The 288,358-nt window shown below is 45.4% G+C and overlaps 1 protein-coding gene and 1 long non-coding RNA gene across 2 annotated transcripts; both read right to left on the reverse strand.

The window, feature by feature from the left end:
• Positions 1-18,166: 18,166 nt before the first annotated feature.
• On the reverse strand, positions 18,167-157,881 carry MDGA1 (MAM domain containing glycosylphosphatidylinositol anchor 1). Its single transcript, XM_066180403.1, has 17 exons — positions 157,699-157,881; positions 109,925-110,064; positions 107,011-107,185; positions 102,439-102,635; positions 99,466-99,598; positions 94,636-94,905; positions 93,873-94,202; positions 90,255-90,548; positions 65,464-65,733; positions 61,949-62,100; positions 44,807-44,984; positions 43,741-43,764; positions 35,800-35,952; positions 34,474-34,608; positions 20,938-21,068; positions 19,900-20,008; positions 18,167-18,743 (listed from the first exon to the last, which is right to left on the reverse strand). The coding sequence occupies exons 1-17, from the start codon at positions 157,823-157,825 to the stop codon at positions 18,652-18,654; spliced, it is 2,910 nt and encodes a 969-aa protein (XP_066036500.1). The 5' UTR covers positions 157,826-157,881; the 3' UTR covers positions 18,167-18,651.
• Positions 157,882-254,288: 96,407 nt separating this feature from the next.
• On the reverse strand, positions 254,289-258,228 carry LOC136287644 (uncharacterized). The gene is made up of 3 exons (XR_010720230.1): positions 258,111-258,228; positions 257,358-257,463; positions 254,289-254,475 (listed from the first exon to the last, which is right to left on the reverse strand). It is a non-coding gene; the product is annotated as an uncharacterized lncRNA (long non-coding RNA).
• Between the last annotated feature and the right edge of the window lie 30,130 nt (positions 258,229-288,358).

Raw genomic sequence — 288,358 nt, forward strand, 5'->3', positions numbered from 1 at the left:
TAATAGACAACTTCCCAAAAGGCAGCTTTCCCCAGTTGTGGAGAAGGTTGTCTCCAGATGCAGAGCAGAAGTTTGAAAGATTCCTGTTGCAGTGGGAAAAAGCTCAGACCCCAACTGGACAGGATACAGTTAAGCTGCTTGGCCACAACCAAAACACTACCAAAGCCTAGTAGGAGCCTAGTGAAGCATCTGTGTTGGTGAAGCCTCTGTCTTGCTTCTGTCTCCTACTTCCTGATCCTTTCCATCAACATGACTCCCTCTTTCTTTACTGGATCTGACTGAAAACACACACAAGAAATGCAGACCATGAGAACCAAGTTGCTGAAGAGGTTTTTCCAGTGGGGGCCACCAGATTGGCTCAACCTGGGGGTGGAAATTGGCCTACCCTTGCTTACACTGGCTGGCTCTGTCTCTCAAAATAGTACAGGCTAAAGTGAAAAGCCTGAACTTGCCTTCTGCAGCTGAGGAGGGGCTGGGGGAGTAGTGTAGCAGCACTGAGAGTTATTGCTGTGGCATTTATGGAGCATGTTGCCATGAATCGATATCTCACCATAATTACCTCATTTGCCCGTTTTTCAAATTAGATAACAAGGTTCAGTGCTTGACCAGATCATTCTTCATCCATGTGCATTTCCTCCTCTCCTTTGCAGTGGAGGAGAGCCCCTCTCCCATTAATCAGCAGGCTTTGGGGTGAGTGGGGTTACACCCTGAGAACTAGTGGCTCATTTTGTCTTTTATGGCTGAATACTGTCATCAAAGGGTGGGAGGCCAGGCCAGACTGCCCACTCAGGGAGGACAGGGGGCTGTTCGTGCAGCTGGCTGCATGCTGAGGTGGGAGGCAGAAAGCAATGAGCTCACGCTCTGTTCAGACAGTGACATTTCCGTGGGGCAGGGCTCATCCATCATGATGTGGTGGCTGAGGAGAGGAGAGCTATTAACTGTTTCGAGTTGGCTGCCTCCCTCCTGTGCTGCTGCAGCTGGGGTTGCTCCCACTGGGAGCTCAGGACCTGCAGTATTCCTGGGGAAGCGGTGTATGGGCTCTGGGGAGAACCCCTACCTTAGCAGGGGGGTAGTAAGGAGGACAGGAGACCCCCACTGTCACTCGGTGTTTGGGGAACAGAGAGCATCCATCTGTAGGAGAGAGAACTGCTTCTGTTTCACCCCCAGGTCTGGAAAGATTTCTTTTCCCCTTTGTACCTGATGTTCTCTTTGCAATGGACAGGCGGATTTCCCCCAGCATGTTTCCTGCCTGTGCAGGAGCTCATAGTTTGCATCACAGACTGACATGAACCCACCTCTTATCTCCGGGGTTGATTTCTGGCTGAACCCAACACCCTCCATGCTGTGGCTGGGGCTTTTTTATTTCTTTTGCTCAGCAAAACATCATGCTCATCTGGGTGGGGGCTTGGCTTTTGTAAAAACAGCACTTGCTCAAAATCAGATTATCAAATCCTCAACTCCTCTTCCTGCCTCATTCTCCTGAGCCAGCCTCTAAGGCAATACCTATTACCAGGTATTACAAGCAAAGCAAATTCTTGTAGTCAGATGGCTCATTAGCTCCTGCCTCTCTGGGGACGCCCCTGTGCCTTTCCTCCACTCTCTCTCCTCAGTGAGGAGCAAAGGACTCCACCTTTGCCGGGGCAAAATAAAGAACAATTAGACAGTCATTAATCTGCAAGAAGGGAGGACAGGAGGAGCACCAGCTGCTGAACTGCTGTTGCACAGCTGAAGTGTGGTTTTCCGGGGGCAGGTGGGAGCGCAGCTTGGATCAGAGATGGAGGAACTGTCTTGTGCCTCTCCCTTGCTGTCAATTACTACAAGAGGTTGGCCTTACCTCCAAGTAGCCAGAGACCTCAGGAGCAGCTCTCAAAGCTGCAAGCTGACTCTTTGGAGACTAATTGGGGTCTTTCACCTCCTTTTAGCTGCTTCTCAGCAATGCACTCTGGAGAGCAAGCGGGAGAACAGATGCTTATTTTGCCAGGGAGTCAGCAGGGCTTTAGCACCTCCCTAGAGCCTGAGGGGTAATAGAAAGAGACCTGGGAGACATGGCCCTGGAGTCAGCAAGCCACTTTCAATCATTTACCAGTAGACCTGGCAAATCAGGGAGGTCCCAGATGACTGAAGGTTAGCAAATGTGATGCTCATCTATAAAGGTCAGAGGGATGATTCAGGAAAATACAGGCCTGTCATCCTGATCTGAATACCAGGGAAGGTCACGGAGCACGTCATCTTGAATGCCACCATGCGGCATGTATGGACAATCAGAGGATTGGGCACAGCCACCACAGGTTTATTAAAGGTGGGTGCTGCTTAACAAGCCTGATCTCCTTCTGTGACAAGGTGACCCCTTGGCGGATGATGGAAAGGCTGTGGATATGTCTACCTGGGCTGTGGTAAAGCCTTTGACACTATTTCCTCCAGGAGAAACTGGCTGCTCATGGTTTGGACAGGTGAACTCTTTACTGGGCAAAAAACTGTCTGGATGGCTGAGCCTGGAGAGTGGTAGTGCATGGAGTCACACCAGCTGGTGGATGGTCACAAGTGCTGTTCCCCAGGGCTCAGTGTTGGAGCCAGTTCTGTTTATTCTTTATCAATGACCTGGATGAGGGCTTTGAGTGCACCCTCAGTCAGTTTGAAGGTGACACCAAGATGGATAGAAGTGTCCATCTGCTGGAGCATAGGAAAGCCCTACAGAGGGATCTGGATAGGCTGGATCAATGAGCCAGGCCAACTGTATGAGGTTCAACAAGACCAAGTGCCAGGTCCTGCATGTTGCTGAAAACAACCCCAGGCAGTGACACAGGGTGGGGAAAGAGTGTCTGGAAAGCTGCCTGGCGGAAAAGGACCTATGGTGTTTAGCCTGGAGAAAAGGAGCCTCAGGGGGCACCTTACCACTCTCTACAATTGCCTGAGAGAAGGTTGTAGTGAGGTAGGGCATGGCCCCTTCTCCCAAGTAACAAGTGACAGAAAAAGAGGAAATGACAATGAATTCTGCCAGTGGAGCTTTAGATTGGGTAATGGGGAAAAAAATTACTGAATGGGTAGTCAAGCATTGGAAGAACAGGCTGTCCAGAAAAGTGGTGAAGTCACCATTCCTGGAGGTGCTTAAAAGACATGTAGATATGGCACTGAGGGACATGGTTTAATGTTGGACTTGGCAATGTTGGGTTAATAGTTGGACTCAGCGATCTTAAAGGTCTTTTACATCCTGAATGATTCTATGTTTCAGTAAGGTGCTTTGTGGCTGGAGACAGACCCTTGCATGGCAGGGTGGTGCCTGCAATGGCAGCCAGCATGGGGGCTCCCCACCCCCAGCTTTCAGACCTGCATGAGATTCCCTGCCCCCTGCTCATGTCCTTCTCTGTCCCTGGGTCCTTGGGCTGATGCTCATCCAACTGTAAGGGACCATCTGCCTTCTTCTGTACCTTCTCCTCCATGGAAACATGTGTGGGGAGACCTTTATGCATGTGGGGGAAAATGTTGTTTTGCCAATGTGCTGCAGAGGAGGAACATGTTCTTCCACCCAAAAAAGCCCCCTTTTTCGCTCCTGCTGCAGGAGGTTGATGGTGGCTTACATGAAAGAGTAACAGAAGTGTCCTATAAAATGGGAAGGGAAAAGACTGCCCAGAGGTCTCCTGAAGGAAAGGTGTTTCTTCCTGGGCAGAGGAGAAAGGGATGAGGTTGTTCTGAAAAGATGCTCTGGACTGCACCAGAATACGCCATGCAAAGAGTTTGAATGGCGGCTGGTTATGAGCCCCAGTGGGGAGGGCAGCAGGATTCAGGCTCAGTTATTAAGACCATAAATCATGGAGACAGTCATGGGAAAGGCTGATGAGAAGAGTATGTGCAGCCAGGAATGCCAGGAGGGAGAGACAGTGGGCATCAGAGGCACAGAGCTTCTACACACTGTTATTTTAAGAATTTTTCTTTTTTACGGCAGTGCTGTCAGTTTTCTCAGAAGAAGGGACCAAATGATTTTAAAGTCCCATTTCCTGAAGACCCAGGCATGAATTCCAGGTTGCTCCTGATAAGAGGAAGGGGTGGGGAGTAGGGGGTGAAACAGCATTGGCAAGGGCTGCAGGGCAAAAGTGAAAGGCAAGGACAGGGCTGGAGTGAGGCACCGAAATACTAGGAGCCACCCATGTTTGAGGCAGGGGCCAGCCAGGATTTGGGATTGCAGTGTTTTCGCTGTCAAAAGCAGAGGGCAAGTCTTGGTGAGGTGGGGAGATCAATCCACAGCACTGCCTGCAGTGGAAGGTGGAGCTGTTTGAGGTAGCAAGGGAGGGAGGCTCTGCAAAGCCAGGTTTGCTGCAGCCCCTCCCCTTGGGCAGCCCATGTGGCACTGATGGCTTCTCTTCTGCCCAGCCCTGCTGCTTGTGGCCAGCTCTGACATCTCTGTGCTATGCTGTAGGTGTGATGCCTAACTACCCGAAGGGTACAGCAGGCAGATCTTCACTTGCAGCTGTCCAAGCCTCCCATACCTCCTTAGGAACCTTCAGCTCTTTCTGGTTAAATGCTGAGGTCTCTCAGAGATACCTGGGCTAAGGACAGGCAGTCACCCACAGCTGTGCAGCCAGTGTGCCCGGTGACTGCACTTTGCTCTTGGGCTGAAGGCAATTGCCTGGCTCTGGCTTAGCTCTGACTTTGGTTTTGGCTCTAACTCAGAGCATCAGGCATAGCTGGAGCTGCACAGGGACATAATAGTGAGCTTTAGGCACTACTCATGTACTGACAGCAGAGCTCTGGCTTGCTGCAAAGCCCATTCAGGACACTGGATTAGAAGAGGCTGAGTCTTGTGAGTGTGAATCTATTGGATGAAGGACACCCCAGAGATTTTCCTCCACAGTGTAGCTCTTTTCAGAGGCAGATGAAGTTGAAATAATCCAGGGCAGCCCATGAGAACATAAAAAGTGGTCCTGGTGTTTTGAACAGGTGAGATGCCCACCAGGCTGAAACAGGGCAGGAGCCTGTTCAGAGGCTCAGTGTTCAGGCCTGGGATGGGACCCCCTTCCTTCTCAATGGTGTGGAGCATTTTCGGATCCTTGCACAAGCAGGAGGTGATGCCTTTGATCTGCTTTGTGGTCTGCTGACAGGCTTCACTTGCAGCCCTGCACCTTGCAGGAGCAGCCCTAGCCCTTCTTCCTCACCCACTCTCAAGAAAAGCCTTCAGAGGCATGTCAGTCTGGCTTTTGCATGGAGCAATCTGTGATGCATCTGCCTTCCCTCATGGCCAAGGGCTCACATGGGATGTGGAAAAGCCCTGTAGGGATGGATGGGTCATCTCTGAGCTCAGCTGCCAAAACCTTTGGCCTGCCCTGGCATCCCCCATCATAGCCACGAGCTGCAAGGTACCAGGCTCTGGGCTAGCCTGTCTCTTCTCAAGGCAATGTGAAATAATTAACTAATTAATCCCCATTCCCTCTCCACAGCAGGGAGGAGCACTGGCTCAGTGCCAAACCCAAGGTGCAGGAGCAGGATCTTGCCTTTTGCTACATGAGTTGAGTGAGTGGGAGGGTACAGCATCCTGAGCCCTCTGTGCAGCAGGTTACAGGGCAGTGAGCCCAGGGGACCAGACTGCACCATCTCCCTCCTTCCACTATGAGTCCCCAAAGAGGATCAAGATGCAGCCAAGAGAGGCTGAAGGGAATCAAGGTGGCTGTACTCACACAAGGTGGGGCAGTGCTGCTGGTAGGCCATAGAGGGAGGAGGGTTTCCCAGAGATCAGGGATCCGCAGTAGCGAAAATCCAGGAACAATCTGTAGCTGTCATCAGCACAGGGCTATTGCTGACAGAAAAGGGCTGGGGTAGGGAGTCAGGTTCACTCAGAGCCCTCATGAGGATGAATGTGTGGCATGTATATGGGGCCACATGATGGAAGAGTGTGACAGTGTGGAGAAATGCATCTGGAGGGAGGTGCCCCCTCCATTGCCAGATATCCAAGCCTAAGTTAACCCAACAGGATTAAACTCCCCCTTGCTGTCCTCACTGAGCTGATGGGCAAGGCTTTTCCAGCAGACTCAGGACCCAGCTCTCCTCTGGGGCTCACATGGGCTGACAGGATGTTACTGCAGTGGGCTGCAGCTGCAGCCTGTATCTCTAAATCTTCTCTGCTTTTTAGGTCACTTTGTTCTGCTTATAAATCCTGGTCTTGTCTTAGAAGCCATAAATCTTCCTCTCCAGTCAACACCATTTATTTTTTTCTCTGGTCTTGTTAAAATAACAGGGTCAGAATATTTAAAGTCCAGATTGTTGCATTTCTGTTGCGTTTTCTGTGGTTTTGGCTCATGACAAGTATTCTCTTCCATTCTGGGAAAATGTCACAGACCTGTGGCCAGGCAGCCTTGCTTAGGAATTTGTAGGAAGAGAGGAATAGGGAAAAGGGGTTCCAAAAGATATGCTGAAATATTCTGCCACTCACACAGCCCTTGCACGTATGTACAATTGTATGCATGTGTGTGGCACACCTGATGCACTGATGTGAATGCAGTCTTACCTTCCCTGCTCTCACACACTTGCCACCTCGCTGGCACCCACCACCTTTCTTCACTGAGGCACAGCCTTGCACAGATCAGAGCTACATCTTGTCCCTCCACCTCTAACCCTCATACCCTCACATCCAATCCCTGATATCTGGCAGGGAACATGTAGTTCTCAACCTCCCCCTTGCCAAGCATGGCTGTTCACACAATCTGGTCTCTGCCATCACAGCTTGGTGCTCTGAGCCTTTACACCCTCCCCAGTGTCAGGAGCTACTTCTCAGCAATCTTCATACCAGCTGTACTGCTCACCCCTTCCTGCAAGATGCTGGTGGGTCCCTCCCTGGCAGAAGCAGCACCTGTCCTCTGTTGCCTGCCTGGGGAGGGGGAGAGACTCTGTGAGAATTGGTTTCATGTGTTGGCACAGCAGTAAATAGCCTCTGCCAAGCACCAGGACAGCCCTGCATGGGATCAGGAGTCTGCCAGAAAGTTGTGTGGGATGGTGCAAGGCCAGCACTCCACACTCAGCTAGCCTGGAGCCCGCAAAGATGCCGTGAAGCATCTGTGTGTCTGCATTACAGTTCTCTTCGTAATGACTGTACAACTCGTGTTTCTGCAGCTTTCACGCAAAGGGCTCTACTCACTTGAGCATGCAGTCAATACTCCTTTCGATCTTCATCACTCACTGTCTGGCTTCAGGCTTTATTTATTACACAGCACCAAACCACCAAGCCAAAGACAAAAATGGCTCTCTCCCTTGTGGCCCTTTTGGTGGGCATTCCCAGTGATCCGGCTTTAACAAAATTAGCATTGCTTCTACCTTTGGAGGCGATATTGCTGTCTACAGGGCACACAGGAGGGACTGAGCTGTAACAGCCATACAATCAATAGTACAGGGCACCTTGCAGGAACAGCCTGAACCTCAGTCTGGTTTCTAATCTGCCAGCACATCCTCTTCTCCCTTAGGGAAGAATTGCAACATAAAGCTCTGGAATGTATTAGTGTGTAGGTAATGAGAGTGACTGCAGATGGGGTGTCAGGCAAACACAAACTAAACAGTAAATTCTGGGTTATCAGAGGTAATCCCCAGTGGTGGTGCTCTCTGAGAGAGCCAGAGCCCAGGCTTTTACAGTGTGTGTCATTTTTCAGCTGACAACACGCTAAAAATTTTGAATGCTTCTGCAAAGCAGACCTAGTGTGGGGACAACTAGAACAGCAAGAATTAACAATTAATGACAAAATTGCAAAGTTCCAGGAAAAAAGGTAGGTGGCTGGAGTAGACTCTAGCTCTCTGGGTGATTTTAAACAATCTTATATTTTCCTTCTTTGGCTGCCCCCCTCTACCTCATTTCCCTCCCAGCCTCTGCCTGTTCCTTCAAAATACAGCCTGCTTTCCTGCCCAGTCTCTGTACAGCCTCAGAGCTGTTCTGGCCTGTGTGAGAAGGGAGACGGACTCTGAGGAGGAGTCATGGCAGAGTGGGACTCTGTGTCTCAACATATGCATGACAAGGGTGAGCTGAACTTGGGCAAGAATGACAGAGATGAGTGCTATGTTCATGCATGTATATGCAAATATATAATATATATGTATGTTACATATATATATACACACACACACACATGTACTTGTTTAATAGTGCTTTCCAGTACTTTGACCTGAATCATCACAGTAATTCCAGTATCCAGCTCTCTTCAGACACCCATCTGGAACAGTTACTTTTCATTATAAGAGGGAAAAAGGAAGCATTTACTAGGCATGATCACTTCCATAGAATCATAAAACCAAACAGCTTTTTGCCAGTGGGTTTCACAACTGCTGGCTGTGAGGGAAGCATAGGAGGCAGGGTTAGTTTGGAGGACCCTTCTGCATTGCTTTGAGCCCTATCCCCAACCTTCTCCAGGCAGCTCAGTATGTCACGGAGTCATCACCATTAACATCAGCTGAAGTGAAGGGTATGGCTGTAGCTTATGTGATCCACTGCCCCACAGTCAGGATAGGCTGTTTTTGTTTTAGAATCTGGTGAGGTTCAGCCAACAGCAGCTTGTGCCATGTAAAACAAAACTCTGTTTCAGCTTTCACACTTGGTTCTCTTAAGTGTTGCTCTTAAGGGCTCGGATGAGGCAAAGTTAACTTAGGGTCTAAGCCGAGTACCCCTGCAAGAGAAGACACGTTCACTCAAGAACATCTTAGGCATCACATGGGTCATGGTTGGCACTGCCTATCCTCTGATGTGTCCATGGAGCAGCTGGACCCATGCTGGAGACCCTGGGGTGGAGGGGAGTACCAGGACAAGGGGGCTTGGCATCACACTGACAGCCCGGGGCTTTTGGCTTGTTTCACACCTGCTAGTTTTGGAGCTGCTGCCTTGGCTCATCTTCTTGTGAGAGAAGTTAAGAGCAAAGGACTAAAGAATAAGTTTTGAGTAATGTCATCAGAAGCCAGCAGCCTCAACAGCTGCAGGTCAGGGATGCGAAGGGGAGGTTTAGAAAAGGCAAAAATGCTGGGTAAGGGAACATCAGAGGAGGGCTCCGAGGCACTCCCTTCACAAGGGTTCCCCAGCACTAACAGCCCCAAACCTGCCTGTGCCAGGTCCTATGCCCAGTCCCTGTGCTGGGGTTTGAGCAAATCTGAGCAGCTTTCCCCAGGGACTTCACCAGATGTTTTGGGATGACTGAGGGTCAAACACTGGCACATGCCTCAGTGCTGGGCAGCAATATAAGCTCCTTCCTGCCCCAGCTCAGTGAGCACCAATTGCAGGCTGCACCTTGTCACCCCAACCCCACAGAGAGGGACACACAGGCTCACCCACTCAAGTACTGCAGCTTTATTTGAATGAAACAATCCACGTTGAGAGTCTGTAGGTTACACGGCGGGTGCACTGGGGCTGGGGGGAGGCGGTGGATGAGGCAACGTTTATAAAACATCTCACCCTGTTTAAAAGGTTCAGTTCAGTCCCTTTGTGTTTTGTGCTTTTAACGTTGTGGATGGCTTGGTATCATGGTGGCAAAGAGGGTCCCAGCTCCACTCAGTGGTGGTGATGGCACTCTATGGGATGTGGAGTGGGGATGGGACAAGATATGGTGGAGATGAGGGAGGTGGGTGGAGATGAGGCTCTGTCCCAGGATCCCCCACCTAAGATACTGATAGCAAAAAACCCACGAGACATCAGAGGACCCCCCTCCCTCCTCCACAGTATCCCCCAAACACACAGACTTTGCCTGTCACTCCATTTGGAGGGCTGTTTCCAAACACCTCTGTCAGGTCAACCAACACTTTGTTACTGGCCTTGGTGACCTGGAAGTGTGAGGCGATGCAGTTCCATCGGAACTGGATCCCACTGAAGTGGCTCATTGTTGGGCCTGAGCTAGTTCTCCCTGCACCTCAGAAGATGAGGACGGGATTTTGGTGTGATCCCCTTCTATGGGATCCAGGGATGAAGTCTGCTGCTGTCTCTCCAGGCTGGAAATGAAACACTTGGTGAGGTTAAGTAAGGAGCAGGGGGATGGAGTTAGTGTGTGGAAATCACTGTCTCATGCTCACTTCTGGCCAAAGGCAGATGTCAGAGTTGTTTCCCCATGAGACAGTTGTATCTTGGATGATGCCCCCTTTCCTCTGCTATGTGTGGCGTGATACAGGCCGGATGGTTCTGACTGGGGAAAAGGACCTAAGCAAAACCATGCTGGCACCAAATTTCCCATTCCATCAAGAGATTAGAGATTGTCTCCATGCTCTCAGGCAAGGGCTGTAACTAAAACCACAAAGAACCATGTATCTGTAGCATTCACAGCTTTTAAGAAATGTCTTGAGATGAATACATGCTGTGGAGCCCCCTGGAATGAGATGGCACATCTAGAAGATCCCAAAAACTGGAAAACAGGCCAAACTCATCTATTTGAAAGCATTGACATTAGGCCACTTTACCCAGATTTAACACCAGCAATTACATTAATGTGCTGAAAAGCTGGGGATGGGCAGGAGAGAAGAACAAACAAGGTCTGACGAGAGGAAAAGGTCACCTCCAGCAAACTCTGAGAGAGTCTTCTTGTCTCAGGATGCTACATGCATAGGAAAGCTTCTTTGCTCCAGGTCTGTAAACACCTTCCCTCATCAGCATCTGAATTTTCCTAAGGAAATGTCTAGTGCTCACCAGTCCCTTGCTCAGTCTCTGTGTGGTACGTGCTGCCACCCATGCAAAAGACCCAAACACTACTCCAGGCAATGCCTGTGGCATTTTATAGACAGAATGGTATCTCTGTTCTCCTCTCAGCACAATCTAGGTGCTGCCTGAGCTGACCATGCTGCTACAGCCTGGCTGTCACTCTGTTGACTGATATCCACAGTTGGTTCTTGAGAACAAGGCCCAGTGAGACATGATACACCAAATGTCCCACTCTTGAAGGTGCTCCAAGTTCTCCATGGACTGTGGAGAAGGGAAAGGTGGGGACTCCACTTCCTAAAGGGGCCCTGTCTCCTCCCTGCTGCATTCCTGGCAGCTACAACACACCCACACCTCAGCTTTTAGCTTTGATCCCTCTACAGGTTGCTAAGATAAACACCTTAGCAGTGCTGGACCTACAGTGCAAGCAACACCTGGAAACAGCTTCATCTCAGCACCACATTACTTATCAGAGTCACCAAATGAAAACCAGTTGGTGCCTGCCTGCAGAGGCTGCAACACAGAGGAGGAAGTGGGGCTGCACTGGCTCTTAGCTAGTTTAGGCTCAGCCTTGAGCTGCTGTAACACTGAGAACAAAGGAGGTGCAGCTCACTCAGAGTGGCAGGGCAGGACTGCTGACATCTGGCATGTTCCAGCTCCTACCCAGGGCCTGCCTTTTCTGATGAACTGAGGCTTGCTGTAGTTATGCAACTTCTGAAGATCTTGGAGTGTCTCTTCATTGTAACAGCTGGGCTTTACACAACTGGAAGCCACTTCACTGCCTAAATGGCAGGACCAGAGCCCATCTCCCTGAGCCAAAGCAGATCCCCACTGGCTTGCAGCAGCAGCAGCAGGGGGGCTTTTATCTTCCTACAGACTTGGCTGGCAGACAGGACAGAGGCACATGGGTGGCAGAGCAGACAGGTACCCCTCACTTGGCTCAAAGCTTCAGGCAAGGGCCCAGCCATTACAGCATAAGGCACATCCATCTCCATGAGCTCTGGGCACTGCCACTGCCTGGGGACTGGCACTGTATGACAGCTGTCCAGCTGGCCCTGTCTTATACTGAGTTTAGCCAACCTGAGGATAAAAAAATCCCACTTTAAGTCAAATGTTCATAGCCCAATTTCCTTTTATAACAATAGATAATGCAAGCACAAATTTTTGTCTCATTCCACAGGAGCAATTTGTTTATAGGACATAGCAAATGGAAACAAAACCTGGATTTACCACAGACCTGCACAGCTCTCTACAAAAACCTCTAATCACCCAGCTCTACCTTTGCAACAATGAAGACAGCATCTCTCCCTTTCCCTTGTTCTCTGTGCCATGCTGGAAAACCCTCACTATGAAAGGCAGCAGAGAGAAGGACAGTGCTCATAAGCTGGCACCAGCCCTTTGCAGCTTTCCTCAGGGATCACCATGGGAGGATAGTGGCTTGCCTGGCTTCTTCATGTACAGATGTGCTGAGGATCTGGAGCTGGACTAGTGTATTTTACTGGGAAATCTGGTCTCAGGATTTTCTTTAGTCGCCTTGCCCAGCATCTGAGAAGCCATAAGTCAGAGCCTGCTGCCTGCTATCAGTGAAACAAAGGACAGTGCACTGCTCAGCTCATCTTTGCTCTCTCCTTTTCCAGAGAACACAGACAAATTCTGTTTCATCCTTCCAGCCACGCACGGGGATGTCCTTTGCCTCTGATGAAGCCACATGACCCACACTAGGTCCATGATGGAGCCAACACATGCCCTGAAGTGCTCCTGCTCCACCAGCACCACCCAGGCAGCCTCACCAGCTCCTCAGGCTTTGCCAGGGCTGGAGAGAGCAAGATGGAGAAGGTGCCAGAGCAGATCTAGGCGATCTGGACTGAGCCCCCATTCCCTGCAGCCACATAGCACAGGACACAGTAAGCCCTGCTGACTTGCCGTCTGTCTCTGGAGCTCCCTCTCCTTTTGAGAAAGGATGCTTGATGGCAAAACCACTGAGAATGTACCTGAATCGCAGCCCAGGGTCTGGATGTCAGGCATACATTTCAGACAAAATGGAGCAGGATGGCACTGCTTTTCTGTGGCCAAGAGGTTGTCCTGCAGACTACAGTTGCCTGCAAGCTGCATCCTCCTCCTCTCTGGAATGGTGGGTTGGTCAAAAGTGGCCCTGGGCTGTCCCACACTGCTACTTGGGATGTTTAAAGCCTCCAGGGCGCAAGTGGTCTGATATGACCATACCAAACTATAAGTAGCCATCAGAAGACCTCAAAATCCCCTGTGGTGTGCTGGGTGGTGGCAGATAGCCAGACAAACTGACATGTGCCTTAATCCCAAGTGAAGTACTGAAAACACACATATACCACAGCTATCATTTGGGATGCTGGATGTACCAAGGCTATTCAGCTCCCTGCTGGAAACGAACAGCTGCCAGTTATTACCATGAAGTGTAAATTTGGTTCGGTTAAAATTCAATATCCAGAGCTCTCCAGCATTTTTCTTCTTTTGTAAATGCCTTTTGTCTCAGGATGAGCAGCTATCAGTTGGGCCAGAGTAAATACAAATTATGGCAACAGCCTGCACAGGGTCCTGCTGCTGCACACTTGTTACAGAGATGCACCCACATTGTGAGGGCAGCCTGGAAAAGACAACATTATCAGGGCAATTTAAAGGACCAAAAGTGGTCTCTCCCAAAGCCAGGAGGCCTATCCTTTGCACAGGAAATACAGTGCAACTGCTTGTCATCACTGAAAAGCAGGGTCCTTCTCCCTGGGTGCAAGAGCTGGGCATCACTAGGTGCTGTGGCACCATATCCCACCCCACTCAGCCCAAGGCACAGAGCTCATGGTGATATGTTCCTCCATGCCATTGCTAGGGCACCTAAAGGCACCCAGGAGGGAAAGGGGTACTGCAGCATTTCCAGAGAAAAATGGATATCTGTGTGGTGCTGACAGACAAAGGTGACTAAAACAGCAACATCCTGAAGCAGCAGCTTCCTGAGCCTTCTGCTTTAACAAAAAGGTTTGTCTCTTCAAGTGGGGTGAGGTGACACCATTTACTTCACGGAGGAGGGAAAATGCCCTGGTTCCTTTGTCTGTCCCTGCCCAGGGCAGCATGAAGGACCCCCTGGCAATTCCCACAGGTAAAATTCCCTGCCTCAGCCTCACTGAGAACTAATGGAGAGCAGGGCTTGCTCCTGACAGTATCCTGCACAGGGACCACTTCATGCTGGAGAAAAGGCTCAGGGCAGTGGTGGAGGGATGCTTCTCCCACCAGCACCACTGACTGTCCCTCCCAGGCTGAGAAGCATCCGGCACCAACCCAAAAGCTGGGCACTTCTTGGCACAGAGTGATAGGGTCAGGATGAGAAGGAATCCAGACTCTGCTCTCCCTTTGGTAGTAAAGTTGGGAATTTTTTTATAATTCTGGAGTAGTGCACCCACAGGATTTTGAATAGAAAGAAATTAAATTTCGATATTTTGAATAGCAGTAGGGAATAAAATATAATTGGTATCATGTTTACTACACTCATTCTCACATCTCTAAATAATTTTTGCAAAAAAATTACCAGCCTAAATATCTGAAGCCCCCCCCTCCCCGCCCCCAATTTTCCCCTGATTGCTACCATATTTCTTTCCAGAAGAAAACTAGTTCCCAGAAGAAGGGCTCCCTATCACTGTTGCTACAGCTGTTTTCCAGGCAGCACACTGTGCAGCTCTGCTGGAGCAGCTCTGCATGCCTGCCAATCACAGAATCCCAGAATATGCTGAGTTGAAAGGCATCCACGAGCAGTTCCCAAACCATTTGTGCACTATGAAAAGTTTTTCATATACATGAAACATTTTTTCATTCCCATACAGCTGGGAAGAGTTGCACTCAGGTGTTCCTAATTACTCAACTCCAGATCAAATGGAACATATTAGGTCCACCGCTTTCCAGTGGCTGATCTTTGTGGAAGAAAAATAGTCTATTATTATTACCAGCCAGGCACTGCATTTCAGGGCAAGCAGTAGGAATTGATGCTCATATTGTTAAAAGCCATGGATTAAAGTCTGTTGATGACCTGCTATTTGGACTTGCACTGAACTGTAGAAAATTATAATTAAAAAGTATATTTTTCAGAATACAATGAACAACTACAAAAAGAGGTTTCAAATGTTTCTTTGTAAGCCCCACTGGTAACTAGACAGTAGCATTCACTACTTATAATATCTACAACTTACACCCAGGAGCCTGCACACTCATGTATTTCCTGTTCTATACCCTGAAAAAAAATGAAATCGAGTATATATTGGCTAACACCCACACAGCATTCTTCCTAATGTATTTCTACAACTACCAAGCAGAGGTCTCCTTGTAAATAAAAGCAGTCTCTTAAATTTATATTGCACTTTTCTTCTGCAGGGACTTTCATACTATATACAGGAATAATATCCATCATTGCTGAAATGCAGCCACTTCTGGAGTGGAATAAAGCAGCTACTGGATAGGCACAGAGCAACATAAAACATGAGGAAGAGAAACATAACATTGGGACTGCAACAGATATTTAAGAAGACAGACAGTAATTAAGTTTAAGGACTGTAATTTAGCCAGAACATTGTGAAAAATGTGAAGGGATCTTTAATTGGAAGGGGTAAGGAGCATGGCTTTACATCTCACCTGGGATGCATTACCACCACAAGGAGACTTGCCTCTCAGGCACGGGGTAGTAAACCACAAATACCACTATCCTCAAAGAAGAGGGACCCTGCCTCCCCTCCACCCCATCACTGCACAGCTTCCCATCCTCACTGCTGAAGTGCCTCTTTCCTCTGGTACCATCTCTCAGCACATCTGCTGGGGAAATAAGATCTTTTCTTTTGTCCTCGGTACTTCTGACAAGCAGAGGCACTTGGGTTAATGCCTTTCCCTCAAACTGACCACCAGCTGCTTTCTAGCCAGAGATAAAGAGCAGAGGACTAAATGGGAAGGGGCTTCCTGAGACTTTTACTGAAGCTGATGGACACCTGACAGCAGGAGAAGGCTTCATCTCTGGCTGGGGCAAGCTCCTTGCTCTTCCCTGGACCTCTGGCCACCAAAGGGCTTCTTGCCTCCAGTGCCATGGATTGGTGTGGCGAGGCTCTTATGTCCTTCTTTGCAGGGGCTGGCATCAGGGCACGGACTCCCTCTCTGCAGGCATCCCTTTCTAAAATTGTGGTGCCCTTTTGCTGCAACTTGCCTCATGGGTAATGCTTTGCCCATCATCCTGAACCTTCAGGCTGCACCTCCCCAGCCCCACAGCACCTCTGATGCCCACTAAACACCAGCAAAGCCTGGGTGCTTGTGCAACCTGGGCTAAGCAGTCCATAGAAACAAACCCATAAGGGCCTCTGCCTCAGCGCTTAGAGGGTGAGATGGTTGCCCTGGGCTATCTCTTACTGATGGGGAAGCACTCCTGTCTCCACCTTCTGCCCAGCAGAAGCCTCCCTGCAACCAGCAATGCAACACCAATGTTTTGCTGCTGACAGATCAGGAGGCATTGTGAAGCTCCCAAGTGCCCCTGGAAAGCATGGTGTCTCTCCTAGGAGTGAAAGTGGACTCTTACCAGGAGCGGGGTGATGGCTTCTGACCTCCAACAAGCACAGAGGAAAGGAAGTGCACAGGGCTGAAAGGGCTCAGCCTAAAAAAGGGCTGCCCATGAAAATGGCAACAGACAGCAAGACACAGACTTGCTGTGGGCACCCACTGCATCCCATGACGCTGCCTGGCCCTGGGCAACAGTCATGGGTTTCCTGGTCAACTGTGCACTGTGATTGAGGTCTGGGCTCTGGAGGGAGGAGTGGAGACAGAAAAGACACAGTCCCAATTCTTGGAAATGGAGAAAAGCAGAATGAGCTGGCGAGACCTGTATCATGCCCTCCCACTGTCTTGCAAGGCCTCCTGTGAAGAAGGTCCCCTTGTCCCTTAGAGCTGATGTCCTTTCTCTCTCTGATGGTGGCTGGATCTGCTGAGAGTTAAGTAAGAGCTTTCCCCCTCCACCAGTGAAGGCAATGAGGCCCCAGCTGTGGCTGGAAGCTGAGCAATGCAGGAGGCAGCTAATACATTCAGGTGATTACAGACAAACACGGCTGTCTTACAGAGGCTGATATATTCATCAGAAATGGGTAAGGAGCCATGGGTCTTCAGTGAGACAGCTATCTTATCTGTGGTGTTCCAGAGAGGGATTTTGGAGGGGGTGTCCTTTAGGAGGAAGAGTCACACTTAACTAATTGCCAGTGTGGGCTAATAAATCCCAACTCACAGCCCTGTGGGGCTAACTCTGCCCTGTGCAGGGAGGTAAGTCATGCCCAGAGCTGCTTCCAGATGCAACAAGGCTATCACAGCTCCTGCCTGGCTGGTGCAGGGCAAATCCTTCTCCTGGGGGTTCACCTGGAGCAGCACCCTGTGCCTCCACCTTGAGGTTAGGCCAGACCTGCTATAGGTCTGCAGCAGAGAGAAACACCAGCTTTACCCACTCATGATACCATCAAGAAAAAGGTGCATTTTCCCCATCCCTGTTCCCTTGCTCCTCAGTGGCAAACAGGGCCACAGTTCAGCATAAGCCCCTCTTTTGGGCCAACTTCCTGCCTCCATCCTTCTTGGAGCAGTTTCCTGCCTGTTCCACCTTTCAGCTCCTCTGCCCACTGTCCTGGCAGTGGAAGCTGAGTGCCTGTGTGGCTGCATGTGCTGATAAAATTCAGCCACCTCAGCCCTGAGCAGTGATGCTGTTGCCACCTTTTGCCCACACTGCAGCAAATGCGCTGTTGCAGGCAGGGAGGCCTCGGGAGGTGAGAGGGCAGCATTGAAACTGCCTGAACTGCCAGCCCAGGGGCTGGATCATGGGCACAGGACTTGCTGCCTGGCTGAAGAACATTTAAATGCCTGACTCTTCTTGTAATCCAGGAACCTTGAGGTGGAGGAAGTTAAGCAATGAAATAAAAAACAAAATAAATAGGTAACAAAATATGGGCAGAGAAGCAACCCTGGGTTTAGGGCTGAGGAGTTGTCATCCCAATATTCACAGGGGGAAGCCAGTGTGCAACTGCCCCACCCTTCCAGTCCCATCCCGTCACATCCCATCCCTCAGCCCCATAGAGACCAGACTTTTCTGTCTGCAGCTCAGACCTGCTTCCTACCCAGCAAGAGTGCTGAGAGACAGAAAGAGGCTCTTGGAGGCCATTGCTGCAGCTGGATCCAGCCAGGACTTCACCACTCAGCGTGGTCCATGTCATTGGTCCCTTCCTTGCTCCATCTTCTTCAGGCTGGGGGATGAGAAGCACAGAGTGGTGGGGAAAGGTCAAAGCAAACCACACTGGGGGCAATTAAATAGGTGAGAGCCTGGTAGATGTGGGTGGATGGAGACACCGAAGCACATGCGGCACGAGGAAAGGCGCTCTGGCCGCGGCACGTGGGGCAGCTGCTGCCCCATGGGAGAGGCCGGCGTTACTGCAGGGAGCTGCAGCCGGAGTGGGGAAAGCATGAGAAGACAAGGGGAGTACTGCAGGATATCATCCACTAAGCTGTGGGCTCTGCAGCAAAGAAGGTAACTGTTCTGGTAGAAATTTGTGCTTTAATATATTTTTGTTTGTTTGTTTAAAACAAGTTCCCACTTCCCTGAGGAAGCCCTGTCCAACATTCCCAAGGAAACATGGGGGTGGTTTTTTTCTTCCTTCATTTTCTCTTCACACTTCTTCATTCCTATGTTTTGTCTTTCATTCCTTCTTTTCCCTTTGTGTGTTTCTTTCCTTCCTCTCTCTCTCACTCTCTCTCTCGTGCACGTGCTTTTTAAAAAAAAGTTTTGTCTTTATTTTAAAATTTCGTTCTAGACATTATGACTTTCTGAAGGAGTGCTCCAATTCTGAACCAGGTCCCTTTGCATGGTCATGCCTGTCAGTCTTTGGTAACATATGGACACTTTGGTGTGCCAGTGAGGAGGGGAGGAAGAGGAGCAGAGGTGGCTGAGTAGGAAAGGAGCAGGAATGTCTTGGTCCGAAGACAGGAGCGCTCACTTGCCATCATCTGAGCAGCATGTAAAGGAAGAAAGTCAATGGTCCACAAAGCCAAGGGCTGTGCAGGGCTGGGACACCACTTCCTGGAAGAGCAACAGCTGCCAGCCGAGCCAAGAGAGGGAGAAAGAGAATTAGTGATGGGACACATTCAGACCTCATCAAACAAGTCAGCACACATCCATGTCTTCTCCCACCCTGAAGCACAGAGAGTTCCCTGATTTTTTGAAAAATACTTTGAGCCTTTCCTGGACGTTCTCAAGGTTCCCCAAAACTAACTTTAGAAAAAAGGTTGAATCCTAGACACTTTTGCAATCCAATCCTCCTTTCTTCCCCAGAACTTTCAACTTGAGTCAAACAAAAGACTCTCATTGTGTTATGGTTACATCCTAGGCTAAAAGAGACCTTTAACTGCACCTAGAATTTTGAAAATTTTAGAGTGTTCTGACTTGTTTCCCTCTTCATCTCTGGAGTTAAGAAAATTGCTAGAAGTGACTCTTAACTCTGAAGGTTTTCTTGCTTCAAAAATAAATAAACCAAACTGAACCTTGCTCTCAGGTGCCTGTCTGGCTCTGGTTTGCACACTCCAAACATCTGCTCTCTGAGGCATGTTATCGAGGGCACAGGCAGGACTAAGGCAGACAACAATCCAGTGATTCCCACCCAATGCCTACACAGTCCTTACACACACCTTGCTGTGGCTTCAATCCACGGTGCACCCTAGTGAGAGTGGAGTTGTCTCCATTACCGCAGTGCTGGCATCAGTTTATGTGAGTGGACTGGAAAGGGGCTGGTGGGATTTAGCCTGGCTGTGCCTCTCTGCTCAGATGGCAATGGAGAGAAGTACAGCCCTCCCTTGTTCCACACCCCAAAGAGCAGATTTTTTTGGAATAATATTGATATTCTTGGAATAGGACTGATTTAATACTACAGAGGCCATTAAAGCCTGCAGAAAGTCCTTCCCTTTTCAAAGCTTCCATAACTAGAGTTTCCAGGAAATGAGGTACTGCAGAAGTCCTTAGCTTTTTGGGGATGACACCTCCTGGTAGTTCCTTTGACTCTTGCGAATTCTTGACTGTATAAAACAAGCCCAAGAGTCTGACAGCCCCTCTGGTGATTTCTGCTGTGGGGTCACCCATCCTGTTGAGACCCACCAACATGTCAGTGTGCTCTGAAATCAGCTGTGTGTCCCTGGCACGCACATTTGTGAACGCACTCCTATCAACTTGTTTGCCTCTGAGGCAGACACAGTCTCACCCTTATTCGGTCCAATTGGCTTCCTTGGGCAGTCTCCCTTTTTCAGAGTGACGTCATCAATGGCAATGTCCCCCTCGTAGCTCGTGCCCCGGACACCTTCAAAGATGATCTACAAGCAGAGCATGGGAGAAAGCCCAGTGTGAGGCTGCAGGTGTGGAGAGCCCTTCCTGCACTGCAGGGCTTTGCAGGGGCGAGCAGGACACAGGGCAGATCTTATCATGCCCCCAAAAGAATTATTTCCTTCCTGTTTCTCCAATATTCATAGGATCTGGAAAGCCAAACCTCACTGTTTATGCGACCAGCCTCTTTGTACTGAGCATCTGTGCAGTAATAAATGAGCATTAGAGCTCTGCTATATTACATGTCCTGCTCTAACAAGCCAACCAATATTGAATAGAACTTGCAAGAGTAACTACATTCTTATTTACTATTTTGAAGTATCCAAAAGCACACTGGGCATTTTGCCACAGTGCCACAACTTAACCAGCTTGTACAGAGCAGCTCTCACAAACAACCCTGCAACAGCAGAGTAGCTTGTTGGGTAAAAACCTCAGCCCCAAAAGCAGCCCACCGCCTGGGTACATGTGAACAACTCGATGAGCACATGCAGAGTGCCCAGTTCATATTCACGAGCACTCCTAGAGTCCTAAGCAAGGGGCATAGCAGAGGTGGGCTCTGCAGCACATGCTAGAAGAAATCTCTAGCACTCAGTCACTTCACACCAACAGGCCAGCATTCCCCAGCTGCTCAGCACCTATCTGTCACACAGACATATCCAAAAGGAGCTCTCTGACAAGCAGTTTCTAGATCAGCAATAATCAGAAAATTTATAGTGCCAAAAAAAAACCCCTCAGGGAGAAGTGGATTTGACTTCTGTGCATCCACTAAGCCTTTGCCTCGCTCCAGTGACCCTGGGGGTTGAAAGCTCCCAGTGCCCTCCCTTGTGCCCCACTAGTCCTTGTGCTACAGAGGGCCAGGAAATCTACATCCATGGCACACAGATAGGGCAGGTGGCCCCTTTCTGTGGGCTTGGCTTACCTGGAAGGGCCCAGGCGGGTTGATGGGCACATGTGCTTGCTGCCACATGTTGCCCCGATTCCCACTGAGGGACCAGACCTGGGTGTCGATGGCTCGCTTGTTCCGCACGCGAACTAGCAGGTTCAAGGAGCCTGGAAGAGAGAAACAGGCCTCTGGCATGCTGGGGCAGGCAGCCAAGCCTGCCTGCTGGGCTGGCTCCTGGCACAGCTCTGGGCTCAGCCTTGAACCATGGCTGTAAGCCCCAGCTGGTCCAGGGACAGCCTGCAGAGCCCCAGTGGTCGTCTCTGAGGGGAGCCAGCTTTCTCCTGTGTTCATGGATAAGTGCCACTGGTAATGTTACATCCACCTGGCCTTTCCTAGGGAAGCACAGAGCCAGACAAAGAGGGACAGGATGAGGTAGAAGCAGTGTGCAGCATGGCTAGGGTGGCATGAAAAGGGGGTGGCAGAAATGCTAGCTGCCAGGCACCTCCAGAGGCATCCCATCCAATCTGCTCTACATGAGGGCAGCATGATTTTGCCTGGCTGAGTCTTGAACTTCCCTGAGGAAACCAAGTTTTCCTACTGTCCAGTATGAACCTCCAGCACTACCAGTTGAGGACACCATTCCTTATATAATTTAATACTATGAAAAAAAATTGGTTCCATTATCTTGGAATTTGCTCTTGAAACAGTTGCGAGCCAATGGCCAATAGCAACCTCCTCTTTGCCGGACTGAGCAAGTCCAGCTCCTTTAACTTCTCTTTCTAAGGGCTTCTGCTCCTGGCCTTTCACCAGGATGCCCTGGTCAGAAGGGCACTCCTGATGCCCTTCTGCTGGACCCCACCAATTTCTCTACATTCCACTTGAAATGGGGAGACCAGAACATGTATTTGCCTCCCTCCGTTCCCAACTGACACCTGAAATATGCACTGCAGCTAACAGGGCTCTCCCTGCCCTGGCCCTGGCCATCAGCTGTGGAAACACAACCAGTGTCCTCATTCACCACTTGCCCTGGGAGCAACCTTGGAGTGAGCAGCTGTTCTTTGAAGCACCAGACAACGTTGCCTGTTCCACACCACCTGGTATCATCCCAGCCCAATGTTTTCAGAGGTTCACAAAGATCCTGTGAATCAATGCCGACTTCAAGTTCTTTCAAAAAAGCCAGTTCCCAAAAGGTTTTGTCTATCATTAAACCAAAACCAAAGCCAACAAATCTCAAAGCATTTCCAGTTCTCACTTTGAAAACAGTGTCACAGCTTCTACCCTCCACCCACACACACATCCATCTCAGTCTGTCTTCCTAAAGCATTTTGTTAGCATGCCCTCAGTTTACTTCTTTTCCCTTTTTTGCTCCAGTGAAAAAAAACATTTTTAAACATTCAGTCAGGGTTGACCTGAAACACATTTTTTTTTTTCCCCTCAAGAAATCAATCAATCAATCACAACTCTAGTCATGCTGTTGCTCATCAGTGTTTCTGGTCTCCATACACAGATATATTACACCTGAGAGTAGAGAGGAAATAGTAACCCTTACTTATCCATCTGTAGTCTGTCTGCACTTGGGATTCTGCATTCCCACATGAGTATGCCCTTCAGAAAAGCAGCAGAAAGAGGTCAGGAGAAGAGACAGGGAAACAGACTTTCCTGTATAACCTCCCTTCTGCATGATCCCCCCAAATCCTTCATTCTTGGCACATTACCTTAGGGACACTGTGTGAAGGACAGAGACCTGGAAATACTCCCATCAAGCGCCTGGCTGTCAGAAACTGAGAGATACATCACAGGGAGTTCAGAGCATAATAAAGACGATGAAATGTTTAGATTATTAGTGAATGAGTTAAAAGAAAAGGTTAAAAAAATGAAATATGTACATAATTTAGTGAAATGAGGATAGAAAAAACATTTTTGTCTGGAAATATTCAGAAGCATTAGCTGTAAGGCAAGCTGAGAAAACTAGATGAAGGCCTGACAGGACATAGACAACATATCCAATCCCCTTCCCTGGTGGTACTCAATTTGGGATGCACACCACAACCCAGGACAAGGAAAAATATAGCTTGTTTCTCTCTCTCTTGAGATCAGCTGGCACTGCACAACCTTGGGGGATCCAAGCCAGTGAGACCTCCCTCCTGGAAACACAGTGCCACAGATAAGAGAAGTCACCATAGGAGTCTCTGGCAAAACCAGCTTTGAGCTGCTGATTTCTTGGCATCTTCCCTGCCCTCAGCAGCCTTCTATGAAGGAAAGTCTCTCTAAGGATACCTAGTCCTCATGGAGGCCCTTGTCCAAACTGACAGCTCACGCAGGAACTACATAACCCCATAGATCAATGTCAACAGGAGTGTGCTCAGAGCAGCTAATTACAGACACCAGAGCTGCTGAGGTGAGGGATTGAGAGCAAATGAAGAATTCAGATGAAGCTGCTAGCATGCAAGGATTAGAAACAACCATTGTCTATTCTATCCTCATTTGGGGACTTGTAGCTAGGATTTGCTGCACAATAGCCTGGCTGAGTAGCCAGCACTGGGACAAATCACGCAGCAAGCGAACTTTGATGCCCTAGGAAAAAAGCAAAGGCAAGATAGAAAGAAACCCAGAGAAGCATCTGGAATGCAAAGTAGCGTCTCCAAAGCACTGGCTGTGAATACCTGGCCTAAACCCAAACCAAGCCTGAGCACATCCTGGCTGACAGCTCCATGTCCTTGCAGCATCAGGAAAAAACAACCTTTTGGCCCCCAAATTCCCTAATACAACAATACTGAATACCAGCAGGCATTCTTCAAATGGTTTACAATTGGAAAGGAAGCTCCCTTATCTACTCAAAACATGCAGTGTTTTGTGTACTCCTGTCTACATATGGAAAACTGAAGGTCAAAACAGAGGAGCAGCATGCCCTAGGCTATCTTAGAAATCAGTCAGAGTTGTGAAGGGCAGCCAGCTCTCACAGCCCTATCTGCAATCCCTGCTAAGTTACAGAACCTCCTTGAGACTGGGAAGGAACTACAATACCTCAATTTTTCAGTAACACTGTCACTGGGAATATGCTTCTGGGAGGCATGGAAGAGGCTCCTGGACTTGAAACAGTGATGAAACCTCTATCCCATCTGAACTGAGTCCACAGTGTTGTAGATGTTAAAGTTTGCACATCTCTTCCACTTTACTCCCTTCTACCACGTGTCAGTCTGCCACCAGTTGCAGTTAAGGGCACACAGCCTGTGATGCGGTACCTGTAAACAAACCACCAGACCTGCACTCTGGGCAGAGCCACAAAACATTGCAGACTTGGACTATGGGAATCTCCAAGTCATCTTCCTTTCCAGTGGTTACGAACTGAAGTAGAATTGAAGCGTGACCTGCTCTTCAACTTGTCATCAGTGGAGATAAGAAAGACCCATCTGGGATGGTCTCCAGTGCCAATTGATGCAGTCAACCTTTTTGCTTGGTTTCACACTGCAATCATGCCTGGTTTCCTCTATCAGATTCCAAAGTCAGCTGGACAGTTTTGTTACCTATTTCTCTCCTTGTTGCTCCTTCCCCATCTCCCCTGCCTGGCATTTTCTAAGGGTGCCTGCTAGTGAGGCACACAAAAAGATAGACCATCTATCTGCTGATGGACCTCTCCAGCTGACCAGAGACAGATAAACAGAAGGGAAATTCCAGGACAGCAGAAATATCCTGTTGTTAGCTCTTCCCATACAAGGCAATCTTTCCATTTGTCTCGTAATCTGTATTATTCCTTCTTCCCAATCAAAAGGGAGAATAAAGGCAAGTGATGAGTGATGAGGAATTAATTACAGGCAGAGCCAGCTGTACCTTCTGCTGGCTGCCTTGAAGACCAGAGCTGGCATTTCAAAAGAATGGCACTCACACAAAAGACCAGCTGGGCTGCCAGATAGAGCAACCCAAGGGATGCCTTTAAAATGTTACCTTCTCACAACAAAAAAAAGGTCTTCACTCAGTTTCCACAGGACAGGGACTTCACTGTCACATTGAATTGCAGTGTAGCTCCAGAAGAGCTGGCACAGGCAGCAGTGGGAGGGACGCAGGGCCTGCACAGGCAGGGGTATCAGCACAGTCGGTGTGGGATGGCAGAGAAGGTAGATGTTTCCTCAAGCGTTCTCTTGGGGAGTTAATGCAGGGTGATGGGGTGGAGAGAAGGCTAAGGAACAGCTCAGTTTACATGGCTCAGACAGAAGGAAGGCAGCTTGAGTAGTCAGGAAGCAAAGGGAGGATGACATTACGCACTGAGAGATGGACTGTCATGCCAAGGACAGCAGAGCTCTGTGGGATGGGCAGGGAAGGCTGTTGGGATCCACAGCCAGGAGCTGGCATGCAGCTTGGTATCACTGCAGCTGTCTGCTGCACTCCTGTAAGATCCTTGCTCCAGTATGGGGCAATCTCAGGAGATCAGCTATTGATGAGAATTCCTGGCTGCAGCTTCAGTTTAGATTTGGCACCCAACTGGGAATTCAGGGATGAAAGCCCCCATGGAAATTCCCATGGCATTTCCAGTGCAGGCAAGACAGATCGAGATAAGCTGACTGATTACAAGAGGTACCCTGTAGCTAGAAAGAGATTCACAGTGTGGAGAGGACTTAGACCTTGCACAGCTTAGCAGAGTCACCTGTAGATCCAAATTGAGAGCTAAAACCAATCCAGGGAGAAAAGAACTCTTACATTTTTAACAGGGGCTCTGAGCACTTCTCCGAGTGTTTAATGTTAATGCCACTGATCAGAAACTAAAAGCCCAAAGCTTAGTGCAGGCAAATACCAGGAGCAAGTGACAGTCTCCAGAAAGAATCTATTACGGTTTGTAATTTCCACAACAAACACAGGTCTCTCTTCCTCTCTCATTTAAATGGATGTTAATGAATAGCAGTCAGCATCAGGCTGGTTATAGAGCTGGGGGGAAAGTTATTGCTCTGAGAGCTAGAGAGCAGAGGGTGGAAAAATAATTGTAGCACAGACAGAGATGCAGAAACAATACCAAGTGGTACTCATAATTTCTAGGAATATAAGTTGTCTTTGTGCCATGGTAGGATGTATTTACTTGTTAGCAGTCTCTCAGGATGCTTCACACATGAACATATATGAGGAGTAAGACAATTAAAGTCTCTGGGCTGCTTTCCACTCCTGGCTACAGAGAATTTATTTCTATGTCTTTCATTGCTCTCTGTTTGGTGTGCAGGGTCCCCTCTGTCCAGTCATAGGGTCACTACACAGATCTGTTTCTGCAGCCACCGCTTCACCAACTTCAGAGTGGGAGGGTTCAGAGAGCTCATTCTCGTCAGAGTTTGGAAAGCACCATGATCTCATTTTTGCTCACAAGACATCTGCATTGGGGCATGGAGAACGTTCAGCCTGTGCTGCCATCTGATTGCTGTGGAACACTCCATGCTCTGGTAGAGTAGGGAGGCTATGGAGAAAGGAATCAGGAGAATCAAAGCCTCTTGTTTCCTGCTGTGTCTAGGACGTTATGGGGATACAAACAGCAATATGGTAAGTTTTGACTGGCAATGCTTCCCCTACAGCAAACCTGTGAAAATTACTTATATATGGCTACAGGGAATTTTCTTTGGAGTTAACTGTGGATTTTAAAAACCCAAAGAAACAAACACGTTTCCACCTCACCTCCTAAACCATCATCAGATGAGGGTGGGCTTGAAGCAATATTCCCTGGAATGGCAAAGCAAATTGCACAGATTGATCTATGATCCATTACTATCTGTCTGACCAGTGTGGCATGTACCGGAATTTCGGGATGGAGGGAGTGTACCAGCAGAGAAGCAACAACACACTAAAAAGGCAAAGTGGACATATGGCTGGGCCCCTGGGGAGACACACTGGGCATGGGGGACCTGGGCCCTGCAGACAGTGGGAAAAGTGCAGTGGTATTGTCATGTCTGTCATGTGATGAGGAGTACTGGGAGGAAGGCAGGCAAGCTACAGCTATAGCTCCCTCTCTCCAGCATCTCCCCACCTGCCTGTGTACATAGAGAGCAGATGGTGATATGGCAGGAGCAGACTCGCAATGGAGCTATGCTTGAGCTCCTTTGCTCGTTTGATCCACCAGTCTAATTAGAGAAACTGTTACCATAGAAAGATGAATGATACAAGACTTCCATCTTTGATACTGTGTTTATGGAACAAAATCCTGGCACGCCTTTTCATGGAAAATTCCCTCAGAGGTCGTTTGTGACCAGTAACAAGCTTTCTATGTGTGGAGAACAGGATGTGGTTTAAGAAATTCAGAAGAGGGAGAAAAAAGACATCCATGCTCCATAATGTTAAATTTATGCTATCTCAGAAGAACAAAGGCCCATCTGATATGCAGCTAGAACAGACCTGAGGGAAGGCACAGGGAGGGTGACTCAAGGCTAAGTTCAGAGCTGGACACTTTTTGGGGCCATGGCTGTGTAGGAGCCCAGTGCTGCTGGTGACTCAACTCCAGGCAGGGTCAGGGGAGCCCCAGGTGCTGGGCAGGGAAATGGATGCTCTTCTTTGTTTCTCTGTGCAGCTGCTGGCAAGCAGGGTGGGAAGGTGCCGATGGGGGCAGCTCCTTCCCTCTTTCCTGCTGTAGCTGCTGGTCTCCAGAAGTGCTGGGTCCTACCTTAAAGAGGAGAGGCCAGCCTGAGGGAAAATCACAGAATTGTTTACACTGGAAAAGACCTTTAATATCAAATCCAACCATTAAAAATTAGAGTATGATAAACCTAGCAAGAAGGAGATCGTGTGCAGGCAACTTTTCCCACCAATTTTGCAGACTCAAGAAGCAGAGTGAACCATAGTTCCTCTATGAGGTCTGTTTGCTCCTTGTTCACCCCCTGTTTCATGACATGCCCAGATGCCTTCAGGCAATGCTCTCTCTCCTCCCAGCTTTGATAACGGGCCCTTTCATCTTTGGCACCAGAGACAGCTGGGTCCTTTGCGGAATTCATGTGCTCAGCTCTCAGACTGAGAGCACGCACTGTGCTCAGCAGTCTCCAACGAGCTGAAACAAAGTCTGCTTCACAGACACTGCCAGGTTTAAAAGAGCACAACAGCCAGACAGGGGACTCTGCCTGTCTCTCTTCTGTGGACAGGCTTTGCAAAGACCTCAGCAAGAGAGGAGGGAGCCTCCCAAAGCCCCCAAAATACAAAAGATGTGTGTGAAAGGGCTCCTGACAAAAACCCTGCAGACATGGATGTACTTATGCTGAGGAAAATTTTGCCTGTCTCTTCTCTACCACTATTAACAATTTCCCCATTTCCCCATCATCACCCTATCAGTGGTGTCTCGATCCCAGGAGCCAAGCACAGCAGCTGCATGGCTGCAGGGCTGGGAGCAGATGGGCTCTTTTACTGCAACGCTGAAGCCATTGAGACAGCAGGAAGGAGCAGCTGAGATCACATATTCTTCCTGCTGAACTGAGGACACCCACCACTCAAGAGCTGTTCTCTGGCCTCATCCTCTGCCCAGCCCAGGGAGATGTGAGAGGATGAATGGTCCAGGCCTTGAAAGTGATTTGCTGCAGGAAGGCTGTTTGTTAGAGTAGGCTGTGCTCCCACCTTTGAGCCCATTGTAGCTGGGATGCATTACAGCAAGAGACTTTTCCTACTTCATGCCTGCCTTATTAGCACCACAAAACTTTACGGCAACTAGCTGAGACAGTGAGACTCCAAACCTGCAACTGCAAATTCCTTCATATGTTGGGGTGCCTGTCATCCTTGCAGAGCTCTCTTTGGGAAAGGAAGTCACTCCTAGAAATGATGGTGGTGACTGACACTTGTTGAGCATTTCCTTGATTTTTGGGATGCATTTCCATACATTACAAAATCATGTCTGGTTGAAGCTCAAGTACAGATAGGGATGGATGCACAAGTAGTATATCATAGTTTTCACTCTGTCCCCATAGCTTTTATTCTGTCAGAGCACCCAGGGGGGTGTGCACCTGGAATGACCAACAGTGAAACAAGTAATGGTCTGTGGAGAGAATAGAAGAGTGACAAGGGACTCTTAAGTGTCTGTTAAGTTTTGCATGTATCAATTTCAGAGTCTGAATAACTGATGCAACACCTGATGTCTCAGGAGATGATCAGGTTGCAGTGTACCCTTACAGTTCCTCAACTTTGCACAAGGCTGCTGCTGTGATTAAAGTCTGAATGGAAAGATGTTCTGCTGAATGAAGAGAGGGGGGATCACAGCAACTGTCCACCAGAGGAATAACTGTGTCTCCAATCAGGTGATCAGGAGCAAAGAAGATTTGTGAGGATTTGGGGCATCTGCAAATGAATGGGTACCAGCAATCTGTGCTCCAACAGCCTTCCCAACAAAACCTGCAGCAGGAAAGCAGTCAGACATTCAACTGGTAAGATAGAAGGGGACTTTTGAAGAAGGCAACATTTCAGTGCCCATCTGCACTGGGAACTTGATTCAGTGATGCCCTTTTAGTGAGGAGCGAGGAAAGGCAGGAATCAGTGAACCCACATTCAAGGTACTAAACAGAATGTGTGCATCAACATGAAGATACAATATTTGCGGAATAAAAATGACATGTAGCCAATCCACATCTGAACACCCTTCCCTTGTCTCCATGTCGTCTTCTTTAGATGTTAAGGTCTTTGGCTTAAGGATATTCCAATCCTACATATCAAACATGCTGTTGGTGCTTTTGTAAGTAAACATCTAATGAAGTTTTAGACAAATACTAATTACTGGGCTCCAGCAAAAGTAACTGAAGGGAATTCTCTGACCTTGGTTATGCAGGAAGTCTGATTAGACGATGCACCAGTACCATTGGGTCTTAATAATCTTTAAATCTATGCCTCTAATCCCAAGTTCACTGAATTCTTTAGAAAAACAACGACTTCATCTGTCTTTGGTTCAGGGCCACTGTATTGAACTTACAGAGGTTGAATGACACTTTAGAAATACGTGGTCTTCTTGCTAGGTATTTATAATCCTTGCTCATGATCATGGTATTTGACTAACCTCCCAAAACACCCATGCAGATAGTACTAGAAGAGACCACAATCTATCCAAAGGCCCATAACGTAGCCCACAGGAAGGTGCTGGATCTCTAACAAATTATTAGTCAAATATGTATTTATTGATGGCCAAGAACACATCTGAATAAGTGGAAAAAGAATGAGTATTAAAAAAATGGAATACATTTTTTTCATTAAAAACTGTTCACTCAGCTCTAACTGCAACTTGTTTTCAAGAGCCTAGAGGGAAGTGAATCATACTCATTAGGAAAATCAGCCTCCCCTCAATCAATCCAGTGATGTAATCTCTACTGTGTAGAGTTATTGCACCGGAGCTAATGGCATGGATTTAATGAACAACACGCTTCTATATAAGACAAACTTCATGTACCAAAAGAATGCAGCTACCTCCAGGGTGCCACCTTTATTACCGTGCAGTGGCAGGGTGCTGTGTTCATAAGCAAAGTTTGGGTAGGAACGAGGAAGCTATGATGTTGAATCTTACAAAAATGATGCCGTTGTGGTTTGAGCTGCTTTTGCATTGACATAACTGGTACCTCTCAATCTGTGTGACCTGACAGCTCTGACTAACATCACTTGCCAGAAACAAGTTGAAGCCACATGGCACCCACTGGCTCCTACATGTGATCATCCACTACGGCCTTTTAGACACACCTTTGCACTGATTGTCTGATTTGGGCTGAAGAAGTAAAGAAGCAATTCAGTTTGGCAGGCCTCCCAGACCTGTGATTCCTCCACAGCAGGAGGGCATCAGTGCTGAAACTGCTTGTGTAAGTGGCTTGCCCACAACCCAATTCCCTCTGTGAAACAGCCATGGCTTTCTTGAACTCAGATTCTGTGGCAAGTGATCTGACCAGGTCTCATTGTTTCCAGTGACTCAGAACCCAAATCCTTCCTAATCAGTCCACAGCACTGTTCCTCATAGGATCTTAGAACAGAGTAGAAGAGAGAAAAAGGAAAAGAGAAATGAAGGGAAAGAAAAGTTGGAAAGGATCTACAACCACCAACTGCCTGACCACTTTGATCACCTCTCTAGGAAGCCCATTCCAGTACCTGACCACCCTTTCAATAAAGAAATTTGATCCTCCTCTGATGCAGTTTTGAACCATTCCCATGCATCCTGTCACTGGATACCATGGATTGGAAATTTTCACCCCCTTTCCCTCCTCAAGAAGCTGTAGAAAGCAATGAATACTTTATCATTTTATTGGAAACTTCCCATCCTGATTATACATAGACCAGACTTAGCTGGGGTGGTCAGATCAGGTCTGTGTCAGCACTGGAACAATCACACCCTTAGCTCTCCATTCAGTGGTTGCAATTTCCATGTCTCTCAGCAGCCTTCATCCTGTGAGCTGACCATGAAGACATCTCTTGCTGCAGGGCCTGCAGGAGCATCCAGCAGCAAGCAGGAGTTTGTACAGATCACAACCTGGCTACCACTGAGTCAGGAGGCATGAGAGAAAGGTGGAACCAGTCTGTCAGGGAAACTGTCCTCTTAAAGCATCCCCTTCTCAGGCAGCCCCTGGGAAGGGAGGAAGAGGCATCTGTTGGTTGAAGCAAAGACTTGAGGATTTGCTCCCTGCCAACCTGGCAAAGAGCCTTTTTGAACTTGGTGAATAGTTGCTAGCTGCCATGGCTAGTTTCCTCCCCTGAAGAAAGCAAGCAATTCCTCAGAAACACAGAATCACAGAATATTCTGAGCTGGAAGGGATCCACAAGGATCATCAAGTCCAACTCCTAAGTGAATGGCCCACACAGGGATCGATGCCACTACGATGGCATCATTAGCACCAGCCTCCAAACAGCTGAGCCTCATTCGACATTTCTACACCAACCACGACTAAGACACCCTTGTTCCTGAATGCCTGGTGGAAAAAGGTTTTCTTTTCTTCCTCTACCCCTGATTTCTGTGTTGGGGCTGGCAGGATCACAGGGTCATGAGACTGCTTGCTACAGCAGGGGCCAGAGGAAGAAAAACAGATGACCAAATAACTTCAGGAGAATGGGGACTGCCTCCAGGGAGCTCCCCTTCATCCTGCTCTCTCATCAGCTGAGAGATATTCAACAGCATCCTGCTCTGCTAGGCACTGAATATTTTATATCACGGCTACAACCAGTGCATTTGTATTCTAATTCTCTCTTTCGTCATATCTATTATAAACGAGTAGTGTCTGGGAACTCTCCCAGGGAAGATTTGCCTGGATGGCTACGGATATTTTATAGTCAAATTGTGAGAGTAAACCAGCTTTCAAGTTCTGTAGTGGGAAAAAAAAAAAAAGGTAATAAAAGGGTTATTAAAAAAATAAATAAATGTCGGGATTTTATACGGCTACTTTTTGTAGTGACAGAGCTTCAGTTTGCTCCACGATGGAGTTGGAGTTGCTAGAAGAGGTTTGGGATGGGAGACACCCTCTAGCTGGCATTGTCTGCTGACACGAGGAATCTGATGTACTCTTGCTGGCACCTGGCTTGATAGGACTGCACTGGCACGAGGTGAGCCAGGGGTTGTGGCCACGACTGCAGGCATCAGGGATAGCCAGGTCTATGGGAAGCAAGGCATGACTTGGGATGACAGCAACCACACCTTCACCTTCACATTGTTGCATGTGTGAGATGGAAGGGAGGGCAGGGTCTGTCTCCTCATTTCACAGGAGAAGTCCTACTGAGTCCCACACCCTCCTCTAACCCAGGACTAAAGAAGAAGAGCTGAACAAACTTGTTTTGCCTGAAGAACTCTGAGAGGACTTCAGCCAATAAGGGCATCAAGGTACTGAGTTTCAATATTCAGGCAGATATACAGTGGGTTTGCTGGACCAGGTCATGTATTCCAAGGCCAAGAAAAATAGCACTTTTTTCTCATTTCATTCTCTTTCAATCTCTGTCTAATCAGTCTGATTTTAAAATTTTCTCTCAGCTCAGCAGCACCCACCATGGAAATCATATGGCATTAAAGAGTCTATCGACCCCACAGAAATTTATCAGCCCCTCTGTACAACAAGAGGCAAAACCAGGGATCAGGCAAGGGTCATAACACTGGGTATGATGGGAAAAATCAACAGATATAAAAGGTGTCTGAAGTTGAGGAACAGAAAATGGCTCTCAGAGGCTTCCTTAAGTCTCAGGAGCCACAGTCACTTTTAGGTAATTTGTGGGTGGAACAAATCAGTAAAGAGTTAAAATGCTAAAAGCAAAAAAACCTGTAATGAATTGATTCTTTGGCATGTCCAGTCCACCCCACCTCCAGACAGACCACCACAAGAGAACTGTTAAACCGAGCTCTCTTCCAAAATCAAGTAAATGGTGAGCTTTAACTTCACCTGTGAAATGAACTTGGGAATATGACACAAGAAAAAGCGCAAGAGAGGCCTTGTCTCTCAACATCTCTTTTTCTGCCGATCTCCCACCAGTCTCGGCCACTCTTCATCAAAGAATGAGACCTCTTTCCAAGCCTCCAGGAGAAGACAAGCAGGAATTAGGCAGCAGAGCTGACTTACCATAAGGGCCAGCAGCAGAGAACACATGTGTTTTCAAGACAGCATTAGCAGCTGGACTCTGTCAGCTAAGCAGGACCAGCAGATCCAGGAAAATCTGGTGAGCCAACACTGACAGTGCTCTGCCTGAGCGGCCTGCCACCACTGGCATGACTGCAACATGGAGCAGCCTGTCACCAGGGGGAATCCAGATGTGTGAAAACACCTCTGACCTAGCCCGATTCCAAGTGCACAGAGCAGATATGAACCCTCAAAACACAGACACAGATGGAGACCTGCTCAGTGAACCTGCAGCCCAGCTCCTCGCCCCTGACACCCACGGTGTCAGGGTTTCAGCCTCGCCCAGATTTTGCAGTTTAACCTCTCAGCTGTGCCACATGTGCACAGAGATGTGGCCAGCCTCAGGAGCATGTTCCCTCCCAACAACATCTACAGTACTGAGCAGAGAGAGGTTAATTAACCCCGCTTATTGAAGGGCGGACACATTCCTGCCTGGGCCCTGATTTTTCAGTCAGGCTCTAGTCCAGCAGGTGATTAATAACCCTGTGTGCTGTGGGAAGAGTGCATCTATTATTCAAATTAATGAAATTATAATCAAGAGGTGACGAATTAGCAGTTGCTCCTTGACTGGATGTGGAAACTCATTAGTGTGCCAGGCACTTTCTGTGGTGCTTGCTGCACTTGAGGCTTTCAGCAATGAGAGGAGGGAGTCAGGCAGAGCAGGCAGCCCCTTGGCACAGCTGGGGGAACACACATCCCGTGCACCCCAGTGTAACTGTGGCCACCCCAGAGCTCTGGTTCACAAAACCCCTTCACCCTCTTCTCCTGTCCAATGGACACACTGACTGTAAGGTGCTGTCCCAAGCATGGGCTGTGACGGCCTCACAACCCTGACACTGCTGGGCCACGGGAAAAGTATTTGAGTGCAGCAGCCCACCTTGCTGCTTGGAATACTGAAGTAGGACTCCTGCCCTCTGGAATTGCTGGTCACAGGCACAGCTGCTGGAACAAGAAGCTGGAGATGTTCCCCAAGAGCCCACGAGGCTGAGTTTACCCTTCCCCCGAGGGTACTCACCTATGTGCTTCCCATACATGTGGTAGTAGAAGGAGACACAGTAATACTTGGCAGTGATGTTGTAGAGGGGGCTGATGAGCCGGGCTTTGTCTCCTGTCACCCGGGGCCGGGATGCCTCGATGAACATGTAATAACCTGCAGAATGAGAGGGAAAGGTGGGGAAAGGCAGCATACACTGCGTCTCCCTTCCTCCAAAAGAGGGGATGTCAGTGTGGCTCGAGACCACTCCTCCTCTGGGAGACATGGCCTTGCTCTGCCCAACTGTTTTGTGCCCACTGTGATCCTGGCCAGGGACACTTGCAGTATACCTTCAATGCCTCCCCTGCCTTGGCAGGATTTAGGGAAGCACAGGAGAGACGGGCATCTGCAGACCTGCTGTGAGCACATGCAGCAGGTGAACCCCTGAACATGCACATGCACACTTGTCTGGGTGCACAAAGAGCCTCAGAGCTGACTGCACTGTGCAAGGAGAACACCAGAAAGAGAAACCATTCCAGACTAATTTCTCTGCCTCAAGTAGAGGGAGAGAGGATTCAGTACATCTAGCCTGAACAATATTGTTGTCTAAAGAGAACAATACCAAGGCAGTTGTTAACAGCCCAGGGAGGAAGAGATTAGCCATTTAATTTGTTAACATCATTTTCAATGCTCAATCAGGTTGGTGTACTGAACACTAATGGGAAAAACCATTTCCTTAGCAGGCCATTGGATGTTTCCCATTTTTTTTCTGAGTTCAAAGATACGTGTTTGCATACAAATTTACTTATCTTATTACAGAAAGAGAGACGTAGCATCCAGCTAAATTGGGAGCATGTACTCCACACACAGCTAGGGTGAGCAATACATAACACCAGTCCCCTCCAGCTACGGGGGAGGCTTCCTCAGGCAGCTCCTGTCTGTCTCTCATGCTTCTGTGCTTCATACTAAGGAGATCTGTTTGCATCCCTGAAAACTTCCTTGAGGAAACAGCTTACTAAAACCTACAGGGCCATTTCTAGGTGTTAGAGATATTCTCCTACTTGTTTATCAATTTTTTTTTCCTTCAAAACAAGCATCAAACAGTGCAAGGGCATTAGGCATCAGGCAATTAGCTGACAACAAGAACTAATGCTCACGCTCTTCCCCTCAACAAAGTTGTGGGTGTTTTAATTGTGTGTTTAATTCCAATCAGTAACATGCAAATTACCTGCCTGCTCTCTTTACCCGGTGTGAAGTAAAAAGCAGATCAGCCCTCCATCAGCTCCCAGAGCTGTAGGATTCCTGACAAGGGATGGTGTGCACCCCCCCTCCCCTGCCAAGCCAGAAGAAGCCCAGAGTGGTGCCTACCCTCGGGCGTACCGCTGATGTCCGTAGGGGGCCCTGTGTTGACTGTGCGTTTGGGGTTCTGGGTCAGGGCGTTCTGCCGGGTCCAGTCAAAGTTGTCCATCTTGTCCTGCACGAAGCCACAGATCTTCTCGTCCTCAAAGCGGCAGGTGTTGTCTGTGGGGTGGGAAGGGAAGGGGCTGCTCAGCTGCTGCTTTTCAAACACCCTCCCCAAACTGCCTGGGTGCTCACAGAAACACTGTCAGCTCTGTGCCAAGCCAGGGGCAGATGGGCAGCCCCTGACCTCAGGAGGAGGCTGAAAAGGAAGGCATCATAGAAATCACAGAAATCACAGAATGGCTTGAGTTGGAAGCAGCCTCAGAGTCCATTCAGGTCCAAACCCATTGCCATGGGCAGGGATTCCATTCACTAGATCAGGTTGCCTAGTGGCCCATCCAACCTGACCTTGAACACTTCCACAGATGGGACATCCATAACATCACTGGGCAGCCTGTTCCAGTGGCTCACCATTCTCTGAGTAAGACATTTACTCTGAAAATCTAATCCAAATGTCCCCACTTTTACTTAAAAATGTTCTCCCTTTTCCTATCACTACCCATAACACATCAGTGATTAGTGTTACTACAGAAGTGTTAATCCAGGCTGATGGATGTGATGCTCTGACAAAATAGAATAAAGCTATTATGGCTAAAGAGAAAGAGATTCTTTGAGAGATCTGAAGGGGCAAATGTAGAGGAAGGGAAAAAGATCACTGAAGGCAAACTGGCTACAAGGGCTTTTATATCAGAACAACATGATGGTAGAATAATTTCCCCAGGAGAGAGGAAAAAGTAGCAGCAGATGACCCCCCTTCAGGCTATATATTTAACTAAACTATGGCACACATGAAAAAAAATCAGCTGTGAAGAAGAGGTCAGCTCAGCACGACAAATGTGTCATTTAGCCAGAGTACATCTAATTTACACCAGCTAAAAGGCACATTTGATTTTGCAGCTTATGCTGGTCCCACTAACAAAATAAAACACGTAGGTAAAGATTTTTATGTAGGATCAACCACATGTGCAGTAAGGTTCACTTTTATTACTACCACAAGACAGTAGCACCCTACAGCAATATTGTAAGACAGATGAAAAATCTTGTGCATAGACATAAACCAATATGGACCTACAGAGATTGGAATGAATTGGACATGACCAGGCTGAAGATTGTAACATTTGTGTTAAAAAGGTAGTTTTGAGGCACAAAAGCAAAGGTCAAGAACCAGCTTTACACTGCTGACACAATAGGAGAGGGATACATAAAAAACACAAAAAAGAAAGAGAAAACAGGCCCAAGAACTGATGTGAAAACTGCTGTGTGTTTTGAAAGGTCCCTGGGCAGAAACCAGAGCTGGAGAATGAGCTGAAAGTGGGACCTTGGACCTGAGTGAGTGATGTAGATACAGCATGTACAGATATCTTTAATTGCTGCTTTTAAATAAGAGCAAGGAGGTGTGCTATGAAACTGAAAGATAAAGCCATGAAAGAACACACACACAAAGGAAAACAAGGCTCTTGATGAGGGCTTGGAATGTGCTAGGAATGCTAGCACATCCATGGAATGCTGGTGCAAGACTCAACTTTTTGGGGTTTACCTCCCACCGTTATTTATCATGCAAGACGAAGAGAAGCCCAAATGCCTCCTGTGGCTCTTGCATTCTTGTATCTTCAGTGATGACTTGCTCTGGGTCCTGGGCAGGAGGCTTTTTCTCCTAGCATGGGTGACTCTGGCAGGACATGTAGGACAGAGCAGGGTCCTCAGCCTATGGGGCTGGGTGCCAAGGATGGGACACACAAGGGAAGTTTTCTGCAATGTCAGGGCCAAAAGCTTGAGATGCAGTACGGTGTGATGGTAGGAGCTTTAAACACCTACCATACACAAGAAAATCTCTTATCTTGTACCAGAGAAGAGAGACTACCCATGAAATGAACAGACACTTGGCTCTGCGATACTGCACCTTCTGGTGGCTAGTATCCTCCCATGCCTTCCCATTTGGAAGTGAAAATGACTGTAATCCAAACGGACATCAAAGGTCCTCACACCCCTGTGGAAGGGAATGGGTTCCCCCTTCTTGCCCATCTCTCTCCAGCATCCCATCAAAGCAGAAAAGAGGATGCAGACTCCTGCAGTAACCTGCAAAAATGTCTTTGCCAGCATAGGTTGGACAATGTGTGGCAAGCCAAGGGCCTGGTTCACAGACCAGGGCAGCTGGGTTTTCAGTAAACTCACTGGGAAACACCACATGCCCCCTCCTTTGGGCTGAGTACAGCCATTGGGAGCTTCTCTGGGCTGGCCACTTAACTGCTGATTAACCCTGGCTAAGTGCTTTCTGCTCAATCTGCTCATTTCTAATTAGCATCCAAACCCAAATTAGCCACTGCTCTGCAGTGCCTAACACAGGGGCTCAAATGGCATCTGGAGCTGAAGGAGAAGGGAGCAGAGGACAGGGCAGACGCTTGCAGGGTCTGAGACAGGGTAACTATGTGGGATACGGGGCCTCATTCAACCCCAGAACAAAGAAATGGAAGGAGAAAAGGGTCAGAAGACAGCTCCTAAGGGTCCTTCCTCAGCTCTTCTGGCTGAGAGAAGGGAGTTCATGGCTGTACCAGATCCCCAGTGGTCCTCAAAGGAGAGGCTGGAGCCCACAAGCTTGCTGACATTGCTGGGTGGTGTAGTACCCCTGGTTTCCCTCCACTGGACTAAAAACAACTGCATGACTCTAGCTCATGGGTTGCCAATTTCAGTTAAAAGAGACACATTTTCTCTTACAATGGCATTATCTTACACAGCAGGATCCACAATGACTGTCCTTCTGCAAAAGCACCAGGGCGGTTTGTACCTCTGACCCCACTGAGCACATGGACTTTCAAAGAAAGACGACATCTTTTCCAATACAGAATCACCTTAACAAGGAATAACAGGTGGAAAGCAGAGTTGGAAGCTGTAACACAGAGGTCAGCCAGGCAACTGATTGAGATGGAACAAACCACAAATGAAGAGGCACAGAAATCAAAGGAAAGGCAGATTAAGGAAAAGCACAAGCTCAGGTGGAAATCAGAGAGAGTTGTGCAAGAAAAGAGGACCTGAGGACAGCATTCCCAACTTAACACCAAGGCCTGATTGTGCCAGCCTGGCGGACTATTGTGTCTCATTTGTAAGAAGCCACACACGTGGGATGAGACTGCTCAGAGAAGTTGACTCAAAAGCCTACAGAGAGATCTTTTAACATCCAAATAGGGTCCTGAGTGCATTCTCTCTTCTCACCCAAATACAGCCCCTTCCAAAAGACAATGTTTCTAGCAGAGCACATAAAACAGAGAAGGGTCCCATGGATCACAGGTCAAGTAATGCTGTTGCTTAATCAACAACATGATCCATCTTATGTGCAACACCACTTGCTGTGCAGGAGTTTGAAACTCCAGCACATCGCCTCTGCTTAGCTTAGGAGCTCAAGGCATTTTGCAACAACTAATGAACAAGGGTTCTTAATTTCTCTGTAGCATAGCAACGCCTCTTTCCATATATCTTCTGCATTACATGTGGGGAAATATATGCACAAAGCATAGAGAGACACACTTAAGGTCACAGCAGGCAGTGCCTAAGCTGGAAACAGAACCCAAGTGCTCCAACTCCTTGTCCTTTGGTATAAAACACGCCACAGGAAAGCAAAGCTCTGTGGTTTCTCTGAGCTACAAGTGGAGGTGCCATGAATAATTAGGAAGTGTTCAGTGTGGTTTGGGACATGCCACCATGTCACCTCTGGATGGTTATCAACAAGGTTCACCAGGACAAACCTGGCAGATCCAGCCAAGAAGAAAACCATTATCACCTGCTCTACCTCAGAGTCCACAGAGGTGACCTGACTTTTGACCTCGACTGTGTGATGCAAACCTTCCTAAAGACTTTTGCCGTTTGCCAGGGATCCTGGCGCAACATCAAGGTGTAAAGGATGCTTATCGTTTAAAATTTAAGCTGTGGATTTAAGTACTGAACACAGAAGTTGTTCTCTGGATTGTTGCAGGTAAGGTGGAGGTGATGGGAGCGGGGTCCTCAAAAGCTGGATTTAGTGCTGTGTGCACCAAACAGATTTCCTTGGCAGGCTTTGCAGTGGTGGCAGCTCAGAGTGCAGACTTGTTTGCTCTCAGTCACAGACACCTCCATGTGTCCCCAGGGGAGAGACCCTCTACTGTGGCTATTAGCATTTCTTCTTGCTTTGCCTTCTTGAGAAACATAATGGAGGTTTTCCTTTCAAGTCCTTTGGGGAAAGCCATCCCTGATTATGAAATTCTAGCTGCCAGATGAATGCAAAGAATAATAATCCTATTCTAGCTGCAGTCCATGGGAGAATAGCAGATGAAGTGCACTTGAATAAAATTGCCTCCATCATTTAGCTGTGGTGTGACAACTGACACTGGCTTGGAGCATAAAGGACCATGCTCCGAGCCCCAGCTCTGTTGTAGACCTGCTGTGTGACTCACAGGTTACCATTTTCTGGACATCAGTCTCCCCATCTAGAAAATGAAGACCATGAGAACTGTATTGAGACCTCAAAGTACGTCATGATCTAAGGAAGAATATTTAACAGTCTCTCCTATTGCAATTTTCTAGGGATTTTATAACCAGTAATGGAAGAAAGCTTTGCAATGCTGTAACTGGCTAAGTCATCCTATTTGCCATCAGGATACAAGGAACTGTCACCTTTTTTAACCTTTGCATTACAGAACATTCTTGAAGAATGGGCACAAACTTGAGCAATCCAACTCTAAACACAGGCTGACATCTCATTCCCACATGTTCTTACCCAAACAAACCTGGATTCCTCTGGACTCTGAGCATTATCAGAGACCAGACACACCAGCAATAGATGGCAAGCCAGGCTAATCTACAACCACCAACTGCTGCCACAGAACACATTTGTGAGGGAACCCCATAACAAGTGGGAAGTTGGCAAGAGCAAAACGCAGATCTGATCAATATGATTAATGCTACGTTCTCTGTTTATTCTGTCTGAGATGGCAGGTTTTATACAGTTCTACATAGTTTACATTCACAGGTGTATTCTCATTGGCATACAGCACAGGGAAGAATGCAAACACCCATTGTTGAACAAATTCCTAAGGCAGCTACTGTGTCCATGCTAATTACTATACTTGCTAACTACTAGAAAACCCTCTGTCCCTTGCTAACACCTTAAACTGTAATTCTAACTGTGCCGCAATCCTGGCACTGAATTTCTGAATTTCTACCTGCGCCACTTATTCCTACAGGCCTCAGCGATGAGGCCCAGTCTGGGTGATTCAATTACAGTCTATATCTGCTACAGATCATCACCCACTGAACCTGCCCGTGGTCCTGAAATCATGGTTTTAGCACCACACACAGCTAGACTGCAGGTGTGTGAGAAACAGTGTTGCTGCTATGAAAGGGCAAGACACCTTGGCCAACCAAAAAAATAAGCCAGCTATCCCATACACTTCTTAATGACCTCATCACCAAGGGTACAAGGTTACATCTGATAAAACAAGGGACACCAAAACATCCAGTGATGAGGAGCTGGAATGGCTTGTGGGGCAGCACTCCAGAGTTTAGTTTAGACAGCAAAAGTTATATCCAAATAAAATTGAAGAGGAGTTAAGGACAAAGCAGATTCTCCAGCACCGGAACTTGGACATTAAAACAATCAGTTATTCTAAGGGAACTTGAAGGTACAATCTTAGAATTAAGATAATTCTTGGGCAGTTTTTAAAATACAAATTCTTTTTTTTAGTACCAGATTAACCAATTTTTAAGAGTCAGTCTTACTGGTAACCTATAAGTGTTTGAAATTCCCAATGTCTTTTGTTCACTTCCTTTGCTCTTCCCTTGCTTTTCCTTTATAACCCAATAGCTGGCTCTGTAACCATGCCACACGCATGCCTGCCCCAATGTTATTAACATCTTATTAGGCTGAGAGAGAGAAAATGCATGAAGAAGTAATTGTATTAAGTGACTCTCAGAGTTTGTAAATTAATCACCATTGTGCATGCCCTTGGATCAGGCTGCCAGAGGCATTAATCACCTAATCTTTGCCTTTCACTCCAGAGCTTTCAATGTTTGCTCCCAGAATTTGGCTCAGCAGCCTAGTGTGAACTTTTCCCTGGGGGTGATGGTAGCAGGGGAAGTATGAATTGAAGTGGTAGCAGGAGGGATTTCCATGTTTTTGGGATGAGAGTCGTGGAACTCAGCTGTGGACCAAAGAAAGAGCTAAAAGCCTTTGGGCTCATATTTCACTGGCAGCAGGTCTGAAAGGAAAGGGCATATCTGAAAGCGAGTGTGGTAGGTCCGATTTTAGGCAGTCAGTCTCAAGGTGTGAACTCATGGGCAAGGCCCTCACAACTGGACCAGAGGTCCCAATATCCACCAGAGGCTGAGCAGTTATATCAAGAGGAAATCATAAGTGTTGGATTTACTGCATGAAAAACAGGAGTGGCTGAGTTATGTTCCACCATAGACAGATTTCCTGCAGTTGTTCTGGACTCAATCAAGCTGCCAAAGCTACCCCAGGCAGCCAATATGAAGGCTCAGTTTACAAAGACCCCAAGAAACTGACACAATTAGGACTGAAGCTGCTCTGGGTTTACCAGTGATTTACGCAGCGTAAAAGCAAGTGGCAAAAGGCCAGATTTTGTCACTTCCACCTGTGGGCTGGGACACTTGCCTCCTCCAGCACGTGCTGAGAGACACATTCTAGAGTAGGTCCCTGTCAATATCCTCCGTGTTTCCAGTGAGTCTTCTACGGAGAATATTTAAAGTAGATCAGGAAGTGAGGAAAAGAAAGCAAATGGAATCAGGAATTAGAGCCACAAAATCCCTCTGCCACTGTAAGAAGCTCTTACTCTCAGGCAGGGTATGGTTCATCAAACCATCCTCAAGAGTGTGAACGTGCAAGAATTAATGCCTTGTGGCTGCCTTGACAAGACAGCTTCCTATCCTGATTCTGCCATCACCTAGTCCTGGCTTCTCCTCCCCACTGCTACCCTGCAGTGCAGCAGCAGCACTTACCTACACTTAGAGTAATACATAAAACCACTCAATACTGACTCAGCAGCTGGAAACAGGGAATTACAGCCCCATGCTTTCCATGGAGCACTAGCAAATAGTCTGCCTATCTCTGCCCAAGAGCTTTGCCTGGGCTTACATCCTACATTCAAAGCACAGGGACCTTGTTGCATCCCCTGGAGATCATTCCCCCACTACTTACAGCAAGTTAGAATTCCTCTTTTATGCTCAATGGGCACTGTCATGTTGATGTTAAAGAACATCGTTCTTACACATTGTGTATTCTGCTCTAAAAATCAATGGAACCCTGGACGCTCAATACAGACAAACCTGCATCTTGGTAAGAATAACCAGAAGGTAAATAAGCAAGTTAACAGTGATGACACTGAAGGAAAAGAAGAAAGGGACTGTGCTCAGAGTTTGCAAGAAGAGACAGACCTGAGCTGGAGACTGCTCCATACAAGCCTGCAGAGATAGCAAGTGGGATCATTTCTACTCAAAGGAGGATAGAGAATATTCCTAACGTGGATATTTTGGGGAACATTTAGTAACCTGCTCACTGGAAGTAGACTGTTTGTGCTGGGGCTTGGGGGTGGGTATTCTGGATCACAGTCTACTCTATCACAAAGATATCAGGTGTGAGAGAGAGGCATATCCCTGGTATAAATCTCCTGGCAATAACTTGAGGTATAAAAAATGGCAATATTTACTGGAAGCTTTACTATATGCAATTACATCCTCTTTTGGGGAAAAAGGATTTGGAAAAGTCACCTGTATATTCCAGCTGCTTGTTTTGCCTGATCTGCTGGAGCACTTGACTAACCTACATTACGTTCAAAGCATTAACACAAAGGTCTTGTTGCTTACCTGTTGGATTGGGGTAGTTGATTGCTGGAAAAAGAAATAGAAAAACAAGTCAAAACAAAAGCACAAATCATAATCTAAGTCTGAAAATAAAACAAACACATCAAGAAAGGTCACAAATGCATGAGTCTTCTGGCAGCATCCCTGTGAGAATGCAGTGCTTGGTGCCTGTTTTGGTGATGGAAAAAGACACTGACACTCTGATCCATGCAGCAAGAGACCTTAAGAAAACCCCACCTATGGGGTGATCCTGGGATCATAGGGAAACTCCTCCGGCCACCCAAGTTGTTTCCTTCTGAAACACCCTGTGGGACACCACCCACTTAGATACCAAAGCTTGGTATCTGTGAGGGATATCAAAGCAGTTTGATGCACTGTGGAAGACTGACATGACAGGTATGCTAGGGACACTGGACACACTGTCAGCCCACAGGACAAGAGGGTTGTGTGAAATCGAGCAAACATAACAGGAGAAGGATCTGTACTTTCTGCTGAAACAGAGGGTCCAAACTCCTGTTGGAGAGTAAAGGAATCAGAGTTGTGGGAATAGTGAGAGCTGTGTTCTGTTGGGATGATGGGGACAGAAGTATGGTCAATGTATACCAATGAGATAATCTGGGATTCAAGGTATTGGACAGAGCTACAGCTTTATGAGTGATTAGTTAGGAAAGGAATCATGCATTCAGCTCTGGAAATAATTGAAGTCTCCCAAAATCCTCTTACTTTTATGGTTGTGTGACTAATACACAGCATCCAGTGGCTATCTTGTACAATAAGCCACTGTTCCACAGGGAGTTGCAGCATGGCCTGACTGGGGTTTTGGGGATCTCCTGCCCACAGAGTGCAGAGTGCAAGTCAGGGCTGCTGAGTGAAGAATGAGTGGAGACTGACCTTCAGAGGTCTCTAGTGCTCTGCATTGATGGCAGCATCCAAAATACAGTCGAATGCGATAGCGCTGTGCCATCAGAACTCCTCAGGGCACAGAGACCCACCCAAGGGTCACAGAAGACCACCTCTCTGCATGCCCACATCCCCAGGCCTGAGGCAGGACCGAGGAGGAGACACCTACGTTCCATGTACCGGATGATGCGGGCAGCCATATCTCCAGCCCCAAAGCTGGTGATGGGCGTCAGGCGAACTTCATAGCTCTGAGGCACTTTCAGGTTGGGCAAGATGTGCTCCAGCAACAGGCCTTTCTCCATTTTCTTCACAGGAATAAAGGTTTGGATGGTGTTTCTCTGAGACAGCTGCATAGAAAAAGAACCCACAGTGTTATGAAAATCCTGCAACTGAAAACCTGAGCAATCGTATCCATCATTTAACACCCTATTCCTCCTCTTCTGATACAGATGTACACCTGGTTGCTCCATGAGATCTTCATGCAGTATTGGTTTGAAAATTTCCATCCCAGGTACAGAACAGTGATCAGGAGCCTGAGCTCTCCCTGAAGGGAAGCCTTGGTGTCCTTCCGGGGAAGTACTGTAGGGACAATTTGAACTACAGGTCCTGAGGCAACTTTGTGTCAGAAGCAATTGTTTCAGGAAGGAGAAAATGAGCCCTATTCGCCCCTGTTAGTGTTCCCAGGTCCTATGCAAACACAGCATGGCACTGCACCAAGTCACCCTTCAGTTCACAATCACAATCACTGCAGAATTAATTCATTTGTTGCCTGGGCCAAGTGGCCCTTTGGTGTCTCACTGGAAGCAGACTACTGCCATTCTTCCTCAGAGACCCTCCATAGGATCCACCCTTGGACTGCCTCTGCAGACCAGAGCAAGGGGTCTAGTTCAAGTTGATTGTTCTCTGGGGTCACTCACAGGCTCCCTCTTCCTCGGATTCCCATTGGAAGAGGCTGAATTATGCTAGCTGAACCCTACCAGCTAAACATTGTTAAGTTTGCTAAGGCAGCAGGGGCGTTTCAAGAAAACAATGGGGAAAATATCGTCATCAAAATCACCACCACTAAAAATGATGAATTACATGTCAGTGTAACTTCCCTGCCATGGTCATGCTTGCTTGGCTGGGAAAGAACAAGAATGAGGATTACATTGTGAAGATACAATTTCCTGCCTGTCGCTGTGCAGTGCCTGGATCCTTGTGGCAAGATATGTTATGGGGATGCTGGTGCTGGTAAAAAGACCTTTGGCAGGACTTTCTATAGTCCAGTGTTCACTAAGCTTTCCCTTGCCTCTGATATATCCTCTAGGCTGAAGTTTCCATCGCAAAGGCAGTTCTCCTGACAGGCAGTCTCAGTGTTTGTCATTAACTCTGAAGTTGCAGGATTACTGGAGCTGGGATGCACTGAGGAAGGTTTACAGCAAGTCTGCCAGTGGAGACAGTGTGGGGCAAGATGATGGAGTGAGGGCAAAGCAGAAGAGAAGGCCACTATCAAATCAGGGCAGGGGGCAACACCAATGTGGCGCTTAGTAAAACCAAGGACATGCAACCCCTCCTCTGCCTGTTTCCAGCTCTCATGTACATAACTCTAAATTCAAACTCAAAAGCAATGGCTGCTGCTGTAGAGCTTTCTGTTCCAAAATCCATTCATTTCTAACACAGCCAGGACCCACTGATCCACCACCTTGGTCTGCCCACAGTTTGGATGCTGGTCCCAAGTGAAGGGGCAGGGACTGGTCTCTGGGAACGTGTGGATGCATGTGATCCTGACAGTGAAAAACAATTTTGCACCTGCCTTACAGATTGTACCCAAAGGAGACCTTTGTACCTGAACAGATCAGGGTGTAAGTTGCTTGAGGAACTACTCGCTGCACTCTCCTCCTCCTACTCCCCTGGCATGATGGAGCAGAGGGCTGGAAGCTGTTCTGGTGCCTTCCTCCAGCTTGGTGCCACCCTACAAGGCACCTGGGAGCAGTCCCAGTGGGCAGGACTAAGGCAGTGGTTCCTAGAGGCACCAGGATGCTGCCAGGATCTGTTCATATCAACAATGCCCTATCTGCACACATGCCAGCTGGGTTCCGTCCCAGCTGGCATTCCTACTGCTCAGCCCTCCCATCTGCCAGCCCTCTACACCATCACTCTGGCCAGGCAGTGGCAGAGCTGACTCCCAGGGGCACGGACTTAAGCTGGGATCATTAGCACCAGACCCCCAATTATCTGGTAGAAGGGGAGTAGTCAGAAGCCAGAAGCAGAAGGCTGGAGTGGTACAGCCCCTGGCATGGGTCTTTTTGGGGAGCAGGGTGTGACTGGGAGGGCTGGCAGCAGCTCCTCCCCACAGGCTGCCACTTGCTGGGATGTTGGGGAGGCAGCCAGCAAACAGGAGGAGGTCAGGAGCCATTTCCCTCATCTAGACATAACCTTTAGAAGAGAAACAAAATGGAGAGTCAGAGACAAGCTTGAGGGTAAAATTCAGACAGTGCAAATTCCACCTCAGCTGGGAGTTAGGTGGAATTTGGGTATCTAAAGCCTCTGGGAGCAAGGTCAAATCATGTACTCTCCCACATCATCTAATTCATGACAAACTGAGAAATCAGCCTCCAGTCTGGACTGCAAAGCTCTGGATCCCCCAGTTAAGTCTATCCTCAGGGACTTGTGTAACCAAATAAATAACTGGCTGCCACCCACGTTTGGCTACAAAACAGAAATAATTAAAGGCACATATGCTTCCTATGGGCTGCAACCTCCCTGCTTTCTAGAAGAGTACTGATCACTAGGTAATGGGAAAGGCACAGCTAAGGCTCAGCATGTATCTCCTCTTGATGCACAGAGGTAAAGTTTTAAGAGGGTCTTTTCCCTCCACCAAATACTTTGCAGCTCTATCTTCTCCCAGCATATGTCCTGTCTCTATCTGATATGCAACTTAGACTGACACAGAAACTGGCTGCCAGCAAGACTGCCCTCTGCACATCTTTACTACAGTCTCTACAATCCTGGCATCACAACAACTGGCCCTGGATGTCTTTGGAAAGACTGGCTTCTCTGTGAAAAGCAGCATGGGCCCTGAGCTAGCTGCAGCTGTCAGTAGAAAGAGCCAGGTGCGCTGCCAGCACAGTTTAAAGGGCATGAAATTAGTGCAAGGGAGAAAAGGGGGCAGCTCCAGCCAGCTGCTTGCTGTGTGCATGTGGAGCAGGGGCTGGCTTGCGGTCACTAGCACAGGTCCAGCAGACAGAGACATAAAGGCCAAGATCTGACTCTGCATCCCCCTCCTTAAGCATCCTTTGCGTCCCTGATTGCCAGCAGCAGGTCTGTGCAGAGCTGCATGCATCGGTCCAGTAGGAACCCATTTTTCAATCCACTTCAATTGCTAGCTGCTTCCCTTTTTCCTGCTCTATGTGTTCTCATGTTAGCCTGGTATCTTCTTCCTTCTCAGCATCTCTCCTTCGGATCACGGTGACCCAGTGCTCCAGTTTAATATTGCTGCAGTGCAGTTAATATAGCAGAGGCCAGCACAGAGCCCAGGGAGACACTGGCCACCTTATTAGAGACGCTGAAGCCTCAGTGGAGGAGCTCATGCCACAGGCTCATTCATCACCAGGCTCAGGGAGCTGGCTCAGGGGCCAGAACAAGAGCACTGAGCAACGCACAGACTCGCCTCTGCCTTTACCTCCTTCCAGTCCCAATAATCTGAGGAAGGGGATGGGAAAGGAAAAAACCCAAACAAATTCACAGTTTCTACCAGCTGAATATCACACAGGCTGCTGTGAATATCACACATTCTTGTAGAATGGGCTCTCTAAAAACACCTTACAAAGGGCAAAGTCAGCCCTATGTGGTTTGTGTGTATTCACGTGCAGTGCATGCAACCTGTCCCTTTCCCTGTAAAGCAGTATTAGCGACCAGGGGAGAACTCACTCACATGCAACTCAGCCACCAAATCTCTGGGAGCTGCAAACTGGGGCTGCTCTTTCTCATTCCTCACCATCACCTACCCTGGTGGTGGGCACTGTCTGCTCTTTCCCCTGTCATATCATTTGAGTCAGCTCGTGATGGATGCTCAGAGTGCTTGCCCCACTGCGGCCAGCCAAGCTGCCCCACGGACCAGGAACACACACACCCCAAGAGTCTCAGTGACAAAAGCAGGATGCCACAGTATCCCTCCCCCTGCTTCCACTTGCAGCTGGGGCACTGTCACAGCAGAGGGCCCAAGGTATGACACTGCCACACCCACATTTTCTGTTTATATAGGCTATTAAAGGAAAAAGCCAGGATGATGTTTTCAGACTGAACAATGTTTACACCCGATATGTAACAGCTAGCAGCCTTAATAAAGCTAAAGGATATTAATAAATACACCAGTCAAGAGTTAGTGTTGTGGTTCTGCTCTGAACCACCATGACAACCTACCTGTACTGAGACTAGCGTGATCTGTGAAGCCATGCACGTGGTCTCATAACCAGCTGTATATTAATGCTTGTTTGAGGGAGAAATTAGAAAGAAAATCTGTTTCATCACCAAGCCCCAAGGTATTTATAACAACAACAGCTAGAAAAATGAACATTAAAATCATGTGGATCCCCCAACAAGCTGATCAGAGCAAAGGAACTGTTTTGCAGGCATCCAGGTACCCAGCATTGCAATTCACTCTTGATTCTCTCTTTACTTGTCCCGCTTCTTCAGCAACTTCTCAGCTCAGGGTACAAGCACTAGCTCTGCTTTCCAATATTTCCATTCAAATCCTTTCCACACATGCTTGCTCTTTCACCCTTTTTTCTCAGCCTCATTCAAATTCCCCTGGCTGCTCCTTCCTGCAGCACAAGAGAGACGGGGTGGCTGCCTGCATTCCCACTCCATCCTCACTAACTGCAGATACGGGCTGCAGGGACAGCTCCCAGCTCCATCTACAGCTTCTCCAGCCTCTTTGAAGGCAGAGGAGGCAGCAGATAAAGGCAGGCTAGTGCGGCACAGCAACCTTGCATGCAGGCTCCATCCCTCTGGCAGGCTCTTCCTTGCTCCCTGTGCAGCTCTGCACACCAGACAAATGCTGTGTGCAGGGAGGGTGTCCTAAGCTCCCCACTCTCCCCCTCCTCTCTCATCTGTGAGTGTCAGGACACTCTGGAGAGCAGACATCCACTGGACCAGGAGCTGTGGAGAGCCTGGTGGTGCAGGAAGCACAGGTATCTCAAAAAGGTCTGAAAAGAAACATGGGGCAATAATCTGGACAAAATAATCTTCCACTGCCTGTACAGCTGGTGGGCTGCACTCTTCAAGCAACCAGCAATCAAGGTGGTCTTCAAAGTTCAGTGCCAAGCTGCCCAGTTTCTCAGCACACACAGACATCCCTGTTTAGCAAGGTCCAGGGGCCAGGAGAAGGTGAGAGTAGCAGAAGGGCACTTCTCTTCTGACAGACAATACTCAGGGTGTGACAGAGCTTCCCATTTGTACCATTTGTACCATTTCAGCCTGTTTGCGCATTCTTGGCTTCATTACCCAGCTTTGTCCTGGAGTGCTGCAGGCGTCATCTCTTATCAGATCTCCCCAGTGGCTGTGACTGCGATGACCTCATCTCAACCAAGTCCAGCTAAGATACAGCTGCTCCCTTCCTAAGGGAGTGTTGCCCACAAAGACCAGAAACAAGCACACCACTGCCCTCACCATGATGGGACCGGCAGTGTCCGTGGCCTTAAACTGGTGACAGCCAGAAAAGATACTCCCAAGATACTGGAAGGGGCTGAGCTTGTTGATGGCACTGGTAACAGCTCCTGGGATGAACATGGGGCTCTGCAATGCCAAACCTCCCACTACTTCATCAAACACTCCCTGTCCTCAATTCCTGCCCTAGCTGTGCCTCCAAAGCTACAGGATATGTGGCAGAGGCAACCTCAAAGAGTTTAGAAGCCATGGACTTCTTAAAGTTAAAAAAAAAAAAAAAGGAAATATGATTACAGAATTTATGTGTGCTAGAGTTTATAGTCCCAGAGATTGAAAGCAAATTATCCAATTCTCCATTGCTGGAGAATGAGAGATCAGCAGAAGAGTTCCACAGGTAGAAGTAATTTATTGGGAAAAGAGGAATGAAAAACGCTCAGCAACAGGGTCAGGAGGGAGGTGGGGATAGGAAAATTTAGGGAACTCTCTTGAACATGAGGCTCTAATATATTCCACAATGCTGGAAAAATATGCCACAAATCTGGCCCTTCCTTTCCCCTTCTTCTTATTCACTCTGACACACAGCAGTGGGTTGAGATCCTTGATGTCACCTTGGCACCACAGAGCAGAGCAGAGGAAGATGCCTTTGACATTCCTTTTCAACACCATGAATTGGATGGTTGATCTCTGTATTTTGGCAGAGGGATAAAACCCCTCTGCCCCCAGAGGTCAGAGAAGGGCAAAAGCATGGCTACAATCTAGGACACAGCAGGGGATGTACACTCCTGGCTGACAGGGTCCAGTCCCCTGTCACCAGAGGGGCTGCCTCTGTTTATTTATTTTATGTATGTATCACATCTTATCTTAAAAGTAGTTTGTTCCCTTTAGGCCCGTTCCTCCCCCTGGACATCTGTTCTGGAGCCTGACCGCCCTAATGTTCTCATTTCCAGACTGAATTTATTCACATGCAGCTTGCACCCAGTTACCTTGTGCCAGTATTATCCTTTAGCTTCAATGGCTCTTTTCCCTTGCTGCTGCTTGACCCCCTGATGTTTTACAGACAGCAATCTCACCACCTCTCAGCCTTTTCTTTGCTGGGTTAAGCAGGCTGAGCACTCTGTGACTGCTCTCATAACACAGACTCTCCAGGATTGACTCTACAATGTTCTTCTGCATGATCCCACTTCCTGGAGTTCAGTGCCCCAGCCCTGCATATAGGATGTAGTGGCACTTCTCCACCTTGCCCAGAAGTACCTCAAGTTTCACCTAGGAGTGCATTTGCCCTTTCTTACACCTGCATCTTATCTGCAGCTCCTTGAAGTCAACTCACTTGCTCACTGCACTCATTTTCCAAAGATGAGCTCCCAGCCTGCAGTTCTGCATCTATGACCCTGCCTTCGTACCACTGCATTTCATCCCACCAGAACCACTCAGATAGTTTTCTGTCTTTCAGATCTTTCTTCCAATCCTTCCTAATCCTTCACCAAGGTGGCATTGTCTCCCAGCCATGTGTCAGCTGCACAAAATTTCAAAAGCATAATCCTAATAGGGGACTCTGAATTCTGGCCGGTGTCAGCTACAGGGAAGATGCCTGCCTACTCTGGAAAAACTGTTTGGGTAGGGAAGAAATTTGGTTTAGATATGAAGATAGTCATTGTGATGCTTCTTTATAATCTCTCATCAAACTTGCTCTGCCTGTCACATTGAATTAAAATATTTTCTTTGGTTAGTACTTAATCACCATCTTGGATGGAAATGATGTCAAGCATTAACCTCATCAATTAAAGGGCTAAGGTAAGTTTAAAGTTGGATTATTTCATTTTCCTTGCTTGATAACCATTACTCCTAAGGGGTTTCCAGAACAAATAATCACATTGCAAGCATAAAGCTGGCATTTCTCAGACAAGCACATCGGTGAACTGAAATTCATGCCTATGTTTTTCATCAGCCAAGCACACAGGTTCAGATCCTGGGATTAAACAAGGATGGATGCCCAAACCAAATCCATTATTCAGTCTAAATGAGGAGTCCTGGAAGCTTTTTCTACTGAACTGTCCTTTATCAGGAGGCCCAGTTTCTCAGCTAAAACATTCCCAACTCCAGAGGGAGAAGCAACTGCAGCCTTCAGTGCCTTCTGAGGACAGCTGGAGCCATCAAGACTGGGAGTCAGTCTCTCTCTCTTCCTCTTGCACAGGCAATCAGCTGCCCATCCTCATTAGGTGCCAATAGCAGCAGTTTATGGCTTCCTAGAGAAGCCAAATTGGTGCTGTCATGAATTACTGTAAGTGCTTGTTCCACACTCTTCAATAATGTCTTTCATTAGGATCTGATCAGAAAGCAATATGTATTTTATTAGCGTATGTTCCCTGGTCTAAGGAAGAACAGACCTAGCCTTCACTTTGTCAGAGAGGCAGTCAAGTACAAGCCTTAACAGAGGCTCTCTTCTACTGCCTCACAGCCTTATTTTCAATCCTGACGGCACAAGCAGTCCCTCTGTTTCAGACTGGAAGCTCTCTACTCTTACTGCAAGTTGCTACCTGTGCTGACTCTTGACTGTGCATTGCAGAGCCTGAGATCACCTCCCTGTCTATTGTGTGGGCACGAACTGGGTAAGAGACAATGTCTCTCGTGTTCCTCCACATCCCCTCTTGCAGAGATCAGTGGTTCCAGACTCTTTTGAGCCTCACATCTTAAAATCAGCACTGCTCAGTGCCTTACTGGATCCAACTTCATACCTATACCTACATCAGGAAGCACAGTCTTCTCTTCCACCCATTTCCTTGCATTGGACACATCTGCTTGCAGCCAGATCCACCCATGTCTCTGTGCACTGTGCAGTCAGCACTTCGGGCTCTAAGAAAAAAAGACTATTTGGCTCTGCACAGTTCAAGTCCGCCCAGCTGCCGTTAGGTTGAGCTCTGAGACGCTTTGCCTATAATGCGGATGTAACTCGCAAGCAGGACATGCTCCACCAACAGGAGCTTCATTTTTTGTTTCTCTACAGACCCTGGCAGAGCCCTCTGTTAGGACACCCTCACCCTTGAAAACAACTAATAAGGGATGGGGCTGATGCTCCCTGGAGCAGAAATAGTCTTTTAGCGCGACTCTGGACTTTCCAGTCTGGTACCTGCAATGAAGGTATGTAGGTAAGTATCATTCCAGAGCCTCTAGGCTGCCTATAAAGAAGAGGCAGAGGCAGTACAGGATATGAAGGGAGACCCATAAAGCCCTTCACATTGCTCCATGCTGCCAACTTCATTTCTTTAGGAAACACAGCCCAAATATCCATCTAGTGCCTACTCCCTTCATTTGGGACTAGCTTTGGGAGAGACAACATCTCTCTTCCAAACCCTTCCCCTTCACGCACTCTTATCTCTCATCTCCAATGTGTTCTAGGAAGTGAGAGCCAGGGGAAAAAACAAACAAAACTAAGAACAAAACCAAAAAAAAGGAAAGAGAAACAAAAGAAAGAAGTAGTGGAATATAAGAAGGGGAGTAGGAAAAGGCACAAAGGTGCATAAGGAAAAGACAGTGAAGCAGTAGGAGGAACATGGACTGACTACTGAAAATAAAAGATGAGCAGAGTAAACAGGGAAGCCACATCACAGCCTATCAACAGGGACCTTCAGAAAGACTCAATACTAGTGTGTATGCCTTGAAGCCACTGAAGGAGTGTGGATGAGAGATGCACAAAAAAGACTGACTTTGATACCTGGCAAGCATTTTTCATTCTGTACTCAGCTTTGTAAAACGCAAGCCAAGAGCCTGCTGGATACGAACAAGCACAGTGGTGTGAAAGCAACATCTGTATCCTGCAAGGCTGCTATGAGGGGGTCTACTGGTTTGAGGAATCTGATTATCTCTTCTCTCACATTTTTCTTACCCAAAACGAACACTGAACAGTGGTGTGAGGAGCTAGAAAGACATGAGAATTTCCTTCTAGATGTGATTTAAGATCGTATGAGCCTTTCCAGCAAGATTATTTGAATTGCTCTTCTCAGCCACTGCAACTGTTCTGAACACAGCTAAAACTGGGACATCTGCTTGAATTATTCCCTTGTACTAGAAAAGCTAAACAATATCCTGCTTTCTCGCTTGCCCAGTCAAGTACTTGAATGGCATTAGATGCAATAGTTATGAAAAGTTAATGTTAAGACAAAATCTCTCTACAAGGCACCTTATGAATGGCAAGACACCTTTTAGCACTGTCAGCTACCCTGTTTTGGGCAGGTTACCTTATGTTTTGGGTCTGGCTGAGACAGAGGTAACTTTCCCAACAGGAGCCCTCACAATGCTGGGCTTAGTGTGGGCAGCTAGGAAGAACTTGATAACATGCCAGTGTTTTGGCTACTGCTAAGCAGAGTTCTCACAGCACCAGTGCTACCTCTCCAACACTGTCCCCTCAGCAGTAGTGTGGGGGTGGGCAAGATCTTGGGAGGGGACCTCATATCCAGGACTGCTGACTCAAGTTGACCAAAGGGATATGAAAGTATGACTGTGGCATGTGTCTTTCAGAGCAACTGCTACATGTACTGAAGACCTGCTACCCACAAAGTGGCTGGACATTGCTTGCTGATGGAAGGTAGAGAATCAGTTGTTTGTTTTCCTTTGATTTTCTGCATGTGGCCTTAGCTGTTGGTTACTTAACTGACTTTATTTTGACCCACATTCTTTTTTTTAATCTTATTTTCTCTCCCCCTGTCCTGCTGAGGAGGGGAGAATAACAGAGCAGTTTGGTGGACAACTGGCATCCAGCCAAGGTCAACAAACTACCCTTTATTTACTTTGGATAATCACAGAAGAGAGATGATACTTTAAGACTGAAGCACAACTTTTCTGCCACTGCTCATATTACGAATTTTCACAACTAACTGATTACAAATGATCTGTGGACTAGGGAAAACCAGCTCAGGAAAACCATGTATCATACTGAAGAGCAATTTGTGAATGTAAAAAAAACCCCAGAATTAATCAAACTAATTCAGTAGTTAAGCATTATTTGCTAAGTTCTCATGGGTAAAGGGAAGAAGTCCCAATAGTGGCATTGGAAACTGTTAGACTACTGGAGGAGTAAACCTTATCCCATGGCTACCAGGCATTTGCAGTGAAATCACACCTGACCCCTCAGTGCTGGTCAGGCCTGTGCCAAGCTTCCCTGGCCACCCTTGTAGAAAACACCCTGATCCTCTGGCTGACAGAGCCAACAACAGCCATGACCAGGCAGACACTTCCACCGGCAGTGAGTAATGGCTAGGGGAAAATTCCTTTCCTTTGTGCTGGTGGAGGCTCTGCTGTTGTACTTTCTTAGCCAACAGAACATACAAAAATGAAACATGGAAAAAGCTCCTTGTTTCCCCCCCCACCAAACATTCAGCTATCCTGGGATCTTCCCTTAGAACAGAGGTGTGGAAGACCTTGTTCTAGCAGCATCTTCTGTGACAGATTGCTAGGGATGAAAAGAGAGACGGCTCAATGTGCTATCAGTTGCAGTGACTGATGGTGTGTCCCATTTCCAGGCAGCAGAGAGCACAGCTGAGGTAAGATCCTGCTGTCTTCACTCCCACATGCCTGTGGCAAAGTCACTGCTTCACCTCCAGGTCCTGCACAGCAATCTTACTAAGCTTCAAGGACTGCTTGTCCACCATTTGTTATTGATCAGCCAGCTCAGTCCCAAACCCCTCCTCCTCCTGCAGCCTAGAAAGGCAGTGCCTCCTCTCCCCTCTCCTGCTTTCCCTGGCTTTGAGAAGCCATCATGATGGCTGTTCAAACCATCCACCAAGCACACCTCCCACTGGCACTGGCTTATTTCTGCATCCTTTTCCACGTTTTCCTAAGGGATGAATCCTGCCCAGCATCATGTAGGCCACTAGCACAACTGACTGCAATTGTCTTGAGAGCACAGATATAATCTGCCTATTCTCACTGCCTGAACAAAAGTTGAAAAAAAAAAAAAAGAGCTAAAAAAAGACCTTTTTCGACTACAGAGGCTGGTTCTACAGGTAGATGGAATTGCGTTGATTTGACATCCCATATGACAGCAGCCTGTGATCAAACATCAAACTGTCAGACAAGGTAGGCAAAAGGAAGAGAGGACAAGAGAAGTTTTCTGACAGATGTGACTTATAAGCCATCCTGCAACAGAAGGTCTGCTTTGAGATTCAGAGCTGGGCAAACACTGTGAAGCCACTGGAGTCCCCAGTTCTAACATCAGTGACAGAGGACCAGCAGAGCCCGTATCAAGTGCAGTGATGAACAGTAAAGGGGTGTGGTTTGTCACACCCCATGAGTATTTCATCTCACATGCAGCCAAGGCCACCATGTGCTGCTTCAGGAAAAGCCACACTCCCTTTCCTGGTTGCAGCTAGCTGGGACTGTGATGTTTTAGGTAAAGGGACTCACACATCCCTGTTCCCTGTGCCTTGTCTGTGTCCTACCCTGGACATCAAACTGGCTTGTTCAGTTCAGCACCCTGTCAGATGGAGGGATTTTTGGTGGATGTGGCACCACATTCCTTTTTTGCAGGTAACACCAGGGCAGTGCACCACAAAGCACATTTTCTCCAGAGCAGGATGGGTACCTCCCTAGCTCACAAGCTGCAACTCTTCTTTAAGCTTTTCATTTTCTAGTATGAAAACTAAGATAGCCCTGACTGCTTTTTAATTAAGTCCTAAATCAGATATCACCTCCTCAGCTCTTGCAGCATCCCCCAGCTGAAAAACCCACTGCAATACGACAGTGGGAATGCACAGGATGGCGCCAGTGGAGTCACAGTGCACCAGAGAGCCTTGGGATGAGGGCTATGGACCCAGCCTGGTCTGCAATGGTTGCCGTGGCAATGGCAGCTTTGTGCTGTGGAGCCAGCAAAATGTCAGAGCCTTTGTAAAGTGAGTTTTGCCACATGGAACTCTGCCTTGTGCAGAGCTGCCTCCTCACCAAGCCTTTGGTGTGTCCCACCCCCGCTCCAAGGTGTAGCCCCCAGGCAACCCCCAAGGCGCCAGCTGCTTGTTTTCCCGAGAATCTTTGCCTGAAGCCATGGCTTCGTGTGCAGAAGAAAAGGAATTTTGTTCACCTCCCAGGATAAGCGGCTGGGCTGCTGCAAGAGACACCACCTGCTCAAGTACATCACCTTTCTGCAGTCACAGCCTTTTCAAATCTGGGACACAAAGGCATTCTCAAGCAAACATTTAGGGGAAAGTGTGGGCGGGTGCACTGTTCCTTTGTCCCCCTTCTGTTTAGCACCATCCCTGCTCAGCGCACAGAGGGAGAGACCTCCCTGCCCTGCCCTCGGAGGGGCGGCCGGCTCCGGGAGCCGATGAAGCCAAAGACAGGCAGCTGTAGACAGACACTGACGAAGTGGGCTCAGAGGAGAGAAAAAGAACAACTCAGAGGCAGAAATGAAGTGATACAGATCCACAGTCCGTGGGCCTCGGCATAAAACCTCTCCCGCTGTGTTGGGATGGCCATCAGCAGAGTTAACCTTCCACTCTAATCACAGTCATTAAATTCCTGCTAGCGCCCCTGTCCTATGTCAGTCCCAACAGCTCTGTTATCTGTCACCTCCCCACAAGGGATGCAGGCTCCCCACCGCCGAAGCTCTCATTAATGATGCTCTGGCTGGCTGATGAGGCAAGTGGCAGCCGGCTCCCAAGCCCAGATGAGTTTTGTAGACAGCAGGGAATGTTTATCCAACATGGAGAGGATGAAAGTACAAACAGAGACCATACAATTACTCAGGCATTGCACAGGGCCAGTCTCATCAAAGACGGAATGGTTGGAGAAGGTTAGGGAAATGGAATTAATCTGAAGTGACAACCCAGGGAGCTAATGTAACAAATGAGTCTGGGGCCTGGCCCAGTGCAAATTTCAGGGGTCTGTCTGGCAGGTAGACTCAGCCTGCTGTGAGGAGGGAAAAGCCAGGAGTACGTAAAGCTGGCCCAGTTCTGGCCCGAGCCTGTGTATGAGAAGGTACAGAGGAGAAAGCAGCCTCAGGTTGCCTTGAGGGGAACAATGAAGATTAAACCTTCCTACTGCACCAAGAGCTTCTCGTTCCTCTTTCTCTTGCAGCCTCAGGTCACGGATGGGTTCCAGCTCATTAAGTGCACAGTTATTCTGCCACTGTCCCCCATAACCATAACCACCAGCCCAACTTAGATCTTTCCTCCACGATGCAACCTGCTTGCAGTATTAGATGGCTTTTCATTTCTCTTTAATGTTAGAGCAGAGCCCTGGGACGGGTATAAAATACACAGAGAGAAACAAGCAACTTAAAAGGCTTTTTATTTTTTAAGCAAAGATCTGGTTTGGGGAGGCTGCTTTGAATCCCCAAGCAATGAAAATAATTTTCAGTTGGAATGCAGTATTTCAGTGCCTTTTCTGCACTGCTAGAATACATGGAAGAAAAAAAAGTTGACCAAGAAAATAGCCCAAAAGCTTTGTGGCATCTGCCCACAACCAAACCACCCAAGGCTGTGACCTCATCGAGGTCACGGGCTAAGGTGAAGTAAGGTGGTTGGCACTTGGATCAGTTGCCTTGCAGCAAGAAAGGAAAAACCTCCCAAGCTGTCAGGACAGACAGCTGTTAGGCCCCTGCTGTTTTCACTGGGCATGCTTCCTCCTCTGAATTGTCACTCAGCAATGCCACTGCCTAAGCCCACCTGAACAATACCCTCCAGGACATTACTGCCTCTTTGCTGAGACATAGAGTAGAGGCTTCACAAGAAGCTTGCTCCAAGTTGCTATCATCTGTGCTTTCCTGGGTCAGTGGCTCCAAGCTGTCAAGCTGCTTATATGGTTTTAATCAGAAGTTAATTCTTATTCTACTGGAACTGGTGCGTCTGTTGTGCCGCTCAGCCTGCTCTGCAGCACTGGGAACAATCAGCTCTGGTGGAAGTGCATCTGCCCATCTTGCTGGGAGCCCCCACACATTGCTTAGGAAACCAAATTCCCCCAGACCACTTGCAATCCCCCCAGTAATGCCCTTGGAAGCTGCTGAACAGGAAGATTTGGAGGAGGCACAGCACCAGCCAATTAATAAGCAGCACTCTGACTCTCACCCAGCCCCATTTTCAGCAGCTGCAGCACGCAAATTTAATTCAAATGTTCCCAGGTGCCTTGCAAAGCATCCTGCTACTTGGGGATCTTCACATTTCATATGCCAAGAGCTTCTCGAGCAAACAAGGGAGTGTGAAATGAAAACCAGCAAATTAAATTGCAACCATTGGGCATCCCAGCTGGTTGCCTTTTGGATTCCAGCTCAGCAAGAGTTAATTCTCCTCTTTCCATCCCCTCTTTCCCCTGACAACCTCTCACCAACCCAAGACTGCAGGCTGCAACCTTTAGGTGCTGAAGAGCCCCTGCCATGACCACTGAGGCTGCAGAGCTCCCAGGACTGGGGGAGAATGTTGGCTGGCTGGGGGAGCTTTCATCAGCTTGATGATGGCAATAAATCAGCGTGTCTGGCCGTGTGTAAGGCTCGTTTCACCTAAGAAGAATATTCCACTTCAAGCCGAGCTCTCTGGGAAGATTTTTGTGCCACCACAGCTAGTGCCTGGAAAGCCAGTGTATCCAATGAAGAGTGTGCACAGGCAAACAGCAGCTCCACACTCAGGCAGAAAAATCCCCTTTCTTAAGAGTTCTCCAGTCAGAAACACTCTTAGGCTTTTGAGCTTTTCAGTTATATTCACTAAGGTCACTATGTTTTGCAGTCCAGTGATGGAACAGAAGGATGCACAACTCAGCCCAGCTGCCCCAGCACAGAGAAGAAGGTGAGATAAAGCAGCAGAATTTGCAGGACATGGGAGAGGGTGATGGAGCACAAGGGAAGGAGTGAAAGGTCAGAAGGTGTCACAAGGCTGCTTGGAGCCCAAGGGAGACATCACAGTGAAAACACTGGGAAGGCAGCACAGCAACAGAGGGAAGCAGCAGGCTGGATGTGAGAGGGGATGTGATTCTTTGGGACAAGGAAATGAAAAGGGCTCCACAAGACCTCAGTATGGCTCATGGAGGTGGAGACCTCACCATGAAATGCAAGTGTTTCCATTGGAGAAAAGCCAGGAGGAGGCAATACCATGAAAACCTTTTCCAGTGTGTCTTACTTTCAGCCAGGACAGGGTTCATTTTTGACAGTAGTATCACAATGAAGTGTTTCCTTCTTGTGCTTGACAGAAGTGGGAGCAAAGCTTCCCTCTCTTCTCCTCTCTCTGCCTTTTCTTATTCAGTCCCAGGCCACCATGATGACACCTGGAGCCATTTCTAAGAGCCTTCCCATACATGTGACTGGGTTACAGCAGGGCCTTGGCATAATGCTCCTCTAAAACATAGCACCCAATAGTCACAACTATGTCATGATTCTGCAAAACATTAACAGCAGTAACCAGTGGGGTATGAACCAAACTGAGTGTGTGTGTGTTTAAATTTGCATGGCACTCAGCTCCCTTCATGTTGTAACTTAAAGCAGAAAAGTGATTTTCCCTTTTCTTAGTCCCTTTTAGTAGGAGCTCAATGAAGGATAGAACCAGATTCTAAGAGAATTCAATCTAATTCAAAAAGATTACTTTTACACACTGTGCAAAAAGGAAAAAACCTCAACTTACTGGAGAAGGATAAAACCCACAAATTTGTTTGCTGAGTTGCAGTGCTGATAATAGCAAAACTTGGCTCAGAGGGAAGATCTACTATGACATACTGCCTTCATTATTAGAGGCTCCTCCGGGTCCTGTATTATTATTAAGTACTGACAACGTGCTCCATGCAGTGTGAGTAACAAATAAAGGCTGTCCCACCCCAGAGAGCTCACAATCAAATGGAGACATAAACCTGGAGCCTACTGTGCAGAACTAGAGGAAAGATACCCTTGAATCTTTTTAATTATTTTGTTTTCTATCTACAGTAAACAAAATTTTCCCTGCAAAATGCATTTATTTCCCATCTACCAATGAATGGCACAAACCACCAACTTTACGTGTCCCTGTTTTTCAAAAATGTAGAATGTGGGTGCTTTGCTGGGTGTGGATGAAAGTACCTGGCAATCCTGCTAAGATAATGTGCTCTTTAAAAACATCAAACTTTTTTCCTCAACCTTCTCCAACCAGTGATGTCTTCAGATTTCACTCGTTCTCTCCCCCAGTCCCCAACCCCCAGTAGGATTTCCCTTCCAACTCAGAAACCTTGAAACCCACTTCTCTTCCCCTGCAGAGTTCATACAGTCCAAATAGCTTAGTTAGTGTGACAGGATGAAAGTTCTTCTGCAACACAAGCAGCCACTGACTTTTTCCTGCTGCTCCTGCCTGGAGAGCTCTTCAGGTTATTCCCTTTTTCCCATACAACTGAGGAGGATGGAATTCCACTCATTTGAATCTTTGGCCTACAAAATCTACACCAACTAATGACTATAAGGCATTGTACCCACTAAAACCCCATTCAAAGCACTGAGCATGAACAGCCCAGTAGGGGCAGCAGGGCTTTGAAAGACCTTGACTGTACCCAACCCCAGAGGTAAAAATGAACACCAAGCTGTGCACTTGGTCTGTCTCTTCCATTCAGTGGAGAAAGTGCAAGACAATCAGGATGTGCCAATTTCATCACTTTCAGCTCTTAATCAGCAAGGAAAGGTTGATGTATTTGCCTTCTGAAAGGCCATGTGCTGGTGCTCCAGGAGAGCAGACCTTACCTGCCGGACTTCCAGGCGGTACTTGAGGATGGGATCCACAGCATCAGGCTCCTTCTGGGTCCACTGCAAGACGTAAGAGTAATTCTTGGATTGCTTCTGGCTCAAGGTGGGGTTGGGAGTGTCATAGTAAAACTCTGGGCTATAAGCTTTTGCTGGAGGGGAAAAAAAGAAAAAAGAGGGAGGAAAGTAAAGGAGTGGAATCAAGGGGAACAAAAATCACAAGGAGACGTGGTGAGAGTGGAAGATCTCCACTCACCCAGCATATCAACCTGCCTCTAACACAATAGACACCTCTACTGTTGCACTGACGTGCCACTATGTTCCATGAATCACCCCTGCTTTCACAGCCTAAACTGTTGGGAGGATTAGCAGCCCTGTGACACCAGTGGGACAGGACCAGCACCTGAGAAGGTGGGAACAACTTCAGTTCTCCAGCTGGAACCAGCTCTAATCTTTTCTCTTTCACTTTGTAGTTTAGATTGAAGTAACAGCTTTAAACTGGCCTTTCTCCCAGTTCATCTGCTGCTTTACAGAGACTCCTGCTAACAAACCCTGAGGAAAGATCATTTGGCCAGTAGGTCACATGAAAAGTGTTATTTATCACACAGAGACCATGGCGTTAAAAAGGAGACCTTGTTCCTTCTGCATTTCCCCTGCCTTCGCAACACAGTTCTCCAGCCTCTTTGTAACACAACAGACAACTCGGCAGCAAAGAGGACACTGACCTCAGCCTGGGTAAAAGCAGCAGGAGCTTTGGCTGGGGCGGAGATGTCTTTTTTAAACCCACGTCTCTCCTTAAAAACAAAGTGTAGCAGGAGAAGGGAAACACAGAAGGAAAGACGTACCAGAGAGAAAATGAGCAGTTCAGAGAAGAGTGGACTTCCCACCATTTCCCCAGCAGCTTCTGTCTTGAATCACTACCAAACAGAATTTGAAGGCTCCTGCCACGCAGCCCAGCAGCTGGCAGACTGATGTACAGGGAGCACAGCCAACTTGAGGTCTTACCCACAACTGGTTTTGCCCTATTTGAAATTACGCTAATTTCACCCAGTGAACTTCAATTTTTGGCATGTCCTGTCCTGAGCCAGGCAGGAGTTGGAGCTGGGTGAAAGCTCAGGTATCTGGGTTCAGGTCCAGTCTGAACCAGGAGAGACCAGAAAAATGCCTGGGCAGCAAGGGATGCTGGAGAGTAGAACAGGAATAAACACCATCTCCCCAGGATGTCTGCTGTACTCTTCCACTTGAATCACAGGCCCTGCCATTCTGTGTGGTTATAATTAGGCTTGACAGGACTCAATGTTTATTTTTTATGAACTCAGATGTATAATATTGATATTTATTTCCAAGTCCTTTTTCTCTTATTATTTTTATTGACTTGATTTTTTGCGCAAGCAAGAAGTTCAGAATCACCTCAGAGACTAATTGCTGCTTATTCAACTTGTATTGACCATGGAAGTCAAGCTTTATAATGGATTTTGAAATAAAATCAGAACTGATGATAATCATCATCTTGCATGATATTAATTCATTATTAATTGACTCCAGGTTGGAAATAGAAGCTAGAAAAAAAAGTGCTTTTTGGTAGAAATGCTGCTTATCAAAATACTTTCAGAACTTCCTTCCGGAAGCTTTTACTACTGCTGGAAAGTTTTTGTCTTTTGCTTAGAGCTGATGCGAAGAGCTGAAGATTATCCACGTCTCTCTTTCAGGCTCTTCTGTGCTGGTGGCTAGTGAGTGAGCAGATGATGAACAGTATGGGCTGCCCTGATAACTTCCTCAAGAGGAATGGGTTGGATGTTTCACTATCCTTCCAAAACATCTTGGAAAGTTAATCACTCATCCATAGAAGCAAATACTCCCATCAGGTACATGTACTGTATTTTCAGTGCACCTGAACACCCAACAGTCAAAAATGAGCCACTTTCTGACACATAGGAAGGTTTATAGTATTTTTTTTTCCACAGAGAAGAAACAGAAACAAAAAGAGACCATGCCATTTTCTCTGCTCAAATAGGAAGGCTGTGGCTGATGGGAATTAAAACTCCAGCAATCCTGAGTCCAAGTAGAGCAGTCTAGTCACTGGAGTATTTTTCAGGTTGCTCTACAGGCTCGAAAGGTCTAATTAATTTGTAACTGTCCAGGAGACAGGCAAAGATGTCTGGAGTTGAACAGCTACCATCAGATATCAATGTCTTGGAAAAGAAGAAGAGATGCAGGAAAAATAAAGGGTTGTGGCTTTCCTGATCAGTGCTCTCTAGGCATGAATCCTACTTTCTGCTGAGGGGATCTTATCTCAGGCACAGCATGGCACACGGGGTGCCAATATGTATTTGTTGCTGCCACCAGCAAGAAATTCCTGGGAGCATTCCCAGGCTTGACAGGGACGCAGTTTTCTGTGATGGCTCATAGAGGTTTGCTGTCACTTAGTGATGTGAGAGTTACAAGCATATGAAAAGGGTTAGAGAGGGCAGAGAGGGCCAAAGCTCTAAGCAAAATTCACTGCCAGACAAATACCAGGAAATCTCAAGGGGTGAGAACAAGGTCCTGAAAAGGGACCCAAATAGTAGTGGTTGGGGTTCCCCCCTTTCTGTAAGCATCCCAGAGTTACAGCATACCTGAGGTTTCCCAAACCCTAGGAAAGACTTGCTTCAAAAACAGGCCTCTCTGGATGTTATTCATTCTCAGTTTTTCAACCCAGGCTTGAAAAGCATTATAAATTGGCCCTGAGCACAAACCCGAGTATTTGGACTGAATTTATTGCTTATTAAGGCAACTTCATGGGAGAGCTTTTCCAGAAAACTGTGCCCAAGTCAGTTCTGGGGTCATGGGAAAAGCAGATTTAATGATCAGCTGGAGAGGCCAGGTCAGACGTGCAGTTTTAGATGCTCTAAGTCTGCCATCCCTCTTTGCAGTTGCAGGGGCTGGAGAGCCCTGTTACAGTGTTGTAATACTGTTACAGTGTTACAATCCTGTTACAGTGGATGATGGATTCAAAGAAAACTGTGAGCAGCAAATCCACTGTGCACTAGTGCCCATTCCCAGCTCATGTTTTTTCTAGAAAGCACGGTGAGATGCAGAAGGACGGGAGTCATAGGGAAGGCACAGGAATACATACAACAGGTTTTGCTTCTTTGTTTGTTTGCTTTTAAAGAGGAAATTAGATTGTTTGGAGCTTGTTGGAGGGATGTACAGAGCTTTTCACTTCCCCTTTGTCAGTACTTATCAATGATACAGGTTGTCCAACCTTAAAAGCTGATGGCAGCCTTGAGTTTGAGTCCTGTAAGTGGTCAAACACCACTAAAATGTAACAGTGGCTAGCACTTTGCTGCTCCAGGTCCATCTGCCTGAATGACGGAGACAGATTTCCCTGCTGGCTTATGGAAAATCATTCCTCCTGAACGGATTGCTGGGCACAGAGGAAGCCATAGAGGCACTGTACTGGCACAAGTTTATGAGGAGCAAGCTTCCCATGACCCCATCCAACAGCTTGCTCTGATGTGCATTCTGTGGCTTACCAGACACCTGGAAGAGGCAGGCAGAGACCCCCACATCATTGGAGATGGTGCACTCGTAGCTCCCGCTGGTCTCCCGGCTGACACTGTCCACCTTGAGCTCCGAGTAGTCCTGCTGCTCGGCCAGGGGCTGCGCCAGGAGGCTCCCGTTGAAGCGCCAGACGGAGGTGGCCACCTTCATGGGGCTGCCCTTGAGCATGGTGCAGCGCAGGGTGACGCTGTGCCCCATGCCCTGCCGTACGTCCTGGAAGGCCGGCTCCACCACAGGGGGGACTGGAGACCCAACAGATCAACAGACAGGGATGGCATCAGGGAACAGTTGCCCCACCCAGCATGGTCACCCCGACCACCTCTGACAAGACAGGCACCTATGATTTCCAAGGAGTTGAAGCCAGGATCCATCACATCGAAAGCATCAGTCGTCTGACATTCCCTTCTGACTGGGCTGGGGCCACATTCCACCTCCCTCCCACTTATGAGGTAGGGGTAACCTTTAGCAAGTACTCATCCCACACTGAGCACTTCTTGGAGGAGCTACCAAGCTCTGCCCTCTCATGTGAGAAGTGCAACGCCAGCAGCTGTATCACTGCTTGGATTCAATCCTCAGATCTAATCAGAATGACTGGTCCTCTTATACAGCATTAAATTCACCCCCTGAGCAAGCAGGAAAGTTCCCAAGCAGCCATTTCTTCGCGTCAGTGTTTGGCAGGGTTATCAAGGACACTGTGTTTAGATGGAGAGATCTACACTGGCTCTCCCCACAGATCTGAAAGGGTTTTGGTGGGCCTCTCCCAAATATATCAGTACAACACATCACAGATGGTCTATGGGGACTCTGGGTTCTATTTTTATCTCTGGCAACAATTCCCTGATGTTGGGAGGTAAGTCAGATCTATCCAAGCCAGCTTCTCTGCCAGTAGTGTGAGAATGGGAACGGTGATGTGTGCTCACGGCCTTAGCAAAGGGAGACTACTAAGTCTTTTGCACTTCTTCAGCCCTTGTAAAAATTTCTGGGGACCTCATGATTTGGGCATGGTTGAGGCACAGCAAGGAGAAAGCCTGATTGGCATTGTTTAGGTTATTCCTTATTTAATGCAATGAGAGAGGACTTAAATCTTCACTGTCTCTGATCGTCATGTTTCACTTGCAATAAACTCTTAATTAAAACATTACAGTGTGGAGATAACCAGAAGCTGTCCATCTAAAATGAGAAAAGCTTCCTGAACACAAAACAGCTGAATGTAAAAGAGGGAGAACTGATTTACGGGAGCTTCAGCACAACTACAACTGACCTTCTCCAGGTTCAAAGCAGGCACTCTTCCACAGACACTTTCTATGCCCTACGGATTGACAGAGCATCTGCCTCCTCTAAAGGTCCACAGAGTTGCCAAGCACAGTGAGGCCCAAAAACCTGCAACACTCAGCATCTGCAGTGCCACAGACACAGGTCCACCATCAACCACGGGTCACTCAGCATCCCTGCTGCCCTGAACAGAGCTAGGCTGAGAAGGGCTCCAGCATACCAGTCTCCTCCCATAGCCTGACCCCAGCAACAGCCAACAGCTCTGTGACACTACTGCACTACTGACACCTCTATCTTCACCACAGATAAAGGTGGTGCATACACTGTCCCACAGGTGGGCATGCAGTGTCCCATCCCCAGGGGGCACAAATGCATCTGTGGGTATCCTGTGTACAGTCATCCTCACCACCCCCTTGGCAGCCTTTGTTTGACATACCTGATTGTCTTCACAGTACATTGTTCTCAACTCAAGTCTCTGGGCCCTTTGCTACATTTAGGTGGATTTAAAGCAGCCCTTGCCTGAGCTGAGGCTGCCGTGCTGAGTTGCATGGTCAGCTCATTACGGATGGCTTTCCTGGGGATGTGTCTCTGCGAGTGCTTCAAGTGCTGACTTGCCTTTGGCTCACATGTCTTCCACCTCACAGTGAGAATAATGTGAGAAATTGTTTGATTAGACCCAGTGCCATGCATGTGTCATCTCCATCCCTAGCTGCTATCCCATTTCTTCAGTCACATCTGATCCTTAATTGAAGCCAGTGGGGTCTCACATGATAATCTGGGCCAGCTGGTGATGTAGGGAAAAAACAAGAAAAAGGGGAGAGAAGAGAAAAAAGAAGGCTCGAAAAAATGGCACAGCCACTTCAGACATACTCAGAGCAGTCTGTCTCATGAGGAAGAGAGGGAAGGGTGGGACAGCAGCTTCCCTCACTGCATAGAGCTGTGCCTAGTATGGGGCTGGAACAGAGGAAAAGGTCTGAAACTGGACAAAGTGCCACCTGCAAGGATGTGGGCTCCATGGAAAGTGCCCTCCTGAGCCTCACTGCGAGAGTGTCTGGGGCTGGTAAAGGGTCACAGAGAAACAGGGTTGGGATGCTCCAGAGGCTTCCTTAGGTCACTAGAATAGCAGGGCAGCCAAGGATGCTAAAGATATTTAATCTTCTTCAGTTGGAAAATGAAATTTACTTGATTTGCACTTGGACAGACTTCGGGACTATGTTACCATCTTGCAAAGGGAATCTTTGTCTATCAATGAAATATTGATTACATTTTCTCCTCTTGTCTTTGGCACTAGGAAACACCCAATGAGCATTAACTCTGCAGGTAGTCCTGGAGCTCCTGCATTTTCTGGAGAGAGCGCTGAAGCAGGTTATCCCATCACTACAAAGTATAGAGAATTAAACCAGGGGTCAGTTATGCTCCAAGGTTCCCAATGGATATGAAAACAAAGAAGGTCAACAGCAATTACAGAGCCAGACATCAGCTATGGCCTCCGATGCCTACTGGGGAGTTCACACTTGTTCAAGGAGGTTATACACAAAAGGCAGACTCAGCACAAAAGCAGGGATTCAGTCCGTAAAACCTCACCGCTAACAACACAGCCTTTTCTGTTTCTGTTCTTTTTCCCTGGCTTAAAGGCAAAAGAAAGCTTGTTTAAATGAGCTGGTGCTCCTACTCCCCACAACTAGGAACTGAACAGCTCCAGTTCACCTGAGATGGGGGGCTGTCTTGGAGGAGAGACCTGTGATATGAGCCCTACACAGACACCTTTAGGGAGCTGCAGAAAGGATAATGATTTTCAAGGTGCCTCTTACACTCACAGGGAAGCAGTATTCCTGCTGGCTATAACGAAGTTGTATTTGGCTATACTGGCTTGCTAAGCCGCTATGATGCTCTTTAAGTTTTTAGCCCAGTTCCAAAGGTGACCCCTATTCCAGAGGCTCGTCAAATGTCTTTCTGTATCTCCCTTGAAATCCAGCACCTGTATCAGAAGTGCTGTTTTAAGCAGCCTCCACACTGCAGGCAGCAAGATGCTATTGCTATGCTTCCAGAAGGTAAAAAAAACCTCTGTGCACATAGAGAGTTTCAGGATCCCCTGGCAAGAAACGCAGCAAACAAATACAGACAATTACTCTTCTCTCTCAGCACACAGCCTAACTCTAGAAGAGCTGGCTGGCAAGAGCATGAAAGCGGTAAAGAGGCAATATTGAAGTGAGAGTCCTCCACCATCCTTGTTAAGATGTGGCTTCTGCGAAACACAAGGCAGGGTGGCCTGCCTTTGCAGCAGAATGAGCTGGTTAGGAGCAATTCCAGTCAGCCAAACACAGGCAACCTTCTCCAAAGTGCCAGGCAGCCTAAAGCAAAGCTGGGCTGCAGGACGCTCCTTGCTGTGAGCCAGAGCAGATGCTCTGCACTGAAGGGCTGCTAAGTTAACACTGCTCACAGTGATGAAGGGCAGCAGTGAGGGAAGTAAAACAGTGAAATGTCAAGCACCAAGGAGTGTTGCTTTGTGTCCCAATAACCTCTTATTTTCTTAGTTTCACTGAAAGTAACCAGAACAGAAATGCTTACCCTGCTAGGTGAGTGAGAAGTGCACTGCCTTCTCACAGTTTAGAGTTATGGTCTGTTTTAGTTTTAGCGTTTAGAAAGGGTAAAACTCAGCTAGGGCTCTTTCTTACAAGAGCCAAAGAGCTCAATGGAGAGACCACAGTCTCTCCTTTCATTGTCACTGTGCTGTCCTGCTTGGGCATAGCTCAGCAAGGGATACTTGGCCCTTGCAATGCTGCCAGATTGCTGCAGGTTCCCATCAAATTCAGATGCCTCCAGAAGGCAGAGATATTTCTTTCACCAGTGATGAAGTCATAACAACCCAGGACAGAAGAGATGCACTTAGAAGCTTTTTACTTGTGGGGTAAATAGAGAAAAAAATAATTCCCTAAATTAGAAACTGGCAATGTTGTCATGAGGCTGCTGAATACAGTATGGGTGAAAGGTAAAGAAAGGCTCCTATTGGAGTGGACTCAGGCACAGAAATCAGTGACAAGCTTAAAGACAAACCAGCATCTGCAGAACAAGGGAGCATTAAGTGAACAGACCTCACACAAATCGTTCAGGCAATAATTGAGAAGGTTGAACATCCTAGACACCACAGGACAACATTACTACCCAAGACACATGAAAACTCTGCTTCCCGACTGCAGTTTGGTAACTATGAATAGAATAACCTGATCAAATCTCAAATGCTGGCTTGTTTTGGAAAGGTTGTTAGAGCTTGGGAGTTCTCTCATAATCTGCTTTCTGACTCACAAGCAGCCTTGTCCCCCATGTAGCCATGTACAGCTGACAACAGCCATCCCTGTGGGTGGTGAGTTGCCAGTATTGTACCTCTAGTGTGTGCAGTTGCCATGGGCTGCTACATTCTTATTTTGCTACAGGAATTTACTTCCCACAGTACTTCCTCTGCTGCGAAGAGCACCACAGCACAGCAATGTCATGGGGAAAAGAAGAGGCACGAAGAGAAAGATGCCCTAATCAAGGTCACACAGACACAGATCAGACAAAAGCAGTGCAGGAGTCCTGTGTCCAGGATACTTTCCATATTGGGACCCATAACCTGGTCCTTCCATTCTTAGCCCAGTCTTCCTCATCTGTGAGAAACATCCTCTCCTGTATCCTCCAGAACCAGTCTTTAAATTTTTATTTAAATCTAGACAGTGCAATATGTAACACAAGTGATGAAAATAGCAAGCTGTGCTAGATTAGAAAGCTGTTTAATTTCAGCAGCTCTCATCCCACCCTACTGACTGACTACCTCAAAGCTTAGGCATGCATCAAAGCACCAGTGAGACTCCTGACTTTGATCTTCACCATGTCCCTTGGTGAGACCCAACTGACCACACATTTGTAGGATTAACATTGCAAACAACACACAGATAACCTGGCATGAAAGACTGCATATAGTGGTTAGTTACAATTTTTGGCTGTGTCTTGTTATCCGAAGAAGCTAATGCCAACAGGAAGTAATTTCTCTCTCTAGACAGCAAATCAGCACAGGCAGCTATTTGAACCTTATGAGACCCATATGAATCTATCCAGCATCCATGTAATTTCTTATAGGTATCCTTTTGCAGTCATACTGGATGCAGTCTTCCCTAATCTTCTCTAGACAATCAAAGAAACCTCAGCAAAGGATGCCTCCCTTTTCCAACCTCCAGTCCCATAACCTGGGGTCATAAAGATATCACGGACAGCAAAAATACTGCAACCCTTTTCTCACCGCAGGTAGAAAACTCCATGGTTTGAGCTCAATGAGAGACCAGAACTCTCTACCCAAACAAGAGGGAAGCTCTTTTATTGTCACAAGGCTGGGAGATCACAGCTGAGCAATTGTGTTCCTTACAACTGTACCTACACCCCACACCACAGGAAAACACATTAGGCACCAACAGTTTTCCATGTGGAGACAAATATCCCACCCATATTTTCAAGCCCAGTCTCATATGCTTGTTTAATATATAGTTGAGTAGTTAGAAGAAGAGAGATCCAGGAAGGCTTGCTCAACCTGTTTCAGCTAAAAGCCAAATCTCATTATTTTATCTTATATGACTTTTGCTTTTGCACTTCAGTCTCTCCACGTATGAAGAGATAAAGCTTGTGGTTTTTGTGTAGTGCTTGAAAGCCAAGTTGCAAATATTGTTATTTTGAAGAAAACAAATTTATTTGAGTACATTTTCTGCCAGACAAGTGAGTGTAGGGTCTGGAAAGGCAGGGCTCAGAGAATGCTTGGTTCTGTGCTAGTTGACTGCTTTTAAAAGAAGAGCAAATGAAATGTATTCACTACTAGCTTTTCTGCTTTCCTCTTCCCTGAACTTTGCAAGCCAATTAGCTCAACCAGTCTTCACCTATTAATAAAGAGGGATTTACGAAAGGATTTCCTCTTCAGCATGATGAATTGTGCTGATTAATACGTGAGACCCTTTGCTTGCTTTACAGAGTGCTTTGAAGAATGTCCATCCTGGGTGGGAATTTCCAGACCTTTAGCCTCACAGATATGCCTCCTCAAAAAAAGATCTGTCCCAGGCATGCTGGAATGCCACTCAGACTCACTGCCCAATTAATTCACGCTAAAAAGACACTACAAAGACAAGTATTCTTTTTTAGTGTGAAGACACCTAATTCCCATGCCACACTTACCTTCTAGTGCCTCGTTTTAAAACAGGATGCTCCCCGAATTGAAACAGATAACTAGAAAAAGGTGGTGCATGTACAGAAAACACACACACACATTTATATGTGAAATGCATGCTGCTAAGCCTTCCTCCACCCACATACCACCCAATCAGCAAAGTGGTTCACAGGAGAAATACAGAGGGTGAGAGTGGACATTTCAGAACTAATAACTTCAAATACTGCCAGACCAATGGCATAACCCCAAACTTAGATATATTTTTTTTCACACACTAATGTGAAAATATTTTCTCTAGCTCACAACCAAGTTTGCTAATTATAACATGGTGAAGCAGCATGACGGCCAGGGTGGATCTGCCCACCCGTCACTCTCCTGCCCACCCACACAGCCACAAGAGGGGAGCCCTCCCATGTGTAGCAGTGTCAGACCGCCAACGCTTCCCTCAGGTTCTGCCTGCAAGGTAACAAGGTGTCACCTCACACCCATGCATCTGTTATTACATGCCTGTGTTTAACAGACTGGGCTGGCAGTGACATGCTGCTCCCAACAGTATATAAATAGTTTAGATGCAAACATTTACTAACAGCCAACCAATGATACTGTCTCCCCAAAAGCATCCTATATGCATTAACTTTTGCAAAGAAACAGTTATTTTACTATTCAATAATTCATAGGTGAGCTACTCAGCTGGGCAGTTCTGGGAATAAAGCAACTCACTGCTAGTGCAAACTAAGGAAGAAGAAAAAAAACAAAACCAAAATCAACCCCAGAAAAAAGAATAATGAAGTTCTTCCAAAGCAAAGAATCTACATCTTTCCTCTTACTTCAGAGTTTATCACTAATTTTTCTTACCTAATTCCTAATTCCCTTGCTGTAGTTTAAGGCTATTGCAAGTCCTTCCCATAGGTGTTTTCATGCCCTAGTAATGAACTCTGTACTATCCCCACGGTGTAAAGAGGAAAAACAGCCAATCTATGAAGTTTGCCATCCTTGTATAGGCCTTCCACATTTCTGAGAAAGATATGGAACAACTGGGAAAGGACTGATTACCTTCCCTCCCAAGGTTTGACAGCAAACCAGGTGCTAGCTGAAGCAGGACTTTAAAGCCCAAATTGATCACATTTTTCTTCATTGACACACTCATCTTAGGAATGCCACATCCCTACAAGGCTATTGAGTGAGAGGGACATCTCCAGAGGATGATTCAGATGGCAGGAATTCCTAGCTGGTATACCAGCCTCTGTCCTGCACAGGGAGCTTCAGGAGATGCCAGCCCTCACTGCTCTTCTAGATGGGATGAATGCAGAGCAAAGCAAATGCATTGAGGTGGCCAGTGCCCCCCTTCATTATGAACCTCTCCTGAACTCCCAGCGCGCCTTGTTTGATAAGTTGATCAGCAAGCTGACTCTAACACACATCTGAAACCTGGGCAGTGTATCCTGCTCTTGGACAGGAGATACCTCCTGTTCTCCAGCTGCTGTGTGCCGCAACAGAGCTCACCTGGGCAGGAAGACAGACACCAGCCTGCACATTCCCACTAGCCAACACAGCGAGAAATCTTTGGACTCCAGGAAATGTCCAATTAGTGCCACCACTAGGGCTCATGTCCAGAGTACACAGCAGCCTCCTACAAGGAATTGTCTGAATACCCCCTTGTCTCCTGGAGGCTCTCACCCTCAACCTCCTCCCCAGAGGAGCTACTGGGCAGAGGTGACTGCTGATTTTAAACATCAATCCAAGAGCTTCTGTTCCACTGCCAGCTGCTGTAACAATTCAATTACTTCCATAAATTTACACTCCTTTAATAAAATAACTGAAATTTATAAGCAGGGAGGCAGCAGGAGAAAAGTACCTCTGAGGCCTGCAATGCTGCCAGAATGGAGAAGAGCCCCTGCTTTAGAAATGCAGTAATTGTCAGGGCTGCAGGGGATCAGAGGCTTCTGCTCACAGCTGGACCACAGCATTACCTCACCTTCTGTTTTCAGTTGAAAAACTAAACTGGGACCACAAGACAATCCCTCCACACCTGCTTTCCAAACAGGCAGGCAAAGTGAGAGGCAGCACACCCAGGATCAGAAATACTGATTAAAAAATCGGACCTGCTGTAATGTTGGTGTGGTGGGATCAGAGATGGAAAGGGGAGACAGATCCAAGTCAGAAAGAATCCAGTAGGGGGAGGAAGGCCATTCAAAGCAATTAATATAATCAAATACTAACCAGCACTCCTTAATATGTTTACTTTGAAATCTTTGTTTACAGTAGTAAACAAAAAGGATGCATGGGGCACATGTAGACCAGGAAGAGTTAATTCAATGGTACACCATTTATCTACAGAATGGAAAGTGGTCAAGCTTCCCCACACAAAACAGGCTGCTCCTCAGCTTCTCCTTTAGGCCTAGCAGGGAACTTGGACCAAGGATGAAGAATTCTGCATAGAGCAACGCTCAGTTCTCCATCACTTCTCTATCTGCTACCTCAGAGTTCTGCTGCCAGTTGTTTAATATCCTGCTCTACTAACTGCCATCATTACCCCATTTTTCCATCCTTCACCCTTGATTGGTCTTGATTCATCTGAGGAAGATGACGACAATGAAAACGTAACTGTTCAGAAAGAGGCTGAAAGGATGTTCAAACTGAAAGATTTATGGCAAACGTTCATGCTCATAGATGAAACAGCTGAGGTCAACAGATATCAAAGCAATTTTTTCCATAAGAATTAATGTAACAAGGGGGGAAGTGCATACAGGAACTCAAGAAATGCATGCAATTTAAAACATGAGATCAGTATATATAGCATAGAGAAAGGAGAGGTAAGAACATTTTTTACTGTAAGCATTTTTACTGTCATTCTCTGGATGGTTACCGCTTCGTCATTGTCATCATCATTTTCAGATGAATCAAGGTAGATCAAATCAATCACGGGCAAAGGATGGAAAAATGAGGATGGGTTCAGGAGGTCTTCAGATGAAATGGCTGAGGTCTTTCAGAACAGTGACTACCTTCAAAAAGCCAGCTGCCAAACAGCCACAATCTCTGCCATCTGCACATCCTGTTTTTCTCCTCCATCTTTCAAACCATTACCTGCACACATTTAAAATGTGTGACATCCACAAGGACCTTTGCCCAACTCCTCCTCTATTAATTAATTATGAAAAAAAACTTTATCTGTCCTATTAATACTGTCATAGCTTTTATGAGCGTATCTTCATCAGATTGCTGGTTACAGAGAATCATCTCCCTGCACTTTATTTCAAAAGATGCTGCCTGCCTTAGGAGACAGCAGAGGATCTGGCAGTCCCGTTTCTTCAGGAATGGGTGATATCACCCACCTCAGAGAACAGTACAGCTACAGAGGACTTACTCCTGCACTGGAAACCTCCTGTCCTGTCTTGATGCGGGCTCTGTGTTTCCCAGAGCACACCAGCACCGCTGCTGAAGCAAGTGAAGCCCTGTAGCCTTTCCCTGCATGAGGGAGACCACTTTCCCTTCTGACAGTCACAGCTGCTGTGGGCTCCCAGAAATCACTCTTTAGGGCTCAGGGTCTCTTCTGCAGCAGAGAGCACAGAAAGGAGGCCAGTGAGAGAACTGGCAACCACTCAAGGACAGCAGCCTGCTCCTCAACCTCCCCATCTGGCTATCGGCTCTGTCCCATCTCCTCTGGACTTGGACCAGGAGAGGGAAATTTATTAATAGTCCCACTCACTGGATAAATCTGATCTGACATTCGATTTTCCATGACTGACCTCAAACTGGGCCAGTACAGCAGGAACTCTTTGGATGAGCAGCATCCCTGCAACGTGGTCATTCGCCCATCTCACACAGACGCTTCTCTGCGTTGGTCGAAGAGAGCTTCAGCTGCAGCCAAGGTGATATGCAGGACAAGTGGGAAGGACACAGTCTATTCTCCCAGTTCCCGGATTTTGGTCCAACACATAAACATCTCAAGTTTGTTCCATTAGTTTTCACTATTCTCATTCTCAACACTCCTGGGGCACCAAAGTTAAGGCTGCTACGTGCCTCATTTTGACCCACTGTATCAAGATCTGAAAGTGAATCCTGGGCTGAGTCAATACATCAGCAACCATCACACTGCACACTGCAACACAACATCCTGCTCCTTCCACCCTCTCCATAATAAATAATAATGCCTCCCAGAATCAGCTATCCCTGGCAAAAAAACAAAAACAAAAACAAAACATTTAAAACCAGTTTCAGCAACATTCAACAACACTACAAACTGTAGTGGGCAGGAAGTAAATACAATTCTGCCTACAGTTTTGGAAAGAACCTGTGTGGACTTAAATCTGGAAATATTTGTGGCTAAATCTGTGATACAACCCAGAGAAGATGGAAAGACAGGCTATATCTGTTTGTAAGACTCTAGCTAGGTCTACGTGACCTAATCTGATCTGAGTTCATCGGTGCAAAAATGGCAGACTAACAACAGATCATAAAAATCTTAAAAACGACACAGAAAGTAGCAAAAGATTGGGAAAACTTCAGCCAGCCAGGCCTCTGAGGGGAAGTTTGTGGTAGCACCTTTTGAACACCAGAGGAGATAAAATTATTCTGTACCCTCCATGCATGTACTGCGTATGGAGGTACAGACATAAGACAACTTAAGCAGATGAAATCTCAGAACAAACAGCAATAAACCTTTATAGTCCTCACTGATTCCATGAAAAAACTCATGGAAGATGAATGTGGGATGCAACATTCCAAGTTAAAAATGAATTATGATTAATATAGTTTTATGGGTCCTTGGCAGACAAACCGGGTAGTGTTTGAGAAAGCAACAAGAAAAGTAACTATCTTGTCATAACATCCTCAGGCTTTGGAAAGAACCTGGCTTGCTTCCACACGACAGACTAATTGAAGATGTAATACTACTCAAATGCAGCCCACATTAAGCAGATTAAAAACACATTAACTGAAAGAGTTCAAAAAGAAATTTTAAATGGCTGCATGTACCATTGGGATCTCTCTGGTGAGAGGGAACACCTATTCTAGGAAGACATCTCTAGAAAGAACCCACATGAAGCTCTCAAACTGATGCTATTTCACATCTCCATCAAGGTCAGAGATCCGGAGAGCAGGCTGGCAAAGCCAAAGCATATCCATTATAAAGTGCCCGGTTCAGGCTGCATAGCCAACATTGCACATAACCACCTGTAGTGTCTGAATGACCTTACATCTGTTTGCAGTTGGTGTGACTGGGTGCACACTTTGGCACATCTGTGGCATGTGGCTTTGCTTCCCTCCTTCCCACAAAAAGGCAGTGAAAACTGACAATCACCATCCCTAAGCACCTGTGTCAGGATAAGAACCAACATTTCGAGAAGATACAAAATATGTAGCAGTAAACAACATGCCAAAGAGGTACCTCTTAAAGGACAATTTGGCTTGCCTGATGAAATAGTTTTTTGGTAACTTCATTCAATTTGTCCTGGATATTTACAGAACCATAGAAAATTTGGGGTGGTAGGGACCTTTAAAGGTCATAATGTAAAGGTTCTTCAAAGAAAACTGTTGAGGAAAGAATGTGTCACTCTTGCAAGGAAAGAGACAATGACTCCAAGAGGAGCCTGAGTTAATGTAACCCATTAACATCAGCTTTCAGCTTAATTCTGTAGTCCAAAGATGTCCAAATCCTTGGATGATTAAGCCAAAGCTTACTAAACATATTGTGAGATGGGCATCACATCTGCACTGGTGAGATCATTTTTGAAAGCCTGTTTAATACATGTGGCCATGCTGACAGAATGATGTTGAGAAAAAATGAGAAGAGGGCTATAAAAATAAATATAGGGCTGGAAAGCATGCTTTGTGGTGAATGGTTAAAGAGACTCTGGATTGCATACTGAACAGGCTAAGAGACGCCTTGTTCTGGTGTCTTAGACTAAATGAGGAAGAGACTGGTGATAACAAATAGCTCGTTATGTGAGAAGACAAAGGCATAAAAAGAGCTTGTAGTTGGAAACTGAAATGAGACAGGCTTAGATTAAGTGATGACAACTGAACCATGAGGGCAAAAAAACACTGGAACAACTTACTGAGCAACACACTGAATTCTCTGTCACTTCAGGGTGTGAGGAGATGCTGCCCTGAAAATGCACAAATAATCCAAGTTTACATGCACAAAGGTAAACTCTCCTTGTTCCTTGGCTCCATCAGTGATAGGAACTATGCTTGGCATATAAATAAGTCTCTTGTCCAGACAAACAGCGCAGAATGATTAGGAAGTGATTCAAAGAGCTCTTGCTTTTTTATAGTGATTGGGAAGCTGGAGTCACAGTATTTTGGATAAGCAGATTGGAGCACACAAGCTTCTCCAAAGGGTATTTAAAAAAAAAAAAAAATCCCAACACAAAACTCAACTCTTTCCTCATCTCTTTAAAATCTGTAGGTCATTTCATTTGCATTTTTTCATTTATACATGTAAGTTGGTTCCTAGAAAGTGAATCAGTATGAAAACTTACCCACTTCCATGCATAAGTTTGGACTTTTGCAGAGCCTCATTACAAGAAGCCAAAGGGGAAGAGAAGGATTTCCAAATCACAAAATCCTATTTTGAGTTGCTCTGTTTTCCTCTGATGGAGCCAACTGACACCATTTTCTTATCCCTTTAGATCCACTATAGTCTCTCCAGCAACCCATCTTAGATGGAGGGCTGCTCACTTTCCCTCAAGCCCTGTTTCTCCATTTTACAGCATGCCAGGGTATTGGCTGAAGGGCCTGTATTATGCATAAACTATGAACTGCTCAGAAAATCCCAACAGAATTAGTGCTACTAAGCTCATCTATATTGCATCAAGTTATTAGCTACTGTATTCTAGCTTGTGATTAGGACAGTGGAGTATCTCCTCTCAACCAGCACTTTGTAAGAAAAATCCCTGTTCAGTGCAAATGCTACTGTCATTCATTGTTCTCTTGACCTCAATCACAGCTGCTGTTCAGAGCCTCTGTTAGTTTTGGCACTCCAAACAATTCCTCCTGTGAAATACTTGGCTGAATTTGGCCCAGAATTGGAGCATATTTGCATGAGATTTGTAGTACTCGTTTCATCACCTGTGACAGCAGGTCACAAAAGATCAAGAATCTTATTTTTCCTTCCACTTCTTTCTAATCTGGGCCACCTGTAGAATTTGAAATCCCAGTCTCAATCCCAAACTGCCATTTTGGTCCTGCAGTAGGTTTAGGGTTCAGATAACCATGAAGGCTACAGCTGCAGGGATACTGGGACAGGAAAAGGCATGCCAAGGAGAGCACAACACTGCACCAACATTGATCTCACCACATCTTTCTTAATCTGGCCCCATGGTACGGGGGGCCTCAGGCTCTGTCTAAAACTACAATTAGTGGTAGGGTTCAGAGAATCAAAATGCCTACAGCTCCAGGGATACTGGGGCTGGAAAACCTGCATTTTCAGGAGTAAAAAAACCCCAGTCACGAGTGCTGTTCCCCAGGGCTCAGTGTTGAGGACAGCTCTGTTTAATCTTTATCGATGATCTGGACAAGGAGATTGGGGGCACCCAGTCAGTTTGCAGACACACCAATTTGGGTTGGAGTATCAATCTTCTGGAGTGTAGGAAAGCCCTGTAGCAGGATCTGGACAGGCTGGATCGATGGGCCAAGACCAATTCTATGAGGTCAACAACATGAAGTTCTGGTTCCTGCCCTTGGGTCACAACAACCCCTTGCAGCATTACAGGCTGGGGCAGAGTGGCTGGAAAGCTGCCCAGCAGAAAAGGACCTGGGAGTGCTGGTTTACAGCAGCTGAACATGAGCCACGGTCTGCCCAGGGGGCCAGGAAGGCTGATGGCATCCCAGCCTGTATCAGCACTGGTGTGGCCAGCAGGACCAGGGCAGTGATTGTCCCCCTGTACTCAGCACTGCTGAGGCCTCACCTTGAATCCAGTGCTCAGTTCTGGGCCCCTCACTACAGGAAAGACATTGAGGGGCTGGAGTGTGTCCAAAAAGGCCAACAGAGCTCATGAAAGGTCTAGAACATCAGTCCTACAAGGAGTGACTGAGGGAGCTGGGGTTGTCCAATCTGGAGAAAAGAAGGCTCAGGGGAGATCTTATCTGGAGCAATTATCTGAAAGGAAGCTGTGGAAAGATGAGGGCCAGTCTCTCCTCCAGGCATGTAGTGATAGGACAAAGATGAAATAGCCTCAAGTTGTGTCTGGGGAGGTTTGGGTTGGATATTAGGAAAAATTTCTTCACCTAAAGGGTGGTCAAGATTGGAACAGGCTACGCAAAGAAGTGGTGGAGTCACCATCCCTGAAAGTATTCCAAAAATGAGTGGATGTGGCACTTTGTGATATGGTTTAGTGGCCATGGTGGTATTAGGCCAGAGGTGATCTTGAAGGTCTTCTCCAATCTTATGATTCTAAATGAACAGCCTCAGAAGTCAGCTTCCTCCCAGTCAACAGTAAGAAAAATTTCCATGCTTTCCTGTGACCACATGTGATCCTAGAAACAAGGACTCCAAAATTAAACAAAATGCAGCAGGTAGGCTTGCACATAGGAAATTTGAGCATGTCTGTCAATTCCTGGGACCAATGATGGATTTGTAGGTTCATTACCGGGATCATGAAAGAAAACCAGCTGTTTTACCTCGAGTAATGGAGGCTAATTATATTTGAATGAGAAGCAACAGCTGAGATAAGGAAGGAGTGTGCACACACTTACTTATTTGTGTTTGCAATAGAGAGAAGAGTGGAAATCAGGAACTATATGAAGTGAAATAGGGTGAAAGGGGTGCATGTTGGAAATATAATTTCTGCTCACTGAGAAAACACTATTTCCTGGCTTCAAAGAAAAAACAGTCTCTTGCTCAGAAACTGGCCCTAGTGGAAAAGCCCAAAACTAGTCACTGAGCAGCTCCACAGAAAGCTCCAGAAAGTTCCCATTACCTTGCTAAAAATGGAACCCTCAACCTCCCTGTAATATGTCCCATCACAGAACTGGAAACAGGGAGACTCACTGGGATGTAGAGAAGCCTGAGCACCTCTGAAATTTAATTCTCATTTAAACAGTTTCCCTGTAGTGATGCATGTAATTAGTGCTGTTTCAGAGCTCGGGGTCAGGATGGTCTTGGCTAATTCAAAACACAGCCAGGATGCTCAGTTTTCTACTGGGGCTTCTGTTCACGTCAGGAATGTCTCAGGGGCTTCCCTCCATAAGTCCCCTCCTCAAAAGTGCCACCACTATTCTGTGCATTGCTTCCACGTGCCTGCCACAATCCTCCAGTCCTCCCAGGCTTGAGGAAACAGCTCTGCTCCAACGCCAGAATCCTTCACCTGCCAGGGAGCAGGTGAACAGTAGCATGGGAATCTGCTCCTGTACTGTCATAGGTGCTGCCTGACATGGTTTATAGCCCAAAAATCCTGGTAGAAAAGCAGAGGCACAGGCACAATGCCATGGCACCACATAGCTCTCTCTGGAAAAGGGGCTGGGGGAAAAGGATCTCTGCTTCCCTGGCACAGGTCCTGTGTCAGGTCTGATGGACTATGCTACCCTGCAGGTGTGGACAGCTGTTTTCACTTCTCTGTGCCTCAGGCCCTTGTGCAGAGGCTGAGAGTTAACATGAGAAAATTATTCACAATTTTTGTTTGCTTGGTGCCTTCCTGATTCTCCCAGTGAAAACATGGTATCCCTCTCTCACCACCAAAGAGGTAGAATTTGATAGGGACAAGCCATTCCCTCTTTTCCTGTCCTGTGACCCCAGGCTCAAAACATGAGAGCTGACAGCAGTTTTCTAATTTGCTCCATTTTCCACTTCCCTTGCTCCACGACTGCTGAAGCCAGTGTGTCCTTGTTTCAGCTCACACAGAGTTAATTTTCTATGTAGTATCTGGTATTCTGTTTTTTATTTAGGTACAATGCTGTACTTAGGAGTTAGGATGAGAATAATGTTGAAAATGCACTGATGCCTTAGTTGCTGGTAAGCAGTGCTTTAACTCAAGGACTTTTCACTGTCTCATGCTCTGCCAGTGAGCAGGTGCACAAGGAGCTGGGAGGGAGCATGGTCAGGACAGCTGACCTGAACAAACCAAAGGAACATTCCATACCACAGAATGTCATGCCCAGTATATAAACTGGAGGGAGATGGCTGAGAGGCATCAGTTGTTGCTTGGGGATGGGCTGGGCATTGGTCACTGAGCTGTGAACAATCGTACTGTGTTTCGCTTATTTTTCTTCCCACCCCCACCCTTCTCTCCTTTACATTACTATCATAACTACTAATATAATACTGTATTTCAATCACTAAATTGTTCCTGCCTCAATCCACTAGTTTTACTTTTTTTTTTTTTTTTTTTGATCTTCCTTCCATCCATAACAGATTCCCCATGAACTCAGATATCAGTCCTATTTATCACCCTTAGCAGAGAATATCCCACAACCTCACATTCCAGGATCCACAATGCTTTTCTCTGCCTTGGCCAAGTTCCCATGTCTCTTGGACCTGAACTGGTGCTGCACAGGCCCAAAGAGAAAGCAAGAGCTGCAGTGCCAGACTCCCTATCTCAGACCTACTGACTGGAGAAAAGCACATGGTAAAAGCATTCACAGTGTATGTTACATCCCTGCACAAACAGAAGCAGAGCCACGACAACCTGTCCCTCCAGTCAGGCTGTCTTGATGCAATCTGGGAACCAACAGCTGAGGACTTTGATACAGGTGGTTTTATCCATGGTCTAAGCCGAGACAGTAACAGGACTCAAAAGCAAAGCAGTTTCCTCTAAATGGCAAGACGGGAAGCACTGGGAAAGTGTCTGACAGTCCTTTGGCTGCAGTATGCTCCTGTGACTTAAAGACAAGCACACGTGTGGATAAGATCCAAACGTGCGCAGCCTTGCAGGATGCTCAGCACAAAGCATTTGGGAGGATTCTAGAGTTGTTTCTTATCCCAACAAGTCGATATATACCTAGTTCCTAGAGGAAAAATAGCTGCCATGGCAGGAAACTTAGAAGGAATGTCTGCATTACTACAGCATGAGATTGGGTGTTCAGCCCTGAAAGGGGTGTAGGTGAGCAAATATTTACAGAGAGATGACCAAGATTGTCTGCAATCCACTGTCTCTCTATAGCTCTTGTCTCTCCTTTCCTGACAAAACTGTACAGCTTGAATATGTCTCTCTCAATAAAATTAAGTTGCTCTTCCTGCAGAGTCTGGCCAAAAAACAGGATAATGGCAGATTATGGAACGTGTATTTGTTTCTCCCAACAATATCCGAGAAATGGATTAACCGATTTAAACCAGTTCTCTTCTGAACAAACAAATTCATCTCTCTAGGCGAGGAGCTCTCACACAAGCTTTTACTCAGCCTATTATTGCAAACACAGACAAGCTGACAGATGAGCAGTGAGCTGCACAGAAGCTGAATGACAGCACAGGTGGGCTGCAATCTCACATAGTAGACCCAGGTTCCAGCTTTAGGGCGGGCTCCTGCCTGCCCGACGCACATATCTGGGGATTTTCCTCCCTTCTTTCACGGTCTTTTACCCAGGGCACAGTGAGAAGGCCTCACTGTACTTTGCATCTGACGTGCGGTGCCACAGACTGGACATGCCAGCTTTGCAAAATCTGCTCCCCGGCCTCCAAAATCCCCCTGCCATCTGGGCCTTTTGCTTTATGCCTCAAGTCTCTTGTATCTCCTGGCCACCACAGCGTGCAGACATGCTCTGTCAGACCAATTTCAATCACAGAGGTAAACCGGAAAAGCTCTCATGGCAAAAGGGAAACTTCCCAAGAAATCCAAGTGAGTGGCAGCACAGGGGAAACTTCCCCACAAGGCAGCAAGCAGAGAAGAGACCACCGCTCTGCAGGGTAAGACCCAACTGTTAAACACTGCCAACAAAAATTCAGACCAGCCAAAATTCATACAACTGCTTTATCCTGTGAAATATGGAGGGTTTTTTTGGTTATTTTTTAAGCTGCATATAACAAAAGCTACAAAAAAACCCCAGCACTGGGAGTCCTGGGGCTTTGCTGAATAAACATGACGGTGTTCCAAAGAAGAAAGCTATAGTTAAGCATCCTTAGCCTGCCAGATTATCTGCCCTTCAATGCCGTGAGGCTGGCAGGAGGGTAGGGCCAATGAGTCCCACACAGTAAGTTTTGGTACAAGCCATGTGAGGACCCAGTCCAAAACTGATGTAAGCGCTGTCACAGACTCCATATATCAGGCCCCAGGACCAATAGATGATAATTGTTTTAACAAATCTGAGGCCAGTTTTAAGTCTCTGTGGTTGTTACTTTGCTCTGAACTGTGGCCATTTTGGTTTACAGACATGACAGACTAAAACTTCAGCCTGTCCTGAGACTGACAACTCTAATTAGTTGTTAGCAGCCCAGGCATTGGGAAACGGAGTGAGCAATCCTAATGCCATATCACCCAGGACAGGGCTGCGTGCACAAACACGAGCTCTAAGGAGCTTAATCCCAAACACAACACCGGAAGAAAGAAGTGTGCTGACAATCAGAAATGAAATCCTCTGCTCTTAACAGAGGGAGCAGAGGGGTGCTCTGTATTCAGAGGAATGCAGAAATGACATGTATGCTTTCAGCTCAGTCACATAAACCTCTATACAACTTATTTAGGGATAAGCAGGGAGGATTTCCATCAAAGTGAAACCTAACTACCAGGCCAGGCTTTGTTAAGACTGGTGGTTCAACATCATGCCCATGGCTATGAATTATTTTATTCTTTTTAGCAATTAAAGTCTCTAGGTTTGCAAACACTGAACTCGCAAAAGGGGCAGTTTTCCTTTGGCTCTGAATACAGACACACTTGCTCCAGAACATCAGTTCATTCTTAAGCCTCTGATGGTGTAAAATGAACCAGAACCCACCAGAGTTCTAGCTGGCAGGAGAGCCAGAGGTTTGCCTCTCTTGGCAGCAAGGCCTGTACCACAGAGAACAGCAATACTGAAACATGAATGAAAGAGTAGAAAAGCTTCAGCCACTACAAGAGCAGAAAAACCATCTTCTGCCCCCATGTTAGCTCCTGAACTGTGCTCCTCATCTTGGAGGAGGGTATCAGGATGAATTCCACCAATGAAAGTAAAAAAGAAAAACAAAACAGTCACTATAAATAAATACACTCCGAAAGTAAACCAACCAGGTCTAAAATTCTTAGCAGATGGCTCCATAGTGCAGCTCACATGGCCAAGCAGCAAGACAGATAAGCCAGCTCAGCCACAGACAGAGGGGTCAGCTCTGGCCCCTGACAGTCTCATTTCTCTTAGACTCCCTTCATAGCAGGGAGAGCAGCAGGGAGCTCTTAGGAGCCAAAAGCTCAGTCTTAGCCACTCTGCAAAAATATCTGCATGCCCAAAACATGTCTCAAGAGCACTTTCAAGAGAGCAGTTAATATCCAAGCTTAGATTTCAGGAGGGGGCAGGGCACCAGCAAGAAGCACTGACATTGAGCTATGGCTTCAACAGTTGATCGAAACAGTTTAATGCATTTCCATTTCCAGTTGCATGGATCCAGCAATGTTTCTTACTTATATACAGTATCACCCCCTCCCCTGCTTCCCGCTCTTGTGTTTGCTACATAGATATCAGGGTAAATTGATGCTGACTATCGCCTGCCTGATGTACAGCACTGCCAATGGGTTCAGCAGGATTTTAAAGAGGAATGAGTCAACAGTGTGTGACCAGGAATAACATTTGCCAGTGCGTGAGCTTGAATAGGAAAACATATCTGTGCCCACCTGAACATTAGTTAAAGTGACAATGGCAACAGATGCCCCAGCAGGATGTGTTCTGGCAGTTTTCCAGGTCAGGGCAGAGTCAGACCTTACAGTCACCAGCCCGATAGCAATACCTGTGTCTAGGACTGTAAATGGCACCTGAAGTCCTGCTAACCATGCCTCCAAAGCAAATGCCAGTCTGCTTTCCTGATTACACCTAACATTCACTATGCTTTGAAGATAAAGCACAATAACCCACCTGCTGCCTAATGTGGCAGAACTTTATCTAAGGGCACTAAGTGTAATCCTTTGGAAATCAATCACATATGATTGTGGGCTATTACTTTAGATCCAGAAGAGGAAAAATTCACAAGCCATGTTATCGCAGGGAAGGAGATACTCAGGTTAAGTACTTTTCTAATCTTTCTTCCTGCAAAGTCTTCACCTGCTCTGTGATCCCAACATGGGAAACAGGGCAAACTTTCAGACTTGACTACCGAAAACAAAATCAGCCCTATATAACTGGCCCCTTTTCCTCCTACTCTTCTTTCACTGGGCACTCAGAGACAGCAAAACCTCTGTCAAAGACAAAAATGACAGCAGCAAAAATCTGCTTATCCCATCTTCAGAGCTTGATGAAGTAATTAACAACTCAACAGAGGACACAGGGGCTCTTCTACCAGGTGTTGATGGTTATCCAAAGAGGGAGAAGCCACTCAGATGGTCAAGTGTGGGCCTGAGACAGCAAGTAGTGAGTGCTGTGAAGGAGGATGAACCCATCTGCAGGAAAATATGGGAGTAGATGTATGGAGGATCAGGTGGGATGAGGAGTGCAGGGTTGGGCTGTACTTGGACAGAGCTGTGCAGTAGTTTATGAGATGTTGTTCAGGACTGGCAAAGCATCAGAGCTGACATAATATTATTCAAGCAGGAAAATGTACTAAGATTGCAATTTTCACCATACTGTTTCATGAGGTTCTAAGAGAGCAAATGTCATATTCACCATGGTAAGGCAGTCATCTCAAAGGCTACCTCTAGCAACAGCCAGAGCTTAGAGTCACTACTAACCTTTGTAATTCCTGGAAATACTGTTTTGACCAGTCTTTTAGGTTTACATGGCTAATACATGGCTTTCAATTCTTTGTTAAATACTTGCTAAATTAATATCTAAGTAGCATCCTTTTCACTCATCCACACATGCATGCTTTCTTTCCTCCTCTCACACATATCAGCTTTAATGACACTATTGTGTTCCAAAACCCAGACTGCTACACATTTTCAAGCCCAGTGTGTGTTTCACAGCCTTAGACTAGTTCCCCTACACAGGGTGGCCCAGGCCTGATTTTAAACACACCACTGCAGAGGATTCATTTTGCTGCTGGGATTTTCTCAAGCACCTGGTCCTGAAAAATAGCGTTGGTAACAGCATCAGTGATAGCATTGATATTATTAACAGCACTCTGCCACTCCATTAATATTTTTATTTCAAGACTTCGAAGTGCTATGTTTATTATGCTCCACAAATCCTTGATGAGATGGGTCAGTTTCATTCCTGTTTTGAAGACACAGGGAAAAAATGACAAGACATTGCCAATCCAAGTGTAGATTCCCAGGAGTTCTGACAGGCCCAGCCCCTTGCTCTAACCATTATACAACATTTCTTCATCTTAAACACAGAGATATAAGGCTGCACAGACTTTCATAAACTTATTAATCTTTCAAAGGCCTACACTACAGACCAAGAAGTCCAGGGAACAGATCATCCATCCTGTCAGAGAACTGATGATAGACAATTTCAGCTCATAAGCTAGAAGAAAAGCAATTTCTTCTGCTTTCTAAATACAAAAAGAAAAGCAACTTTTTTCCGCTTTCTAAATATAAAAAAAAAAATAGTAAAAAGTCCAAACACCCTTTTTTGACAGCTGACTTGTTCTTTTTGTCTTGTTATTCTCTTTCCACTATTGCAGGGCAGTTGGAAAAGCCTGTTTCTGGACTAGTTTGTTACAATACAAACACTATATGCATGAGGATGAAGGGAGAAAACCGAGGGAAAGGGGAAACACAGAAACAGGTTCTGACATCTAATCAGATCTGCTGTATTGATTTTGCAACTTTAGCTTTGGAGCAAATCAGAGAAACAGCCGCATTACCATGGGGAATGCGTCGCTCCCTGGAGGCAGGCGGCTCCGAAGGCGCTCCCAGGGCCGCGCAAACAGGCGCCTTGGATGCGCACACACGCGCACGGCCCTGTGGATGCACACCCCTCCGGAGCGCCGCTCCGACGGGATGCGCCGGCCGGGCCAGGGGAGACAAGGGCTCATCACGGAGGCTGCAGGAGCCACACGATCCCCATTTCCAGCAAGATGAGAATTCCAGAGCAAGCCAGCGAACTAATGAGCTGCCCACGCTGGAAAGCTGTGTTTCAATTAACCACAGCAGCACCCACATCCTTCCAGCAGCGTGAACAAGGAGAGGGATAAACAGGGACTGTGTTGTTTCTGGCTCTATTTTCTGCATGAAGAGAAAGGGAGGAGGCTCTAAAAGGGATGAGGGCAATTCTTGCCCTACTTTCTTGGTTTACAGGGTTTTTTTCATACTAATGGAAGGAGCACTTGACAGCATGGAAACCAAAGCTGCCTGCTGAGGCACAGAACAGGCAGTGCCACCATAAAGTCCTTCCATGTTTTCCAGGCAGGAGGAGACAGCTCAGGTGTACAAACACTCAGTATGCACCCAACTTCCACTAAGGGTACACAGAACTGATTAACAAGACTCAAGGGGGCTGTTTGGATGGGCTGGCACATGGACTACAATGACCATTACTTGGGCAAAATCACAATAAAGCATTGCCATGGGAAGAGCTATAGGAAGAGAATGTTCAGCTACTCTTAACATAGAAGTTCATCACATCTTTGCTTTCTTGAGGGTCACATCATAGTCTCCACCCCAGACAGCTTCTGGCTTGCACCTACCATCTTTCTTGTGTGGGGAATCAGTCCTTCCCCTTCAGCCCAAGATTCAAGTCTGTGATGCCCCTCCAGACCACCTAGTAAGACTGAATTCATCCCAAATTCAGCACTGCTGCTCCCTCTGCAGGGGCAGTGAGGCTCAAGCGAGGCCCACACAGCTTTCAAACAGCAACACCACACCAGGGACACCAGCAGGTCTGATGGTCTTTGCTCCCAAGTGAAATTTTGCTGTATCTCTCATCGTCTCTTGGTGCGACCAAGATTTACCTTCCCTGCCATGTCCCTCCAAGTCCCATATGACTGAACCAGGCTGCCTTCCTGAACAACTCAAACCAAGATGCACATTTTCACTCTGCTTAAGAGAAGCTTCTCCACACATATACTTATCTGCCTGGAAATCTTCACACATTTTCCTATCTCATCCTGTAATCTAAGTCCGACACACTCCTGAATAGACAGAGATAATTTTAAAAGTGGCTCTTCAAATACTCAAAGTGCCTGCAGGATTTCACACACCTCTGTTATTGCTGTGCTCTCAGCAGCTCACATCTGTGAGCAGTTTGTCTGGTTGGTTTCAGCCAGGTTGTCTGCTCCGGTCTCACTTCTGTTATTCCTGGGGAGCGAGCCTGGGAGAAGTGTGGCAGCATGTCTAATGAGCGCTGCTGTGCTGTATGTGGAGGCTCGTCAGTCACAGCCCACAGTAGCATGCCCAGGTGTAAATTAACCTGTTCCCTGCCCGCCCCACACCTGTCAGATCTGTGCTGCTCAGAGTACTCTGCCAGTGTTCAACAATCTCACTGTACTAATGGGATGAGAGCTGCAGGGAGAGCAAGGCATTTCATCTGGCTGCCTTCCCCCAGTCTGATTTGAAGTCTTGTAAGAGAAAGAGCACAGACTGTTGCATGTCAAAACACACCTCAATGGCTGTGGGAGCTGAGCAGTCACTTATCTGGAGGGAGAAACTACTGCAGGGAAAGGATGGAGGTGTCACCCGATGCAGCATCTCATCCTCTGTGTACAATACTGCCTTCAAGTGGGGCTGGGAGAACCACCCACAGCCAAAATCACCCCACACACCTGCTAAGAATCAGTTTCCTGTTACTCAGAGCCTGGCTGCATGAAAACCATTTGGGAGTATCTATTCCCTGTTGTCTGCCTATCGCTGCTTTTCAGGCAAAATGATTCAGGCATATCCAGGGGTAACTAAGTTGAAGAAAGCGTTGTGGCATGGAAACAGTCTAAATAACATTCAGTTTCTACCTTTTGAGGACTTCACTTTACAAGCTTACTAATATATCCTGAAGGTATTTTACACACATATATACACACATAAACACACACATATAACACTTATAAACACATCTGGTAAAGCTGCACTCATCCCCTGACGAGGAAATAGAAACCACTGCACACAAAAAGACACAAAACCTTCCACTTGCAATATGCTTGCCATATGGTGTGCTGCCCTTAGCCTTGTCTAGCCTGACCAGTTAAATATAAACTGTTCAAAGGTCCCCAGACAAAAGAGATGTGTCTGCTCAGCCCAGTAAGAAAGGTCAACCCTGCCTACCCCCCAGGCTTTTGTGTACACAGGCATTCAGGCAGGCACTCCAGCACTGTATTGTACTCACACTGCACGTTCAGCTGCACCAGGCCTTCCCGGGGTCTGATGTTAAATCCATTGTACCTGGCTGTCTGACACTTATAGGTCCCGCTCATTTCTCGGCTCACACTCTCCAGGTGCAGCTTCCCATCGTATGTCTCCATTGTCACTGTCCCTGAAGGCATGGGGGTTTCCTTATCTACCCGGGACCAGATGATGGGTGGCTTCGGCTTTCCTCGAACCTCACACTGCAGCTCGGCCCTGGAGCCTTCCCGCACGGTGATGGTGGACTGACCCTTAGGGACACTGATTGTTGGTGGCACTAAAAGAGAGACGAGAAGGGAATCATTTTACACTGGGTTTTCAGCAAGTAAGGAATATTCTTCAGAGGCTTCTGACTGAGTCACGCCAACAGCCTTGAACTCCAAAGGTTTGCACTTGACACACTGCAACCCCTCTACAAACACACTGTCCATGCAATTTATCCTACAGGGTCTGGAGCTTCAGGGTACCAAGTAGGATTCCAGCCTTTCCAACAGTGTGTCCCAATAACAGTGGCAAGGGCTAGTTGCATTGGGGCAGACTCCAGGCTCCCATCCCTATGTTTGCAAAATGCTATCCAGCTGCAGGGATAGCATCAAGGAACACAAAGGCAAAAGCCTCTTTGATCCATTTCTCAATTTCTGGTCAGTAAATTTCTCAAGTGGAACTGCAGTCTTTTGGCCAAAAACAGAAGTCATGTCTGCCAAGGTATCTAGACACCTTATCCAGATCAGACCGAAACCAAGACTTAAAGGATCATTACTTGCAGACCCCATCTCCAGCCTTCACAGAGGTCCGAGATCCCTGTTTGTTCCTAAACCACAGCAAGGAGTTAGCTCTGTTTAGTGTCTTTGCTTATTTTACTTTTATTGCATATTTTACTTTTATTATTTATTTTGCTTTTAGGGTGAATGCACTGTGAATTTCTCACATAATAAACCTCTGGCTCATCTGAGTGAGACATGGGTCCCAGCAACAATCACTCCTGGCATCCCTTCGAGGCTAGGAAAAGCTCACCCAGCAGAATTGCTGCCAAGCTGAGGCTAGAGTTGGAGCCACAGTAACACTCAAACAAATATCCAGCTATCAACTGACAACCAAAACTTTGCTGATAAACAAAACTTAAAAGAAATCCAGTGAATACAGAGTACAGAGATGTCAGTGGGAAGAGGTTTCCCGTTTACATCCCCAATTCCACCAAGAACCCAGGAAGGGGATTTTTGTGCTAAACCACCCGTAATGTTGACAATTTATTTGTGTTAGACTTTAGAGTCAACAGTTCAGCAAAAGTAAATATGGTCACAATCTTTTCTGAAAGGCCCTTTTTCAGCCCTTCCTGCTGACAGTGGCAACACTTGGATTGACACTTCCATAAATGCAAGGGCCATGTGCTTCGTTTCCATTTAAATCAAAATATAAGACTTCAGAAGCTGTAACAAGCTGGTCTGACCAACGTTAGCTCAATTCAGCTCCAGCAAAGGAGAGTGTGCTATGGTAATTGTACATGTTACAGCCTGCAGCTCTTTATGAACAAATTTAGGATGGATCCAGCCTAATCTCCCTCTGCAGTGACCTCCCTTTACAACAGAGAGGCCACATTTTCAATTTGCAGGTGTCCTGTGGGCTGGGGAATCTCATCACACCCTGTCCTGTTGGTGTGAAAGGACGGCAGCAATTTCAGTGCTGACGCTGCAGGCAGCTGCTCACCTGGCGAGCAGCAATTTTCTCCACAGGTAAAGTTGTAAATTGCATTTGAAGATTTTTTTTTTTAATTAAAGCTATCTCCTTGGAGCTGCTCGGTGAAGGTAGCCACTTTGATGAGCTCAGGCTTTGCTCAGTGGGGAAACATGTAGCCACTGCTGCTGTCCTTTCACCTCTGATCCTGTGGTTTGGAGAAAACCTGGTGTTTTTTATGGGAATCACATGTTAGAGGTGGCTCGTTGCTGATTGTGGGGACGTTGCATGTTGGACAGCCTTGGCTGCTGCATGGAGGGCTGTTCCAGCAGGGATGGCAGTTTTCATTCCCTGGGACAAAAAGTGGTCCTGCTGGTCCAGGCTGCCAAAAAGAGGCTTCAAAATGCCCCAGGCTGCCCTCCTTCCCTTCCTCATCGGCATTATCCACAGAAGCATAAGGGACTCACTCTCCTCCAGACAGGTACAGGGCAACCTGTCACCACAGACACCTCCTTTAAGGCAGCAGCTGGCTGGTGCTTGGACCAACACCTGCACTGACAGACACCGCCAAGCCTCTTGGTGGATTCATCCAGGGTCCCACAGCTCTTCACAGCCTCCTACCCTTGGAGTCTTAAACACAACTGCACTCTGCCATCTAGTGATCCTGGGCAAAAAGAATTGTTCCAGGTGGTATCAGCCACACAAGCTTGGGAGAGCCAATTTTGCACCAGGATTAGTGAGTTCCCCCAATTTTGTTCTCTGTTGGTATAACAGGGCTGGTGTCAGCTAGCATGGAGAGATCCTACCTTCCATGGCTGTCCACAGAAGGAAGGACCATCCTCCAGTGTTTAGTGGATCCCTGGCACAGTCAGGGCTCAGTCTCCAGGCTGCCAACAAGAGCTGGATGCAATCCTATGGGGAGCAGGTTGGCCCCAGTATTGCTAATGGGAGACAAGGGCTTCCCAAAGCATCAACAGTAGTTGCAGCACTTTTTTTCTGGGCAGCTGAAGCGAGCAGCATTCAGAATCAAGAGTGAGATCTGCCTGGCCTGTGGATCCAGCACAACCAGACACTGAGAAGTAACATTCTGTGAAGGTGCAGGTCAAAATCTGTGGGCAGCTGACTCCCCTGAGAAGTCTTCCATCAGATTACTAACACACTGCTTCTTTGTGCTGTACTCTCATGGTCCTGGAAAGGCCGCACAATGACATGGATGTAATGGAGAGCACAGCTGGACCTATCACTTCCCCAGAAACAGAAAGACAGCCCAGAGACTCTATATTTTAGTCCCCAAAGTGACTGACAAACACTGACATATTTGCCCTGTCCTCACTAAGCCATGGAGTGAAGCTCTGACCCTGATTTTAGGGGGAAGCATTTATGACACTGGGACTCCTACAGAGAGCACCCAAGATAGACTGCATTTGCAATCCAGCAAACATTAAGTCTCCACAGAATTTGTATCCTGGACACAACACTGAAAAAAGGTACATTCTTCATAAACAATGCCAAAGAGAAGAAAAAAGCAGCTTTCTTTCTCTTTTACTCTCTTCTAAGCAAAGGGACACTTGAAATTTGCTGAAATACCACCACTTCTTTCCTTCACAGTGTGGAGGTTTGTTTGAACAATCACACTGTAAAGCTGCCTCCGTAGCTTTGACTGGAGTGCACTTTGGACTTTTCATAGGGAGAAAATATAAAGGAAGATGTGCTTGGTACAAAATACATCTGACAGAGAAATAGAGAAGTTGTAACCATTACCCATGTCCAATCTGAGCCAAGTGCTTGCCTGAGGATGTAAGACCTTTCTCCACTAGAATTCAAGACATGCGTGTGAAGTTCTTCAAAAAAGCCAGAGGCATAGAGCTGTGGGACAGCAAGTGATGCCAAACACTCCTCTGGGGTCCCCACCTGCCAGAGAGAGGCTCACCTGTCTCTGAGGAGATGTTCACCTCCACACTGAGGTCAGGAATGGGTGCTCCCTGGAAGGTAGCCACACACAGGTAGGTGCCATAGTCACTGAATCTCAGATCAATAATCTCCAAGCTGCAGGTCACAGGCGGGAGCTCGGGGTCATTGCGGGTGATGAGCAACCGGTCAGAGAACCTGGCTGGTTTTCCGTTCTTGTACCACGAATAGACAACCTTCTCCTGGGGGACAGCATCTACATGGCATGACAGCTTCAAGTCCTGGCCTAACTGGATGGTCTCGCTCTCTTTGATCACATCAGGAGTGATTTGGAATGTGGCATTCTTCATGGCTGAGATGAACAGAAGTGAAAAACCGGTTAGGGATATCAAAGGACAGTTTTCCTATCCCATGCAGGATATTTGGACAGGATATTTCCTGCATGGGACAGGAAAACTGTTCTTTGCTCCTCAGGAAGGCAACATTTCCATACAAAATCTGCCCAAAGACTTCTCCCACTTATGTTCCCACAAAATGTCCCAAGGGCCTCACATCTGGCAGCCTGGGACCATCCAGTTCAGGATAATGCTACAGCCCAGGATGAAGCTTCAACCAGTGCTTGCACAGCCATTGGTCTGGGAGCAGAGAAACTTGCACAGGCACTTCCCCAGAATATTAATTACTACTAAATATCACATTTGCCCTCAGCTATACAAGAACAGCCAGGAGGAATGTAATTCCCCCACTCCCTGAATACACATGCCCAGAGAAAAACAGCGACTTACACCGCACCAGCAGGTTCACAATCTTCTTTGCCGGGTTCCCCACATTGTTGATGGCTGTGCAGTTGTAGTAGCCCGAGTCCTCCACACGGATCCTCCAGATGGTGAGGTTGCCTCCTTGCACAAGGCTATTGGGAGGCATTGGGCCAGGAGAGTGGGACCAAACCACTTCTGGCTGTGGGTCACCGCCCGTCAGAGAGCACTGCATTGTGATGTTGTCACCAGGGTTGACCACCAGAGTCTCATTGACAGACAGCTTCAGAGCAGGTGGGGCTGGAAAAGCACAAAGAAGGACACTTCAGAGCTTGAGAAAGGCCCATCCACTTGTCTGTGCACAGCTTCATACTTTTTATGATTTGTTCTTGTTGATGGCTGGTTTGAGTAGAGGCAGCTGGAAAGATCTATGAATTGATTACAAATATGAGGTGTTTGTGAATCTAAAGCATGATCATTACCATGTCTTTGAATGAGAACACTCTGCTCTTTTATGGCTAGGAAACAGAGCAGGCAGGACCTCACACTGCCCCAGAAAACACTCTACCAGTAGTGCTTAGGACTGGGGCACAAAGCAGCTATGACATTTTATCAGGGCTCAGTGCAGGTTCTCTATGGCTTAGGATACAGGTCAGAAGAAAAGCCCAATAAACCCACTCTGCACGTATAGGGGTGGCAAACAGGCAACAATTTGCAGTGAAAACCCCAAGGCCTGGAGTTCCTTGACTCCAACTGCAGCCAGGCATAAGGGAAATGGAAGCCTTTGTAGCCTTGATGGAGAGGTGAAGGAGAAAGGATAGCCACAAAGGAGCCTGCTTGAACCCAACCACTGCCTCTGCTCAAGGACGGCTGGCATTAAACCATTCCTCTCATTCAGAGTTTCCATCTCAAGAAGCCAGCTTTAGGGAAGGTCTATCACTAAAAAAAGCTATCCTCAGCTACCCCATGATATGCCTCTCCATCTCTCACACCCAACTAGACACCTTTAAGAGGCAAAGGCTTTGCCAGGCAGATAGTCCTTGCAGCTCGGAGACTGATATGGAGGACCAGGACCTGTCTGTGACTTAAGAGACCATTAACAGCAACTCTGACCCTGCTCTTAATCTCCTTCACTTCCTCAGGTGTCTCATATGCTTTTCTGTACATCCGGGGGCTATCACAATCACAGCAATTCTCCTTCACATTCAGTTGAAAAGTTTTCATTCTGTGAAAAGTCTTTCAACGCCTCTATGAGCGCTATCACCGGCTCCATCCAGACGGAGCTGAGAAAGTAGCAGTCCCCAGCAAAAAAGCAGGGAGTATGTTTTAAGTAACAGCCATAATAATGCAAAATAAGACATTGTTCCATATTCATGAAGCCTGATTTAACGGCATCATTATTTCTGCCTCTTCTCTCCCTGGACCCTGTGTTAATGAGCTGTGCTGGATTTGTGTTGGATCTCTGAATTACAGCCCATACAAACAAGGCGAGGAGGACTCTTCTCTCCTCAGCACCAGTGTCATAACTTAGTAGCACAACTACTGCCATGCTGGGATATTGCTTTGGTGTACTAAATATAATGTCCTCTCTGGCCACTGCACATGCTATTTTGTGTCAGAGGTGGCCAGCTATGCCTAAGGAAAGAACGTGGCACTACTGCTACCTGCACTGGTCATTTTGCGGCCAGTGGTTGGAGCCTTTGAATTTCAGGAGGCCACAGCCTGCACTCAAAGAGACTTTGGCAGGTCTCTTTGCCGGAGTCTTGTAGATAGTGTGCAAGGGTAAATGTTTATTAAATAGCAAAGGAAGGATTTGTACATCCTCACCAAGCTCCAGATGGTTTCATGAGACAGTATGAAGCCCAGAAACGCAATAGCTGAACTCACCGTGGTTGGGCAGGACACATTCCTGTCACTAACTCAGTGTAGCTGACACCAAAGAGCTGTTTCTGCCCTCAGACATTGAACTGGTCCCAGGTTCACAGCGCACAAACTGGCAGGTGCACCATCTTGCCTGGGAATCTCCATCCATCCCTGTCAGAGACAGAGAAAGCCTGAGACCAGCCCATGTCCAGAGAGAAGGTGTCAGAGTTGGGGAGCACAAACCTGAGGTCCTGCAGGCTCTGGTTAAGATCTTGGGCTCTTGCAGATTTCAAGTTGGATACACAAATATCTGACCCACACTCATCTTAACCACCTCTGGGCAACGCAGCATGCCAAAAAGGTGACATGCTGGTGCAAGCACTGCATCAGGGCAGGCTGTGTGTGCATGCATGAATGAGGCAGGGAAACTGCAAATTTGCCACCTGCACAGCTCCAGGAAGCAAGCTCCCACAACATGCCCCAAAATGGAGCCTTGGCTGTGGCAGCCTGCGTGGGCCACCACTCCCCACTCCCATTAGCAGACAAAGGTTAACAGACTGCAGAAATTGTTATGCAGGAGATGATTCTCATTTATTTGTATCCTGTGGCAATTCCTTTTGTTCTTGGCTCAGAAAACCTGCTGGCGGAGTCTGCCGAGCAGCGAGGGGACCATTAAAAACAAAGAATCGCTTTCAATTCCCTTTGAAGTCCAATTTGCTGCAGTAAAACTGGAGGAGAATTAACCAGCTGGGCTGCTTAATTTTGCAGAAATTGAGGAAGGGGGAAAAGTCAGGCTGCCCCTGCTGGAGCAGGTGATTTGAGCCTGGTGCTGAGCTGGTCCTGTGGCTCCGAGGACCCAACCTGCTGCTCTAGAGCCAGGCAACAGCAGCAGAACAGAGAGGGAGCAGAGACATCTCCTTCCCACTAAGGTTGCAGACAAAGAACCCATTCCCTGCTGCAAGGCCCAAGCTGCTGAACAGAGTTTGGGAGAAGTCTATCTCCTTACCAGAGACTATGATCTGCCCAAAGGATACTGAGGAGCCAGCTGAGGAATAGCAAATGAGCTGAGGAGATTCCCCTGGCCTGAGCTGACCTGACCCACGAATTCCCTCAAGGTCTGTAGTGCTTGGACTATAAATATTTAAGAGAGAGAAATTTCCAAGCTTTTCAGCACCCTTTGGGCCCTTCTCAGTTATAAAGGCAAAGACATCCTGAGTGAAGCTGCTCAGGATTCTTGGCACAGCCAAGTTTAAAGAAGCTGTGAAAGCACAAGCAGAACAGAAATGACCTAGGCAAAAGAGGAGAGAATTAAAGAATTTCATTTAAATATTTCCTCATCTATGCACAATACTACCTACAGGGCAAGTAACCCATATAATATTTCATGTTAAATATAGTCGTGCTATTTAACACAAACCCTGCTCACACTGCAATGCCAGCTTCATTTTCACTGCCAACTTTTAATACAATTTGCTAAGAACACATTTTCCATGGCCTCTTTGGGCTTGTAGTGCCAGGCTCCACTGTATGTAACTATGTATAAATATGCATCTATATTTTAAAAAACAGGAAAAAAAAACCCTAGATAGATGTCCTTAAGAAGCTGGTGCAAATTGAGCCATATCGCTGACTTGTCATCAAATACAACCTGAAAATACATTTTCCCCATTCATTTAGTACAGGGGCTGGATTGAAATGAAGAGTAGTTTCCCTGAGCTTGGGCTGGCAGGAGGACTGGACATGAAGAGAAATTTGATTTTCTAACTCTTCAAAGGCAAAGGTACACAGGGAAGAAGAGCTGCATAAGATCCCTTTCTTCATCATGAACAGAAGTTTTTAAAGGGAATATTTCAACATTTGCTACACTCTCATCCTGAGAGAAATTCAGCTAATGGGGTGAGTTGTTCGAGGCATGTTCAGAGATCTTACTACAAAGAGAATACTTTTTTCTGACATTAGCTATAATTCACTTTCTTAAGCTCATTATTTTTTCTCCTTCCTACATAAAATGAGGCATCTATTGTTCAGCATCTTGGAACTCAACTCAGATCAATAAACATAATTTAAACAGTATCAACAATATCCTGTCAACAGTTAACAACATCAGAAAAAGTTCTGTTTCCACTGCACAAAGATGACACAAGGGATGCAAACTGCTTTGTGTTATATCAGAGAGGTGAATAATTCAAACAGCTACAATGTCTTTCTCTCTGATCATGGAATACCCCAGGGCTGGAAGCAATTTCATGATATTTACTTATTATTGGCAAATACTCAACAAACATGGGGGGCTTTGCAGGTAGGGATTTTTTATTGTGTGTATGGTTTTGTTTTTTTTTAATGGACAGGTTGCAATCAAGTCCATGCCAGTATTTGATAAGTGACACTCAGTTATTGTTCACTTACTGCACATCAAGCAAGAGGCACCAAACTGTATCTGCTCCCAACTGGAAGTGCCCTCAAGCTCTCCCAGTATGAATATGAGTGCAAAATTTATTTTTTGGGAAGGCACTGGAGATGTATACTTCCCACAAACATGAGCACCAGCAGAGCCTGTTACCTGGGAGGTGCTTAGAGCACAACCTGGCAAACCAAGCTGGAGTCACACATGGATGAATTATTTGTAAGATCTCCTGCAGCACTGCCCCACTCCAGACTGTATCAAATCTATTTTTAAAGTCACTTAGAATTATAAATAAGTAAAACAGTGTAGGAATTAGAAGCTACATAGTGCCTCAACACCTACATGTAGTCTGTTTTAATGATCTCATGGTAGGTCCGGCCAAGGCAGTGGCTACATGTAGTGCTATGAGAAACTAGAGCAGCCCCGGCCACAAGACCTGCACGTGAAGGATCTGTAATCCCAGCAGCCACGTAAATGAGGTCGAGGTGCTGCAGGCCCTGGACAGAGTGCTGTCTTATCCTCCTGGAGGAGTAATGGCTGTTGAGCAGGTGAAGGGTCAGAGGGCTGTAGGGACCCCTCATGTCCCCTCTTACCTGTGGTGTTTGTGAGCTGGAAGGTGATGGATTTGTCAGGGATACTGCAGACATTGCGGACAGACACCTGGCACGTGTAGCTGGCATAATCCTGGGGTCGAAGGTTCTTCAGCTTCAGGACTTTGGTTTCACCCTGGGATTTAGGAAAAATACGGCCAAAAAAAAAGACAAAGGTGTCTAAAGCACAGATCATCATTCCAATCCCATATCCTGTCTCAAAGTTTACAGATTACCTGCAGCTCCCATGAAAATCTTAGGGAACTGTGCAGACTTAAAGCCCCCCCCCCCCCCCCCCCCCCCCAGCTCTGTATAAAGGAGACACAAAATGTTTGCAGTGGTCATTTCACCTTCAGGGTTTCATGAAACAGCCATTAACTGACTGACATGACCTGAAAGCACTGCCAAACAGATCTGGGCATAATTTCTCATCAACAACTGCCAGAAACATCTTGTAGAACACGACAAACCTTAACCATCCCAGAACAGACCCCGGGAGCTAACTCCGAGATGTCAGTAGGAACCCAAAGGAAGTCACTGGGGACTCAACATTGCCAAGCCAAAGTAAATCAGAGCAGATTGAGGCATTAATACTGGCCTAAATATGACAAGTTCAACAGTTATGCTCTAAAAATCTGCAGTACAGGAGGAACAAAAGATTCAGAGAAGTACTCAAAGAACTTCCAAAACTTTCTGATCCCTTTGCTCCAGATTCTAATCTCATTTATGCTGATGTAAATCCAGAGTGACTGCAGAGACTTTGATAGCCTTCTCTCATTCTAAGATAACAAATAAAATCACTGCCTGCACTCCATTAGTTACTGGCTTGTTATAGAAACAGAATCAAATTGTTACATTAACAATAGAGGTGTTTTGTAGACTTTTATTTATGGAATGCAGAAAGCTCTGAGAATCATCCTAAGGTTTGCACACCCTGCAACTCATATGTCTTCTGGTGACAGCTTGTTGCTGTTGTGTTCTCCTTGTGTTTGTCTAAATCTCTTTTGGAGAAACCATTCTATAACTGCCCACAAGTGTGAGGAGGTGTCAGCATGACAAATCCTCCTGAGGACAACCCCAAGGGACTGGACAACGAGTTCAGGAATGCTAATATGCAGAGAACAAGGATGTGAAGTGAGTAAATTAGAATGACAAAACGTAGGACACTGATAACCCTAGGAAAGTCCTGTCCCCTGAGCATTGTTGCTATGCCACACGAATTACGGCATGAATTATGTCATTTATGATATGCATGTCATCTACATATTTACAGGGTCAGATGTATCCTCTCTATTGATTAGTGAATTTAGGTATATGTGTATAAACCCTCAGTGCAAGTAAGTTTTGAAAAGCTTAAACAGTGAAGTTTTCACCTCATTTTTAATGTAAAAGCCTATTCAAACCTGACACTGGATAGAGGTTCATCTCTAAGGCCACACTGCAAACTCCAGTGAAGGGTACTTTGTTAAACATTCCAGCAAGATTTCTCCCTTCCAACAGTGTTGCAGGAATTGTGTTTTTGTCAAATTCAACTCCTACCAACCCAAACTTACAGGCTTATGCTGGTGTTAAGGAGAAGACTGCAAGGGCATGCCTGGCTGAGCACAGCAGCCCCAACACCCCCTTTTAGAGCTGGGAATGACCCATCATGTTGGGAATATTGCCTGACAGGAGCTGCAGCACGCTGGGTCATTTAAACATTAATGCTGCAACATGGTGAATTTTTGCCAGATGCCTTATTTAGCTAGAGAAAATATCCCAAGTCCTAAGACATCCTCTCGTTAGGCAACATCTCCTATCAATTACACTGAGCCTATGAAAAGTAGAAGAGCCCATGGTGGCTTCCTTCAAGGCCAGGGATGTCCTAGTTGGGAGCCACACAGCACACAGACAAAGCTGTCTTCAGGGCCAAACAGCAGCGCTGACCTACAGTGTTTCTGCAAATCTGCCACTAACCTGCAGCTCTCTCCTCCCTCCTCATTCCCCTGAATATTTCCATTTGGATGCCCATTTCTATGACCTACAGAGATGGTGTGTTTCAATAAAATATGAACATGACTACATTAACTTAAAGGTTGCCTGGGGCATTACTCAGAAATCAAACTCAGGCAGAATGTGCTCTTGGTCCAGCTTTGGGAATGCAGGAAGGTGCTTGGGATGAAACATGTGCCCTGGGGAGCTGCCCTTTCAGCCCTCCCTTCCCACCCATCCTTGCCATGTGCTCCCTAGCAGCCTTGCTGGAAGTACTAGGGCTGATTAGCATCTAAAGGACATTCAGATCCCGAGCTCAGCTTAGGATAACATGCCCAGAGTGCCCTGGCAAAAGAAAAGTTCCCTTCCATCTCCCATTGCATTGGCAGGCTAATTACTGTGAAGAAAGTGGTGTTTACAGGGGAAACCTGGTTGCGCAGGGCAAGTCCAACACAGGCAAGCAGGAGAAGGAGAAAAGATGTGGACACCTTGTCACAGGACAACAATCAGGAAGTGCCCAGGCAGTTGTGCTCCCCTTTACTTGTGGCCATTAGAAAAAGCTCAAGGCAATGACCAATGCCTGCCATTTGCTCACACTGCTAAACAGGAAGCCCTTCCTTGATATATGGAGCCTGGGCACTCAATTAAGGAAAAACAAAATTAGTGATGGGAGATAGAGGAAATCCAATCCTGGGGTTTGGATTTTAGACTCAGCCATCCAACAGCTGTATAACCCCAGCAGGGGAGCTGTGTCACTGGCCTTAGGGACAGTGATAAAAAAGGGAAAGGCCCTCCTAGGCCACATTCCCCCCTATTGCTCTGCTCCTCCTGTACCCTGGGAATTTGCATGCAGAAGGAAGATCTACCAGCCCTTCTGGAGGCAGCGCTCCTTGCAGTGGCCTGCACCCTCTCCCCAGCATCATAATCTATGTAGGGAAGGAAACACCACTCACTGCAGTGCCCTGCATCAGTGAGACACTCTGGCAGAGGTTTGCTTATTTTCACCTGTGTGTAAAGGGGTTCATAGATGTCCACACCATTGTCCTGACTGTGGGAAAGTATCTCAGCTCCCCGTTTCCAGATGAAGCGGGCTGGTGGGTTGGAGTTGACAGTGCAGCGGAGGAAGACGGTCTTCTCCTGGTAGAAGCTGCCACGTACATCGCTGATGGTCTGGTGAACGGTGAGAACAGGCTCATCTAGATCTGGAAGGGAGGTAAGGAGGGTCGCAGCCACTGTTAGCAAAGCTTGGTCTGCATGTACAGCCTGCAGAGCACAGATGGTGCTCCAGGTACCATTGAGTACAGGGGAAGGTCCCACACTTGTGTATCATGACAGCTGCTGATTTAAGAGCTGATCTGAGGGCAGGTAAAACAACCAATATCTAAAGGGAACAGACAGGAGAAGCCAGAATTCTCCCGCTCACCACACAAACCTTCAGGGAATAGAAGGCAGTCTCTGGCTTGCAAATCACCGTGCAGTCCTCAAAAAACCATCTGCCTGCCACGTGTGTCTCAGAGGCAGTAAGCTGCCTCACCTTCCCCAATGGCATCCCTCTAGACAAAAATCACCATTTTCTACTTCAGTGAGAGGTCAGAAGGATCTGAAAAAGCTCTGTTCCATCATAATTTCTGCATTTTCCAGATCCCAAATCCCTCCTGAAATCTTGGGGCTTAGCCCATGTCTGTGAGATGTCCGTACAAATGACATGATGAATCTTCAATACAAGGAATGTAAGTAAAAAATCAGGACAAGATCAAGGAGCTGAGTTGGAAAGTCTTCTAGACAGTGCAAACCTCGTGGGGAATCATGGGAATATGAGATGCAAAACACTGTAATAGGTATGTATAATTTCTCTCTCTTCCTGTTAAATACCCTCTGTGTATTTTCTTCGAAGCCTGTATCAACTGTCCTTCTTCAGCCACTTCTAGTCACTGCAACTTCCATTACCCCTCCCTAAACTGATCAGATTCTTCTGTTCTTTTTCTTTACAGAAGATGCTCCTTTCAATTTCCTTATTGTACCTGCAGCAGATATGCAGCCACCATGACTGAATCAATGGTTGTCAGTGGCTATACTTGCAAGGACAGAAGCAATAGCCCTGCAGGGAGAGGATTTTCTCCATCCACAGAGGGCATACTGCCCCCCCACAGTTGTCCACCTGCTAAAAAGGGATGATTTTCTTGCAAGTTTCAGCACGTATCAATGTTTGAACATCAAGGTAGCATGGGTGACACCTCAGAGGCAGTGGATCTTTCTCGTCAAAAAACTACTTTGGAACTGAGGTTTAAATATAAAGATCCTTTTTGACAAGAACCGGCCCTCTGAAATGGAAATCAGTACCTGTGTCTTCAAGTATGTTTTATAAGACACCTTTTGAGCTCAAGCTGAAGCAGTTCTATATTTTCAGGAGCGTTGTGACCCTATCTTCAGCTGCCAGGAAACCGAGGTACTTGTACCAGTATCCTCTTGTGCTGCCAGCATGATCCTCTGCACATGCTAATGCTCTCATCACCTCCTGCCCTCCCATGCCACCTAGTTCTCACAATATTTCATTTTACAGATTTGGAAATATGGAGATCTGACTTCCAGAAAGGAAGAAGGACACAGGGATTAGTTTCTGCTAACATGTCATCCAAACAATGTATAGTCTCTTCTGAATCATAAGTGTCAACTTCTGGATTCACGTCTTTTAATGAGCTCTGTGCTCAGCAGACAGCAATTGTTACGCAACCTGAAATTTGCCTGCTTGACCATAGCTCAGAGATATAAGTAGAGTCATTAATGGAATAATGACAAGACACAAAATATATCCCAGAAAAAATATTCTGCCAAGTGAAAAACACCCATGGCTGAAGGAAAACACATGCAGATCGGGAAAAAAAAGTCTTTTCTCCATACAATGCTGTCTTCATGTGGCCATAGGATGACTGAACATCAAATTCTTTTGGACCAGGACTCTGAACACAACCTCTCCTCTTTTCCTCCTTCTTTGTCCTTAACCCTCCTTTATTTGTTCAAACTTCATATGAGTGATTCTGTAGCTACCATCCTTCTGAGACTGTTTCTCTGCAGGTAAAACACTTCCCTCACTAACCAAAGAAGCAGCTCACCACTCCAGTCTTCTTGTTTCCAGCTACTCCCCAAACAAAAAAACCACCACCTTCTCTTTGGTTGCTAAAACTTTCCTCCTTTGAATCCTTCAGCCTTCTTTTGTAGCAGTCAGTTCTAGGTCTAGCTCTCCTGAGAAAAGCTAAAATAAGGCCTACAACAATGTGTATGTCCTTGGTGTATGAGTAATGCCACTGATGCCAGTGAGCTGCTCAAATGATAAATTTGGCCCAAGGCTGTTCATGGAGATGATCACATGGGATGTTCAATGCACAATAAAAGCTTGTAAACATTCATTCTTTTCTTTTGTTTACTTTCTTTCTCTCCCACATGGAAATGCTCAGAACAACAGCTGCCTCTCTGCCAGTATCTAACCAATACTTTGAAGCCTCACTGATGCCCACTTGGGGCAGAGGAATATCATGCTACATGGGTTAGTGTTTCCAGCTTAATATCCTCTTGGCACCAACGATGTTCTCTGTGCAACCTCACTGTTGAACACTAAAAGCATGACTGAGGACTAGCAGCAGCTGTCAAGGACACCAAGGTACACATAAGGGTGATTACTTACCTCTAACTACAAAATGGGATGCAGGAAATAAAGGGGTTTGGTTTTGGTTTTTTTTTTTCAAATTCTGGTTCATTCAGCTGAAGGTTGCCTGGGTGAGCGTTCAACAAAAACTGTGGCTTTTCCCATGTGTTCCCTTGTACCTACTGCAAATACTAGCAGAAAATAGTCTCTCCTCCCCAAAAACCAAGTGAGCAGAACAGAGGTGCAGTACCAAGTCCATCTGCAGAGTAGATGTTAGTATGAGAAAGCCCTTGGCCACACCATTAGCCCCACAGTTCTACAGGTCAGAGCTGCATGAGGGACCACGGGACACTACATCACTCTAGCTCCAGCCTGCACCGCAGGAGCACCCTCAGGGCATGAAAAGATTCAGGGCACAATCCTGTTCCTAGAGACACAAGCCCTGGCAAGGTGCCACACTGAGCCTTGAGAAAACCAAATATCCTTTGCAATGGAGAGTTATCATATGCCTCCACCACATGTAGGAGAAGAAACAGGCAGAGAAGCCAAGCAGATCTAGGGTGGGTGCCAGAACTTCTCTAAACAAAGTGATGCAATGCCAGTGAAAAAACACTCATCCTATCCAGTGGCTGCTGTTGAAGAAATCCATTCCCACAGCCTAGATAGGATAGTGCCCACACTACTATTCCAATAAAGGGTAGGGGAAGGAAGGAACAGATGGGAGCTACTCCCAGCCATATAGTATGACAGTGGATCATGAACCTGTCAAAAGCTAAGGATGCCCAGGTTTGTGGCACAGTTTGTGAGAGTCACATCACAGTTGGGCTGGACAGCAGGATTAAAAGGAAGCAGTCAGGCAGCAGTTGCTGTCAGCAAAAAGGTCTGCCCAGACTCTAGGCAGGCACTGGGGTTTTGAAGCTTGGAGGTTGTTCCACTGACAGACAACCACAGTGCCCTTCAGCTCGGAAGGAAGGACCTCCTTGCTAGAAAGAATGTAGAACAGCTCATGACATGTTCAGGGAGAGATTCAGCTGCTTTATCATACTTTACAACCTTTTAGCATCAACCTCCTCTCAGATGAGTGAGGAGAGGTATTTGGTGTTAGTTGGGCTGGAGAAAATTGGAATAGTGGATAGTCAAGGACCGTGTAATGGTAATCTTCTCTAAGAGAGCAAAACCAGTTGCCTAGATATTAAATCTTGGATTTCTCCCATTTGGGCCTTATGGAGTAAGTTTAATTTCCCTCCCTTTTGACCACAGCAGCCCAAGAATAAACATTAAGTCCAAGAAAAAAAACATGAAGAGAAACCCTCAAAACTTGAAGCCCAAGGTGGAAAACCACCAGCAGCATCTCCAAGACTCAAGAAGGATGGGTACCAGTCAGAGAAATGTTCAGTCACCTTCACATTATGGGCACTATGACCACCCAGGGCAATGTTGAGTCACCTTCACATCCACCCTACCACAGCTCAGCCTCCTCAGCTGCATTCCAGAGTTTTCAGCTCTGTTTCCAGCATGCTACAGAAGCAGCAACACTGGGAACAAGACACTGGTTTCAGGAATGCCCCCAACATCTGGGGCACTACCAACTTCAAGAGACATTGCTTGCTTCAAGCTCTGTCAGCTTCAAAACGAAGATGAAGAAAGCAGAAGCCATGCCCAATGCTCCATCCCAGACACATGCTAGGGAGCCCTATCAGAGACAGACATCAGGACACCTAGGTAAGAATGACTCACAAGGACAGCAGAGCTATATTTTGCAGGGATGGATCTAATCTCCTAGGCAAAAAAGACACTGGGGAGACCACACCAGTCCCTCTGCTCCTGAATCAGGTGCAGGTGGCCCTAGGGCAATGCAGCTCCCTGCTGGCCCCGCAGCGAGGCAGAGACATGCAGTAGAACTGTGGGAAGGTCTGGGTTGCCGCTAAACGACTTACACTGCACATCTACTCGAATGGACTTGATGGCAGGGACCCCAACCCCATTTTCTGCTTTACAGTAATAGCGGCCCCCCTGCAGCCTTTGGATCTTCTCAATCCGAAGGGTCTCGTTAAGCACTGACGTCTCTTGGAATTTGTCCGACGCGCTGCCAGCAGTTTTGGTCCATCTCACCTGCACAAGAAGAACAAGAGAAATTAAATCAGGGACACATAATAGAGATCCCAAGATTCAGCAGAGCTCCCTTTGCTGCTCTTCCCCCTCCTCCATAGCTACTTCCATAAAGAGGTCATACAGCACCACCAGACTTAGCAAAGCTCAGCAACTGATCTCAGTATGTCTCAGTAGCCCAGCTGCTGGTACTGGTCCATTGCCAATTCCCACATCCATGAGTCCAGGATAACTCAGACACACACTGCATGTTTGCCACTCCTGCTATGATCCTTCAAACCCAGCAGCTTGCTCAGTTTTATGCCACTATCTGCACAGCAGAGTACTTTCAGCATTCATCCTTGAAACCCCATGTGGCTGGTAGGCCACGACACTACAGCAGACATCAGCTCACTGCTACAGAGCTTTTACTGCAGTCCACACTCATCTTTTTCTGGACAGCAAGGCTATTTCTGCTTTTTGCTCTTCCATGAGTGAGAAAAAGCAGTTGCTATCTGACTCTTGCCCCTTTCCCACTGGGAACCCCGTGTATTTCTTTTTTGTAAGTCATCCTTTTGCGTACACAAGCTTTTCCACTGTTTTTAAAGATACAGGGGGAAAAAAAAAGAAAAAAATCCCTTCAGATTTCAAGCCACCTTTTCATTTCTTTGTTCTTATGTTACATGTCTTAAGATCCTGGCTTGCAGGGGTAACAGAGCTGCATGAAATTCCATGGTGAGTGGTGGCAAGAAGACAGCAATCCCAAAGACTGAAGGGTTTCTCTTGTGTCTGGAATGAGGTATAGCCCTCGCAGTGGCGGTACAAGCTTCCCCCTTGTTTTCTGCACTCCACACAATGAAAGAGAGAGACAGATTTTCTCAGTCCACTGGTTTCCTATACCTGAAACTTCCCTTCTAAAGGCTGCTGACCACTGGCCTCCTGCTCTGGGACAATTTAGACTCTGGAACTGAGATCCAGCAAGATCAGCCAGCAGAAAGAAGAGATGCTTTAATTGAGCATTAGACATAGAGAAGATCGACCAAATACCTTGGTCACTCTGTCAGATTTTGCCTAAAGCTCACTGCCATCACCTATTCATGCTGATGGTCTAGAAGGAGCAGGAGTGTGTACATCCCATCCCAGAGCACCAGGCTGAGCAGATTTTTGGAGCTATCGACCATGGATTTATTCAGCCTTTGTAGGCTTATGAAATTGTCTGAGGGCCCCAAGACTCTAGGAATCTCCTGTTTTGAAGGACACTTCAGCCAGCTCTTTAATCTTTTCAATCACAATCTCATTTTAGTATTTTGGCCACATTTTCATGCTTTAATGACTGGCTGATAGAAAGGGAAAGAGAAGATTAAACAAAGGTTAGGATAAGAGCTTAGCTGGGGAAGAAATCAATCCATTAGGAGGGAGGGCAGAAATAAATGCATGCCACGTTTTATATGTGCAGGCTCCAGTCTCCCTGGTCATGCTTGGTTCTAGGCTCTGGTTGCCCCCTGTGCAGGTCTGGGCAACGACAAGCCAGAGTGTTGCCCACTAGCATGCTGTCTGCAACAGGCTCTGCTCCAGAAATCTCTCTAGCTACTCAAGCTTGAATCCCTGCAACCTGCCACGACCTTTCCACACATTCAACAACCTTGGGCATGGCCACTACTACCAAATTCCCCATTTCTGATGCATACGGGTATAATTTGCCCATCGCTGTCACAAGCCTAGGCTGGTTGTTTTTGCTGACTTGGCTCAGGTAATTTTATTTTTATTGTGGAAAAACCACTTGAAATTCTTGCTTTGTCATCACCTCGTCACCAAGTAGCTCCTCACAAGCAAGCCCACAGAGGCATTGACTGGTGCAAGAAGATGCATGGCGTCTTGCCACAAATATTTTTGGCAGGACTGAGGAACGGGGCCAAGGCATGTATCACATGTGGCTCTCCTGGGTGTACTCTGGCACATCCAGCCTTGCAGCATGCACCAGCAGCCACTCCTACCACACTCCGTCGCAGAGCTGGCAGAGACATGCTCTAGGCCAGTACCTCTATGGACATATCCACACTAACACTGAACCACCCAGCTTATGTATCTGAAGGGTCCTGAGGTGGCTGCACGGGTCTGAGGCTGTGTAAACCTCTGGGCACCCCAGGTAAGGACTGCAACCATTAGCCAAGCTCAGCTTTGTACCTTCCCATAGGACTGTGTCTCTGACCAGGGCATGGATGTGTCCAGTGCTGCAAGTCTGACTCTGCCTCTGCTTGGTGGCCACAAAGGAACGAACAGCAGGCTCTATGCAGGGCTCATTGAAGTGCACTACCAACAACTTCCCAAACTCCCCCAAGCAGCATTCCCTTGGCTGTACATCCAGAGAACTTGGTCTGGATGTACAGATGCAATGCCTAAGGCAAGCACGTATGGGAAGCATCTTCTAGGATGTTCCTACTTTGTAGTAAGAGGGTTAAAGATTTGAGATTTCAGTTTGGCCTTTAAGTTTTTGGAGGGACTTCACGTACTGAAGACAAGTAGAAGGTCTTTGTAAGCTTCTGCAAAGCTTTGTGGACTGTTTTCCACGAAAGCAAGATTAAATGCTTCATAGCTTAACAAGCTAAGTGCTTGCAGAATGGGGCATCCCTACCCGAGTCCAACATGTAGGAGAAAGCTGGACACCCCATTTCCCACAATTCTCCTCTATGTGGAGACTACAAACAAGCGCCATGGGGGAGCACGGGTTACAGGCGTGGGTGACAGGCAAGACTGAAGGCTTACCTGTGGCCGGGGGTGTCCTGTGACCAGACACTGCAGGACCAGCGTGTCCCCCTCCCGAATTGTGTAAACGCGTTCACTGATGTTGTCTTCCTTCACCACGCATGCTTGCCCAGCATGGATGATTTGGGCCTGAGCAGGAGCTGTAGAAAGGAAAGAAGAGGTAAAGATGGAAACGAGCAATACTCCATCTCCTTATGACCACTGCTCAGGGTGGTTTCTCCCACCTCCTAAGCCACAGAGCGGAAGAAACAGGCAGTTCTGGGAATGAGTCACAGAGGTCTTAGAAGATATATTATTAAGCAATTTTCCCCATTTCCTGAGTGACTGATATAAACTAGTATTTAAAAACCACTGGTTCTGTTGGGATGAGCAGCTTTAGACACTGAAAAGCACAATATGGAGCTTTTTTGTCGTGGACCCTCCTGCATGGATTGAGGACTAAAAATTTCCTGCTGTCATCTCTCCCAGAAAGGAGTATGTGCAAACAGCTATAGCAGGGACCTGGTCTAATCACAACTGCTCTATGCCTCTCTAAAATAAGCCTGATTACTATGATTTACCTTGCAGGGGGCTGGGATAACTATTGAGCAGAGTCAGAAAGGGCCCTGAAGCTCTGTACAGCTATTAGCACACATCCCTAGAACAGGCATAGCACACACTGCAGGAAAAACAAGTCTTTCCCATATTAAATAGCAGCCTGTCTCAGCCCTGAGCCAGGGGAAACAGCCTCTGCAGGACCAGAGGACCCCATAATCTGCAGGGATTTTTCCACCTACAGCTACTAATGGAGACAAATTACTCCCAGTCCAGCTAGGAAAATCGGTGAAGACCAGTGCAGTGGAAAAGTACATAAACAGAAAGTTTCCAAAACAAAGTTATAAAATGTCATGACCCCAAACAGCTCCTATATCCCACAACAGCCCTGATGAGAAGCAGGAAGAGACAAGCTCTAGTAGAACAGGATTTTATAAAGAAAAAAAGCCTCTGCTCTGAAATTCTGTGCAAACAGCCTTTGGCTCCCTACTCCAAAGCATTTGTGTGATCAGAGAAGTGGCTGAGATGAATTGAAGGTAACTGCACAGCCCAGCCACACACCTTCACTTGTTTGAGGGGGAAACTCCAGTTGTACTTCAAGACACAGAGAACCGCACAAACATGTCTACGAGTTGGCGTCTCACTGACAGTCCCCTGGGGTACTTAGCTTGCTAGAACGCTTTCAGGCGACTCTGGAGTCACAGCTCTAGCTCCCATTAGTGGAATATAACAAAAATGAACAAACCACAGAGGAGATGATCAAAGGCTTTAAAGCAATGAGCCTTAGAGAGCCTTCCTAAACAAGAATAAATTTTGCACAACCTGTTATAGCTGAACCAAGCACCCACTTTTTCCTGAAGGATAGTTGAGCTTCAAAGACTGTCTTTTTAAAATTTATTTGCATTCCCTTGGCATGACAAAAATGCCCTAGACCAAATCACCTGGGCAAGAGAAGTGGTTTTTGCTGGTTTAATCCACCAGCAGTACAGAGAACAGGACAAGCTGGGCTCAGGCAGTGGAGAAGATCTCCCTTTGAGATCCACCTTTATAAACTGGTGTCACCACAATTCACTGACCAAGCAGGAGGGACACGAGAGTGGACACAGGGCTAGTGGGAAACTGCCCTTGCTGCTGGGGCTTTATAGCCTGCCGTGGCCACCCAACATCCAGGCAGCAGCACTGCACACACAGCAAGCCAATCTCTCAGTTTTCCACCTCTTCTGTCTTTCCAGCATGGTGGCACTTTGTTAAAATCATTATTACTCTCCAAACTGTTGACAAACAGAAGCAACATGTCTATTTGAATAATCTGATGGCCCAAACATGGACAAATCCCTCAGCCTCTACTGCCTTCCCCTTCTGCAGGCCTCCCAAGATGCCTGCATTGTTCAGGCACCATGGAATGCCAAAACTCACTGTTTAAGGCTTCACTGACACAATGGAGCAGAGGAGTGACCTTCCCCTGCCTGGATGGCAGAGTCTTGTTGAACAGAGGAGAAAGCACAAACCTGTTTATGTGCTTACACGCATCTGTGTGCTTGTGCACACATACATGTGTGGACATACACGCAGATATGTAAATACATTAATACATTAATTAATGTATTTTATCAGGAAAAGACATCATGAATGCTTGTCAAGCCAACAGTCGCAGGGGAGGAATTCAGAAGCCTACAACCTTTGCTAATACACCTTAATACACCTTAATCTAAATGACAGCCTCCTGTGCCGTTTCAGCCCTCAGATCAGTTTTCCACAGATCGGCCACAACACCTTTAGCCCACTGTACTGCAGAGCACTGCTTACAGGGCTGAGACACAGGATGTGATGCTGATAGATCTGTGCTGATTGAAAGAGAGACTCCATCCCTTCCTATCCTATGCCACATTCCCCCAGTCCCCAAACTGCACTGCCTGCATTTCAGCAGGGCCCTGGCACCCTGAAGCAGCAAAGCTCTGATAACCTCTCTTTACAGTCTCTGGGCTGCATTTTGTGGCTCTATTCTCCCTTTGCAAACATGACCTTGCTGTACGAACTAATTTCCAGACACGCCATGGAGAATCAGAATATTGATCCGCAGCTCTAGCTCCCAGTTAAATGTTGCTCTTAAGTTTCTCTACAGTACTCCATGTGGTACACAAAGTGTGCAGTGCAACTTTCACTCTTCCCTTTGTCTATTTCACTTCCATTACTTCACCTGTGTTGCGAAACCCTTTTCTACGACCTGTTCAGAGGCGCTTCCACATGAAGAACTTCCACAGAAAAAGCATTAGGTAGAGCGGTACAGGATAAGAAGGCTTTTGTGCAACTATTCTGGTGCCAAAATACCTTGGTGTAATTTGCTGGCATATCCCTGAGTTTGAGAGAAATATTATTTAAACGAATCCTTATAAGGCACCAGAGTACAACAAAAAGCCCTGGGGATAAGCCCTGGGTCATCATCCTGTCCTCTTCTCCCAGGTTCTCCCTGGATACACTGAGCTGTAATGAGGCTTGCAAGCAAGGGTATACACGTCTGGCTTTGTTCCCAGGTGTCTGAACTTCGTTGTGTCACCATCACTAACAGCCTTCAGCTAAATCATTGGAAAGGGACATCACTTTAAGAGAACCTCCACTGCTTAAGCGGTAACATTTCTCTGGCAATAACAGCACCAGGTCCTCAGCAGAACAACCCCTACTTTTTATGCTTTAAACCCCACATGAACCCAGATCTCTCGAAAGGGAACTCAGAAAGCTTGGGGTTGTCTTGGAAAGAAAAGCACTTGGGTGGTTGGCACAGGAGCCTGAGACACTGCCTCTGGTTTGGTTATAACTTGGCATTAGTAGGTGGGGGCTGAGCAATGAATGAACCCAGGTCTTTGGGGACTGCATTAAGTCACAAGATGAGGCTTGGGAAGGTCTCTGCTTCAAGCTCAGCCTGCAACAGCACACAAAGGCTGGGAAAGTCACCTCATGCTGTATTACAGATGGGTGGAGAGACAGCGAGGATTAATTGCACTTTTAATGTGCTTGAACAGAAAGAATACATTATTGTTTGACATAATCCCATGTCTCCTGGAGGATTTCAGCATGCAGACAGCTTGCACACTGCCAGCACAACAGGACAGCAGGACCATGCCTGTCAGAGTAACAGTTTCACAAGAGGCCTTTAGGAAGGCAAAGAAAGGCTGGAGATGAAGAAGTAACCACAGCCATTCTCAGCGGTGCTCCACACAGAACAACTCCTGAACAGAGACAACCTCCCCTGTTGAGCCCTTCTGGGGCAGAATCCCTCACCTCAGGCCAGCCAACCCCAAAGCAGAGGTCCAGGGAAGACCTCTGATGGCCTCTATGGGGGAAGAAGGTACAGACTGTTCCCAGAAATTTTGAGGGACAGAGGTATCATCACTTCTATTCCACTTTCAGGTAAGAGATCAACTTAGGGAAGGCTCTCAATACAAAGTCCTCTAGAGAAACTAGGCCAGCCACATATTGACTGTCAGATGCTTTAGAAGGGAAAAAAGATCAGACTATGAACATGCAGCATTAGGCCCTGCTCAGAAAATGGCTGGTCTGTAATGCATTTGGCCTCTGCATCAAGATTTCCTACTATGCTTTCACTTGATATATTTACACATTAAAACAAAAGGAAATTGAAGTGGATAAAACAACTTTATTCCCAGTGCAGTGTACTGTACAATGTTATTATTACCATAACCTGGGAAGTTTATGAGACTCTTGGTGCTTAGAGGTTGCTAATAGCATGAAAATGTAGAAAAGGAGAGAGAAATGGTCTTTTGGAGAGGACTGAGTCATCTGTATTTGGTTCACAGGTCTAGCTATTAATCTTCTTGAACCTCAGATCTCATCAGTAAAATGACAACGATGAGAGCTCCCTCACAGAGAGGATGGTGAGTGACAGATACTGCACAGGCACTCCCTCAGTCACTGTCAGCACCCCCAGGGGCAGCTGCTCCCTGGTTTTGCAGCACAGTACCTACCACACTTCTGCTGCCTTCTCAGCACTCTAACAGCAACCATCACTGTTTGACTCTGCCCCACCACTCTCCCTGCCATCAGCATATCCTGCTGAATGCCTCAAGGATGAGGAACGTTTACCTCCAAAGCTGCTGGGCCAATACCTGCAGCTGAACGCACAGGGGCACCGAATCTCACCTCTGCTACCATCCTCCTCCAGAGTGGGGAGAGAGGGAAACTGCACCTAGAGATTTCCTTTCCCTCAGCCTGAATCTACCACCCTGCTTTGCAAGACAAGCAATGATCTTCCATGCATCCGATGCAGACATAATTCAGCCTCTTCTGCACATACCCCAGGCAAAGAAGCCAAGGTCCTTCCCATTCCTGTTCACAGGCTCCCTGGACTCACACTGCTTAGTTACACTCAAATGAGGCAGGCATCAGCTGCTAACCTGCAGCTTAAACCCCTTAAGAACCTGTCTGTCTCCTTTCCTCACCTGTCTCCTCCTGAGCAAGCGGCATGTAACAGATATATCTAGAAGGGGGGTCCCAGAAATGGGAAAGCACACAGTATTTATAGACCATGGTGGGGTTGAATAAACATTTCACTAAGGAAATCCACATGTGGAATTTCTTGCTGAAGAGAGACACTGTCAGTATCTGCCTCTGCAGGAACTGCCCTGCAGCACTGTTGGTTACAGACCATACACCCACGGGGCAGCTCTGGTCCCCAAGGCGCTGCTGGAGGTGGCGTTTGATCCCATCTGTTCATGAAATGCACAAATCTGCTTAGAGAGCAGGGGCACACAGACATGGAGACCTGTGAGGAAGGGGTCGTCTCCCCCCAGCAGAGCACAAAGGAAAGCCAGCACAAAAGGAAGAGACAAGAGACCTGCCAGCAACACTTGGCAGCAGCAAGGAAGGTCTAGTACACTGGGAAGGGACTGCAGGGGCAGCATCCCGATGGCCAAACAAAACACCCTGCGCTGGGAGGGCATGGAAACTGCCTTGATGGGTGCTCCAGCACTGCTCAGCTCATCTCATCGATTCCTCCACTAGGGATGAAGACCACAGGCTTTGCTGAAACTTCAGACAAAACAAATTAACCAGGCCAGATCCAACCCACAATGCAGGTCACAATATCGATGGGCCATTTGAAAAGGAGAATTCACTGCAGCTTGAGGACAATTATGGAAATAATAATACACAATCAGTGTCCATTAACACTGTCAGCAGGGCTGTGGATCAATATTGTATTAATGGCTGAGGAAAAACCAGCCATACCCATCAGTCAGCAGTTAAGACCAGCACAAGAACAGAGGGAGAGGAGGTGGCGGTGGGTGGGTGTAATAGAGCTCAGGTGTTGGATGTCTTTGTGCAGCCTGCACAGGGGAGCCCATTTTCCAAACTGAGTGCCACCACCATTTTCCAAAACGCATTCCCTGGCTGCTTGCTCAGGGGCCTCCTTCTTCTCACCTCAACCACTCACAGCCTCTTTGCCCAGTGAAATGGCAAAGTGAAATGGCAAAATTTTTCCCCGTGAAGGGCAGCCCAGTCCCTGCAGGGAACTTTCCCCATGGTAGGTGCTTAGTGGAGTTTTGTCTGGTTAAACTCCAACTTTTAACACAAGGCCAGGCTGGTCCCCCAGCACAGAGTGAGGCAATGCAGAAGGCCCAGGGATAGCTGAGGACCAAAGCATATCCATAGTCCCGGGTCTTCTCCCACTCCTTGGACTTCTGTCTCATCCAAGCTCCTCCTGTTGATTCTTCCAACGTCATGTGCTGCCTGGGCAGCTCTGTACTACCACAGTACTGTCCTAAACCAAAAGACTTCAGGAAGCCCTCCCTGCCTGCTGGCACTAAGGGTTCCAACCCCAAACAAGGCAGATCTCCACTGAGGCTCTTTGGGTCTCATGCCCCAATATTTTCACTGCAGCTCAAACCACATATGCTAAAAAAAAGAAAAAAAAAATCTGCTTACTGTACACCTGGCCTAAATTTGCGGTGGAAACACATCGTATTTCAGTAGCAAAATGCCTCTGACTCCTTTGGTGTTTGTACACTGATCCTGATTAAAACACAAACATCAATTCACCCACAAATAAACCACAGTCACTCACAATATATGCAGAGAACCAGGTCTAACTCCACACAACACTTCACAGCTACTCTTGAGCAAGAAGAAAAAAATAAAAATAAAATTTTCAATGAGAAGTGCACAGAGAAATGACAGAGGTGTGGAAAGTAATCACAGAACACAAAACTTGACTACTTGAAATAGCATGGGATTTTTTTTTTCACTTGGAAGAGACCAAGATTATGTCTTTACATCTCTGTCTGATTGCAACTCCAGAAACTGAGTTTCTTTTTGTGAAGCTCAGCCAGATCATTTCCACAGCTTTAAAATAACTTTTTTTGCTTAATCAATGTCATTTCCTTGAAGTATCTCTATAATTTTGTTTATTTTAGAAAAATGGCAGCAACAAGATCATGTGAGATGTCATGAATAGCAGGTACACCCCCCAGCGACTGCAACACCTGCTCCTGAGACCATTGTTCAACTTTAAACCAAAGCAGGATTATGTGCTTTACTAAAGTATCAGTTACCAGATCATGACTGATCACCTCAACCCCCAACTCCACTGCCTGCAGCAGCTCACTAGCTTTCCTAGGTGTTCCCAAAATATTCTCACATAGGTCCACCTAACTGCAGAGTGCTAAGTAGAAGAGCAAAATTGATCAGCAACTTTGTTCAAGAATCAAGTAATAGATGTTACACACAGAGAGCATTATGGTGGTATAAACTACATTACTGCCTAACTCACATGCCTGAGTGGAATTTCTACAGACAACTCAATGCCAGCAACATGAAGTAGCTTGCCTTCAAATCTTTAGGGGCTCCAGATACAGTGGCAATCAGAGCCTGCACCTCAGCAACACTTTCCCGGAAGATTCCAGCTTTGGTTAGGAAATGAAAAAGCACGCCTGTCTCATAATGACCCTAAAAGGGACTTGACCATCTCTCCCAACCCACTTCCTGCTGTGCCAGCTACAGAGCTTGATCTGTGTCTCTAAATATTGGTGCAAAATCCAATGAGCCACAGAGCCACTCTTGGATGAGGTGATGCTACCAAGCTGATCGCTCAAAATATTGCACATTTCTTCTCTGGTTGCCACTTAAATCTCCTGAGCATTTTAGGGGAAAACACAAATCAGGCAAGCAGCCTGGGGGAGAAATCCTCTAACCTAGAAGATATAGACCACAAACAGAATGATTTGTTTGTCAGCTTGTAAAATACCCCAAAATTAAACAGTCCAGTCAGAGAAAAAAGTGCTACAAAGAGAGGAATTCAACTCAACATGGGAAGCACAGGCAGTTGTTTATCTGATCCTTGTGCTGCAGGAATAGGTGAGTACTGCAGGACAGGTGAGCACCAGGCTCCATGGTAGGTTTGATCATTTGTCTCCGTTATGAAAACTCCCACCAGGTCTGCACTCCCCTGAGCCAATCTCCAGCTGCTCCAAGCACCCACCACACTCTGAAGGGCAATGAACAGCTTCAGGTATCCAGAAATACTGCAGATCCTCTGGCCTTTGGTTTCAGCTTTCACTGCACCCATCCCTAGGGGCCTCTGAGTAGCCAGCTCACCAGAGAGCCAAGGGGTAGCTCAGATGGAGATGCAACTCACACTTCTTTTCTGCCTCTCTGTCACAGCATGCAGGAGCCACTGAAGCTGCATATGAAAATGCCTTTCATAGCCATGCTGCAGCTTGCCAGCACTGGTAGCAAAGTCCAACAGATGATGTCCTCACCATCTGCTGCTAATAACTTGTGCAGGCAAATGGGCTTTGTCTGAATGGTCCCAAGGGCTTTACCCTCTCTCCCTTGAATTCAAGATCAGCTCATTTCTGAAGCACCACTGGTGCTGCTTCTTCTGCTTTTTCTCCCTTTTTATACTTTGAACCCCTTTGGTACATGAGTGACTCTTCAACAAAGAGGTCCATGTGCACAAATCTTCAAACCAGAGTACTTTGAAACTCATCTGTTGTTTTGTGGTTGGATCATATGACATAGGACATAAAAGGAGAAAACAACACAGACACTTCGGTCTTTCAAAGCAGCGGAAAAAAAGTCAATTTGCTAATCATCTGTCGACTAGATTAGCAGCAAAGGTGCATGAACTCCAATCAATGAGTAACTACAGGCTCCTTTTCATATCAAAACCTGAAAAAATATCAGATGACAGCTGTTGTTCCAAATCATGAAAAATAAGGCAAAGCAGAGGTAGTGGTTTCAAACTGGATTCCCCAGCTAGTGGGACACAGGGGGAATGCTTCAGACTTTGCTGGTGAAGACTCCACCAGAGTCACACCCACAAGCTAAAATCCACTCTAGAAACACAGGAAGAGATACGAATTCAAGGTCCAGGTATACTAAAAACAAAAAGAGAAGAAACAGAACAAAAACCAAACCAGTATGCAATCAAAGTACGCTATCAGAAATTGCATAAGAATAGGAGCATTTCCATGAAACACCAGCTGATGCTGTTCAAAATGCTAAACCCTGAGGCACAAATTCTTCAGTGCCCAGGTGGAAACTGGAGGCTGGTGAGCAGAAGGACTGGCAGGGAAGAGCTGTTAAAGGAGAGCACTTCTCTCTACAAGGAGAGCAAAAGGGAATGGTGTATGATCAAGGCTGCTAGCCCCAGAGAGTGGGTGTGCAGACATGGGGCAGCAAAGCAAGGCACTACTTGAGTGACTACCAGGTGCTCCAACTCTCCCAAAGACCTCCCCATGTACATAACCAAAGCTCCACCAGTGCCAGGAGAGTTTCTGTAGAGGCACAGAGCTCTGTGCAGACCACAAAGCCCATCTGCAAAGCTGGGTAAATACTCAGGCACCAAATCAATGCTAAATCCTCACCTGTCACAGCTCCACTGCTTCCAGGGCCCCATCCAGACAGCTCACAGTGAGCTGGGGATGTGAGGGCAATCACGCCATGATGGCAGTGCAAACATTCTCTTCACACAGGAGAGGAAAGATTCAACAAATGGCCATGTTTACCTACTGCTATCCCCATCTTCCATGGAAAGCAAAAGGCTATTTCAACTGTGAAACAGAGAGCAGGAGGGGGGAACAAGGGAATGAGAGCAGGAGAGAGTGGTAAGAGCCACAGAAAAAAAGCTCCACTGAAATAAAATTTCACTGAAAGTGAAATTTTAGAACAAAACATAGAGAGATATGGAAGTATAAACACTACCCTTAATTCAACTATCTAAACCTAAATTTTACTACTGAAAAAATGGTGGGCAGCAGGAACTTGTCTCTGTCCAAAGCTCTAGGAGCAGCGGTGCCCATCCCACATACACCCCAGGTCCTCTGCTGAGCTCCAAGCCACTTGGTGGGACAGGACAGGCAGTCATGGCATCAACCCCAGCACAACCACTCACTGGCAATCCTGGCAGAGATGCCAAGGACCGTGGGGACTGCAGAGACTTGGCACCCCTCTGCCAGGTACCCATCTGCTCCCAGCAGGATCAAGGATTGGAGACAGGTACTGTTGATGATACATAGAGGTTGCTTGTCACACAGCCCCTCAGTGGAAAGAAGCCTTTGTGCTTGAATGAGTTCTAATGCAGGCCCTCACAAAACACTGAAGCTTTTACCCCCCAGGCAGTGCTGCTAAGGGGGAAAGGGCTGCTCTGCGCTCTGCCATCGTTGGGTTGGGTGGAAGTCTAAAGCACAGCCAGGGATCAATCCATAGCCAATTCCAGTCTACAATGCAAAGGCCAAACTCCACCTGAAAGGAAGAGTGAGAGAGAGCACCAAAAGCAAATGCCAGCAAATTGTCAACAGAACTGAGGCAACAGCGGCTGAGTGACACCCCTGGAAATCAAGCCAAGAAATGTTTTATCTTGACAGCATCTTTTATGTCCCTGCAGTGCCTTTGGTGAGCAGAGTTCTAGAAAGTCCCTGGTACTTTCCCCCTTGAGTACCAATAATTAACAACCACAAACTGGCAGACAAGAGAGCAATTCCCTCTGGTTCCGATAAGAGGAGCTGACATCTCTCTAGCCCCAGCCACCTCCATTTCTTTATTCTCTTTGTTTATTGATCCTTTTATGCACATAATGCAAATTGACATTTAATAATTCAGCCGAGTTAATGGTGCTTAAATATTAAAAGGCTTTTCTCTTTTAATTAGCTGTAACAAAATAGGCAACAAAGGAGTGCTAGATAGATGCCATTTAAAATACTCTTGTTCAAGTTCCTTGGCATTTTTCTAGGGCTGGAAAAGAATAGTTCAACGGAAATTTTGTACAAGTCTCCTACTCTCACCAGGAAGGTAACTAACCAATAGAACCATTTCCAGAACCTTGGATCCACAGAGCATATTCATCTCTGTAAGCTCATTGTGTTCTCTGTCTTCTCCTCTTAATAAAGACAGAGGGGAGGGGAAGGAGGGGCAGAGGGTTGAATGAAAATCCTTCCCCATAAGAAGTGCCAGAACCCACATAACATGTTGCAGATGCGAATGTAGAAGCCTAATATATCACTGCAAGACCTGCATCCAGGTGAAAACAGAGCTAAAAGGTAGGAGTGCACAAAGCTATTTGCAGAGTTACAAACAGCACAGAAATTTTGAACTATTCCCTGGGGTAAGAATAGCTTATTCAGAAAATTAATTGAATAGTATGCTGGGAAAGAAAATCCCATATATAGCAGGGTAAGGGAGCATTTATTTCTCTTCTGCTCATTATGCCAAGGGTTCAGAGTGAGAGGGAAAATACATGGTATCTTTAAATATCAGTTCCATCTCAGCTGGAGCCCATGGCAGTAATACATCTTAGTCATAATGTTGCTGGTGTGAATCACCATAACTGAAAAGACTTGGTATTATTTGGGGTGTTTGTAAGTGTGCATACCTCCTCTCTGAATTAGTGCTCATTTGAAGTTCTCAATTGGTTTGAGTTTGGGATAATGATTTCCCACCTAACCCAGAGGAGAACCACAGAGTCATAATAATGAGATATAGAAACTGTTAATAACTTAGTTTAATTACAACCTATTTTCTTCAAATTTAGCCTAGACATAAGATTTCAATGAATTCTAATTACATGCCTTGTTTGAAGAGCCTATGTTATTACATTATTAATTCCAGACAAAGAAACAGACTGACAAACACTGAATTCCTTACTGAGGATACTTTAAAAAAATTAATCTTAATTCAAGTCAATTAATATATTGACTTGCAAATTCTGTGCAAATTCATTCTTTGAAAGAGGACTATGCATTGTAACTCTGTAGAAGGTAAGCTGCATTTTTCACACACGAAAAAAATACCGAATTCCCAGTATATGTGCAAAGTTGAGTTCACCCTTACCACCAGATCTGTTAGGGGCATCTCCACAAAACACGGAGTCACAGCTCTGAAGCTGACAGGCAGGACATCATGCCAGAGGGTGTTCTCACATGCAAAGCCACCCACAGATTCTGGGATCATGGGAAAGGGCAGAGCACTGGTCCTTCTGTCCAGAAGTGACAGGTGTGTGCAACACAGAGAGCCCTGTTCACAACCAGCATCCCCCCATGCACACAGGAGAGGGCAGGGAGCACATCTGAGACTCAGCCCATTACACTTCTATGACTGACTTTAAGGTGGCGAAATTCAGGTGCAGGAACTGCCACTTAATATCCCCGTGCACACAAAATCTAGAAGAAGGTCTTCTACAACCCTCTTGGACTCTGGTTACCCCCTGCCCATGGCTTCGGCAGAACATGAAGAACCCATCCTAGCCTCTGTAAGGCTCTACACAGGGAGCATTTTCTGTCACTCCACATCCACCACATGCAGCTCATGCACTGAAATACCCTTGACAGCGTAACAACAGTTTGCATTGTTTGCCTTTAACAGAATATCCATCTACTCCTCTCCAGCTGTGCAGCACATCTGGTCACACTGCCTCTCCTCACTGGGCAGGTACTCCTTACTCCAATTTTCTGTTTATTGCTGCTCAGGAGGCTCAGGAAGTGATAAGGGAGTAAATGCCCAGTGGACAAGTGGCATCTCCAGGCATTTAAAGAGGCAATAAAACACAAGTCCACTTCCAGCCTCTTCAGTTCTGAGCTACCACTTTTGGCCTTCCACAGTTGTCAGGACTTAAAGAATGCACTCTCAGAGCACCATCAAAGAAGGAAGTTTCCTTAAGATAAACCACCACAACGGGCTCAGATGGGAAATACGAGGGTGTTAATTTCAGGCCTAGATGGAGGTGAAAGGTTTGGAATTGGCACAATGGACAAAATTCCACCACACGCACTGGGGGGAAAGTGTAGATTGCAACAACAGGAATATGCCAGGCCTGGTGATGTAGATCTGGGTAGCCTATCTGGACAAAAATTCCCATTATGGCAAACTCTGAGAAAAGGAAGCAGCTGCTTACAAACATGCCATCCCAAGTTGTGGGAATGGCACATACACTTGTGACCTGGACTGTATAAAAGAGATACCTCCAGAAGAACACCTGGGGACTCCCACCACCAAAAAGACCAGCAGCAACCCATGTGGCGGTGACTATAAAGTGTCTGTCTCTCTCTAACACCCTCCCCCCTGCCCCTTTCTATCTCTCTTTCTACCTCACATTTACTGTTAAATAATATCCATACTATTGACTTTGACATATGGTCTTGTCTGCACCTTAATTTGGGCAGAGGCATCTTTTAATAACGGACCCTAACATTATTTTGGTGTGCCATAACAGTATTTTCATGTGAGAAGTGGGATAATAACAGTAGTGTCCCTTCTACCTGCAGCTATTCCCAGTAAGATGGGGCTACACCCTGGTTATACAGGTGATTAATTAACTGGAGCTACTGTGATTAACTAACACACTACTGGAAGGCTGTTCCAGCAAATGGGATGAACTTTGGGTCATTACTATAAAGAGCTCTCCTCAACCACAAGTGCCAGATGTTGGCCTCAGGAGCATCTCACAAACCCTGCAAAATAAGGGTAACTCTGGCAATGCCACATCCTGGCTGTTCTGATGGAGTTCATTCTGACAAACAGCTGCAGCCGCTCAGACAATCAGAGTGAGGGAAGAAGAGGGGGGTAAAAAAAAGGAAAATTAAAGTGGATTAGCAAAGAGTTTTGCAAAAAAAAAAAAATCTGATTACAGCTGCAACACAGGGAAGGAGAAGTGAGACAGGCTGATGATGGCTTGGCTGTTTCCCATTGAGAGACCAACAGCAATGAACTTAGCAGCCAAAGTTCCACAAAGCAAGGTTATGAATTCATTACTCTGCATCTGTGCAGAGTCAAAAGATCGTATGAAACACCAGAGACCTGCAGAGGAAATTGGGAAAGCACTAATCCACATGGGATAGTGTTTAATATAACTTCTCAGCTGGCTGACTGCACAGGGGGTAAGAACAGGGATTAATTCTCTACCCAAGATCATGCATTTGTGCAAACATTGTTGAGCAGCTTGTTCAACAGGGGACTTGGGGACTAATGCAGCCGTATCAAAGCAGCCAGGGTCTGGCTGACAGCTTTGCAAAGCAAGTGAGATGATCTTTGACATGAAGGAAATAAAGCTATGAGAGACTAAAATGCTGACAGGCACCAGCCTCAAAGCTGAACCATCTCTGAACAGGAAAGCTCTTTAAAGACTTTTGTTCTCAAGTTCTCTTCTGCAAGGGAAAAAGCTTTGGCCTACTTAAGCAAGGCCAAGGGCAGGCTAAGACCTCAGTATGTTTTGAAATCACTTATCCTCAGCTCCATTTGATGTTTTCTTGATACTAGTAAGAAATTTGACTTTATTTAAAACACTCCTGGTCCTTCAGCTGCACGTGGAATCACACAAAGCAGTCCATCCCTTGGAGAACAAAATGGTCCCTTGGTCTCTGAAGGGGACAGGAGAAAAGCAAACTTGCACAGAGAGCAAAATCACAAAACCAGCCTCCTTTCTTCAAAGACCTCAACCAACCCAGCCTGCTGCAGAACACCCCAGGACGAATGAACACAAAACAAGAGAGTGTGATTCCAATTTAAAAGACCTGCAGAGGGAAGGATGCACAGCTTCTGAAAACGTGAATTTAGTGGAATTTCCATCCCTTAGATAAGCAAATCCTTTGTGCTGCCCATCAGGCAAAGAATTGGTTTAGTTTCTAAAATCTAGTTTTGCCTCCAGTTTCAGTCTACTCCAATTTTGCACTGAAGGTAAAGATTCTGGATCTGGTTATGCCCCAGAGGAGCATCCCTCTCCAGCAGTCCAACAGACTGATGGCTGACAGGGACTGTGAAGCTATTTCCCAGAGTTTGTCCCACAAGACATGTCACTAACCACCAAGGCACCACCAGTCTGTTTCACTGAGATGGGCAGCACACCTGTCTTGGGGCATTTCGAAGCCCAACGTGATGAAAGTTTCTTTGGTATAAACTTTGGGGAAATGACCAAGAACCATTTTGAGTCTTGCAAACTATTTTTGCTAATCCTCATCTGGAGGGACAGAAGTTAGCCTGGACAAACTTAGGAAACTGGCCAGGGCATAAAAAAACAAGTCTTGCTCCTGCAGTGGGTACAACCAGGACTGCTGCTCCTTCCACAGGCCAACAAGCTAAACACCCAAAAATGAGCCACTGTCATATCTTACAACCACCATGCCTCCAGACTTCTCTCCCTGTTTGATCATATCCTAAAACATGTAAGGAACAATAGGCTGTTATCAGCTTTCTGTGCTTTCTGTGTTGATGCCTGCCATAGAGGAAGCAGAAAGTCATCTGAGGTAGCTGGGGAGCTGCTCAATACACTTCTAAGGATTTCATTTGCAGCAGCAATGTTCCAAACCAGCAGTCACCATTGAGCACTGATGTGAGCTCTTCAGGATCCTATTAATCTCAAACTACCTCAACTCCATCCAGGAGACACAGCATCCTGTATTTTTGCTCACTTCTATGGACCAACGGTCTTCAGATTACAGTCTTCACCCTCTACCACTCTCATACATCCCTGCTCAGCCATGACACCAAGGAAGACAGAGTGAGAAAAAAAAAAACCCAAACCAAGAATAACCTATAATGAGTACCTAGTAATTGTCTTGATGTGTGACTTTGGGCAAGCAGGTTCTGCCCTCTTTGGTGCATCTTTGTCTCACCACGTGTTATTTAAATAACTGCACTACCATACCATGCAGGGTACTTTAAGGCTTGTAAGTGTTTATACAACTTTTTGAAGATGCAAAAATCATATAAAAGCTAAGCCTTAATGTGGTTATTACCTTCCACACAGGGGGGTTATGAAGCCTTGTAATAAGTGTTTGTAAAGCAAACCTCTGTTATCGGATGAAATGTAATGTGCTAGAGAAGTGTGAAGGATTAATATCCTCAGTAATCTGATGTGGGCTTTACTGTTCTGTGCAACACTTAAAAATAATTAAAAACAAATCTAAGCTGATACTGATAGGAAGGACGAGGAAGCAGAGACTGATGTATGTGAGGACAGACCACTCTCCATTAATTAAGCCCAATAGTATCTGTTTCCAAGACACTGCCAAGTATTTTCTTGCCTCTGGTGCTAATCATGCATTCAATTAAGGCTGATTTTGGGTAACCAGAACTCTCGAGCAACTCAGAAACACTTTCAATGCAGTGAGAAATACCAACACAGCTAAAGCAGCACAGCTGTGACCCCACAACTTTTACACAGGAACTGCTGCCTGACGTAGGCAGTAAACAGGTGAGATATGCTCAGAGACCTAGAAGACAGCTGAAAGAAAGCTGTAAACCACAGGGTCCTAGTCCCATCCACCCAAAGTTCTGGTCTCCAGTCAGCAGTTTAGAGGTGTAGAGAAATTTCACTCCTGAGGCTGTGCAGGATTCAAATCCCCTGCAGCACCAGCAGCTACCAGTCCTATGCATCGAGAGCCACCAGCTAAGCGTCTCTGCAAAAACACATACCAGCTTCAAATTTCTTCACCATGAGAACTGTGGCTGCTGAAGGGTTCTGCAGTACAGCTACTTCCAAGTGCACAAAGATGGAGAAGCATTTGGAAAGTCTCTTGAAGAACAATTACCACCAGAGAGAGAAAATTGCTGGCAATTGCTTTAACTGCTTGAGTACCAGCTTTCTCCCCAGCACAACAGATGCAGCCAGAGCACCTCCCTCTCTCCCAGCATGTATGGAGATACATGTATGGAGATACATGCAAACAGATACTCTCCAGATACTTCGTGAACACTTCCAGATCACATGACTGAGTTCACATCACACATCTTGTATTTGGGACAGTATAGGTACTATTTATATACAGCACACGTACTATTTATATACTATATAAAGTGATTTGGGCTATCCTGCCTTTACACACACAGCTTGCAACAGTAGCTCCCTGGCAGACTCCAAAATCAACAGGATGTCCAAGCACTGTGGATTTTTTTTTGTGCAACTGTTCATCAGGCTTCACTCTTATTTACTGCATTTGCCCACATGTTTTTTTTCTGGTGCCAATTCTCTTTGGTTAATGCCAAAGGGATAAAAGCAATACTGGTTTTCCCCTGAATATGTGCATATGGATATGCCAACACTTTCCACAGGCAAATGAGCCAACAGTAAAAACTCCGGGAAGCTACGAAAAGAATTCAAGGAACCACACATATTTCACACTGAGTCCCACAGTACTGCCAGGTCATCTGCAAGCGTTCCCTACAGGCCACTCCACAGCGATGAGCTTGACCAAGCTTCAAAATGTCCCCAGAGAAGCATCTCCACAGCTGCTTTCATGTTTGCATCAGGAACTTGTTTTGGCATTCAGCCCCAGTTGTCCCTACAGAGAGAGGGTTAAGACAGGCTGGAACAACAGCACCCAAAGCACCTGTCTTAAAGGAGGCATCACATCTTTTCTTTTTATCACTTGAAGGCACACAGCAAGAAGACCTGAGCTCACATCAGGTATCAGAGTAATAGTTACGATTATCAATAACCTTGGCAGTGTCTGACACACCACCACAGCAAGCAAGACACACATCCTTTCTCTTTAGAGGGCTTCAAGGGATGATGGGAAGCAAACTGCACCACAGCAAGAAAGACAACAACCACATGAGTCCATGGAGTGGGAGCATGAGAAGCTAAACAAATACCCTTCTTCACCTGTGGGACTTCACTCATTACTTACTTTTAACTCCTGAGAAGCCACTTACACTGACTCACTTGAGACTCAAAAGGAATACAAAACACATGGTGCAACAGAGCAGTGTAGCACACCTTCTCTCCCTGCCTTGTGCAGAGGATCAAGCCAAATTCCCCTTCACTATCTTCAGTTTTATAGGGGAGAAGTTGGAGGGGGTGTGCTTCATTGCAGGAAGCTCTGCTAATCCTTGCTATACATGAGCAATAAGGGCAAAGGATTAGCATCACCAGCTGCTCTGCTGGAAAGTGCAACAAGGAAAATTAGATGCATATATGCAGTGTGGAGCCATTAGGAAGAACTGCCTCAAGCGCCTCCCCCTCCCCACATTGCAGCTCATAATTCCCCGTGTCATGGGCACTGCGCTCCCCTTCAATACTGCCTTTATCTCTAGTCTCCTCTGCAGCCTGTCACCCCAAAAGCCATTTCCACCCCTGAAACACAACACCCCCTCCTCCTTTCCCATCAGCACTGCTACAGAGCCTGTTACTCTGATCAAAACCATCCTGGGCAGCTGGTGCACACTGTGGAGCCATGAGAGAATTCAGCACCTTCTGCAGCTTGGCCTTAGCAGAGCGGAGATGCCAGACACCCCAGCTGTGAGAAGTGGTCACTTTGCCTCACATTTTGCTATCATTTGTGATAATCAAAAAGACTTCATATGTACACAGGTTGGGGAAGAGGGGCTGCTTTCATGAAAAACAGGACACAGCTTCCTCTGAGGTGGAACACAGATGGTTAACAGGGCTCAGGAACATTATCTAATTGCTCAGGCTAGAAAGGGAAAAGCAATCTAAACTGATTTGAAGCTTCAGAGGGAATTAGGGAACAGAATATAATAACCTAAGTTGGAATTTGGCCATGACTCATGGGAAATAGAAAAAAAAAAAAAAAGTGATTCTGGTCTTTCACAAACACAAATTGCAACTTGGTGTTCCATTCCTTTCCAGAGCGGTACAGGCATACATTTGATTCTGTTCACACTAACAATGCTCTTTAAGAAGCAGCTTTGAGGAAAGGAAAAATGAACTGGCTTTATACCAATATAGCTGTTGATTACACCGGGTCACTATGCTAGACAGGACACAATGTCTCACAATGCACAGGTGACCTCAGATTTGGGAATATGCAGATTTTCAATCCTTGAACTTCACTATTTTTAAAATCGTCCAGCAAATCTTCAAGAAAGCAAATACACACTAACAACCAACTGCAGTGAAAGACTTTTGAGAATTCCGTATCTGTCACTTGAAGACTTTTCACAAAGCACCGATGGAAGAACAGCAGGTTTTCTATGGCCAGGTGTCAGCTGCACAGCTCTGGGTCCATGGCACAGGACAGTGGCACTGCCCTGGGCCTGTGCCCCAGCTGAAGGTCTTGGTGGCAAAAGGCTTGCTCAAACCCTGAATCCCCAAAGCAATGTTGATACAGGTCTTAGCAGTCCTCAAGTACAGTCACATGAGACCAGAAAAGCGTGCATTATCAAGGCAGGAAAGATTTCACTCTCATTAGCTCTGGCACATGGCTACTTTGAAGTCTCCCTGGTATTTCACAAATTGTGAGAAGCAGCCAAGCCAAACCCCTTCTGTCTTAAAGAACAGCCGGATCCCACACAGGTTTGAAACACTGCACAGCTGCCTGCAGCTCACATGAAGTTCACATATGGGACAGGTCATAGCTAAAACAGTGCTTGGAAAAAGGTATCAGCAGTGCCAGACCGCTCCTTTTCCACCTCCAACCTTACTAGTATCTGTGAACCAGTAAAGACAAGGCTGGTCCCCTTCTGCTTCAGCCTATCCAGAAATCCAGCTCTGACAAGGTCTAAGCCTTGGCTACTCCTGTTGCAAACACGGCAGGAACAAGCTCGAGAGCACAGAAGACCCTGGAGAGAAAAGCTCACTTCTCCAGTTTCCCTGAAGAGAGGGTTTTTCCCACAGCAGCCACTGCCAGCCCTAACTCTGAGAGCTTTGAGAGGCATGAAGTAAGCACGAAGGCCACAGCCCTCATCATCCCTACCTGTCCTAGCCAAGTGCCTGTTTCAGCCACTCCTTAATGTCAGCCTTGTCCCTCCCTTAAATAGCAAGGACAGAGCTAATGCTGGGCTGACTGAGCCTTTAGGCTGATTGATCTGCAATGAAATTCATGCCCATGCTTTACTACAGCAAGACTACTACAGTCCACACACAGACAACCCAGCATCAGTGTTTAAGCCCATGGAAATAAGTGGATGTATTATAATAGTGCACACAGTGCAAGTGCCATGCCAACGTGGGCTTGAAGGTTAGTCCTCTACTAGAAGGATTATAAGGGGGCAGGTAGGACACCAATACCATCTCTGCTGTTCAGCAGCAGTCACACAGCTTCGATAACATTGCTGTTCTTTTCTGAAGTAAAAGACAGAGGAGGTGGGACTGGAACTAGCTTGGGGATAATATGCAGGTCTGCCAGGAGGAATTAATTTCAACAACTTTAATCCTTAATATAATCCAGGAAAAAAAACAAAACAAAACCACAAAAACCCCCTAAGCCCCCACCCCAAAAAACCCCCTCCAAGCCTTCACAGAATGGAAACTGTCAGATACTAAAACACTTAACACTTAAACCCCATGTATGAACAAAGGAACTAAAGTAATTGGCAGTAGCCTTTGCTCTCCACCCCATCACACTTAATGGTAAAGCAGGGTGGTGGGAGACACTGTCCACTGTAGACTGAATGAAACACTGGTCACAGACACTTAGAAAGTGCACTGACCTTGGAAAAAGGCCCAGTGGAAGCCAACGATGGGCTTTCTGTGTCAAATAAGCATGGATAGAATTCCACCTTCTGCTGCAAAATCACTGCAGTTGATGGGAATTACACCTATTTAATAGACAGATGAATTGATTTTGTGATCCCACATGCCTGGGCCTGCAAGATTTTCAGCCCACATAACTTCAGATAAAAATCCAGCAAACCCCAAGATAATGAAGTCTGAGATTCTACAAACACTGCTTCACTGAGCAAAGCTCGGATGTGCTTGGAGCTCAGTGCAATCACAAGCTTCTGCTAAATTACCTTGGGCCAGAAGCATTGCAGATCAGGATGTTCCCAGGCAGGTTAGGGACTAATGTCAGGAGAATTGCTACCTAAGGGATATTTTTATCGCTACTGTATTGCTCCTGGGCAAAATGCAAAAGGCATTTTGTGTACACAGAGCTACAATTTCCATCTAAGAGCTGAGCCCAAGCTTCACATCAAGCTGTTTGACTTTATTCTGCAAGCTTTGCTCGTCACACCGCAAATGCACCGATGTGTTTAAGGAGATCCCGTTACCAGCCAGAAAGAGTGAGCAACCAAGGCAGCAGGAGGAGCTGTCACCTGCTGAGACGTGGCTTGGCAGCTTAGTCGGTGTCACACTGAGGGCTGTGAAGTGCCTGACAGGGGCAACAAAATGTCCTAGAGATACACTTCACTAGTTGATCCTGGCACCTCAATCAAAGCACTCTTGGGAAAAGGGAAGACTCCTCAGCTTTGCTCCCCGTTGTGTTCTCTTCGCACTCCCCTCACTGAGCTTCTGAGTATGAGTCAAAGGCAAGAGACTGCTGCTGCTGCTGCCAGCGGGTGCCTGGCACCTGAGGGAGTTTGGTAGAGAGAGCAGAAAAAACACCTGAGGCATGAAGACAAGCATCTACATCTTTTCTCCTGAAATACTTACTCTTTTCTGTGGCATGGAAAGACTCAACATACTGGAAGAGCAGGAGGCATAACCCCACAGCAGCAGTGGGGAGCCAAAACTGGAGCCACACCGACCAACAGTCTGGGAGCTCAGCGGGGCTCACTCAGCAGTGCAATCCCATGGGAATGCCTGTTTCAGACCTAAAGGCTGTACTAGACTCCTAAAGATGAATTAAAGAGTGTTCAAGCAAGACTTTGGCTTGCAATCCCTGTTCCCTCACAGAACACAGCCTTGTGCCCTCCTCCTCCCTTAGGAGCACTCAGGGAGTGTTAACTGCCTTCCTTTCAGCATCCCAAGTACATTTGCAGTAGCTCCACCCCAGGGGACCCTGAGGACCTTGCAGAACATTGTTCCCACTGCACAGAAATGACACTGTTTAGCAGCACACTGGTCATAAATTGCTTTTTTTTTTTCCTCCTTTTTCTTTTTTTCCTCATTATTTTTTGCTGGCTCTTGGCCATAGCGATGGTGGCCTACTGGGACAAGAGTGGATGCAGCTTCCCAGAGAGAAAATCCTGCTCCCGACCTACTGCTCCTCTCCGAAGGCAGACAGCTGAAAGAGGTACTGTGGCACCTCGTGGGAGTCTGCATCACATGTGCAGAAAGGTAGGTGGGAAAAAAGGGAAACAGACAAGTCACCTCTCCTCTCTGGAGTACAAGTGCTTAGACTGGAGGGATTCAGATCACTGCCTTTCCTCTCAGCCTTGTACAGGCATCTCATTTGGAAAGGGACAGATGCTCGTGTCCCCCTGGCAGGCTGTACAGCAGCTGCACAAGTAAGGGAACTGGCCACAGAGAGATTAAGGATTGTGATGGGGATATTCAGGGAGTCAGCTGATCAGTCTAGGAGCTCACTGTATTCATTTGCTCCCATAGCTATGGCAGTCTTCAGCAACAAACAGTGTGGAACAGCCACTTTGGTGCTCATCCTTTGCAATTTAAATATGTGCAAAAATACACATATTTACCAGCCTTCCACAAAGGGAATCACAGTACAGGAAACAATAGGGCCCTCAGGGTCTGTTTTATGTTTGGTATCCAACACAGGCTAGCAAAGGCTGCCAGGTGCATTCCTATGGTACCACCCACTGCTACAGCTCACACCCCACAACACCCCAAGGGCCTGGAAAAAGAGGTGTTACAAGATAGGGGTGGGGGGGTGGGGGGGAATGTTACTCCACTCATCAGCAACCTGCTTTGCTGCTGGAGAAATCCAGCCCCTGAGGAATAACACAAGGGAGAGAAGTGATGAGCAGGCAGTCGGAGACTGAGACAGAAAGCCTTCTTGGTGTTTATTAAAATAGTGTCTGCTAGCCACCTCCTTGAGAGTGGTGGCATTTAAGCAGTAAAGCACTGCCTTGAGGCAGAACCAGCACTCTTGGTGCAAATGCCTGATTCCCACAGGAGGCTCCCAGCAAAGCCTTGCCAGCATCCCACATGGCTGCAGGTCTTTCACTTCCAAACTGCCAAAATACATGAAGCCCCTCAGTCTCCTTGAGCCCTGCCTCATATCCCCACAGCTCTGCAGGCCATGCTGCATGCCAGGAAGGGCTGCACTATCCGAAACTCCCAAGGCAGGGAGGAAGGACACAAGGGGAAAGGGCAGCTGGAGATGCAGGAGCTACCTACCTTAGGTCAGCCCAGCCATGAGAACTTGCCCCACAGCAAACATGAGCACTGTCCTCCCAGTAACCCAATAATACTCATTACACTAGGCTGAATCCTTCATCAGGGAAAGCACAAGGTCACCCACACAGCTTCTTCAACAATGGGTTTCAGGCTACATAACATGGAACCTGTGATCGACTCCTGTTCATCACTTGAGCTATGTTCTTCAAACTGGAGGCTGATCCTTGCTCGTTCACCTTTATCACTTCTCCCTTTCCAAGCTCCCTTCTTCCTTGAACAATTAGACACTTGTAGACTGTTTCAGGGTCTGTCTCACCCGAATCACCCCACTTGCCACAGAAATGCATCCATGTGGGGGCAGAGCCCCGACACAGTTTAATGATCTGTTGCAGTACCAAACACCACTTGAATAGGGCAGGAGAAGGAGGAACATTAAATATGATCTCACATCAGACATGAAAATCCTTCTGTAGTCCTAAAAAATAAAGCCTAGAACAGAACATAAACCCATTGGGGAATTTCCATATTTTCTTTAATCTCTAGGTAACCAGGCAAGCCAAAAGACTAGTGCAATGGTGGACAGTCACAGCAACACAGAGAACATTTCACCACTCACTGCCTGCTGATGCTACCAAAGCACTGGGAAATGCTTCCATGTTCTCCCAAACCAGAGATTTTCTGCTGTGTCCCATGTTGTAATTCATACAGCTGAAAAAAGAAGAGGTGAAAAAACCAACCTGGCAGCTAATGGCTACAGGCTCAGAGTGCCCTCACCTACGCAACCATGGCAGTGGTGCTGCTGGGCAGATACCATGACAGCAGTTCCTCTCTAAAAGGCATGAGTTAGAGACACAGGGAAGGCACATTTTCAGTAGCTTTGAGGGACGGCTGGTGTCAGGGGTTGAGGAGGGTGGGAAACAGTGGGGACTTTTAGCCCAGACACAGCCCCCTTCTAAGCTGTTAATTCTCCCAGGGTGTGTGAGTGCTCTCACACAGGGAAGGACTCGCCTCAGGAGGCCACTGGAACCAGACAGGTGTGTAAATGGATTTCTCAGGGCACTACAACAAGTAGAAATTCCCAGGTTCATCTGGCTGAAGGCATACACGCTGCTTGCCTTCCAATACCTTCCTGCCTAATGCTGCTGGCTGCCAAGCCCAAATGAGGCTAGAAAATGAGTGGGTAGTTTTGGAAAAGAGTAGGGGAAAAAAAAAAGAATAGCCTGCTTCAGTTGTTTGGAGAGAATTAAGGTTACTCTCAGAGAGAGAACAACAGGGAGCAGCATTAGACCTGCCTGGGGAAAAGCAAGTCTCTGCTCACCAGGGGGGTGTTATTTTGTTGAAAGACAGGAGAATAGTTAAAACTCAGTTCTGTGCTCTGTATCTAAGATAAGAATAGATGTGGTATAAAGAGCGAGTTTCATTCTGTAGCATGAGAATTGCCTTAAGTTTCTTTGGATTACATTTCTCAACCTTTTTCTTCCCTCCATGCCCACAATCCCTTCCACAACTAAATCATGCCTCTTACGCAGATACAAGGTTGGTGAAGAAGCAGGAAGTATCCCAGCTGGGAGCCAAAAGCTCTGAGGGAGATTCTAATGGAAAAACAATGGGTTACAATGATTTAAAGGTAACATGATTCTAGCGGCATGTTAGAGGAATTACTATAGCAGGAACCACCTGAACCAATGGAAGACAAGCCTTTCAAGGAGCAGCGCAAATGGAGCAGTGCAAATGAAGGAGTGCCATGACCTGAGCTGGCTTTGGTGCCCAGTAACATCTCCTGTCCCAAGTGGCCACTGTAACAGATGAAGCCAGAAGTCATGGACTCAATGAACTCAGTGGACATTTTGTAGACATTTATGGACATTCTGCAGACCTTTCATGGGGCTGGTCCAACAACTATGGGAACGTTAACTGTGAATTAGACCAAAGGGTAGGAAGGAGGGTGCATTGGATAGTATGGGATCTGAGCACAACAAACAGTATCTTTAAGGGATGAAGAGTGTGCTGGGTTTGGCTGGGATAGAGTTAATTATCCTCATAATAGCTAGTATGATCTGTTTTGGGTTTGTGCTGGAAACAGTGTTGATAACATAGGGATGTTTTCTTCATTGCTGATCAGGGCACAACATCAAGGTCCTTTCTGCTCCTCATCAGCAATGGGGCTGGGGGTGCACAGGAAGTTGGAAGGGGACACAGCCAGAACAGCTGACCCCAACTGACCAAAGGGACATTCCACACCGTACAGCATCGTGCTCAGTATATAAAGCTGGGGGAAGAAGGAGGAAGTGGGGACATTTGGAGTTGCTGTGTTTTACTTTCCCAAGGCATCGTTATGCACAATGGAGCCCACCTTTCCTGGGGATGGCTGAGCACCTGCCTGCCCTTGGGAAGCAGTGAATGAATCCCTTGTTTTCCTTTGCTTGCATGCATGGTTTTTACTGTCCCTATTAAACTGCCTTTAACTCAATCCATGAGTTTCCTCCCCTTTGTTCTTCCAGTTCTCTCCACCTCCCTACATGGTGGGAGTGACTGAGTGGTTTTGTGGTGCTTAGCTGTTGGCTGGGGTTAAAAACCATGGCACAAGGTCAGGAGCAAGGACCATCGGAGGGAGCTGATCACTCTGGTGTCATGGCATCAGACTCAGGCAAGGGGGAGATGCAGCCCCACATGTGCACACACACGTCGTGCAGAACGAGACTCAGAACTAGAAGCGGCTTTGAGTCGAGCAGTGCCCTCCCTGCGAGTCACACCAAACCCCCAGCAATGTGGGCAGGTAAGCATGTAAATAGGCATATGTGAGTGGAGTCTGCAAGGAAGACTTCCTCTCATATTCCTGGGGAAATAACCCTGCCAGTGGTGTCACCTCCTAAAAAAGAAATACATCATACAAGACATCAAAAGGAACACATGAATACACATCTGCAGGGGTGGTGGAGGAAGCAGGTGCTGTTTTCTGAACCAGACAGAGCCTGATACCCTTTCTAGGAGAAACATGATGAATCTGTCTTGCACAACAGCAGGAACACCAAGAGGGTGTTATTCTGGGGACCTGTCACAAACTGTGCTGTGCATCTCAGGGACACACTTGGCTTCTATATACACCCTGGTATTACTTTCCCAGTAGTCATTTCCAAGCCATACTCCACAATATTTGCTACAAAACTTTAAATGTTAATTGGAGGAAACAGTTTCCCTAAGTCCTTACAATAATTTGTGAGCACTATCCCTCCCTACCGCCCTTCCCTCAGCAAGGGTCACTCCCAGCATTTTCTCCCTACAACCAAGGCAAGGCAGCCCCCAACCACCTTCCTGCCTGGTGCTATCCCAGCAGTCCTCTCGTGTCAGGTTGCTGCTGGGTGCTGTACACCACATCTCCCCATGGACACAAACAGATGACCTGATACCAGCTGAGTTCCATCTCCTCAGCACACTACCAAAGCACAGCTTGCTTGCTTTGCTACAGGAACCAAAGCTGCAAAATTAACTGTTAACAGAGACAGTTCAGTTCCCTCCTACAGCTTGTGCCACAGCGCAGGAGGAAGGAGACAGTGGAATGAAAGGGCAACATATTCAAAGCAAGGCCAAGGACCTGCAGTTTGACAGCTCTGTTTCATGAGTCATTCCCCTTTCTGCTGAAGCCCGGGGCACTGGTCACGCTTAGGGCAGGCATTGGACCAATTAGCTGGCACGAAAGGCTTAAAATCCAGCAACTAATGGGAGCCAATCACTGGTGCATGTCAAGCAAGTGGTACCTTGGATTTCAATTGTCTCCCTCTAGCCTGCTCAGAAAGCCTGGCACAGCAGCTGCTCAGCCTGTTGTCCAGAAAGCCATGATACAAGCTGGAGGAATGGGGCTCTCCTTCCCTTTGGAACGTGGCTGGCAGCCCTTCTGCAGCAGCCAGCACCCTTGCCAGCTGGGCAGAGGAGCCTGTTCTCTGCCAACCCTCCCCTCCAGCACCATAACAAACCTTCTGCTAAGCAGCATCAGCCCACAGCCCCAGTGCTGTTAAATACTCTCCTAAACATTATGAAATGCTGCTGTCATTGTCCCCATGCACATCCCCTTCATGCCATCATCTGCAGGGACCTCTAACTGACTGCTTTAAAATCTCATAAACTTTCCCACTCTTTCTCAAAGCTGGAATTACTGCTCTCCCTGGTACTCAGGCTGGTTTCCTGAAAGTTATGGCCAAGTCAAAAATAAACCTGTGGTTTAAAAATTGCACAGATTTAAGATTTAAAGTCATTATTTATTTCTGCCTTCCTGCCTCCTTCCTCCTTCTAAGTGTTTCTGTGACCAACACTACATTAAAGCAAGTATAAACAGGGCTGAGGAGAATTCCAGCTAATTTTGAAAGCTAAAAGCAGCATCTCTCCCACCCTATTACTCCCTCCTACTCTTTTCCTTGTATTTTATACAAAAGATGGCTTCCCTCTCTTCCCACCTTTACTAAACAGATTTTCCAACTCATGCTCCCACATTTAGGCAACTAATGGAAAACAGGCAGCGTGGTGTCACTCATTAATGTGAAGCCCAGTGCAGACCTAAGGACCAGGAGCTTGGTCAGGGAGCTAAGCTTAGAAGTGAAAAACACGTCTTATTTATTTCAAGATACAACCCTAACACTTCTGGCCTTCTCAGAGGCAGAGTGGATGCTTTTATGCACGTAAGAGGTCCTTCCAAAACATTTTCACATCTCTCCAACCACAACTTCACAACTGCCTCACTGCCACAACAGACAGGCTAAACTCCAAGCCTGGAGATACCCAAGCTGGCACGGGGTTGGCAGGAAGCAGTTGGCATCAGACTTGCTGCAGACAAAAAAGGCACTGGAAGCCATGAGTCTTGCTAACCTCGTCAGGTTTTTCACCACTGAGATTTCTGGAAGCTCTTGAAGGCTGCAGCATCTGGACTTAAGGGATACTGAGACTTCCTTTGTCTAGATTACTTCTAAAGCAGCCATGGAACAGGCAGCCAAGAGGGAGGAGTGAGAAGGGGAGCTCCACAACTCCATGGCACCCTTCAGCACAGCTTTGGGTGAAAGTCGGGACCTGAAACTTCTTGTTATCAGGCAGCTTCTGTCAGACTCCAAGAAAGCAGCAGGATCCAGCAACCCCTGTAGCAGGCTCTTATACTTGAGATGCACCACCTGCACTGCCCTCTCAAGCCAGAGCAAATTGGGGTCAAACCAGTTATGCAGCATAGCTGAATGAAGCTGAAAGCCAGCTGTGGAGCCACCAAGCCGTCCTCACAGGAAACCTGCTCCTGGCCACACAAGGAGGAAAGGGATGGGCATGAGGCAGAAACCACTTCTGCCCTCTCTCCCTGTCTCTTTAAAAGAGGAAGGGCAGGAAGGGCAGGAAGGGCAGCTTTCTACTTTCCAGGGCAGCTTTGTCATGACAGGCCTGTGTCCCCCGTGCTGAGGGGATGCAGTAAGCTGTCCCACTGCCCTCCCAGGCAAGCCTGCTGCAGCACCCAGACGGCCCAGGGAGGCACATGGAGGGTGCCCAGCTCAGAGCTTAATCAGGCTTTTTTTTCAGGCAGTTACCTGGCTGAAGCTTGATTCCCACTTGAGAAGCACCACCCTGCAAACCCCCACGATGGGGCCCCCCTCTGTAGGCTGTGCAAATTGGAATACAAATCAGAGGAAAAAGCTTTCCTCTGTTTGAACAAATTGCTATAGATTCACCCCCGTCTCAGGTCAGAGCCCCCGATGGGAAATATTTTCACTGGCTGACTGCTAATAGACTCTGGAGCAGCCACTGGATCGATACCTGAATAAGAAAATTAGCCAAAGCACACAATCTGATTTTACCTTGTTTTGAATTACAGCAGGTTTGTGTTTATTTCACTCCCTTTTCCCTCCTTCCCTCTCTAGCATGCTTCCCCCATCCTTGCTCCCTGGTTACCTATCTATCAAATCTAGTCAGATTTGTGGGAATATAATAAAGTACGTGCAGGAAGATGTAATGCCTTTTGAAAAATGTTTACACGCATTAATATTTTCTAGTGACACTGCAGCTCTACCACTCCCTCAGAGGAGATAGTTCAGGAGCAACAGCAAGATTTCCATACATCCCCCTCAAAAAAGCCATATGCAAACAATTAAAAATAAAAAAACCTTCAAAGTAGGATGGAGACTCAGCTGCACATTCCCTCTCAGACAACCCAAGAGGTCACTAGTAAGATTTAAGTATAAGGAATATAACGTAATAATAGTGACCACAACAACAATAACAACAACAGCTCAGTCCTTTCATTCAGTGCTGGTAGCAATGGGGATGTGTAACCACACCTGGGCTATATTTTGGATGCAGAGAGGGCTACACAGAGACCAAAAGTCATCCTGTTCCTTGAAAGACTTCACCAGCAAAGGAACAAGCAAAATGCTGCTTTTCACAGAGATTCAGTGCTGTGTTTCTGACAGCTGAGCACACAGACTAACCCAACTTCCTAATCCTTTCTTGCTGGTTTACAGCCTATTTCATTTTAATCTGGGAATGGCCCTACAAGAAGGGGAGAGACAGAGAAATAGACCACAGATACTAAGCACATTAAAGAAAAAAAGCTGCCAGACCAACTGTTCAGATAGGGCATGTTGCCCAGATAAAATTCAGTGGGAGTAAAATAATTCCTTCTACTTCCTACCCCAGCATCCCACTCTTCGTGCCACCTACAATTGTGTCAAATGAAGAGAGAAAGCACGACTCAATCTTCAGCTTCCTGCTCCTGCACATCATGCTGTGAAGCAAAGCCACCAGCCAGGCACCCATGGAGAACTCGAACTATAAAGAAACCCCAGAGCATTCAACGTGAGATGAGGTCCCCCTGTTACATTAACACACCACAAGTGGCTTCGAACTAAACAGTCTGAGCAGAACCTCACACCATCCTCTTTATAAAGCTTCCCTGAGAAACTGCACGTCTGTCTTTCTACCCAGTCACTTACTGCTACACACTGGGGACAGGACCCTCTGCTTTTGACTTGGCACACAGCACAGGGCATCTTCTGGACATTCCCTGCTTTCTATTCAAGGAAACAGACTGGGTATCCCAAGGGCAACCGTACAAAATCACTTGTGTGTCTAACAAATATATATATATGTACATATTTACATACATGTAAATACACATGTGAGTACGTATGTGTATTTGCATGTACATATGTACACAGAGCTCTTTTACTCCCTGTGATATGTGGTCAAGGGGTTTAATACCCTTTCCCACAGTCTCTAACCCCACGTTTGTTCAATCTTCAAGTTACACTCATGGAAAAGTACTAAGTATAACCACACATTACGCTGTACATAATGGAATATGTGCAAATGTCCACCAGCACATCTTCAGTTTCCCTCTTTGTCTGTAGCAGACTACACCAGGAGTTTGCTAATTACAGCATGTTAATCAAGGAACTTTAAAGAGGAGCACAGGCCATGTAGCAAAGACAACCCTAAAAAAAGAAAATAGAAAAGACATTTTTTCAGAAAGCAGCACTTACAGAGTGTCATATTGGATCAAGTCCAGTGAAGGACCACCAAAATGGCCAGGCAGGTGGAGCATACGGTATATGAAGAAAAACTGAGAAAAGTGTGGGTGGGTTTCTTTGATTGGTTGGTTTTGTTTTTTCCCGAAGTCTTAAAAAAAGACAAGGCAGAAGGTATTGCTATTGCTTAATTGGGAAGGGGTGGACAGAGGGAAGATGGACACACATCAGACTCTCCTCAGTGGTGCACAGTAAAAGAAGAGAAAAACCCACTAGACACAACAGAGAAAATTCAGGACAGAATCTATTTCACCACAAAGTTGGTGAAACACCAGTAGAGGGGCCCAGAAAGTGTGGACCTTCCATCCTCATGGGAGACCAAAGTTCATCCAGATGAGGTATTTAACATCCTGCCTTAATTTCTAACACCAAAGTAGCTCAGCTTTGAGCAGAGGACTGGACCAGATGACTTTCACAGGTCCCTTCCAACCTCAATCATTCTATGAAGTACCACACACAAAACCTGGAGATGTGCCAAAAAGGTAAATGCCAAAACCACAAAGGAGGACTGTCATGGACATCAGACTTGTTAGTGGATATTTTTCTTCTGACTTGTTTTAATTCGGTTGATTTTTAAGATTTGTTCCATTATTGCAGATGCTATCAGAGATTAACAACAGTTTTTATGGTTCAGAGCCTCTAAAACAAGCTGCAATCCAGGCAGCAGGAATTTCTGTCAGTCCTTTCACTGAGATTCAGACTGAGCCCTCAATTACAATTGCATTGGTGCAGATTTAAATCTCTGGACCTTGCTATCTCGCAGAAAAATGTAAGAGGAATGGAAAGTTACCACAGACTAGATGCAAGCTCAGTCACGTTGAAACAGAACTTTTTCTCCTTTAAAAACAAACATCTATTTCCCTCTCTGCTCTGTTTACAGTGTTGATTATCCCCAATAGGAAGTTACTGTACCATAACCCTCTTTGAGGACCATAAAATCCAGAAAGAGCTTCCAGGAAGGTGGCCACAGAGCTCCCAACACAATGGAAAATGTCACAGCTTTCCCCAGGCAAGGATTCTAGAGAAATCTAGCAGATTATCAGAGACAAAAGCAGTTAGTCCCCAATGGATGAGTGATGCCTTTGCCGCAGTACCTACAACTGCACTGCTCATCTAAGGCACCTGACTGCTGCCATCCCAGGGGCTGCATACTCCCAGGGGAGAGCCTCCAAATACTGGGGAGGAAGAACAGACCAGCTATGAAAGGGGAAGAGTCACATTCCTGAAATTCCTGAAAGATAAAAAAGGAAGGTCATGCTATGATTTAAGTAGGTGAGAGCCTCATGCAATTCTTTTCTTCAGCAAAAAGGACTGCACTTATCTCTACTCAACCTAACTATCCCCAGATGCTGCAGAAGAACTGCAGATTTGGATGTATTACTCATTGGTTACCCAAGAAACAACAATACACTGATCCAGCAGCAATGAACATTACAAGCACAGAAGTATCTTGAGGAGACAGCTTCTTTCTCTGCTTAGGGAAGTTCAGTGTCTGGAGGTTATTCTGTCCTGGAACATGTGGAAGTCGAGTTTTGGCTTTGTTCCAGCATCAGCACTGGGCTGAGAGATGCCCTGGCCCAGTTGAGCCCCACCAGGCGGGGCAGTGCTGCAGGAGACACACCAGCTCCAGAAGCACTCGCAGACCTAGAGCTCACGCTTCTTCTTGGATGGTGATGAGATTATGGACAAGTGATCTAGGATTGTATCTGCCCAAGAAAGAGGCAATAAAAACATTTTAAAAACTAAATAAAGGCAACAACAGTAATAATGCCTGTGTTAGGATTATGATGAACTGAATTTGTGTATGTAAACCAACACATTTAGTTGGACAAGGAAAACCAAACAGTCTTTCCACAGCTGGAAAAAAGTTTCTAGGAAAGAAGGCAGGATAAGGGAGCACTGGGAATCTGAAAAGCTATTTGACAGAAAAAACAAACAAACAAACAAACAACCAAAGCAACTGACAGTAAGTTTGCTCTCTCACTCTGCCTCTAAAATGGAAGCAGTGATGAAAGCTCACATCAGCAAGCACTACAGTAGAGATTGCTGCTGTGGCTACAGAAGCAGCCCTGGAAGACATCAGCCTTGCCTTAGATCACAACTGATCTCTCACACAGACTCCAAGAGACACAGGAGCTGGCCCTTAAGCCCAGACCCCCAGCTCCACTACGACCACCAGGCCAGGTTCTTACCCCAGTGAGATGACACATTTAATGTGAAAAGCGTCCAAATAAATACAAAAACATCAACAGAAAGGAAGGAGAGACATGGACACAGCAGAGATGTCCACCGTCTCTGGTCACCAGGGCAATCTAACCACATTATACCCCGGTCTTTCTCAGCTGTTTCTCTGCTGTGCTGAGCTCTCCAGTCACCATTCCTTCAGCAGGTGCTGAAGACACTCTGTGCTTCTCCACAAGTGTTCAAAAGCTTTGTGGAAGAGGGTCAGGAAAACACCCCTCATGAGCACTGTGCCTGCTATTTAATCTTATTCATACAGAAAGATCAAACCAAGATTCCAGCTGCTGTTTGCCTTCAGTGTTGCAACTCAGTACAAAGGCATCACTTGGGTTTTCTTTGCTACTGCTTCAGCTGTAGGAATTTCCATTGTATCTGGAATTAGCATGCAGGAAGCAGGGGAAAAGAGCTTTCTTCAGTTGCAGACCTCTTACAGGATTTTGTTGACATACTCACTTTATGTGTGAAAGCATACAGTCCCTTCCTTTGCAAACCCCTCTCTCACAGAGCCAATATGTGTATTTAAAATAATGTACCCCTTTAATACAGCTTTTATTGTTCAAACAAGTATTATTTTAAGCACAGTGAATTCAGGAAGAATTCTGAAGGTGAAGCAATGGGAACTGAGGAAAGAGAGAAGGCAGATGGGAAGATGGTGGTGACAATGGGACAAAGACTCCCCCCCAGCAGGCCCTTATCTCCAAAACAAAGTGAGATCCTGAACACCAGCTCTATTTATGTCCCTTCCTTCTAGCTGCACTTTTTAAGGACACCAGAAAAGTTAGGGAACAAGCATAGGTGACAAAGGCAAGGAGAAAAAACTTCAACAACTGTAGTGCAATTAAGCAACAGAAAGGAAAAAATGCTCTTATTCTGGCATAACAATCCTGTGGAAAAGCAAAGGATGGAGAAAATAAAAAAGAAATCCAAATAATTCTTGCCAGCTACCTCCAATTCACTTCAAGACAGCAAGGAGACACAGACCTGCAATCACTAGAAAAGGATATTTGAGTGGTACCACATATCAGATAAAAGACCCAAAAAACTTTTGGGGTAGAAAAGTCTGCTTTTCCCATTATTCCAAACTGGCCAATGGTAGTGGGGGCATGACGTGCAGAGAGTTAAGCTCTGCAGTTCAAGTATAAGAATTATCCCATTCTGGAATAATCACAAGCACAATCCAAGTCCTCCAGAGTAGAGGTGTTTGAAATCCAAGTGCCCAGACACTTTTCAAGCCAACAGATGCAAGAAATCCCCGTACAGAAATGACCATCTTGACAGAGGAGGTACAACTGACACTGAAGAAGGCTTCAAGCCATTGGCACCTTGTTATCTAGAAGTCACTCACACCTTTTTTATGTAGGCTCCCATGGGCAGCTCCACGAAGCTCTGTCTCTTTCTCTCCTTCTTCTCTCTTCCTTCTGTAGTTCCAGCTCACTCCTTCCTCTCTCTAGCCTAACCCTTTCTGTCCCTCTCACAACCTCCTGTCCCTTCCTCCTCACAGCATGCCCAGCAGACTCCAACTGAACTCTCTACCAGCTAACTCACTCTTTTATCACACCCATAGCTGTGAGGGCAAGGCTGTCCCCACTCTTTGGTAATTAGCGAGCAATATATTGGGGGCAAGATGGCCTTCAGCACTACCTCTATCTCTCTTCCCACACCATCTCAGAAAGCAGATCCAAAAACCAGTGACTACAGTGCTTGGCCACTCTGGCAGCATGTTACCTAGTGAGCTAAGTCTGGAGGCTCTGCACTCTGGTTAGACAAAGCCAGCACACTTTCTGAAGAGGGTTCACACTCCAGGATGTTTGGTGCTCTGGTGACAAATCTGCCGTCAGGTTCTCCAGCAGCAGCTCACCAAAGGCAGCTCAGGGAGTGCCTGAGAGTGACAGCAGAGAAGTGACCACAGCAACCAGGCAGTGATGAAAAGATGCTCACCAAAGCAGCCAAGTGGAAACTAAACTGAAGTTTGAAACTAAAAATGTCTTGAGTGAAAATTTAATGGTGATGGGGTGGGGGGGGAAAAATCAGATGTCCATGAAAACTGTAGACTACTAATTCAGGACACCACACAAAAACTGTGGCTGCCCTGTCTATGCCCCCTCCCTTCTCATCCTGATGAAATCACCTCACTGAGATCACCAACTTCATCTCCAAAACCTCGTCTGAGGCAGACAAATGGCACCATTTTCCATTCACGCAAGCAGAAGAGCAGAGGAAACAAACAGATGTGAACATTTTTTTTCGATTTAAAGTGAGTTTATTCGTTGCTGGTTGTTATGTTTTGCGGGGTTTTTTTTCTATTTTGCTTACACTGAAGTCTTTAAAATAAAAATGTCACAAAGACAGACTGACAGCAACAGGAACCAAGTCATTATGTGCAGCATTTTAGACCAGCATTTTTATGATTTAACTACCTGTCTTGGAATTAAAATGCTATCTACAGGAGTAGCACAGCAGAGCCAAAAATTGTATCCAGGATAGTGAATCCTTTAAGATTTCCTCTACCCTGCTTCTAACTTCTTTTTTCCCTGAGAATCTGAGGAAACTCAAACATTTCTCCTGGTCAGGCAGTAGCAGAGGCTTGAGTCAGAGTTTGGCCAGCAGCTTTTGCTGACAGATCACAGGGCTGCCTGCTCACACCCACGCACAGCAGCATCACTTCTTCTGGGATAACGAGTAAAAAGTCATCCGTGTCATCAAGGTGAGCAGGTGTGACAAGGCACATGTGAGAGCTAAGATATCAACAAAAATCCAATCAGCCAAACTTGCCTCGGAAACTAACTACAATGACTCGCTGGATCAGACAAAGAGGGAGAAATACAATACAGAAAAAATCAGTTAGTTCAGCAACTGATCCCCTTAATTACAAACTATCACCCACTTGACACCACCCCGGGATTTGGGCTCCAGCCTTGTTGTCACCTACATTTGTTCACCCATGGACAACAGCAATGCTCACAGAGCATCTGGGACCCTAAAAAAATGCATCTGGAAGTACATACACGAATACTACATTTATCCCCCTCTTTCTTGCAATGGAGGTGCCAAGACAAGACCCCTTCTACAGAACCCTGAACTTACAGCTATTGCTTTCTGGCAAATCGGCAATCCTGTTCAGGGAAGGCTTCTGCCTGATGGGGATAGCAGCTCTCACTTGCTCTTCCAAGCCTTCATTTTCAACAGCAACAATGTCATGGGTATTATCGAGAGATCAATGAAAGAAAGAAATATTCTCATTCCTCAAACTTACACACCATCAACAGCATCCATTTCTTTTCTCTTTTTGGTCTCCTTTTTTCTTTTTTTCTTTTTTTATATCCAGCAATGGCTAGAAACATTTCCTTCTCATTTCCCTGTATACCTCACCAAGCACATCCCAGATCCTAGTACTTTTTGGCATTTTTCCCTGTTTCCTTCTTCTGTAAAGTTTTGATTTAGGGCTAGGAAGCAAAAAGCTCATAAGCATGGTTTCCTTCCCCCAACATCCTCACTTACTGCTTCCTCTAGACTTGCTTTCAGACAATCTAATGTTTTTCTTAAATTAAACTCTGTCTATTAAGCATCAGTTCTGCTGGAGCTTTATGGAACACTGCTCTATGCAAGGAAAAAGTCTGCGATGCTGTGATGTGAGGCTGGTTCCCCATTTTCCTCTACTGCTCTTTTAAGTGTCTCTACAAAATGCTCTGCTGACCCAACTGAAGTTGAGTGATAAGCAGCTGATCTACTGTCTTTTACCCAACGTCTCCTATCTAAAACCATCTCCTTAAGCAAGCCATATGCTGTAAACATACTTTGAAATGTCTCCATAATAATCCAAGAAGCAGAACTGTTTGTCAAATAGCACACGCACTACTGCTGGCCACTTGGAATAACCATCAGCTACAAGTAGGTACATATGCTCATTGTGATCTGCAAAAATCAGCGTGGCATCTTTGCCAAGGCTTAGCAAATGCCAGAGTGGTTTCTGGTTTCAGTAACTAACATTCACTTTGGCTAATTTCTCCTTCTACATGGAGTTCCAAGCCTGATTACCAACCACAAATATGTGGCAAATTGCTTCTTTCAATTTGTTGCAGTGATATTCATGCCTCTCACCCAGCATCCCAACATGAAAGATTTATGGTATTAATCATGCACATCATAGTAAACAGTCATTCTCTACTGTCAATTGAATTTTTCTGCTGAAATAAGGATGAAAGTGCTGAGCTGCTTATCGTTTGACCAGCCAGAACACAAACTATTATTGTGCTATTTTAACCAAAGCTGGGGCTTAGTTTCTATGGGTAACGTCTTCAGATGCAGCTACACGGTACAGGAGCTTGACTATCCTATTTTGAAAAAACAATTTAGAAACTTAATCACAGCTAAATGCAGGGCTTGTCTATGCAAGGAGCTATTCAGAAATAGCTTTTCAAAATTAAAAATTAATTCCAGACCTGTTGTTCAGCAAACTGCATTAAGCCAGTTTACACTCCTGCATCTATGCTTGCTTGAAAGACACCACAGATCTAGAAGAATCCTGGCATTTGTCTTGCTAGAGTTCTCAGCTATGGGACTGCAGCAGTTAAGGTGCTGCAGCCACCAAACTTCAAACTGCACCCCACAATAAGACAGCTAGTTGGATTTACAGGATTCCCATGCAGTGGCACAGGCAGCAGTTGAGTCGACTCTACTTGTTTGCACTGCAAGCCAAAAGGAAGCATGAACCTGGTGTAGGTGCCTCACAGTTTATTTTTCAAGGAGTCAAGCGCAGTATGTCACTGCTGGGTGACCCCAGGCACAGGGGGCTCAGCACACACCACAGGGCTCACTCAGGACGTTGCACGAGTGGCTGGAGCACAGGCCAGGCTGAGCTCCACACTGTTATTGCTGCACTGCAATCAGTAACCAAAATTGCAAATTTAAAGCTAGCTCAAAAGTGCACCCACAAGCCACAGTCCTACTTCTGCGTAGGCGTAGTGTGTGTGTGTACCGTAAGTCAAACTGTCAAACAAATACCACTGACACCAGGTCCTTTTGGTCTTCATTAGCATTTGGGAAACAAACACTAGAAATTTCTCTCTGTCTTCATACTTGTAAGAAAACTCAGAATACAGTTTAGCACATACTTAAAATGACAAAATGCATTGGAATATTCATATATCCTTTTTACTTCTTCAAAAGCTGTGCTCTGCTCTGGCACCCAGCCATATTTGAGTCATAGCACTCGATATCACAATCTCTCCTTTGTCCTAGGTACTGTCCCTAATCATGGACATGCTTTTCTTCCCATCCCAAATCTTTGCTCCTTCATGGCAAACACAGCCTTTCGGTCTTTCCACTGGGCATCATCAATAGTCATTTAACCTCCTCCATTCATGGCAGAAGTTTTCCATAGCAAGAAATACTCCTTCTTTGATCAAGTGCAAAATAATTTAAATTGTTGCAGTGAGTCAACAGTTTCCAAAACTGATCCTTCTGCAGATCCAAGCACAGCAAAGCCATGTGTGTAGCCACAACTGAAAGATTTCTACCTCTCCCAGTGCTGTACAGTAAGGCTCAACTTCTAGACCTCCAAAGGGTGTCCTAAAATAAATCCTAACATGTGTTAAAGATGAGCTAAATTAGTAGTGAATGACAAAACATGGTTTTGTTTTCTTACTAAAAAAGCTTGATTCAGCAATAACTGGATCAGAGCCTATTTTCAATGGCTTATGCCGCCTTATTGAGGATGTATTTACCTTGGATCTATCAGCCACAGGGATTGCACTTAATACCAGCAGCACTTTACCAGAGAGAAAAGGATGGTTAAAACTTTGCTGATGTTTGATTCTCATTCTGCCGTGGGCAAATCATTTAATCTCCATCTCATTTCCCCACAAGCAGAGTGGAATGACCAGGCAATAGAAGCATCATAAAGGTGGAAGTTCATGGATATTAAAAGGATGGGAGACACGTAAGCCCACAAGAAACCTTACATGTACACTGTGAGAGGGATTTTCAGGGTCTATCAACCACAGATGCCCCTACCAGTTAAATATTCTTAACACTCCAGCTGTATTCACTTGACTGGCAGGGGAATTCAGTCTCCCATCCCCAGCTGGCTCTTGCTGCTCAGGTTACTTTTATGAGCCCCAACTTCTCACTTTTCTGCTATTCTGATGAATGCTCTAAGTCAGAATAATCTATTTATTAAACTTAAGAAAAGACACTCATTCTTCACTCTAAATTTGTGAATGCCTTTTTCTGCCATGCAAGGCACGCAACAAGCACCAGAAGGTGAAACAGTATTTGTAAGCAAAACCCATTTTGACATGTTTCTCAAACATCTGTCTGAATCACATCTTTGTTTTTCCTTTTTATTTCATCACAAAGGCACACAAGAGATTCACAAGATTCCCATCCACATTTATTTTAAAACAATTTACGCTAATTAGTGAAGGACCATTTCCTTCCGAAACAGAAGCAGCAGTAGCAAGCAGTTACTCTTGTATTAAATGTCTACCTGCAGACATCCTAAAGCTTTTCTCACAGCTTGACTTTAGCTTTCAATGTTTTGTCAGTTCTTCTTTAGGCAACATTTGCTAATTTGTCTTCAGAAAGTGCCTTTCTTACTGCACCTTTGTCAATTGCTATCCTCACCCTGTCATTTCCATTTACACAAGCCCAGCAAAAGTACCTAGATGCCATTTGTCCTACACTACAGCTCACAGTGGAGAGAAACCACAAGCCAGCAGATCACAGCCAGGAGGATTTTTAGCTATATTGGTGTTGTCTCCCCTTTTCAAGCTAAAGCAAAGGGTAACAGTCATGAGTGATTTGCAGCACGAGTGAAAAAGGAGCCACAAGAAAGCAAGAGGCTGGCCAGAGCAATAAAAGCTGCTTGAGGTCCTTGCTTGCCGCCTCAATGCACCCTCTCCCTGGAGGTCTGCAGCCCAGCACAGAGCCATGACCTGCTCACAGAGCACTGCTGGTGATCTCACATCGCCAGGCCACTCCAGCACCACGGCTGTCCCCAATGGGCTGTCCTGCCCTATTCACAACCACTGAAATATGTAACTGTGGCTACACATATGCTCCTTGCTGGCACAATACTGAGAACACCAAGTGCTTTACAGAAGGAGCATCTTTCTCAGAGGAGTTCAAGCATTACTAGAGCCATAAAGCTCTGTGTTCATTTTGGGAATACAGTCACAAGCACACACTGGGGTAACAACATTGCTTAGTCTAGAAGAACAAGTGGAAAATTTAAAGCAATAATAATTTATATTCAGCTGCCTCTCTAGTTCCCTGGTGAACTTTAGGTGTCTCCTTTTGCCAGCCACGGGCTAGAGTATTTGGGCATTAAAACTAAAGCTACAGTCGTCAGAAGCTGACCTTGGATAGAGCGTGGCAAATACAGTGGTGCAAAAAACTTCCTGCAGGCAGCCACAATGCTCAGAATACACTATTGCCCTAGGCTAGGGTCCCTAAGCCATGTTTTCCAAGGGCAAAAGCATCAGCATCAATCCTACACCTCTGGTGTGGGCCACTCAGCTCTGCTGCATCACAGAACCGAGGCTATAGATACATATAGATACATCAGGACCTGAACTGAGAATTTTAAAGCCCAACAGTCAGACATCACCTAGCTGTCTTTTCTTCCTCTCCCAGAGCAAGGCCAGGCATGAGTATCCCTCTTCCCTCATATCCATTCAAATTGCTTAAATCCGACCTTTCTGAGAACCAAAACCAACAAAAAAAATGCCTAAACAAACAAAACAAAAATCCCCAAACCACAACTGCATAGATACGTTAAGAAAAAAAAAAAGAAAAAAAAAGGAAAAAAAAAGAATAAGAAAAGAAAAATTGATAGAAAACCTAATAAAGGATTTAAGAGGCCTGCACTCACTTTTTTGTATAATCTTTGTTTGGAAGTGGACAAGGAGTGGAAGAATAGCACGTTCAAAATTCAGGAGAGAGTGGGAGAGGAAGAAGAGAGAGGAAAACAAATAGAAAAGAGGAAATAGCAAAAAAAAAAATTTAAAAAACGCGGAGGGGGTGGCTGGTTATGTCGTGCTTGGATACAATTTGACAGAGCTCCACATCCTAAAACAAACCCGGGACAGATGCAAAGCCACACGCAGGCAGCCAGCGCCAAAACCTGGACGCGGCAGCTCCATCCCGTGCGCTCGCACCCACACAGCATCCCGGAAGACACCGGGAAGACGGACAGCGGGATCCCGCCCGAAGTCCGCCAAGGGAGGAACGAGCCGCCTCCGGGTGTCCCCGTGCAGACCCCACCCGGGGCCCGCCCCACGCGTGTCCGCCCGGGAGCGCGTCCCGAGCGCGTTCCCGGCCCGTCTCTCCCGGGAAAGGGGCGCTCGCCGGGCACTCCCGGCGGGGCCGCGCAACTCCTCCCTCTGCCGGGCGGGGGCGGAGGCGCGGCCCCGCCGCCCAGCTGCGCTCCGCAGCCACAGCTGGAGAGGAGCCCGCCCGCAGCACGGGGAAGGACGGGCAGACTTCTCCTCGCGTGGGAGGGAAAGCAGGAGCCGCCTGCCGCGGCGCTTTCTGCCTGGGCAGAAGTCACCGAGAAGAAACGGGAGTCTAAACCTTCGTTCCGAGAAACACCTGACCACCTGACACTGGGCACAAAGGCTCCCTGCCTCCCATCGTGCTGTCCCAGTTAACACGGTGGTAACAGCCCTTCTCCTGCTTGAATTTCGTTGAGACAAGATCAGCTGTCCTTTTCCTGCTCCACTTCTCGAGCTCTTTCCTAGCTCTTTAATGCAGCACTTTTGAGTCTCAGCTCCATGGACAGTCACACATTTATTTTCTTCTTTTAAACAGTAGGCAAGTGCTTAGGTATAAGAAACAAACTTGCATTGTTTTTTCAATCACCTTCCTCAAATGAGGGCAGATGAAAGCTCTTTTTTTCTTTTCAAATTCATGTACTTTGGATCCTACCAAAGTAGAAATGTCACCAGTTAAACATAGGCACAGAGACATACAACACACAAATTCTCCTTTTCCACTTCTCAACACATCACTCTCTCTGGTGGATCCTGAAGGCCCCCCCAGATCAGCATTCTGCTGTGTGGGGTCAATGCCATAGCTCTCCCCTGTCCTCCCCAAGCCCAGGGGACACCGGCACATTTTACCCTTTTGATTTTAAACCTGTACCACATCAGAGGAGGTTGATCAGAGAAAGTGTCTGGGACACAGGCACTTGGTGTGTTCACCTTAACTGCTTGAGAGCAGAAATAGTCTCAAAGTCTTCTTAACAGTTTTAGCATACCTAAGATCTGGGCTACCAGGTATAGTCTAAAGGAACATTGATCGTATCACCAGATGTGGGTACCCACAGCCTTTTCAAGAAGAAACCAACATTATCCATTGTCTCTTGTATAGAGGGCTCATCTTCCCCACAGCAAAACACAGCCCCTTCTGACAACACAACATAGCAACTCCTCTGCACAAAAAATACCAACATCTCACTTGATGAGAACTTCACCAATGAAACTGTCTCTCCAGAGCTATACATGCACACCAGTTGCCTGTGGACATACCTTATGCCACCTAAAGAAGCCTTTTGCAGCTAGGGTTTCGGACATTTCCATGAACAGAGTAAGAAACCCTCCACCCCAAGCTGTCTTTCACTACTAGAAAAGCATCTCTCTATTGCTTTTATCAGCACACTGGAACTGGGCAGAAAGCAATTTTCCCCCACCCCCCACCTCTGCCCTCCTGATTACAAGCCATAGCCATGCAGGCATGGTCCTTAGCTTAATGCTAATAGACTGTGCTTAATGAGTGAGTATGGAGGGAGGGACTGGAAGCCTGAAACCACACTATTCAAGCAGGCAGAATAGCAGTAACTCATCAAAACACTGGCAAAACAGTAGGGCTTCTGGTTGATGGGAAGTGTCACAAGATCCCTGAGTTACCACCATGGAAATAATTTTTATCTTTATTTTAAAATAAGAATAGCAGCCTCAGCAGCACAGCATCCCTTACTGCCACTACTGAATTACTGTCTTGAACCTCCAGGGCCATCTTCTGCTGCATCTTCCACTTATTGGGAGTCACTTACCTACCTCCCCCTCTTTCAAATTCATCTGAAATAATATATATATATATTTCAGAAACTCCAGTCTGAACCTGACACGGTGATAATTTTAAAAGCTGTGCTGTTCATGTCAAATTATTCAACATCTGTCTTCATGTTCCCACAAAAATTAGCATAGGATGGTGGTTTCTGATGACACCTATAGTGAAATATTTTGACTTCATCCAGCAAGTTGCAAACAACCTGTCAAGAGGATAATGTCAGTTTTCTAGTACAGCATATTAAAGTCAATTGAGGGCATATCTGGGATGTGAAGCTACTGACCTGACCTAAAACCAGAGGCTCTAGTGTCACAGAAGAGTGAATCTGACACATTACAACTGAAGAAAAGCAAGGCATTCTGAAGGACTGAGCTGGACAGATTTAATGCCTTGACCATAAAGAGCTGATCAAGAACTATGCAAGTCTTGGACCAACCCAGTCCATTGGTGAAACTATCCCTATGGCACTCCAGTTAGAATACTCATTCCTCAAAAGACTCTGTATACAGCCTAGGCCAACACAGATTGAAGAGCTGGACAAAGAGAAATGACTGAGCACAGAGGATGTGTGCACATCCATGTATATTTATATACACACACACACATATATTTAGTTTGGAGGGCCACAGTGCTCAAGCATTGCATTTTCCCAACACAATTAGTCAAGAAATGGCTCACAGGAGCCGGCTCCATCATTCCTGTAGCCAGCAATCTCTTCAGCCATTTCTGAAGACACAAGGTGCACTGAGATGACAGCAAGGTAGCTGAAGAGCTCCATGTCTTGGCCCCGTTACTGCTGCCAAAGCAGCTCTAGGCAGAGTCATGTGAGAGGGATGGATTCAGATCAGCAGGCTCCAGGTGACATTAGAGTGCCTGTGCCCCAGAAACTGTCAGCAGAAGACATGGACACATACAGGTGTCAAGAGGGTGTGAGGCAGCCAACATTAAAAAGAACTCTAGGAAAAGTGTTTTTACTTTAAAAAAAACCCCAAAAAAACAGATAAAAGGAGCAGGAAACAAATCATGTCATGTATATGAAATGAAAAAGTGTGGATGTTTATGGCCTGAACACTGGATATGTTTTACTATGACACTCCTCCATCACAGACACAAGAAAACAGTCTTCCACTAGTCTTGGTTGTTTGTTGTTTTTGGGGTTTTTTGTTTGGGTTTGGGTTTTTTGTTTGTTTGGGGTTGTTTTGTTTTGTTTTGTTTTTTGCTGTCTGTAGTGGCATCTCAGGGATGATTCAATGTGCTGGTGTCTCTTAAAACAAAGAGCCTTAACAGGTCAGTTATTCCCCACCTCCGAGGCCAGGAAACTCCAAGTGCTTCACCCCCTCCAGTTTCAAGTGCAGCCCATCCAGTCCCTCTGATCATGGTGCCAGGCAGCTTTCCTTGCTGCCTAGCCTAAACATTTCCTTTTATTCCATTTCCACCACCTTGCTGTATGTAGCCCCTCACCACACACTGTGATGCCCATTCCCACAATGTCTTTTCTGCAGTTGAGTTAGGAGAGGCAGGGGACAAAACATCCCACTTTCTTATTCTGCCTTTAAGACTGCTGCCGATCAGTGGGACCGTGCTAATTGCAAACAGCCCAGAAATGTTAATTATACACTGCACATGGAGTGAGCACAGCAGCAGCACTGTGTACACCAAACCGGAGCTACCCAAGTCCTGGAATCTAGAAGGCAGTGAGAGGCAAGAGGCAAACTTCTCCCTTTGAATGCCACAACCATGCCCCAATTCTCCCATCTCAGTCTAACTTACAGTCTTTAAGTGTGGATAACTCCAAGCCCTGAAGGGCAAGTCTCCTGTCTCCTTACCTCTTTCTTCCTTCCTCCTCCTCAATTCTGACATTTTCTAGAGATCTATTACAGCTGGCTTCTCATCTTGACCAGCAGCATTAACACACCAGGACTGAAAAGCTCATGCAGTCTGGGAAATAGGCTACCACAAAAGACTGATAAAAGTTGCCTCTTGGCAGCCTGCTGAATTGCCTTCCCCATCAGGCCAGCCTTGTCTCACTGCAACAAACAAGGCTGAAAGAATGGGATCAGCTAATGAGGAGAGGGTTTCAGACACACTTCAGTCATTACAACAAACGCCAATTTATATAACAAGCCTCTTCAGGTAGCAGGCAAAAAGCACCTTGACTCCTAATTAAATTGCACCTCGATTGCAAATGCTTCTTTCCCAGAACCCCTCTTACACACATTTTATTTATACCATTCATCTCAATAAACCTCTCCAACAACTGTGCTCTCCCAGACAGAGGTCTTTTGTGCGCACCCATGTGGGTGTATTATTTAAAGGGTACATCACAAGGATACTTTATCTTGTTTAATCTGATTTAATCTCAGGAGATTTGCTAAAGTAAAATGTATTTATAGACCCATATAGATGCCTCCCCCAGTCTCCACTGCCAATATGCAAAGGCAGGGAAAGAGATCTGAACCGTGACACTTGAGTACCAATAATTTTTACATTAGGTGCCACAAGAGATTGACATTCACAACACAGAATGCTGAAGTACAGCTTAAAGCTATGGCAAGAGACCAATATAGAGAAAAAACCCAAGTGGAGGAGGGACTAATTTCTAATCCTGCTTTTTATTTATCCTTGCACATATAACAATATTAATCCAGCTCTGCTTGAGCCACCAGTAACAGCAATCTCACATCCAAAGAAAGAGTGCTGGCTGCAGAAGGCATGAAATCAGCCCAGGTTGGAGGACTGAAGGCAGAATTGGAAAGGACAATGTGAAAACTATTAGTCACCATCCAAGTTTGCAGCGTGCTGATTCCACGAGACACTGCTCTGGGCTGCACTCAGCGACAATTGCGTATTAAGGCTCCTGTTGTTCGATAGTTTGAAGAGGCAGGGGTGGGAAGAGGAAGGAAGACACTAGATTTCCCCTTTGTGTAGTTAAATAAGTGAACAGATAGGAGTAGTGGACCATTTTGGCTTAAAAGAATGCCTTCATCTTAGTGTATGTCTGCATCTGTGCTTTCTTTTGTACACAGCTTCTTCAATCTCTCTCTGAGACAAAAAGACAAAAACATCAGTAAGTTATTCCGAAGATCTAATAGCAGCAACTCTGTCAAATGCAAGTTCACTGAAGTGTATGAAAAAATACAACAGGCAACCCTCTAAAGCACATTCAAGCAACCCTGCTTTTAAGCTCTCTCCCTCTTGCTACAATCCTAAGCAGTGAGTCCATTCTACAGAAACTGACAGCTATTCAGCAGCAAACACACTGAAGTGAAATAATAAAAGTTCAGCTAGAAGCAGATTACCTGTTTTAAAGGATTAAATGATATGCCCTGACCAGGTTTCTGTAACACAAACTCATTCTACTCCTCATCTTTCCAGTCTTTCAAGGGTCATACAATTTTCGTCTGGATATGCAGACTGGGAGAAAACACATATACTGAGAGGAAGAAAGAAAAAATAAAGGAAGATAAATACCCTCTATTTAAAACGGTTATTTTGCAAAACAGACCCAAACTCAAATTAACATCCCAGTCCTCAAGGAGAAAGGAGGAATTGTTTCCATTAAAGAAATACATCATTAAAAAGTGACCTACAAAGACTTACCCATAGTCAGTGAGACTGAACTGATCTTTGCCAGAGCTCACACAAGAGACTGGCTGCGTGCTGTTAAAAAAGAGGGAGCGGGGGGGCTGGATTCTCTCACTGGGGTCTCTCTTCAGAGCTCAGAGAGCCTGGCTTGTTAGAGGCAGTGGCATGCCTTCCAGAAGGACTTAACAGCAACGCACAACTGAGTTGTAAGCCAAGATAAAGCCGGCTTGTTATGAGAGACAAGTCTTGTGGGTTGCTTTTATTTATTTTTTCCCAGTGTATTGGAAATGCAGATCTTGTAAAGCAAGAATTCAGACAGGGCTGGGAGAGGGAAAGGGGGGCTGCACGTCTGGCTAAAGTAAATCCCGGGTGTTCTTTCAGCCCCGGGGCTTGTGCTCGGCGGCACGGGGTGTCATCCCCCGCCTCTCCCCTCGCACTGAGGGGCTGCGGAAGCCAAACCTCTCACGAGGAGACCACCCGAGCTCGCCATTTGCCACCCTGCCTGCAAACAAGGAGAGAAAATAAGCTCCGTAAATGCAAAAAAAAATAACAAATAATAGTAAAAAAAAAGGGGGGGGGGAATCAAGCAGCTCGGCATGATCTCTGCCACAGACCACCACCCACTCATCTCCATCACCTCAAGAAGAAAATCAGCAACAAAGTTCCACAGGGTGCAAAACCGGGCTCGCCTCGGCCCCCGGAGGAGCCCGGCGGGGCTGGCCGCGGGGAGCAGCGGGGAGCCGGCCCCGCCGAGCCGGGTGGAGCCGTGCCGGCGGCGGGAGCGCGCAGCCCCCGGCACCCAGCGAACGAGAGCGGGCAGCCCGGCCGCCCGTCTCCCTGCCTCCCCGTGCCGCTGGTCCTGAGAGCAAGGAAATCCGCAAGCGCATCGCCGAGAAGGGATCCTCCGTCCTCCCCCTGCCCCAAAGAAAATGCAACTCGGAGGTGCTCCCGGAGCCGCCCCCGCCGGCAGCAGCGTGGCGTCCCCACGCGAGGCGGGTGGGGAGAGGGGAGGCAGGGCCGGGGCTCCAGTCGCTCCCCCGGCGGCAGTCCCGCCGGCGGTCCCTGCGTGCCATCTCGGCGGACTCGTACATGGGAGGCGGCCAGAGGTTACGGCGAGGAATTATGAAGTAGCTACAGGCGCTAGAAGCCCTATTGCTGCGTCAGTCTCTCCGCTCAGGCTGAGACGAGGTTCAGCGGCATCATTTACTTTCTCCTGCAGGTGCTTTTTAACTTTGATCCCACCGCCGCCGTCTGCGCCCTCGCCCCCCACCCTTCACCCCTCCTTCGCAAACAGCGACAGCCTCTCTTACCGTACACTCCTTGTCCCCTGCTGTACACCGGCACCAGAGACAGGAATAAAAAACAGATCATGTCCATCTTCAAGGCAGAGCCTTCATCGCCGGCGAAGAAAAACAGCCAAAACAGCTCAGGCAGCATCCGGCGGGGGAGCAAGGAGCAGCCGAAAGCCTCCCGAAACGCCGCCCCATGCGCCCCGCTCCGCGCCGGGCACCGGCGCCCCTCGGGCGGAGGAAGGGACCCCCCACACAAGGGCCGCCTGGGGGTAAAATTTAAAATTTAGGGAGAAAAAAAAAAAAAAAGGCAAGAAAGAAGGAAAAAAAGGAGGGAGAGAGCGAGAGAAGGAGGCAGGGAGGGCAGAAACGCAGAGTGCCGCTTCCCGCTTCCCCTCGCCAGGTTGCTCGAGGATCTCCAGGCGAACAGGCAGCCGCGCCCGCACTCGGGGTACGGGGAAAGGCCAGCCCGGGGGCACCGGGCCGGCACCGGGCTAGGGCAGGAGCAGGGCCCGGGCCAGCCCGGCGCTATCCCCCGATCTCTGCGGGAAACGGGCTCCTTTGTTCAGCGGGAGCTGCCAAGCGCTGCCCCAAGTCCCGCGCTGCCCGAAGTGCTGCCAACTGGGGCCAACTTGAGTGAGTCCTCACCCTCCCTCCTCCTGACGAGGCTCTGGCCGCAGCCCCTGGAGCGGACGGGGAGAAAGGAGAAGGAGGTGGAGAAAAAGGGGGGAAGCGAGGGTGGGGGGTAGGAGCCAGCTGCTGAAAGGCGGAGGAAGGGATAGGTGATTCCCGTTCCTCTTTTCCAGATCTTCTGAGGAGGGGATTGTTGTAATTAATCAAATCCAGGAAGGATTTTTTTTTTTTTTAAGCGGCTCCCGAGAGCTCTCCCAGCTGCACTGCACCGCCCCAACCAGCCTGAAGGGAGAAGCAGCCGAGGAGCAGATAGACCACGCACCCTCGATGCGCCTGCAGCTCAGCCCGGCTCTCCTCGCCTCCTCCCCAGCCTGCCAGGTCCTTCACCCTTCAAAACTTTTCCTGATATTGTGTGTCAGCCTCGTGTGGGTGCGTCGAGTCCGTTCTTGCCTGTTCCGCCCGCCTCGCAGAGGATTTGCAGCTGTACAGGGGCCCGTGTCTCTCTCCCTCGACCGCTGCCGGAGCTCCTAGTGGGAACTAACAGGCTGCAAGTGGAAGGTAACCAACAATGAGGGACACGAAGCTGGACAAAGTTGAGCTACTCCTGCAGGACGCCAGCTGGAAACCGCTTGGGAGGTCCCTACCCCACCGCTTTTTCCTGAAGCGCCAAAATCTGCAAAAGTTGCCGGGAACGTCACGGCTCCCCAGGCGGCCCCGGGGCACTCCGCTCCGCCGCCCCCCGACGGGGCGTCCGGGGCTTCCCGCGCCCGCCAGCGCCTCACATCTCCCTGCCTGCCGGCTCTGCCAGCCGCGCCTTATTTTCTACTCCGTCGGCTTTCCAGGTTTTCCCCCTACCCTCTTCACCATTTCATTCCCCTTCGCTAAAAAAAAAAAAAAAAAAAAAAAAAAAAAAAAAAAAAAAAAAAGAGCCAATTAAAGCGGGCGTGCTGGGGAGAGCCCTGCCTCCTGCCCAATTCTGCGAGCCTCCCCACGCCTCGCCCCGGCCCAATTACAGGCGAGACCGCAGGGGTGGGAGAAAGAGGGATTTGCTTCGGGCGGGAGACCGGTTGTCAGTCCGGGGTACTCTCATCCTCAGGACCCTCACGACAAGGTCGGCTTCTCCCGGCTGGGACTTCAGATGCCAAGGGATGGGGGGCAGCGCAGGTTTGCGGGGTGTCTCCCGTGCTGGCGCTTGCTGGTTCCAGCAAAGTTTTGTGGGCCTCCCCCCCGGGTAGGTTGCAGGCTGGCGGGGCTGCCTTATGCATGCTGCTAGGGAGCGGCGGGGCGCGGCGCTCCTGCGGGGCGGGGGTGCTGTGCGGGGCCCCGGCCCGGTGCGTGGCTGCGGGGACCGCGGTGTTCGCCGGGCTGCCGGTCCGGGCCGGGGTGATGCTCCTACGTGAAACCCGGAGCGGGGAAGCTGTGCAAGTCCCGCTGCCCCTGCCCCCCCCCCCCCCCCTCCCCGCCGCTTAGGGCCCGGGCGAGAGGCCGGGAGGAGGAAGAGGATGCTGCGCGGGCCCCGAGCATCACCACCGGCAGCGGGGGCTACGCGGGGCCCTGCTTCGCCATCCCTATATCCGTCTGCTGTGCTGGGGAGACAAAACGCTGCTTCTGGGAAGCCTAGACCTGCTCGCCCCCGAGCTGGCGAGCCCACCCGTGCCTAGCCCGGGTCCATAGCAATGAGCCAGACCGTAGAGCGGAGCTAGCGCTGTGGAAACCCCTTTCAGCCGCGCGTTCCGCTCCCGGGAGCCGGGCTCCGGCTCTCCTCTTCCCCCGCGCTGGCCTAGCCGGAGCTCCCGGGAACGGGCTGATGCGAGTGTCCCTTAGCGACAGCGGCTCCTCTCCGGCTCTTCCTCGGGACTGGCCCCTGCGCGCCCCCCGGCTCGGCCACGGCGCCGCCCCGGGGGCCCCCGGCTCTGCCCCGCCGCCCGCCATCGACGCCTGCTCCCGCGGCAGCTGGCCAGGGGTGCGGGACCCGGCAGGCACTGAGTTGTCATGTGAGCAAGTCACTCCTTGGATAATAATGTAATTTTTAAAAAAAGTCAAAAGATATGGCCCAAAGAGCGGCTGGCTGCTCAGTCATGCTCTAACAAACAAATAATTAATATAGCCCCTAATCAGCAAGTAGTTATTCCCATTATAAACGGTGCCCAGTCAGAAAGAGAAAAGCAGTAGCATGCACCAGGAAGAGAACAACGATAGAGACAGGACAGCATCACCCCAGAGCCCAGCGTCCCCCCAGTGCCTGGCATCTATCCATGTAGGAGGCATGGCAGGCAATTTCCCACTGGACTCTATTCTGTCACTTATGAGGATACCACCAGCATAAAACTGACTTGTTTGTTTGTGTGGTGGTTTAGGATTTCTTTTCCTTTGTGTTTCTTTTTGCTATAACTAAAGGAAATTTTGCCAAGAAACTGATTTTCACACCCTTAAGTTGCCTTTTCCTTAGCTGATGGCATAGAGCAGGGCACCTGTGAAAGCCCCTGATACGAGCAAATTTATTCTTTAATACAATAAACCCTTATCTGAGAAAGATTTCATCCTTCCCGCAGTGGGTGGTTGCAACGTTAATAAGGGGTGCATAGGTAGAAGGAGGCTGACAGCACCGGGAGGATGCGGGGATCAACTCCTTTGCCAGGGCACGAGAAGAAGCAGGAGCTGCTGATAATGAGACCAAGTAAAATTGTCTACATCTCCACAAAGCAGGCTGAAGGCAACCCAAAGAGAACGAGATGAAGAGATGGTTGCAGATCCAGGAAGCTTTCTGGTGATAAAATAAAACCATGGAGACATGAGTCTTGTTCTTTTCTTTGCATAATTTTGAAATAAGGATATTTATGTGGCATTTTGTAGTCTTTCCATTATTTTTTTCAGGGATTCTCATTAAATTATGGAATAGTGCCTCGGTGTTTGAATGAGTATGAATTACATATCTGGCTAATGAGTAAAAAAAAATTCCAAAAAATGTATGCTTCCCACCCCTTTTTTGTGTTAGTATTCAACACACATGCTCATGTTCCACTGGCACAAATGCTTATGAAAGATGAATTTCAAAGTAAACTGCCAAAGTATATTCTGAGTAGGAAAAAATACTGCCAAAACCCAAGAACATAACTGCATTTGCTAAATAAGGTAATTAATAATTATTGCTTGAGGCCTAATAAATCATAGCATTCATAATTACGGAGTTTCCAATGGGTGACAGCAAGGCAGCACTCCCATGCACGCTTGCTAAGCAAGCTACTTGTTATGGGGAAACCATACCCTGTAGTGATTCTACTTGTCAGAAAGCAAAGATGAAGGATGCCTTTCCTCCCCCCACGCTGTTTCCGCAGAACATATTTGTCCCATCTTTCCATCTGGGAGTCAGTGTCTCCGGTCACTTCTCAAGACCCCACTTGTCAAATGAGTCCTGTCTCTGAAATATTTATACACACTCCATCACCTATATTTCACAGCTCTGTTAAGAGGTAGACAGTCTCTGGGACAGCTGCTGTGTTCAAAGAGAGCAAATCATATAAAGCACGACACGAGGCAGGAAGCAATTGAAGAACCGTGTGAGGCCAAGGTCCAGTTGCACGAACATTAATTATCTCTGTGTCAATGTTTTCATGCTATACTCTGGTGCAGTCTGTCATTTTATTCTTTCCTGGCATGATGCAACTATCTCTGGACCCCAGTGATCTCTTCAGCTTGTGGCCTGACATTTCTATCACCTTCTTCCTGTTCATTTTCTTCTCAGCAACCCATCCAAGAATGTCTCCAGGTTCTCTAAAGTCTGATCTTTTCCTCCCCTCCTTCCTTCCACACATATGTGGAAGCTTTACCGCAACATTTCCCTCACTATGCCTACTGAAAGGGAGTAGAAATAACAAGTAGAAATAGAAAAGGAACATCATGGAGCACCTTAAAGACAATGGGCAAAGCCAGGGTGGCTGAATGCTGCAGGAGAGATGGGAGTTGGGAAGGGGAAAGCTGGAGGACTCTGCAGCAGAGATGTTAGCAGGGAGGTGGGAAAACAAGAGAATTCTAGCTGCATCATAGGTCTGCAGCAAGGAGCTGAGCTATACAGGGTGGTTCCTATGCTGCTTCTGAGCTGGAGCAGGCTCTGCAGCAGTGTGGAATAGTGCAAGTGTCTGACCTGAGGCAGTGAAATCAGGCAGCAAATGAGCCAAAGAGGGGGAACTGGGAAAGGCAAGGAAAAGCCAGTGTGAGGAAGGGGATCCCCTTTGAACTGCTACAAACAGACACAACAGCACTAGGTACTCTGCAACAGACAAACTCCTAGAACATGAGAAGCTGGGCAAAGCTACAATGACAGGATGCAGCTGAACTGTCTGCTGTCTGTTTTCTTTCTGTTTAATTGGTCTTCCCAGGAAAACTGTAAAAAAATACATTTAAAAAAAATCCTAGTTTGCCATTCTGAAGTGCTGGAATCAGAATCTCTGTGCAAAAAAATTCCCCTGGCCTACAGCAGTGTTTCCCATCATTCATAACACCAGGCTGGTGCTGCTGCAGTCCTAGATTCTCCTGGGTATCTCCTGCTTTCAGTATGAAGCATGCCAAGATATGGCTGTAAATCCCAAGGGTTCTGCTTTGCTGTCCTCAGTTCTCCACACCTCCACTCCAGGGAATAGACCTATGATGTGCTCACTTTCTTCCCACGTGCATTTTACACCACTAGTGGTACTTCTGAGCCTCTAGTGTATTCTCTGCATTTTTGATTATCTCTTCTCATCAGAGATAGTGTTTGGTACTGAAAGGAGTGATGGAGAGGGAGTCCATCTCTATTCTTCACCCAAGGTATTCTTCCTACCTGACCTTTACCACCCTTCCTCCCTGCACTTCCCAGATGCTGTTAGTCACAGGGCTGTGCTGGGATTTCTGACAACTGGTTGCTATTGTATCAGATTCTGCTATTCCTGCCTCCTGCCTTCACCCAACTATACTTTGACAAACTTCTGTTTCCTGGTTAAGGCTTATTAAAAAGCCATTGCAATCCCTTGCCCCTGTGATCTCAATGTGTGGCCGCTCTTCTTCTCCTAGCTCAAGTGCTCACCCCGTGCCCTCCCTGCTTCCCCCATCCCTGCTTGTGCACTAAACACACAGGCTTTTAACTCAACATTTTCTACCAATCTCTATGCTTCTTAGCCTATATATCTAGTTTGACAGAGATCCTGCTGGGTTTTTTTTTTTTTTTTTTTTTTTCCCTTCCTCTTATGCTTTAGGACAGATTTGGGCTGGTACCGGGGCGCAGACAAGTGTCTCAGTATCACTGGGAACATCTTTTTCTTGTTTCACCTTTACTTTGATCTTTTTTCTCTTCTGCCTGCTTCTCCTTCTACATTCATGCTTTCTTCTTCTTTCCCACCCTTCCTTTCATGTGTAAAAAGTGAGTTGAGAAAATGTCAAGCTGGTGCTGGTCAAAGGAACTTGTTCTTCCTTTCTTCCTCTTCCTTTTATTGCCTCGGTGCCCTTTCCTAGCCCACGTCTCCCAGACTGGGCTGGAGAGGGATACTTTTTCACAAAGAGCAGATACAAAGGGTACAGGCATGATTCTCCCCTGTTCATACCCTCTGCCACTACAAGCAAAAGGTGCATCGATTGCAGCTTTTGTCAGTGCCAGGCAGCTGATCTGAGACATGTGATCCCTGCCCTGAGGTGGAGGTGGTAGTGCTGGTGACACTGAAGGAGCTGCCCTGAAGTAGATGCCTTCAGCCAGAGGGCTGTGTTTGAACCAGTTGTCAGCAATCCCAGGAGATCAACATGCTACTTGAATTTCACTTGGCGGGTTTTAAACACAACTCACAGCATGGGGATAGTTTACCAGCTCATACAATTCTTAAATGGGACCTTCCTGTTCAGGCCTTGGTGGAGGCAGCCTTTGGCCACAGACAGCACATCACGTCTCCCTGACGAGAGGAGGAAGCCATCCTGCATAGTAACTTCGGTGGAAGCACTCAGGTGAGGCTGTGGCTCACATGTCCTGACACCTCTAGCTGGTGAGAAGACACTCCAGCTGATGTTCCAACTTCAGTTGCCCAGTGGCCACACTCGTTTTTGGGAAGCTGATCCCATCCGCATACAGTGACTTAAAATAACACACAAGAAGTTCCTCAGTTCCTTTTTGTTCTTAGAGAGAGCCACCCTCACTTCAAGAAGTTGAGCATTTGTGTTTTGGATATTAAAAGATAGCTGCAGTGAAAAACTATTTTACTGCCAGAATCTCTCTTCACTTTCCATCCCAGACCAGAAGAGCTGGCAGAGCTGGTTGCAAAAAGATCCAACAGTGTGCCAGGCAGGCTGCAGAGAAGAGCATCCCATTCAATGCCTGAAGGAGCCCCACTGCTTCCTGGGGGACCATACCCTGCTGTTCAGAGGTGCAGGTCTCCACCAGCCTCTCACTGTAACACAACAACAAAAAAATTTGAAATCCATAGCTGTCAAAGCCAATGTGCACTGCCACAGTCCAAACAGCTTGGGCAGTCAGACCTTTACAGGGATGGGCTTTGTTCCACCCAGGAGAACGGATGTCCAGTCCCCAGCTCACCTCACCATCTCTGGCTTTTTTGACTGGAGATACCTGAGTCTGCCCAATGCCTGGTGGAGGCTCCCTACTACTCTTTATTTGGTAGCTCTCCAGCTGACTGCTATTTTCCTTCACTACCACAAATGCACTCTCCAAGCCTTACCCAACTTCCCTCTCCCCAGACTCCTTCAAGGAGGGTTATGAGTAAACACAGCTTTGACCTGAGTTTTGGAAATCCTGAGGGCAGAGTTGCTGTTGGAAATATAGTGGCCCCAGTGTACTTACCTCTTCCAGAGGCACTCAAAGGTGGATGTGGACACTTACATTTTAATTCAAAATGACTTATATAGTGTGTTTCACTGTCATTCCTTGCTCTGCTCATACCTATAGCTCAGGGTGGCAGGTGAATACATCAGAGGGTTTCCAGGCTTAAGGAGAGAATGCAAAGAGCTGCCTTACTGGGCAAGGCATTGGTCGCCATTGAACTTTCCTGCTTTGAGTCTGTAAGCTGATGAAGTCTGCAGTGATAGAGTGCTGCAAATTTTACTTCCATGAGGGAGGATGCTCTGAGCTCATCTGTGAGGACTGGGTCTCTCAGCCTTCATCTGTGTTTCTCAGCAGTCTCTGCACATATACCACTTGTATAAAAACAGTTCATCTCAGTGTTTTGATCCTGTATGGTATTAAGGAAACTTGGATGCCTGAAAGCCACATGCTTTGAGATACGTGAAACACAAAAAAAATCATGGGTAGTTGGCCCCTCTGACCTAATCTAAATGCCACTCCCTTCTCATGACCCAAATCTAGCTCATGGTACAAAAGGAGCACACAAAGCTTAGCTGCTTTTAGTGAGTTTGAGAATAAAGCCCCTACAGTTAACTTGTGCAGAAGCAGTTTCCTTAGTTTCCTTGTTGGATATTACATACAGTCTATGAGATACCCTTAAAATTTGCTATTGCTTCTTCATTTTCAGGTGTTTTTGCCACTGCTGCAATACTTCACTCAAGGATCCAGTGATTTTTTTTATTTTATTTTTGTGTTAATGTGTATATACAAACACACACACACACACAAATCCTTTTCTCTTCTGTCCCACAATACACTACAGCTACATTTTTAACCAACTGCCTGTTGAAGTGAAAATATCTTTTAAAACTCATTGCACAAATTCAGAAGTTGCAAAAGAAATGTGCAAAGAAGAGAAAATGTTCAGAACTGTGCCTGCTGAAAGGATATAAAACACTACACACACACACAGAGCAAGGATTGCTGCTCCCTCTTTATCTTTGGGGTGAGTCTGAGACACAATTCCATGTTGCCTCTATGCTTAAATATTCTCACATCCTTAAGGCACAGCAGCATCCTTGTCTTTCCTCCATAAATTGATCCATTTTAGTAAATCCATGGTGAAATAGACTGTTTGAACTTAACATGTTTATAACACAATTGTGCAGCAATTCAGAGTTAGAAGAACCATTACTGTAAAACTAAGTAACACTAGATGCTACACACAAGAAATTAACAGAAAAACCCTACTGGGAGGAAATTATAGAAAAACTAACCCCATTTACCAACATATTTTTCATCAGAGTTGCTCTGATCATTTTAGAGAAGCTGGGGCTAGGGCTGAGGCTACCTGTGGACACAAGACAGGTGTGTGTGTTCTGTGTAGCATTGAAACACTGCTCCTGGGGAGGCAGTTTACCAGCAGAGCTGCTCTTGCCAGGATCACCCATCTCCTCACTGCTTCCAATCAACACAAGTGAACTTGCACTCACACAGAGGGCTTCTGCTGGCAGGGCTGTCACAGCCAGGAGCTGCAACTCTGATCAAAAGCAAGCAGGAAGGAGCACTCCCCTGTGTGAAGAGGGGGCTGAAACACAGAGCCAAGGTGTGACTCACCCAAACTCAGACAGCGAGGCAGAGAGGGAAGCAGAGCTAGAGCAGAGTACTTTCTTGCCTCATTTCTCAGCATGGCTGCTGACAGACAGCATTGCCACTGAACTGTGCATTCCAATGTATAATTACTTGCTTATTAGCTGGCTAGCTCATTATGCCAAGAAAGCTAGCAGGAGTGTGGAACAAAGATATTTCTCCTCTTCTGCCTTTCAGACCAGAAAAAAGTCAGATCATACAACCTGCTGGGAACCTCCACCTTCTCCACCGTTCATAGGCTGGCAGAGGTTGAAGTTTGATTGATTTCTCAGTTACATCTAGTCCTCAGAAAAAAAGAGAAAAAGAGCTAATCATGCTAGCCTGACACTAAAGTCAGGGATTTTGATGGCTGTTGCTGCTTCCAGAGTGATGTGCTGGGTACACGGGTGATCTTATACCAAGCCTTGAAGGTGTTGGGAGCAGCCAGCTTTACCACACACCATTGCTTGGTATCTCACAGATGGGGAGGACTATGATATGGAGTGTCAGCCTGAGGTAAAGTCAGATACAGGGCCACTGGAGCCAAGATAGGACTTGACTTACCTACTGTTTAGGTGGCCTTTTCTTTGAACGCTTGAAAATGTAATCCTCTCTGTTGCAACCTCCCTCTAGGGGCTCACCAGTCACTGCAGTGTTTTAAGGCATATCAATTCATGTTCTGAAGTGTTGCACATTCCCCCTGTGGGTTTCCAAAGTAGTTTGTCCCTGCAGCTCCCCAGGTGGCTGCCCTCCACTGAAGGGTGCTTCTCCTTGCTGAACCAGCCCCTCCATCCAGACCTCCCCAGGCAGATCAGTCACGGGTTTTGAGCAGCAGCACGGGTTTTGAGGAACAGACTTCCCTATAAGCTATGTCAATCAGTAAAATTAGTGGGAAATAGCATAATTTTCAGGTGGACCAAATCATTCCGATTACAGAGACAGAAGGAAACACTGCTGGTCTGATCTCCTGTTCTAATCAAAGTGTATTGTGAGGAACAACTTCCAGGACTGATTTCTGATAAGCCAATAATAAACCATTCATTTCTATTTCACACCGTGCAGTGCCATATTCCATCAGGATGCACAAACCAGTCTTCTGAAGGAACAAGGCCCATTTGGAATCAGGTTTACAGCTCTTCAGCAGCCTACAGATTTGCAGGTAGATCACAATATCTGACTTGCTGGAAGCTTTTATGGCATGTGATGCTGGCACTGAGGAATAGATGTCTGATTTTCCCACTCTGATTTTTCCTGGTCTTTGGCCTGAAGAAAGAGGGAGACAAGTGCCACCTCTCCACCCAGCTTCAGGGAGGTCTGGGGGAACCAGCAAGATCCAGGTGTGAGGGAGGAGCTAGGGGAGTCAGGCAGCACTGACTCAGGAGTTAATGGGGTGGACAGAGAAAGGTGGGGCTGGAAAATGGCCTGGGGGAGGGATGAAAGAGGGACACTGGGGCAGCTTGAAGCATGGGAGGAGAAACAAGGACTGCTGGAAAGATGCTGGGAGCAAGTAGACAACTGAAGCTTGGGGAAAACCAGAATGAAGAAGGCACTGCTTTCTGGGGCAGGGGCTGGTGGCCCCTGGTTGGGCTGAAATGGGGTCCTGGACCATGGCTATGGCAAGGAGGCTTGTTGTGGGGAGGGTGGGCAGGGTTCCCATGGCCTGGCAGTTCGGCCCCTTCTTTCTGCCAGCTAGCCCTTGTTTTTCTCCCTCCCACCTTTGTGCATCCCCTCACTTGCCTCACACCCTACCTTTATTCCCTTACAGCCCTGCCCTTGCAATGAAGCCAGTGGAGCTGGAAGGGCTGATTCGAAGGGGGAGTCAGGGAAGAATGAGTTGGAAAGTGTTTCCTCGTGCCTGAAGATCCAGCCCAGCTGCCCTGGGCACACCTGGTCTTGGGAGCAACATGGAGTTGGGTCATTGCAGCTGACAAGGGATGAGCTCATCCCTGCTCCAAACATCCTGTGTGAGGTGTCTCATGTTAAATACTCCTCTGTATTCCCCGTGTACCTCTGAGTCCCTGAAAACAGCAGACATATTGATAAAACATGCCTGAGAAAAAATATTTTACAGGAACCAATAGATGCCTTTCTCTCTGGAAAATGAGCATTGGTTAATCAAGAAATTACCAATAAAAATTTCTCATATGAGGACATCTTTCCCCCTTGTTTGTCTGGCTAGAGGATCACATTTCATTTTCAAGCTGCAGTTCTGCATTTATCATCCCTGATTTAGCAAATTGCCTCTTGTGAAAGCAATGTCTAAACTACCTTTATTTAAGATTTTGCAGGATAATGTGTTTATGTTGGACTCAGGGAGGCTCACAAAAAAATGGCAAATATATTGCAGTGGAGGTAATATAAATGATTTTAGATTCAAAATATTCCTCCTCAAGTAACACTTTTAGAGAATATTGTATTGTCAGTAAGACTTAACTCTAAAATCTTGAAGCAAGAAGAATTTTGCTGTCTTTCTCCTTTACTTTTTTTCTTAACAGGGATCAGAATCAACCTTTCAATAAGTCTCTCTTTCTAGTCAAAATAGAAGAAGGTGAAGATACCTCTTTAATTAGAGTCGGCTCAAGGCTTATCAGCAGGGTAGGTAAAATTTAATTTTGCAGCCCAAAGATTTTCACTTCATCCTTGGGCAAGCGAGTCATCTCTGTGGAAGCAGCAGAATGGGTCCCTCCCTGGATGTGCTTCTTCTTTTCTATCCTCTTTACAGCATGCAGCTTGGAGGGGAAAGGCTGGACAGTGGGGTCATGCCTGCTGCAGCTACAGCCATCCCCACCACTTGCAGCCAAGCAAACTAGACTGCTGGTAGCCCCTGGCAGGCTCCTGCCTTTGGCAGCCAACAGCTTTGCCCATGCTTGAAACCAGCCCTGCCTGTAATTAGGTTAAGGAACTCATATCTGCAATGCTGAGTCTGGAATCATTGTCTTATGGCTGCAAATGGAGCCTCCCACTTCAAGGGAAGGATGCAGATAATTGGGCTATCTCATAGAAAACAAATTCTTCTGCCCCAAAAACTGCAATCACATGATATGATCTCACTGTGCCAGGGTGGAAAGGGGAGTCTTGGGAATGGGGGTGGCTTGCTCACCCCAAGCAGAAGAGGATTTCTGTGACCTTGGCATACGCAGCTAAACTCCAGGAGATCATGAGAGACACATATGCCCCCTTTCCATTTGAGATCCATGGGAATAGTGTCAAGCTGATGATTTCCAGTGAAATCAATAAGAAAGTAAGCAGGCATCAACAAAATCATTAATAATTTCTCTCAATTATAATCTAGTTTCTTCAAATACAGCTGTTGCTGGAGCCTCCAGCCAGAATTAATGACACAGAAAATCTGAAGGACAATAAACAGTATAGTCTTGAGCTAGCAGGATGTGAACAAACTGTAAACAAAAATGTCAAAGGGGTTAAATCTTTAATAAACTACTGTTCCAATATTGTTTGATAAGCACTCCGTCAGATGTTGCACAAATATTCATTCTTGCTTGCTTTCAGAGCCAGCCTGATCTTTTTCAAGCCAAACACATTTCACAAGACAAAATTGTAGAGGAACTGAAATGGGCCTTTAAAAGAGAAACAGATTGTAACCTCATTCTTACATTTTAAAAGCAACAACATGAGTGCATGATTACATGTTCCTCATAGTTGGGATTCCTTGCTCCTCATAGGTACAGAGCCTGTCCTGTGCTCAGAACAGAGCCCACTGATGTTCAGTACATTCTGCTTGTTTATAACGCGAATGGAGCAGGTACATTTTGCAGTTGTTAATACCAAGGGTAATAATATACACACACATGCATCCACCCACACAAGCACAGAGAGGTTAATACCAATCTAAAAATATTTTGTATGGCAGAAAGAATACAAAATAATTGTTGGTGGAGATGTTGGAAGACAGTGTCAGTTAATGGAAGTTTTGTAGTCTTTGGCACACTGTCCATCCTGGACAACCACTGTATTACCTCTTGGAAAGTACTTTATCAAATGCTTTGTGATGAAAAATGCCACAATTCCTGTCTGTCTTAAATAAGTAAATAGTAGTGCAAATGAAAGAGACACATTTATGAAGCCAAGGAAGGAAAGGATAAGTTATCTTAGGCCTGATTTTATGTCACAGGTGCATTATTGTTACTTTTAGACTTGTCATGAGTGACTCAAAATGCCAAATTCCAATCTCCCAAGACACAGAGACAATCAGTCAAAGGGGAAATGCTGAATTCCCAGTATCCTGCCTTCTCTAAGAAGAGAGAGCCAATCAGCTGTGTAATGCGAACTAATTTGTTTCAAGCATCAGCTTTTTTGTTTCTTTCCCTGGTTCATATATATACACACATCCAGTGGGAGAGAGAGAAAGAAAAAAAAAGAAAGGGAGGGGAAGAGAGATGCTGCATCTACACTTATCTATAACTGTTGGAAGAAACTAGCTAATATGTGGAACTAGACCTGGAGAAGGTGGGACTGCTCTACAGTTCCCTTGGTAAACTGTAATTAAGATTGGTCCAGAACTATCATAAATAAAATACTGCATGAAAAACAAAAATCAAGGCATGTTTTTAACTGTCTGGTAGGGGGAAATAGCTATAGATTCTGACTGGGAGAAGCAGATGGCGATGAATTACGAGAATAGGGCACTGCTGCTGCTGAAGCCGCTGCTGCAACTGCCACAGCTCAGCTCTTCTCCATCTGACAGAAGGGCCCCTGGGCAGCCACAGATGAGTCAGACTCGTGTGTGTACAGGCATCTCTGGAGAACCCCAGTTTTTCCCTTTCGTTTGTGTGACACTGCTTCAGGGTTTGAAAATAGTTGCTCAGCGCCTTCATCCTAAGAACACCCTTTCCCCTAGCGCTTACTTTTCCCAGTGTCCAAGATGTGGTCAACCCTGACCAGCACACTGTGGCTGACTGACATCATGCAGGAGGGATCTCTACAGTCTCCAAGCAAGGATGATATTGGCATCCTCCCAGTGGTGCACCAAAATTCCTCAGCTGATGCTGAGATGCATAGAAGCCGTCTTGCTTGCACTCCTTGGGAGACCTGCACCCAAAGATGCTCAGCATCCACACTGCAGAGCATCAGGATTTGGCTAGCACAGTTAAACCTGTAGGTTACTTGTTAGCACTGGTGAATAGCCCCCTTTGGCTCTGGGAGACACCACAGCCCCTGAGCAATGCTGGCCCAAAGCTCCAACAAAACAGTGGAAGCAGAAGAACAGTGTTTTGAGCTGGATACTGGCCAAAGTACACATCCAGAGCAGCCACAGTGTGAGAAGCTCTTGCCTGCTTGCAAAGGAGAAACTATGCCAACACTGGCACCCTGGATTGCATTTTTTTACAGAAGACATAGATGTTGGATTGAAGCTGAGATGTTTCCTATCCTCAAAAGACTATTTTAAGCTCCACAGAGAGCAGTTGTTGAACAAGCTCTGTAAATACAGAAGAGCAGTTGCAAATTCATATCACCTTCTTAGCTAATGGTTTCCCCTTATGGGAAAGAGATTCCTGAGGAAAGAAACAAACAGTATCTGCCACCAAGCCTGACCTGACTTTCCTTGCAGCAGGCTGCTCCCTTAAGCAGGTAGGATAGAAAAAGGCACTTCTGATAAAGGTGTCTGCCTTCAAATACAGGACTGCAGGCTGAGGGCTGTGGTAAAGGAGGGGAGATGAGCTGGGTAAGGAGTTATTGTTTTCTGTTCTTTGATCCCTTCTGGGAAAAAATTAGGGATACTTAGCTGCTGTCACACAAACATTTTATGCAAATCTTATCTTTATCTTCTGCATACTGGTACATAATTTGCATCTGATTATCAATTTTGGGTCTATTGTTTTATTCTAAACAGAATTCCTGCTGCTAAAGGTGTTAGATTGACAACCCTGGTGAATAAAATCATCTCATCATCTCTCTATCAAGGGGGCAGGAGAAGAACAGCTTCTCACACAGGGCTCTGCCAGTATTTCCCAGCCAGGGCCAGCAGTGAGGATGCCAGCCCTCAGCGTCTTCTGAGCCTGCCAGCTGATGTATGGCAGAGCTATTTATATGGAAACCCTGTGAACTTTCTACAAAGACAACTTAAAATCACTTAAAAAGGCTTAAAATTGTAGAGCAAGTCTGTTGGGTCAGGTTCACGTGTGTTACATACACAAAGGTTTCCAGCACCTAGCTGGTTCTGGAGTCACACCCAAGGATCATGAAACAGTTTGCATGGTGGGATCTTCGCACCCAAAATGAAGGCCTTTACTCTCTTGACTTAGAGGACTGGAGGTATTTGGTCCCTTTTGCACATGCACAAATATTGCCAGCTGGATACAGCCCTGTCTCCAGCAGCAACACGCTTAGTCCTTTTCCTGACTGTAGCAGGGTGTCTTGCCTTGTGTCTTAATTTAAAAATATTTGCCTGGAACTGAAGTGTCTCAAGTCCACTGGAGTCAGTGACTTGACTGTTCTACTTCAGTAGAACACTTACCCTGACTGAGAGTTTGTCTCAGGTACAGCACATTAGCAGGATATTTTGGGAAGCCCCATGTAGGAACCAATGACAAGCAGAGATCGTGGTCTTCAAGTTTTGCAACATGTGGATCTTATCACTTACCTCTTCTGTCTCTGGAAAGATATTTTTCTTTCACCTTGAGTGAGGGCACAGAGTGCCTTCCCCTTCCTAATTCTGGGGAAGAACAGGGAACTATTCACAGTAGCTACAGGATGAAGTGGGAACTGAATCAATCCTACAACACAAGGCTGCTTCACTCAAGCCAAAGGATGAGGACAAACAAATGTTAACCCGATTCTTAGGCTCCACAAATCACAGCGCTGAGCAATAGGAGTCTGTCCACTTGACTTGGGGATGGATGCCTATTCTAGCTGTGTTATTCCTGTTGATAAAATATTCAGGCCCAGTAACAGCTGCTTCTGTAAGAGCGCCAGATTAAGACAAATAATGCAGACTTAGTGCTCTTTACATGGATTGCATGGGCTGACCCAGCTGCAATATGCACACCCACAAATCTTCTCAGCTCATTACCTCATTGAACACGGCTGCTGCTCTGTGAGGACAGGAGCCTGGTGATACCTCGACAGAATTCGAACATGACATGCCGAGTCAGGGATGGAAAGAGCTGACTGAGAGCTCAGGGCCTGCCTTGGCAGGAAGGTGGATCCTGTCAAAAGATGCAGCCTCAAGGACACATGACAGCCCTGATGGACAGCCCTGATGGACAGGACCCTTGGCATTGTGGAGGAGCTCATTAAGACATCCCTTATTATTTCTATTCTTGTTCTCTGTTATCACCCCTTAGTATTTAATTTCTCCTCTTCTCTGCACAGCAAGTTTTGGGTTAAGAAGGGAGGAGTATGCATTGCTTAAATAAAGCCTGTTGTTTTTCTTTAAAGTATGCGGAAGGCTTTGAAAAACCAACTTTAGCCATTCCCAATAATCTCAACTTTCTGCTCTATTTCTCTGGTTAACCTTGCTGACTCAAAACAACAAAAAAGCATAGCCTGAAGGAAATAGTGCTCAGTGCTTTCTTAACTTTCCAGTGGCATTTTCCCAGAGATACTTTCTTTTTGTTAAGATCTTTGAAGTCCATTCCTCTCTTTCTGTGTGGATTCCCACTGAGACCAAATGACTTCCCAGACTGCTTCCCCAGGCCTCCAGGGGCAGGAAGCATGGCTGCCTTCCCCAGGTGATAACAAGTCGGAAGGGTCAGTGAGGAGGCTGCTGAGATGACAGCAGTAAACAAGTGAACACAGAGATGTGTTTTGTTCTCTTCCCAGAAGATGGTGGGAGTAAGATCTTCCCTCACACAAGTCCCAATTAGGAAATGATGACATCATCTATTAGGATTTTGCTCTGCCCATTGAGTAAGACTGAGCAAGTCTCTTTTTCATACTGCTTTGCAGTCAACTAAAAAAGTCACTCTTAATAAAATTTTCTTTCCCCACCCACACTTGTTTTCCCTCACCCCTAGCTGCAGTTACAAACTGATTGCCTGGAAAAGGAAGTGATGGGAACTTCACATTAAGGCAGGCTCCTGTCAAGCTTTGCCAAGATACCTGCCTGGAAGAAGAGGGTGAAATGTGCCAACAAGATCACTTGAGGTAAGGCAGACACCATTCCTTGCTCCATTCCTGCTACAGATCTTGTGGGTAAGAGTCTATCTCCTCCCTCATCTGAGCCCAAAGGACTGTGTTTTCCTTGCCAGCCTCAGACACTTTTCCACATGCTGGTCAGTGGCTTGACAGAAAACCATCCCATGACTGAATGGTATATATAATCCTTCTGCCAAGGTACAAATCCTGAGTGTGGGGAGTGTGATGGAGAAGGGCATTTGCCAACTGTGAAGTGAGCACCACAGCACTACACCATACAGCAGGCTGAAAACAGGAAAGACACACAGCTGGGAGATGTCTCTGCCTGTCCAATCGGCAGAGCTTTCATTCTGACCAAGTCAGCAGAAACACCATGTGCCCACCCACAAGGATTCAATATCACCACCCTCTGCCTCTGTCTCATCTCTAAGGAAATTTCTTCCTGGGAAGATGAAGAAAAAGACATGTTCTGCTTCCAGAAACACCAGCCTTTCCATCATAAATGTGACATGTAAAGGGAGGGAGAAAGGACTCTGTAAAGAGGCCCCTTGAACGTAATTGGAGAATTGGACTAATTTGGCTTGTTCTTATAAACAGTCCAGAGCTGGGCACTAGACTTACTCACAACAGATAAAAATGAGTAACTACATAATGAGGTTAAAATATTCATTAAGATAATTGCATGTTAATTAAGTAAATGACGCTATTAGGGATCCACTGAGCTCCATCTGTGTGTGCAAACAGGAGTGAGAATAATCACATTAGAAAGCAGGGGAAAGGACAGTGGCAGCACACAGGCATCGGGGGTGGAAGGGACAATCAGTGGGGGAAGTTCCAGGTCCTGGGGGCACTGACAGCTGTGAAAAGGAGGGTTGTCTCATGAGAAGAGGGGGCCTGATCACAAGAAATCCTTGGTGCTGTTGCCAGCGCTGCAAGTGGGCATATCATTTTCCCATGCTCCATTTCAGACATGTAAAACATGGACCATAGCCTTGTCTCAAATGAGAAAATTCATGAGGGAACTCAGGAAAGGGTCCAGCCAAACTCACCTTTACAATTGTGTCTGTTGATTTTACCAGAATTGCTTGCAGGGGCAGAGATCCATCACCCCAGAAAGAGCAGTAGGACTCAAGCCAACAGGCCATAAGGCACCGGAAAGGTCTGTTATTGAAAATGGCCAACAACAAGGCTAAAAATAAGGAGGCAGAATAACTCATGCATTTAAACTTCCTCTGTCAGCACCATGGAAGACAGTTTATAACAGGTACTTCATAAAAAAAAAAAAAAAAAAATCACTCCGAGAAAAAATTTCTGTCTGACATAATTATGGCCAGTGTTCTATATGGCAGAATAGGGAAAAAGCCTACATATTTCATGTTAATATTCATTAATAATGAAACACAAGGGTTAAATTATATAACAGTCACCTTAGAGTTAAATAATATTTTCAGCAGAAGGAAAGGGAGATGAAACAACTCCATAACCAACACATTTATTTCATCACATGAATTTAGGCAAATAATACAACAGCTTTTTAAAGGGGAGAAGATTTGATGAGGACATTGGGTTAGAAAGGACTCACACTGCATTTGGAGATCTGAAGGACTGGGACAATAATTCATAATCAATCATTCATTCAATTAATTTGTCCTTTCTTTCAGGCCATTAATGGGCAGATCGTTCTTTTCACAAATGCAGTTACAGTTTGAAGTTACTGGAATAAATCTGGTCCATGGTTCCCCTTGCGTGGCCAGTTTTTTGAAAGGAGACACTGCACAAAATGGAAACAGGTTAGAATGTGGAGGTCATCTCCCAGTGGGCTTCTGATCTTGGACTAGTTTCTCAGGTACTTTTTCTATGAATCTAAATTTAACATCTCATCCTTCTCCTACAATAATTGCTTAAAATTTCTTCTTGCCCAGGTAGACCTGGTAGCTCACCCCACTTATCCTGTGCATGTCCAAAGTTGAAGGTAAAACAGAGTGAACATGAATGAAGCAGATTCATTAAAAAATTCAGACCATCATTAATGAAAAATTAGTTTATTGTGTTAGCTTGTCCCCAGTGAAGCTGGCATTGTTCCAAACTACCCTTCTGATGAGTGGGAAGGAGAAGAACTGTTTAAGTCATTCATATTTCTGCAGTGAAACCTGACAGATGACGCTTTATCCAGAGGCTGATTATTGTCTTGGGAAAAACAAAAATATCTCTGTAGGTTCTGCTAAGTGCCAAACATATGTGCTCTGCTGTGCAGACACAGAGCCTCCCAGACAGACTCTGGCTCATAAAAGATGCCCAGGAGAATTGGCACAGCCCTTCCCACAGGCTCCCAGATAAAACCTCTGCAAAAGTTAACCAGATTTCTCCGAGTGGCTGGAGCCACGAGCAAGAGCTCTACGTGGGTCATGGGATGATGATCCCTGTGTAACAACAGAGGTCTGGTGCCCAGAAACCATTCCTGTGACTGACTCAGCAGGAAGCCTCAATCCTGATTATTTTATGGCTCTTGGAGGCCTGTGCCTAATGATTTTTGTCTGGGTTGTCTGCCCATTTCCAGGTAGATAAATGTCTGTGTAGCAAAAACAGAAGCCCTGTTTGGCACTGAGATGCCTGCCAAGCCAGGGATCTCAACAGGCAGCCTCAGGGCTCCTGCTCACTTCAGTCTCCACTCAACATCCAGGGAAAGCTGTTTTGCAGTGGAAGGGACAAACAGCCAAGGAGGCACAAATACATGTTTCTTCTGCTCTGGTAGTAGGAATAAGCAAAGAACACCCATCTCCAAGGATGTTAATTAATTCTGCACAACATTCTCTTCATTTAAAAGAAAAATCATAAATAATAAAAACTTCTGAAAATATTTCTGTTAGGTTTGAAATGCAAGTGAAATCAGGATATTTGTATAGGCAAAATGGAGATTGAGCAATAATGAATGAGAGTGGGGCTATGTGTGAGCAGGAAAGACTGTTATCTGAACTGTTTTATGGGGGTAGAGGACCTAGTAAGTCTTTTCCATCTCTAATTTCTTTGCTTTACCTGTCTCTAGTTTATCATTAAGGAATCACTCACACAAATTCAATTAAGTATTTAACATTCTCCTTTCTGTAGATCCCTGCCTCCCTGACTCTTCATCCCATTTCAAATCTCAGCTGACAACATCTCTTACCTCTCTGCCTCCCACTTCTTTGCCCTTAGACTATTAACTCAGTAGGTGTGTGACTTAATTCACTGAAATATTTTGGATTCTCTCCTTCCTGCAAAGGAGACACAAAACGAAGCTGTAGTGTAGGGCATTAACAAAGCCCAGCTGCTGACTGCACAGCTGTGTGCTGCAGGAGATTAGCTCTCTGGTCTGTCTGCTCTGATGACCTCAGCTCAGTGCTGCACTAAATGAATGCAGGAATAAAAACGAGATTTTGCTTTCCATTGTTTGTGTTCACCAGTTAGGTACAACATATGGGGCTGAGCTCAGCAGAGTGCATTCATGAGCTTGGGATGGGAAGAAGCAGGCTGGGATATGGGCCAGAGGAGGGGGAAGACTCGTGCAATGAGGAGTTAAGAGCTGGAATAGCAAAAGGTGAATGGGTTGCAGGATGTACAGCAGTAGTGGACAGTGGTACTCAGTCTCAGCCAAGAATTACCACCCTGCTGGGCTTTGAGGAGGAAATGTTAGCAGCTTACCACCTAGGGTTCCGTCTTTCTGGGTTTTCTGCCATTGGTCTTCTAGGTTTTTGCTCTCTCCGGCATATGCTACCCTCCCTTCCCAAATACATGTTAATGCAATTACATGTAAACTTGCTCAAGTTGAAAACCAATGTTCTACAAAGGCTCAGGAGCAAGTCCCAGATAAGTGCATATTTACATACTACTTGGAGTAATTTTCCTTTTCCTCTGAAAATGCTCATTGGCTCTGATTTTTCTATCTTCAGATTGTAAGCTCATATTTAGCAGTAAATTACTCACACAAGTGACAAATTTGTGCTTTCAAATAAACAGACAAAATACAGCTCACAAATTTCCTTGTGGTGGCACAGGCACCTGGCTTTTCCTGCTTTCCTCTATCCCACTTGTGAGAGGGGTAGATCAAAAAACATTTCTTCAAGGACCTTGAATGAGGATATCAATAATTGAGTTACCACCAAAAAGCTATAAAAGGCAACTGCTGAGCTAATGCTGGCCAGTCCCTGAGGATTGTGTGGCTTGACTGGGTGTGAGAATGAGAGCATATGGCAGAGGGACCTCAAGAGCAGAGGGTCTCCCTGCAGCCAACCCAGAGCATCTGAGCACATCAAAAAGCCCTCAATGCAACACCTGGAACCTTCCTTCTCAAGCAAGAGGAAAAAACATGTGGCTGGAAAGTTGCTGCAGAGCACTGGAGGGAAATCAAAGAGCTAAGCTATTGTGGAGCAAGGCCAGGCTAAGCCTTGAGGGTGGGACAAACTCCTTAAACTGCAGTCTGGTCTTGGGCGGTGCTGTGCGGTGAAACAGGGCCAATACAATTTGTTAATCACAGTTAATCGTGATAGCTGGGGGCAATAGTCCAGACAGAGTGGGTGGACTTCAGGGCAAACAAGCCAGTTATTTTCCAGTTTTAAGAGCCACCAGCTGAGAAATGGCTTCTGGAAGAAGCCCCAGAGATGGGTGGAGCTGAATGGAAGATCATCTTGCACAGACTGGACATCTGTCTGAGACTCAGAGAATGGCAACAGGCCTATTCATCTGATTAATGAGCTGTATGTTTTCAGGGATCTGACCTGATGGTCATCAGTGTCTCTAATACATAGCAAGAAGGTGTCTCAGCAAAAATTGCCACAGCAATTATCAGAGAGGTAGAGATGACAACAGAAAAGAAATTTCTCCTAGGGTTAAAAAGTAGTTGTTTGGCAATGTGTAAATACAAAAGAGGGATTATTGGAACATGCCATTATCAACAGAAGAATAATATGAGGAGGTTCTGCATGAGGGATGTTGTTTAGGGCTAGAGTAACTTAAAGAAACCAGGGTGTACAGTGGCAGAGTAAACAGTGTTCCCTGAACACTGTCATGGATGCTGTTGTGAGAGTGCATAAGCAAATGCAAAAATCATATTCTTGTTTCATCTTCAGTAGAAATTCAGGGGGGAAAACACATAATCTACCCAGCAGCAGAAAATAACAGAAAAGGAAGGGAAAGGTGTTAAAAATGGAATTAAAAAAAAAACAAAAAAAAACAAAACAAAACAAACAAAAAAAAAAAAAAAAAAAAACAAAACCGAAAAAACCAAACCAAAACTCCCAAACAACAGGAAAAGATTATGTGAAAAAAAATTGAAACCAGAGGTTGCTGTTGGCCTGGGATCATAATCCCTTTGTTATTACATATTAATATGTAAGGGATGTTTGCAGGGAAAGGATAGGATAAAACAATTAATCTAGAGCATCCATCCAAATAGAGGCAATTCTTTTCTAAGCATAGTATCATGTGAATGCATTGGAAACAGAGCTGATCACAGAATCATTTCATATAGAACTCACACACATTTTAAAGGTGAACTGAAATTTTCCAATATGTATACATAAATACATATTTTTAAGAATAGTGTGTAAGTCCTTGAATAATAGTACTTTGCACTATTGTAGCAACTTCCTTCTGAAGAACTGAAAGAACTTAACAAAAATGAATGAAGCAACTTTCTCCAACCCACTGTGAGGGAGATAACTGCCTGTGCCTCGTTATGCAAAGGGGAAGGAGGGGAAAGAGCAAGATAGAATGGTCTGAATGAATTTAAGAAGGAAACTGCTAAGTTGTTGCAGAAAGTATGCAGCCTGGCTGATATCAGCTCTAAGGAGAATCAGGGGCTGGCAGATGTTGCAGCAGCCCTCTGCAATAGGTGTTTGGAAAAGCAGGGCAGGAAGTGTTAGTTACCTGTGATGAAAACAAGAATGGAATAACAAAATATCTGAAAGTTGCAGATATAACAGGGACTCTGGAAGGGCGTTTGCAAAACCACTTCAATCTATTAGCACTCTTTGAGCGTGTCAGCAAACATGGGACAAATGAAAATCGTCTGCCTGTTTTCACTTGGATTTTCAAAGCATTCTCGACAGGATCCAAACAAAAGAGTAGGCAATCAGGTACTCTATTAATGAGAACATCATGCCAGGCAAACAGACAAGCTGGCTAAGCATCCAAAAAAACAACTACATAATTTAGCATCACGTCTGCCATTTCCAATGCAGAAAAATACTAGTAGCAGCATGCATGTATCTCCTAGAAATATGTCTGTTGGTTTGTAGATTAATGGACAATGTGGTAATGGCAAAGTCAGTAAGGTGGAGATATTTGCAAATGGTAAATATTCTTTGTCAAACCTAGAGAAAGAGGTGAGTAATCAACAACATAGCAGTGAAAAGTTTCCTGGTAACAAATGCATGTTGGAAGGATTAATTTAAAGTATCCATATCTATTCCTGGTTCAAAATCAGAAAGATCTGAAGTCCTCAGAGGCTGCCGTCTACATCCTTGTAGCACCATGCTCCTCCAGGGTCAGACAGTGCTCTCCATTTTGGGCGGCATGCACAGGGAATAGGGTGGAGTTTCTTACTAAAAATGGTGTGAGATCAGTATGAAAGAGCATTTTGTCCAGAATGCTGTGTTCTGTTCTGTATTCAAAGAAAATTATAGCAGAAATCAACAGGGTCCAGAAATAGTCAACACAATTGTTTCAAGGAATAGCATGAGTTCCATGTAGGAAGCAAATTAAATGGCAGGTGTATTTATTTTAGAAATCATATGAATAAAGTAGGCATTCAAAGCAGTTAGAATAAATTATGTAGAAAAGAAAATTCAATGTTCCTATTTACCTTGTCTTTCACACTCTAGCACCAAAGGCACATCTCATTAAACTGAGAGATAGGGAAAGTATTCCATCAAAGGGAATACTTTTCCTCAGGCATCCTCATTCACCTGTGGAAATCTCTTCTATAAGATATCTCTGAGGTGCAGGGTGTGGAAGGATTCAAATAAGAAAGAGATATTTGTGGATATTGAAATTTTCCAGATTTACAGTAGAAGAAGTTAAGATACAAATGATGAATATAAAAGCTTCACAGCTTTACACTACAGCATGTCAGCCAACCACTAATGAGAGTGCTAGGGAAGCTATTTCCCTAAGCAATGGTTATCCTTAACTGTTCAGCATGAGATTCTGTGAGCCTTCCTTTGTAACTTCTGATACCCATCAACATCAAAGATAAAATACCAAAAACAAAAAGAATAATTGCCTAGATCAGACATGGCATTTCCTGTGTTCTTGAACCTTCTTTTCCTCTATTTCTTTCTGTCATCAAGGCCAACTTTCCTGTCGTCTAAAGTGCATGGAGGTACAGTTGAATCATTTAACATTTCTATCGGTGGTTTTTTGGCTCTTTTAAGCAATTGAACTCGTGGTGCCCAGCATCAGCCTCACTGCCAATTTTGACTTGACCTGGTCACAATTTTGCAAACACTGTCAATGCCAGAGCAACAGCTGAAATGGAAATTTTAATGATGTTAATGAGTAAAAGCTTAAGCTGTGCTTCCTGCACCTGGGCAGCAAAAGTGCATTTATAATTACTTGCCGAACAAGCCTCCTGGCTGCATTGTACCTGCCCCAGGCAAGCAGTTAACTGAGGTTCTCTCCTTTCACCAGGATTATTTTTGAGTGAGTACTTCTGCCAGTGAAAGCTGTTGGATTGACAGCTCTGGAGACTGAAGTCCTCTATTATGTGACAGAAGCGAAAAAATCTGTAACAACAGTTTTTATTAGGTCACCTAGTTCATCCCTCTGTCAACACAGGATTGTTCGTTATAATATATTCTTGAGTGTTTTCCACTGCCCCTATTCTTCTCCTGCTCTTAAATATAAATCCCTAGGTTTTTTCCATTTTGCTGCACAGTATCTTCTTTACTGATATTGTAGGAAAAAATCTTGTGTGCCTGAGTGTGAAGATATGCATGTGCATCTTCCAGGCTCCCAGATGTCATTAGAGAAAGGGCAAAAAGGAAGTTTGAAATCTGCAGGGAAGATGCTGAGACAATACCAGAGAGTGGTTTCTGTGGAACAATGATTTTCCTCCTAGAAGCATCCTGAAAAACAATGTTCTTTTCCTTGCTCTGATGCTAATGCACTACAGATATTGTCTAAATGATCACCACATGTTTACCAGCAGAGCACCCTTAGAACTTACCATAGCAACTTTGCATTTGTTTAAACAGAGAGAATTGAGGCACAGGGGGATTAAGTGACTTGCCCAAGCTTACAGTGGGTGACATGAGTCTCCTACCTTCTAGATCGAGCACTTAAATCCTCCCTGGGGACTGGTGAAGGAAAATTCAACTACCGATTAATCTTTGTACATGGCAGGATACTGCTCCCATACCAGTGCAATAGGAACAGAGGAGTCCTTCAAATCCCACATAGCATGGATTTCTGAGAATTCCAATCTCCTCCTAGCCCCTTCTCCCCTTGCATACTGACAGGATTTATTGTCACATGAGGGTACTTCTTCCAGAATACCTCCTCTCTGTCAAAATCAAACCAACAGATGAAAATAGGAGCCTGCATAGCCTTATGAGAAGAACTGTGGCAGCTGTTTCTGTTTGTACAATCATAGACTTACAGAATGGCTTGGGTTGGAAGGGACCTTAAAGACCATCTAGTTCCAACCTCCCTGTCATGGGCAACCTTCCACTAGAACAGATTGCTCAGAGCCTCATCCAACCTGGCCTTGAACACTTCCAGGGTTGGGGCACCCACAGCTTCCCTGGGCAACCTGTTCTGCTGCCTAACCACCCTCACACTATTTAGTCATGAATGGGAGTGAGAGCAGGAACTACACTAGAGATTACCAGTTTATAGGGATGAATTTTCTTTCTGTTTTGAAATCATGTATTTACAAATAATTCAGCAAATAAGTCAGCAGCAATTACCATACACCTTTTATTATCAGACTCCTTTCACGGCACCAGTTCTTGTACTGGAACAGATCTATGCTAGATAACTTCCTCCAGAAAGGCACTCTGAACATCCTTAGCTTCAAAAGAGTATTACCAGTATATAAAATGGCCAAGACTACTGTCCCAGAAATGATCCAGTTTGATTAGCATTTGGGTTTCTGCCATTTAATTCTATACTTTTGATTTATAAATGGATCTTAACTGGCCAGTGTCAAACAGTAACCAAATGTGTTCAGTCAGGGAATTACAACTGATTTATTTATTGCTGGGATAGCACACATGGATGGATCCTAGACTGAGTGCCCAAAAACAAGGGCATCTTCTGCTCCCACACTACAGAGCGTATGTCCATCATGCAGTGCATCTCATGCGGAAATTTCCAGGCTTGCACGTCATGATTTCACTTTGGTTTTAGAGGCACCGGGGCTTCATCGTGTGGTGCTGGCTCCAGGGAGGTGGGCCTGCTGTGAGCAGTCTGCTGGCATTGCTATACCACTCCCATGACCCGACCTAATGTTTCCATGGCACTCCCTGCTGCTGGGCTCACTCAGCACCTCAGCACAGCAGTGCACTCTGCAGTGTGGACGTGCCCTCGGGTCACATGCCAAAGTAATTTTATTCCTCCCAGCTCATGCCATGACAACAGTGCAGCATCCAGATGTGGTTATCAAAAAATAGGGTAATTACAAGAAGATGCAACAGTCCTGAGGAGCCTATACAGGAGAAGGGCTGGCTTAAGAGAGTCAGAGCATGAGTAGAGCTTAGAAAAGAGAATTAGACTGCGGACAGCCTCTGTTGGGATTTCACTCTGCAGGAGAAAGGTACATGCATGGGCCAGATTCAGCAAAGAAATAAGGAAAATGGAAGTGAACCCATGCTGAAAAAGAATCAGCAAGGCACTTCAAAAAAAGTGAGAATCTGAGTGGAAAATACGGGTTGTGTCAGATACCTGAATCAAGCCTGGCCACCTGGCCTCCCTCTGTCTTATATGGCTACTTTGCGCTCAGCAGGACAAGGTCTGGCTCGCTGTGCAAAGACACCTGGAGCCTGCCTGATCCTGGAAGAGACACTGGGCCTGGCTCCCAGCCACTCTCTCGCACCACAGAACAGCCAAGGACTTGAGCTGCAAGGACCACCCTGGGGTCTCATCCACACCACACTCACAGCACTCATCCAGAATCACACTATCTTGTGCCCTGGCAAAATTCATGCCCTCTCTAAGTGAACAACTTCCAAAGGAGTAACACAAGTGATTCATTCTGTCTTACAGTCTTTCACATGTAAATATTTTATATTCCTATTGAATATTTTTAGATGATTATGAATTCTTGATGTGATGAGGACCTTGCTATGAAATGCAGGCAATACCAAGGACTCCACAAGGAGGAAAAAGCATCCAAGAATAAAAACGATATCATTACAAACAACAAATTAGAAAGAGCTGGGGTAAAAACACAGGCACATTCCACTCTTTCTTCTCTGTCTGGACATTTTCAGAAACTGTCTGGAGCTCACATAATGAGCTTTGCACATGGATTGATAGGGATTTAGCTGCCTGTCACCCATTCCCTCCCTTTCTCTCTCTCTTTTTTCTTCCAATTCAGATTTTGTTTCACTGTTCCTGTTGAAAGACACAATACCAACAGCCCAAGTCACTCCAGAAGTCACTCCAGAGCTTCTGCTCTGTCTGCAGTTTGACTTTTTCTGCAGTGGACTCAGAAACCCAGACTGAGCTTCTGAATCCATGTAGTGAAGTGGGACTAAAGGTGGAGTATTTCTATAAAAGAGATAGATCCTGAAAGGATCTGGACAAGACAATGATTACTTGTATAGCCCTGGTATTGATAGTGGCATGAGTTTCATGTACAAGTACCAAAATGCCTCATTGTCAACTAATCTAGCAACAGAACCTCTGCTAGATTAGTAAATATATGAAATAAGTAGGGCGAGTTATAATTAATGTTTTACCCTATGTATCCATACATAAGCTTGGCTTCTCTTCTAAAAGTCGTTGCCATGAGCTAAGAAATGGATTTGTAATGCCAGTTGTTTTTGTGATGTCCTGACTAACAAAAGGTCAGTGTCTGTGTGTCACCACAAGCCAGCTGAGGCCTCACCTGCTGGTCCGGATCTGGAAGTACATCAGCCTAAGCCTATCCAAAGGGCGTGTAGTTTGTGTTGCTGAAATGTCTAGCTAAACTAGGAATAATAGTCTTTCCAATGTTTCTCTAGGATCCTTGTTATCCCTCATCCAACGTCCCAGCAATTGCATCTCCATACAAATCCTATGACAAGGAGTCACATTGCTATCTGTAGAAGAATAATTTCTCAAAGCCTGTACAAAGTACAAAGATGCCTTAGCCTTCTTTATGTGATGAGAGAAGAGAACATTCTCCTTGTCAGAGACAAAGCTAATTTGAACAGGCCTAAATAAAAAGCTGACTCAGAAAATGCTTATCTGACCCATCTTCCAGACCTGCCCAACTCTGCTCATGCTTCCCTAAGTAGTTGTCTCCAAGCATGGCCCCCCCATGACTGTCTGCTTAGCATGTTGCCTGCAAAGGCAAAACATCCCACTGTCTACCAGGGAAATGTGGCCAACCAGCACAGCAAGGGAAGTTCTCAGCTGAGAAAGCCCAGATAAGGATTGCACAAAGGACCCTGGTTATCTGGTCCCTGGTTATGCTGGTATCAAAGTCCTGCACTGAGCATTAGGGTTTCCATGTGTCCCCAGGGTGTAGTACACTGACTTTGCTTGAAGTGCAATTTAAGATTGATGAGTTCACACATTTTAAATCAACTTCGAGCATCCGGGCTAGCCCCTTGATGGAGGCTATTAACTTAATGAAACTGAAAGGCTGTGAAGTCAGATAACAGACATTAGAGTCTTTATTTACCTAGAGATTTAAGGAGACCTTTCTGAGATAGCTCATGGCTTCTCTTATGAGAAGTGTAAGCTACTGCCTAGCAGCTCTTCCCGGGCACATGTACACATGCGCTCAAACTGCCAGGAAGGCACTGAGTGCTGACAAGTGCTCGTTTTCTCTAAAGTTGACTGATAAGTGGTACATTGTGGCACACAGAGAAAGACTTATTTTAAAAGCCCTGATTCTGCTGCAGTCTGTCCAGTGTGTGAAAAGTAGGACACCCTACAGCAAGCATTGGGGTTCCATGTAGACAGCCCCCCAAAAATAATGCAGTTGGATGACTAATGAATGGTCTTGACCAGGTATGTGCGGTCACAGTCACAAGTCAGCAGCAGGGCAAAGGGAGGAGTCTGACTCTCTCAACGGCTGCCTGGGCTCTGTTGGCCACCAAGCACCACAGCCTGCCATCATATGCTTCAAAAGGAAGAGCCAAACCAGCTCTCCAGCTGAGCGAGCCAGTATCTAGCAGCCACTGGGATGCCCCTGTTCCCCACCTCATGGTTAATGCATGCAGTGTAGCACGTACGTGCTCACTCTGTGTACAGATGTTATCCATTTCAACTGCTATCAGACCGAGTCTCCCTGATAAGCTCAAACACTATGTTTCCTGCCTCTCCCCCGCTCCCACCCGCAGCTACCGTGACAGGGTGCCCAGTTGGAATGCTCGTGTGGCCGCTCAGGGGGCGGGAGAGGCTCGGCCACCCGGCCCGCCGCGTTCCGGAGGGAGCGGGGCCGCGGAGCCGGACCCAGCGCGCACAGCGACCCCCGGGCACCTCCTCACACGGCGGCAGCGCTGCAGCCCGCCCCGCCGGCATCCGCGGCACAGCCAGGGAAACAGCAAGGAGCACCGGAGGAGAGAACGGAGAGCAAACAGATCTGATTACCCCCACAGCCACTTGCCTCCCCGGCAGGTAGTTCAAGAAGCCGAGGGGGTGTTTGGAAATATAAAAAAGCAGCAGCCCTGAGTCCCTGCCTTCACTGCAGTCAGTTGACAGAGCACTGAAACCCAACTGGACTTCATGAACCATGGAGATCTGTGATGGGAACTGTTAGAGTTAGGGAGGAGCCTCCTGCAAGGCAATAAGGATGTCCTGCTCATGAGGTGATGTGGAAGAACAATCTTAAATGAAGCACTGGTGTTTGGATGTGATTGTAGTTACGCCTCCTTTATTCAAAAACGGACCCTTACTCAGTCACTGAAATGCAACACAGCAAAATCTTTATATAAGTCGCTTTTGTCCTGGAAAACCCACTGCAGACCTTGGCATATCTTGCTCCAATGTACTTGGGCTCCTCTCAGCACCAGAGAGAAGAACTCTCAGAAGCATGTGATAGAGGATTTAAATGTCAAAATAACTAAGGAGTATTAGGGAATTTATTTTGGCTAAATGACATATGTTTCAATTTGCACAAGGCTGAGGACTATTCCATTTAAGCTCCTATGCAGATGACTTTTGCTCTTGTTCACCTAGACGTAGTCTTTTTTTCAGAGAAAGTGCAGGGGTCACTCTGAAACACACTTTCTATTCAATCCTCTTTAAAAAAAAAAGGAGCAGTTAAAGTTTACCCTTTAAATTCTTTCCAGTTTCCAGTTTTCTTCTTTTAGTGATGTAACACCTCTTTGGATTTTCCTGTAGGCTGAATGCATTAGTTGACTGTAGCAAACAGACTAAATTTAAATTCCAGAAAAATCTTCCATCTGCAGGAAGTTTAAATCAAATATTACATGCAAGTTCTTGTTTATAGGCACAACGGAAATGAGAGCACATGTACATATATTTTTAAATATGTATTTAAACCCAAGAATCCGTTGCTAGTATAATCGAAGTCTTAACAGTGTAATCCAAGAATAACACTCCAGATCTGACTGTAACACCAAAAGGAAGCATACTTCTGTAAAGAAAAAAGCCTTCAATAATAGTAATAATGTATTTTAAAACTTCTCATTTGTCAGTCCTTGCTGCTCCTGTGCTCCCCTTTCCACTGTTCTTCTGGATCTTGATGGTGGTGGCTTCTCTCTGGTGGGAGCCGATGGGATTTGTCATGATGTGTCTTCAATATTTGGAGTTCTTCATTAGAAAAATGTGAAGTAAATGTCGATGGTTTCTTCTTCCTCACTCTAGGGTCCTGTTGGGGTCTATTTTATGTATCTGTTTCTATACCATGCTCTTTTTTCTTTGGTCTGCCACCCCACATTACATCCAAATGTATTATGTATGGGACATACTTGATCATTGTTCTCTTAGTTACCCAAGATTACTGGTTTTGGGCAGCTCCAGAACACCTGTCCAGCGGCATTTCTTAAGTGGCTGTTGCTGAGTGGTTTATGGACATGCAGCTTCCAGTGCCAACCTGTGACCCATTTCCTGCCATCCCATACTTGAACTCTTCTAAACCTTTTCATGCCTACAAAACTAACAGAGATCCATGTGCAGCACAGGCCTGCTGGTCCAGGCATTTTTGCCTCAGTGTTGTTCTTTACTGTCACAGAAATCTTGAAGACCAAACATAAAGACAGGGAGCTTTTCCTTTGAAATCCCTGAGGCTTTTATTCCTCTTACCTGCTGTCTGCCACCTCTAATTGAAGTGCAAGGACCATGTCATGGGGATGGTGAAGTTGTATCCAGACTGCAAAATTTGTTTCCCAGCCCTGTCACCAACTTCCCAGCTGACATCAGACAAAAACACAGTGTGTGCCCTTTGTTTTTCCCTTTGTAAGAAAAGGATGACATCGCTTGTATTATCTCTGCAGAGACTTTGAAGGAAGGACAGATAATGTATTGACCCAGGTTTGCAGATGAGCTCTGACAACTCAGACAGCAAAGGAGGAGGCTAAACCATAGTAATTCTCTACCCAATTTTTTACTGGTTGTAGGTTCTGGAGCAGAGAAAAGAAATCCTGGGGATCACCAACAGTGGCAAATTTATGTAATCCTGCAGGGATTATCCACCTGCAGGGGATAGTGAAAGCACAATGATTCCCTACTTTTCCTATATCCCTCATATGCTCAGTGCCAGGGATGGTCTGGGGATGATGACTTAATACACAAGACCTGTGCCAGCTGAGTGTGAGGAACTCCTCAGCAGTCAGGTACCCATTCCCTCTAGCAGGACAACAGGATGGAGAAGGTCTGATAACCTTTCAGAGGCTGTAATAACAGCAATAAGAGGAGCTGTCTCTCATGCAGTCTGCCTCCCAGAGAGAGAAATTCTTGCTGAGATTCTCATCCTAATTCACTGCTTCATGCCTCCTGGGCTGCAACTGCAGAAGCATGCTATTGTGCTCAGAAACATTTCCAGTGTATGGCTTCTGGCTCCATTATTAGAAAATTGTGCATTATCGACTGGTGAGTGACTTGCGTGTTAAAAGTCACCCACAGGGCCCTGTCCCCTGTGCACACAGGGGGTGCAGCCTCTGCTCACTAAGAGCCAGCACTTTGTTACAAACCACTGCAGACCAGGTTTCCTCTCCTTCACTGTGTCATTCTGCCCATCTCGCTCCAGCCATAATGCTGTGTACCAAAGAGCTGCTCCTGCTAGCCATGGAGCAAATGGGCAGCAGTCTTGCTGGCAATTGATGGGTACATTCTGGGCAGGGAGAAAGCAGAATTCAGCCTTCTAGTTCTCTGACACCATCTCCTGCAGCAAACGCAAAAAAAATACCATAATACAAAATAATTATATCTCCTACATCTTACCTTTCAGCATTAGGAATAGTTATGGACCTGGATGCAGCCCATACCCTGAGTCAGGATTGTAAATTTTGCCTTTTCAACACAGCTGATAATCGGTATCAGAGAAAAAAAAAAAAAAAGAGCAACAAAATGATAATCATTCCTTCACCTATTCCCTGCTGGAGGATTTCTTCCCTTTGGTTGTTGCAGAGCCAGAGAAATAGCAGACTGACTTGCTGTCAGATGTCTCCTTTGGCAAATGGCCTTCCAAAGGCAGTGCCTTTTACCTTCTCCTTTCTCCCTTGGGAGACTGCTCCTTCCTGTGCCCTCATCTTTGGTTTTTGTCCTGCCTGGCAGAAGCAGCCAAGTTCTCATGCCAATCTGAAGTCAATCTGAAGTGATATCAGGGTGATTGATATAGGACCCCTTTTGCTTTACAGAATCACTGAATCATTTAGGCTGGAAAATACCTCAGAGATCATTGAGTCCAACCTGTGATCAAGTACTACCTTGTCAACTAGACCATGGCGCTGCATTCCATGCCCAGACTTTCCTTAAACACCCCAGAAATGGTGACTCCACCAGATCCCTGGGCAGTCCGTTCCAATGCTTAATAAACTTTTCTGTGAAGAAATTCCTTCTGATGTCCAGTCTGAACCTCCCCTGGTGCAGCTTGTGGCTATGTCTCCTTGAACTTTTCTCTGGGGAAATGAAAAGGAACTCTATAAAAGAGAAAAACCAAATCAACCCAAATATCATTTGTGAGAACAACTATTATTATATCCACTGTGCACTACTCTAACCTATCCCTCCTTACCCCCATCTGCCAGGTTACACCTCCTAGGGGCACATATAGCTTGAAATGAGAAGCCACCCCAAACTCAGATGTCCTGGAGCACATGGCATGTCTGTAGGAGCAGCAGCCCAGTCCATGGGCAGCTACCTCCAGCTACCACAGAGTATTAAGGACTCTGTCAGCTTCACGGTCCAGATACCCTGAGCAAATACATCATTTACCCTATAATACATGAGCTGGATTTTACAAGGTGTAACTTCTATTTTGTCCAGGAACAAACCAAGAAAGACAGCTACAAGAGAGCCCTGAAGAGGAATATCCTCTCCCAGCTGTGAAGAAAAGTTCTGCCTTTCCTGCTGCTCAGGCAGGGAGGGCCACAGCCACATAGTGGCTTTGCAGCCACATGCTCCTCAGAGAGCAGAAGACCCCCAGCTTCTGGGTCTTTCCCAGATGTTCCGAGCCCTGCCCTGGCTCTGCCTTCCTCACTGTCTTCTCCCTTGGAGGGAGATTAGATATTGCTTCTCCAGCCAGGCTGGCCCTGCCTCATGAATTTAGCCTTTTCACTTCGTCATAGCTGGATTAACCCTCCTGCTCATCTGGACAAGCTGATTAGTTAAAGAACTTGTTTCATCCCTCTCTAGGGCTTTATTTTTCATCTGTCATTTTCCTCTTTATCACTACAGGAAGCTTCTGCCTCTCCAGCTCTTTCCACGCTTTCCACTCACTGTCCCCTTCATTTCCTGGCCACTGGACTTTGCCAGCCTTTCCCAACTGGGGTGAGAGTGCAGAGCCTTCCCATTCACCTCAGTGTGATATTTCGCCATGTCCTTTTACCTCCTTCCTTCACATGTTCCCATTCACCTGAGGTAATCTCCAGTTTATTCCTTCCTTAGTCTCTTCTATTTCATCCCCCTGGGCCCATGCTGGTCCCATCTAACACAACTGGAGGCAGTCTCATGGGCTTTTATCACCGTGCTTGGTAATCCTGTCTCAGGAGTCAAGGAAGAAACTGCATGCAGGTGGTTGTGCTATAGAATGTATACACATTCGTCTTTGTTTCTGGCCAAAAGCAGCTTTGGACCATGAGATGGAGGCTCTAGGACGTTAAAGTCCATTAGAATGAGCAGTACTGAACCTGGCAGCTTTTCTCAGCCTTTTGCAGGCCTAGCCAACACCACTCCCTCAGCTGCCTTACTCATCTTGGCAGCTGGAACATGGCCTTATTTCTTCTTGTCTCTGACTAGTTCGCTGGTTATCTGATCCTGACCAGTGCTCCCTGCTCCTGCCATCTCCTCTCTCTGCTGTTGTCCTTCCAAGTGTCCCTGCACATCCTTCTCAGTCTCTGACCAATATAGGCAAACACTCCAAGTGGTGTTGGGCAATCAAAATGCATCTTTAGGGGAAAAAAGAGGAAAGCAAAAAGAGGCTATGGTTATGCTGTCCCTGTGGCTGCCAGCAACAGCTCTGATCACTTTGATTGTACATTGTGACCCCTTTTGCCATGCTCCATCTGTTTGTTTTTATAGTCTGAATTTGTAGCAGCAGCAAAAGGATGTTGTCTTCTTATTTGTATCTACAGGGTCTCCTGTGCAATCTGCCCCAGCTCTGACCAAGGCCTTGCCCTGCAGAAGAAATCAGGAAGAATAACAGTAAAGAGTGGGAGCCACAGCCAGCAGCACAGCCCTACTTTTGGGAATAGAATAAGCCAATTAAGGAAAGAATTTTCAAATAATCCAAATGAAGAATACAAGGGAATAAATATTTAATACTCCCTCATGCAGTTTCATCCTCTCTAATAATCCCTAACGTTTCTACAGCGCCTTTCAAAAGGGAGCAGCACATAAAGGGCAGATGCAAAGTGTGGCTCCAACAGGCCAAGATCCTCCCTCTTTCCCAGTGGGATGGTGAGTGTGCTGCTAGACCCAGAGCATGAGGGAGTCCTGTCAGTGGCAGCCACAGCTGTGACCCCATGGAGCTCTGTTGGAATGATATATTCTGCTTAAGCCGTAGCTGTGGCTATATTTCCTATTCTTACTCCCCTTGACTGCATGGGCAGAATCATACAGCGATTATGAATTTAGAATACTGTAATGCTCCATTTAAAATTGAATAAAACCAGTTCACACTTCTTGCAACACAGTCCACGTTCCTGTCTGGCTGGGGGCTCAGCAAGTTACTCTTCTGGAGGGGAGAGAGTGCACTGATCATAGCTTCCTTTCCAAAAACTTCTGCACTACACAGAAAATTTCTCCGCTCTCCTCTTGCCCAGGCATTGTCAGATGTCAGGCTCCACTCAGGAATTCCCAGCACATGCCATTGCTGGTATGACAAATAATGTCCAGGCTGGGTCGAGGGGAATTGAGGACAGTGGGAAAGGACAGACAGATTGTTGGTGGATTAGACTGGCCAGAAAGAGGGAAGAACAGGCAGAGCTGTGTGTACTTATTGGAGGATGCTGGAGCCGGCACCTGGGATATGTGCTGGATATTTTGGAGTGGGAACATTTTACCTCTGTGTTTGGAGAAAGGGGAGGATTTCAACAGTCTGATTTTCAAACCCTTTCCCCCTTGTCTGATGAACAGCTGTGATTATAATCAGAATTAACAAGCTGTGCTCCTACTGGGCAGGTAATATCTGTGAACAAAAGGTCACACACACACAAACACACACACATCTATATCTATCTGTATCTATATATCTATATCTATATATCTATATCTATATCTATATATCTATATCTATATATATCGATACATATATAGATACAGCTATATCTCAGGGAATGAGCCACCTGCAGAGTGTCTGCAGCCTTCTCCCCTCTCTAAAAACAAGCTTGGTCTAGTTTCCTTCTTAGTAGTCTAAAGCTAGTTGCAAGCAACTGAAAGGAGATGGAAGAAGTTACCAATATGCTGCATCTCTGCTTCTGAGAGTACTTGAGTGTATTTGGGAAAAAGAAATCCCAATTGTAAAGGATGGATCCAGATAAATCTCATTCTGGGATCTGATAGGCTTATTGGGGATTGTGTTAGCTTCCAGAGACATGGACAAAGAAACTACATTCCCTTCGCAAGTTCTCTGGATTATATAACCCTTTTCAATTTTTCTGCAAAATCAACCATGCGTATGGAGAAAGCACCTGCTTTGTAAGGTGTTCTTAAGATGGTTTTATACAACTCAGTTTCAGGTCCTGCGTCCCAAGATGAAGACAGGATGGCATTTCAGAAAGGCATCTTTTCAGTAGTTTCCATATAACCATGAGTGCAGCACTGTGTAGTGGCAACCTTGGGTGGAGAAAGGAGCAAAATAAAGAATAGCTGAATAATCCAGGCTGGAAGTGACCTTCTAACTCCTGCTAACTTCAAAGCTGAGTTGGGTTAAACAAGGCCTTGTGCAGCTGAATTTTGAACATCTTCAAGGATGGGGTTTCCACAGCCTTGCTGGGCACCTCTCTCATGATCAACATCCTGGTGAAAAATTTCTTCCTTATGTTCAGCTGGAATTCTGTGTGCTGCAATTCATGTGTGTTGACTGCCTTGTGCCTATTGACCTCTGGGGAGAGCATTTTCACTATCAGTGCTTTTAGGCAGTAGGAGACAGCAGCTGGATCTCCTGTTTGTCTTCCCTGCTTAAGACTAAACTGAGTTTCCCTCAGCCTCTCTCTCTGCACTGTATGCTGCAGCTTCTAACCACCCTGGTAACCCTGCACTGGACACCCTCCAGTTTGCCAAGCTCCTTCTTTTATGGAGCAATCTCATACTGGACACTGGACACTATGTATGTCCTCATGAGTACCAAATAGAAAGACTAATCCCTTCCCCCAATTTGATAGTCTGCTCAACTTCCCAGATTTGCCCCTCATAAATGCACACTATGGATGTGTCCTCTGCAATTCTGCTCTATGCACTGCATACATGTTAGAAAAGGAAAAACTTACTGGTGAGTGCCAGACAAAATTTCCCTTAATACAAAAAAAAATTAAAATGCTTGAAATAATTAAAGTTTGAAAGCTACAAAAAGGGAAGAGCTTTTAAATGTCCAGCAAAATTTAAGGGCCAGTTGTGTGTGTGTGCTTGTGGGATGTGAGTAGGTGGCTGAGCGGGTGTCAGTAACACTAGAAAGGAATTCTTACTGCTTTTTAAAATAAAAAAACATTGAGGATCAAGCAGTATGAAATAGCAATTATTATGAAGTATGTTCTCATTTCTGAATCTGGTATGAATTTCAGGCTCAGCAGCTATTACATTTTGAATAAATAGCAATTAACTTCTAAGGCTTTTCTATTTCTTTTAATTTCTTTCTTTTTGCTCCCCAACTTCTGGATAACAGACAAACTTCAGCCATTCTGAAATTCAAATACCTCTGAAGAGAATGTCAAGATCTCTACATCACCACTAATGAAAAAGAAAAAATCCAAAGCACATTATCCAACTTTGAGGTTTTGCTTTATCTTCCTGGACTGACAAGCACTGACCACTTGTGGGTTGTCGTTTATTGTAGTGTCAAATGCCTGCAAATCTTGTACTGACTTTGCATTTGATTTGTATTTCAGCTTTTCATTCTAGTGCCTCACTGTCAAGTTTAGACTTTTTTTATTCCTTGTTTGTACAATAAGACCCATAGCAGAGTTTTGCAGACCATTCTACTGTCAGTGGTTTCTGAACAACTCTTACTTTCTGTGGTTCGCTGGCAGTGATACAAGAGCATATGTTAAGTCTCCAAATTGTGCCTGAAGCTACAGATGTGGGATCCCCCCGCCAACACTGGAAAGTGTGAAAATGCAGTGTGGAGATGAAGCATGGAGAGCTGGAGTTTCAGGTCACCCTTCCAGGTCTGTGATAGTGATGTAGGAGACATAACATGGAAAACCAATGAAAATGTAATTCTCAAAGAAAAAAACTCTAGTTCTCAGGTGGTATATTTTCCTTTCACTAGAAAGTCCTTTCTGACCCATCTTCTTCCCTTAATGTCTCCAGTCAGTGTGTCTAATATCTACAACTAGAAAAAAAAGCCTTGAATGTGAGATGAAACATCCACATCAATGAATTAAACCATTCTTTTCCGTTTATGAGCTCCTTAAAAAAAATTCCAGTGTAAGTGTTATTTATTTCCTGCAGAACAAATGTAAGACTGCATTCATGTTTCTTTGTTATCATCTGAACATCCTGTGGGAGCAGTCTGTGGATTTCCAGGAATCTGCAGGGCTCAGAGTGAAGACTATTGCAGTGATGTATGAGGAACGGATACAGTGCCTGCAGAGCAGCTGTTGGACTGGCATTCAGCAAGACATGAAAGCTTTGGAATAGACAAAGCACTTCACTATTAACCTCTGTTTAATAGAAAGTGCTGTTGCTGGAGGACTGATGGAAGTTTCCCTCCTGAAGAGGAAGCAGTACTACAGCCCACTTGATCCTAAAATGCATTAACCTCACCAAGTAAGTGATGCAAATAGACCAAGGCCAGGTACTGCCTGTTCGAAGGAAACCACAGTCTGCCCCTCTCTCACATATTACCTCTAAATGTACTTTCCAAATCTCCTCTGAAGCAAGCTGGGGTGTTGGCAATGCCTTCAGAGTGTGACACAGACTCCAGTCAGTTGTCCTTTACCCTCTGTTGCTGCTTTACTCCCCTCCAGAGGGAACAGCGGGAAATCTGGACAAAAGAAGATTCCTGGAAAGTTTCCTCCCCGATATTGCAGGGGAAGGACGCAGCCTCTGCTGTGGTTTCCAGGGGCAGAAGCAAGGAGCTGAGTGGTGTTGCTGAATCTTAATTGATGGCCATTATCAGAGGTCACTTTCAAGTGCTTCTCCCTTAATGAAACGCTGGCTGTTCCTTCCTGGTGTTTCATTAAATCACAAGCTGCAGTAGGTAAAGATGCACTGGGATGAAAACAGGGAAAGAGGGGCCCCAGCTGGGCCTCTCTGGGGTGTTCTGGGACACCCCTGTCTCCTGCAGCTGGAACTCTCCCCCAGCTCACAAAAGAATAAAGAAACTATTTCCTGTGTTGAGGGGTTTTGTTGTTGTTGTCACCTTTTCCCGGTGCCGTGCCCAACGTTCCAAAGAGAGAAGAGAATATTTGATTGCAGTAATTAGTTAATCAGTAACTGGCATAATTTTTTTCCCTGATTAATGTTCTGAATAATCATTGCAGCCCTATCTGTAGGCAGTCCTGTTATCAGAGTCACTTTGAAAACAGCTTTGAAAAGATAGATCTGCATCCCTACAGATAAAATTAGACAGGTCAGATGCTCCATCCTCCAAAAACTGTTCTTTCATTGAAATTGGCCAGGGGAAAAAAGAGATCAAAAATGCATTCTCCTCTCTCAGCTCACTCATTTGCACTTCCCTGTAAGCACCATTCTGGAAGAACCTGGGGAATGAATCCACATAGAAAATTTCAAGCTCACGGGGCAGATGGAGGCACAGGATGGGCCTTCCAGGAAATGAAGACCAGGAAAAACATTTATACCAAGACTAATCCATCTCTGTCCCTAGAGCTTATTCCACTGCTCCAGGGGAATGCTGAAACAGAGGACCATATGCTGATCTCAGGGAAGGGCAATCTCAGTGTGGACTCTGTGTGTTTATACATATTTGCAGTATATGTATATAAATAGGGGGGAATTTTTTAGATATATACTCTATTTTTGTATAATGTGTGTTTCATATGGCTTAGACATATAAAACATGCATGCATAGGATAAACAATAAAGCTAACTTCAGAGAAAGAAAAAGATGTGATCTTTTCCACCCTGCAGGCGTTAGACCAATTCCTAAAGCAGTATCGAACTTCAAATCAGCCTTTGGAGGGATAAATAGTGCAACACCAAAATTTTTTTGTAACAAATTATTAATTCTGAAAAACTGAATCTCTCCAGAAGAACATCCCTGGCTCAGAAGCAGTCTCTTGGCTCCCGGGTGAGATTTCTAAATTGAACATTTCCAAGAGGAAGACTTCTGTGAGGGGAACAGTACAAGTGAATACATGCAATGCTCAGAATGCTCAGCACAAGATAGTTCTCAATGGGAAGGACCTTGCTGTCAAAACCATGGCTTTTCCAATTGACTTTTAAAACCTGGACCTGAGTTTCACTCATCCCTGGTCAGTGCTGTGGTCTCTTGCACATGAGCTATTTTGAGTGTCCACTCTCAGTCTGTCACCTCTCACCAAAAAAACTTGATAGAATGGAAGTTTTCCTTTTCATTCTTTTTCTCCTGTGAAGCAGGGGTATTCCCAAAATCCTGAAGGTGCTGGGAGGATGAGATACCATTTCCTGACCACCTGCCCCCAGAAGTTGTAACATCTGTAATGGGCACATCAGTAGCTGTGGGAAGAGCCCATCAGCAACAGTGACTTGATCATCAGAGATACAAGTTGAATCCCCTCCTTAAACCAGCTCTCAAAAAATACAAGGTATAAGGTGAAAATCAAAGGAATTTTTAGATAAGAGAAGAGAAAAGCAGAAGACTGTGTGTGAGGGCAGACATTGCATCATTCAGAAGAGCTGGACCCTAGAGCTACATTGTGTGACCCCACAGATTTCAGCAGCAAAGGAGTGAAAGAAACTCGTGAAAGAAACTCCTCTATGAAACCAGGATTTCCTGATTTTGTGTAAACAAATATATTTATCAATCTTACAACGTGACACCACAAGTAAATCAGGAACAATGCAATAGAATTACAATCAGACCATCTTTATCTCAACTATGTCCTCAGTCATGTTATAACTTCAGTGGAAAATTTCTTCTTGGCAATGAGGCCATTCCTTCTGACCTTTTGCTTGTGGAAAGCCTCAAATCATTTGTCTTGCACCTCCAATATTTCCTGGACATTTAACTTCCACTTAGGCTGCCTAATGCTGAGCTGACAAAAGCTGTCTTGGTAATGGGTACTCATATGTGCAAAACTACTACCTATACTCCTATCATATTCCATTCCTAATGATTATTGTATAATATTTCCTACTTTCTCTTATGCTTAATACTATACTTAGACTTACTAAAAGAGTCAGGATTAAATGACATGTGAACAGCTATCAAAATGGATAATACTATTCCCCTTGCGACAGGAAGACTCCCAGAGTGATATGGTCTGGCTGGCTGATGCATTTGTAGTCATGAGAAACTGAGCAGACAGATCCCTCATTTCTGTCTCTGCAGGAAGGAGAGCAACTTAGAGCTGCTTTCTGTCTGCTTAAAGGGTAGTGGTCACTTATAGGGGTGAATACAGTAGGACCCAGACAGTGACTGGAGAGGACCCTTGGACATCTCTGTCTCATTCCTGTACTTGGAAGAGCCAGGTCGCTTACTAGTAAAGCCAGTAAAAACTATGAGATTCATTCTTGTTTTTATGATTTCAGAAATAGCTATCATCTTCCAAAGACTGTTTCTGCCTTAATAATTGACCTGGTCCTGCCAGTACACAGATCTCTGCAGAGGGGAAAAGATGATAATTCACTGATGTTTACTCACTCTCATCCCAGTGGGGATGCAAATACAGAAGGTCATGGCCTCCCTTGTCCATTTATTTAACTAAGGGAATTTCTGCCTCGAGCTGCCTGGCAAACCCAGACTGGAGAGAGCTGGGGCTGCTGTGCTGTCCCTGCTGGTGGCAACTCCACAGCCCCAAGAGACTCAGACTTCACTGCAAACGCAGGGAGCAGAAGCAGTGTTAAATTTAGACAACGTTCATTGCTGCTGTCTGAAGGAAGAGTGAGCAGCTGCCGATGCCCCGGATTCCACATTGGAGCTGTCTCTCTCACGCTTGGATGCTTGGGCACACAGAAAGTCTGGGGAAGAACTGGGGGCAAAGGCAGGAAAGCTGGAGGACCTCTGTGCAATCTCATCCCCAGGGAGAATCTCCGCAGGCTTGGATGTATTTTTAATCTCTTCCATCAGCAATAACAAACACAGTCAGAAGAAGTAATAACAGGGATTTTGCTGTGTATGAACTTGTTATCATGAAATATAATCTCTCGATCAAATTAGAGCTGTGTTCACACATTCTCTTTTTATTGACCTTGGGCTCATCAAGAGAAAAACGTTTTCTTTCAAAGTTGGCCTGTTACAGCTGTGTCCTTTAATCAGCCACCTAAACATTTTGCCCTTGTAACTACCTCTTTAATCTGTTGATGCCTTGCTTTCTCTGAGTCAACAAGTAAGGTCATGAGATGCTGTCTTTTAACATGAGATGTCCCATAAAAACCACAGTTGAGTCTGATTACTATCTTGTTACTTCTGTGCCTGAGCCAAATACCAAGTCAGAAGAGCTGCAGCCCATCCTGGATTAATCCTATTCTCTTAGACAGCCAAGAGTAACTCTTTCCTTCATACTCTTGGCTGATGTGTAGCTAAGAACTGAAAAGCAACTGCTGTAGTTCACAGCAGGGCTGTGACTAGACGGCAGTGTGGGGCAGAGTACTGCCTGAATGTAGATAATAAGTTGGTGAAGTTTGTTATGTGTCTTGGGTGGAAGATACTCATCCTTCACCGAGACACAACTCCTCAGATAATCAATTCAGGATGTCAGACATCCTCCATCCCACAGTGCCAGTGCTTAAGGGCTCACAAGGACCTTACAGCTACTGCATCTGCTTGCTGGGGCAATATGTTACATATCTGGGGGGTTCCTGAAGCTGGTCAGACAGTTCCATGTTGCAAGCTGGCTGAGTCTTTGTCCAGTGCTCAAGAAGACTTATCCAAACCCACACAACAGAAGTTAAAGGGTAGAGGTACCAAATGACCCTGCTGTGTCCTTAATGTGCTGGCATGCATAATTCATCATCCTCAGATAACCTGCAGTCCTTCCACCCTTCTGGTGACTGTATCAGCATTTGCAATGCAAAGCACTCCTTTAATTTTATTTATTGAGGGACTGATTTGCACAGCAGGGCATCACTTTGTTTATTCTCTGCTATCGTTGTTACCTTTAATGAACACAATGAAGAATTTTAAATAATAATTATAAAATATATCCCCCTCAGTTACCGTGGCAACAAGCTGGAGCTTTTTAACACTGCCACATATTCCATCTGTTTCTTTCTTTTAAATGACAAAACAGCTTCCTCCCATACCAGCATTGCATGGAGGAGAGGAGACTCTCAGGAGGAGGAAAACAGAAGTTCCAGCTAACAAACAGCTCGCTTTACTACCCTGAAGGAAAGCCTGTTTCTAGTCAAGAGTGGTTTCCTCCCACCAGTGCTGTCCAACAAGGTTTTCTCTTCACAAAAAAAGGGACACAGGTCTTTTAGCAGCCAAGCCTCCAGGACTTCATTCAAGAAGCAAGAGGTACAGTGGTGAATGTCTTCCTCCCTTACCTCCATGTGAAGCCAAATCAGACACTGTCAGCTAAATATCCTTCAGCTTGGTGCAAGTCTAGACCTACGTATGACTCAGCCCAGTTTGGAAACAGAAGTGTGTTCTTGTGATGCTGCATGAGAGATGTCACCACAAGGTGCTTTCCCATGGATTTTTGGAATACAGATTAAGGGTAAATAAAATATCATTAAAATGTTGTTTTTCTAGACTCAGTTTCTCTCAGTACTCTCCCATCCAGATTTCCTGGACTGAATTTTTTCTCTTCTTCCTCTTTTTTAGACTGTTCTGGGTCTTACCTTGGCTCATCCCCATTCCCAGAAATTTCTTAGCTGTCTAAAATGAACTCTGGTCTTCTCTTTTCCCTTGCTGGCAGATAAACTCTCTCCCCCTAAAGACTGGCTGTCTGCCACTGTTCAGATGTATGTCGCACCTGCCTCCTGCCTAGCATCTGACTCACAGATGGAACCATTTGTTGTATGAAGTCTCCATCTGCAAGATTTTACTCTTGTAAGGACGTAAAGCCAGAGCAATTCTCCCAAATTTCCTGGAGATACTCTGTCTCTTATGCTTGCACTGCCAACACCACAACTATGATCAAATGTTCCTCTTGGTTTCACAACTGATGTTCCACAGAGAAACATCAATGGACAAAACTGAATGTTTAGAAAGAAAGCTAGGAAGTGACCTTACACGCACAGCAAATATAAGCCTTATCTTTAGAAGCATTTTCAGAATCAAAGAGTTTGCACTTCCCCTTCCTTTTCAGCTTCCAGGGTTCGTTTTGGCGTGTGTGAGGGTTTCTTTCCCCTTTATCTAAATGTTTCCTGCAGTCTTCTGGCTTCCTTTTCAGTTGGTTTTGCTTTTTTCATCTTGTGTCCCAGTGTTTCTCCCAGAGTCCAATTTAATTACCCACAATTTTATTTTCAGGCAGGCTGTATAGTGTTTTGGGGTTTTGCCTCTTCTCATATCAATCTGTTTATTGGTTCCTTCTGTCCTTCCAAATAAACAGCAAATTGCAGCTGGGGATCAAAAGGAAGCTGGGAAGCAAACTGACAGCTCACCTACTGACATTGTAGCAACTCTAATCAAGCCTGAAATGAGAGCAAACTGGTGGCCAGGGGAGGCTAATGCATTTTGCCTCTGCATACCTAGGTCCTGGCCAGAGCCAGGCCTCATCTTGACCACTGCTAATGGACACCAGATAAACCATCATGGTGGCTTATCATAAACCATCATAAACAATCTCTACTTTAGAAATATTCCGGGCTGAGCAGCAGAGAATCGGGACAGTCAATAGCAAGGATGCATCTGCAGGAAAGCCTGGGAGTCACAGACTGAAGCAGTAGAAAGTGCTGTGCCACTGACTGAGGTTGCCCCAGGACATGAATAACAGGACATGCCCCCAGTGGTGCTGGAGGGAAAACTGTGTAGTGGTTGCAGTGTCGAGAACTGTGGCTGTAGGACTAGTCTGACTGGAGGGTGAGTAGGAAAGTCTAGGTGTGGACACATAAGAAAAGACCGCAGAAGAGCTCTAAGGACAACAGATGTTGATGGCACCAAAATCCAGAGGTCACCAGGATAATGGCATGTCTACAGGCAGTCTCCCAAGAAACCTGGAAAAAAAAAAAAAAAAAGAACAAACTAAACATGGATATAACTCCTTTGTTTTGTTTTTGGTATTGTAGTCCTGAAAAGTACCACTAGCCTTTCTTTGCCATGCACAGACTGAGGTGCTCTCTCCTTTGTTCCTGTCTCCTTATCTTCATGCATAAAAAGCAGACTCCTAGAAATGCTGTTAGTTTCCTGGTGGAAACAGACAGTTATGAGAGCAACAGAGATGTTTGCCTGTAACCTGATGAGCCATGGAGCTAAGACTTGGGAGCCCTGAAGCTTGTCTGCTGCCCAGTAGAGTGTGGGGTGAATGGAAGAGAGCTCCTCATTGAAGCATTGGACAAGAGTGGAGAAGAATGGTCATGTGACCTTTTAAAACTGGGATAGAAGAATTACTAGATGAGCAGTACAAGATGGAAAAGTCAGGCTTGTTTAGAGATACCTTGCCTTGGGATTTCTAAGGGCGATGTGCAGTGTCTGAATGATAAACTACCAGAACTGTGGTTAATATCAACCTTTAGAGATGATGTGTTGAAGTCTTTGAAGGGCAGAAGAGGAGAGCAGATGAGTAACATCTTCTGTAATATCACATCCCTGAGACGGGAGGGCTTGGGGCAGGAATGCCACCATCCTGCCTTGGCCCTGCTGTTTCCCCAGTTGTCCATTACTGTGGATTTTAACCTTCATCCTGAGGTGTCCCTTTGTGTCTAGTGCAATAAACAGGGCCCTGGAGCCAGATGGTCCCATTAGCAGGCCTGATGCTGGCAAGACAAGAGCATAGCACTTGGCACTTTACTACCTGCTCCTTTACATTGCTTATAACTGATGGTTGTGCTGCTAAAAAAGGACGAATATGATAAATAACCATGGAAAAAAGATCTATGTAGATGGATAGTCTACTATAAACCATATGTCTCTGTCCAGGGCTACTGCACAGTTGTTACAGAAAACAGCAGGATAATAAAAAGCAAGATTTCTTACATTTTCAGTGATGTTTTCTGACCATGTGTAATATCAAGTGTTGAGAGACTGGCCAGAATTTCAGCCCTGGAGGCCAGACAAAACCTCCTCACGTCACACCTCCTGGGATATTTTGCTAAAAGGAGGAAACCATTGCTGCCGGCCAGTGCTTGCCTGGCACCAGGCCCTCCTCCTCCTTATGGTGGTGAATCTGCACCTCCAAAAGAAGCCAGTTTTTCACTGCAGTCCTGGTGATCACAAAGCTAAAGGTGTTGGCCCTTGACATTAGCTCATCAAGGGCAAAAATCTTACTTAGAGAAAGAACACATGCACAATCTGAGGAAAATCCAGAGTACTAGTGCCAGCAGAGACTAAACCCCCTAGTTTTCCAGAATTCCTAATGACTGAGTCAACTCATCAAATTACTTATTTGTACACTGATGAGGATGTCCTCAGGGCTTCTAGACACCCATCTCTCAAATTCCACTCATGACTAGGCATACCAGCTCAGGTTCCCATAGAATAACCTGCTTTTGCTTCCTGAAAGCCAATCCAACTAATTATTCACCTCAATTAGCATTCATACAGAGAGTATTTGCCAGAGTCATTTCTGCTTGAACAATGCCCTGACCATCAATTTTCACCTCATAGTCTGTAACAGCTGTCATTGTCAAGTTTTCCACCTCTGTTGGCTCTCTGAATTCCTTGATTTATATCTTCTGCAGCAAAAACTTAGAGGATGAAAGCTGAAAGTGCTTAGCCAAGCAAGGACTGAGATCGATGAAATCAAGGGTTTGGTACTCCCAGGTGAGGAGCAAGACATGAGTAAACACAATACGCTCCAAGTTAGAAGCAGTTCTATCCTGTTACCTGCATCCAGGGAGACATGGAGAGTGGGCAGTTAACTGTTGCCCCCAAACACGAACGTTTTCTGCAACTGAAAATCAATAATTTTTTATCTTACAAATCTGAAATCCCAGGTAATAGCGGTTTATTTCCCTGTCACAAAGAGCACTATGAGTAGGGAATCCATAAGAATGGAAATGGTCAGAGTCATTTCCTCCTCTACCTGAGAAGACAGAATAAAGAGTCCTTCATCCCTTGGAACTCTGGCTCTTGGGAATTGGCAAGCTGGAAAGATAACCTTTTTACTAACAACTGTGGACGTTAGAGGGTTTTTCAGTTGGATTTCTGCCCCACTGGGTCAGTAGAAGTGAAGCATTACAGGAGAGAAGAGCATTTGCAATCCTTCCTTCCAAGCCTTATCATTTTTTCCTAGCTGTTATGATGAACCGAAGGATTTGTTCCCCTACCTGTCTTTCCTGAGCTATTTTTCATAGTGGATTGAGAAAGGCTTAAACGTTACAGATGGCTGAAAATCTTGTGGCATCAGCACGAAATGGCTGTTTTAGTTCATGCTAATAGCCTGAAATGAACAGCAGTAGCAGCAGAGACTTGCCATTGTGAGCCTTGCCCTGGCCCCTTCAGTGTCTATCAGCTGAAAAAAATGAACCAAGGTACGTGGTAGCAAACACTGTCCAAAGCATTTTTGGCCCAAATTTGCCACTCTTTCTAAGACTGGTTTGGCTACCTCAGTGATAGCAATGGACAGGTGACCCATCCAGAATGCACTAATCCAGAGAGTTGCCAGCATTTTTAATATGTATTTTTTTTAGCAAAGATTAACCCAAGAGGCTGTTCAGGATGCTTGTTTTTTATGTGAACTTCCAAAACCTCTAGTTGTGTTTGAGACCATTTGGCTACCAGGTCCCATTAATACAGCTCTCCACAATAGCTGGGAGTCCTCAGGTCAGTTTCTTTGCTGTGTGGTTTGGGAGCAGCATTAAAGGTGACCAGCATTTGACTAAGTGCTTTCTGCCTGTCAACCATCTGACTGTGCATCCCATACATCCGTACTTTTGCTTGGAAGGCTTCCCAGTCTTTCCTTGTACAAGTCCTTCCTCATACTTGGTGCCTTCATGACGTGCCTTCTTTTTCCCTACTTCTTCCTTTTACTAGAATGTAGCTGACTCCGGTGGGATGAAAAACCAGCACAGCAATCTGATTTTCATTCTCGCATGAAGGAAAAGCTGTAAATCCAGGTTCTTGGTGCAAAAGCATCTGAAATTGAAAGCCATCACTGGAGCACTGGAGCCCTCTGCTCCTCATCCTCCTCCTCCATGCAAGAAAGGTATTTGCCAGCAGACATTCGCACACACGGGTATCATCTCTACAGCCTCCTCTGTAATGAAGTGTGTAAGGAGGAGGTCATCCACACCTGTGTTTGAATGGTTCATCTAACAACAAAAAGAGTGATCCTTTTAAGTTAAAAATATTCAAATTAAAAAGAGATGCATTTGTTGGAGACAGATTTCAGGGTGTTTCTGAGCAGTTGAGCTTGGTTAAAATTATTAAGTGACAGGACCCAAAACTCAGTTTCCATGTTTTTCTGCAGATATGTTTTTAACAACCATGCCTTGGACTGGCATCCTCAGAAAGCAGATGGGTTTCCCTGGCATCAGATTTTCTAGGCTTTTGACTTTTGGAGTCTACTGCATCCTGTTGTAAGGGAAATGTATTTTGCAGTGCCATAACAGGATTCTGTCCATTTCCAAATATAGTGGTTCCCTCCTAATTCTCAGGCATGAGGTACTGCCAGGAATGGCTCAGCCTGACACCATTTTACTACAATGGACATGTGAAAAGAGCCTGATTTCAGATTCCAAGCCAGGAATTAATTGAGCCAAGAACAAATTAATAATTCCTTGTTTATTTCTCAGCTAAGGTTTGCTGCTGTTGTCAGGCCATAACAGATCAGGGAGGAAAATTGCTCTCTCTGCCTCGAAGAAAATACTACTCACTGTTACCGAAAATTAATAAATGGCAGGACTTCTTTTCCTCCAGGAAAAGGATGTGCCCTCCTCTTTTTAATTTAGTATTTTTTAATTTCTGACTCTTAACTGCAAGTGGTTGGACTATCATTACTACTTTATAAAACATTACAATCTTCACAACTTCCCTGGAGTTTTCTCTCACCTCTGACCCCACAGCAGTTACCCAATGGGGAAGCTGTTAAGGTCACAGTTGGCTTTCGGGGCAAATGCAGGGACAATGTGCCTGGAAGCACTGAGCTTGTGAGCTGAACCCATAAGTTTCCATGTGGAAGCATGGAGGATTTAGTGAATTAGGGGATGTTCTACAGAACATCATTGCCTCACCAAAGCCATGAGCTTCTGAAGCTCTCCTTTCCTCTATCATGCTGGCAACAGGACCTGCTGGTATCCACAGCTCTCTTCCTTCATGGGTACTTTTGAAAAGCTCCTTACCTTGTTATTCAGGCTCTGATCACCAGAAGTTTACTCTTGGCTTTACATCTCAGGTGAGTGCAAGGGCATTTCCTAGCAGTGTGAGCATTGCTTCAGCATAGAGAACCCTGAGAGGTTTGCACAGTGCTCAACCTCCTCTGTTGCAGGCTTCTCTCTGGCAGCTGAGGGCACCCTCCATGGTCTCTATACAGCAGGACAGAAGATGTGCAGCTCAGGAATCTGGCTTGTGTCCCACCAGGGGAAACACACACACTGCTAACATCCACCTTTAGCTCAGCAGTAGCCCATGGTCATATGCTTGAAGTTGCTACGCTGTGGGGGCACTGCCAAGATGCCTTCTTGGCTAAGATGGCCTTTGGGAAAAGGTTAATTAGAGGGGCACCTGTGAGGACACACAGCAGTCCGGCTGCAGCAAGGGAGGTGCCCAGACTGTCTCTCCCTGCTCAGGGCTGCTCAAGACGCTCCTCTGCTTGGTGAGACAAGGGGTTGCATCACTGCAAGGGGATGGATTCTGCTCTGTGCCTCTGCTACCCCCCTGTCCATGACATGTGGCTACTGTTACTGCAGAGAGCTTTTACCTTAGTATTTTACATTTTTGAATAGCTTATAGTTTTAACTTTGATGATAAACTGGCCCCTTCCATCACAGCGTTGAGCACTGCTGAAATAATTCATAATTGATAGAACCTTCTAACAGAGCCTGATTTTCCTCCAGCCTTGAGACAAAAAACTTGTGGAGAAGAAAAAAGTTGCTGTTTAGTGGTGTCCACTAAAATTAGGCAAGAATATAGGACAAAAAGCAAAGTGAAAGTCTGCACTAATCTGAAGTGTTGGGGCAATTTAAAAATCATATAATTAGACAGATATTTATGTGGCCACAAAAACCCTGTTTAATGCCTCTCTCTCTTTAGAAAAGGACCTGAATTTTTGTGCATGCAGCAAATAAAGAATTTACTGCATTTAGTATATTAACAACATCTCCATTCCTACACTGGGGACAAATATAAGGTTCAAATAGGCACCCTTGGTACCAATAGAAAGGTATTGTTGTCCACCCCTGGTCTGTTGCCTTTGCTACTTAAAGACTCCAAGCACTTTGCATTTTGCCAGCCACTTGGAATATATATACTGGCTATAAAATGATACTTAAAGAGTTCCTGCACTTTGTACAAATGGCTATTTATGACCTGCCATCAATGTTGTTCTACAGAGAGGCATGGGGAGGGGGCATTGATGGAGCACTGAGACCAATCCATCAGTCACTTCACTACAAACTTTAAACAGATTTTAATTGTGAGTCCAGATTTACTCCAGCCATCTGTATACGAAATGTGTCTCCCCACTGAAATAGAGAAATCCTTTATTCTGGATGTTCTTTTGCAATGTATATATTGTATCAATGTCAATAAAATATTTGTCACAGCAAAAATGTAAGCCTGTCTGCTGTGTAACAGAGAGCCCCAGTGGAAGGCAACATTCCCAGATTTAATGCTGACTAAACTTCTCAGTTTCACAGGAAATTAATGGGGCTGGGGAAGAGCCTTGCAATTAGAGGAGCAGGGCTACAAATTCTTGCCTTGCTGTTGGCTTGCTTTATTGGAAAGGTCTCAGTTGTCGGAGCAGTACTGGGCTGATGGCTGGAATTGCTGGGGGCTTTTATTTCTCCTCAAAGCAATAAAAATAAAGCCACTGGCAAGACAAGCTTGCCTATGCCTCCATCCCCTGCTTTGGCAGAGCACCCCAGGTTGTTCCCCACCCAGAGCAGTGGATTTACTCCCCACAACCCCTTTAAACTACGGCATCACTGCTGAGACTGCCAACATGGGAGCCAATTAGGTGGTGCTGCAAAGATGTGAATGCCTGTGGTGTGACATCTATCGGCTCATCTCAAATATCCCCTGAACTGCTGTAAGTGGTAGCAGCTTTTAATCATTGCTGAGCTTGACTCAGTTCAGACCATTTCCTCGAGCTATCTGGTCTTTTTGTCCACCTTACTTCCACGATGATTAAAAGTCTATTTACTGTAAGAAGGCAGTATCTTCTTTAAATGTTATTCCTTTCCTCATTGCTGGAATTGTTCATACAATTGCTTCTGAAGATGCTCGGGTTATGTGACTTCCCCCCCTTCTGTGGTAGACCCAGCCTGCCACCTCAGACCTCTAGGCAGCCCAGCAGAGTCCTCAGGACCTGGTATCCAGTCCTGCCACTGCTCAGCTCTCTCTGGCACTCAGAGGGGCATTGCCTTACACTCTCCTTTCTGCATTGCCATAGACAGGCCCTCCCTGCTACTCACAGATATGTTTTACCCAGGCAGTTCTTCTTTGCAATTCCTAATGCAAAAATGTTTATAATACAGACAAAAATTGACCAGTACAGCCTGAAAGGTTGGTCTCTGGGACTCCTAGAAGCACTGTGCATATGAGAAACATTTCCTCCACAGTCAAGTGACCACTGCATGCAGGTGTCACCCTTATTTTCTGTGAAGGTGCAAACCCTACCATCTCCATTGCACCCGCATTTGTATTTTTTCTCCAATGACATGTGGGTACCACTCACTCATTTGTTGTGATTTTAGGTTATTCACACAGCTTGTGGCACAGGATTCCGGGCTAATTAACCTGAATGGATGCTGGCATGTTAAATATTGCGTACTCAGATTTATAGAAGATCCCTCTAAAGCTTATCCTTGCAAGGCTTTTTAAAATCCAATTTGCTTTTCACATTCTGCTGTTTCCTTGTTCCTTGGCATTTCTCTCTGATGGACAATGGAAACAGACGTCTGGCTTTCACTTCGGTTTCTAGTCAGGTTTACTCTGAATTTGGTGTGCCAACAGAGTAACATATGTGCTCCAAGTTCCAAAAGGGGATTTCTCCTTGTTTTTAAGAACATTTCTTTCATGGGAAGTTTTTAATGAATTGCTGTGTGATATTTTTATTGGTCTGTGGTATTTATGGGGCAAGCAAAAGCCGGACTGAGCGTTAAGCCCTAGCCTTGGAGCTTCCCTCAGAATGGTGGCCCCTGGGCTGCAGTTACTGAATCTAAAACATTCATCACAGGCTTTCTGTGTGCATGAAGAGAAGAACAGAATCGACAGCCTCTTATCTCCATTTCTGGTCAGCCATGCTTGGTATCACGGCAGCTAATTCTCAAATCACCAGATGAACCTCTGTGCCATGTGATTCAGAGAGATCTGCCAAGGAAGAAAATAATAGGTCAGTGTCAGTCCTTCTGCGTTAACCTGGTGATGTTCATTGCACAGGCATGAGCCTTGTCTCCTGGGTGATATTGAACAACCCAGGAACAATTCCAAACTCCTCAGGCTTTGCTCTTGCTAGGTTGGCAGCACGTGTCACCCTTCTCCCATTAGTGGTGAAGTGAGACATGGAGTATCGGGATTTGAAGATGGGAAGGAATCCCAGTGAGGCAGGCAATAGTTTGGCAGTTAAATTTACCATCAAAACCACTCTAAAGTATTCTAGAGGCACTTTAAGTGCACTGCATTAAACACAACTGGTAATACAAAAACAGAACAGAAATACGTCTTTGATTTCCTTGCCTGTTTTTTATTGCTCTAGTGTGTGCTCTGTAAATCACGTGAGCATTTGCATCCAGAATAAGGCATTAAATGACAGTGAAATTCAGTGGGCAATGTTCCTGCCTTTAGGCAGCAGCATTGAAGGTCCGTATTTTCCTTCAAGCTCATACCTGCTAGTAGGAAAGCAGGAAAAGGCTGGAGGGGTAAGCTGCTTTTTGGACCAAGCATTAAACAGAGAAACATTGTGAGATGCAACAGGGTGAAAATGAGGATGCACGTCACTCATTCCAGAAATATTATAGCAGAGTATGTACATCTGACACATAACAAAACTGATTAAAATGACAGTACAAAGTCAAACACTGAAAAATTAGGAAAAGGCAGGGATCTTCAGGCAACCATTAGTTTGCTCCCTTATGCATTAAGTATGTGGCTACACAGTGTTTTCCCCGCAGGGCCCTGTTTCATTCAGTGCACAAGGTAGGCAACACAAACTTAATAAATAGCATTTCAGTATTTCCTTTCTCCTTGGTGTTCGCCCTGCTGCCTTCACGGTTGGGTTCCTCATCTCCTGTGCCCCTTTCTGCTTTCTTGGTCCCTGTGCTCCCAGCCATATTCCCCTCCCTTTCTGGTGTTCCAGTCCAGAGCCCCTCCCCAGGTGCAACACTAAGTCTTGCTGACCTTTCCTATCAGTGCCTCCAAGACATCCTGTCACATTTGTCTCTGCTCCCCTCCATCCTCTTCAACTCCTTTCCAAGAGCTGCTGCTGTCTCTGTAGGGTCCCACCATTATCTCCCCACTCACACAACCTTGGTCACTGAGGCCTGGCCCCCCATACAACCCTTACCCATCCCATCTCCATCAACCCCAGGGGAAGGACCAAGGAGTCAGCACGGCACTCAGGGGCTGCAGGGGTTGGACTGTGACACGGAGAGGAGCCCTGCAGAGGGTTTTCATGCTGACCTGGAACCAGGGCTCTGCAATACAGGCAGATTCCCAGTTCTCATCAGGTTGGGAAGTTTTAAATCCCCTGGAGGGCTCAGCAGCTGATATCCCTCCCGCAGGCTGTGAGCCTGGGCCCCATCTGATCAGACGCAGAGGTGTCCATCTGAGCTCACTGTCTGAGGAGCCTTTTGTCGTCAAGGCAGAGAAAACACAGCGATTCTGGGGCATGATTCATCCTAAGCAGGCACTTTATATCGGTCAGTTGAAATGTTCCCTAGGAGTGCCACAGGCTGTAAACAGAAATAGAGCCTGCAAAGCTGTACGAGTTGAATGCCACACTGGTGGCCAGGAGGGGGGCATAACACTGTCACCTAGACACAGTCTCAGCCCCTGTAACCTCAGTCCCAGCCTGACTCCCTGATCCCACTTCCCTCACCCAGATCATTTTGCAGGCCCAGTCCCTATGCTCGTGGTGTCTCAGTCTTTCATCCTTCTCCAAATCCCAGCCTGGTTTCCGTCTCTCCCTCTTGCTCTTACCAGCTCCCAGGTGAAGTTCCAAACCTCACTAGGCTCCTGAGAAAATCTGCTGCCCCAGCAGCCACTAAAAGCTGGCTCCACAAAGCTACAGACCTTGAACAGCAAATTCTGCATCAAACATGCCCAGGACAGATGGACTCTTGGGGGAAGGATGCTTCTACAATCCAAGTAATTCCCAGTAGGCATGTGCAAATTACAGTTTTTGGGGACCACATTTGGGGCAGGTTCATAGAGAGATAAAGGGTGCATTCCTGACTCAGAAGCTACCCAAGTGCTCAATTTCAAGTCTTATTTCCACAGCATGCTGGACACAGAACATTTAAATAAAAAGGTCACCTTTATTTTTTAATGTGCACAAAGGCATAATTTTTTTCTGGCTTCATTCTTGTTACATCACTTTGGATGTAACAAATATATGTATCCCGAAAAGGAAGACTGAGTAACCATGAAAAAATCTCTGTCCAGAAATGGCCTTACATATCAAAAAGTAAGATCTTATGATGGGAAGTGCTGGACAAGCTTAATTATATGTGAGTCTAACAACCTGCACTTAAAGATGAGACACTGTCAGGAACTGATGTGTCAAAAGAAAAAATGTTAGAATAAATGCACTACATTAAAGAGCTGTAAATCACCACTCTCTGATGGCCCAGGTTAAAAAATTCTGAAAGCACCTAAGAAAGAAATTTTGGAGGAAAATACATAATCTCTCAATAAAATTAGTTAGCTGAAAGACAGCAAACACCAAGTCTACCATTTTCAGAAACACTAGGGTTATTCATCCCATGCAAATCAATACATGTTACTCTGATAAACAAGTTTTGTAATGAAAATTTAGAACATAATTACAGTACCACTGATTGAGATACGTTAAGGTCTAACAAGCGAATTTTCGACATGGGAAAATCATGTTTCATTGTTCAACTGGACTTTGGATAAAAAGGCAATGGAGAATTGATTGCTACAGGCTACTGGATTCCTACAGAACTTTTGACAAAGTCTTTCTTAAGACAGAATTGCATAAATTAAGTAGCCAGAGGCAAAGAAACATCATAAACTCGAGTAAGGCTGCAAAGCAAAAGAAAATCAAGAGGAACAAATGACCAATTTTCACTATGGTAAAGCACCATTAGTGAAATACAGTAAGTTTTAGCACCAGCGGATTGTACTATTTAACATAGTCTTTGGTGCTCTTGGAATATGAAAAAAAAAACAGCAGCAAAATGAGCTGATGAGGTCCATTTATCTAGCCAAGGTTTTGTAAGACTGTGGGGGTTGCTAGGTGCCTGGGCTTCTCAAACCTCCAGGAGGTCATCACTGAAGCACCAAGCCAGAACTACGGTCAATGAACCTCACTTAACACTGTATTTGCCTGCACTGCTTTCAAAAGACTGCAGCTGCTAAGTTGCTTCTGCCCAACTTTAATTCACAGTACAGCAGGTCTTCAAACAAATGCCCCTTTAAAAATCATGGGTATTCCTTAGGAAGCAAAACCTTCTCTCCTAGGGAGCTGTCAAGCACAGCCCATGCCATACTCGCTCTGGACCTTGAGGATCAGCATTTGTACAACAGGGGTCTGTTCCTGGAAACCTTTGCTTCAACCTCTGTGAAATTCCAACCACATTTTGAAATAGCATTGCATCATGTACATTTATAGAACTATAAAAATTAAAATAGTCTTTTTACGACAACCAGTCCACTCCAGTCAAGGGTAAAGCCAACCCAGATCCTTTGTTCTGGCACGTTTGGATAGGAGACTCCTTAAACTCCCGCAGAGTCAGCCAAACTGATGCCAGTTGCTGTGGAGAGTGGCTGCTTTAGTGCCTCACCTGTCTCTGCCTTTGAAGTCTTTGCTCAGAGTTGCTGAGGACAAGGCACCTTTAATCCCAAAAGCTGGGCATGCATCCATGGATCACAGCTCCCATTCTCTTGGGCCTGACCTCACTTTCTCTTGTGGCATGAAAAAATCTCCCAGCTGGTGCATACATGGGTAATAAACATGTCTCGTGCTCCCAGCTCTGCTTCATTGCTGCGCGTGGGGAGCCACTGAGGACATGCTGTTTCTTGTGGCCTCAGAAATAATTCTCTCTTGGGATTTTCCTCCCCCCTCCAGTAGGCAGGAATAGCAACACCAAGGAGATTTCAAAAGCTCTCCACCCACAGTAGCTCCCCCCCAACACTGCGAAGGAGGTCATGGGGAAGGAATGGAGGAAGAAGAAGAGGAAACATAAACTTATCAGGAAGCAGACAGAAATGGGAAGCATTCCTAAGCCTTCACCTGAAATTCAATACTCAAAATGGTCAGGCTGGTTTGGAGGCTGTAGTTCTGTGACAAAGTTTGGGGAGTGTTCTGGAAAGAGCTGGGCAGTGCCCAGCTTGGTGTCTCTTCTGTACAAAGACAATATGCTCTGTGGCTATTCACCTCTGGGGAGTGCCAGCCATTGGGGTGAACACTGCCCACGCTCTCGAACCAGCTGTGTGTTTCAGAAGCGCTCCTTTCTCCTCTCTCTGTGGTCATTTCCTTCTCTGCACACAGTGTCAGGGCTCAGCTGGAGATAATGGGGATCTTAGTGATCTCTGTGAGACAGCTTTTACCTCCTTTGCCCCTCTTCCTCTCTTCCAAACCACAGAACCCACCTCTTGTCTGTACAACCTGATGTTTGAGCTCAGTTTCCCATATGGAAATTCATGTTTTCTGTTTGACTTCCACAGGGGCCGTTCCCCAAGATCCTCTTAAAAAGTGAACAACAATCGAGACTTTTTTCTATTCTCAGATAGGAAAAAAAAAATTAAAAAAAAAATTACTGTTCCTTCAGGTATTTAAAAAGCAGGTGGACATTCCCACACCAGAGAGGGCAGGAAGTAGTGAAAAATGTACTTCAGAACTCCTAAATAAAAGCAGCTCTACAGAGCAGCCAGCTGAGCTGAGCTCTAGCACCGCTCCCCTGCCCTCCTTTCACTTCTCACACCTTTATCCAAGTCCCCAGCTGCAAAGAAAAAAAGCAACAAATCTTCAAAGGTCAAACGCTGGTACTGGCTTGCTGGGGTGGGAGAGATTGGTGTCTGATGTCAGTGTGGGGCTGTTTTCCCTAGTGCTCCTGTCAGTACGACAGATTGTTTTGAGGATGGTGCCTCAGAAATAAGATAAATATTTGGGGTCTGAGTGGGATGGCAGCTGTCTTACAAATTGAAAAAAGTCTAAAAGGACAGTCATGTGGGTCTGGCAGCAGGGGACCTGCCCTCTGTCTAATATCTTCACATATAGACTAGAAAAAAAGCTCTCCCCTCCTGTCCCTATATTTGACTGCTTCAGAGACAGGGGAAAGTGTTTTTTGAAGCTCCTCTTGCGGAAGAGCCTCTCTCACAGGAAGGAAAACATGGTCAAAAGCAAGGCAGCTCTGGGGCATGGTGCACTCAGGTCTCCCTGAAGTGATGTGCTGAAGTTACTGGCCTGAATGTGCGCAGTTTAAAAAAACCTCTCAGCTGCCTTAAAGAGAGTTAGCCCATGGAAAATAATAAAACTTCTGCATTTGTGCAATGAGTTTTGTGCTAGAGACTGTATTGGGAGTCGCATTTGCCCCAGTCTCATACCTGCTTGTAAAAAGGGAGGTTCTAGGGAGAAGAAAGAAGCAGGCCATCTTCCCCCATGCAAAACTGGATATTGCTAGCTAGATTCCACTGTCATTTGCAGGGAAAGGGGGGTGATAGGGACTGCTGCAGCCTCCCATTTTGACACAGCATGGACACGTGTGTAATGCAGCTGACAGAGCACATCACAATACCTCCAGTTCCTTGGCAGTCAAGGCTAGGTGGAGCATCTGCACTTAGACCTGGGGTGAAATTGTGCCTGGCCATTAGCACGCACATTAAGGTGTTTTGGTTCTGTGCCTAAACCATCTTTGGGGTAAGGGAGATGTTTCAAACATCCCTTCTCACCCCAGACAAGGGGTTATATTAATGCACCTATTGATGTAAGCAGTTTAGACTGTTAGAGACTGAGAGCAATTCCCAGCAATTTTTTTTCTTCTTTGCACTGAAAAAACCCTGAGGACTGAAAATAATTTTGGAAAACTTTCATTATTGGATTTTCTGAGAGAAGTTCATAAGTTGGTGAGGCACTGGAACAAGTTGTGGATGTTTCATCCCTGGCAGTGTTCAAGGCCAGGTTGGATGGGGCTCTGAGCAACCTGGTCTTGTGGGAGGTGCCCCTGCCTATGGCAGGGATGTTAGAACTAGATCATCTTTAAGGTCCCTTCCAACCAGAATCATACTATGATTCTATGAAGTTTGTGGGGAAACCCAACAGGTAGTGCAAAATTCCTCTGATGCTCTAATGGAACAAATCCTGGGGCCCAACACTGGGTCAGGTAAAGATCAAGAGCAGCAGTTGCTTGACTTTCTTGACAGTGTCATGAGTCCCAGTTAGCAACCTCAGGCATCTTTGTAACAGTGCATCTTTTCTATTAGGGCTCAGGCCTTTACCTCATCCTTCTCTAAGTAATACCCCAGAGGAATCAAAATAAGGATCCAAGATAGGCTCTATCAAGTTGTGCTCCCTTCAGCTAAGCTATCAGAGTTCAGCTCCACAACAGAGCCACATACAGCAGTTTTAGTTGGGCAAAGTATACTTAGTGTGAAGGTAAGAGAAGGTTTATCCTTTTACACCATTCTGTCGATGATTCCCTCTATTAGAATTTCTCTTCAATGGGAATTGTTTCAATTTAGACCCTTAGGAATAGTCTGTGCATAATTTTTCATTCTGACTTAGTGATAATAGCTTCAAAGCCAATGTAATTAAAGTAGTATTCCCTCCTCCTCCACAGTCACACTTTAACTGGTATAAAGGGACTTATAATGGTACTGTTTACATGAAAATTAACTGCATTAATTTTTCCTTCTCTGCACACCTGTATCACATGCAAACAGCTGCAACATCACAAGGGGATGAACTGGGGATGAAATATTGAAATCCTTCTGACAAATAAAAATGTGTTCAGGCGTAGGCAGGTGATGCTAACAAGGCAGACCACCTCACACTCTGATCTTGCACTTAGTGGGACAGACTGAGGGTCAGCATCTGTAGGTTTAAGGAAAAGGAATCCAGAAGAGTCTGCTTTGGGATACTCTGTCAAGAAAGTTCCAAAAGAATGGGGAAGTTACAGCTTCTGGTGTCAGACCAGCATGAATCCAGGTCTCCACTCCTGATGGCAGAGAACAACGTGCTGGGTTCAGTTACTGCCTCTCACTATCTTCTCCTACACATGGTTCTGTCAAGTCTCACAACTCCTTGTTTGGATACTGAAGTTTGCAGCCATCCCTCCACCCTCCCCACCCTGCTTTTCCATCTCCCAAACTCCGGGTCTCCTTCCGAAGCAACCAGAGGCATCCCACATCAGGTAAGCACCTCCAAGTCACCACAGTTGCCTTTCCTGCACAGACGCCAAACAAAGTGCAACATTATTTCACATTTGTCACTTCCCAGACTCCTTCCAAGTTTCCCTGATTTGTGATATCTATTTCAGGAGCTCTGCAAAAGAGCTCCACTGATTAATCCTCCATCTAGGAACTAAAAGCAGCTATAATCCCAGGGCATGGGGGAGGGACCCTTAAACATTCCTGGTGGAAAGAGGCAGTATTAATTCTGGCACGGGAACAGTATTTAGCTTGCCTGCAGAATTACTTAATTTGTTTCTTAATGGACACAATGCTTTGCTGATAAAAGCCCTAAAGTGCCTTTAAAAAAAATTAAGAAAGTGATTGTTCCTTCTTTACCCATTGGAGATTTCATTTGTAATGTCTATGCTCCATCCTGGAAAGTGGAAAGGGTTATGCCCTAGATGGGAAATTAACAGGTGCAGGCTCAAGTACTTTGTTAACTATGAAAGGGAAGGGAGGAGCCCACCATTGAAGAAATGCTGAGAGCAGCTCCTTGTAAGAATTACTGTCCAGCCAGAGGTTCAGGCCGGGGCAGGAGGGATGGCTAGACACCCAGGGAAATGATCTTGTGTGCTACAGAAAGAAGGAATCAGAGTTTAAACCCAGTCTCTAAATTTCCCTAAACTGGAGAGCAAGGAAAGTCAGTTCTGCCACATGTCAGGTGGAACCAAACACCACTACCTAGGCAGAAGGGATTATCAGCCACTTGGCTCTTTCTTCTGATGCAGCCATCAGGTGTCATCATTTTCTTGTAATTGCTGATGCTTCAGCAAAATGGAGGGGGAGGAATGGTAGATCCTAGAGACGGGAATAAGGAAGAGCTTTTAGATGATATATATGACATCAGAATATCAACCAAATACTCAGAAACTGAAATTCAGATCCCTGCCTAGCTCTGGATCCTGGTCTAGAGCTTTGTTTAGGCCATTTCTGCAGGCTGAATTTGTGCTACTGACCACTGCCAGGCAGTCTAGCTCTGAGAGAGACGAACCATTTGTTTAATCTAACATGACAGGTCCTGTGTTCTGTAATGCATGATGCATTTCCAGGGACCCCAGGCTTTCATCTTAAGCCCAAGAGCCAGGTTTTGGTACGCAGGCTAAAGTGCTGGGGCTCCTGCTTTACTCCTCGTCACATTTGCCTGGAGTTGCCGGGTGGGTGCTGGACCCAGCATTGCCTTTTTTCCATGTCTCCATGGCAGGCAAAGCAGGTCTGGCACCCCCTCAGTATGTGGTGTGTGCTGGGTATGGTGCTGCAGCAGGGTTGCTCATGTCTCCTGTCAAGGTTAGAGGATCACCTGCTCTCACCCCTTCAGGTCTGGGATCCCATGTTCAGTTATTCCCATGCTGGACTTCTTGGAGATGCATGACTGAAAGGACACGATCTCCTCTTATGCCTGGAAGTTTCTTCCAGGAAGGAGGGGAAAGCAACCCATCCTCTGAAGTTTCTCTCTCTCTCCAGGGTGGGGACAGCAGGCTGGGTTGGACACAGCAAGCTTGAAGGTCAGTCTCCCCACAGCAGTAAGCTTCCTCCCTGCCCAGGAGATGAGGATGGAGCAACAGAGCTTCTGGAGGTGAGACTAAAGTAGATGAGAAACCAAAGTAAAACATTTGAGCTGACAGAGAAAACTTGATGATCCAGGAGTATCAGTGGAATGACGGAAGATCTTGCAGAGATCAGTGCTATAAGAGCAATAAAGCAAAAGAACGTGACTAGCTACTCAAAATAAAGCTCCTTGAGTCATACTGCATTAGCCCATTCAGGAGAAAAATACCCTATATAATGTACAGAGAAATTACATACAGAAATCCTGGGGCAGAGCTGAGAGAGGGGGAAAGTGCATAGGAGTCTGTTTTAGTGTCACTCTGTCATAAGCACTCACCAAGGCACAAATGTCAATGAAAACTGCATATCATCCTGCCCTGGTGAACACAAAGGGCACCTTTGTGTCTGCAGAAAGAGACAGGGATGTGGCACCAGATCCAACTGACACTGACAATTCCTTGACATTGAGAAAATCTAGGTTGGAATCAGCAGGAAGCTCTGTGCTCTCTTGGGCTTCCCTTCATCTTGCCTGGCAGGTAAAAACACTGGTACTTGTTCAAGCAGGAGAAATCAGGGAAATCCCGTTCCTAAATGCACTGTTTTCTGGCACTTAGCATCTGGCCCAATGCTGATCTCGCTTTTACAGGCATCAAGGCAGCATTAACATCATCTGAGGAACTTCAGACTTAGAGCGGTGTAACCACAACCAGAATCAGGCCTTCAATAATTTCTGGCATGAGAATCTGTTCCCCTCCCCCTGTTCCTCCCATTATTTCCTGTGGTCTGTAAGATAATTTACTAAAAATATTACTATGTGCTGTTTGTACCGCCTGCCTCTTCAAGGTGTTCCTATGCTGTCATCTCTTCCCCACTCCAGTCTCTGGAAATTTCATAAATCACTGCAGGTTACACTCACCTGCCATGGGGACATGCATCACCTAAATACCCTCTTCACAAACTGGCTTTCACCTCAAGGACATAAGAAAAGATGCTCCCGCTGGTTATTCTGCTTCTTGCCTCGCAGAAGATGTGTGAGGAAAACTCCAAATGCAGGAGTATATTGATTTAAATTAAACACACAGACACAATCTAATTGCAGTGACAGGAAACTGGTGTTTAAAGGCAGAAAATTAAAGTTGTTAATATAATAATGAACAGTTGTGCTTACTGTCTGTGCCTCTGACATTTCATATTGTCATCTCACAGCTAATCACCACCTCTCCCTCTATTGTGGGAGTTAAAATGTTTCCATCCATTCACCCAACAAGGTAGCTCTCCAGTTCTCTGACAGTTACTAATCTATCCTACCTGCTAATGAGCCACCAAGCTGGAGCTGCCCAGGTGATGGAATAACAGCTGCCCACGCTCCACAGTAACCCTGTCAGGTCAGGCACAGCACAGTATAATCCTCCTGGCTGCTTGCCTCGATCCCCCAGATGAGAGCAGCACCCCAAAAGCCCCACTCGCCCCCCTTGATGGGGGGACATCAGGAGCAACTCTGAACAATGTTACCAGGCTGCTGGAGGAGCAGGACAGAGCCACAGCCTTTGGCCAGGGTGGTCCCTCTCTAGCTCAGGGCTGGAAAGTCAGACCCTGGCCATGGATGTGCCCCCCAGCTCAAACTGCTGCACCACCCATGGCTTTGCGGGGGGCTGGCAGCTCTGCCCACGCAGCTATTCCCAGAACAAGCTGCAGAGGTTTTTGAGGCACTGCACTTGACACTGGCCCTAGCTGTTACAGTAATTTGGTTCCCCTTATCTTCAGCCAAGGGCTGTGAAGACTTCAGGCTGCAGCCAGTGAGGCTGCTGGGTTGGGCCACTTCAAAGGGTCCCTGCAAGTTTACTGGCCAGCTGCCACCTGCCTGCTCTCCCAGAACCAGAGCACCGCAGCTCGATGGCTGCTAAGTAAATATCTCTGCTCCACAAAGAGCCTGGGGGGAGCCAGGAGGACAGACGTGCCTGTGAGTCAGCAGCTGGATTGGGAAATGGACCCTTGCCCCAGCCTCCAGCATTGCTAGTTCCCATTTCCAACAGCAGAAGAGGGAAAAGGGGAATGAGGCTCATCTGCTTTTAAAGATGACCTGCAAGCTGATTTCCTCCAATGATTTTCCAATAAGCTTGGCTACATCGCTTGAGTGGATTCTTGACAGCCTCAGCATAAGAGAAAGGGCACCACATTCCCCTACAGTAGCCCCCACAAGGGCTGCACCAGCTGAAAGCCTGCAGAATTAATGTTACATTACCCAGGCCAAATCCTGCTTTGTGCTGCCCACCTAGTTATGTCCTAGGTGATGAGTAACTACCTCGTTAATGGTAGAGGGATGAGCCTGGAGTTGCCAAAGTGATTGGACCTATGGCTACAGATCAGCATGACTGGGAAACACTTTCTGCTTGCACAGCCAGTGTGTACAGAGTCCCACACCCAACTGGGAAGGAGCAAATCCAGAGAATTAAAGGTATTTCCATAATCCATATTCATGCATATTTTTATTATTTTTGTACCATTCTGGTTTTTGGACACATTAATTTTTGACAGCAAGGAGTTCCTACAGACCTGGAGCTATGTATTACACAAAAATAATTTCCTAGCTTTTTATGAGCAGCTTTTCAATATAATGAATCATCTCTGAGAAAGAAAGTAATTAGGAGCCTCCAGTACACCCTGTCTAACCCGTCTATTGTTTTACTCTGGTCTACCATGTCTTTGTTTTTTATCCCCTGTGTTTGATTAAAAAGTCCAGTATTTTCCACCCTTTTTCTGCCTGACTGCCAGTTCCTTTTACTTCTCCTACATCATTTGTGGACAGATCTCCAGGGCAGAGTATAATATTGCAGGTAAAAGCAAGCCATCTAACAATATCATGGCATTACCACATAGTTGATCTCCTCTCACATTTCCAGCTGTTCTTTGCCTTGCTTCACCACCTTTCTGCATACTGGAGGGGTTTCATGGAGCTCTCTGCACTGGAAAGCTCATTTTTCCTTCCCTTAAGTGAAGACACAGCAATGTCACTGAACAGTTTAAATTACCTCTCCTTGCTCCTCGCCCACAATGGCACCCACATCTTTAGGAAACAGATTATTGGCTTTATTTGGGTTAGCAGTTTTCTATCCCCCACATTTCTGTCCCCCTGTCACATTTTCTGCCAGCTCCCTCTGTTTATGGACTGTATGAATTGCCCCCCCAGTCCCTCAGTCAGCCCCAGGTACGCAGACCCACACCAGCTGCTGGGAGCAGTGCTGGATGAAGATCAATGCAGTCCTTCCCTCTGCAGTTTGCCCAAAACCTTTCACTGAGGATCTACAGGAGATCAGCCTCCAAGCCCAGACTTTCCACTACCAGAGACATGAAGAACAAAATAAATCTTCATTTGCCCAAGAGGGAAGCAGTACTCATGGGTAACATTCAAGTTACTGCAGGGAACAACAAGGCAGTCAGGAAGCCCCAGCTGCTGTGCAGATTTCCCAGGTTCATTCCAGTGCTTGGGCTGATTAAATCCAGAGGTCAGGAAAGGCTACTGAGCAAGCAGGGACCACAGAAGTCCTGTTTCAGAGGGAGAGTAAGGACAGCAAGGCAAAGTAGAGGGGGTATGTCCTGCAGAGCACAGCCAATTCCACCTTCCTCACCACCACACCACAGAGCACTAGTGCACTGGTCCCTGGGGACTGCTCCAGTGAGAGAATTGCTGGGTGGAGATGCCTCGCTTCTGGGCAGTCGTGGCCACTGGCACCACGTGTTAGTCAGCAGAGATGGGAAGTGGTGATGGGGGCAATCAGAAAAGCCAAGATGCGATCAGCTGCAGCAGTGAATCAGAATTTTCCCTGGCTTGGCCTTGCCCACATGGCACAGAGAGTGGAAACTGGATGCAAATCATGGCTACTGCACCTGCCTTTCCCATTGGGAGTGAGCCCACTAACATCCTTCCACCTGTGGATCCCATCCTCTGACAGATAGGTAGCATCCTGGCTTGCCCTACAATTTGTCACTCAGAGGTCTTTGCTGGGGCACTCTGCTCCTTACTTGGCCCACAGCACAACTAAGAGGAATGCAGAGAAGGATGTAATTTCCCATTGCCCAGGCAATGAAAGTATCTTTCCTCACTTTATAGGCACCTGCCAACAGGCTTTAAAAATAGGGGACCCAATTTCCATTTTCATGGTGTTCCCTTATAACATAAAGGAGCTTTAAATTGGAGTAATCTATATTCATCTCATGGTTTCTTTCCACTGCCATAGTGCTGTAAAACCTGTTGTAGTGTAAATGAGAATCAGGTCCAAAGTGTTCCCCTACAGCACAGAACAGCACTGGTCCAACTCTTTGAGCAAGGCACCTGGAAATGGGGAGAAAAGGAGAAATTCCGTGGTCAAAAAGGGAGGGAAGTAAGAGGGCAGGATAGCAAACGTGACCTTGATAGGTGAATTTGAGAAACAACACTCTACCAGCTTATGACTGCCCTCAGGGATGAGAGTGCTCAAGCTGTTCACACATGCGTGAATTAATGTGAGTCCAGGATTGTAAGAGAAATAGGCACCATGCAGGTGATACCTTCAGTGACATAGTGTGTATATGTATGTATAAATCTGTATATTTATACACATGGATACCTCGGAGTTTTGGCAAATCTTTTCAAATTTGTTTCAACTAACACCAAGATCCAGTGGATTACTGATAATTTAGAGTTATCCTTCCTGTACAAGATAAGCAGTTTCATATGCAGTGTAAGCAAATATGTCAAGCAATTTCTTGGTTCACCCATCTGTAGCTGCCAGTCACACTGGGATTTATGTATTAACTGCGTTGGATCAAATGTTGGCTCAAATGTTGGATAATTTGGTGAGAGAGGCTGGTGTTTCTCCAACTGAAAAGAGAACATGCTGGAAGATGGACAGGACTGTGAGCAGTGCAATAGTTTTACTTTTTTAATCCCTGACAAATGCTACAGGCAGCAAGGCTAATCACCTCCACTCTTAAAACTGGGAAGACTGTGAGTTTGGTGTATGCACAGCTTATGTGCAGGTAGCCACTGCCACAGGCAGCACTCCCCTCTGACCACCTCTGCTATGCCTATGGGTGCAAACTTGTGACTCCTGGTCTCGGAGGAGGAGGAGAAGGCAGCGCAGAGGTCAAGAGTCAGTGAACAATAGCTGCTCAGCAAGCGGTTTCTCTAATAAATCTCAGTCCCCACCGAGCCCATCTTTTTCTGTCAGGGTGTCTATGCAGCCTCTCCTCTCCCTGCTGATGGGTAGGCCAGCACAGCTAGGAGGCATTTCGGTTTTATGACCAAGATCCACAAAGGTTCCCAAGTCGCTTTGTGCGTTCATCTTCTAAAGAAATTGGTATGGAGAGAGGAGAGTAACAGTGTCCCATCCCTTTGACCCTCACTGAACTCTAGAGAAATTTTCTAGCTTGAATAAATTGTACTGAGGAGAACCCTGGGACCTGCACCAGGCCCGTGGCTGAATGTTGGCATGCCCCAAGGCCCCCACAGAGGTGCTTTGAGGACTAGAAGAGGGACAACCTCTCTGACCCTTCTGCCTTGCTCTGTTTGCAGTACCTTCTGCCCTTCTAATTCCCTGTGGGACTCTGAAACCTGACTGCCTCTTTCCTTGGAGTACCATGAAAAAGTCAGGTACAGGATTCTGGGATGTTGAAAGAGAAGGGAAGGAAGAAGGGGTTTTCCCAACTTAGCAAAGGTGAAAGGTCATTAAGTTTGTAAGAAGGCAGCCTTCAGCCAAAAAAGAGGCTTTGTCTGAAGTCTCAGATACATTAAAAAGACATGTAAACTGCAAACACACTGGCCAATGCTTTGCACCATGGAGTTAACACTGTCATTATGTGACACAGCTTTTGGGGTGACAGGACTACATGAATGTCAGTGGTGTGGGTAACAGACCAGGACACCCCATTAACTCACTTCTCTCATGGATTTCTGCTTCAAAACAAAATAACAGAGGTTCCCCAAAGAGAAAGCAGGTGTCCGATTTGTGGTCTTCTCATTCTGCAAACATCCATTGCTCCTCACCATCAAAGACAGAAGTCAGGCACAGTACACCAGCCATGAAAGCACTGTACATTTCCCAGCCAGAAAACCTGAAAACAGCTAAATTAATTGAGTGGGTTAGAATGTGTCCAGGATTCTGGCACTCTGTCCTAGGGAGAAATGCTGGTGCATTTGCCAGGGATTAAAGATATCACTAACTGTACTGTTCATCCAGGTCTTGCTAACTCTTTTACTGAGCACAGATTCAAACAGCAGAGAGTGGCTGTTTCCTGCCAAGCACAGAAACAACAAAACACCAGAGCCATTTCCCACAGCAGTTAAGTTTCCCGTAGTGGGGTACTGACACATATTGGTGCTGCTTACTTTGTAGGACAAGTCAGGAGCAGAGTCCTGAGGGATGTCATGTGCTTGTCTTCTTCCTGTAACTTTCTCTTGCTGACACGGGTCATACCACCCTCCAGCCACCTTGGCCAACATATCTCATATATCTCGTATATTGCTGTCACCAGTTGAATCAGACCTGACCCAAAAAAAAGCCACTGGCTCTTGCAGAGCAAGTCCTGTTCACAGCAAGCCAAGAGATGAGCATGAGTCAATAGCAGTTTTCCCAAGCTCCCAGGCAAGAAACTGTTCATGACAGGTGGTGCTTCCCAGAAGACTTACCTGGCTGGCATTGTTCCTCCAAGGTTCGTTTTGCTTTTGCTATTTCCTAGCTCATATTTGACTAGTTAAAAGTTTTATCAGCCAGGGCCATAAATTATCATGACAGCTTCTAGGGAAACTCAGCCCTTTCGTCTCCTGCTCATTTCCTCTCTGTCCCTTGTCATTGATCAAACCTGCAGAGTTTTAGACTTTTCAAAAGCAGAAACAAAGAGAACTCCAACCCTGTCTAATTGAGATGTAGGTAAAGTTAAAAAGCAGCTGCCATGCATGTCTTTGCCTCAATTAAATTGGCTCCTTGATATTTCTGATAATTCCTTTTTCTTCTTTCCTTTTTTTTTTTTTTTTTTTTTTTTTTTTTTTTTTTTTTTTTTTTTAGAGCAGCTTTATGATTAATGGGTGCTGTGATGTGGTGACATTTCAGCTTTTCGCATATCCCACGCCCCTGTTAAATGGCAGGGGCTTGAGCTCCTGTTTACAAGGAGCAAGAGGATTGCAAGTTGTACTATTAATCAACACGGTAATTCAGCAGGGGTGTGGAGAGAGAGCTCAGAGCCCTGCTCCTGGCAAACGTGATACCCCCCAGGAAATTTGAAAATGTTTGTATCCAATGTACACTGCAGCTGAGAGCAAAGTGGATCAGCTGAGTAGAGGGCTCAAGGAGTATCATTGCACTGCTTGAAGGTCATTAATTTGTGTCTGACGAGAGAGAAAAAAAAGCAGTGAAAGCCAATGCTTTTCCAATGTGTGGATTGAGGGCTCTAACAGGCCCTGAAGAGCTGATGCTGGAGAGCAGGAGTTGTGTTTCAACCCATTAAGCCCTGGCCTGACTTTCAATGTCAAAAAGGAGATGGATGATGGTGCTGAGAGCAGTTTTAGTGCACAGGAGTTTGGAGGGTGTACAGTAAACTTTGAACTGGAGGAAGTGTGAGGAGTATCAGGCTTTGCTGGGGGCTGTCTCTGTAATAACAAGAGTTTCAGACACTGTAGCTGTCTCTGATCCTAAAGGGACTTCAGCAAACCTGGGTTCAGAAATGCCTCTCTGTGCTGCAAAGGGAAGAGTGGCTGGTCCTGGAGGGAAACAAAGGCAGTGGAATAAGACAGCACTGCGTGCCAGGAAGGTGGGACTAATCCTTCTACTTAAAGGGCTCACTGAGAATCCAAAAGCAATGAATGAGTGTAAAAGTAATGTTTAACCATGTCCCTAAGAGTACATCCTAAGTTGCATGTGCATTATGGTTGCCTGGAAAAAGCCTCAAATTTCCACAGCTGGGTTTCTTGGTCAGGTCTCTGCTTGGTCAGTCATTGTGCAGCAGCTGTGGGGGGCAGATAAAGTGGTATCCTGACACAACTGCTACGCTTTGTGCGCAAGCAGAGAAAAGCACAGCTGAGGAATGGGCTATCAGGATTCTCCCTTTCTTTCCCTGGTGCAGCATTTCTGAACAGGGGTGCCAGCCCAGCATCTAGTATCTGTGAAGCATCAAAGCACAGAATGTCCTTTCTTCTGAATGGGAGCAGAATAGACTCCCTTACCATTCAAGTGGGAGTTGCACAATGTGACATGTTCAGCAACAAAAAAAAAAAAAAAAAAATACAGAGGTTAAAAACAAGACTTCCAGAAAAGGACTGGAGAAGCTAACTTGGATCTTCTTATCAAAACAGAGAACACAGCCCTATAATCATTAGTGTCAGGACAACTGAGGGGGCTGCAAAATGCGTTACAAGAGCAGAAATTTCTTAAGTCAGCTTTCTGAGTAAAGGAAACTTATGATGTAATTACACCCTACCAGCATGCACAGCAGCAGCAGGTCCCTGTTGTTTCTGGATGTTCTCTTTAGTCTCTGGATGTCTCTGTTCCTCTCTGTGTGGGCGTAGTTATAGTAGAAGCAATCCAGCCAGTCCAAGCTATCCCACATAAAATAGCAGCAGTGAAGAAAATAATTTAAAGCTTTGCCTGCCATGGCCATATGGGGCTTGTAAATTATGTTCCCAGTTCTAAGAACAGAAAAGGCTTCTCTAGGGGACCTGGACATCTTAAATCTGTGTGTTGTCAAACAACTCTGGTAGTGGAAGAAGTTGTGCTTACTCTTTGGGAAGACTTGTAGAGCAGCAGCCCTCGGAGAAAGCATCAAAGCTGGTGCAGCTATTGTGGAGCTATTGCAGAGAGCACTGTGGTTCAGCACCACAACAGCAATTATCCTGCAATGGCTAGGAGGGGAGCAAAGAGGGCAAAGCAAAGAGGAGAAACCCCCAGTCTATTCTGCATTGCCACCTCTCTTTGCAAAACACCAGCAGAGACATGCAAGAGATGAAAGAGTCCCTCCTTGGGCAAGCAGTGTCCAAACATCATCATTTCTGGTGGCTGACTAACTCAACTCCGAGAGGTACTGAACAAATACTCTCCAACATAACTAAACCAAGGGATGAGCACCGAGTGCTTTCCCTGAACTAGAGGAGATCCCAAAACAGGGGTTGGCAGGCCTGGGAGGTCCAAAAGAAAAGAATTTAAGGAGGCTTTGACAGCAGGTCCAGGGCCACAAGCTTCTGAAGGGGAAACATCAGAGGGACATGCTGGCACAGCAAACCTTGGCCAGGGAGTTTCTGGTACAGGCACGTGTCTGCTGGGAGAGACCCATCTCTAACCAACCCTGCTGGGGTAGGAGAATGGACTAGCAAATCTCATTACTTTCTTTTAACTTCCATTTTCTGCTGTTCCTGTGAAAGGTGTCTCCTTGTAAATAAAAGAAATCATTGTCTTAATTCTTCCAAAATTAGGTTTAAGCAGAGCAAAAAGATTTAGATATAAAACCCAAGGGACAGGGAGCTCTGTTGGAGACCACAGATTTATCCAGTAACCCCAGCCACATCCTCTCCTCCCTCGTCTGCTGAATAATTCAGAGCTTCATTTTCTTATCTGCTTTAATCTGGGTTTGTACAAACCAGCCCTGCTGTTAAGTAACATGAGGAAGATAAAGAACAACAAGGCATCTTTGTGCAGGGGGAGCCTCAGCAGGCAACAGATACCTCCCCTTTGTGCTGCCTCTGTTCAAGAAAGACATCTTTCCTCTGCCCTGACACATTTGTTTCCCTTCATTTTTTCTTCATGCTCCTTTCTCCACAAGAATTCATTATGTACCTAGGCTGGCCTCTACCTGAAGCAAAAGCCAAGAAGCACTGAGGGGGGAAAGGAAAAACAAAAAAGCCCCAAGCTCCATAATAGACTTTACTAAATCTTTTAGAAGTTTTCCTTCTTTCTGCACTAAATACCAGTTGCTTAAGATAATCTGTGAACCTGCAGAACGGCCATTAGGAGCTCCCTGGTGACTAGGTTAATTCACAGTAAATTACAGTCACTGCCAAGGAGATTGCAGGGAGGTTAGGAAGAGATTGGAAGCGGCAGGCAGCAAAGCACTGTAGCATTTACCAAAACCAGAAAATAGAACAATAATCAAGGATCGTAAGGAACAAGGAGTCCAGGCAGTGAATACATGTTGGAATAGTCATTTCCAAACTCTGACAAATGCTGGTGAATCCTGGAATCAACGTTGAGCAAGTTTTCTGAATGACAGATCAGCAGTAGCCTGTGTTAGCATACACAGGAAGCATGAAGAACAGGTATAAAGAGACTGCCCTTTTCCCAGCTGTTTCTTAATGTGGTAGAACACAGGAATGCTGGGCAAGAGCCAAAAACTTGGCTGCACCAGGCACTGTATGCATGGAAAGATGTTGTTCAGGGAGACGACAACATTTTCTACCCTCCTCTTCCCCTCACCATCCTTTCCCATTTGACTGTTAATATGGTGACACTGACATTGTCATCAGCCCCACTACTGGTGTTGCTGTGAGGACCTGGACTCTTTCATAACCCAAATATTTGCTAGTGCACTCTGTGTGCTACTGCTCAGAGGCAGGCTCTCTAGGTGCACCATCCTGGTCCTGATGAAGACCAGCTAGTTGTAAGCATAAAGTGCGGGACAAGTTCCCTGTGCAAGTCGCATCTCACAGAGCATGCTTTGCCTCCTTTCTTCTGGCTCAGTTTAGAACTCAGGTCCCTCTCAATGTGCTTGGTTCTGATGCTGGGAATAAGTACATTTCCATAATCACACTCGAGAGGAAAAAAAGGGGAAAATGCCACAATCCAGGTAATCCCCAAATTACTGAACAGTAATTTCAGTCACAGCAATGTCTAAGCGCAATAAAATTGTGCCTGGAGAGCTCTTTGAGGATGACAGAGTGGTCTCCACTGTAGGACTGTTCCTATCTACCTACGGACTGCAGCTGCCCACTGCAAACCTCCTTGGGGCTCCCAAAACAACTGTCTACATCAGCCAGGATTTCTTCACCGCAGCTTCCAGACACAAAAGACTGCTTCCACATATTTGCCTAATGTCTGCATCCCTTCAAGAGACCAGTGTAGTGAGGACTAACTTTGCCCATAGTGGCAGTGCAGACAAAAAGAGGTCACATAGCAAGTGCCACCATCCCACAGTTGCTTCTCTTCAGCCTCCCACCCAAGATTTCTTTCCTTTCTCTTGCTATTTCCACAGTCCCTTACACCAGCCACTGCTGTGGCTACCAGCCAATATTCAGATGCCTGCGATATTCTGGTTGTGGTTTCCTAGTGTATAAAAGCCTGGTGTTCAGCACTTTCCCAGTAAGTTGGTAGTAGATCATCCTCCAGTGTTCTGGGGTTTTCTGCAATATTCAGTTCAATTCATTCTTTCACCTTTCTCGTGGGCAACAGGCAACAAGGTATAGGGGTCTCTGGAAATTCAGCTATCATCTCCCTCTCCCCTCCCTCCTTCCTTTTCTTTGTCTCTCCCCACCCAGGCATCTCTGGGCTGCCAGGGCTTTTTAAATAAGAACTTTAATTTTTTCTGCTAGTAAAATATAACTGTACCAAAAAATCATTTATGTATTTTTTCTTTCTTCCTGAAAATATACATAATAATCTATCGGAAAACCTTCGTTTCTTCTGCCAACTGGTATCAACAGTCAATCAGAATCTGTCAACATACCAATTTTATCATCTCCAACTCGGATAGCAGTGCAGTCGTCATGGGAACCAAAATAGTAACTATGGAATAGCTGCCTTAGTAACAACAACAACAAAAAATGTGTTGGCATAAAATTGCATTTGTAGTAAATTTCAGTTAACACTTTAGAAATTAAACAGCTGCTGTGTGAATCCTGTAGTTTGTAAAATCAAGGGCCCTCTCGAAGGAAATGGTGGCTTTTAAAGTTCCCCAAGATCTAACCTTGTTGCTGGCCCCTAGCACTCTAATTTGAAAGAGTAGTAACACGGGGAAACACATATTTATTTTGATCTTGGCATTTGTGTAACATGAGATTAAAGATGCATCAGCTTTATCCTGTTTGAAGAGGCAACCTGCGTTTCTTATATACAGAGTTAAATTTGTGATGCTGGGGAGAACTTCCAACTACAGAAATTTAAAAGACAGCTTGCTTTGGTCCTTGTGAAAATCCAGAAGAACATGACCATGGGCAAACAGCAGGAAGGGAAACATGGAAATTGCTGTATCAGTGCAGACTTGTGGCCCAGTACTCTGGGGCAAATGCACATTTCAAAGGAAAACACGTTTTCTTGAAACGCTTAGGTCATACATGCACAGAGATTCAGCTTTTCAGGATAGTGGGTCATTCCCTTAGTCCATTTAATGCTCACATTATATTCCCAAAAGCAAGCGAACGGAAAGGGAGAATATGTCTAAGAAGAGCACTTGCTGGGTTTGTCTTTTCAGAGGACAGGTTAAATACACTCCGTGCTTTTATCCCCTCCAGACCTCTGATTTCTGTCCTGAAAAACCTTCAGAAACAGAAAAAGTCAATCCTAGCTTTACTTTGTACATGACCTGTAAAGATCCTGCCAGATCTCCTTGCATTGCATAGATGAACATGATTCTCTTAACAGCAAAGATGAATAGCTAATTTCCAGGTTGGCTTTTTTAATTCACTGTCAAGGAGGTGACCTGCTCAGCTGAGCATCAACATTACCCACAGCAGCAGGTTCAAATCCCAGCACTGTCCTCTCTTCCCTGCACAGAAAAACTCAGTTGTCTACTACTGAGGTCAATCTGATACTGTGGACAGTTGAGGAAGAGTCTCCAAAACAGCAATAAAGTCTTTTATGAAATGTCTTAGGTCTCTTTTTGAAATGACAGTACTATTAATTTCAGTTTAACAAAACTAACAAATATATAAAAACACATCTGGCACTAGAAAGGCTGAGCCACAGGAGGTTGTAGGCTGGAGAAGACATGGGGAACTACCACTGTCTACTTACACTGGACTTACATATTTTCTGAAAGGTCCAAGTTTTCACTCCTGACAGATAAAAGGTGCTGTGCTGTGGGGATCTTTGACACACATGGTTTCGGTATTACAATACTCTTCCATACACACACCCCGTTTATTACTGGCCTACAGCCAAGGAACAGTTTTATTTAATTGGTGCTATATTAAAATTGTGAAACCATTGTCATAAAACGAGAATGGATAGGTAGTAAATGTTTCTCTTTCTAGAATAAGAGGTAGTTTCAATATTTGTGTAATTGCAGTGTCACAGGATTATAATCCATTCACTTTAGCACCAGGACACTCTTTACTGGGAACAAGGCCATTGAGACTGTCTGTTTGCAACAAAGGCCAGTGACCCAAACTTCTGCTCTAGTAGATCCTGTCCCCAAGTAAAACACAATCATTTAGAATGGTATAAGTGCTATACACAATTTAAGTGACCTTTTGGCCAGATGAGTGGGTCCAAGTGACTAGTTACCTAGAGAAAGCATGCCCAGAGGAGAGCAATGGTCAAAAAGGTCAAGAAAACTTTACATTCTTCCGCCTTTGGAAACCTTTTTTTCTAAGAGTGCCCTGAGATGCTCCAGAGAAATCAATAGGAAAATTTTGCTGGAGCAGTAACAAAATCTGTGTCATGTAAAATGAATTTAGACCTTAGGTTTAATGCCATTATCTTAAGAGGGCTTCTCTCTACATTCTTCCTAGCACTGTGATAGCACAGTGGAGAATGGCCTGAAAAGGTGTTTCTCAAGAGGAGGTGTGACTACTGAAGGGTTTGGAGGATTAACCTTTCTGGTTTGAACCAGGGCTGTGAGAAGTGGGTACAAATCAGTGAGGGCTGCAAGGCTATCAGCATGGACAGAGCTGGCAAGGTTACAAAACAGTTTGGGTGATTAGCCAAGAGCCCCAGTGGAATCAGTGACAGAAATGAAAACAGATTAGAAAAGCTGCAGCTTTGAAGACAGGAACCAGGACATTGGCTAGAGAATGAGTTTAGTTTGCTCAGAGGCGTTTCGGTGCTAATAAACAGGGGCCAGGGGACTGTAGGGGGAGGGAGGGGCCCTGTAAAGCTGATTCAGAAAGCAGAACTAGTGTGGAAAAAGGACCAAATGGAGGCATTAGCAAGCCTAGGGTGTACTCACGCAAAAGCTTGTAGCTATTATATCCTTAGTCCACACATTTACCCCTCTATCACTTGCCCCTTCTCCCTTTCCTCCTGACATACACAACCACTTGTCCAAACAAAAGTGGGGCGAGGTTAGAAACCTTTGCAGTTTTACTACTCAGGAGAGCTAAGCACTAACTGGGATGTCCACATGAAACTGTAACAGACTAACCAAGATCAGTGACGGCCAGACTTCCTTTGTCTATGAAGCACACCCCTTCAGCCCATGAAAGATGATTGCTACTGTTCTAATTTCTAAAAGACACAGGAGAATTGTGATTTCTTTTTGCATCATGGAGTTATGGGTTGATCCCAGCATTAATGGTGCCTAGCTACTGCCTATAATGTTCTCTAATCCTCAAAAGTTTCCATATCCCACATATGCTGCAATTAAAATGTTTTAGAGAGCAATTCAACACCAAGAAGAAAGAAGAAGGAATATTTCATAAATCCACTAAAATCTACTGGGATAAGGAAAGCTTTAGGAAGGGCAAAGAGAGAAAATAAAGTTATTTGAAAAGACAAATAGGATGTGCATAAGAATCAGTTTGTCACTGCCCCTCAGTGCCACCTCTGGCTCAGGAAGTCGCATGACTGCAGTCCACAGGCAGCCAAGGAGAGCATACCAGGGAAGCTTCATTGTCTAGTGGCTTATTTCTGGTGCTCTTCTCTAGGCCACTGCTGCTGCCAGATATTGGATTCTGAGTGAAACAACTCTTGGGTCTCAACCAGAGCAGCTGGTTGGATGGTTATGATCCGATCCATTCCTGGAAGGCAGCTTTGACTACATAAGCTGGAAAGGGAAGATCTTAGTGCAGAAGGAAACAGTGTAAGCAGTTCACAGTCACTGTGTTCTAAAACCACATGTTTATTTTTGACACTTCCAAGAAAACGTTTCTGAAATTAGGTCTGCAACTGCTGACCTGTTTTTCCAATTACAAAACATACAATTTTTGAAGAAAAAGTGACAAAAATTGAAGCAAATTTCCCCCATATCTCAAAATAAGGAGCCAAATGGAGAAGGCATTTCCAGTATGCCCTGCATGGCTATAAGCAATATTCCTTGTAATGCAGGAGCCCTCAGGGAAGGGAGAGGGAAGTGAAGCCTTTCTCAGCCACATGCATGTCCCAGCACAGGCAAAAAGCTCAGCTCCACTTGGGTGAGGAGTTGTCTGAATGCCACAACAAATGGAAATCCAGGCCTGAAATGGTTTCATGCCAGCTCTGTGCAGCAGTATAGTATCATTCGATGCAATTATGTCATTAACTAATTTGCAAATTTGCATAGAACCATTCATTTCATCTTTAAATAAATAGTATGGATTTAGCATCAGTGAAAGCCCTCCAGATTAACTGCTTGGTGAATGAAGCCTTCCACTTATCTGTGAGACAGCAGTAGGACTAGCTTTATCCACATGCTGACCTGCCAGCACACTGCAACCTCGATTTGACAGATAAGTGCACAGCTTCATCTGAGGAGTTGTAGAAAAGCTCAGCTTCCTGGCTCAGGCACCTCATAATCTCTCTTGGACCTTTATTGCACATCAGGGCAGAAAGTTTTCACAGGGTGCAGCTGGCACTGAGACTCATCTCAGTTCCTGTGCTCAAACCTCGGCATCTTTGGAACTGAAATGACTAGCAGGTTGTCACAGGGAACCAGAAAAGGCCCCTCCACAAAATGAGCACTCTGCATCTGTGAGCAGCCACAGCAGAATAACGCTTTCACACGTTCTCAAGCTGTTTTATTGTCCTCTGCCAACCACCTCACTTCAGTTAGTTATGCTGTGCACTACACAAGATACTCACACCTCCTCAGACAGCATCTGATGGTTGCTTTATGACTACTGGTTGGATTAGCTCTGCTGCTTGGAAGCTGCCCCCACAACCACTGCTCTCTTGCAAGTTGCAGAGGTGGCCGTGGTGTTGAGGAGGGGCAGCAGATGCTTGTGCACCTCTTTGGTGGCAGATGGAGCTGGATTCCTTCACCTACCTGTCACAGCTGGGCAGACTGACAGACTTTTTCCCTTCTACTGGAAAATACACAGGGCCTACGCAGTAGAGGAGAAAGAAGAAGAGGAGGAGAAGGATCCAGGCTTTTGCTCTACTGTCTTTCTGAAATCCCAGGACCACAACATAACCATGACAACTGCAGCTCTGCAGTCAGGGGGCTGAGTACTCAAAGGCAGTTGCAGCCAGAGGAGAGGAATAGCAGACAAAAATCAGAGGTAGAAAACTATCAGGAAGTGGGTGGTTATGCAGCCTGTGTTGTGAAAATAGACCCCGTGCCTCAAACCACTGCCAGGGAGGCACACTCAGCAGCTGGGCACACCTGGACCAGCCACTCGGCTCTCGGCTGCTCTTATTATTCTCTGCAATCCTTCAGCATGACTCTTGACAGAAAAATTACCAAATGTAATGCTCTTGTGACTTAGTTAATTTGCACCTGTATCTAATTTCAGACCTTCTAGAATAACAGAGCAGTTCTGTAATCAAAAATGGAGAAGAAAAAAAAAGCTAGAGCTGCCAGTCACTAGCTGCTGCAGGGGAAACTGTCCCCACTTCGTACAGTGTCCTCATGCAAGAGCTTGCATGAAGGTCACAGCAGGATGCAGGGTTTTCCCTGAGAATGCCCAAAGTAAACCCCCTGCATGAGACTCAGAGTGAGCCCATGGCAATTCCCAGTGGCAGCTGGCAGTACCATGCTCCTCCCTGTTTTGCCAGTCAGCAGTTGCTTCAGTCTTGTATGTGTCTCTCCATTTTCATTTCAGGAGATTGTTCTGAGCAGTTTACGATCGTCTACTTGTGGCTAGTGGCCATGACTTTCTGGATGCCAGAGGGTGTTTCACTTCATCATCAGAGAAAGCACTAATGAGTCAAAGATCCTCTGGCCCATGGTTGTGGCTCATTAGGGTACCAGTCATGATGCCTCAGTTTTCCCCTCCAGGCTCTGTGGAGCCACAGATGTTATAGTTCATGTGTCATTTTTAATCCTCTCCCTCAGTCTCTGCCAGGGTCTACCCCCTCCACAGTATCCAAGTCCCTAAACATGAGATTTAAGAAAATCAAACCCATTTGGCTTTTGTCAGCTCTCGCAGGACCTTACCCATGCTGGTGTCAGGGTGCTCTGCTCAGCCTTCTCAGTCTGCTCAGCAGCTGGCTATATGCAGTGTGGCACACCAGCCCACAGACCTCTCATGGGTTGTTTTGTTCTGTCCTTTGGCTGGCCTCATCCTGCCCAAGCAGCAGCTGCCTCTCCTTTCTTGCCTGGAACAGAGCTGTGATTTCAAAAATGTTCTCTCTGAAGGAAATCAACAAGAAAGATCTTTGGTTTTCTTCCTGACCAACTTGTCTGTCCAGCCCTCCTCAAAGAGGGCCAATCCATCATCCTTGTTTCCTGCTGTCCCTTCCCTGAACGGATCCCATTGCATCCTGATACCCCTTAAACCAGGTGCAACTCTATCCTGCCACAGGAACCACCACTTATATGAAATCATCTCAATCCATACCCAGCCATCTTCCTACCCCTTCTCTCAATGGCATCTGCTTTCCTGTAGCACAATCACCCATCTCGTCCCCAGCCATCTCCCCTCTGAGGGGCCTGAAGGCAATACAGACACAGTACAGCATGGAGCAGCCTGCACTTTCCCCCCCAGAAAGACCAACAGCCTTCAACAGAGTTGCATAGAGAAAGCAAATCAGGACATAAAACATTCTGAAATCTTCAGATGAAAGGGGTTAGTACGTCATTAACATCAATTTCTTTGGCTGAGACACATGTCAAGCACAGCTCTGGGAATATGTAAGTCTGATGTTTTAACCTTGGCCTTCTTACTAACCTTCTCTCTCTAACCCTGGTCATACATTTTAATACCCTCATCTTAATTTCCAGCCTAAAAGGAGGTGGGCTCTAACTGTCCTGCCTTGCCAGGCTGCTGTGGTTCTGTAATTAGGTACAACCCAAAGATCTCTTGAAATGTAAGCATTATCTCTCTGTAATAGCCTCAAAACTCAGTGTCCTGCAATGGCAGGTGTACCACAGCAATGTGTTCCCTGAGAAAATAGGTCCTTCCACCTCACTGCCTTGCTTCTCCACGTGCAAGGGCTCTCCTGGGCAGCCTGTACAGGCAATATCTGCCCATTACAGCTGAAGCTGGAGGTTGAACCAAGAGGAAGGAATTTCAGACACTGTCTTGGGACATCCTCACATATCATGCTATATCAAATAGGCCTTCTCTGCACTAAATGCAATCCCTGAAGTGGTTGATCACTCACCTAGTGAGAGCAGTGCAAAGCACAACTGTTGATCCATGCTGATCATATCACTGCCAAGATTTCCTTCCAGTGATGCCCTGCAGCAAGAGCTCAGACAAAAAATCTGGGTGTAGGAAACGCAGTTCTGTCTTCAAAGGGACTCCTGAAGCCGCTGTTTCCAGCCTGCCATAGGAGCATAAAGGTCATGAAAAAAACATGCCAGCATTCACACCAGATCCACAAAAAGAACGACTCAGAGGACAAACTCAGGGCATCGAGTGGTGTCAAGGACTTCCTTTATGTCAGAATTGGCTCCAGCAAACCTTATGCTTTAGTCAGCTGAGAACTGTTTCACATTTACAGTACCTGTGCAAAAATTCTTCCATGCCAAGTAGCCTTTATGTGAAACAGTCTTCCTATGCTTAGAGCAAACAGCTAACAGAGGACTAGAATCCTCTGAAGCCATGGTGACTCATGACTGGATCATTACCCACAGTCCTGGTCCTCTGACACATGCACCTACCTGCATGGGTTGGCATTCATCAGTCCTCCTCATTTCAGTCCTAGCAGAAAGGCCAAGCCTCAAGTACACCAGGGAAACCAAACATCTGATCCCCCGAGGTGGTGCCTCCAGGGCAAGGCTGAAGGCGTATTAGTGTGGGAGAGCTGTAGTGTATCTCAGGATCCAGAGCTATCAATACAGCGCTGCAGTGGGGAGATGCAAAATCTTTAATTAACTTCTGCTCACTTGCTCCCAGCACTGGTGGAGGTGGGTGGATGTGATCGTTGCTCAGGGGAGGATTCTCCCCTCCCCTTGCTTTTGAATTCTCAAGCAATCAGTGCGCTATATAGAACAACATAAACAGAGCTCCTCAAGCCTGGTGGGCTTTAGTTTTTTTTGTTCTGTTTGGGGTGGGTTTGCCCTCCTCCCTGTTCTATCAAATACCAAGCATTTTATGGACCACTTTGAATGTGTTTGCACACCCTCTTTGCATCTTAACTGACAACATACATGCTCTTTTAATTAAAATTTTATTGGCTTTTCCATAAGTGATGTGCCTACTGTAAGTAAGCACAGTTCAGTACAGATAACATGTGGTTTGTTTAGTTATCTTGCAGGAGATTATTTCTGTTATCATTGTAAGTTGATTATTGTAATTATTGAAAGAGAGAAGGCTGACAGAGAGAGGGCATGCACAAGGAAAATGGGGGGGGAATTAAAAGATAATAATAAAAGATAATAGCAGTCTCCTTTGTTCTTATTTTTTTTTCTCTTGACAACCTACTGTACATACTAAATTTCAGTTTAATGTGAGAGTCCTTCCCTTTTGCTAACATACCCCCATCAATAACACAAGGTCTTTAAACCCCAGATGCCTGCAATTAACTTCAGTATCAAAAAAAGAAACTGTCTCTCTTGTTACTACTACCAACCCTGTGAATATCTCAGAATGATTATTTTCACCTCTGTCTTCTGAATTAATTCGATATTTTTAACTCTCTTTTGAAATTGTATGGTTTGGGCACACAGAAAATTAAAGATAAGCGTTATGTATGTGGCGAATGTGTGTGCATGAGAAGACTGAGGGAGAGACATTACAGACTGCACAGATAACCAGGCTCTCCTGGCATCGTTCTGAGGAGACAGTCACCATTCTTTGGTGAAACACTACGTTGCCCTGTGCTTGTCTGGAGGGACACATGTTCCAGAAGCAGTGAACATTCCCTGTTCATGTGAAGTGCAAGGGTATCTGTTCTTGCTGCTAATCTCAGCAAGAGAAGTGCTAGTCGTCTCAGGTAAGATTATTTTTTCCCACATTTAAGAGAGACACTGGGCAATGCTTGAAACTACCGGAGGAAAAGTATCAGAGGGCCACTTCTTTCCTTTTGCTGAAATGGAAAATAGCAAGACTCTCATATAAATCAGATGGTGCTAATAAGGCTACTTTTTTAGATACTTTGATCCAGACTACTAAGGCTCTCAAGACTGAGACTTTGAACTTGACTATATATTATCCTAAAGCATGAGAGAAAGGAATAGCACAACCAGCATGAGCTATTGAAGTGTTCTGCAGCAATGTCTTCCAGACCCCAATGACTTGGTGTTCAATTGGGTCAGCAAAAAAAGGGGAAAAGCACAGGTCTTAGTGGGACAGCACCACATTTAGGCATTAGTAGTAGTGGCATATGTTTTCATCTCTACTAACTGGGTATGTTCCACTGGACCATTACCACGAGACTGCAAATCCCCCCCTCAGCAGGGACATGAAGGGTTTCATGGTCAACAGAGTCAAATGCTGCAGAGAGATACAGAGGGAAATCTGTCCTCTACGTATCAAGTGCAGAAGTGCCACAAAAGCAGTTTCATTTAATGTCCTGGCCTGACTCCAGCCAGAGCCCCTGTGTCATTCTAGGAATACGCCCAAACCTCACTTGGGTCGGGGCGTCAGAACCGAAGCCATCCAGCTATAAGCTATTCAGATGCTTCTCAGAAAATCCTCCCTACAGACCAAGCCCTGTGAAACCAACCTGAAAAAGAAAAACCAAGAAATCAATGCTGTGCTCTTTACAGTTTTTCTGCGGTAAATAAATACTGCATTACCTACACCGTGCTCACATTAAAGGATTCTCTTCACTCATGGTAGTTACTCACTTCAGCATATTCGGTGTTTGCTTCCCCTCTTTGCCAAGGGATCTGATTTGTGATGTCGCATGAAACTTCAAAACGAAGTGCAGCTCTCCCTTCCCTCTCTCAGAAAAGGAGGCTAACAAGCTGCACACCCCTGCTCACCTTTCCCAAGGAAGGAGAGCTGCCGCCCATGTTATTGCTTTGTAATGACATGACTATTTATGGTTTCAAAAGTTCTTGTCACGGTTCCTCCAGTGAAGAGCAGAAAGACAGGAGATAAGGCTTTGAAGGTCAAAACGAATGGACAAACCAGGAGATTTTTTTTTCCACTGGGGGAGGGGGTGAGAGATGGGGAGAATACAGCCCTTGAGATCACAGATGATCTGTGATCATAAAAAAGCAATAGGGATCAAATCAGCTGATTTTCATTTGAGGTGTAGAAATCTGGAGATCAGACTGTAAATATGTTCAAGAATAACCAATTTTACTGTGCCTTCATTATCTAGCAGTGCCTATCCTGACCTATGGGAAGAAAAGCAATGAAAGAAACTGGAAGGAAAATATTTTTAAATTAACCCAGATTTCTCAAACCACCTCAGATAAGCAAACAAACAAATAAAACAGGATGAACCGTCACTCACTTCTTGGATGCAAGCTCACGTCAACTTTTATTTTTCTGAATTGATTTGCTTGTTTCTATTGCTTGCCATTTTTATTTTTTGGTCCCTGAAAACGTTGTAAACCCCAGCTAATAGGGGTACAAAACAGAAAGTTTTATGTACGTTGCAGAAACCTGTATATGCTGCAGTTTGTTAAGATCTCTGCCATTCCCCCAGCAGCATGTCAGGTTTGTCTAACACCCAGCCCCTGAGTTACAGTTTTACGGTGCCGATTTATGGCGCTGTAAGTTTAATATAGTGGCACATTGTAAAAGGGCTTTTTCTTTTTTTTTTTTTCTCCTTTTTTTTCCTTCTCCCCTTTCCCCTTCCCTTAATTAATATTTCAGACGCCGGGAAAGCGGCACACGGGCAGGCGGCGGAGCGGGGCCGGCATGCCGGGAGCGCCGGGAGCGCGGCCCGGGGACGGGCAGTGCTGCCCCCTGCCGGCGCCGCGCCGCTCCCGCCGCCCTACCCGCCTGGCCAGGGGCGGGACAGCGCCGGGCCCGCGGGCCGCCCTCGGGGGTCGGAGCCGGCGGCCTTCGGGAAAGCCGTCCTCGTTTCAGAATTCTCACTCATTGAAAAAGAAATAACCCACCCCGCCCAGGAACATGGCAGCCGGAAAGTGATGCAAATTGAACGGACGCAAACCCCTCGGTCGCCTTTCGTTACTAATGGTAGCGCCGAACTGTAAATAACCTAAAACATGGCGGCCCTTGTGGCTTGGGGGTAAAATACCAGCTTTGGGCACAGTCCTCCTCTTGTCCTCCTGGAGAGATTGTTCTGTGGCTGGGATTGCGCCACATGTTGGGGCCACCTCTTCAAGGCCTTCCTGGAGGCCGGCAGGAGATGCTCGGGAACGTCTGGATAGCGACAGGAAAAATCGCAGTGTTGCTGCTTCCTTTTAATACCGTCAGACTATCCTGACTGAGCTGGAAGGGACCCACAAGTATCATGGAAGTCCAGCTCCTGGCCCTGCACAGGACGGCCCCGAGAATCACCCCATGTGCCTGAGAGCATTGTCCAAACACTTCTTGAACTCTGTAAGGCTGGTGCTGTGACTTCTAAGTCTCCTTGTTTGCCATCCTCCAGTGTGTTGTTTTTTCCAGACTAGTGGGACCTAACAATGCTGCGAGCAAAACCAAGCTGTATTGTCTTACAAGGGAGGTGATGTGCCAGACGTGAGTTGCAAAGAGAAGATGCGTCAGGGATGGAGGAAAGAAGAGATGTTTTTGCTTTCTCTGCAGCCCCTCTTCCACTGAGCCCCGTCTCCTCCAAACAGCTGTTTGCCATCAGCCATGCCCATCACTGGAGTCGGCTCCTGCTTTAGTCCCTGCTCCCTTCTTTCACTCTTCTTCCCTAGATCACCAATTTGTCTGATTGTTTGCAATTAACTGTTGATTATGGTGCACAAAAGTCCAAGGAGGATAATTAAAAACCGCTCAGCCAGCAACAGTGGAACGACTCTGATGCTGCAGAAGAGAGAACAGTGAACAGAGAGCACATCCCAGCTTCGGGGGCACGACATGGGTTGGTGAGGACCAGAGAGCCTGGTGTGCACAGGTAGGTAGGCTGCAGGAAAGGCAGGGCAGGTCAGAGCCTGGTGGTGATCTCAGAGAGCTCGGATAAAACATTGCAGCTTACTGCCATGGCCCCCAGAACCATGAAAAGAGGGCTCGTTCCCCACCCCAGTTATGATTCATGAAAAAAAATGCAATCTTGAAATTAGGGAACAAAGTGAAAAGAACAGACAGAGGAGGAATTATGATGAAATCAATTTAAATTAAAAATATTCTGAAATTAAAAAAAAAATCTGAAATTAAGTAAAAATATTTAAAAGGAATGGGATGACATGAGTTGAAATGAAAGGACCATAAATTCCCCAAATGATGCTTAATGAAATCTCGAAATCGGAGAACAAAGTGAAATGAACACAGAGGAGGTGTATTATGATGAAATAAATTCCAATTGAAAAACACCCAAAAATTCTGAAATGAAGTGAAAATAATTAAATGGAATGGGATGACACAAAGTACAGTGAAATGGACCAAAACTGGTGCAGTGATATTCATTGAATTTGTGAGATTTCATTTGCTTTTTAAATTGCATTTCCTTCCATCGTGTGTCCTGTCCAGTCTGTTCATTCCAGTTCATTCCCTGAGTCTGAGATTTCATTCCCTTTCTATTTCAATCTTAGTTTCATGAAAGTAAATGAAATCTCGAAATCAGGGAACGAACTGAACCAAACACATAGGAGAGAAATTACGAAGAAATGCAATCAAAAAGAAAAAAAGAAAATTCTGAAACGAAGTGAAAACATTTGAACGGAACGAGATGACATGAAGTGCAGTTTAAAGTTCCAAATATTGCTGAAATTACATTCATTGAAATGTCAAAATTGGGGAACAAATCGAAAGGAAAACACAGAGAAGTTATGATAAAATGAAACACACAAAAAAATGAAATGTAATTAAAAGAACTAAATGGAATGGGAGGACATGAAGTGCAGTGAAATATACTGAAACTTGCAGAAATAATATAGAAATAGTGAGATTTCATTTCCTTTCCTGAAATGAAAATTTTGAAAATGAATATTAAAACTCAAAATCAGGGAATGAAGTGAGCGGAACACACAGGAGAAGAATTATGATGAAATAAATGGCAATCAAAATTTTTAAAAAATCTGAAATTAAGTGGAAACAGTTAAATGGAATGTCATGACATGAAGTGCAGTGAAGTGGACCAAACCTGGCCAAAAAAATATTACTCATTGAATTAGCGAGATTTCATTTTCTTTCATGAAATACCAGTGGGACCAGGAGCCCAGGAACTGCAACATGCACCTCAGGTCATAGCAGTAGCGTGGAAGCCTTGAGTGATTTCCTCAGTAACTTTGCTGAATGGGTTGAAGAAACACACTTCTCTGTCTTCTCGAGCAGCATCTCCTTTTAGACAAACTGTCAGTGAAAAACCTTTCAAGAAATCACCTTGCTGTGAATTACGCTTTTGTTGCATGAAATAAAGCACAAAGGCAAATGCTGGAGCTGATAATGCAAAGTGCTCACTCAGTCCTGTGTCAACACAGATCATTTTTATGCACAGTAATAGACAACATGGGGTGTTGAGGAGAAGCCTGGGCAGGAACAAAGTAGACACAATAAATTTAAACCTTGGAGGACCGAGTGGGAGAAGCAGAGTTTTATTCAAATAGAGGCATTTTGTTTCCCATGTTATACAAAAAAGAATTGCAGATCAATTAGAATGTAAAGAAGTCTGACCAGTTATGTGTGCTAAACTGATTTTACACACAGACCTCAGAGCCTCTCTCAGATGCCACCTGTAAACAAGAACAGCCTCTGACTCTGCGAAAAGGAAGTGGGAAAAGAGGTGTGCAGGTAGGACTGCTGTTTGTCTCTAATAGCATCTCAGAAATTTAAAAAGTATCTTTTCCCCTTGAAAAATAAATAGCTTTTCCAAATGAACCATGCATCCAGAAGGAGATACTGAGTTTACTCTGCCATGGGTGAAACCAGGTCTTGGTATGTGGTTAGCTGAGCCTCCACAGCCTTTTCTGCTTAAAGGAAGGGGTTCTCTTCCTCACCCCTTTGTCTTTCTTTACCTCTCCACTTCCCCTCATGCTGTGAGCCAATCTTTCCTTCTCCTGGCCCTTTGAGCCCATTTGGGTTTGATTGGGAGGGTTGCCCAGCCAACCCTCCAGTGAACTATATGAATCATTAGCCTGGCAGGATGTGATTCTAATTTCTGGGGAGGTTTCTGCTATCTTATTGAGTTAAAGCCACTCAGGGTATGACACATCCAAGGTAAGATGTTAGATACAGCTGGAAAAAAAAAATCTTTCTTCAAAAGGGAATAACACAGTGCCAAAACCTAGTGAAGTGTTTCAATATTTTTGCAAGAAATAAACCCAGAGTAATTCCCAACCCTGACATGTATTTGGATGACCATATTGTACCCCAGACAAAACCAGTAATACAGAAACAGGTAAAAATGAACAGTAAAAAGAATAATTGAATTGCTTTGATTTTCAAAGAGGGGTTCAGGACAGCCCAATTGTGATTATAATGAGCATCTTTTGTTTTCTGTGGGAGATCTGTAAAAATACGGTTATAAAAATAGGGGCTCAACAAACTGGTAGTTCATGATTACAGGAACTGTGCCATGCTGCTACACAAAGCATAGTTCAAGACCCAGACATAATATTTTCTCTGAAAAAGGTGGAGTTAATTGCAAATTCTCTTAGTTTCACCGAAATCTGCATCATGAGTTCATTTCATGAAGCCTGAGCAAAGGCTGGGGTGAAATGTGAACTGCTGGGGTATCAGAGGCAGAGTGAAGAGGAGGAATTCAGTGCAGGGGAAAATGCAAAATTACAAACTGAATGAAGCTTAATACATCAGGGATGAATCTGCTTTGACTTTTTAAAATAATATCCCTTATCCTGAAGACACAATGCTAGATGTTACAAGATAATTGCTGTCATCTGAAGCCTGGTGTTTCAAAATAACGAAGGCTAAAGTCCCATTATATGTTTGTTAAAGGACTAACATTTAGAAGCTGTAAAGTTTAACCATAATGTCTTGCCGTTTGTCCACTAAATCACATTATTCTCTAGCAGTGGGATGTATACTCTGTTTAGCTGTCCTGCCTGCCCTGAAACTAGAGTTTTCTCACTGAATGTGCCACTTGGTTGTACAGCTGTTGTTCTAGACCTTGAATTTAGGGCTGGTCAAGAGGGATGTGAGAAACATCTTTGAAAGAGCTGACCTCCTGCCAGGCAGCTCAGGAGCAACACAGGCAGGACTTAGACTGAAATAAATAAATTAAAAAAGGACCACTTTTTCTTCTGTAAGAATTTAAGCAGCAAACAGTAAGTCCTGGAATACAGAGCTGTCGGACACTCATTCATTCCAGTGACACAGCCCCTTGCCCACAGCTTACTGCTGTCTGCACCATGGGATGATGGACAGGTCAGAGGGAATGAGGGTTTTCTCCTGGCAGGCACTGTCCTAAAGCCAAGCAGGCTGCCCATGTTTCAATTTCAATGGGAGTTTTGCTCTCTTGAACTCAGAGTGCTTTGGTCCGTGGATCCTGTCCAGTAGAAAGTTTCATCGAAGCTCAGCTACTCACTGAATCTGTGCTTGAGTGGACCGTTAAGTCTTGGTGTCCTGGCATTCAGGCTGCTGAAATACACCTTGAAGTCTCAAATCTTCATATCAAGATTCTCATTTATCTCAGTCACTGACAGACTTTCATCTAATTCAGATAAGCTGCTCTCAGTGTTTAGAAAGTCATCCTTACAGGCCAATGTAGCTTCTCTGCTTAGCCTCTTAGTCCTGTGACAGTTTTATAGCTCTCACCCCTACTGGGGATGTGCCAGACCCACAATGACAACCTCAGAACTCAAGTCACTAAATAGTGCCCAAAAGTTGTGAATTTTGTCCAAAAGTTGTAAGCTCAGATGTATTACTTAGGGACAACTTCAATTTCCCTTAGTCTGTATTTCCCTATCAGTTGCTGGCTGGAGATCTGGGCTTTAGAAAGAAGGAAAGAACAAAGACATTAATCCCTGCTCCAGGAGACAGACCTGCAAGACACTGGAAATCTGTAAAATCCTGAGCTGGCACCACCCCCAGCCCTGGGGTCTCAAAAGTGCCACTGGGTGAAACCAGGCGCCATAGCTCATCAGCACAGAGCAAATGCAAACTTTATTGTGTAATCATTGTTGCTGGAAGAATTATCTATTCTTTATCTCTGTGAGAGCGTGAGAGATTAAGTTTGGAAGCCTATTAGCAACCACTGAAATGTCATTGTTATCATTCACTGTTAATCATCACGCCTGGGTCTAATGCACTTAATCAGAGCAGTTGACACTTGGGCTCTAAATGAGAGTCAGCCAAGCAGGAGAGGGGTGGAAAATGCCCATGGCTCTTGCATGGGGCTGGCATTTTCTGCTCATGGCAGCCTTTGAATCAAATAAAAACCCCAGCAGCAGGGTGGGAACTCCTGGCAGATTCTTCCAGATCCCTAACTGATTACAGCAAGTCTTGGCAGTGCTTTTAAATGGCACAGGGAGATAGCAGAAAACCTCCCTGTCATGAAACATCCCACACAGGACTAACAGACGTGCTGAGGAAGCCAGCCCCTGGTCAGGGAAAATGTTACTTGGGGTCTTTTTGGAAACTCTTGCCTGCCAGCTGTTAATGGATGGGGCTGAACTGCAGTCTGCATGTTAATGAGCCTATTATGAGCGGCACTTTATCTTGTGACAAAGGTGGATTTAATGGAGTTGAAAGGTTTCCCAGAGTAAATTCTAAATGTCCTAATAATGCAATGAAGACTCTATTAGTGTATTTATTAATTACAACACAGCCATGTTTCAGCAAGCCTGTTTCAGCACCCCAGTATGTGACTTATCCAGTAGAGAAAGCTCACAGGGACATGTCCTGGACCCTGAAGATGAGAATCTGCAGTCCATGTCATACAGCCCTTCTAGAAACCCTTAACATGGTATTCCTTATCTCATCTTGCACTTTTACTTCCACTCTACTTTATCTGGCAGTAATTCTAGCCTTGATGTCTATGAGGAGATCTGGGTGCTTATCACCCAAATGCTTCAAAACACCTCCTCAGTCTATGTGTCACTGTTACAGTTTTGGAGTGGGATGAAGGCTCATCTTATGTAAATCTGGGCTACATGTCGCAACTCCCCAGGCATACCCCATTGTTTCTCTGGGCTATTTTGATGAGGCTTTACCTGTACCATGAATCTTCCAGCGAAAGTGATGGTCATGTCAGCTCCCTCAGTGCCTGCTTTTACAAGGTACTATAGCATGTACCAATTGTTATTCTTTACATGCCTTGGTTCAGATCCTTTAAAGTTCAGGTCAATCTCAAGGCTGAGATGAATTCCTTGTCTCAGGACTGATGCTGTCTTTTTTACACTACTGGTCAGAGGACTCTTCTATCTTAGATGCTCTGTCTAGGTTTCCATGAAGATTGTTCAGAGGAGAAAGGGACCATGATAATTGTTTTACAATGCTGTTAGATGGAGGGCATCTTTCTTTGTCTTTCAGGTTATGATTTGCATTAATAGTGAAGTGTGAATGAGTGCAAGCTTTCTGTGGGTTTGCCGGAGTCAAGCTTTTGAACTCTTTCCTCTCCTAGGAACTAGCACACTCAGAGATGAGGAAAACAAGGTGTGCAATTAACATAAAATTCTGGCACAGTATTTTCATGATTCACAGTATCACCTGGGTTTTTTCTTCCTGTGCTCATCACCTTTGTCTCTTATTGAATGGCATCTGGGCACAGAATGCCTATGTTTTCAATCCACATCTCATTTGGCAACCATACACCTGCTGAAAAAAAATGCTAATACAAAAGCTCACAACTTTTCACTGACAAGGAGAATATGATTTTTCCTACCTCCACCAAAGACCCCAGTTGAGAAGCTTGCGGTGAAAGCAGCTGCACAGATCTATAGGAGATGTTTTCCATTATGCTAATGGGCTCATTGGTAATTTTAAAGAAAAGGTTTAAAAGTCTATTTCAGTTGGAAAGGGGGACTACCTAATCTCCTTCAACTCAGTTTCACTCCAAGCTCTCAGTTGCATTGTAATTAACCTTACTATCTGCAGCAGTATAAGAATTTTTTCAGTTAAAATAAGAAATAATGCTTCTTCTGTAGTACTTTCTATCCAAGACTGAATTATCATGTCATCCTACTGTCTGTTGCCTTCCTTCACTGTGAAGCAGCTTGTCTGTGCTGACAACAAGCAGTGGTGGGACAGAAAGACTCCATCTCGCTGGCCCTGACTCACTGCCCACTCCTACACACTCATACAGTTTCATTTGAAGACACCATGAAAGAGGCCATCCTGCATGAGCCCTTCTTAGTGGCAAGCATGCCTTGCTAAGGAATTACAGATCCCATCAGAGGTCCAGAAAGGTGTAGTACTGTATCTAGAAGAAAAATGGCTGCATTTTGGTCTTTTAAGGAAGGAAAGGTGGGGTTATTCCATTGTTTCTTTAAAGCAAAGAAGAAGTTGCTCTGAACATGGAAAGCACCCTGTTCAGATCTGGACCATGCCTGGACTCACATGCCATCATATACCTGTGAACTTCAACATCATCACAGAAGGGTATCATTACAGAAGGAGGTTCAGTCCTAATTAGCATAAGTATCTACACACTTCTGAGAAACAAAGGGATCATGACAGATCTGGGTATCTCTATTCTACCACTCTTCTGGGGGTAAATTGCAGGAATCCTGGCAGGCATCATGAAGGAATAGATTAGCTTCCTGATGTTTGTTACAAGTGATCAGAGAGGCACATTAAACCACAAATAGAGCCGTTTGTATTTCTAAATCAGTCCTGAACATGGTGGTTTTTCTGGAAAATAGAAATAATATAAATTAATTTGTCAGCTCCTGTTTAGATCCCAGCCTGTTCCACAGCAATGCATTGAGAAGAGCTGGTTGAAATAATTATTCTCAACTTATGCAATCATTCTTTTTATTTCTGAAGGCTAATGGAGTGAAAACACGCTTTCCAGACCTTTGCTAATGACAGAGTCAGAAATAATGATCGGGGACCCTTATGTTCCTCTCATAATGAGGAAAGCAACACAAAATGAGAGGGATTTGAGTCCTCAGCAATCACTTGTTCTTTATTTAAAAGGCAAATGGAGCATTCAGACGAGTTCTTTAGGTTAATGGAGCCACAAATAAGGTTTTGGGGCAAGAATTTTTTACAGGTAATGCAATACAGGCAATCTCTTTTCTGAAGGACAGAATTATTTACAGATGTTGAAATTTCTCTATCACAGAGAAGCAACCTAAAAGCCAACACTGTGAGGACAAGCCAAAGTAATCCTTGATTTCTCATTGCCCCAAGTCTTTGCACAAAGTGCCCTGTGGTGCAGAAGCACCGCATGCCCAGCCTGGGTGTCAGCTGCTGAAGTGGTACAGAATGATCACAGGAAATGAGAGCCCCAAAAAGATTCAGAGAAGGGCACACAGTAAATTTGAAAATCACTTCTCATCTGCCTGTCACCTCATGTCCCTCTGCCATGCACTTTCCTGTCCCCTACTCTTGCCCAAGCCCAGATTCTGGCACTAACCCACCTCACACAAGACCCCCAGCAAAATTAAGTGACCTAGAGACTCCTATTCCATTGTTTGCTGGGGATCATGAGACTGAACAAAGCAAGCCCAGGAGGTCCCTCAGAGGAGCCCTAAGTAGGAGCTCAGGCAGTTTTATCCCAAGGGAGAAGAGGGCAGAGGTAGTTGTCCACACAATCATCGGCTTCAGAAAGAAGGAGCAGAGTGTGGTAAGTCCCCCAGATTGCTGATGGTCAGATGCAATTTCCTTGACATCTGCTAAAAACAGCTGGAGGAAGTGAGAGCCTGGAAAGCCTGCTTCCCTGCTGGCTCATTCTTGCTAAGGAGGTTATACCTGTTTCTTTCTCACAGGCTGGTGAAGGCAATGGCAAAATGGAGCCCCCATAACCTTGGAACAGCAGTTCAGGTCCAGCTCTCCAGAGGCATCTAATTTTTCACCACATCACCACATGAAGCAGGTTCATGTTTCCTTTATAGTTCTTGTTGTATTCATCAGTACTCCTGTAAATAGACCTGATGCAACATCCATAGGCTGGGGACTTTTAGGGAAAGGGGCCTAACTCCTTGGTTGCAGGCACCACAAAAATTAATTTTGCACCACCGCCTTCCCTTCTAGTGCAGCAAGAAGGGAACCATCTGCAGGTTCAGATGGTTAAAAAAGAGTCCAAATGCAGGTATACCCATACCATTGATTACTCAGCAGGGGGAGGAGGAGGAGGCAGTATATAATCCACTAAACAAGTTCTTAAAGATGCATCATTAGTACAATTAACAGTGTCTCGTTCCTTTTGATATGAAACCATCATGGGGGAAGAACTTTTTTAACAATCACTACGATATTTATAGGTGGGTATGTGCCAAGAAGCAGTCTCCTGGGAAGAAAGAGAAAATAGTTCAGATACATTTGTTTTTTATCAAAACCTGCTGAGCCCATTAGAAAAAGAAATTTAAACCCATTGATCTATCAGGGTTAGCGACAAGAGAAGCACGTCTGAGAAATTGGTTCAATATTCAAGACCCTATTTTAATAAACCTGTTTTCCCAGGTTGTGATCTCATCAGCTCTCACAAGCTAAGTGGCAGGAGCTTTTTGAATGTGTTCAATGGGGTGCCATGAGCATGTAGAGGATCCTCTTGAAGTGAGAGGGTCTCCCCATGAGACTTGCTCCCCATGCAGACCAGTCCTGCAAGTCAGGACTTGAGCCCAGCACCCTGGCTGACATTTTCCTGGTGTCATGATCCATGAAAAGAGATGTGGAGACAAAGCACTCTAAATCTGTGACCATAAAAGTAGAGCTAAAGTATCAATGGATCCATCTTCATACATGCAACTTCTCTGTTAAGATTTTTGACTTTCACTCAAGATCCCGCATGAAATAAAGATATTCCTAATAATTAACTGGAAATGGACCCCCTCCCCTTTATCATCTTTACATTATTCTATAGAAATATGTGGTTTTGATGCTGTAAAGCAAGTACAAACTGGAGAAATTCTGCTACTGTGACTTTCCTTACCCTACCCAAGACAGTGTGAGATGCTAATCACCCTTCAAACCTCACAGCATGAAGACTGAACCTTGAGAGTCTATAAATGAAGACCCAGCTGCAGTAAGCTGGGCTCATGGCTTGGACAGATGGTACAAGACTGCCCAAATAATGAACTGGCAAGGGCAGTTGTCCAAGAAAGTGCTTCAAGTAACTTTAAAGCAAACACGTTTGCCTCGGTGTAATTTATCAGCCGATGTGAATGGCTCAATGTGAATGGTATGAATCTTAGTCACAAGCAGAGCACCAAGCTCAGGGATGATGTGAGCTGCTTTAATCAGCTTGCCCCCGGGTAGGAAAAGTACACACACAGGGAGAAGGGTACTGTCAGCAGCAGAGTGACAAGTGCTGAGCACAGAGTAGGTCTCAGCAGTCATCTCCACCAACTCTGATTCACTCACTGCTGGTACAACACTGTCACCCTCACCTGTAAGAGACTAACACTAACATATGCAACCACCTAAAAACAGTCTGTGCAGGCAAAATAACATTTGCAAAACAGTCAGTGATGGGATCCATATGTATTACCCTAACAGATATTTCAAGATTGGAGAAAGAAAAAAAAAAAAAGGAAACAAATAAACAAATCGTGTGCTAGGGCTGCCATGAATAAGAGTTGACTGTATCAAATCTGATTTCCCTGCAATCCAGGTGAATGACTTGGCATTTGGCAACATTAAAAAGCATTTTATTGAAATGGGCACTGCAGACTGCACCATCCTATCTCTCTATGTAACCACTCTGTTCCCATCACTATTGGCTACTCCTTCAGTTTGTATGTCATCCTCAGATTTCATCAGCAGCAATTTTATACTTATTTCAAGATCACCACTAGAGAAATGGAAATAATGCTGGACACAGACTATTTCCTAAAACCTCACTCCCATCAGTCAGCATTCCCTACCTTTTTGACTCAAGTCAAAATATTGTGCTTGGGGCATGCTGAACACAGTGCAGAAGCACATTATCTCTCTGCAGTTTCTGTTGACAACTGAATTTGTAATCACATACAAAATGAAAGTTGTTCTGTTTAGTTGGCTCTACCTCCTTGAAAGCTAAGTTGCCTGATTTTAATTATGTTTCCAGTTAGAACCTCGTATTTCCCTGTGCACTATTTTGCCAGATATTCATTTCAAGTTGTTCAGCTTATAACTGTCTTAACTGCTCCTATTACACGCCTCTGAAGGGGTGGCAAAGTACTGGCAAAATGTAAGACCTTTGCAGTCATCTGCAATATTGCCAGCACTCCCAGGTTCATTAAAAACAGATGTTTCCTGAGCCAACCCTCTCAAGACTCCCAGATATATTTTGTCCTAATAGATGATGTTTAGCAGACTCCTTGGTTACTTCTTCAGGGAAGTAATCAGCCTTATCCAAGTCCATATGCTGTGGATTTTCAAATATAGAGTGGAAATCATGACATAGTGCCTTTGACTCCCTGCCTTCATTATAATATCTTTAATTATCTCTGTCTGATAATGCCAGCATTCCTACTGTTCCTAAACCTACAGAAAGTCCTCAGTGCCTCTACCTTCTCTCACTAAATCAGAGGGTTTGTGTGCTCTGTTTAGCCATTTCCCACTCCAGCAACCCCTTTTCTGCTGCCTCTTTCCCCTCTCTGACACTGGAAGGGTGTTGTGGTCAAGGAACAGCAGGCAAGTTCTGGAGGGGGATCACAAAGGATGCCAACAACTGCTTTGGGATTCAGAGGCTTTCTGCAATTCATCTACAGTTCATGGGGCCAAAAGCTCTCCCTGCAATCAGAGGGAATTTATGTGAAGAGAAAAATTTGGAAATTCTCAGGGTCTCTATGCTGTTGTACAGGGTTTCTGTCTGTCAAAAAAGGTAATGAAAAGTAAGTTAATAGTTGGCACAGAGCCCATAACAAAGACAGGGACAGAAGTCATCACTCTAAACTATTAATTTTGTGTCTTTTTCGATTTCACTAGTTTTTCTTTTTCCAAATTACCTGGCACATCTTGTCTTTATTGCCGCATGCACAACTGAACTAAAAGCTTTGCTCTCAGAATAAATATCTACTACAAGGAGAAGTTTGTTATTGTAAAAGCACATTCACCACACACACACACACACTGCATTCTAATAACTACAGCTGTGTAGAGAAATCCTCTTAAATCAAAGAAATACCACAACAAATAATGAGAATGTTCAACAAAACTCTCTGAAGCAAACGGGGAAACAGAAAGATTGTTTGACCTTTTAATACTGTAAATACATCTGGAGTGCCCAAGGAATGGCTGCATCCCACAGCCTCCTGAACAAACACCTGATGCCTCTAATAACATCATTTTCCTGCATGTGTCTGGAGCAGCCACATGGCTCCTCTTAGCAGCAGGACAGGACAGCTGGGATTATATGGAGCAGCATTTCCCAGCTGTTGTGATTTCTGTGGGTTTTGTTTCGTTTAGCTTGGGTTTTTCTTCCAGGAACTGTGTCCATTGAGGAGGCCAAGTCATCGAATACAACCCCCATTTCTTCTCAGTAGAGTTAGGCAATAGCAGAACACCAGGGATGCACATGTGCAGCCACTCATGGGCTACTTTGTTAGTCATGACAGCCTGAAGGACTGTGAAGCACGGCCCTCTAGACAAGCTACACCTCACTGGGAGAAGGAACATGAGCAGCCTGATCTCAGAGGTCTCCTAGTCTTGAAGAACCTGTGAGGGTCAGAGGGGAATTTTGATGAATGTCTGAGGCAAAGGCATGTTCACCTCCTCAGTATCTCTGTTATGAGGAAAGCAACCTCCATAGGTTTTGGGTTCACCCCATGCAGAAGTGGTTGCAGAAAGAGCGTTCCTCATTGTCTGAGATGGGGGATGAGCATAGACACTCTCCAAAGCACTTTCTAAGGGCTTCCAAAGCATAAACTTGTCTTCTTTGTAGAGCCACACACAGGGCAAAGGCCACCAAGCTAATTCTGCTCTAATTATCATCCAAAGTGGAAGGCAAATAGCTGTGAAGCTGCTTTGCTCTACTGAAAAGCTAATTTTCTGGGCACTGAAAGGTCTACTCTGGAAGCTGAGTTTGTTACCTGCACAGAGCTGCACTGTGCCATGAAGACTCATCAGCTTGTTAAGAGGGGCCAAAGCACAGCTCTGGGTCAGGTTTCCAACACAGTTCTGTTCCCACTGAGTTAGGTCTGTGAAATTCCAGTCCCAGGTATTAGTAGCAAACTGTTTGGAAAATGAAGCCTGAAGTTCTTGAAATCTTCCCTTTTTCATGCTCTTCCAATTACTACTGATCTCCATATTTAAAAACCTGGTTATGCTGAGGGGTGGTGTGATCAGGATGGTAAAAGAAACAGATTTTTGGAGTCTGATAAGCTACACTTGGTTGAAATGTTTTAAGCCATCCTTTCTTGAAAGTAACATTAAGAATGAGAAGAAAATAGTAACAGGTTGTTTAAAATGACAGCCAGAGAAGGCAAAAGTGTTTCACTAATCTCTCATAATTCTCTGGCCGTGTCAGAGGAAAGCCATGACCTACTGAGACTGTCAAAATGTTTTTGAGCAACATCACAAAAAAAAGAGAAACTGTAGGAATTCAGAGAAGGAAATAAACTATTATTTTGATGAAACTTTATTAAAGGGAAAATAAGTGAATAATCAGATGACCTATTTTCACCCTGGAAAACATCATATGCCTCAAGGTTCTACTCTGGATTCCACACTGTTTAATTTGCTTGTATTTATGAACAATCTAGAAAGGACTGGAATTGAAATAGCAAAAATGCACCAGACACAAATTTTTAGGTGGGTGAGAATTATTATGATGATGACACTTAGAAAGACCCTAGGCAACCAGATGACTGGCTCAGGTAACCAAATTCCAGTGCCCAAACACCAAAGATATGTAAGATTGGAAAAGGAAAAAAAAAATTGCTTGCACAGAAATCTAAATGAAGGTGGCAAATCTTTACCAAAAAAGCAAAATTTTCTGACAGGTTCTCCTCTGCAGTCTCTTGCCCACCACACATAAAGACACACATGGGGCCCTTGGATGCCCCTTGGCCTCTGTCTCAGTGAGGGGCACCAAGCAGGAAGAAGAACAGAATATAAAACATGAAAGAGGTTGTGATGTTATAAGGAGAGGGAAAATAAAGGATGGAGAAAGAGCAGGGAGGAGGAATGGTCAAGAGCTGGGGTTTGGGAGAGGATGCTGCACTGCAGGTGGTACAAAGATACAAAGGTGACACAAGGAGACAGTCCAAGTCATCTATATCCATGTAGAGTCAACCCGTGCACAAACTATAGCAGATAACTAAAATTAATTAAAAATTAAACACTCAAAAATATTTGAGCAATTCTATGAAATCTTACACATAACATCTCTTCATAGGCTCTAAAGCTTCCACAGAGATACTGCCCACGTTAAATGGGGATATGGTTCCTGTTAAAGCAAAATATTAAGATGACATCCTAGGGAAAGAGCAGAAGACAAGGCTATTAGCAAGGGTCAGGTTTAAAAATCACTACAATAGGAGTGTTGCAAATGGTTCAGGGTGAAAAGAAGGCCAAAGGAAGAGGGGAGCTGGAAAAGCATTCCAGACTGACAACTCTTCCACCTTCAGAATGCCTGAGAGTCCTGGGTAAGGCTGTGCTGACAAAAAGGATGAGTGAAAGGGTTAGTGTTGGGAGACAGGCACAAGCTACTGCTCCAGTTGGAGTAGGGCAGGAAAGGGCTGCCAAGGGATGGATGGTCTGCAAAAACAGCTTTCCTATAAGATCTTGCTTATCCTGACCATGACTGGGAAAGCTGGGACAAAAGTCAGCCAAGGTCAGCAATTTGGACTGAGGTGTGGATCAGAGTTTGTGTTGGGAGAGGTGCAAATCTGTCTGTATTTTTGAGTGGGGCTGGAAGCAGGCTGCCAAACTGATGCTTAAGCTGCTGAAATAATTCATCTCCTGAGACCTTTTGTACAATAATGTGATGAAGGAATGTGTAATCTTTAGAGTGTACTCACTTTATCCCTCCTCCTTAGCTCATAATGTCAGGAAAAGAGACATGCATAGAAAAAAATCATACCAAAATCACCACAGATAGAAAGAAATATTAAATACCTTTTGCAAACAGGTGTTTAAGCCTATGTCCTCACTGCTATAGTAGACCAAGGACACAAGGTGATTCAAAATGAAAATGTATTTGTCTATGGATAACATTAGTTTCCAGAGTCATGGGAGTTAATGATAACAACAATTTTCAGAGTATATTAAATGCCATCCTTCAAGACTTAATCCAACCTCTAACTATTTTGGGATCAGGATGAGATCTAATGGGGCTTGAGAACAAGGTTGAAAGGATTGATTATCCTACATCTGCCTGCTGTGAGGTTCTTACATCTTCCTCTGAAGCATGTAGTGCTGGCCAGGGTCAGAGGCAGGCAGCTGGATAGGAAGGCACCCTGGATTAGCTTGTTTGTACTCCCCCTGCTCCACCTTGGCTGCAAGCTATGCAAGGTTTTATGTCTGTAATCCACAGCTCTCCTTGAGGACCACAGAGGGCCTCTGAAATGCTAAACAACCCAGGGAAAGAAGCTTACCTGAAGCCATGAGTAAAACCCAGCAGTCAAACCTCTGGCACAGATTTTGGCTTCTTCCTCTTCTAAATGGCTCAAGGTTTGGATGTCTTTGTTTTCAGCCCTGTATCTGAAAGATAAAGGAATTACAGGATTTCTTTAATCTTTGTGTTCTTCCAGATAAGTGTATTAGAGGAATTTTGTAGGTTATGGAAATAATTATTTTGAATTAAAATTAAAGCTGCACCATACTGTGTTTATTGTCTCTTAGTGTAGGGCACAACTGAGCCATGCAGTCTCCTATATTTGACTGCAGAAACATCATTCCTTTTGCCCAGACCCAGATAAATGAAATAGTGATGCTCATTTCCAGCAAAATCCTGTTTATATCTTGTTGTGATGCAGCACACACAGAGCCCAAAATATCTCCTTAAATAGGTATTTTATTTTCAGAATTTCATGGGGAAATTGATTTTGGCTTTCAAGCAGTAAAGAACTAGAGGTGTAACCTAGGGCATTAGGGAGTCAGCATGCCCAGTTATTGACAGAGGAGACCAATAATTGCATTTTTGTGTAAACTTCTTTTAGTGAATATGAGAATGTCTCAACTGGCTTTACCTGAGCTCTCTCTAGCCAGTTTCCTCTAATTTAACCGGAGAAGAGATTGCTGCTACTGTCAAAGATGAAGAATATAGAAAAAGTGATAGTTAACAGGAAACAGATGTTTCCTCACTATGAGCAGAGTTCTTGCTGGTGACCACAAAATTTCCTTCTCACCTCCAATGGAAATACGGTTTTCAGAAAAGATCAAGCCCAGGACACACTCTAAATCTCACAGGCAATGATTTGTAAACCAAGTGATCATATTTCTGAGGTGCAGTGCTCCTCTGCCTGAACAAAGGGGTAGAGGGGAAGGTGTGGATTACAATATGAACACCTCCCATCTCAGAACCTGTGGAGTCTCTCTGATTCCTCCTCATGGCGGTGTGGAGCCCTCCCTGAACAGAGCAGCTCACCAAGCAGCATAGCACCAGCTGAACTACATTTTCACCTAACAACCCTTTCATAACCTTCTGAAAATCTCTCACTCTTAGCCCTGGCCCAGTCAACACTCCGGGAAATGCAATTTAATTAACCCTTTGTCACAAGGACTCCACTCAAGTACTCCATTCAGATAAGAACTAGTGTTTGCTCAGTTGCATTGCCTCAGTTTCTCCTGTCAGTCTTTTTTTTTTTTCCCCAATCTGCCTTCAGTAAGCTCTTTAGATTCAAGCACAAACCTCAGGCCAATTTTTTATTTCAAAGCTGGATTACTGCCTTAACTCCCTCTTCCCATTTTTCTACCACTTAGTTCAATGCTCTCTGACTGTGAGGATGTAACACGGTAACAAAGGACCAGGAAAAAAAGACAAGGGATTAAAGTATAAATGGATCTAAATACTTAATAGCTGGAAGGAAGAAAAGTGTGACCTACCTTAATCAGAAACAAAGTAGTGACAACAGGCTTCAGCTGGCTTTTTACCTAATTGTTTATTTATTTGTTTGGTTAATCATATATATTTTTTTTTAAAGACAGCAGGTATCAAGAAAACATGCTTGAAAGGATTTCATTCAAGTGTGGCTTCAGACATGATTTGGAAATTTTCCACACTTTGGAAATAATCAGGGCATCATTCAAGGGGAAAAAAAATAAAATCAGCTTTGTGAAGACTAGCTCACCAGATAAGAGGCAGTCAACAATTGCCGATTGAACCCACTTTGTGTGTAAATTACATAGATTTAAATACACCATGAGGATCTTTGTTGGCAATTCTTGAAACTTATCCACAAGCCTTTAAAATTGCATCTTGAAGCTCCGGGCTCTGTAGTCAAGAGATTATGTAAGTTTCAACTTCCATCACAAAATAACACTGAATGTCAACAAGGTTCAGATATCAATAAAAAACCTCTCAACTTCCATCTCTCTCTTTTTGACTTAGGATTTTTGAAGGAAAAGTTATGGGGATGGTGTACTAACTTGTGTTTTGAATTGCTGGAGCGAGCAGTGCAGTACACATGGGGCTGCTGTAAATGTGCAGATCTCTCAAGGCTGTTGGCTGCATCCTTTACTCTCACTCCAGCTCCACTGGGAGGAGGGACAGAAGATTTGAATGGCCAGTGCAAACACCTAGACTTGTGCCACCTCCTGCCTTGTAGGAAATCTGGGAGGAAGACTTGTTCTGCTGAGACTTCTTGGCCTGCCCCAAAGAGAGTGTGCCTTTTGGGTCCCCTAGATTGAAGCAATGAGCAGCTGAGAGTGATGCATAGATTGCTTCAACCTATACCTTATTTGCTCCCCTTCTCTGAAACACTGCAGCTTGACTCATCACTGTAGCTCATCTCAGTAGCCTCTTGAGCTCCGAGCTGGATTGGGTTTCCTTTAACAAATCAGCCTTCTAGCCCCCATTTTAACATTAATTGATTGGAGATGCTTTTAACTGTTCCTTCTGGGAAGTATTAATTTTTTACAGATTGAATTTGGTTTGATGAGGCAGGAAACCTGAAACTATTCCTGGCATCTCCTGCATACTCAGAATAACCACTCTAATGCATTCAGAGCAGCACACAACAACAGGGTGATAACAGAGCAGGGCTGGGGACAGGGGGACAGAAGAAGTGGGGGGGTGAGCCTAGGTAGTCACCTATCCATTTCTAAAAGACATCAGTAAGTGATTGCTTACTCATTTCATCTTTTATATTAAACACTCTTCCCAGCAATGCAGGCATTTTGATCAGGCTGGGGCTGCTGACATTAACAGATATTAAATATACTCAGGAGAAATATGATCAAATGTTTGAAGTGTCTAGTAAATGTGCTGTTAGCTGCCCTCCCAGGGAGGCTTAGTGCAAGCTATTGTGTTTTGCTGAGCAAGAGAAAGGCTGGAATATTAGACAAGGAATCCAAAGGCAATTTTATCAGCAGTGTTATGCAGCCCTGGAACACATTGCTTTTCTATTGGAAGCTTTTCTGTTACAGCCATCAAATTACTTGCTATTCTTAAACATTGAAATGCCATTTTGCATTTTAAACCCTCCAAGCTGGCATGTGTAAAGGATTGCTGTGCTTAACAGCAATACCTCCTCCTTCTGCCACTGTGGTGAGGCTCTGGACAGGGCCAGCCTTTGATGCCCTGCTTAACCAGACAAAGGTTTTATCCTTCCTGCTCACCCAGGCAGGAGTGGGAGAAACACTTGGCCAAGTTCCTCTCTCACATAACCCTACTCAGGTCATTGTTTAGCCCTCAGATAAGGTTGACTGGTTCCATTCCTAGCGAGGTACCCTGAATCACCAAATAAGCTTTGTCCATCTCAGAGAGTTTGTTTCTTCCCACAAGATTTTCTATCCTTTTATTTTCAGAGATGCAGTACCAGCAAACCCCAACATTACAGCTCAACTGTCCTCCTGGAGCAGAGAAAATAACAGATGAGAAGATAATTCCCAGAAGAGAAAAAGGGTTGGCCACACCAGAAGTTGTATAAAAGAACATCAGGAAAATAGACTGGGAGAAGATCCTCCCTGAAAAATATATCTCTATTTCTCCTCTATTTTTCAGCTTTTGAAGGAGAAGGAGCTTGAGGCTGCTCCTTCCTCTTGGCACAGGAGGGATACTGTGCCTGAGCCTGTGAGACCTCAGTTAAGTTGGGCTATGTAAACACTCCCTTGCAGAGGTTTTCCCATCCTTCAAGCAGCATCTCTGTCCTGCAGGACTCCCCCACAGGGCTATAAAAAGGAAACCAAGTCAAAATAAAGGGCCACTTTCTTTGGTAAAAGGCCAGGATTCCCTTAGGGAAAAAAGGCTGTTATATTTTACAGAAGAAATTCCATTTATTACTAAGTTACATAGATTGGTGACATGCACAGTATTTTTGGAAAGCATCCTCATTCCTTTAAAAGTTCCCAGTATATCCAAATAATACATATACAGCCATGTCTGGACAAGATGCAGTCCTTCAAAATGCTTCTCTCTAGCCAAAAGCTCAATTCAGCCAAACTGAAGGACCAGCTTTTATTTTGTATTGAAGAATTCAAATACCATTCTTCTGATATACATCCTCACCTTACCTGAGGTGGTCAGTCCCAGGAGCAGCCTGAAGCCTAGGACATCCCTGACACCCAGGACTACACATCCAAAGCACCCATATAGATGATTTGAATTCATCCTGAATTCAGTCCTGTCCACCTTTCCAAGAGGTAATGCTAGTGCCTTGTGAGGAAGGACTCAGACCATCTCATCTGTCCAATCAAATGTGTGATGTTGCTCCAGGGCACAAGTGAGGACAGCAGAGCCAAGCATCATGCTCTGGGATTTCTGCACCCACCCAGCCTTCAGCACCTGTACATGTCCCTTTTCTCCCTCCTCCCCACATCCTGAGCTGAACAGCTGAATTAGCCCAGAAGTAGCCCAAGGCAGTGATTGAGCAGGCCAGACAGCCAGTGCAGTTGGCTTCATTCAGGGTGTTGAGATTAGTCATTAGCTGGTCATGATGATCAACAGGGAATTGGCCAGTGCACTGCAGAGGATTTTAACCCAGTGTTCAAGCACCAGCAAGAGCTAGCTTTGGTGAACCAAGGGTCTCACTGAGGAAAAGCAAGCCCTGGGCCTTCCTGTTTTTACAGCAGCATGCTTATTTTAAATTCAAACCTGCTGTCTTTTTCTGCTCCTTTTTTTCTATTGCTAAAAACGGTTTTATGACAGATCTTGATGGATATGAATTGTCTGCCATATGTTGTTTCCTTTCCTGACTGTTATCTCCATATGTCAAATGTACTTGGATCTGATGATCTCCATACAAATGATAACAAAACAAACAGACAAGGAGAGGCCAGACTACAGGGGAAACAGAATCTCTACCAGAGAACTGAAATACCAGCAGGCAGCCTTTCTACAGGAGACCGTACAGTTTACATGCTGCCACTCAAAAACAGTGGCTCCTTCTAGGCACTCTCACACATTAGTTGCTCTGTGCTAAGACAGGATGTGTTCAAGGGGAAATTCCCTGGGGTCCTACCACCAAGCTTAGGATATACAGAGTAGTGAGAGACATAATAAATAAGGTTTGTTTTGCCTCCAGCATAACTAGTGCCAAGCTTTTATAATTTGGTTTTTTTTTTTTTTTCCTGGTAAATTGGGTAAATTATCAGAAGTGCCTCAAGTGACCCAAATTTACCAAATATCTGATCTCTGAAGTCCCTTAGACACTTAAGAAAATTGGATCTCTTCTCTCTTACAGTCCCTTCCTTTCTCCTTCATTTTCTTCTTACCTATTGCCATTTTTTGCGTGTCTTTAAGACTTCTCCCACTCTCCCAGAGATCAAATAGCAAGGTGTATTTAGAAAACACAGGACCATAAATACCCCATAATAAAAGACAGTGTAAGGTTGGAATCCTATCATGTTGCCCTTAATTACCTTTTCCCTAATGGTCCTGGTTTTGCTTTCCTAGAACAGACACAGGAATTGCTGCTCATCCTTCAGCCTGTTCCCCCCTGCAATGGGCATCTGTGAACATGGGAGTACTTGGCCTGGCCAAAGTCTCTTTGTCATGTCTGTTGAAGAGGGGACAGGACATTCCAGGGGGATTGGTGACCCTGAGGACAGGTGAAGCCTTGCTCCACAGTGCTTTCCTCTTCTCTCTGTGATGGGAGCTTTCTCTGAGGCAACACAGATCTAGAGTCACATTGTGCAGTCCCTGTGACCACATTGCATCACTGTATAGGAATCATCTTTCCAATGGGAACCATACCTGCAGCCCTGCCTCCTTCCTTCTGTGCCTAGACTTTCCTCAAGAGAGTATGACACAGTGCCTTTCTTCCTGGCTAAATCCAAAAGGAATGAAATTGTTCTTTACAGGCCACTGTAAGTTTGTGCAGTTCCTGAGAAAGAACCCACCAGTAAAGGTAAAAGTTAAAAAAACGTATTTTAGGTATGATAGCTTTTGACTTCCTCAAGTTCTACATCTCTGAATTTTCTTTTCTTTCTTTCTTCCCCTCACAGTTATTGCCTTGCTAAGCTGCTCAAGAAGGGAAGCACAGAGTTGGAACAGAGATCTTTCCAAGGTTAGAGAAGACACCTTTCACTTTAACAAATGACAGTCTCCATCTGGTTAGCATCCCTCTCATGTGTCTGTAACAGATACAGGCAGAATTGATTATCTTTACTTCAGGCCTACTAATTAAAGCCCTGCTCTGATGTAATGGTATCACTAAAATTTCCACTTGGGTCATCTTTGTTTTTCTGTGAATCCTATTTTTTTTTTCAAGACAAAGGAGATTTTATTTAAGGGAGTACATTTTTTAAGGGAGACCAGGTAGCAAAGAAATGAAAGGAGATACTGAGTCTAAATAACCAACACAAGGGAGTTTTTAGACCAAGAATAATTCAAGGGGTTGAATTATTTTTAAGTTTTAAGACCTAGAATAATTGAAGGGATTTTAGGAATCCATCTAAACCAAGCACAAGTTCAAAATCATCTTCAAAAGCAGTCAGGTTGCTGAGGGTCCTGTTCAAGAGTTTTGAAAATTTTCAAGAATGGTGATGCTACAGCTTCACTGGAGACTCGCTCCAGTGCTGGATTGCACAACTTACAGGCTAATAGAACAACCAGATAAAGGGGATTGTGGCTGGTAGCTGTCTTGAGCTATCTTTTCAAGGCAAAACATGGAAAGCAGGCTGGGTGTGGCTGGTATTTGCTTAGAGCTCAGCATCTACCCAAGAACACTTTGAGGTCCAGAAGAGGAGCTGGTAAATTGGTGTTTGAAGCTTTTGTTCAACTACAAAACACACCAAGGACGTGTGAGTTACACTTTAGGAAATGTATCTTAGCCTGCACATCCATTTGGCGAGGAGAGAGGAGGAAAAAAGGTCTGTAACAATTTGCCTTGAAAAGCTGCTCTTCTGAGCTCAGCACTTCCCAGAGCATCCCTCATCAGAGGAGTGGCCACACTGCTCTTCAAAACCAAGAGGGTTCAGAGGCTCCCTTATCACTCATTATGCTACCATGATGAGTTTTAATTAGTTTTCATGATTTTTCATGAGTTTTCATGCTATGTTTTCATTAGTCTTCCAGTCTTCTTACACAGACCTATTTTGCTAGATAACATGGCTGCATCAAATTTCCTTCCATCTGTCCCATAATCTTTTCCAGGACTTTACCAAGAGATACAGGTCCACAGTACACTCAAGGGAGCAGACACAGAGGGTGCACAGGGGGAAAAGAGCAACAATGAGCAATCCAGGTCAGAGGAGCAACAAACCAGGCCATGCCAGCTTGTGGATGCAGTGCCAAAGTGGATGCCTTAAAACTGTGCTCTGAGTGCTGAGCCACTGCTGAAAGAGATGTCACTGGAATGATGATGCTTATGTGAGCAATCAGGCACATGAAGCAGACTGAACTCTTCAATAAATGCCTCTTTCTAAAACTCAGGTTACTGCTTGCTAGTTTGAGTGTAGTTAACAGAGGTCAGACATTCCCTGTAGCTCCTGGGTGAGCCCCTCTCTTCATAAACCTTGTCACCATTTGTGTTGATGGTGGTCCCTCAGACCTTTCTCATCAAAGGAAAGGAGATTGCAGCAGACCTTTGAATAGGCAGGGAAAGCTGAGATGTTTCTAAGAAGTCTCAATACACAGGTAGTTTATTTGTCAAATTTACTAACACCTAAGATTTACAAACACCTAAGCTTGCTATTGGCTCAGGCCAATGCTAAGCAGACTGGTTTGGTTACCTGTCCTCTACTTTTTGGTTGTTACTACTTAGGTATTTAGAATATATTAAAAAAAAAAAAAGACCAAAAAAAACCACCACCCCCCCTCAAAAAACATGAAAAAAAAAACCCAAACAAAAAACCACCAAAACAAAACAAAAAAAAACAAAGCAAACAAAAAAAAGCCCCTAAAAACAGGAGTCTTTAGAGCGAGCTGAAACCATAAGTTTGATCCAAACAGGGTGAACAGACAGTACAACATGCTTGCACACACTGCAGTTTTCCTTTGAGTGATTCTTGAACCAATCTCCAAGTCTGAGATTTTAGTATTTAGCAGCAAAGTTCACACTTGTTAAAATTCAAATCTTCTGGGCCACTTGCTCATAAACCAGAGAAATGCTCTTCTTGGAAGTAAATATAAGTAAGGAAATAAGAGATAGTGTACATAATTCAATTTAAATTCAAGAAAAATTACCCTGGCTAATTTTTCTTACCCATTCAGCTTTCCAGGACCCTGGCCTTCTGACTGTGCTTTGCCAGATGCTCTGAAAGCAGCAACCAGTTAAGCAAAAGGCACTGGGATATGTGAAGGGCTGAGGACCAGACGGAATCACTTTGAGTGGACTGTGACCACCCCAGCACTAGGGCTGAAAGAAAACAGTTTCAGACCTTCCTTCACCACAGCCTCAGTTATCAGAAGTCTGTCTGTCTATAAGCATTTACATAGTAAATAACTCCTAGTTTTGTCTCTGACCATTAAATGTCAGTGTTATTGCCCTTGGGGAGCACTTAATCTCTCTATCTATTTTAATTTCATATCGTTTTGCACCAGTTCTTTAGAAATGCAATTTCATGCGTTGCTTTGTTTCAGTCAATACCATCCAGACAAATTGAAGTCACTACATACACGAGCTCCTTAAAGGTAATAATACCCTGTGATGAAAAGAAAATATTTGACTGCTTCATATGCTTGAACAGGAAGGAATTGAAAGGACCACTACCAACATCAGACAGCCTCACCATTTAGTTCTATATTTCAAGAATTTGATTATGTTTTGTTGTCAAACTCTTGCAACTCAATTCAGTACTGTTTTTACCGATATACAGTGCACTTCAAAGCTGCTGGTGTAATTGCTTCTGTTTAGATGGTGCCCTTTAATCAGCACAAGATCTTGCACTACAGGCAGTATACTTGGAACTCCTAGAAAGCCTTGCCGAGCCAGAACCTTCACAGGCTCTAAAAAAACCTGGCCTCTACACGAGTGGAAAATAATAGAAATCTAAGGAATAATGCTTCCCTAATTAGTGCATTCAGTTTTGGTGCCATCTAAAGACTGAAGCATGTAAGTCTCCATGTTTAAAATTAATTCTACAAGACAGAGAGGAATCATTGTAGTGCACAAGCAGAACCAGGAAAGATGAGAGAGGAGGAAATGGAACAGCAAAACGACCATGGCACTAATGATTATGGCTAATAACAAGATGTTGCAGGAGCTAAATTGTCCAGAGAGAGAGCCATAGTATATGTGTGTGTGTGTGTGTGTGTGTGTGTGTGTGTGTGTGTGCCCATATGTGAGAGCGTGGGACTAGAATCACAAGGGTGAACTCCCAAATCTCAGTGGAGTTGAGCAAGTTTTTTAATGGAAATAACTTCTTAAATTAAGTTTATCTTATAGTCTGCTTAGTCATTGCAAAATGTCTGTTCACAGCTTTGAGATTTTTTTTCTGAAATTAATTCACCATTTGAAATTGTATATGAAAACCTGTTAATTAAGTGATGTACAGTTCATTTACAAGGTGTTTTTGGAAAAATTCGGTACCTAAAATTGTCCTGGTTTTGTATAGATTTCTAGATAGATTAATATGCTTCTCTATCCCTAGCTGCTGTGCCTCATTAATTGCTAGCACTGGTTTTCCAAGGCAGAATCTATTACAAATTTAAAATTCACTGTCTGGAAAAAAAAATCACACACCAGCTAAAATTCATGGTAAAATGTAAAGGATGAAATTCTGTGGGCACATACACTCCTGGGAACTCTGGCCTCCATCTTCCCTCAGGAGAACATGGCAGGGACAATGATAACAAGGTCCCAAAACAACAGAGGCCTTGCAAACATCACAGCAAAGGACTAGAGAAATCAGCTTGTGGGAAAAGCAGCAGTTTGAGTCTACATCTCTTGACATGAGTCATATTTCAGACAGATGTTTTGCATAAATTGAGGAGGTGTCCCAAGCAAGGACAATACTAGCAAATTCATTTGAAATCACAAATGTTGATTGCAAGTTAATTAAAGGAATCCCTGAAAATTTTGATATTTCTGTAGCATTAATGAGTGGAGGTATTCTGTGTTTAAGTGATACATTTCTTTGCACAAATGAAGGATGGTCACATCCATCCTGCTAAAGCAGTGCATCTCTGTATTCCCCAATATTTGAGATAATGACAACAACACAGATACTACACCATGTGACTGCAGCTGCTGAAGTTTAATTTTATTAAGTGACATCTAAGGAGGACAAAGTAACTTCCTGCATATATTTGAGATCAGAGTGGAAAAAGGGCAGTGTAAATGGTACCTAAATATAACAACCTGTCTGTACGGTGCTGAGCAAATCAGAGGATCCGACTGCAACACAGGGAGGACTCACACATACCATACATCTTAAATACACTGCAGGTGAGTTCTCTGATTCAGATGCTCAGATGGATATAAAATGTGAAGTATAATTTAAAAAATTAGTTTATAGTAGTGCAGTCTACCAAGCCAAGGGACAGAATTGCCAGAAAAAGGGTAGAACCCACAATTTTGATATGCAGACATTCAGTTTGATAGCTGCTCTGTCCAGAGGCAGCTAGAAGGAAGGTGGTTTGGTCTTTTCTAAGTATAGCTATGATTTTCTAGCAGCCAGTGTTAGGGAAAAAAAGAAACTTCTGTTTTCCTGAGGGTAAAATAATCTACTCTTTCAAATTCATTTCTATGGCAACATCAATGACTCCCAGAGAATGGGACAGCGTGTTCTGCACTCCACTTTGTGCCCCGTCTTCAGACAACTCTTCCCCTGCTTGGCACCTCTTTCTGGTACTTATTTCTTCCTTGTCAATGGCAAACCTACATCCATCACTGCTGCTGTAGGTTATGGCATCGGGCTAGACTCTGAAATTCATGGAGGCAGGACTGACAACAGGCAATAATTTAAATTAATTGAAATTTCCCTCCTCATTTGGAAACAACTCAGGGAAAACATAAACCTTATCATGTTTGAAAGACGACCTAATACTACACTCCTGAATGAGACATGACTGAGTCTTAATCCCACTGAGTGAAACTTGACCTGTTTGTATTAAGGGTTTATTTTTATCTCTGATATTTCTCCCACTCCAAATCCTATGTGCATCGTTTACACGGGATTTTTAAATGGCAAAGCAAAATCCATTTGGAGAGACATTTTCCCATTTTAATAATATTTTTGCACACATCAGCTAAGTCAGTCACTGTTGCAAGCTCAGCCTCCCTTTTCTGCAGTGATCAAAATTAAATGCCAGCTGATCTCCTGGGAGGCTACAGACTGAGCCCAGCACAGCAAGATGCTTTGGTAGGTAGTGATGCTCTCAGTGAATCCCATCACTATTTATTCATGTGTTTAGCAGTAATTCAACACCATGTTCTTACAGAAATCATAGGATCCTAGTCCAGCAATTTTTCCTGAGGGAGTTTCTTTATACTCTGAGACCATAGTTCAAACCACCTTGCAAAGTGCCAAGTTAGAACCTGCCTCCACCGTGGATCACGTGAAGAAGTGGCCCTGAAGTTAACACAGGAGCTTAGAGGTAAAGATGGGAGGTCTTTCCTGTCAGGAACCTTAGAAGCAGATGTCAAATTCAGCTTTTGCTCTTCTTTGGACAAACTCAATTATAAACCTTTTATTTTTCAAGAAGGAACAGAATATAACTTCCTTTATTCCTCCTCCCCACAGAACAGATCTCTTTCTGTCTCTGCTGTAAGGAGCTGAAAGGAGAATTAGAAAGACCAGAGTGCAACCTCCCTAAGTCATGTTCAGCACTGCCTGGCTTAACCAGAGCTGGCCAGGGTTCATCCAAAATAAACACTGGGGACTCTTAGCACCAGCTGTGTTGTTTTACAGGTAAGGTCCTTCTTCCTAAATGCTGTGATCACATATACCATGCTCATTTCCTAAGGATAATAGCCCACAACACCAAACTATTCAGGACCTGTGCCATCAAGACCTATGGATTTGAACTGACCAAAAGTATATACATGTTCTTCTGAGGACACCAGGAGAAAACAACCACTTGCAGAAGCAGGAAGCACTCTCACATCAGGGGTTCTTCCACAGTTACTACCTCCTTTCATCCCCCAAGAATATCTGTCTTCTTAATAACCTGAGCCTGAGCCCCTACCCTTCCATTACAGAGAGCATTTGCTGTGAGGGAAATCCTTAAGGGAGGGTCACACAGAGTTTTTTACAGGACTAGAAACCATTTCAGGAAAAAAAAAAAACAAAAAACAACAAACCAACAAAAAAACCCCAACAAAACCCAAATGTGCAGGATCACTGTATAATAAAAGATCTTTCACCTCTCTGAGGTATGAAATGGATCAGAGGTCACACAAATGCTTTATTTTTTTTTTGTGAGTTCGTGCAGAATCTTTTGTCGTCCATTATGTGCTGAAGTTATAGGTGATCACAGGACACACGAAAATTATTGAGGGTGCAAACTGGCACCGTTATAATTCCTTCTTGAGCTCAGATTCTGAAAAATTAAATTTTGTTTGCAGATTGCAAGTGAACAAGGTCATGGGAAATGCTACTTTATACCTAGTAGCTTTCTAACTTTTTGCCAGTTTTGTTGCGTGAGTATTGTGCTCGATCTCAGTAATCCTGTCTTCAGACAAGAGGCAGAAGAACTAAGGAAATGTGCTACCATGTTTAAGCATTTTCTAGTAACATTCTGTGATTGGGACTATTATAGCATCTGAGCTTGTCTTGCTTTGCACCTTGCACAAGGCATTCATGCTTGAACAAAGAACATACAAAATGCTACTCTTTGGATTTGGCAGCATGTTATAGGCATTTGGCAGAAGCATAAATTTCAGTGTAAAGTGCAAGGCAACAAAGAATCCAATCTCATTCACGCCACAAAGAAAAGAGGAAAAAAAAAGAAGAGTATTTTGCACTTACCTAATGATAAAATTTGCCAGGGCTGAAGAGCCTCTTTTTTTTTTTTTTTTTTTTTTTTTTTTTTTTTTTTTTTTTTTTTTTAATGTTCCTATCAGCCTTGCTTTTAAATGGAAAGAATTGTAGCTGAAGGCAACTAATAGCTTACAGGGTCAATCTCAGCAGTGGGATTTGAATGAGGAGATGAAAGAAGTCTAAAGGGAATGAAATCCCCAGACACAGAACTATGATCCTTTTGGGAATCATTCCCATAGGGCCACTTAGCAACAGGCCACCATCCAAGCACAACACCCCTGAGAGCAGCAGAAAAACTTTCTTCTTTGTATCTTGCCCTCTCTGTTGAAAACACTGTTTTCAGCTGATTCCCTGAGGAGTCAGAGGCTCATCAGGAAGAAATAAAACTGGCCAGTCTTGGAGTGATTGTGTCTCATGTTCTGCAAAGGCACACATTTCTCTTATCCCCAGGAAGAAAATTGCCTCATTTTATATTCAGATTCGAATGTACTGAAATTATAAGCAGTAGAATAATAACATTCAACGTGGCACACTAGATCTGACCTTAGTAAGACAGCCTGGTGTCCTTTAGCTGTTATGGGACTGGCTCCTTCCATTTGTAGACCTGGGGATCGTTTCCACATTCTCCCTCCAGTAAAAATAAGTTACGTTCTTGCATTATGTCCATGTGTTCTGTGTGACCCAGAGGCTAAAGCAGTAACTCATTCAGTTCTGTTGTGTCTTAGTGCTGGCTTGGCCAGTGCCACTAACATAGATACAAAGAAAGTAAACATTTTCTTAGAGAGAGTAATAACAAAGCTGTGGAGTTATTTTTAATGCTTATTAGTTTGTTACTGAATTTTAACAATGCTAGAAGAAACAGTGACACAATGAATTTGCCATGAATGTTGGTGGCTGCACTGGAGTAAGAACAGACCTCTTTCACAAAGGCATTTGGTATCAAAACCTGTCACAGACCAAAATCTACCAGCTTCTTCACTTCTGACCTCCAGGTCACATTGATATTCTAGTGCTAACCCCACACCTCTCTGCTAGTGCTGTTCAGCCATGACCCACAGGCCCTACTGTTGCAGCATCAAGCACCCCATACCATGCAGACAACTCGTTTTTCTGACAGGATAGGTGTAACACAAAACCATCACACCACTTGGAATGGCTCACGCTTGTTCGGAAACCTCCCTGTACTTAGAAGATGGAAAGCTGCAGGATGGGAGGGAGTGGGAGGAACAGATCTGTCCAGGACATATCCTCTGGAACCTGCAGATGTGGGTTTTAATACCTCTTTTCCTTGGGGATCAGTTAATCAAAAGTACATAGGAGATGAAAATCAACACATCAGCTTTCTCCTCAGTAACAGGAGCAGCTGGAGAAAAATGTGTGGATATAACTTAGATCTAACAACTATGTGCCAATTTTACTCCCCAGAGAGGTGCATACATGAAAATTTGGTTAAGAGCTTGCCCCGACCCTCCCACCCCCCTTTCCCTGACAGACAAGGAATTAAGGTTTTTGCAACTAAATATCAGAAAACAGGTTATTAAAGTGCTTTCTTCTGGAACTTATACAAACATTGCTTATTACCAGTTCAGCTTTCCATATAATTTCAGATTTCTTCAAACCAAGGGCATGAGACATGCCTTAAAACTCTGAACTGCTGCTTGCTAGGTGTAAAAGGAGGCACTCTAGCATTTCCTTCACAGGGATGCTGGAAGGGTAAATCTGCAAATGCTTGAAAGGTGTTCAGAGGCTGAGGGTATAGATGTTGCAGAGTATGAGGAAATACAAAAAGAACTGACTTGTGTCTTTGTTGGGAAGTTGCATATGTATGCATCAGACCAGGAGACTTGGAGAAAAGGCATCTGTGTTCTTTTCCCAAGTCCATTCTTGGTCTTCTAGGTGTTGGTGGAAAAAACACTTTCCTTCTCAGTACATCCATCTCTCCAGCCATAGTATTGGGAAGAATATTACTGACCTTACTGAGGAGCTGAGGAGATTGGGAAAGCTGAATTCACTCACGTGCAGAATGCTTCACGATTTGCATCACAGATCATGGGTTAGAATTAACAGCGTCATTGTCCTGGTGCAACCCCAATGCAGCTGATTTTGAGCCTCTCATATTGCAGTGTTAAAGCAAGGAAAGCAAAAGTCATCCTGCTTTAACCAGCCTTGCCAAACTGCCTGGGCTTTCTGATGTACACACCTTGGAAAAGGATGACATGGCACACTGTGGCCATTGTGTCAAGGACAACCATACAACACGAGGCTGCCTCTGCAACAGTGACAAAACTTACCACTTCTTGCATGAAGCCTCATCCCTGTTCAGTGACATCTACAAAACAAACCACAAACAAAACCAGAGGCTACAGGAGACACCTCTGTTTTTCCTTTGTCCTCCAGAGCTTCCCTGGCTTACCTGGCAGAAGTTCCTCAGTGTCTATGATCTGCCTTGGAGAGCCTGGCAGGACAGCAGACAGGCCTCATGGCAGTTTGTCATTCAGCACTGCAGGTCAGGGACTTGTGTTCCCTTCCCTATAGAAAGCCTCTGACAGTAATTTTCCAAGCTTTAGTGTATTCTTTGTCTCTGAGGAAGATCCATATTCTGAAGTTGGAGAGCGTCTCCTGCACGGCAGGAACTGGTCAGTGCCCTGCTGCTTCCCAATGACAGGGATTTTGCTCCTTGTCCTATTTTGCATGGCCTCAGCATTTATATTCTGTAGCCTCCTATACATGCTGCTCTTTGCAGTGCCACCATGAAAATGTCTGTATAAATGTGAATTTCAATAGCCATTATACTCCCAGCAGCAGCAATTGCGTTCGGTACCTCAGAGCCTGCTAATCTGTAGTAGTCATGAGGTTACTTATCTCCTGCGCTTTTCAAATACCTCAGCAGCAGATACAAAAGGGAAATGGTAGGAGCTATTCTTCTCTGGAGTCTAAGAGGGGGGTTTTTTCCTCTTTTTTTTTTTTAATGCTGTACTGTTGCATTACCAAGCATCACATTCAAAATCCAATGGCAAAGTTTTCAAGAGAGATAAGAGATGAAAATCTCCCAAATTTCTGCTAATGTAAAGCTCTCAGCCCACAAGGGCAGCAAGCTGCAGGTTCCAGAGTGCTTAGCTGTCTGTTAGCTAATTAAAGTACTGTAATCTGAGAGCTTTGAAAGATTTAGTTCAGATCTTCCTTGGGGTCATTTTTAGCTCATATTTGCTGATGAATCCTCAGCTCCAGCCTACAGGTGTTGAGCTACAAAAGGATGTTTGGAGAGGGGTGCTTGTAGCTATGGACTTAGGCATTGTTAAAAGGCAAAGAGAGATGTGGCCCCACTGAGACTTATAGTGAGGATAACAAGAGCTAAAAATGTGCAAAGAAAATAAATTATGAAAAAAATTATCATTTGGATTGGATTTAGAATGCTGTTGCTATGCCTTTTATGGTGAAGAATTTGGGTTGCTGATTCACTTAATATCTACCACTGCTGACATCAAAAGTTGAAGCCATTTCAGCAACTAAAAACTCTCCCTGAAAGCCAGTCCTCATCCTTTTTTATGTCCCTAGGTGTAGTGTCACAGAGTAATAGAACACTGGGGGATCTCACTGTGTGGCCAGCTATGACTAAAACAAGGCCACAAAAAAAAAAAAAAAAAAAAAAAAAAAAAAAAAAAAAGCGCAATTGAGGCACAAGCTCCTTGATTAACCAGCTAGGTTGGACCTTCTGTTTAACAGAAAGTGAGGAAAATTCTCTAATGTGGGATGAAGTGCTCCAGACAAGGTCAGAGGTCTGCCAGGTGGAAATCCAGATGTTAAGCTGAGTCTACAAAAATAAAGGAAGGTAACTGGACTTGCACTTCCAAGCATGCCCAAGCAGAGCTGGGTCCTGCAAATGAATAATAGACCCAACTAAGGTAAGACACAGAGTATAGCAGATGTGAAGGAATTAGGAGGATGCTGAAGGTGCCTAGCAAAGAGCCCCAAAAGATGGGGATGATCTGGTTCTCATGAGGAGATGATAACAATACAACTTTATTTTCTGCTTATAGAAATTTAGAAATTCAACAGTTCTTTCAGTTCAACTTTAATAATTTGGTAAACAAGAGACCCTTAGTCAGTGCACAATAATGAAGTCTTTGTATTTGTTGTCCATCACTCAGGCTTTGGAACAAAGGAATAGAACAGGATTTTCTTCTATCCTGCTGCCCAGGGTCCCAGAAAATTCAGTAAAGGACAATGTTGTGCTCTCTGGAAGGTAACTTTATTTCCTACTGGATTTCTGCAGGCACGTCATATATAAAAATAAACAAGGTAAAATAAAAGCAAAGAACAAGGCCTGGCTATCTAAGATAAATCTAACAATCTAAGATAAAATGTGTTCCTTTTGCTATTGATCACCTGAATTCTTTCATTCCTAGTCAAATTGGAGAGAGAAATAACTTAAGAATTTCAGAGAAAATAAGCCACATATGGTATACCTGAAAAAATAATCTATCTCAAAAGCCATGGGCCAGGAGCAGAGAAATGAAGTTGAATTAAAATCTGGCTTTCTTCTCTCTTCTTCCACTCCCCCCACTGAACTGAAAGCTTCTGCCATCATCTGCTTGTAGAAAGGCAAAGGCTTCAGGCACCTGTCTTTTTCTGTGCCAGCATCATTGTAATTACATGAGCCACCACCAGTAGTAAAGGAGTCTTTTTCTTCATTGAGTCTGCCTGTTTGTCCAGCCTGGAAGGAATATGCTTTTGGTGTCTTTGCTTGTGCATCCTCACGCACGGCCCACTGCAACTTGGCTGCTAGTAGCTTTTCCTGCCTCACAGGGATAGATATCCAGGAGGAAGAAAGTTCATTAGTGAGTGCCCAGGGTGCTTCCCAACATGATTAGGTTTGCTTTCTGAATTACTGCTGCCACAACCTAATGAACATTTCTCCCAGCTTAGCTTTCTCTCGCAGGGACAGAAAACTCTCTTGGTTTAACAAGATTTTCCACATGCCTGTTGTGGTGGGTACAGGCCATGCAAGCCAGAAATGAGAAATATTTTCACTGTTTGAGGCAGCTGCATACAAGTAATAAAAAAAAAGAAAGAAAAGAAAAAAATATAAGCTGTTATAGAAATCAAGAAATGCAATGAATGAGCTCAGATTTGCATTCAAACATTACCCCAGACCTCAAAGGCAGAGAAATTTGAGGTGATCTTTCACAGTGTGATTCCTTGACTTCTTCTGGATGTTCAAATGCACAAATACAATTTTGTGGTATATGTGTGTGAGTATCTATCTGTGGTATGAGTGTGTATTTACATGCTGATTATTTATTAGAACTCTGGCATACATACTCTGGAATGTATGTGTGTACACATACTCTTTGAGCTGGGGGTGCTTAACCTGGAGAGAAGGAAGCTCAGGGGTGGCATTATTGCTTTTACAACTACCTGACAGGAGGTTGTAGAAAACAGGGGGTCAGCCTCTTCTCCCAGGTAAAAAGTGACAGGATGAGAGAAAATGGCCTGAAGTTGCACTAGGGAAGGTTTAGGTTGGATATGAAAAAATTTCTTCACTGAACAGGTTACCAAGCTTTGAAGCAGGCTCTCCAGGGATGTGTTGGAGCCACCATCCCTGGAAGTATTTAAAAGTCATGTAGATGTGGCACTTAGAGACATGGCTTAGCAGTGCATTTGGCAGTGCTGGGTTAATGGCTAAACTCAATGATCTTAAAGCTCTTTTCCCATCTAAATGGTTCTATGATTCTATGATTCTAAACCTATCTTCTGATGTTTACTTAAGCAAATAGTAATCCAGTTGTACTTACAGCACTTTGCAGCCAGAACACTTGGGGCACTGCAGAACAACAATAGAAATGCTTCAGAACACAATACAAACACAGTATTAAAAGCATCTTATAATTCAAATAAAGCATGCTGAGTTCCAGAGAGGCGAAGCCATGGAGATGTCAGAAGGGAATAAATATGTGGATACAATTGTTTTGCTTCAAAGCACAGTGTGAGGAAATGTGGTTTAGATGGATTTAGCAGAGGAGTGATGGTGGGGTGAGTTCCTCTCTGACAGAGACTGACTGTAAAAGCTGAGCTGTGTCTGGTGCTGACACATGGTCAAATTAAGCTTGAAGGAAGCAAGCCCAGGTTATTGCAAGGATCAGCTTTGTAAAGGGCTTTCAGTGAGAAGTATCAGCATGTGACACTTGCTCTGCCTCAGAGGAAGCAGCCATAGTGCTGAACACAGGGCATGTGAAATTTAATCTTTGCCATTTTCACCTACTATTAGGGATTGAGGGAGTGACCTCCTAACCAATGCGGGAGCCATGTGAAGAAATACGGAATGACACTGTGACCCCAGAGGTGAGGGCTGCTAAATAAACAGCAAAACCTGTTGTTCGTATCCGTGGCCTATCCCAGGTACAATATAAAATCCCCTACCTTCGTCTTTTATTAAGGTGGGTCCTTACCTTCTGAGAGTTGACCCAGAGAAACACAGGTCAGCCCACTGGAAGCACCAGCTTCCCTGCTCAGCCGTCAAGGACACCCGGCAAATGCCACTGGAGCAGTTGTTATGCCTCCCATGCAATATCTCTGAACACAGCCCAGAGATATAAAGGCAGCAGAAGTCTTGCAAACAAGAACCTCATGATTTGTTGAGAGCCTTCTCCAAGGCTAATGCTTCGCAACAGGAGCTGCATCTGGTGATAAGTGCCTGCCTCCAAGGCTACTGAAAGCCAAATAAGCCCCTGTTTGTTTGCTGTGCAGCAAGCAGAGCTCTAAGCTGGATGCTGCCCAGTGCTTCCCCCATGTAAATCGGGGAGTTCCTGCTCAGATGCCAAATGTTAGAGCTGCCTTTGAGTGCCTGACATTGATTTCAATGGAATACAATTGCTGAAGCTTGATTCTCACTGAACAAAATGAAAGACCTGAAGCAAAGTTGTGCCTGGTGAAGCCGAGTTTGGTGTAGCAAGAGAAAGGAGGAATACTGCCCTCTGGCTTTTCAGCTCTTTGGAATAGGCATTTTTCACACCCAGACTCCCATAGTATTCCAGGAAAAATGCCAGGAAGCTCTCAAAGGAGCTTTGGGTCAAGGCTGAGTCCTGCTGGGGGTGTGCATAGTGAACTAGAAATAGTGCTGGGAGGCAAAAGTACTGAAGAGGGAAAAAGTGGTAAGCAGGAAAGTGCCAACAGTGCAGTGGAGCATGGGTGTTCAATATCAGCTGGGCTCAAGGAGGTACCAGGACACCATGGATTATGTTGGTTGTCTCACTGTCATTGCAGCAAAAGATCCCACAACTATCTTTCTGACTGTCTTGACAGCTGCCTGCCAAAGGGCCACCCTGTAAGAGATCTGAAGTAGTGTAAAAATAAACCCTGTACTTTAATATAATCTTACTGACATAAACACAACCATGAATTTCACGTGCCAATTCAATCACAAATGTGACATCCATATTTTCACTCTAATTTAAAGAACATTGAATGATCTTGACCCAAACTTTAATTTAATATAACCAGGTAGGGAAAGAGCCTTCAGTGTATAGACAAAATTACTTGTTTGCTTTTTCAGAATAGAATAGAATAGAATACAAATTAGTTACCAATATTTGTACAGCACTTAGACAATGAGTTGTTGGGCTCTTGGAGTTTCCTCTCAAGAAAAGGATACAAAAGACATTGTTCTACCATCTTTGTGTTCCCACCAGCAGCTTTCCCTGTGTGATGGGTAGGAAGAGGGTCTGGCTGGCATGGGGCCTACTGGAATTTCTCTTTTACAGTGGCAATACCCCCAAATGTCTCATTGTTACCTGACTTGGAGGATGCTGTGTGTCTCAGGTGCAGTGCTCAGTCTGCACTCCCAATGAAGTCATTGGGAGTTGAGAGAATGAGAACTTTAAGTAATATTGAATCAAGAACCAGAATAGTTTAAAATTTATACTATCAGAGTCACTACTGGTATTCTTCAGTCTGTGCCTTAGGTGGAAAGGTTCCTTTGGCAATAAACCCAGCATCTCTGCAAGACTCAGAGGCAGAGACTTCAAGCTGACCCACCCAAGTCTAAATTTATTAAGCAGGACCATGTAAGAACAGACACAGCAGCTCTGTCATTGCAAGGTTAAATGTTTGAAATCTAATACACGAAAGAAGGTGAAACACCAGGATATATTGGGCCAAATGGTATCATTAACCCCCAAAGGAGGACTGAATTCCACATGTCCAGAATCTCTTAAGTGCTACCTTCCTCTCTAGAGACCTCCCATTATGCTGCCTCATGTATTATTAGTGACATTAGACCTATTTCTATGGCCTCTCTCCCTGTCACAGTCCCTACATATCACACACTGACATTGTCCTTTCCTCCTTCATAAGGAATGACATCTTTGACATCACCCTATGAGCAAGGAGTAAAGAAACAACAAAGCAGCAAGCTATTGCAGGATAAAAATGCACATATCCATCTAGTTAGTGATCTGACAGTTTGCAGGCAGGTGAAGTAGATTGCTTCTTCACATGGAAGGAAAAAGGATACATGGAAGAAAGAGTCTCTCCCAGTCCAGGGCACCCAGTGGGAAAGCGAGAGTGTTCAGAAATTTCCAAACTTCATTTCATTCTTTCAGGGCACAGTTATACTTTTGGGTGTTTGAATTAAAAAACCTCCTGGGGCTTCCTTGTTCATTTTGAGAAACTCCTTTCTTATGTGAAACACTTCCCTTGGACACATGGGCATGAGGAAGTGTAGAAAATGTGCAGCCTGTGAGAAAAGTCTGGAAAGGCCAGCTATTCTAGGCATAGGTTTGAAGATGCTGAAAGAGACACTGAGGCCACTTCTGCCTTCCTGTTCTATTATTCTCCTTTTTCCCCTTCATTTTTGCCTGAAAAGAACTTGAGGATAATAATTGCCAGTAACACAAATAGCAGAAAATGACAGATACCTAGAAACTAATAAAGGAGATGCTTTTCTGGGATTGGGCTGGGGTCCATAATAGTGTTGGAAGGTACTGAAGAACCTGACTGCCACATTGCTCCAATCTCTCTATTCAGTTTCTCACTTTAGTTTTTCTTGGTGCCAGCACTATATCTATACAGCAATGTCATATGTAAAAGAAAAAATCAAAGCATTTAGTGCTGTCCAATTTTCTGAGGTTCTAGCTCAGTTTTAAATCAGTCTTTACTCAAGCTCCTTCTGGAGAAAGAGCTGAATGATGATTAAATAATGGACATGTAAAAAGGAAATGGATAGAATATGAAAAGTTTCTCCTGGAATTTTGTTCATTCTTCAGCCATTACCCTCTATTTATGTACAAACAGGTGAAAAGGATGGGTACAAAAATGTTCCAGCCTAGACAAAGTAAAATTGATGGAGACTAGAGATGTCAGAGCAAATGAGATCTCTGAGGGCTCAGAAACAAACTCTCTGACATATCTACTCAGTATTAATTGAAATGAGCTCAGGAAACTTTGCTCAGTTAAAGACTGGCTGTGGGGGAAAGTAGATCCAAGCTGAGCTCTGCAGAAGTGTTTTCCTGGACACCCAAGATCTAGGTCGAAAGAGATGTAATTGTCCAAGGGATGCAATATGTTATAATGACATCTTCCAGAAGCAGTGTTCTGGAGTGCTCTGGCTTAATAATGCTCATCTTTCACAGTTATACCACTGCAGTGTTAACATCTGTACAGCTGGCTTAGAGGCACAACCGTGCCTGGAAATGCAGATTCCCATGGCCAAAGAGGACTTTTGACCCTATGAGTCAGAGAATAACAATTAGGACAGATTCTTTTCCTAGTGACATTAAGTCTGGAATGAATCCATGGAATTCATTGAAATTTCAGCAGTAGTACATAGTAGTAGTAGTATAAATTTTATAATATTATAGACTATTTTAGCTTATTTAGATGTGATACTGCAGACTTATATTGATAAAATCATGTATCTTGTGTCCATTTCATTTGGAGAGAGGAAACTACAGATGACTAGAGCCAGCACTTCTCATCAACTCTTCAGACTCCCTGTAAAAGCACCAGAACAGGCATGACTCGACCAGGTTAAGCAAACCTGTATTGTCATACTAAACAATGCCTTCCCGCACCAAACCATATTGATGGTACCACTGCAATAACATCTTACATTTCTGTAGTACCTTTCATCCCAAAGGAACCAGTGAGGGAACCTGTTTGCAGGCTTTGGTGGAATGCTTTGACTCTCCTTTGTTGCACATGAGCTTATTAATTAAAGAGATTTTCATAACCAGCACTTGCAGCCCATTCTGCTTCCCACTGCTGCATAGTCCTTTCCTGCAGCCTGTGCAGCTCAGCCTGAAGCTCTGGAATGCCACATCACCAGCTGACTACCCAGAAAACCCCCATGGGCAACTGAAACTGTGAATGAATGTGAAAGGCTGCCAGAGAAGAGCCATATTTTGGTGAAAATTAGCAAAATCTCACTGCCCCATACAGTAAGGCATTAGGTGGGTTGTAAATCTTAGAACAATGGATAAATGGTCTGACCTATCAAATATGAAATTGGATGGAGCAAACACTGAGACTTATCAGTCTTAAGAGGGAATCTAGGTCAGATGGGAGCCAAGCAAAAGCTGAGCACTTTCTTCATGTTGCATTCTCGGCTTATGCCATGAATATCTAACACAGAGAGGAAAATCTCTCCTTTACCTTCACTTTTGGTAATACTCTCATGACACTGAAGGCAGAATATCATTTAAGGGAATTTGATAACTAACTCTGGAAATAAGGCAATTAGAGGCATCAGTAAATCTTTTCACCTCAGAACCTAAAAAACGGGATCAAATTGCTATCTGGTGTGATCTAATTGAATTCCATGGATTTACAACCACAGATGTACTTTAACCAATGAAGAGAAGAATGTGAATGTTTTATTCTGATACTTGTGACATCACAAAGCTAATATAGCTATGCAATGAAAAGAAGATTTCTAAGCCCATTTGTCTAATTTAACTCTCACTTATAATTGAAAGTAATTAAATACATTCCATGAAATTGGAGAAAGCAGAAAAAAATGCTGAAGAATGTCACCTCATTCATGGGACTGAGATGTATTTTGTTGTTTCCTGCTGTTTATCTTTAGCTCTGCGAGCAGGAGTTCACATTTATGTTCAGTTATCAGCTGCCAACCTAGAGCCCATTGGAAGATGCATGTCATTTCCAGAAGGATCCTAATAAACACCACCAGTGGAGAAGCATTTCACACTTGGCAGTTCATCTGTCAGTGCAAGACATAACTTCAAATTATTTCCATGCCCATTCTGCAAGTGTTTGTGGAAGACAACTAATGCCCAGAAGATAATACTTAGGGAAAATACAAGTTAGAGAGAACTCACTGGTTTCATTAAGAGAGAGCACAGCTCAGCAAGCTCAGTGGTGACACTTGTCTTACCATTGATATTCTACACCAAGTTCATCAGGCCAGTGGAAGAAAATGGAAATTTCCTTGCAATGAAGAGCTCAGTGCTACTAACAGCATTCCATGGCTTTGGGGTGCCACTGCCAAACCCCTCTCAACTACATCATGGTGTACAGAGCAGGGGGAGATATGGCCCACACAAGTGCTTGTGGCACACAGAGAAGTTTAGAGAGCACCCTTCAGCCTCCATAGGAGTCTGCCTCTTTAGCAGTGTCAGAGTTATAGTCTCCTGTTTTCGTAAGAAATTCTGGAAGTTGCCAAAGTTACTCCAGCTTAAGAATAAAGCCATAAAGCCATAAAGTTCACACATGAATCAGGTGGGTGAAAGTGGTAGCACTCACCTGAGACCTGCCCATGTCCCTCTGGACTGTGCTTCCACTGCCTTGTTTACCTGGCAGTGTTCCTCTCTCCCCAGTTTCCCATCTCCCATTAGTTTATCACTTTCCTCCAATTCTTGGATAAGAGGGAGAATGGGATGATAGGAAACAGAGAAAACAGGATGCCTGACTTACAAGCAGGCAGCAGAAACTGAAGTAACTATGGGTGTCTTGCATTCTGTGGTGGGTTGAGCGCTTCCTTCTTCCCTTTTCACCACAAATCAATTAATGCAAAACCGGAACACATTTCCTCCCCAACGGAGAGGCAAAGGCACAAAGAAAGGCATGCATCCACAGACTCTCAGGAAAGCTGTGAGTAGAGCTCTGCATCTAAGGAAAGGCATGGCTGAGTGTGTTTACGAGCAGGAGGTTGTAGTAGGTTTTGAGAAACAGGAGGTCTGCAATTCTGGACATGTATCCCAGAGGTTTTTTCTCTTTTCTGCTTGTCACTATGGAAATCACTACATGATTACACAGCAAATTCACCACCTCCAGCTATGGCCAGCTGGTAACTACCGAGTTTGGAGACACACACACACAGAGTCACACAACTCTCTGAGAGTGTGTAGCTCTTCTCACCCCCAACAACACTTTGACAACAAGGGTGTTGTGCCTTTTTCTTGTTCTAAGAAATTCTATCCATCAGCTTCCCCCAGCTTGTGAAACATTTTTTCTGGGACACTTCTACAAGAACCATGCCATTCTACAAAGAGTTTGAGTAGAATGCAAATGAAATATATATTTGAAAGGCTGACAAAGGCATGACAAAGCTGGAGACTACTGAGCAATTTCTGCTTCTGTGAAGTGTAAACCCACTGTATTTTTTTTGCCCCATAGCTTAACCTAGTTCTGAGCCTCACTGGCTGGTAGAAAGGTGAAGTGCAGGGTCTTTGGACATGGCAAGATCAGCAAATTTCAGAAAGTCATAGCTCAAAGGTGTGGGTGGTTTTACACTTCTTCTTTAAGCCCAGATGCTAACCATGCTAAAATGCAAGTTTATTATGCAGCTTGGCAAGATTTCAGCGATTTTATTGAAAGGGCATTTTGTTATGTTTATTAGATTTGTCAAAAAGGCATTTTATGATGTTTATGAGATAGCATATAAATTTATGAAACGGTAATATTTTTGTCAAAAATAGCCTTTTCTGGAAATCAAATAATGCAAGTAGTAAAACTTCCCATCAGAAAAATCCAGGCAGAATTTTCCATCAGGCAAGGTACAGACTCATCCACAAAACAATCTGTGAAATACTGTCAACAAAATCCTTGCTGTAATGCAGTGAAAAGCTGCTGGGTGCATGCAGGAAGGCTGCAATGCTCCCACCTGGGTGCAGATATGGCCATTCTGTCTGATGTCCTTGCCTGACCACAGGTCAGGGGCCTGCTGGTTTCGTTGCCCCAGCATTTGCAGAAGGAAGGAATGAGCTTCTGGCTTGTGTTTGGCTCCATGTTGTGTACTGCTGCCCATAGTAATCACTTGTCCTCTGCTTTCCAGAACACAGCTGGCTGGAGTTGACATAGTGCACAGGAATGAGCCACAAGCACATCCTCCACCACCTCTCTGCTCTGTCTCCAATCCAGAAGCCCTTGCTGCAGGGTTGTTCTTTCTCTTTGTTGCTGTTGTTGCTTTTCATTTACTGCTATTCATTTCTCTCTCCCTCCTACACCCCCTCGAAGTAAAAAGCTGTCTTGTATTTCTCTCAGAGCTCCTTTCTTCTCCTCATTTTTTACTTTTGTTCATCCTCCGCAATACCGTCAAGATGATGTGAAACACTTGATCTTTTCCCTTTTCTTTCTTACTTGGGAGGTCAGTTTGGCACTCTGCAATTGATGCTCTCCCCTTTCTTGGAGACTCTGATGTGGCAGCAGGACAGGCTGACAAACGAATTGAGCCATTACTGTGGCAGCTGGGATCTTGGTCACAGCCCAAATCCTCATTTCCAAAATGAGGATTTTGGAATGCCATTCCCAAGTCTCTCTTCCCAAGCAGGGGAAGACGTAGCAACAATAAAATGTTTCTCATGCTGCTTCCATTTTGCTAAGGATCTCTAAAAAGTTGGAAAGGTGATGGGGATGAGAGGCATTGGGAGGTTAGGCAGGAGAAATCCATGCACTAAGGAGCTGAAAGAGTAAGGATGGGGAAAGAATGAAGTCAGCCCTGCCTGTGTGTCAAGGCACACTGTTCTTATGCCGGAGAAGTTCATCCTGCCATGAATCATAGAATCATAGCATTTCTGAGCTTGGAAAAGACCTTCAAGAGGCCAACTGCTAACCTAGCACTGCCAAATCCACCACTAAACCAAATCCCTCTTTCTGCACTTACATTTACAGCTTGCTCCATGATGTATCAAAATGAAACAGATCTAATACTCATACAGACTTATTACCAATAACCACTGTTAGAGTACTGGAAGAAATAAAAAACTAAATGCATGAAAGCTTGCAATTTCCAACTGGTACTTTTTGTACAGTTTTTATGTATTCTAAAGTACACAGTGAAAATGGCATGAATGTACTACTCCTAGAGTGACTGTTGTCTTTTAAACAGTTGCTTTTCAAAACATACATGATCTTTTGGTATGGGAAATGCAAAAAGACTGTTGCAACCACAGTATTTCAATTTCAAAAGTTTTTTATTAAATAAGGCCGTGAAGGGCACAGAAGGGAGCTATTTAAAAGCAGAGCACAGACAAGGGAGATGTGATCACTTTGTGTAACCAAAGAGTCGTCTCACAGGTAAGCACTTCACCAACAACTCTTCTGGGTCTGTTGTGTCTTCCACTCTCGCTGAGGAGGTGCAGCACCGCCTTGCTTGCTCTTCTCCCTCGTTCCACTAGGGGACACATTCAAACACAATGCCAAGTCGAGTCCTGTGATAACCCTACCAGTCCTAATATCTGATGATGCCAAGAGTGTGACTGTGACAGTGACCGGCCATGGGGTATTTAATCTCCTTCCCTTTCCACACATCTTGTTTTGGGAAATATACCTCATAAAATGCCATGGGAGCTGAAAGCTGACAGTGTCCATCAAATAGCAAAGTGCCTTGTTTATTGCCCAAGCTATCCCTAGCTGCAGTAGACTTGGATGCCCTTACAAAGTACTTATCCATCTGAAAGTGCTGCACTGTCATTATTTTAATTGAGGTGCAGGCATGTACCACAGGGATTGGCCTGGAAAGTATGAAAATGCAAAAGACTGGGAGAATGGGGATGTAAGTGACAGTGTGCAATTACTATGCAAATTTTAGAGGAATGATCATCACCAAACAAAACTTCCTTGGCATGGATGCTGCTTTCAGCAGACTTAGAATCCACAACCCAAACAGACTGAAAAAACTGCCTAATTCTTTTTGCCTAAAATGACATCAATTGCAGGGCTCGCAGAACGTATTTGTGTGCCTTCCCTCATCCCTCCCTCTAAAACCCCAAGATACACCTGGATGTGAAGTCTACCACCACCATCTTGAGCACTCTTTTACTGTAGCTATACAGCAAGTTTATGCTGTATTTAAGGAGCATCCTTGTCTGGGTCTCTCCGGGGTTTTTGTTTGTTTGTTTTTCCACAGGGAAAAGGTCCTAGGTTTACAGGAATTTTACATTCTTGTAGCCCTGACTAAGTTAGGACAAGAATCCTCTCCTCCACCAGCACAGGTCACAGCACACAAGCTTCTGCACCAAATATCAGACACAAAGCCTTGGGGAAGAAGTTGGTATATGAAACACTGACAGAGACCTTGTTTACAGACTCAGTTTTCTCTTCTATTTTTGCCAGTTTTATTCCATCCTTGTTGCAATGAGCTGTATCCTAAGTACATCCTTCTCCATCATTTTAGTATATACTCCTATATCTCCAGGTCACTTGCAGCATGTCTGATGAGCCTGCTTTTCCTGGGTATATGATGACCTACAAATCCTGGATGACTCCTCATTTTCTGGGCAAGGAGACTGTGAGGTGTGAAAGAGTGCATGAGATTTCAAGTATGTATTCACAGGCTACTTTTGGGGTACATGCACCATTAGCTGAATCCCATTAGCTTAGCCCTTGATCCAGTGAGAGCCTACATGTAAGCAGATGAAACAGCCGCGCCATGAAGAAATATCACATGGGATATCAGCAAGAGGCCAGGTAGAAAAGTTCAAAGAATAGATGTGTCCATACAAAACTTAATACACCGTAGCTCATCCAAAGATTTTTGCACAAGCCACTTTTTAAATAAATCCAGTGTATCAAAAGTGAACATTGACTTGCTGTAGTTCACTGTGTGAATTCAAAGTGTTTCAGGTTTGTAAGGAGAGGGTAGTACAAAAGCACAAATAGAATAAGCCAGCCATTAGGTAACATTTGTCATGTGTCTGTGAATAACTGAGGGAAGCACATGAGCAGCACATACGAGAGCCACAAAAGAAAGGAGGATCAGAGGGAGTGTTAGAGCTTCTTCCTCTTTAGAATTTATTTAACCCACTGACTGCTCATTTGTTTAATTAAAAATAAAAGATTACTGAAAGACCTCCGTGGTTCTTGGATGATACATTAAGGATACCTAAATTCAGCCCTTTGAGCTGGTACCCTTTGGACTGAACATTGCCTTGGCATAATCCCAGTGCCTTCTACCAAGATGCTCCCTATTACAATAGAGCTGATTTTGCCCTCTCTTCCTGGGGCCACATAACTGCACTCAGTAGTTATGAAAGGAATGTATGAAGCAGAAATGAAATAGAAAGAACAGTATGACTGCAGCTTCATGAATTTTACTCCAGTCCAAATGAACTTGGAAAGATTTCTAGGCAAGCTTTTAAAGTCAGGGAATATTAAGGCATCAGGTTTTTTAAGTCTATCAACACTGACACTGATTTAATATTTTCTGTATCACTTTGAACAGCAGGATTCATAGATAATCTGTCAGACTTTCAGAGGAGACTGTCCAAGCACTTTGAGGTCACAAATGTCTTGGAAACCTGATGTCCTTAATATCTGCATGTTGTTAGCAGGTCAGAAGAGTTTCTTGTCCACTGACAACCTCGCTTTGCCTCTGGTAACCTGATATGGATTACTTGACTGAAGAGAATTTGCTTCACACATAGAGGTGGCTGTTGCCAGTCCAGCTGCCCCAGATAGGTTTTCATCCTTTCCCTGAGCCTGTGGAATCCTGTCTGCACACCACGAAGCTTTGATGCTCCTGTAAGATAAGCAGAAGGGTATGTGAGAGGCTGGATGGGTTCCAAACTACTTCCTGGGCAGCTCAAAGCAGAGAAGCTTGTGGCTGAAGAGATGGCAGCGTTCAAATTGCCTGGGGTCCCCCAAGCCAGAGACTTGAGTTCCAACAGGGCAAATTCAACCAACTATTCCCAGTTACCCAACTGCACCCCACGTATTTTCCCATCTCTAATGCTTTAGATAAGACATCACATCCTGAAGCTGTGCCTGCTTTGTATGCCTGCAACATATTTTGTAGCACTCTTGGTGAAAGCTGGGTTTTCCCCAGTGATTCTGGGTAATGTTTGCACTGGGAATTATCCATATATCTAACTGACAGGAATCCTAGACCTTCTGGGGAGTAATTTTTCTGGGGAGGTATTCAATAGATAAGATATTCTGCTACATATATATCAATATTTACAATTTTCTAGGACCAAATCTGCAGTGTCACCAAATAAGTGGAAGAAAACACACATATTTTGACAGTGCTATGTAAGTACTTTGGACCTCATTTCTAATTTATAATGTGCTTTGGGATTAAAGGTGTCCAATAAATGTAAGATAATTGTTAGTAACAGTATCTCTGCAAGTCCCAGAACAGTCAGCTAGGAACAGATACGAGGTGTTCTGCATGTTTGTCAAACCAAACATAACCACTATAGGAGAGTATTTCTTGTCTTTTATTAGAATGAAGTAGAGAAACAGTATGAACAGATATAACTAAAAATACCTTCTGGATTACATGCACCCTGATTGCTCTTGCAAGCAAGATATCAAATTTTGCACTGTTTTCTAGGGGTTGGTTTTACTCTATAGTCTTCATCTGATTTTACAGTCAGCATTACTTCAAGCTTATTACATTTGTAACACAATACAAATACAACACCATTAATTTAATTTTATTTACGTTTCCGAGTTATTCAGCTGGAGTAAATTGAGCACAATTTGATTGAAACTGTCCTGCAGGACTGACTTGGGGCACATTCAGCAAGAGTGCTTTATAAATAATGGCATCATTTAGTACTCAAAAGACACCCTCTTGAACTGGAGGATTTGCAGGAGTCAATATCCGATG

The sequence above is a fragment of the Chamaea fasciata genome, unplaced genomic scaffold, assembly GCF_029207755.1.
Source record: "Chamaea fasciata isolate MVZ Bird 193981 ecotype frontalis unplaced genomic scaffold, bChaFas1.0.hap1 SCAF_3, whole genome shotgun sequence".
Classification (NCBI taxonomy): Eukaryota; Metazoa; Chordata; class Aves; order Passeriformes; family Sylviidae; genus Chamaea; species Chamaea fasciata.

Bases quoted from the DNA above. Each gene is read 5' to 3' on its own strand.
- MDGA1 (XM_066180403.1), bottom strand. From the start codon at position 157,825: ATGCTGCCTGAGCTGTTTTGGCTGTTTTTCTTCGCCGGCGATGAAGGC. The intron at 65,734-90,254 runs GTGAGTACAATA...TTGGGTCTCCAG, and splicing joins GGTGCAGCTGAACGTGCAGT to TCCCCCCTGTGGTGGAGCCG. The intron at 35,953-43,740 runs GTAAGCAACAAG...CCCACCCCACAG, and splicing joins CAACTACCCCAATCCAACAG to ACAACACCTGCCGCTTTGAG.